This window comes from Chiloscyllium plagiosum, unplaced genomic scaffold (assembly GCF_037043375.1).
Source record: "Chiloscyllium plagiosum isolate Xiang-an unplaced genomic scaffold, Cpla_swu_hap1 HiC_scaffold_25, whole genome shotgun sequence".
In the NCBI taxonomy this organism is placed as follows: domain Eukaryota; kingdom Metazoa; phylum Chordata; class Chondrichthyes; order Orectolobiformes; family Hemiscylliidae; genus Chiloscyllium; species Chiloscyllium plagiosum.
Window position 1 is genome coordinate 15,009,902 of NW_028270163.1, and position 207,791 is coordinate 15,217,692.

A 207,791-nucleotide genomic window follows, 5' to 3' on the forward strand; every position below is an offset into this window, starting at 1 on the left:
GCGGCACTATGTCGTCAGTTGCCTGGGCTCCCAGTGCTAGAATTTCCTCCCCACTCCCCTTGTTTCAGACACTCCTTGAGACAGAGATATACAGCACGGAGACAGACTCTTCCATTCCGACCAGATGTCCTAAATAAATGTAGTCCCATTTGCCAGCACTTGGCCCACATCCCTCTGAACCGTTCCTCTTCATGTACCCATCCAGGTGCCTTTTAAATGGTATACAGAGGAACCTTGATTATCCGAACGAGATGTGCAGACACTATTTCATTCGGTTAATTGATTATTCAGTTAATGGATTTCAATGCCTTTTCTCTGGTGCTCAGAGTTTTCTAATAAGTCTGCTCCCTGTTCAGGAGACTAGTAGCAGCACACTGCACACAGAAGTGCTCGCCTGCCCGCAACACTACCTCTGCCTCTCCAAGGCAGCTGGACTAGACACCAACAAGGCTGCTACTGCTGCCTGTTGGGGGTGACTCTCCAAATAGTTCATGCGCATGCACACAAAACATTTTGACAGGTTCCACCTTTGCCCTATACAGGACAATGTTGGAGAGATTATATGGGGAAGGAGGGTTTAGGGTACACTCCTGTGTAGAACTTCAGGGAAAGTGTGGGAAGAGAGAGGAGGTGGGAGGTCAGTCATTTAGAGACGGTGCCTGCGTTCCCATCAGTCCTGGGCTGATCATTGTAAACTTCTAATCATTGTAAACAAAAGATGCGATCAGTGTTGGACACATGGCTTTGATGTAATGTTTCTGTTGGGACGTCGAGATCTCCTTCGGATAATCCGATTTTCAGATAATTAGTATTTGGATAATCGAGGTTCCCCTGTAATTGTACCTGTCTCTACCACCTCCTCTGGCAACCCATTTCATATATGCACCCTCCTCTGTGTGGAAAAGTTGCCCCTTAGGTCCCTTTTAAATCTTTCCCCTCTCAAACGTATCCCCTCTAGTTTTGGACTGCCTTGCTCTGGGAAAAAGACCTTGGTTATTCACGCTATCCAAGCCTATCATGATTTTATAAACGTCTAAAAGGTCACCCCTCAGCCTCTGATGCGCCAAGGAAAATAGCCCCAGCCTATTCAGCCTCTTCTGATAGCTCATACCTTCCAAACCCAGCAACATCCTTGTAAATCTTTTCTGAACTGTCACAAGTTTAATAACATATTTCCTATAGTAGGAAGACAAGAATTGAATGCAATATCTTAAAACTGGCTGAAACAATATCCTGTACAATCACAACATGACTACCCAAATCCTATACTCAATGCACTGACCAATAAAGGTGTGAGAAACGAAGCTCACTCACTTCAATAACTTCAGTCTGAGACAAGATCTGAAGCAGTAGTATTATTTATTACGCTCTTGCAAGAGGGGTGTGGTGTCTATTTAAAAGGTAGTCACACACACACCGAGTTTAACAAGTAACACAATATTTATGTAATTCATTTCTCTTCCCTCCCCCCATTGCTCCTCCCCTGTTTACATTTCCCACTACTCTAAGCATGACGCCCAATACTCTTGTTTATCTCTGAACTCATCCGGCCTTGTCCATGACAAAATGTTTATCTCTGGCCTCACAAGGCCGTTTGACCACATCCCTCTGTGGTCCTATTGTTATATATCCTTCTTCACTATCATCTGTTCCCCTTGCTTTCCAAAACAACATTTCCTTTTATTCTTTGCTTATACTGGGCCTTATGATCTCTTGATTGTGTTTAGTTCTTGTTTTTGCAGAAGCGGGAAACAGATGCTTATAACTACTGTTTGTACAGGCATATCCAGCTTAACCCCCTCCCCTCACAGCACCTTATCTATTTGTCTGTAACATCTACCATTGTTTGCAGGCACATTTCATTCTTGTATGCACATTTTAGCTAATACAAAAACAATTATATATTTCCTTCACATAGTTTTCATTCTTGTTAACTCAGCTCTTGGCTGAAATAATTATACACTGGTGTGAGTTCATTTACCTTGCATACGCAATTATGATTGCAGAAGTAACACTGTTTTACCAATATCCCACAAAGGCAAGCATACCAAATGCCTTCTTCACTAAACCTGATAACCATAAACTCCAATTTCAAGGAAAGATGAACCTGCATCCCAAGGTCTCTTTGTTCAGCAACACTCCTCAGAACCATAGTCCATATCAAAATGCAACACCTCACATTTATCTAAATTAAACTTCATCTGCCACTTCTGGCCCATGGGCCATCTGATCAAGGTCCTGTTGCACTCTGAGATAATCTTCTTTACTGTCCACTTCACCACCAATTTCAGTGTTATCTGCAAACTTACTAACCATTCCTCCTACATTCACATCCAAATCATTTATATAAATGACAAAAAGCGGTGAACCCAGCACCGAGCCTTGCAGTACACCACTGGTCACAGGCCTCCAGTCCGAAAAGCAACTATCCACCACCACCCTCTGTCTTCTACCCTTAAGCCGAGTTTGTATTGGAATGGCTAGTCCTTCCTAGATCTCTTTCGACCAACTCCTAGTCTACTATTTCCTTGTGTGGCTTGGTGATATATTTTTGTTTTCTTCTTCTCCTGCGAAGCACCATGCAATATTTTAATTTGAACAGATATTCAGTAGCCCTGAATTTGACTGTTGCTGAACAAAGATAATTTCTGCTAAAGCTTTTATTTAAGGTATATAAAACTCTGAGAGACATGGATAGGTTGGGTTGCCAGAGTCTTTTTCCCAGGGTGGAAATACTAGGTGTAAGAAGTTTAAGGGAGATGGGTGAGGAACGTTTTGTACACAGAGGGTGGTGGGTGCCTGGAACACACTGCCAAGCAAATGGTAGTAGCAGATATGATGTAAGAGGATTTAGACAGACACATGTAGAGGCAGGAAATAGAGGGATTATGGACCGCGTGCAGGTGGATGGGATTAGCTTAGAATGGTATCATGGTCAGCACAGACATGGTGGGTGGAATGGCCTGTTCCTGTGCTGTATTGTTCTGTGTTCTATGTTCTACATTTATCAGGACAATATGCAAGAACACAAACTTAAAGGGAAAATGAACCTTTATACTGTATGAGAAGAGAGTGCCAATTGATTGACAAGTGAACTTTGATTGGTAAAGGCATTGCCACAGAGGTTGAGAGTTATCTAGCAGGTTTTGTTTAAATTTTAAACCAGGCAAGTTGACTGATTGGATAGGGCCTTGTCCAGAGAAATGAAGCAGCAAATAGCGTCAATTATTTTGTTGAACTGAAACTGGCACAACTTGTGTAATGTTCACTCTGTTTCCGAAGACCAGGCCTTGTATATTAAAAATGTCATTTTTGGTACATGCAAATGTGCTGCATTAAAAGCTTGACTTACAATCCTAAATTAATTGTCAGTGTAATACTTTGCTCACACAGCACATCCAGCAAATGCTACTGAAATACAGTAACACATCAAATGTTGACCACTGTGTTGGAGATTTTGCAACCATAGACTGGTTGGATATTTGTGAACAACCAAAGGGGTATGCTATTTAATGTGATCCCCTAATCCTTGGGATATTTGGTTACATATCCAGCTTCGCCTGGTACTGAAACTCATATACCAAGTTACTCATTGTGTGATAGGCAGAACATGTATTTGCTTGAGAGCAGCATCCTGTTGATGGTGAAGGCTATGTGTGTTGCTGTTGCATAGTAGCTCCCTTCACCTGTTGCTCAAACCTCTGAGATACCTTTCCCATCCAGGATAATTTCAGACAGATTTTTCAGCACCTTGAGTAAACACCTTCATAAACGTACTCGATTTGTATCAAGAAGTGAACAGATTAGATTAGCCATTAATGTGCTGGGAGCTTTGATACATCATATTGCAGCATCATGTTTGTAGGGTGAACAAATAGCTTAAGCAGTATGTATGAGGCTGCTGATAAAGCTAATTTTATGTTATTTCATTTTGTTAAAGGAATCACACAAATATAGTTGTTGTAACACCGTTCATATTATTTATTCCACAAAGTTTGCTTCCTGCTATTCAGTAAGTTATCAGTACTTTATTATGTTTGTTGGTTTATTCAGTCAAATCTTACACTAAGGTTGATGTTTTCTTGGGTCTATTATAACCCAGTCAGTTGCAAAGTTATGTTCAGCAGATGGAACGGGCTTGAGATCTTTGTAAATCTGCAAGAAGAAACAAAAGACGTGGGTAGAAAACAGGAAACTCCACACAAGTTACAGATATTTACAACCCTTTTGGTCATCAGCTGTTTCAGTGTCAAGAACACAGTCCTCTTCATTCAAGGCTACAAAGTGACTTTATAAAGAGCTTCCAGTGACTTTCAAAAAGCTGTTTCTAATTGCAATTCAGCTACAAATGTTCTGTTTTGACACAGAAATGATAAAGATTATTAGATGATATGATTGTATATTTGGAGCATGATGTTGAAATTGGTCACAGCGAATTGCCAGGAATGGGAATTTATATTCATTTTGCTTCTGCTGAGCTTTTCACCAGTAGATGGCATAGATGCATATTATTTTATATTTGTTTGCAGTAATTTAAAAATAATATAAAATATTACTCTTACAAAAGGAAATCACTTCAATTAGAAACCAGAGCAGTTGAGTTACTGCCAAAGTCAACTACAAGAAACCGTTAACTGCAACTCTATGAAGCTATGTAGCCAACAATTAAAGATGATGGTTTTATCATTAAAATTGTCACATTTGCCTGCTCCCCTTACAGTGTACAGTTATAGTTATTATATTGTTTAAGTATAGCTGCTACGGAACTAACCATTCCAGATTTCTCTCTCCTGCCTCCCATCTGTTCCAACAGACAGCTGAAGAAATAAGAGTCCTATAAAATACTTTTGGAATCTGCTGCTGATATTTAATTAAAGGTAAGTAATTCAGATTTATAAATTCAAATTGTGAATATCCCTTAGTAAGTGAATCCAGTATCCAATGCATCTTGTTTAAGAATGATTACTGTTGATCCTATTTTGAATCCAATTGTATTTACAAAGGAGAGAGAGAGTCCAGCCTGCCCTTTGCAGTGGGACAACAATATTTTCCAATCAACCTGTTCAGATGCACTTTGACACAGTTTTGGGGCAAGTAGGATTTAAACCCAGAAACTTCTAGTCCAGAGGCAAGGATACCATTGTTCCATCACAAAACATCCTATTGTGCAGTGTTAATAGCAATGAAACTGTCAGCATTCGCTAAAATTACTCCAACGAAACTGCAAAGGTCTCCTGGAATTTGCATGTGAGCAGAATGACTTGGATATTCAGTTATGCTATACTTTTCCAGACTGTTGAGACAATGCCACAACCCTATTTACCCCACACAGGCAACAATCAGTGAAAATCCATTGAATCAATGATTTTTTTTTTCCATTTTTTACACTGTTAGTCTCACTGTGAGAACCCACAAAAGTTATACCCTGTTATTCAAGGGCACAACTGGGTTTTTAACAGCATTTTACATTCAAGGTACTTTTATATTGTGAAATGTCATTCATTTCCCCCCAACCCCCCTGGAATAAAATTACTTCCACATTAATAAAATAAAAATCAAACATTCCTCGTCAACTCTACCATATCCAATCTATTATTTATTTAGCTTCTGGGAAATTGAAACTAAGAGTGGAGAATATTCCCTATTGTAGCTATGTGGACTCTTAGAGCAACTTAAAACACTCTGGACAGCCTTTGCTGTATTGGTGGTACTGTTGTCTTTGATTTGGACCTTTGTGGATTCAACCAATATTTCAGAGAATTGACCATATAATCCACTATATTACTTCAGTAGAATACTGAGAATATAAGGCACTGTTAAAAGCATAGTAACTGGTATTGTATCACATTATTCACTGTGAACCTAACTTAGTTGTTCTTTCTCCCCCACATTGCAACAATACTCGAGAACTGTGATGCACTCTGCTGATGATCTGAGGTCACAAGAATGAATATCTAAATACAAGTTGTTTCTTTTAATCCCTTCAACTTCTGCCTCTCCTCACAACTCTGTATCTTGTTTTGCTTCAAACAATTTCTCTTAGAAGGTTTAATGAACTCAGCTTGAAACATTCCCTGGTTTTTCTCATTATTATTAATCATGCCTTGTTACTAACTCTATTCACTCTTCCTTCAATTGACTTTCAGAATAGTGTCCTTGCAGCACAGTGACGCCATCCCTACTTCTGACCCTAGGTGTATCACAACAAGCCTAAACAGCTGGATTAAAAGTATTTTTGCTTTCACGATGGGCACATCAATATCAAGGGCAGAATTTAGTGTTCAATTTTAGTTAAGTGACGGTGGGCTTTCTTAAGCTGTTAGTGAAAGTATTCCCTTAGTACTGTTAGATGGGGAGTCCCAGACTCTTGACCCAGTTACCTTGGTGGGTTTTGTCATGCAGCATTTTGCCCTCATCTCAGATTTAGAATTCATGATGGTCTTGCCAAAGAGATGGCAAGTTCGAAATAGTGTTCAGGTCTGTTTTGTGTATGTCGATACAGAATATAACTACATATGGTAATCCATGATATTCCAGGTTCCTACAATCCTTTACTGCTATTACCCTTTTTTTTTAAAACACTTCTGTCTGCATGGACTTTAGCAAGACCTTTGACAAGGTTCCCCATGGTAGACTGTTTAGTAATGTTCGATCACATGGGATCCAGGGAGAGCTGGCCAATTTGATAGAAAGTTGGTTTGATGGTAGGAGGCAGAGTGTGGTGGTAGAGGGTTGTTGTTCAGAATGGAGGACGGTCACCTGTGGTGTCTTGAAAGGATCGGTGCTGGGTCTGCTGTTGTTCATCATTTTATACAAATGATTTGGATGAGAATATAGGTGGCATGATTCGTAAGTTTGCGGATGACACCAAAAATTTTGGTATAGTGGACAGTGAAGGTGGTTATCTAAAAGTATAACATCTTGATTAACTGATGGGTCAAGGAATGGCAGATGGAGTTTAATTTAGATAAATGCAGTGCTGCAGTTTGGTAAGACAAACCAGGGCAATACTTACATAGTCAATAGTAGGGCCCTGTGGAGTGTTGCTGAACAGAGACACCTAGGGTTTCAGATGCACAGCTCCCTGAAAGTGGCATCCCAGGTAGATAGGGTGGTGAGGAAAGTGTTTTGCACTCAGAGCATTCAGTACAGGAGATGGGATATTGTGTTGCGGGTGTACAAAATAGTAAGGCCACATTAGGAGTACAATTGTGGTCTCCCTGCATTAGGAAAGATGTTATTAAATTGAGAAAGCTGCAGAAAAGATGTAACATGGACGTTAATGAGACTCGAGGGTATGAGTCATAAGGAGAGGCTGAATGGGCTGGGACTTTTTTTATCTGGAGCGTTGGAGGCTGAGAGGTGACTTTATAAAGATTTGTAAAAGCATGTGAGGCATAAATAAGGTGAATACCCATGATCTTTGTCCCAGTGTAGGGGAGTCCAAAACTGGAGGGCACATGTTTAAGGTGAGGGGGGAAAGATTTAAAAGGCACTTGAGGGACAATATTTTCATACAGAGGGTGGTGCGTATATAGAATGACCTGCCAAAGGAAGTGGTACATGAGGGTACAATTACAAAATTTAAAAGACATTTGGACAGGAATGGATAGGAAAGGCTTATAGAGATATGGGCCAAATGAAGGCAAATAATGCTAGTTTAGTTGAGGAAACCTGGGGTTGTCATGGATGAGTTGGGTGAAAGGGCCTGAATGACTCTGACATGTGCCTACGTATCTGTCTTTCCATCGCTTCCTGACTGTTTGGAGGTCCATAGTACACCCACAGCAAAGTGATTCGCCCCTTCTGAAATTCTACCCATAGGGCTTTATTTGACAAACCTTCTGAGATAACACCTCTGCTTATGGCAGTAATTGAACTCCTTGATCAATATAGTGTCACCCCAGCTCCTCCATGCAATCCTCCCCCATCCAGAATCTCACCTTAAAGACTCTGGAGATGGAATACCTGAACCTCCCGCAACCATGTCTCCATGATAACAATTATATCACATCCTCACGCATTAATCAATACCCACAACTCCTCTGCCTCTTGCCATGGTTTCTTGTGCCTTGACTATATTCACAAAGACTTCTCGATTGACTTAGCTCTTCTACACTTGCCTTTGCATCACCCCCTAGTGTACCTCCAGTCTGCAACCATCTCCCTGCCAAAATAGTTTAAATTCCCGCCAACTGCATGAGCAAAGCCTCCCTGCAAAGATGTTTGTCCTGTTCTGATTGAGATGCAAACCTTTTGAGTTGTATGGTCCTACCTTCCCCAGAAATGGATCCAGTGATCCAAAAATCTAAAGCTTCCTCTTCAGACACACATTCATCTGTTCTATCTGTCTATTCCTGTACACAAGAGTAATTCAGAGATTACAATCTTTGGGGTCCTGCTTTTCAATTTGCTACCTAGCTCACTAAATTCTTATTGCAGGACCTCATTCCCCCTTTATACCTCTGTCATTGGTCCCAATGTGAACCATAACCTCTGACTGATCACTTTTCCTCTTCAGAACCAGATGGTTTCAAAGATGTTACCTAAAGAGGCTTGGGAAGCTTGAAATATTATAGGAGGGTGAAATTATAAAGGGATTTAACAAAAGGGTGAGAATTTGAAATTTGATATTCATGTATCGCTGGACATCGGAGTGCAGCTAGGAAAATTAACAAACCGAGAAATTCACAACTGATCTTGGAGGAACTGTTGGGTGAAGTTCACAGCACAGAAACAGTCAAGTTAAGCGTTGTTTTAAGTGTGGCCTTCAGAGAATCTGCAGTAGTGAGTAGAATGGGTTCTTTCTTGATAATATGTTTTTTGAGACATGTCTCTTGATTAAACTTAAAATATAAGCCATAACTATTAATTTAACATGGGGCAGTGTTTGTAGAGGAATAAGACGGTGTTATTTTCTGACTCTGTAGATTGTGAAGGAGCAAATATGGCCTTTAATAGAGAGATATGTACTTCTTGTCAGATGTGGGAGTTCAAAGAGAGTTTAAGGGTTACTGTGGATTATATCTGCCATAAATGCTGCAGGCTGCGAATCTTATCAGATTGAATGGATCGGTTGGAGAGATAGAAGCAATGAGGAATTTGCAACAGCAACAGTATGTGATGGATGGCAGTTATAGGAAGTGGGGGAAAATCTCAGATACAGTCACATAGATGGGTTAACTCCAGGAAAGGTAAGAGAGGCAGGCAGCTAGTGCAGGAGTCTTTTGTGGATATACCATTTCAAACAGGTATGCTGTTTTGGAAAATGTAGGGGGTGATGGATTCTCAGGGGAATGTAGCACAAACAGCCAAGTATCTGGTATTGAGACGGGCTCTAATGCAATGAGGGGTATGTCGACTTCCAAAAGATCAATTGTGTTAGGGGATTCTGTAGTTCGAGGTACAGACAGATGTTTCTGTGGCCAGCAGCGAAAAAGCAGAATTGTGTATTGCTTCCCTGGTGCCAGGATCAAGGATGTCTCAGAGAGGGTGCAGAATGTTCTCACAGGGGAGAGGGGCCAGCAAGAGGTCATTGTCCACATTGGAACCAACAACATAGGAAGGGAAAAGGTTGAGATTCTGAAGGGAGATTACAGAGAGTTAGGCAGAAATTTAAAAAGGAGGTCCTTGAGAGTAGTAATATCTGGATTACTCCCAGGGCTATGAGCTAGTGAGGGCAGGAATAGGAGGATAGAGCAGATGAATGCATGGCTGAGGAGCTGGTGTATGGGAGAAGGATTCATATTTTTGGATCATTTGAATCTCCTTTGGGGTAGAACTGACCTGTACAAGGAGGACGGATTGCACCTAAGTTGGAAGGGGACTAATATACTGGCAGGGGCATTTGCTAGAGCTGCTCAGGAGGATTTAAACTAGTAAGGTGGGGGACCCAGGGAGATAGTGAGGGAAGAGATAAATCTGAAACTGGTACAGTTGAGAACAGAAGAGAATCAAACAGTCAGGGCAGGCAGGCCTAATAAATTAAACTGCATTTATTTCAATGCAAGGGGCCTAACAGGGAAAGCAGATGAACTCAGGAACATGGGACTGGGATATCATAGCAATTACAGAAACATGGCTCAGGGATGGGCAGGACTGGCAGCTTAATGTTCCAGGATACAAATGCTACAGGAAGGATAGAAAGGGAGGCAGGAGAGGAGGGGGTGTGGCATTTTTGATAAGGAATTGCACTTCAGCTGTGCGGAGGGAGAATATTCCTGGAAATACATTCAGGGAAGTTATTTGGGTGGAACTGAGAAATAAGAAAGGGATTGTATTATAGACCCCCTAATAGTCAGAGGGAAATTGAGAAACAAACCTAAGGAGATCACAGCTATCTGTAAGAGTAATAGGGTGGTTATGGTAGGGGATTTTAACTTTCCAAACATAGACTGGGACTGCCATAGTATTAAAGGTTTAGATGGAGAGGAATTTATTAAGTGTGTACAAGACACTTTTCTGATTCAGTATGTGGATGTGCCTACTAGAGAAGGTGCAAAGCTTGATCTACTTTTGGGAAATAAGCAGGGCAGGGCACTTTGGGGCCAGCGACCATAATTCTATTAGATTTAAAATAATGACGGAAAAGGATAGACCAGCCCCATCCATGCTGACCAGATATCCCAACCCAATTTAGTCCCACCTAGCAGCACCCTGCCCATATCCCTCCAAACTCTTCCTATTCATATATCCATCCAGATGCCTTTTAAATATTGCAATTGTAGTAGCCTCCACCTCTGGCAGCTCATTCCATACACATACTACCCTGTGTGTGAAAACGTTGCCCTGTGGTCTCTTTTATATCTTTCTCCTCTCACCCTAAACCTATGGCCTCTAGTTCTGGACTCCCCGACTCCAAGGAAAAGACTTTGCCTATTATCCATGCCCATCATAATTTTGTAAACCTCTATAAGGTCACCCCTCAGCCTCTGACGCTCCAGGAAAAACAGCCCCAGTATGTTCAGCCTCTCCCTGTTGCTCAAATCCTCCAACCTTGGCAACATCCTTGTAAATCTTTTCTGAACCCTTTCAAGTTTCACATCTTTCCGATAGGAAGGAGACCAGAATTGCACGCAACATTCCAACAGTGGCTTAACCAATGTCCTGTACAGTCCCAATATGACCTCCCAACTCCTGTATTCAATACTCTGACCAATAAAGGAAAGCACACCAAATGCCTTCTTCACTATCCTATCCACCTGCTACTCCACTTTCAAGGAGCTATGAATCTGCACCCCAAGGTCTCTTTGTTCAGCAACACTCCCTCGGACTTTACCATTAAGTGTATAAGTCCTGCTAAGATTTGCTTTCCCAAAATGCAGCACCTCTCATTTATCTGAATTAAACTCCATCAGCCACTTCTCAGCCTATTGGCCCATCTGGTCAAGATCCTGTTGTAATTGAGGGTTGTAACCAAACCCTCAATTTCTTTCATCATCCAGCATTCCCTATACCTACCAGCCTTTCCTTTCACCCTAACAGGAATATACTTTCTCTGGACTCTCGTTATCTCATTTCTGAAGGCTTCCCATTTTCCAGCTGTCCCTTTACCTGCGAACATCTGCCCTCAATCAGCTTTCAAAGGTTCTTGCCTAATACCATCAAAATTGGCCTTTCTCCAATTTATAACTTCAGCTTTTACATGGGTTGGACCGAAGGGTCTGTTTCCATGCTGTACATCTCTATGACTCAGTGATTAGGAGTCAGTATAAAATGGTGAGGTCAAAGATGCTGGAAACAAGCTTGTGCATGAAGCAAGTCGAGGACTATTTTGTAGGTTTCTATTACAGAAGCTGAGTTTATAAACTAAATAAGGCTGTTTCGATTTTAATGACCTTTAGAAATATTCCAAAGAAACAGTGAATCATACAAGAAATACTAATTTTTCCTTGGAATTTATATCAGTGACTTAATACAGATCCCATTATCATTACTGAACTGTTAACACTGGATTGTAGAGAAACCACAGAGTGGAACACAAAGTTTGACAGTTTCTAGAATATGCCTGCATTTTATTTAAAATTGAATTCTTCCAAAAGCACATGCCTTGTGCATTACGCATATCGATGCAAAATTTAACTTGATGTGGTTTCAAGCAAAGGCAGAAATTAAGCTTTCATTTAAAAAAAAAAGTATTTTCAAGCTTGCAGTGCTGGCAGGATTGACCCTGCCAACATCACATGGAATCACTTCAAAGGCAAACACTGCAGTGCAACTGGGGTGTTACAGCACAGTGACATTTGAAGAAGGGAAAAAGATGTAATTCAAATTATTAAAAACAAAATTATTCAGGACAGAAAAAGATAATGACAAATAACCAAGTTGGACACTTTTTTGTCATCATTGAGGAATTACCAATCTTAATGCTGTGAAGAAGCAATATGTAAAAGCAAGATTGAAGCTGAACTTCCATGTTAATGTTTCTATTGATGTTAATTCTGATTTTTCATATCATGAACTCCAAAATGCTGCCAGGTCTCTGGGCCAACAAGGTCAGCCTCAGTCCCTATTTTGAGAATGTGCATTGTAATTTGTCAAAAAGCAAATAAAATATGCAGCATTCTTCCAGTCCACTGGGAAATCACATATCAATACACAAAAGAGACAACAATATAAAAATGACACCAAATGCACCCTAACAAACAAAGATCTAATTCATTAAATCAGCAGCTCACAACACCAATATTCATTATCACTGATGGATCAAATTGCATCAGGTAGATTGGGCTAGGAATGTTAAGGCAGTATTTCATGGACTCTTCAAACACCTTTTAATATTTCAGCACAAGATTTCAGATTCCAGTTGCCCAGAAATTTTAGGATCTGATCAACTCAAGATAGCCCCCAGTTTGCCAACAAGAACCAAAATCATAACTGGAAGCTGCTGATTTCTGTTTAGTCAATAGACAAACAAAATAAAGTGAATAGTTTTTTTGCTTTTTTTTTCAAATGCCATTTTAGAAACAAAAGGTTTGTATGCATATCTAATGGTCATGTCATAAATGTCATCTTTTCTAGCTAGGTCACAATTATTTTTCGTAAGGAATTGACTCTGTCTGCCAAATCTCAGATTCCTACAGTCTTTCTCTATTTAAGTAATATTCACCTCCTTTATTCTTCCTGCCAAAGTACATAAACTCACATTTTCCCACATTATATTCCATTTGTCAAGTTTTTGCTAACTCACTTAACCTTTGTCCCTCTGCAGACTCTGTCCTCCATACAACTTGTATTCCTATCTATTTTTGTTTCATTTACAAACTTGGCGATAATGCATTCAATTTCCTCATCCAAGCCATTAATATATATTAGAAATAATTGTGGCCCTAGCACTGATCCCTGAGGCACTCAACTTGTCACAGCAAATGCCATCCACACATCCCAATTTTGTCTGTTAGTTAGCCTGCCAGTACATCCACAATCCACTGGGTGTATCTTAACCTCTAAGATACTTCCCATCAGATCCAGTGTACTTAGTTGTCTTTAGCCTCATTACTTTCCCCCAGTACCTTTTCCCCATGGTGATAGCTACTATATTTATTTCTTACGAGGGCTCTGTGTGCATAAATTGTTGAATGTGGCAGAACCTATTCAGCACATAGGATCCTGAGCATCAACACAAAGAGAGATTATGGTGAACCCTTATAAAACACTGCTTCAGCATCAACTGAAACACTGCATCTTAGAAAGAACGCCAAGGTTAGTAGGTGTGGGAAAAATTTGAAAGTATGATTCCAGATAAGGAACTTCAGCTCCAAGAATACATTGGTGAAGCTGGGCAGTTTCATCTAAGGAAGACAGATATTTCATAGAGGGATTCATAATAATGAGGGATAGGTACAGCATACATAGAGAGAGATAGTTTTCCTTTGCAGGAGCGTTGAAAACCAGGGCAACAATTTATTGTCATTGGAAAAAGCAGCAATAGTAAGACAAGTGAATTTTTTTTTTTAAATACAGCAAATGGAGACAAAAACGTACAGCATGGAAACAGACCCTTCGGTCCAACTCATCCATGCCTATCAGATATCCCAACCCAATCTAGTCCTACCTGCCAGCACCTGGCCCATATCCCTCCAAACCCTTCCCTATTCATATACCCATCCAGATGCCTTTTAAACATTGCAACTGTACTAGCCTCCACCACTTCCTCTGGCAGCCCATTCCACAAATGATAAAGTTGCCCCTTAGGTCTCATGTCTATCCCCTCTCACCTTAAACCTATGCCATCTAGTTCTGGACTCCACCACCCCAGAAAAAATACCTTTTCCATTTACCCTATTCATGCCCCTCATGATTTTATAAACCTCCTCCAATGCTCCAGGGAAAACAGCCCCAGCCTATTCAACCTCTCCCTGTAGTTCAAATCCTCCAACTTTGGCAACATGCTTGTAAATCTTTTCTGAACCCTTCCAAATTTCACAACATCCTTCCAATAACAGGGAGACAAGAATTGCACTCAATATGCCAAAATTGAGAAAACCTGGAATGGTTTCACATGTGTAAGATTTTGGAGAGCAGCTTAACTAACATCTAGGCACAATTACAACTGCAGATATTTTTAATCAATCTGTTCATCGATGTTATGGGATACATATGGATCAGAGGGAGAGATACAATTCAGTTACCATTATAGACATAATTTACAAGAACTAGTCAAACTATTGCTAATTAGTTACAAGACTGATGGCAGGTACCAATATGTTTTATAGAATTTATTAAGTTTGGATTGGCTACATAGTGTTTTCCCAGTTCCTTGTTCAAAAGTGATTAGATTAGATTCACTACAGTGCGGAAACAGCCCCTTCAGCCCAACAAGTCCACACTGACCCTCTGAAGAGTAACCCACCCAGACCCATTTCCCGCTGATTATTGCGCCTAACACTGTGTACAATTTAGCAGGGTCAATTCACCTAACCACACATCTTTGGACTGAGAGGGGAAACTGGAGCACCTGGAGGAAACCTACGCAAACACAGGGCGAATGTGTAAACTCCACACAGTCACCTGAGGGTGGAATCGAACCCAGGATGCTGGTGCTGTGAGGAATCAAACCAGTGCCGCCCAATGGTCATCTTACTTTTATGACTTCCTGATTGATTATCATGTCAAAAAAAACAATGTGTAAAATCATCTCTTATGATTGCTTTCCCCTCTTAGCTTACCAAATCCATAGACTTTTACCAAAAACAAATCACCAATGATGTGATTTATGTATTTACTGCGTATATGTAGAGTCACCCCAACCAATGATTTAATATCATCTGTATGTCCCAACTGGAAAACAGCAAGATTAAAAACATATGTATTCCATTCACCCATAGGTCTATTTACATACAAGTTCCAAAGCTAAAAATATTTAAATCATGTAGCTATAGCCAGAGTAAAAACTTTTACCTCAAAACTTTTTCACTTTTGTTCAGAAAGGAGTACAGTCAATCTGAAGGTAACTCACCTGAGTGAGACCATGGACCAATGAATTTGATTTGAAGTGGAAACTTGATGTAAAGGGAGTAAAAGCTGTTTGGACATTTTGCAGTAAATCTTAAAGTTTATAGGGTGAAAGATGAGGACAAAAAGGTGCAGATCAAGAGACCTACCTGCAGTGAGACCAGTAATGGAGTGAAGTCATGAACCACAATGTGGTGAGTACAGGGAAGGCAGCTGATTGGTAAGATTTCTAGTTGTTACAGTCTTGTGTTAAAGTTCGAAACTTTTTTTCTTCAAAATTACTTAAGATTTATACTCGTGCTTTAAAAAGAATGCAAAGCACAAACATTACAGTAATTCATTAAATTAAATATAATAATGACAGGACAAGTGGTGTGTTGCTGTGACATTGTGCCACATTAGGAAACAGGCTAGTCACCTGAACACTTTGCTCCACCTGGAAGTCACATTACTCAGACCACATAATTCAGATTTAGGGAGAGTGTAACTGCAGGAATGGCAGGTACAAGTACCTGACCTGAAGCCTATGATGCTTGCCTGGTGCCTGGGTTAAGGACAAACTTGGGAGAAGGAGGGGAGGGATTCAATTGTCGTCTCTACATTTGTACTAAGTAGTAACAGGGCCAGTTAAGGAACAGGAGGACAAATCTCAGTTTTGATAGCAAAATATCTAATATGAATAATTGCTTTGCTTCAGTATTTATGTGGAAGATATTAGATGATATTATACAATAAAGATTAGAAATTATTTAATTACTGTTGAGAATAACATTGAACAAATGAATCAAACTGGATAAGATCCTGCCCCAGATGGACTGTAACCTTATATTTTGGACGAATCTAGAGATATCAGCAAAACTATTACAAAAAATTAATACTTTACAAGATGTAGTACCAGAGCACTATGCTCAATAGTTTTTTCTCGCCGCCTTTGGACAGGATATCATTATTATTCTGAACAACTACAATAATGGGCTAAATTTTGCACTTAGCAGTAGATACTGCAGTTTAGGAGAATGAAAGGCAATATCATGGACAAAAATTGGAATTTTTTGTTTGATGGTCTAGATAGCACCAGGTACTGATCCATGCTCTAAGCTCATCACTTCTATTCTTGATACTCCTTGCATTAAAGCAAACACACTTTAACTGATTCCTTGATTCTTTCCCAGGAAATTCCTTCCCATTGGCTGCGCTACCTCTTGCTAATGCCTCATCTCCATCCACTCTCACCACCGGTATATAGCTCAGGTTCCCACCCCCCTGCCATACTAGTTTAAACCCTCCTGAACAACTCGAGCAAACCTTCCACCCAGGACATTGGTCCCTTTCCCATTCAGGTGCAACCCGTCCTTCGTGTACAGGTTCCACCTTCCCCAGAAGGCATCCCAATTATCTACATACCTGAAGCGATGCTGAGAAGCTGCTCCCTTAAGCTAGACAGTCCAGAACTAAGAATCATAGTCTCAGGGGTCATTTAAAGACTGAGAATTAGAAATATTCTCAGTAATGTTGTGAACCTTTGCAATGCTCACCTCCAGTGGGCTGTTGACGAGCATACAAAAGACTGAGTGATAGATCTATTGCATCCAGATGATTGAGAAACATTCAAGTGATGGGGAAAGTGAAGATGATAGTAAAGTTTAGCTACAATCTTACTGAATGAGGCAGCATGCTCGAAAGGCCATGTGACCTACACCTGCTCCTTTTCCTATTTAAACTTTGGAGAGCATATTTGTCTAGTGCTCTGTACAAATGTGTTCACAATATGGCACAATGTTCTGCAACTTTACCCATTAAACGTCTTTGCATCCTTTAGATTTAGAAAGCATGCCAATGGTAGAAATATGCACAGAGGAATAAATGTCTCAAAAATAATTACTATACAGTTCAATCTTAGAAATAAGCCCGAGAACAATTGAGCAAATATGCTGTACATCCCTATGACTCTAAATAAGAAAATTTTAAATAATCCACAATGACTACATGCCAATTTTCTTCTAAAAATAACTATACCAACCAAGTTAGGCCCAAGTTGTATACAGAGGATGGTTGTTTATGGAGTTAAGAGACAACAGACATTCACATTGTCCTGAAGTGGATTGTGCTGTGCTGAGAGAATGTTAATAGCACAGATCTCTATGCAGACATACCCTGGGTTTTAAATTAATTTTGTACAATAGGGTACAGTGACAATGCAGCAGTAAGCAAAAGCAGAAAATTCTGGAAATATTCACCAAAAGATCTAGCAGTATCTGTGAAGTCAGAAACCGTTCATGCTTCAAATTGGGAACCATCAGTCTGGCAGCTGTCTGTTAACTTTTGTATTCAATTTATTTTGGGTTTTTAAAAACGATTTTGATTTGCCCCTTCTGGAGAATAATTGGGGGTGGGGTTGGGGGCATGTGTGCGATGGAAGGTTGAGCAGGCTCATTTGTAGCCTATTCAAACTGCAGCGTGAACAGGCCATCTGTGGTCAACAAATCCTGGAGGGGATTGCCAACTCTGCCAGAAGGTCTTTGTCTTGACATTAAGGAACAATCATGCATTTGCATGTCTCTAGCACCATCATATTTTTAACATTTTGCAATTATCTCAATTAATTGGATAATAGGTTAACCCTCCACTTCCTGTTCAGCTGTTGATACTTAACACAAAGTTTGACGCTTTTGATCACCTTCAAAGACCTGCTATTTGGCCTATCAACATTCCACTCTCACTATTTGTACCATCTTTTGACACTCTTAATTACCTGAAATTATCTTGCAATGATCTCTCTGCCTATAAATTCTGTGCCTGTACGCTTTCCTCCACTTCAGCTGAAGGAGCAATGCTTGGAAAGATTGTGATTTCAAATAAACCCGTTGAACTATAATCTGGTGTCATGTGACTTCATATGTAAAGAGAAACATGCTGGAAATACTCAAAAGGCCAGCTAACATCTAATAACATAAGACCTCATTTGTGGCCTGAAAGAAGCTACTCAAAAGATCTCTCAAGCTACATTTGTTCTCTCTAATATACAGGAGATTGCAATTTAAGCAGCAAAGTATTTCAGTGATTCATTTAGAAGTGTTTGGGTCATGTCAGCTGGGAATAGGAGAAATGAATTGGAAGATGTTACATCTCTTGTGCCGGATGCATATCACATATAAGGCATTCCATGCAGTCACACCAAGTACAAAGTATGTCCTTATCACAATGGCCAGGTGCAATGGTTTACAGTTCTTTGTTCAAAGGAATCAGCATACAGTCAGCTAAATAGCAGTTGTTTGAAAAGGCAATCATGATATGTGCTGGCAGAGAAATATTTAATCCAATTGTGAATTATTTTATTATTGACATATCAATTTTAAAATTGAAGGTTTTTGCAGATGCATCAGCTACAAGCTACTGATGACTGACTGAAGACAAAACACAAGTCTGGTATTTTAAAAGAGAACATATCAAGTTATGCATTTTTCCAGTATTTCAATTTGGAGTTTATTTTTGCAATTGTGTGTTTCAGATCTTACAAAACAAGAACAAGGTCACAGTCACGTTCTAGTTTTATTACAACTGACCTGCAGGCAAGAGTATAGAACTATTACATGAACACTTAAGATTCCATTTATAATGTTTTAAATATAGGAAGAAGTCAAACCAGTATACAGGATAAGAAATATCCATGAGCTCTGTAAAATAATGCAATGGTGATGATACTCAGCGAGCTCCATTTTCACAGACAAGTAAGGCATTATCCCTGCACATCAGCTTTGATAATTTTTATACATTTTCTATGGTACAGGAAAGAAAAATTAACCGAAGTTCACAATGTACAGTTCTTATTCTATTTTCACAGTTTGTGACCATTATACACCTTTTTTTTAAAGATACACTGTAATATATTCCTCACCCTTAATAGATTATAATCTAAGATTAATATAGGAATAAACTGCCAATTTTTACAGGCATTCCACTCAAAAAGTTTGAAGTAAAGTCCCTTGACATTCACATCAAGTTCACTTCTTCACCAGTAGAATTGAACACATTAATGAACTGCCAAGCAAGGCTGGTGGTGGGTCATAAGGAATTTTTGGTGGGGTTGGCAGATGGGCTTGTGTGTTTAGTCATGAAAGCAGACAAGAGGAACAAAAATTCTGCATAATTTTATAACTTTAGTGACTTACTGATCTACAGTGGACATACTTACTGGATATACTTGTCTGTTACAAAAACGTACAAGAAACTATCACACCCCTCAAAAAAAAACCCAGCACACTCTCTAGACACTGTATGAAAAATAGAATCTCTCAAAGAATCCTCTTTGTGTAGCACAAGTCCTGGATCATGTGTAGCTAAAATTAAAACCATCCTGTAGCTACCTCAAGCAACAGAATTCTTCCAGACATTTAGCACCCCTGGAGCAGGGAAGTCACAGTGGTGTCGCATTAATCAGAAGACTCTGCACCTAGCATCTGGACTTGGCAATTTGTTCCTCTTACCGTTAAACAATTTTCCTCAGTAGACAAGTACAACCAATAATTAAACCAAACTAGTAGGCAATTGGTGTTATCACACCACTGTTAAACCTGGAGAACTTCAAGGTTTACAGCAGTCACAGGTATACATTAATTTTTGCATAAATAATTTCTGATTAAAAAATAGCACATTGAACCACAATATGAGCTGTCGGTGGGAAACATTTAAGAACATCACTGCCAGGTGCTTACTGCATAATCCATATATAGCCTGCTTTTGTGTAAGATCCTAAGACATCAATGTGCACATTTACAGACTGATCAACAAACAGGAAAACATTCGTTGCTTCAACACAAGCTTATTTTTTTCCAGCATGCTTTACTCTTCGAGCATTCCGCCCAAAGTTACACCATAGTTCAGTCTTCTTTTCTGTAGATTTCAATAGACAATATTAAAACACTTTCTTCAGGTGCCTAGGCTATTTTTCCCAATAGTTACAAAGATATTGTACAGTGAATGACATTCAAGTCATATAAAAGTTCTGTTTCAGGGGAAAAACCTTTTTGCAGCAAATCTTTCCTGTATTAATTTTGCTTTCTTTGCAATTCTCAGTCCACACACTTTTTTTTGGTGAATGACATAGTGTTCAGTTATGCCTTTATTTAAAAATCATTTCAACTTTATTAACAGTAAAATACAGATTCTCTTTTCCTCCATGATAGACACTAACTATAAAGCAACAGAATTAAAATCAGCAAATCTATTGCACTTTGTGAAGCAAAATTCCTCAAGGTGCTTGAGACTGCACTGGAGTAACTTTTCCTGTTCGTGTACAAATTCCCTTTTGTTGAAGACAAAGCAGATATTTTGGAGTCTTGAGGGATCTGCTAAAAATATTCTATGCAATGGCGGGAACAGCTAGTCCGAGCCTTAGTCTTCCCAGTATTGTATCGAAATGTCTCCAGCTTCAAACTGTTCCCACCAGCAGCTGCATAATATCCCACCAAGATCCAGATTGAAATGAGCACACTGGCAGCCTCCATATCTTTCACCCGAAAAGGCAATAACACTCTCTGATCCACATAAACTCTCTTGATGACTTGGGTACAATGAGAAGGATGCTTTTCGAATGGACAATTGTGGGCAGACACGGATAAAATGGAACACCAATTTTTATTGCACAGTCTGTTTGAGCAAGTTAAAAATAGAAACACTGCAATGTGTCATAAAACAAATCTTTACACCTTGATTTCTTTCAGCCAATTTTAAGGCTGTCTTTTCAGCAGCAGAATCAATCGACATACATTGGGGAAACGGGGGTTGGGGGCATTTGATCCAAGATTCTGCAAACGTAACTTGCAACGTCCACCCTGCGCTCTTCATACATCAAGATGAAAGGATGTTTCTGAGTAAATGAAAAAATTGCATGTTTCACTTAGGTACATAACTCTTCTCAAAAACATCCATCACATACAGGAGTCAGTCTTTTAGCAAGAGTCAATTACTAGTATTATATAACACTAATCCAATGCTAACACTTCTACTGCAGTTTACAAAAAATCACATTCATCATTTAACAGAAAAATTCATGCATTGACAATGTGAAAAGGGAGCTTGGGCTTTCAGCAGCACTGACCATGAGCTTTTCCTGGGTATGCTCAGTCAGATGAGGAGACTTACAACGGTATAACTTTAAACAAGGTATAGAAGAACTTAACCTGAGAACATTCAGGTAATCATAGAACAATAAAGCACAGATGACCACTTGGCTCCATGTCAGGTCTTTGAAAGCTAACAATTTAGCCCCTTTGCCATGGCTTTCCCCATAGCCCTGCAAATTAGAGTCACAATTTTTTTTACAGCAGTGAACAAATCTGCTCAGCTCAGCCTGTCCGTGCTGGTCATCAAGCATCCAACAATTCTAATCCCATTTTCCAGCCATAGACTTGTATGCTATGGTATTGTAAGTGGTTATCTAAATACAACCTAAATGTCTGCGGGTTTGCACCTCTATCATCCTTTTAGGCAGTGAGTTCCCTCTGGGTATAAAGAAAACTTCAAACTCCCTCTAAACCTCCTGCTCTCTGGTTACTGACCCTCTACAAGTCGCAATAGTTTTTTTTATTCAACTCATCCATGGTATGTTGGTATCACTGGCCAGGTCAGCATTTGTTGCCCAACTCTAGCTGCCCAGATCATCATTAAGACTCAATTCCCAGATGTTTATTGATTTGAAATTCCACCATCCACCCTGGTAGGACTTGAGCCTGCACCCAAAGAACATGTTTTGGGTTTTTGGATTAACATTCTAGTGATAATACCATTAGGCCATTGCCTCCCTTCATTTCAATGATATATGTATCTACCATTTCTATGCCCCATTCAACCCCACCAAATATTTATTCAGTGGCCTTATGAAAATTACTGAATCTAATTACATCACCATTTCACGCAGTGCATTCAGTTCAAAACTATTTGCATTTTTGCCAGTTCCTTAAAGCCGTTTCCTTTGATTAGCTTCTGCCACTGGAAATAGTCTTTCCTTAATTATTCGATCAAAACTATTCACAGTTCAAACATTCAAATCAAATCTCTTAACCACCTTCACTTGGATGAGAAGTACTCCAGTTTTGCTAGTGTCTCATCCCTGGTACCATTCTAGCAAATGTTCTCTGCACTTCTTCAATGGCCTTGATAATCTTCCTAGATTTGGACTCAATATTCCAGATGAGGCATAACAATGATTTACAACAATTTTTGTACTGAACATAAAGCTAAGGATTCCACATATAATTTTCTTCAAAAAAAAACCTGCAACCTTAATGGCCCCTGCCAAATAGGTGTATAAATACAACACAGTTTGGTTTCATCTTCCCTAAAGATTCACTATGTGGTTTGTGACACTCTGCTTCCATCCAAAACACATAATTTAACAAGTTTACACATGAAATTTAATCTGCTGTATGTCTGCCCATTTCAAAAGTCTCTATATTACCTTCCTTACTCTTTACATTTGCATTTATGACCTATAAACCCAGACCTAATTCAAAAATATAGGTTACAAATAGCAGTGGTCTTGGGACCAACCGTTGTGGTGACACCAGAGTATGCCCTTTCACACCAAAAGACACATTTACCATTACCTAGTTCCAATTCTCGGTTGCCATTTTAATCTTGCTAGCCAGCCGAGTATATGGAACACCTTTGAATATCCTGTGAAAGGCCACATGCACAATATTCACTATACTACCTCCAACTTCCTCCATTCACTGACAAATGACAAGTTCAATCACAACCAGGTTATTTCAAGACACCTCAAATTTAGGATGTCCTCAATGTTAGAATGAAGACTATTCAACAAAGCAAGAACATAGAAAAGGTAGAAACTTTTAGCTCAATCAGCAACTGTTTGGTGTGCATGCCCAGAACAAATAAATGTCAATAGGTCACAATATTGCTACTTCATTTGTTTCATTTATCCAACATCAAAAATTTTGCTTTCTCTTTTATCACTGCACTAAGAATTGCAATCAGGGAGCAGGAGTTATTACAGAATCAAGGATTTATCATACAGCAATCAGAAACAGTCAACAATCTATCGGTATATATGCAAAGGAGAGAGGACCTTTTTCTGTATTTACAACTGATCAGGTTAGGATTTTACTTTAGAACCAGGAAAGAAGAGAAGTAGTTGGGAGATGATGTTAGACTTTGAGAAGGTAGCTGGCATTGCTGCATTGTCACTACTTGATCAGATGTGTTTGACTGGTTCATGTGCAAATTTTCAGTCCCATGCCAGATACAAGTTTTGCTGTTGTGGCTAAAATATCAAGAACAATACTTATCTCCGTGGTAAAGGTAGCTCATATTCTGATTACCCAGTTACTGCAAAAAAGTGATTTCCAGAAGAAATCTGCCTTTGAAGTGCTTGAACAAATGTACCAGTATGGGATTACCCTTTGTTGCTTTGACTATTTTGGAGAGGTATTTAGGAGCTTTTATCAACTATATTGAGAGATCTTGGATTCCAAACATGCCTCTACCTCTTCAATAAATGTGTTGGTCACCCGGTGCTATATTCTTTTTATATGCCCTGGTGTAAAACATTATTTCATCACACACTTGTGAAGCACTTTGGTAAAGTTAAACACATTGTTAGTGACTTAATTGGAGAGTTTTCAAAATCATCTCCTTTGGTTAATGTGGTCAAACAGCATGGTACGGCAGCATTATTGGATTGAGTAAAAGAATATGATAGTCATGCACATGGTTTCTGATGTGCAAAAAATTGACTTTTGTTGCATACTACCCTATTTATGTAATAGCACTGCAAACTTTCTTTCAGAGGACTTCCAAATGTTGACTTTCTCTTCATATGGATTGAGAATAGGACTAAGTTTAGCAGACAATTGCATATGGTTACATTTTTTAGCAACCTTAAAGCTACAAGATTACAAGGCAAAACAAAAATTCTGTACTACAAACTGCAATTTGACAAAGTGGGTGGTCTTTATTTCATATAAATGCTAAATGAGCTATTCACATATCACCATGATGGCTAATCATTTACTATTTTGAGAATAAGGTATGTATTGAAACTAAAAGATGCAATATGTATTTGATATAAGCCATTGGCTCCCACACTAAATAGAATGGAAATTTAGGAATTGAGCAGAAGTCGCTATATAAAACAATTTAAACTCACCAGAAGCTCTTTATACTTTGGCCTTTTGGACTCATCCTTTGTAAGGCTAGAAGAGAAACAAAATATTACATACAGTAATACAGACATAAGCTGTATAGTATACTCCATTGATGTCAAATCAAAATTTGGTTACCCAACATGTATTATTGACCATTCATGGAGATCACTACATCCTCTCCCAATTACATCCATCCGCACTTCCAAATTCCTTCTGAAGATTCCAACTTTGAAATATACAGATGTCAAAGACCTTATATTGCAGCTTGTCTGATGACCCTTCAAGACGGACCTTGAGATATTACTGGCATATTATTTCACATGCAAGTTATGGGGTAAAGGCAAAAGAATGGCACCAAATCATAATGCTCATTTAGAGAGCAAAATTGATACGTCAAATAAAGAAAGTAGGAAGGAGCTCAAACAGAGTTAGGAGGACTAAAAGAGGCTATGGAATGTCCTTGGCCAGCAGGGGGTAAGAAGAATCCCAAGGCATTTTATACATTTGTTAGGAGCAAGAGGATGCTGGGAAAAGAGTAAGTACACTCAAGGGTTAAGGGAAAGGTGTGTGAATACTCTCAGGCATGTTAACATAATGGGGGAGGAAGCGGCGTGTGTCTTGAAATACATTTAAAGTAGACAAGTTGTAGGGCTAGTTTGGATCTATCCCAAGATACTGAGAGAGGCAAGAAAGGAAATAGCTGGGGCCTTAACAGATATCTTTGCCTCCTCTTTGGCCTCTGAATGACTAATGTTATTCCTTTAAGATGGGAAACAGAGATAATCCAGGTAATTACAAGCCGGTGAGCCTGATGCCAGCAGTAGGGAAGTCTTTAGAGAAGATACTGAGAGACAGTATTTAATCACAATTGGAAGCAAATGCACTTCATGATAGGCAGCATGTGTTTGTGCAGGGAAGGCCATCTCTCACCAACTTCATTGAGGTTTATGAAGAGATGACAAGAATGATTGAAAGGCAGTGGATATTGTCGACATACAGTCATAGTGACGTACAACACTGAAACAGACCCTTTGGTCCAACTCTTCCATGCTGACCAGTATCCTAAGTTAATCTAGTCCCATTTGCCAGCATTTGGCCAATATCTCTCTAAGCACTTCCTATTTATATACTCATCCAGACGCCTTTTAAATATTGTAATTGTGTCAACCTCCACCACTTCCTGGCATTCAATCCTTACACACACCACCCTCTGCATGAAAAAAGTTGCCCCTTTTAAATCTTTCCCCCTCACCTTAAACATATGCCCTCTAGTTTTGGACTCCCCTATCCTGGAGGAAAAGACCTTGACTAGTCACCATATTCAAAAGGAATTTAACAACATATTTTATGGCAGGGTGGTACAGAAGTTACAGTCTCATGGGATCTGGGGTGAGCTGGCTAGATGGGTACAAAACTAACTTGCTCATAGTTGGAGGGGTGCTTTTCAGATTGGAGATCAGTAACTAGGGTGTTACACCAGGATCAGAAGGACAAGAATGGCCAGTGTATGGGGAGGTTTATTATTGTAAGACACCCACCAACTGACTTTGTTTTAGTTCCCTCCTTCATTGTCAGAACCTTGGAACTTCCTGCCTGACAGCATTGTGGGAGCAGTTCCATCATGTCACAGTGCAGTTCAAGCAGCCTAACCATCACAAAACCAGCTTTCTATCCATTGACTCCATATATACTTCCCACCTTGCCTTGGGAAATCAACTAACACAAGGTCCCTCCCAACCCCAGTTATATCCTCTTCCATGCTATGTCACTGTCTACGGACTGTTGCACCTGCCTTCCATCTGGAAGGATAGCCTATTTAGCCAGCCCTGGAGCATTCACAGTTTGAAGCTGTTATCACTCCCTCGCTCACCATTAACAGCTGACCAGCTGCACTGCTCAATGGCTGGTATTACTTTCATGAGCATTGCTTTCACTCCTGGCCTATCCTTGTAGCATATGCCACTGCTCCAGGCCTTCACCCACATTCCTGGATTCTCAGGCAGACTCCTCTGACATGTGGAACTATAGCCTATGTAATACCTTATGCACCCATACAATTGGTGTAATGTGATTATGAACAGACCGTTGTGACATCAACTATACATGCACAAATTCATGCTTAAGGACTTCTATTGCTGAACAGTCATGTGTGCATGCACAGGCTACAATTTTGATGCCGATTTTTGAGTTTGTGCCAATTATTCCATTCTATTACTGGTAAATGAATCCCAAACCTCAAACCTTGACAGACCACCAGGTGGCAGCAAAATCTAATACAGGTTCATTCTTCAGAGTTCAGGGCTGGTTTAAGACAATAAACAGCAAAACTGGAACATAAAAATATCAATGGCTGCATTGAACACATGCAAACTGCTTGCAAAAAGAAATCTTAAGATCTTCACTTAAAAAATACTGAATCATTTTAATGGCAAAGCTAACATGTACTTTACAGCTGACCTCTATCTTTCCTAGTTCTGAATCTGCAGAACAGATTTTCATTTGCCTAAAGTGTTTAATTTTAAGAACACACAAAACAGGTGCAGAAATAGATCCAATTCTTCCATTAAGATAGATCATTGCTTGTTGGAACCTTATTTCTGGAGCATTATATCTCTCCCCTAGAATTCTTGTAGGTCAAAAATCTCTAAATGAGCTGTATACCTCAGGATTCATGCAACAATCTTGCTCGTATCTTTTTAAACAAACATTTTGAAAATACATAGCAAATTGAAATTCCTAAGTATCGTGTAAATACAAAATTTAAATTAAACAGCATTACAGAAAGCTCTCATCATGTTCGACCAGAAAGCAAATGTTGCCAAAAACATTATTTTCAGTAATTCATGATATTTATAAAATTGAAGTTATGCCAGAGGCTAAGATGGCAGTTTTCTTACCTCACGGTTGCAATAAACAAATCAAAATGGTTAATGCTCCTACATAGTGCAACAGAGAGATATTGTTAAACGAAATGCTTAGAAACGGATACTGGTAATTTGAAAATGAAGTGGAAATAAGTTGGGTCCAGAGGACTGACAGGGCAAGGAAAGCAGAGGGTGGGATTAGTAAAGTGCAGTTTTTTAAGTTTTACTTGTACAGGCTCGGATCGGAGTATAACCTTAATGTCTGATCAACTTTATTCCATTTGAGTATTTACTTCAATTTAAACAGGTGGGTTAAATGGCTAGCCCAGTACAGGATGACATTACTATTTAAATGCACGTACAAAAATCTGAAAAAAAGATATTCCACATCCTGCTAACTTCATAGCAGAACGGCAAAAGCTCCTTTCTTGGTTTAAAAACTTTTCGTGCTTTCAGAAGTCAAAGGCAATACTATTATCCATAAGGTGTGAATAATGAAGCAGAGATACGATGGGAAACTGGTGACGGCCATGTACAAGTATTGGTGGCCTGAACCGTGGAGCTGCTGGATGGATGGTACTGAAAAGACATGGCCACACAACATCTGCAATAACCACACACCAACAATGGAGAACCTTGGTAGCCTGTCTGATAAATATACAAGTGTAAACAGTGACAGGAAAGTGTAGAAAGTACTCAAATAAGAAGGTACTTGGTGAATGAAACATCTTATTTGCAATTAACTAATCTGCTTCATTCTTACCACAAGTTAACAAAGTTGATGAAGCTGGGAGAAAATGCTCTTTCTTCAGAGTTGCAAAGCTGTGGGGGATCTCCTTTTACTACCTGGGTTAGTTGATCAAATACACTGTTCCATTTTGGATAAGGGAATCGTCCAGTGGCTAGTTCATACTAGAAAACAGTAAAAAATTGAAGTTACTACAGACTTCATTTTCAGCACACTGATTTAACTTAACCTCTTACAGTGCTAACAGGCATATTACTTACTAATGTGATTCCCAAACTCCAAACATCTGATCGGACATCGTAGCCTTGTCTTGAAGCACTTGGATCTATTCTTTCAGGCTTTTTTGAGGGTTTGGGGGGGGGGGGGGGGGTGAGAGAGAGAGAGAGGGGGAAGGTGAGCGGTTGCAGAATTGGAGGAGAGAAAAAGGAGAGAGAAACATTTATTGATGTTAATTGTTCAAATTACTTTCTCCCATTAGAAAATACATCTTGCCCAATTTCTTAAGAAATATAACTGCATTCTTCAGGATAACAGACTGGATAATTTACTCTGAATTGCATACAACTGTTGGGGTTGTCTTTTCCTTTGGTTTTGTTTTCTCACCCAGAGGAGAGCACCATGCCTTCAGCTAGGCCATTATGGGAATGACTCAAATCAAAAACTCTGCAGATAAAGACAAACCCGAAGCTTGTTGGTACAGAAAATCGAATGGATTGTGCAAAAGCATTACCAGAATTTGTGATACGCTTGATTATACTGTATCTCATTTCATAGCTCAAAAGATATTTGGTTTTACGGCTCATGGACATTACAATGTTGCAAATGTAGTCTAGACAACTTAAAGAGTGGGTGTTTAAAGTACTACAGTTCTGCAACATCAGAATTGCAGAAGTACCACTGGAGATAGATTGCACAAACTCAAGTACATTTAACCGTATTGTGGTGGACTGTAACACACTTCTATATTTGACATGAAGTGAGTTAATTATAGAACGAAAAAGCATCCTCTCTGAATCCAAACATTAACAGGGCATTCCCTACAGGAAACGTTTGAACTCTATCCTCAGACCAAGCATCCTTCTGACATCTGTAAATGCTTCTAATTTGTATCCATTTTTGCATAGTGGACCTGAGCCAACTAATTTAAAATCCTTTCAGGTAGCAGATGTGCCTTCCCAATAATCTGAAACATAAATGTACCTAGAACTTGCAATACCAAATATAGTAAGCTAACTCATTCTCTTAAACAATTAATCAGAACATATACTTTCAGAGCCATATACTAAGTTTTAAGCTGTTTACTTTAATTTACACACAAAGGCATTGTAATAATTGCAGTGCTATTTGAAACTTGATCATATGTCCTAAAATGCTTGCATTCTGGTCCTACCCCTAGCTCAGAAACTGGTCGGGCTTCAATTTGTAACATACCAATTAATCACGTACACCAATTTAAACTGTGCTGTTCAGAATACAAATGAGGTCTATGTATGCATTTTATAAACCAAAATACTCTACTGCCATAGCTAAATGCTGAATAAAAAACATTGAGCTATGAATGCAGCCTTATTCTCCCCTACCCCGATACTAACAAACATTCTGCGTTCTTCTAACATCTTAATAAATGGGCAATTTTCTTTAATAATTCAGAAGGCAACATTACAATTGTACTTAAAAGGCTCAGATGCCTTTATTTGCAAGGAAAATTTCAATAACACACACATTGAGTTGCTATAGTAATCACACATATTAAACCATGATCACTTACTCATCTTTTTCTCTCTCTGAACAACTGACTGTCTCAATATGCCAGTTTTGAAAACATGTATTATTTTCATTTACCAGTTAAGTACAGCTGAGACTTTGATGTATAAACAGCAACACCCAACACTCAACCACCCCCCGAATCCCCTTCCACCAAGGCTTTCTCATTTGTTTTAAAATAATAAACAGTGCCCCATTATCCTTACATCTGGCCAAAACTCTCCTCAATCTGAACAGACAAGCCACTACTAAACATTGAATTAATTTATTTCAGAATTGTGGCATTGCAGGAAGAGACTTTGATATTGATATTTTCTTTAAAGCTTACCAAACAACTTTAATGGCTTATATTAAAAAAAAAACGAATTTTCTTTTGGTTTTCAGGTCACTGTCTTCAAAGTTTAACAAGCTGACATAATCCTTAATTTGGTGAAGTTCCTCTAGATTGCATATGCAATACATGAAAATTAAAATGAAATGAAGAGGACGGTGAAGGAATATTTACTCAATCCATACATTATTTTGAAACAGTTACAGAAAGAATGGCAAGACAATCCAACTTTGCACTACAGTTTTCCAAATTGTTTCCCACTGGTTAAAAAGCCTATGTAATGTTTTCTTTGGTGTTGCCAGTATGGTGGGATGGAGGGTGGTGATGGAGAGGAGAAGTTAAGCAGACGACGGTAATGTTAACTGAAGCGTTTCTGGGGCTGCAAGGAAACCCTTTGATGGCCTCCCTGCTAATTTGGGCCCTGCTCACTTAAGGACTGGAAGCACAGCTGGTGGCATTCATGAGGGTGAACAAGCAAATCACGGCACATCTATTTATAAACATCCTGGCACAAAGGTCCCTGGTTCAAAAGGTATTCAATGCCCAATTGAAACCTGGTCGATGGAAAGGAGGCAGCTACTAGTCTTGCTGCTGACCCTGTTATTCCCACATTCCCTTTCAACAGGGCGTCCCACTCCACCATTTATCTCTGGTCAAGGATCCTGCAAACATCCAGGCCTCATGTGGGTGTTTTACTGGCAGCAGCCATATGACTATAGGAGCTACTAATTAACCAGGCTGCCAGCTGCTCTCCGCAGCAAGACCTGTGCTCTTTGGGGTCCCCAATCAAAGGGAAGGTCCTACGGCTGATCAGTCATGTGCCTTAGTTGAAGGTGGTATGATGGGCCTTTCTAAGAGTCAGATGATGCATGTTGTCTTGACACTGACATCATTCTCTAATGGAACTTACAGAACTAAGAGGTGTACACAAAGAGGATCTGCTGGGGTGCTACAGTACATCATGTAGATAGCACATCAGGTAGCCACCATGCACGGGGAGCATGGATACTGAATTCTGTGGCAAACTGCTATCACTAGACCTCTTTAATGCAGTTGAATCTACATGCACTCAAACAGTCCATCATAGTGACTATAATTAACAGCAGTTGAAAAGCGTGGCACTGGAAAAGCACAGCAGGTCAGGCAGCATCCGAGTAGGAGAATTGACATTTTGGGCATAAGCCCTTATGCCCGAAATGGCGAAGCTCCTGCTCATCGGATCTGCCTGACTTGCTGTGCTTTTCCAGGGCCACAATATTCAACGCTGACTCTCCAGCATCTACAGTCCTCACTTTTTCCTAGTCCCTGGAATTAACAGAAGCCTGCTTTGCAAATTCACGCTATTGCAATTATTGTTCACGTTTGTCAGTTACCAGCTTAACCAGAAGTCTCTTTTCCCAAGGCGAGTGTTCAAAACTGGAAGGACTAGGCTTCTCTAAAAGTCATAGATTAGTATAAACTAGAGGAATATACTTGCCTTTACCATTCCAAGAGTTTACAACAACGTGCATTATGCATCATTCAATATCATAAAATGTTCCAAGACTATTCAGTGGAGTGCACTCAAACAGCAAATCACATGGGGGGAGTAATATTTTAAGAGGGAGCTGGGCCTACCTGCAGTCACAGAAGAAATGTTGGGTAAATCAGCTGTTTTGTGCAAGGCAAGTTGAGAGCACAGGTAGTGCTTCCAACAGCAATAATTTAAAATCTGATTATTTTCAGCTTTCAGTCAAGCTCAGAGAAATACAATGAGTTTTCAAGGTTATATCACATGGAAACCAGGTACAGCTACCATTTAGATAAAAAATTGGCTCCAAGATAGGAGACAGAAGGTGATGGTAGAAGAGTTGTTTTTCAGCCTGGAGACCTGGAACAACCAGTGTGCCACAAAGATCAATGCTGGTTTCTCTGCTTTTCAAAATTTATATAAAAGGATTTGGATGTGATCATAGGAGATATGATTAATAAGTTTGCAGATGACGCCAAAATTGGTGGTGTAACGAAAGCGAATGAGGTTATCTCAGAGTGCAACGGGAACTCGATCAAATGGACTGATGGGCCAAGGGGTGACAGATGGAGCTTAATTTAGAGAGATATGAGGTGTTGTATTTTGGTAAGGCAAATCAGGGCAGGACTTATACACTTAATGGTAGTATCCTGGGGAGAGGTCCTGAACAGAGAGACCGTGGTGTGCAGGTTCATAGTCCCTTGATGGTGGAGTCACAAGTAGACAGGATAGCGAAGGTGGTGTTTGGTATATTTGCCTTTATTGGTCAGAACATTGAGTATATGAATTGGGAGGTCATGTTGTGGCTATACAGGACATTGGTTAAGCCACTTTTAGAATATTGTGTCCAATTCTGGTCTCCCTGCTACAGAAATTGTGTTATTAAATTTGAAAGTGTTCAGAAAAGATTAATAAGGATATTACTGGAGTTAGATGGTTTGAGCTACAGGAAGAGACAGAATAGGCTAGGGCTATTTTTACTTCAGTGTCGGAAATTGAGGGGTGACCTTACATTAGTTTATAAAACCATGATGGGCATGGATATGGTGAATAGTCAATGTCATTTTTCCCGGGTTGGGGGCGCCCAAAACTAGAGGGCATAGGGTTGAATTGAGAGGGGAAAGATATAAAAAGGGACCTAAGGGACAACTTTTCTGTGAAGAGGGTAGTGCGTATATGCAATGAGCTGCCAGACGAAGTGGAGGAAGCTGGTACAATTACAGCATTTCAAAGACATTTGGATGGCTACATTAATAGGAAGGGTTTAGAAGCACATGATAATTGGGACTAGATCAGTTTAGGATATCAGGTCAGCATGGATGTGTTGGACTGAAGGGTCTGTTTCCATGCTGTACAATTCTATGACTCCATGGGAAGTATAAATAGCTAAAATTTCAACAATACAAATGAAAGAAAACCATTGCATCATCTAACAGGTATAATGACTAAAAGGAATACATGCTCTTCTACTGAGATTACATCAGCTAGGATCAGCCTTTTAAATAAGCTACTTATGAGGCAAGCACACCATGGTTCGAAAATGACTTCATTTTTGGGTGACCTTCAAATATAAATGACAGCTGTGATTACACTCTCCTTCTGCCCTCCATCCCACCACCAACCCTGCACATTCACAGTAATTTCAGTTTGTCTGTCTATTTAACCAATATTTAGTCTGAGAAAACACTACTGAAAGTCAGAAACAAGTCTCATTAGAAATGTATAATTAGATCACTTTTAAATAGGCACTTACAATTCAAATGTTTTCATTTTTATTTTTGCTGTTCATTTGCTTTGTTTCAAATGCCAGATGCATTCAAATATACAGACTTTGGGTTTAGCCTTTCACTGTTTTTGTACATCCTGTGATTTATACTGTCTCTGTATATCTCTTCCTGTCATGATCGGTTTATCTTTTCCTACATTAATATCTCTCTTTGGCCTTGACTCTACTCTTTACCTGACCACATATTTCAAATTTGATCCTTGCCCCTACTATTCAGTTCAAAATCCTCTCTACTTCCCTGGATATGTAATTATAGGATTATTATAGGACCATAAAATGCAGGAGCAGAATTAGGCCATTTAGCCATCATGCCTGCTTTGCCATTCAATGAGTACTTGGGTCATCTGATAATCCTCAACTCCACTTACATATCTCAACCCCATAATTCTTATTCCCCTACTGACGAAAAAATCTGTATCAGCCCTGAATATACTTAATAACCCAGCCTCAACAGCATCCTGCAGTAAAGAATTATATAGATTCAGTACTCCCTAGAGCAAAAAATTGCTCATCTGCCTGAAAAGGTGACCTCTTATTTTCACACTATGCCTTCTGGTCCTAGAACCTCCCATGAGAGGAAACAACCCCTCTGTTCACAATCGTGTCAAACTTTTCCATAATCTACGATGACATGAATAACACAATTAAAATGGGCTCTATGAAACAGCTAAAAAGGATGGAAATTAATCTGCCCTTAAATTTCAAAACAATTTAGGAATAATTTCAAATCAATTATGACCTATCCTTGGCTCAGCTAAGATCTTGAGCACAATACACAGAATTTTAAAGCTAATCAGAAATTCATCACAGTAACAAAATTGGTGATCACTGATGAACTACTAGCCAATGCTTATCAAGGCATTTCATTTGTGGGCGGCACGGTGGCACAGTGGTTAGCACTGCTGCCTCACAGCGCCAGAGACCCGGGTTCAATTCCCGCCTAAGGCGACTGACTGTGTGGAGTTTGCACATTCTCCCAGTGTCTGTGTGGGTTTCCTCCGGGTGCTCCGGTTTCCTCCCACAGTCACAAAGATGTGCAGGTTAGGTGAATTGGCCATGCTAAATTGCCCGTAGTGTTAGGTAAGGGGTAAATCGGGGCGGTGTGGACTTGTTGGGCTGAAGGGCCTGTTTCCACACTGTAAGTAATCTAATCTAAAAAGTTTTGTCTGAGCATTTAAATACAAAAATTGTGCAGGATCAGTTCCAATCAAGTTTCTTCCTAACTTTTCTGAACCTTTGTACACATGAACACAGATTTTCTGCTCTGCACTCACCAACCTACAATTTCCTATCCATTCACTTGAATAGTTGCACAATTGCAAGCTACTACATGCATAAGAAAACAATCTTGGCTAAGCCCTCTAACAACAATCTTAGCAATGCGTAATAGCTTCAAATTTTAAGCAGAACCTTCACTTGAAGTTATTTTATTAATAAAGTGCTTCAGGCTTAAAGAGCAACCACTATCCATTGAAGCAAAGACACATGACCAAGCAGTTCCAAGTTGGCAAAATTGCTAGAACCTTAAATGCGTTTAGAAATGTAGAAAACTAAGCAATGTGATTCCAAGATTTGCATTGATTGTTATGCATAAAATTATCACACTGCAGTAGATAAGATGTCCTGCAGGTGCTCATGTCCCTTCATCACTAATCCAAGTGAGGGAGATCAGATTACAAATGGGTGAAAACAATTTGTGAAAATTCACCTTTTGCAATTACTGGAGACATCCTAATTGAAATGTTAAAAAAAATGAAAATAAGAGTATGCCATTCAGCCCTGCTCCATCTTTCATGCTGATCATGCCTAATCATGCCAATCAGTCATCTGTTCCCCCTTCTTTTCCCATATATCCTTTGATCCGTATAGTTCAAGTGTTATACCCAACACTTCCTTGAAATCATACAATGTTTTGGCCTCACCTGTTTCTGGGGTAGTGACATTCACAAGCTCATCGCTCTCTGGATGAAGAAATTTCTTCTCATCTTAGTCCTAAATGGTTTATCCCACATCCTTAGACCGTGACCTGTTCTGGACTCCCCTGTCCAGTCATGTTTTAATTTTATAGGTTTCTATGAGACTTTCATCCATATTCTTCTGAATGTCAATAACATAATCCAAACGATTCAACCTCCCCTCATGCTTCAGTCTAACCATCTCAGGAATCAATCTGGCGAACTGTACCTGCATTCCCTCAATAGCAAAAGCATCCTTTTTCGGATAACGAGACCAAAATTGCACACAATATCCTCTGTGGTCTAAGGCTCTGTGCAATTGAGCACAACATCCCTGCTCGTGTACTCTAATCCTTTTGCTAAGACCAACATACCATTTGCCTTCTTTACTACCTGATGCACTCTCCATATTTACTTTCAGTCACTCGTGTCTGTTATTGACATTCAGGTATTGTTGCACCCTGTCAGATAATAATCCACCCTCCTGTTTTTACTCCCAAAATGGATAACCTCACATTTATCCACATTATACTGCATCTACCATGCATTTACCTACTCACTCAGCTTGCCCAAAATATATTTAAGCCTCTTGCAAAACTGAAATATGCAGTAACTGCAGTGGATTTTTAAAAAAACATTCAGAACAGTGGGAATGCTACATTTGTGTTTTGTTTTTTCCTTACTGTAAAATTCAGAGTTTTATAAAACAAACCAAAAAAAGAGATTTTTATCTGGTAGCTAAGCAGAAAAACTGTGGATTTGTTGATTTTAAATAGGAAAACATGAAATAATTCTAAAATACAGTATGTCCATTTTCACATATAATCACAGCACTAAAAAAAGCAATCATTTCCCATTTATACTGTAATGCATACTTCTATGCAACTACTATGACAGTTTGTGGTTTCAAAGTATTAACAGGAGCAAATACAATTGTGCTCTGCTAATTTAACGTTTTCCCTTATTATCCCTCCTCCTATATTAACTCAGTTGGCTGGACAGCTGGTTTGTGATGTAGTGTGACACCAGTGAGAGTTCAATTCTCGCACCAGCTGAGGTTACCAAGGACATGCATGGTGACCCTCAGGTTAAACCAATGCCAGTCGTCTTTCTGTAATGAGAGAGCGAGAGCGAGAGAACCTTTATTATTTAAAGATTTCAGTCTATATTGCGGAGGTCACCACATTATGCAGGTTCAGGTACCAGCCAAAATAAATGCACAATTTCAAAAAGAATAGTATCCTGGATTAAAGCCAATATGCCCGAAAGTGTTTGATGAAAGGGAAAAAGTAGTTTTCTTCTTGAAGCAATCCTAGGAATGGTCTCACGGCCAACAAAAGTTTGGAAACAGTTAAGTGCGTTTATCTTCACTGAAGTGGTTTATATTTTGAATGAGAACTATCAATAGCAGCTAGAGTTCAGCAAACCTCAAATAAAATTAGACTCACCTTTGCCAAAGTGAACCCCTTAATACATAGGAGTTAACTATGTTCAGGACATTTTGCAGTTCTGGCATGGATTATATGGTAAAGAATTTACTGGACACAATAAAAGATGATCGTAGCAAGGATTAAAAGTTGACCTCAAAACCAAGTATTTTGCTAAAATATTTTCTTAAATAGAGGCAATCAATGGTTAAACAATATGGGAAAGTAATTAGCAGAAATTAGACCACTCGACATGTAAATAATCAAATATTTAGGATAGTGGCCTGGGAACTATCCCTTTCAAGTTCAGGTCTGTTCTCAGTTCAATTACAAACAGGCTTAACTGCACCTTAACTCATCTTACTTGGCTCAAGAAATTTTTTTGTGAAGAAAAGAGTTTTCCAAGTTCCCATTACTGTCCATGCGAAAATATTTGATGACAGCATTGCAATTAACAAAACTCTAATTTTAGCATTATGCTACCTTTGGACTCTTTAGAATCCAATTGTCAACCACCCCAAGTGTGTCAAATACTATGGCTAATTTGAATATAAACGTTGAAGTAACTAAGGGCATGCAGGCTATTAAACTTTAAAGATGATTACTTGGAAGAGTAAATAAAAGACAATCCTTTTCCTCTAATGATTCTTGACATTAAATGGAAATATATACATTCATAAAGAGTGCAAGTAGTTTCTGGAACACCAACAGGTCTCGTTAATCAATTATGGAGTAAAAGCCAAAATGAACATTTTTTCTATTCTTGTATGACAATTCTGGCAGCCAGGAATTATCCTTCCAATTGAGATTATCAATTAATTAGTTGTCGAACTTGCTGAGCTCTTTCCAGCTGTTTTTAAATTCTAAGTTTCTAACATTCAGTGTATTTTGTTGTTGTATTGATGAATATCAGGAACACAGCTTTGCACTGAAGAAAGGTATTGCTGCTCCATCTTTGGTCAAGTGGACTAATTGTGTTTGTACCCAGAAACTGCTTTCATATTTTCCAATATAAAAATCTCAAATCTGTATAGGAATCACTGAAAGACTGCTGTTTCTTTTGTGCGAGATGTCAAGAAAAGAAATTGGGTACCTTGACAGTACCTGCACCAGTGTCAAGGTGATGAACTTAAACATTCAGAGAGAAAGCTAACAGGCAGGTGCAGCAAATAACTGAAGACAGACAATATCTTCACCTTTATCATGAGGATTTGAGAATAGGTATCTTGGTGCAATTGCATTGAGCATTTTTGAGACCAGATCTGAAATACTGTGGGCATTTTTGGTCCCATTTCCGACAGACAGACACAATTTTCACAGACTGTGCAGCTGAGGTTCAAGTAAGCTAAATGCTGGAATGGTAGGACTGTCCTACAAAGAGAGACTGAGGCAACCCATCCTGTATTTTCTCAAGTTTAGAAGAATGAGGTGATTCTCAGAAACTTAATTGTTTTCTAAAATAGGGTTAGGATAGATGCAAAAGATGTTTCTTCTGGCTGGGACATCTAGAGTAAATGGACACCCTCACTGATGAGGGGCAAACCCGTTAGGTTTGAGACTGAGGAAGAATTTCTTCAGTGGGAAGTAAATTTAGAGAATTCGCCATTCATGAAGGCTGTGGAAACTCAATCAGCAAATAAGTTCAAGGTAGAGATCGTTAAGAATTTTAGATACTAATTACTGCAAGGGATATGGGGATAGCATAGAAAATTGATACTGAAGTCAATGATTAGCCATGACCAAGGCTGCAGCACGAGGTCTGAACAGCCTAGCCCTGTTCTCAAATTCCTATAAACTGCTTTTCCCTCTGACTCAATTATATCTGTGCGGTCCTTCAGGTTGCATCTCAATATTTCATGAATTTCCACGTAGTAATGCCAGAAAAACTGTTTACTGCACAGTAATTCATTTCCTGGCCAACATGCAACATCATATGCTGTGAAGCGATCACTTCGTCTGCCTTACCAAAGCGTATGACAATTAAATGTTGCAAAGGCAGCCAAATTTGAAAACTAACAATCCACCTCAGATGTTGCCTTCAATAAATAAACTTTCGATGAAACAGTTCATCTGACTCATACCAATTTCAGCTTGGATTTTCATGACAGTATCACAGTGCAGCTTTCCTCCTTTCTTTAGCAGCTGCTTTTATATTTACAAAGCTTTAAGCCCAATCCCATGAGTCCACCTATGTCTGAATCTATTTCCTTTTGATTGTTAGAAAATAATGTGCTGAGAAAATTCCATTCGAATTGAAAACTATTCTAAATGTTGTCTTTTCTAGAACATCTGGCATGCTTATTTTATTCCAGAGGAAAATTTCAGGGACATAAAATTTACTTTACATAAGAGGAGTGATAAAATTGCTTTTTTTTTGAAAGCACAGCAGGTAACCCAAATCTAGATTTTCGTTCTTGGTTTTTTAACTTCACAGCTTAGTCGACAAGATGATTTTACATATTTTATTCACATGAATCATCTTCCATGTGGTTATCTGTCCAGATGCTGTACAACAGCAGGGGCTATTAAAAAAAAATCAGCAGTTTGATTTCCTGCTTTAGATAGAATTCACACAAAATACTTTGATTTACTCACATACTAATATACTGCAATGTCAATTCTTCAAATCTCAGCTTTCAAATGGGTGGATTATGAGCTTTGCAAGCCCATTTTCAGCCAAACTTAAAAAGCACACCCGATTCCAAAGCAGGTGGTGAGCAGAATTACTTTCAGATTGAAGTTTTACTGGATTACTTTTCATGCTTATATTTCCTTATCAAGCTGTAAACTAAGCTTTCTTTGTCCCCAAAATATTTCTCCTTTTCTTTTGAAGATATTAATCCCCTGCAGAAGTATCACCCCACAGCTAACACATGCTCTAGAACCCTACTCAAATGGCCATTGTCTACATTTACATTAAGTGTAATAAGGCTGAAAGGAGGAAGGGAAGCCTGTGGTGCTGTTCTCGATTGACATCTATTGACTTTCAGGAGGAATTACTAAAATCATATTCAGGTGTGGAAAGTGTGTTATTTTTGTTCGAGAATCAAGAAATAATGGGGCCTACTAAGTTCACATCTGCCTATGTTGAAGTCCACCCACTGCCCAGTCAAACACACCAGATCTGATTAGATTTATTGGGAAGAAAATTTGACATTTTTTTTCAAAACTAACTTTTATTTTGTGAACACTTATTAAATGTAGATGTACTTCAAGTAAAATGTATTTTTCTCATTGAACTTCCTTTCTTCCCTCTTCAACATCAGTGATAACATTTTAATTCAAATTTTAAAAAAGACAAATACTTGCCAGAATTCTGATTTACTGAAATTCATTTCATTGCCATCAAAAATACATGCCGTTTCCTCCGTGAGCAATGAATGACAGAGAAGAGGGAAACTACAAACCTGAGGAGAATGAATGAGCACACAAGATATACCCAGAGATTGCTTTAAAAAAAAAGGAACAGCGGATGCTACAAATCAAAAACAAAATCAGAAACTGCTGGAAAACTCAATACATTTTTTCAGCAATTTCTAATTTTGTCCCAGAAATTCTTACTTCTAGTTTACTAACCATCTAAGCTTTCAGCAGCTGGAAAGTATACACTCAGATCACTCAAGGAAAAAGTAACCACCAGTCAATGGGATTACAGCTGATCTGTGTCAACGTTCCATACACCCACCTTCCATACCTATCCCTAATGCCTGTAAATTCAAATTCTACTTAAGTATTCAGAAGTCTCAAAGGTGACATAAAGCTTAAAATAAATGTGAAAATTGAAGTCAACTGAAATTGCTAACATTCATTTTTTTCAAAACAAGTCTTGCAGTTGCAGATATAGCTAAACATGTTAGTTGCAAGATTGCTAGTCATGGGCCCGACAGAAGTATCAACTTTTGCCTGAAGATACTGAACAGCAGTGAAACCTAATTTGCAGCACCAGTGGTGGTGGTGGTGGTGGTGGGGGGGGGGGGGGAAGAGAGGAGAACCTATTCAACAGAATAATTGATAAATTGCAACAATTCACTGGCCTTTGGCCATTTTTGCGCTTTGTTTTCTCCGAGCTTTCATATTTGAGAGATTATGCTTTGAAAGATGACCATTTGAGACCCATGTATCTTCAAGTCCAACAGCTGACATCACCATTAAGCTGAGCTCTTCCTTACTTAAAATTCACATTCAATTTCTAGCAATGAGTCACTGGAGCTGGAAGCTTGGCTAATATTCCCTTTTCCAAAACTGATACAAGTTGTCCTCCATCTCAATTGCTGCCCAGCTGAGATAGGTAACAGCACGGACTACAGACGACATTTGCTTTATACTCTACGCAACTTAGCTCATCACCGCAAACCATTTATTCAGCATAAAATTGAGTTAACTGGAATTACATTTCACTCCACTGCATGAAGGTTAAGAAATGAAAGCGTTACATAATACTATTTATTGGGCTTCATCAGTTTACAAAACACTTTGCAAATTAAAATTCAAACATAGCAGGTCAGAAGTTAAAAATGTGTTAATAGATTATATAGCGTTAATATACATTTCTTACAGATTATCTCAAACATTTTTGCCTCCATAGTAGGTTGGATGTGCAAACGCTGCCCCTAGAACCTATTGTGTAATAAATACTATTTATTTATTTAAATACCTCAGTACAAGGGAAAAGAAACATGAATTCCCAAATTGCCATTGTTCTTAATGGGATCTCGCCAAGATCCCAGGTTGTGTGGTTAATATGGAGGACAGTATTTTACTGGCACCCTGGGCAAACTATTTCCTTCACTCACCACCAAAAAAATAGTTGGTCATCATACTTCATAAAATATCTTCCCTCATTTGTCTGAAAAACAGACACTACATGTCAAAGCAATACATCAAGTATGAAATGCTTTGAATGAGTGACTCAAAAACACCAAATGAATGCAAATGTTTAGCTGAAAGCATGCTGGCCTGAATCAAAGTTGTCGATTCAAATCCCAAAGAAACTTGAAAGAAAGAAAAATCAAAATTTATACCTCAAATCAGCACCAAGGTAATAAAATATAGAACCGTACAGGCCCTTTGACCCATTATGTTGTACCAAACATTTATCTGAACCCAAGATCAACCTAACCACCAAGGACCCATTACTCTCTGTGCAAAGAACCTTCTTCTGACATCTCGCTTATACCTTCCTCCAACTACCTTAAAACTATGAACCGTTGTGACAGCCATTTCTGCCCTGGGGAGAAGTCTCTGACTATCTACTCCATGCCTCTCATTATCTTGTACACCTCTATCAAGTCACCTCTCTTCCTTCTTCTCTCCAGTGTGAAAAGCCGAGCTCACGCAACCTCTCTTCATTAGACATGCCCTCCAATCCAGGCAGTATCCTGGTAAATCTCCTCTGCACCCTCTCTATAGGAAGGATGTAGATGCTTTAATGAGGTGACCAGAACTGGATTCAATATTCCAAGTGTGGGCTAACCAGGGTTTTATAGAGCTGTGGCTTGTAAACTCAATCCCCCTGTTCATGAAAGCCAAAAGACCATATGCCTTCTGAACAACCCGATCAACTTGGGTGGTAACTTTGAAAGATCTATATATGTGGACCCCAAGATCCTGCGGTTCCTCCACACTGCCAAGAATCCCGTCTTTAACACTGTATTTAGCATTCAAATTCGACCTTCCAAAATGAATCACTTCACATTTATCCAGGTTGAACTCCATCTGCCACTTCTCAGTCCAGCTCTGCATCCTGTCAGTCAATGTCTTGTTGTAGCCTGCAACAGCCCTTGACACTATCTACAACACCATCGAGCTCTGTGTCATCTGAAGCTTACTAACTCACTCTTCCACTTCCTCATCCAAGTCATTTATAAAAACTACAAAGAGCAGAGGCCTGAGAACAGTTCCCTGCAGGGCACCACTAGTCACCGACCTCCAGGCAGAATACTTTCCATCTACTATCACTCACTGTCTTCTTTCGGCCAGCCAATTCTGTATCCAGGCAGCCAAATTTCCCTTTATCCCATACCTCCAAACTTTGAGTGAGCCTACCATGGGGAATCTTATCTAATACCTTACTGAAATCCAGATACACCACACCCACTGCTCGATCTTTGCCAACTTGTCTTGTCACATCCTCAAAGAACTCATTAAGGCTTGTGAGGCATGACCTGCCCCTCACAAAGCCATGCTGACTATTTTTAATTAAACTATGTTTTTCCAAATAGTCATTAATCCTATCACTCCGAATACTTTCAAGTACCTTGCCTGCCATAGATGCAAGACTGACTGGTATGTAATTACCAGGGATTTCCCTATTCCCTTTCTTGAACAGAGGAACAACATTCGCCTCCCGCCAAACATCCGGTACTACTCCCATGGGGTGAGAGCGAGCGTGAGAGTGTGCGCAAGAGAGAGAGCTAGAGAGAGAACGCAAAGATCAATCGCCAGAGGTGCAGCAGTTGCATTCCTTGCTTCCTGGAGTAACCTTGGATATATCTGGTCTGACCCTGGGGACTTAGCAATCTTGATGCTTCCCAGAATTTCCAGCACATCCACTTTCTTAACATCAATCTGTTCAAGTCTATTAACCTGGTCCACGGTGTTCTATCAACAGGATCCCCCTCTCTCATGAATACTGAAGCAAAAAACTTATTTTGGACCTCCCCTACCTCTTCAGACTCCAGGCACAAGTTCCCTCCACTATCCCTGATTGGCCCAACCCTGTCTGATCATTCTGTTAAGTGTAGAACGCCTTTGGGTTTTTCCCTAATCCTTCCTGCCAAGGCTTTTCTGTGTCCTCATCTAGCGCTCCTCAGTCCATTTTGAGTTCTTTCCTAGCTACCCTGTAATCCTCTAAAGCTGTGAAAGGTCCTTGCTTCCTCAACCTTAAGTAAGCTTCCTTCTTCCTCTTGACGAGAAGCTCCTCTTCTCTTGTCATCCAAAGCTCCTTCACCTTACTATTCCTTGCCTGTCTCAGTGGGAGAAAGTTATCCAACACTTGCAACAAGCGCACTTTAAACAGCCTCCACATTTCTGACTTGCATTTCCTGGAGAACAATTGTTCCCAATTTATACTCCACAGCTTCTGTCTAATAGCAATATAAATTTCCCCTCCTCTAATTAAATACCATCCTATACTATCTGTTCCTACCCCGCTCCAGGCTATGGCAAAGGTGAGGTAATTGTCACCAAAATGCTCCCCCACCGAGTGATCTCATACTTGGCCTGGCACGTTGCCTAGCTAGTCCCCCCTAGTCAGCCTATCTACATATTGAGACAGGAATACTTCCAGGACATACCGACAAAAATCAACTCCATCCAGACCATCTGCACTAAGATGGTTTCAATCAATATTGGGGAACCTGAAGTCACCCATACCAACAACTCGCTACATCTGTACCTTTCCAAGATCTACTGTCCAATCTGTTCTTCCACCTCTCTGCTGCTATGGGGGGTGCACAGAAATCACCCAATAAAGTGACTGCTCCTTTTCTGTTATTGACTTCCACCCATACTGACTTAGTAGACAAACCCTCCTTTGCTGCAGCTGTGATACACTCTCTAATTAACAATGATACTCCATCTCCTCTTTAACCCCTCTCCCTATTCTTTTTGAAAGATCCAAACCCTGGAACATCCAGTCTCCATTATGGTCACAACATCAGAGTTCCAAGTACTCATCCACACTCTAAATTCATCACTCTTATTCCTGACACTCCTTGCATTGAGACACATTTTAACTCTTCCCTTTGCCCTATCAACTGTGTATCCTTCTTAAGACACTCTGCATTCTATTTTTGCCCGTTCAACAACTACTCTCTGCTCTGATCTGTAGCTCTGATGCCTATCCCCCTGCCAAACTAGTTTAAACCCTCCCCTCCTAAAGTGCTCTAGCAAATCACCTGCCCAGGACACTACTGTCCCTCCAGTTTGAGTGCAACCCGTCCTTCGTGTACAGGTCCCACCTTTCCTAGAAAGTACCCCAATAACCTACGTATCTGAAGCCCTCCCTCCTGCACCAACCCTATAGCCACATGTTTAGCTGCACTTGTTCCTCGCCTCACTAGCATATGGCACCAGTCGTAATCCTGAGATGTTGTCAGAACTGGTGTCATTTGAGTCAGACGTCAAACTTCAGCAGGATATAAGAGATCCATGACACTATTGTGAAGAAAGCTGAAGGAATTATTCCAGGTGCACTGGACAATTTTTGTCCTTTGCCCCACTTGACAGAAAAAACACACTGTGGGAGCTTAACATATGAAAATTGGATGATACACTCAAGACAACATTACAACAAATTTCACTGATGATGAAGTGCTTCCTGGGATTATGAGAAACAATAAAAATTCAAATCTAAATAAAAAAAATGAAAGAACTGCAGATGCTGTAAATCAGAAACGAAGACAGAAGTTGCTGGAAAAGCTCAGCAGGTCTGGCAGCATCTGTGCAGAGAAATCAGAGTTAACGCTTCGGATGTGACCCTTCCACAAAAATTCAAGATTTGGAGATGCTGGTGTTGGACTGGGGTGTACAAAGTTAAAAATCACACCACCAGGTTATGGTCCAACAGGTTTAACTGGAAGCACACTAGCTTTCGGAGCGACACTCCTTCATCAGGTGATAGTGGGGGGCTCAATCGTAACACAGAATTTATAGCAAAACATTCGCTACTGCATTTCATGCAATACAACTTCAAAATACAAAACAGAAGTACACCAGGCACTACTTTTCCTGTATGGTCAGACATGATTCCTGCATTCCTAAGTAAACAACATCCCCAAGGAGAAGCCACTGTGCAACCCTCAGACCAGACAAGTTATTTTGAACAATGGCCTAAATCTCTGAAATTCACATTGTTTCCTCAAAGTAGACTTTAGATTTGTTTGGAAGACTGATCAGCAGGAAAAAGGCTGAAAGTTTACATCACATTCATACAGCAGATGCACACCTCACTTATCTGATAACCATGAGACATTATGTAAATGTATTGCTAACGCATTTTGGAAATTTCTGTAGTTTGTTCAGTTGTTTAGCAGATCAGTAATTTTGATTTATATTAATGATCTAAGATACACTGAAAGCTGAATTATCCTTAAGTTTTGTCTGATTAGCACTAACTAGTTGGTTGACAGAATTTGCTCTATATTATTTTGATTACTTCAGCATAGATATGATATATAATTGTAATGACAATTAGCAATATATATGACATTATCTTCAGGACTGCTTCTCAACAGTTTTTTTAAACCTATTTTTAAGAACCAACCTGTCAGAGATGTTATTACGCACCTCCGGAGCATGGGGGATGTGAATCCAGACCTCCCAGGTTAGGGGTAGGGAGCCTACCACTGCATCTTAAGAGGGCCCTAAACATGGTTTGATGCCATGGAGGTAGATGGCAATGCCTTACCAAGGCCACCAGAACACCTTCCAACTTGACCAAGGGGAGTGCAAATGTTCTCTTCTTTACTCATTGGCAACATAAGCAGCAATAGAAGTCAAACCTTCAGTGAACGATTTAACAATATTGTCCAGTTGCCAGCCCAACATCAAATCATGATATTCTGCGAGTACTTTGCTTAAGATATCCAACAACTTTGATCCATCACTCTTCTCGCTTGCAATGAGTCCGACTCAACTTGGACCTTAACTTCAAATTCCACTTTGACCACATCACCAAAACAACTATCCCACTTTCAAATTGGCACTCACTCCACTACCTCACCCAGCCAGCAGCAAATCTCTCCACGTAGTTGCTACCCCAAACTTCTGACAGATCCAAAACAATTTTTTTCTAACCTCAAAGCATCAGGTGTGGCTGGTATACAACGATAAGCATCATACTGTTTTATTTGTATCCTTGCCAATCTGTCACAGTGCAATCCTCAGTGAAGTGACTACAACTTCCACGCTTATTTTCAAATTCATTCTGTTGGCCCTCAACTTTACTATTATGGGTCCAATCTTCTCCAACCTAGTAGTCAGAACATAGTTCTCTAAATTCAGCATACAAAATCCCTCTAGCTTTTTCCACCATTGCTGTGAGTCACCAGCTAGTATTCTATCACACTTTAGAATTTCCTGTCTGAATTCAAGTTTTGTTTTCTCTCCACATTCAAAAACCTCAATTTTTCATGATCATCCTTTCAAATGAACTCTTCCTGCTTAGTATCTTCCAATGCCTTTTGAAAAGCAATAGTGACTTGGTCTGGTCAACAGTGTGATACAAATATAATTGTTTGCTTATAGCAATGAAGGAGAGAATAATTTTCTTTTCTCGTCCCCATACGTGTATTACAGAGCAGAAGTTCTGTTTGGAAAGGATCGTGAAAAATATTTTTTGGATCTGACTAAACAATTAACGATAGCCACAATAATACAATAGCGGATGATCAGGCCATGGGTAACTAAATAAAAAGAACTTCAGAACCACAGTTTTATAGAATAAAAAAATTTAAAACAATACTATTTTTTGAAAAATGCATTTCTTCAGTATAATAAACATCCCTACTTGGTAGAATGGAGATCAATTAGCTATTTATTTGCTAAAACTTTAAATTGTTTACTTGTTTTTAAGTACTTGCGATCCTGTTATGTTCAACAAACTGCATTCAATTTAGTTGATATTATATTCTTGTATTATCTGAACTAAACTATGTTGAAAAGAACCTAGTTAATCCACTATTCGATCAACGTGCCTAAAGCTTGCACCCCTATTTTTGTTTCGAAGATCTTTCAATGTGTTTATCATCATTTTCTTTGATGTTCAAAGTTAAATGTACCTAGTGCACATTAATATTTCAGACCTCATATTCCATCAGTCCATTGGTTTAAGGTTTTAAAGCAATATCTTGAATTTATTTCAAGCCATTCCATGCTTTAGTAACATTTGAATACACTGTCAATCTATTTTTGAAACAATAACACTTTTTAAGACCTTCAGGTAAATACACAACCATCAAATCCCAGTTTAATGTTACAATTTTTCTACAGTAACTGAAAGCAGCGTGGCTATAGTCCACATTGCTAACATTACCAATAGGAATTCCTAAAATGCCTATGCTGTGAGCAAAATCTACTTTATCAAAGGGATGCCGATGATGTCAACTTAATACTTGAGTAGTTCAAGATGAAAAATACCTCCGCTCACTCATTCAGAATAAGTTGAATAGAGCCAATGATGTCATCTCAGTTTCGGGCTTTTACTGCCTTAACTTAGAACATTACATCAGTTGGTGCTGGCCCATATTAAAGTGCTTACTTCCAAAGCTTAGGTCATGTCTACACTTAGTAAATTCAAAGTTGTTTTTTGGCTCCAGAAGAAGATAATTCTTCTAGCAAAGGTGAAAATAAAAAGTATTCAATTTATTACCCACTGTAAAATGATTAGAAATAATTTACAGAACTACTTGTTTTAGTTTATAATCCAGGAAAACAAATTTAATATATTTAACAATTTATACTAATCAGCCAAGTTTTCAAGTTTACCAAAGCAATACATTTTTTTTCCCAACTCCACATGTAAATAACGTACTTTCATTTCCATGCTGGTACAGATTGCTAAAACACAGTCTAATCCAGGATAGAAACGGTTATTGTATCAAACAGGAAGTAGCATATTATGATGCAAGTCACATACCTTTTTCCTGAACTCACTTGGACTGGGAAAGACCAAATTGCATAATGAGTTTGAAGTGATACACTCACTTGGCATAAATACAAATACAAGAATGACCATCAGTTGAAGGGCTACCAAATTTAGATAGGAAAGAAAAGGACATCAGTCGCTAATCCAAGCTGCAGTCTACATACCATACTTGTGAAAATACTTTTTACAGTACAGAATATGCCTCCACCATGAGGTCAGCAACAAGTAGGACTTCCTATTGAATTAAACTCTAATATTGAAATTGTTAATGTACAACACTTTGAAATGTTGTAAAGTTATTTTGTCACAAATATACTTGGTGGACCAATGATATCACACTGAAGTCACAAAATTTGACATTAAAGCAATAATGGGTTAAAGTTTACTGGAAATACACCACAAGCAATTGAGCACTGTAAACAGAGTGCAAATTTTACAAGCCCAGTTACTGGAATTGATAAAGGACATTGCAGAAATATTCAAATCATTAAAAATGGTAATATATCAACAGTAAGCACATTAAAATTACAACTACTCAACTTTTCAAAACTCGCTAATGACAACCACCATTTAGCAACTTTTAAGTTCAAACACTGAAATGCGTTGCTTCTACTTAGAGCGTAAATTAGCTGAAGGAATCAGAATCAATTGTTTACCCCCACCGTAGAATGATACTTCCCAATTTCAACAATGGTTACTTGGCAAATATCAGGGATGAAGAAGCCTGCCATGACTTCTCAACTCAAAGCACTGACATTCCCAACCTTATCTTTCTCATTATGCCACCCTCTCCAAAAATAGTCCTATTTTTTTCTCATGTATATTATTCTGATTAAATGCCAGCTGCTGAAAAATATCAGAGAACTTTAACTCTTGTGCCTCTCTGGAAATCAGGTAATCTAAAAGTGTTTAATATTAAACATGCAAGTTTGTTTTGAGTTCTGTGAAAGAAACTGTGGGCCTTTAACCTCATTTATTTTTATTTATTTGGCAATTAAAAATAAATAATCAAGTTGTACTTAAGCAAAACAGTGACACAGAAAATACATTACGAAAACTGGCCATTTGGCCCAAACAGTTTGTACTCATTTTTAGCATCCAGCATAAACTCATTAGGCACATTTAAAACTGCTGGGAGGAAAGACTCCTCTCACAAAAATACTTTCAAATTATGTAGACAATAGCAGTGCAAAGTCTCTATTTTCTACACCAGATAGCCTTGTGGGATCCAAGTAAGGTTGCCTATTTAGTGCTAAACAGATCTGAAGGTGAGACCAATGATATGCCATTAATTAAAATTAGGCTGAGATAATCCCCTACACCCTCATTAATTCTCAAGTTTACTCAGATGTTGAACTAGGTTTAGTACACTAGGAGAAAGTGAGGACTGCAGATGCTGGAGATCAGAGCTTAAAAATGTGTTGCTAGAAAAGCGCAGCAGGTCAGGCAGCATCAAAGGAGCAGGAGAATCGACGTTTCGGGCATAAGCCCTTCTTCAGGAATCATTCCTGAAGAAGGGCTTATGCCCGAAACGTCGATTCTCCTGCTCCTTTGATGCTACCTGACCTGCTGCGCTTTCCAGCAACACATTTTTAAGCTATGTTTAGTACACTTGCAACTTCTGGCTGTAGGTTTACTCGCTGAGATGGAAGGTTCATTTTCAGTCATTTTGTCACCTTACAAGATAACATCTGAGAGCTTCCAGATGAAACACTGGTGGCATGGCCCGCTTCCTATTTATGTGTTTAGGTTTCCTTGGGTTGGTGATGTCATTTCCAGTTCTTTTTCTTAGGGGGTGGTAAATGGGTCCGAGTCAATGTGTTTGTTGATAGAGTGCCAGTTGGAATGCTCTGCTTCTAGGAATTCTCGTGTGTGTCTGTTTGGTTTGTTGTGTTGTCCTAGTCAAAGTGGTGTCCTTCCTCATCTGTATGTAATGGCACTTGTGAGAATGGGTCATGTCTTTTTGTGGCTAGTTGGCGTTCATGTATCCTGGTGGCTAGTTCTCTGCCTGTGTGTCCGATGTAGTATTTGTTACAGTTCTTGCAAGGTATTTTGTAAAACCAAACACACATGCACGAGAATTCCTAGAAGCATAGCATTCCTACAGGGACTCTAACAACAAACACATTGACTTGGATCCCATTTACTACCCCCTAAGAAATAGAACAGGAAATGACATCAACCCCAGGAAACCTAAACACCTAAATAGAAAGTGGGCCATGCCACCAGTGCTTCATCCGGAGCATTGATGTTACCTAGTATGGTGACAAAACGTCTGAAAACGAACCTTCCAGCTCAGCGAGCAAAAATACATCCAGAACCTCAACTTGAGCTATAAATGTTCTCAAAACTCGCTAACACTTGCAACATATTTATTAATTTTGGATGGAAGCTGCCATTCATTTGAACAATACACAAGTTAGTCATTGTTAAAAAGGGATTGAATAGAGATTTAAATGAATAATAAACTTCAATTGCATACAAGATTAAGGATGAAAAGTGTTGATTTCCAGAATATGGACAAGACAGACTTTCAATACTTATGTGAGGTGAAAAGACAGGACAAACAAGAAACAAAACTGTATCATTAACAGCAGCATTAAGATCTCGAAGACATCCCTATTATAAATGTAATTTGCAATGCGTCATGGACAATAAGAAATTCAGAAATGACTAGTTACTTGTTATTTTTCCCATATTCATGCTGAACCACTTAAAAATAAATGCTGCTGCAGCATTAGGGTCAAAAGTTTTTGGCACACTGACAACCCAAGATAATGGCGATTTGTTAATGAAATATTTACAACCCCAGAACTACACCATGACCACAGTTTCATTTATCAGCTTGTTTTTAACCATAGCTTTACCAATCTTCGAGCCAACGCCTAGAGACCTTGTGATTTATTATTGCCATGGAGACACTAACTCAGCAAAAAAAAGAGGAAACAAACAACAACACAAACTTAAAACGTCCTAAGAGATTTGCAGAAACATACTCTACATTTGGTTTCATTATTAAAATCAGTAACAGGGTTATTTTTTAACCGGGTCACACACTTTACACAAAATAATGCCATTGTTGCTCAAAACTGCTGCTGCAGACAGATTGCAGTCTTCATTGATAATTTGTCACAATATACTTTTCCAGGATCATTAAAAACAATTCTCGCATAACTTCAGTTTACAATCTCATTTGAATTCTTGTTCAATTTGTATGCAATAGTCCAGTTAGTTATTCACTTAATGATTACATTGGTCTTGACTTGACCTCCAAAGGCATTTAATACTCAGTCGACAGCTATAAAGGTCACAATGCTCCTGTTCCAGCCAGCACAGTACAGCTACAATCAGGTTAAATCTTAGCCTCTTACTGCCCCTGGAAAAACATCTTTGTGCTCTGTCTCAAAGTCAGGCAAGTCAAAAAGCACATAATCTTTTCTAATGGCATTTAAACTGAGTCCTGAAATGTACAAGTGCAGCAAAACTTGGAGAAAGCTACTCAAGAGGTTTTGGGTTTCCCAATGATCAATGCTTTCCCAAATCCACTACCATAACAGGCCAATTAAGCTTCTCTCTTAATACTGGGTTATTAAATCAAATGGCAGAATTTCACACACAAATTCAATTTGTCTCTGTAATATTCCATGCATCAAACACCTTTGCACCTGAAAATAACCCCTTTACATAGAATGAGCCATTCAAAATTAGAAGTGGCACAGCAATTTGCAAAATTTTAAACGAGTTAACTTAACACACTAATCAACTAGCGTCTTTTGATATTTGAAGATAGAATATATTGATCAATCTGAACTAAAGCAAAGAATAAGAATGAAACCCAACATTCATTCCAATCAGTGTGGAAAAACTATTGCAGCATTATAGCAAAGCCAATTTGCAACAGAAATTCCTTCAGTCTATCATGCATTTTCCATTGCTGTAACTGATTGCATCAGCCCTCAAAATCTCTCAATGAGTGTCCACCTTATATATTAAAAAAAAGTCAGATTCAGGCTATGGAGTTGAAAAACAATTGTGCTAATCATGACAATCCTCGTGGACACCACTGTAAAAAGGAAACACAAGGATTTCAGTGTAGTTTAATGAAAACACTTGAAATATTTCTACAATGAAAAACGCAAACACTAACTACAGCTTGTTTTTCCACAATGACATAACTGAAGCTTGTGAAATCATCTGAGAAATTAAAAAAACAAAATCATAATGACATTATAATCAAAACATCAAGAAAGCGTACTGGATCAAACAAAAAGTGTAAAATTTGAGATCCATACACATATTCCACTGACAATTGTAATTGTGGGAGTTACAGATGAGTCAATCTATTAACTGCAGCAGACAGAAAGCATTACTGATGAACTCCTAAGGAACAATGGCTTATTACACATCTGTAAAAAGCTCATTTTAGTGACAAGGTGATCAATTACTAATGCAATGACAAGACAGACATTGCAAATTCAAATGATTTTATTCTGCATCTAGATAGATTTTACTTCAATGTAACCTGTTGCACATAAACAGGCCATGACTAAAATGAATACTGTACACAGTAAGCCCCTTCACGGATATGTATTGTAGAGTTTGGATAATAAATAATTGCCTACCAATTTGCAGTTGACAGACAGCATGTGCAAATTATCAATGACTTGGTAGATCTCGGATTTAGTTCCTACAGCTATTTTTAATCAATTTGTTCAGACAAGTTACAACACATCTGCTGTAGCATGTGGGTCTTGAACGCAGGCCTTTTGGCCCAGAGATAGGCATGCTATCATAGTATCTCAAGACCCCCATAGATTAGGTTTCTAAACTGTGCTAAATTAATTCAGCTTGGGAAACACAACTAAGTTTGCAGGTGTGCAACAATAGTCTTATTATCCCAGAGGGAGAAACTGGCTCAGAGCTCATTTGTGCTGTACATGTACCAATGTCTGCTGGCAATACTGACTCATTGTTAGGGGCAATTGGCCTTGGTTTCGATGCTCTATGAGCCACACAGTTTGCAGACATTGCCCATACACATGATTGTAATGTGGTCAACATAAGCCTGCCAACAATACTCGTAAACTCATTCCCCAACATGAGTCAGAGTTTGCAAAGAAATAAGGACAGAAAAATAAAATGCAACCAGCAGTTGATTGTGTTATGTGAGAATACATTATTGCGATCACATGAAAGTATACCCCTGGGGCTCTATGATAATGCAAAGCAAGGCACAAAGGATAATAAACTAGATCTTAACCACAAGAACAGACTTAGAAATCTCACTTTGAAGAATCAGAGAACTTCATTCAACCAAAGTTTATATAGCTTTCGTCTTGAGAATTTGATTCCATAGTTACAATGTTCTAAGACAGAAAATAAACAAAAACGGAACAATTGATCAAGGTATTCTGCAAAATATACAGACGTTTGGTTAGATACAAGGATATCTGTGCCTCTTACCACCTAATTTCACAGTCAGGTGGACTGTCAAAGCTAGTTTTGCACTGATGACTTCGCAACTAACAGGAAGCATGAGGTTTTCACTTCCTTTCTCTTCTTGCTTTTAGGAGATAGCTCCATGCTCAAATTCCGTTCCAATGGGAAGGAGAGCAGGGATTGAATGTCAATCATTCTACCAAAATGCCAGTTATCATACAAGTCTGAGTGAATGTTGTTTTTCTTTTAAAATGCATTTCACAACGCAAGTGTGAAAACTGCAAATCACACTTGACAGTGCATCTTGGTGTTTGAGAAGTAAGCAGTTTCCAGATACCATTCCAACAGCTGTTAATGCAGTGGCATAGTTAATGTTACTGGATCAGTGATCCAGATTGTCCCTCCGTGCATCAATCGCTTCAATACATCACAAATTTAAACTAATAAATCTCAAGTATAAAGTTAGTCTCCATATTGGTGCGAGGAAGCCATTATTGATTGTTTATAAAAACCCACGTTTTTCACTCTCTTCTTTACAGAAGACTTTACCTGATATGAGCTACATGCCATTCCGGAACCAAAATGGTGGACTCTTATTTGCCTTCTGAAATAGTCTAGAAAGCCACTCAATTTAAGGACAGGCAATGAGTGCTGGTTCACTGACACCCACATGCCACGAATGAATTCTTAAAAAAACGTTACTGAGAATGTTACAGATCCAGAACATTATTTGAAATAAAATTATTCTTGTGACCTGCTTAAACATTTTTACTGAATTAACACCACAAATAACATTATTGGGGCATTAATTTCATTGCTTTGTGTGGCAGTTTAGTGTAATTGGTGGCAAAGCTTCCTTACATAACAACGAAGACCACTTATTGTAGCCCAGAGATATACATCACAGAAACAGACCCTTCAGTCCAACTCATCCATGCCAACCAGATATCCTAAACTAATCGAGTCGCATTTGCCAGCTCTTGGCCCATATCCCTCTAAACCCTTCCTATTCTTATACTTTTATAAATGTTGTAATTGTACCAGACTTCACCACTTCCTCTGGCACCTCAAACCATACACACACCACAGTGGGTGTGAAAAAGTTGCCCCTTCGGTCCCTTTTAAATGTTTCCCCTATCAGCTTAAACCTATGCCCTCGAGTTCTGGACTCTGCCAAACCAGAGAAAATGCCTTGTCTATTTACACTATCCATGCGCCTCATGATTTTATAAACCTCTAAGGTCACCCCTCAGTCTATGACGTTTCAGGGAAAACTGCCCCAGTTTATTCAGCCTCTCCCCTATAGCTCAAACTCTCCAACTCTAGCAACAACCTTGTAAATCTTTTCTGAACCCTTCCAAGTTTCACAACATCTTTCCTATAGGAGGCATACCAGAGTTACACACAAAAGTGACCTCACCAATGTTCTGTACAGGTGCAACATGACCTCCCAACCCCTATACTCAATGCTCTGACAAATAAAGGCAAGCATACCAAATGCATTCTTCGCTATCCTATCTACCAATAAATTCACTTTCAAAGAACTATGAACCTGTACTCCAAGGTCTCTTTGCAGTCCCCAGTTTAATCCTGCCCTGATTTGCCTTTCCACAATGCAGCACGTCACTTTTATCTAAATTAAACTCCATCTGCCGCTCCTCTGTCCAATGGTCCATCTGATCAAGATCCAGTTGTACTCTGGCGGTAACCTTCTTCGCTGTCCACACCTCCAATTTTGGTGTTATCTGCAAACTTACTTCCCATATCTTCTATGTTCACATCCAAATCATTTATGTAAATGAAGAAAAGCAGTGGACCCAGCACTAATCCTTGTGGTACACCACTGGTCAAAGGCCTCCATTCTAAAAAGCAACTCTTCACCACCACGTTCACGCCAGTTCTGTATCCAAATGGCTAGTTCTCCATGCATTCCGTGTGATCTAATCTTGCTAACCAGTCTACCATAAGGAACTTTGTTGAACGCTTTATGAAGTCCATATAAATCACGTCCACCACTCTGCCCTCATTAATCCTCTTTGTTACTTTTTCAGAAAACTCAATCAAGTTATCTTGGAAGTTAGTATAAGATTGATGCTTACACAGCACATTCACTGGAATGAAATATTTCAAGTTTCTTCACAGGAATGAGAAAGAGAAAACGAAAACAGGAGCAATATTAGGCCATTCAGCACTTTGAACTTATTCTGGCATTCAATATGATCCTGGCTGATCACCCGATTCAGCATCCTGTTCCTGGTTTCTCCCCATATTCTTTAATCCCTTTAGCCGTAAGAACAGTATCTAATTCCTTCTTAAAAGCATTCAACATTTTAGTCTCAACTACTTTCTTTGGGAGAGAGTTCTGCAAGCTCACTGTTCTGAATGAAGAAATGTCTCCTCATCTGAGGACTAAAGGATCTACTGTTATTGTAGAAGTTATTATAACAATGAACCACAAAGAGGTATTAAGTTAGATCAAAGAAAGTTTGGTCCATGTGGTAGGTTTTAAGAAGGAGAAAGTGAGGACTGCAGATGCTGGAGATCAGAATCGAGTTGGAAAAGCACAGCAGGTCAGGCAGCATCATAGAAGCAGGAGAATCGATGTTTCTGAGAAGCATATTAAAGAGAGACAAACAAGGCAGAGTGTTGCAGGAAAAAAATTCTCGAGCTCGAGTCTAGGACAGGTGGTTTCACTGTTGTCTGTCACTCTGTCAGAGTCCTGGAAATCTCTTCCAAACAGCACTTTGGGCATAGGTACACCAAAGGTATTGATTTAACGCAGCAGATCAAATCACCTTCAAGGAGAATTAGCTCAAGCAACAAGTGCTCAAATGCTGGCCAAATGAGTGATGCTGGCACCTTGTGAAAGAATTAACAAACAGGTAACTGAAGATATGGTGACCAGTGAAGTAATTATGATTTGCAACACACAAGAGGTCAGTTTACACAAGTACTAATATCAGTGTTTGTGCAGTTGAAGGAGATTACAGGGAGGGGTGGTTGGGAGAGTGAGTGGCAGACTATGTGCGTTCTAAAAATGCAGAATGAGAATTTTAAAATCAAGACAGTTTGACAGGATAAAGTTAGGTTAGTGAACACAGGAATGATTGGAGAGCAGAACTTGCAGTGAGCTGAGATAAAGTTGTGCACCGCCTCAAGTTTACAAAGTTCTATACAAGATGAAGTTATTTCTTTGTAAGCTTAACACTTTAGTTCTACATAGTCTGCTTCAATTTATATTGCTGTAGGCATGTTACAGATTATTAGCCATTGGTGGAAATTCAGACTTAGTTCAATTCAAAGAAACTGTTCAAAACAGCATCTTGCCTTTTCAAACAAAAAAAAAATCAGTCAGCTTGACAACTTTCCTGCAAATCAGTCTCCTTCCCCAAACCCCATTTAGGTCTGCTGACAGCCGTATCACAGTTGCTTTACAGAAGTTAACGTACCTCTAAGTAAAACTTTTCAAGAAATAAACTTCTATGAATAGCAAAAATTATACCATTTAATAAATTGAAAATTCAATTTGCATCTATTTATGTATTAATTACTGAAATAAAAACCATTCTTGGAGCTCATAAGTGAAAGGAAGATTTTAAAACTCAACGTCAATGTCATGAACAGGAATGCAATAATTCAAAATTTCTCTTCAATCTAGGTCTAAAACACTTAGATAGAGAAACAAGCATTCTTAAAAGAAAAAAATTGTTCTATTTATCTTAAAAGGATAGTTCGTAAATGCTACAGTTTCCACTGGAGCTTACATTCTACGAATAAGAAAATAATTCCAAAGGTGGTGTTATGCAGAGATAAAAATGAAACAGGTCATAATGATAAAAAAGATATGTCTATTTCAAATGCAACAGCTGCCCAACACTATGTTGGATCTCAGAGTAAGTGATGAGGAGATATACTTTGATTCCATCTCGAGAGAAACCTACCAGACTCATTCAAAAATACTATTATGAACTGTACAAGCTCAAGGGATAGAGGAATGATAACAAACTCCTCAAAGGGTACCAGGGAAAACAAATCAGCAAAAGTAGAGGTTTTTGTGACTGAAGTCTTGACATAAAATATTGAAAAGTAGAAAACAATAGGCTGATTTAATGGGCAAGTTTGATAATAGTTTCAAAAAGAGCACTTCATAATAAACTAAACTTAAAACATTTACATTTTTCATACAAAAATGTATCATAGGCTTTCCAAACAGACATTTTAGGATTGATTAACTTAAGTCTGCAGTAACTTCCTAGTTAGTTTTCTATTTTGATTTATATAGCTCTTTTAACTTTTCAGTTGTGCTTTGCTGTATTTTGTCTGAGAAAATCAAGAAAATTGTGAAGGTAAAAATGTGGAACTTATTGCAACAATTATAGGAACTGTGTGTTATACACAAGGTTTAATATGCAGCATTGACATTAAACGATAGAAAAACTTGCTTCATGTTACACTTTCAAGCCCTCAGGGTATCCCATAGAGATTCATAGCTAACGAAATATTGAAATGCAGGAACTACAGCACTCAACAATTTTCCAACAGCTATGAGATAATGACCAGATAATCTGATTTTTGTAATAAAGGAATATATATCTGTTAGGATGACAGGAAGAACTTCGCTGCTTTTCCTTCCAAGGAATGCCACAGGACCTTTTAAAAACTTCTGCTAGACCAGGCATTGGTTTAAAACTTCAGAGGAACGTGAATGCCCCGTGCCATTGGTCATGAACCTTCCACTACTTTATTGGTAATATACAAATGGCATCAAGACCGAACTGCAGGCCAAATTGGTTCCAGACATTTGGGACCAAAGAGGAAAATGGGAAGAAATGTATTGGATTTCAGCTTGATCTTAGCTTTGTACATAGATGAATCCCTTATACAGGGTAGAAGGTGGGGAGGCCGCAACATGAAGAATGTAACAACTCGTGTATTGCTGGACATCGGAGTGCATCTGGGAAAATTAACAAACAAACAGTGAAATTCACAACTAATCTTGGAGGAACTGTTGGGCGAAGTTCACAGCACAGAATCAGATAAGTTAATTGTTGTTTTCAGTCTGTCCAAGAGAAAGGCTACAGTAGTGGGTATAGTGGATCCTTTCTTGATTATATGTTTTTGGAAGGAGAAAGTGAGGACTACAGATGCTGGAGGTCAGAGCTGAAAATGTGTTGCTGGAAAAGTGCAGGTCAGGCAGCATCCAAGGAGGAGAATCTTCAGAATTCCTGAAGAAGGGCTCATGACAGAAACATCGATTCTCCTGCTCCTTGGATGCTGCCTGACCTGCTGTGCTTTTCCAGCAACACATTTTCAGCATATATGTTTTTGGAGATAAGTCTCTTGATTAAACTTAAAATATAAGCTATAGCTATTAATTTAACCTGGGGCAGTGTTTGTAGAGGAATAAGACAGTGTTATTTTCTGGGTTTGTAGATTGTGAAGGAGCAAAAATAGCCTTTGCAGTGATATGTATTTCTTGTCAGATGTGGGAGTTTAAAAGAGAGTTTATGGGTTACTGCAGATTATATCTGCCATAAATGCTGTTGGATGCGAATTTTATCAGATCGAGTGGATCGGTTGGAGAGACAGATAGAAGCGATGAGGAATTTGCAACAGCAACAGTATGTGATGGATGGCAGTTATAGGAAGGGCTGGGGGAGTCTCAGATACAGTCACATAGATGGGTTAACTCGAGGAAGGGTGAGAGAGGTCAGCACCGAGGGCAGGAGTCTTTTGTGGATTACCCATTTCAAACAGGTATGCAGCTTTGGAAAATGTAGGGGGTGATGGATTCTCAGGGGAACGTAGCACAAACAGCCAAGTTCCTGGTATTGAGACCAGTGCAAAGAGGGGTATGTCAGCTTCCAAGAGATCAACTGTGTTAGGGGATTCTGTAGTCAGAGGTACAGACAGACATTTCTGTGGCCAGCAGAGAAAAAGCAGAATGGTGTGTTGTTTCCCTGGTACCAGGATCAAGGATGTCTCAGAGAGGGTGCAGAATGTTCTCACGGGGGAAGAGGAGCCAGCAAGAGGTCATTGTCAACATTGGAACCAACGACATAGGAAGGGAAAATGGGAGATTACAGAGAGTTAGGCAGGAATTTAAAAGGGAGGTCATCAAGGGTAGTAATATCTGGATTACTCCCAGTGCTACGAGCTAGTGAGGGCAGGAATAGGATGATAGAGCAGATGAATGCATGGCTGAGGAGCTGGTGCATGGGAGAAGGATTCACATTTTTGGATCATTGGAATCTCATTTGGGGTAAAGTGACCTGCATAAGGAGGACGGATTGCACCTAAATTGGAAGGGAACTAATATACTGGCAGGGAAATTTGCTAGAACTGCTCAGGAGGATTTAAATTAGTAAGGTGATGGGGGGGGGGGGGTGTTGGGACCAAGTGAGATAGAGAGGAAAGAGATCGATCAATCGGAGATGGGTACAGCTGACCAACAGAAGTGAGTTGAACAGTCAGGGCAGGCAGGGACAAGGTAGGACTAATAAATTAAACTGTATTTATTTCAATGCAAGGGGCCTAACAGGGAAGGCAGATGAACTCAGGGCATGGTTAGGAACATGGGACTGGGATATCATAGCAATTACGGAAACTTGGCTCAGGGATGGGTAGGACTGGCAGCTTAATGTTCCAGGATACAAATGCTACAGGAAGGATAGAAAGGGAGGCAAGAGAGGAGGGGGAGTAGCATTTTTGATAAGGGATAGCATTACAGCTGTGCTGAGGGAGGATATTCCCGGAAATACATCCAGGGAGGTTATTTGGGTGGAACTGAGAAATAAGAAAGGGATGATCACCTTATTGGGATGGTATTATAGACCCCCCAATAGTCAGAGGGAAATTGAGAAACAAATTTGTAAGGAGATCTCAGCTATCTGTAAGAATAATAGGGTAGTTATGGCAGGGGATTTTAACTTTCCAAACATTGACTGGGACTGCCATAGTGGCAAAGGTTTAGATGGAGAGGAATTTATTAAGTGTGTATAAGACAATTTTCTGATTCAGTATGTGGATGTATCTACTAGAGAAGGTGCAAAACTTGACCTACTCTTGGGAAATAAGGCAGGGCAGGTGACTGAGGTGTCAAATAAATTCTATTTGATTTAAAATAGTGATGGAAAAGGATAGACCAGATCTAAAAGTTGAAGTTCTAAATTGGGGAAAGGCAAATTTTGACTGTATTAGGCAAGAACTTTCGAAAGCTGATTGGAGGCAGATGTTCGCAGGTAAAGGGATGGCTGGAAAATGGGAAGCCTTCAGAAATGAGATAACAAAAATCCAGAGAAAGTATTCCTGTCAGGGTGAAAGGTAAGGCTGGTAGGTATAGGGAATGCTGGATGACTAAAGAAATTGAGGGTTTGGTTAAGAAAAAGAAGGAAGCATATGTCAGGTATAGACAGGATAGATTGAATGAATCCTTAGAAGAGTATAAAGAAAATAGGATTATACTTAAGAGGGAAATCAGGAGGGCAAAACGGGGACATGAGGTAGTTTTGGCAAATAGAATTAAGGAGAATCCAAAGGGTTTTCACAAATATATTTAGGACAAAAGGGTAACTTGGGAGAGAATAGGGCCCCTCAAAGATCAGCAAGGTGGCCTTTGTGTGGAGCCACAGAAAATGGGGGAAGATACTAAATGAATATTTACTGTGGAAAAGGATATGGAAGATATAGACTGTAGGGAAATGGCTGGTGACATCTTGCAAAATGTCCAGATTACAGAGGAGAAAGTGCTGGATGTCTAGAAACGGTTAAAAGTGGATAAATCCCCAGGACCTGATCAGGTGTACCCTTGAACTCTGTGGGCAGCTAGAGAAGTGATTGCTCGGCCTCTTGCTCAGATATTTGTATCATCGATAGTTACAGGTGAGGTGTCGGAAGACTGGAGGTTGGCTAACGTGGTGCCACTGTTTAAGAAGGGCAGTAAAGACAAGCCAGGGAACTATAGACCAGTGAGCCTGACCTCGGTGGTGGGCAAGTTGTTGTAGGGAATCCTGAGGGACAGGATGTACATGTATTTGGAAAGGAAAGGACTGATTTGGGATAGTCAACATGGCTTTGTGCGTGGGAAATCATGTCTCACAAACTTGATTGAGCTTTTTGATGAAGTAACAAAGAAGATTGATGAAGGCAGAGCAGTAGATGTGATCTCTATGGACTTCAGTAAGGCGCTCGACAAGGTTCCCCTTGGGAGACTGATCAACAAGGTTAGATCTCATGGAATACAGGAAGAACTAACCATTTGGATACAGAACTGGCTCAAAGGCAGAAGACAGAGGGTGGTGTGGAGAGTTGTTTTTCGGACTGGAGGCCTGTGACCAGTGGAGTGCCACAAGGATTGCTGCTGGGTCCTCTACTTTTTGTCATTTACATAAATGATTTGGATGTGAGCATAAGAGATACAGTTAGCAAGTTTGCAGACGGCACCAAAATTGAAGGTGTAGTGGACAGCAAAGAGGGTTACCTTAGATTACAACAGGATCTGGACCAGATGGGCCAATAGGCTGAGAAGTGGCAGATGGAGTTTAATTCAGATAAATGAGAGGTGCTGCATTTTGGGAAAGCAAATCTTAGCAGGACTTATGCATTTAATGGTAAGGTCCTGTTTTAAAAAATTCTCAAGGTCAAGGACCAGGCTCGCAGGAAAGTAGTCTGACACAGAACAAACAGCCAAGAGGCGAGTCTGCTAGAATATAAGTGTTTTATTCCCCGCAGTGTCACCACAACCAGTCTCGTACTTACAACGGGTCTGGCTTATACTCACTCTACATGTTACCAAAACTGGGAGCCGTCAGTTCTCGTAGAGCGGTTGCCAACAACCCACGCTCGGCGGTTAAACGTAACCCCGGAGCAGACTCTACCGAACTGGAGACTTCTCCAGCTGATATACTCTTTTCCAGATATAAACATTCATGTGAACAGCAGAGCAAGGCTAAAAAACACATTCCATTCTGGTTACATACAGATAAGAAGATTCACACGGGAAGGTGTATAACAAGATTCACACGGGACTAAGCGACACCTTCCATTTTCGGTTAGAGCAGAGCAAGGCTAAAAAACACATTCCATTCTGGTTATTCACACGGGAAGGTGTATAACAAGATTCACACGGGACCAAGCGACACCTTCCATTTTCGGTTAGATTCACACATGTATTGGGACACAATTTTAACCCTTTCACCACATTCCACTGCTTGGCCCAATACATGTGTTGCATAATGATTCACACATGTATTGGGACATAATTTTACACCACAGGTCCTAGGGAGTGTTGCTGAACAAAGAGCCCTCGGAGTGCAGGTTCATAGCTCCTGCAAAGTGAAGTCGCAGTTAGATAGGATAGTGAAGGAGGCGTTTTGTATGATTTCCTTTATTGGTCAGAGTTTTGAGATCATGTTGCGGCTGTACAGGACATTGGTTAGGCCACTGTTGGAATATTGCGTGCAATTCTGGTCTCCTTTCCTATCGGAAAGATGTCGTGAAACTTGAAAGGGTTCAGAAAAGGTTTACAAGGATGTTGCCAGGGTTGGAGGATCTGAGCTGAGCAGGCTGGGGCTGTTTTCCCTGGAGCGTCAGAGGCTGAGGGGTGACCATATAGAGGTTTACAAAATTATGAGGGGCATGGATAGGATAAATAGACAAAGTCTTTTCCCTAGGGTAGGGGAGTCCAGAACTAGAGGGCATAGGTTTAGGGTGAGAGGGGAAAGATATAAAAGAGACCTAAGGAGCATCGCTTTCACGCAGAGAGTGGTACGTGTATGGAATGAGCTGCCAGAGGATGTGGTGGAAGCTACTACAATTGCAACATTTAAGAGGCATTTGGATGGGTATATGAATAGGAAGGGTTTGGAGGGATAGAGCCAGGTGCTGGCAGGTGGGACTAGATTGGGTTGGGATAGCTGGTCGGCATGGACGGGTTGGACCGAAGGGTTTGTTTCCATGCTGTACATTTCTGTGACTCTAACTCATTGTGCTTGTGAAAGTTAAGTTTGGAGGAATTAAAAATAAAATGAATAGAAATCTTGATGTTAATTTTGAACAGCATGCTCACGTACAATACTTCCAAAACATAACCAGTGGATTTCATGTGGCGCTACTTCACATGAAGTAATGTGCAACAAATGAGAAAGCCATTGTTTTATATAAATTGAGGTTTTTAAAACATTAAATATAACACAAGATATAATAACAAACTATTACCAAGTAACCATGCAGCTGTTGTTTTTTTTATATAAATACAGAGCTGGAAGGAAGAGAAACCTGCCCCAACAGGCCTGACTTTGTGCATCTCCAGTCCCCTGCCAACATAGTTGACTTTTCCATTTCCCTTTGGAGTTATACAACAGGCAACTTAGCATTAAATGCCCATGGATACCTAGCGTAACAAAAGCGAGCAAGTGGTGTCCACATGCCACAAATGAATAAAACACATTTGTGGTATTTTGTGGTTTCAATGTAACGATTTTGCGCATGTTTACACAATGTCGTCATTGAGGACTGGGACTTTATGGTAAGCTACAGAATGCTTTGTGTGTACTGGGAGTAAGTTCTTAGCTAAAAATACAAATTAAACTAGAAGTGCGAACAGGAGCAATCATAAAATAAATTAAATTATTTTATTTAAAATCTGCAGAAATGCATTAAAAACTTCCATTATATAATTAGAAGTTCAAGCAAGTTAAAAATAAATACAATGTGTGAATGAACATTTCTATACAATTAACTTGCAACATAATTTGCATGGACTAGCTGGAAGGCAAGTATCAAAGTTTAGGTGGGAAGCAATTGTTAAGCAGGTGACACAAACTGGCGAGGGAAGATAGGAGGTGGGTGCAAAATAACAGCCCAGAGCATAAGGGGTGGTTGGGAGTGGATGCAGGACTTCCCTTATGAAAATCTCAGTTCACATTTCCAAAATATACAAGATTTGCATTAGAAATGTCCTATCATAACTAACATCACTTTGTTCAGATAGCCGGTGCCGATACTGGTTCTATTGTTGCCATTTACGTATTTCTGCTGTTTGCTTATCCCAACAGCACTCCCTTTTGCCTGACAGCATCACTCCTTTTGTCACTTAATCTTACCTTAAATCTTATCACAGAACTTTCTTCCTGTTCTTTAATCCATTATCCTTCACCCCTTGCACCCTGCACTTGCTTCAAACTGCTGCATCTCCAACTTCTTCCAGTTCTGATGAAAACACTAACTGAAATGTTGACTGCTTCCCACTTTTAAAGATGCTACTTGACCTCAGTGTTTTCAATTTTTTCAGTTTTTAAGTTTCCTGAAACCTATTTTTGATGTTAAAAGTACTTACGAAACCTAAAGCTCGTTTCAAGTCACAGCAGGAATCTGACTTTTGATCGAATGTAAAAAGGAAGCAGACATGTAGTCCAAACACATGACCACTACTCTTTGAAATTGTAATTGGGAGGTTTTTGTGGAAGTGATACTTAACATGTGACATAGTAGCTAAAATCTCAAGGAAAAGTAAGCAGAATGAACATGGAAGTTCTATCAAAAAACAAAAATGTGTAGCTGAGAGGATATGGCAGCTCCAGAATCTGAGCACAAAATACAGCAGGTAATTTTGTTTTTTTTAAATTAAAGCAAACTCCTAACCATATGACAACCTTTATAAATTACAATTCAATAATTATCAAACTACATCCAGCCAAAGCATAGTGCAGTATTTTCTAGTAAGATCATTTGTTTACTAAGAATCAGTTTGTGTTCAAGTCAGGCAATGAATTGCTTTGCTAGAACTTAGCTGTCATTCTTATTTTCAAGTTACAAAAGCACAATTCTTACTGTGAAGAGCTAGTGTAAACATTCATCAAATCCTCCACAGATAGACATTCCTGTAAATTTTCCCCATTAAGCCCTTATTTCAATATAATTGTGAATAAACATTACATTCCACAATTACAAACCAACTGAAACAGTGGAGTTAGGTTTAAAAGTTGTTATCAAAGGCATCACTGTTCGTGTCATTTTAAAGATTAATCTTTTAATTACATGTATTTCATTTGGAACACAGTCTAAATGAAAACAAAACATACACATCTTAAAATTAGATCATAAAGGTTACCAAGCTGGTAATTAATATGGCTGAGAAATAAATACTATTTTGTCTTACTGCCATGTATGGTCGACATCCTGCATCTCTCGTTTTGGCAATTGAGTCCACTAGTTGTCCGCTAATACCAAAATCACAGAGTTTAATATTGCCATTCCTGTCCATAAGAATATTAGAAGGTTTGATATCTGTAAAATCAAAAACAAAAGTCATTGGTATATTGCAATAAGATCAATATCTTTTACAAAAAAAAACCCCACCAGACTTTCTATAAAAAGAATGATGCGGTTTAAAATCTCTTAACAAGAGAGCAGAAAACAGAAGAAAAATGTCACAATTATTCAAATGTAGTTGATGAGGACAACAAAAACTATGTAATAGCAGTGTAGAGTTCATAAGAAGTGGATGATAAAATGTGACATCGTACAAAGGTTCTGCTGGTAAAATTTATAATCTGACACGTTACAGGGATATTAGTAAATTGGTCATTTTGAATCCATGCAATGTGTTAAGTTATCTGATCTCATATCATTTATTTCCTTCCAAAATATTTCCTTCCTGCTGACTGTGAATATTTTGATCTAAATCATAAATGCAAGCACCTTGGAGAATTAGCTCTCAGACTCCAGTGGGACAACAAGGCAGAGACATGCAATTAATAAATATTAACACAAATATTTTCCAATGTAATCATTTCAGAAATGTATGCGTTTTTAAAAGGACTGTTTTTGCTGGAGCTGTTAAAGTTGTTTTAACTAGACTGTTCCAACTTTCAGAAATGATTGGAATGACAGATGTATTAAGAACCTTACATGTCTGTCATTGTTACATAATCAGCATATGGGCCAAAATGCACAGCTACAGTCCACTCTGTCCACATTGAAATGGTAGATTTGGTCTGATACCATCAGTCCTCTCCAGGTATAAGTCAACTTTTAAAAAATGACTTCTGCTTTGATTGATGACAAGTCCCAATTTTAATATTTCTGCCAACACTGAGTTATTTCTATTTATCAGGACAGTAGCTAATTTATGCAGTACTTACACTATTTACCATTTTAAAAAAATCATGATAGGGACACTTCAAGCCATTCCCTGAGGTGCCAAGTTTTCATGTTTTGATTGTTGCTGACGAAAAGCTAAATTTCAGTATGGAATTATTTTGTTTACCTCAAAGGGTAGGCTTACCTCGGTGAATTATTTTCAAGTTTTCTTTTAAGTAGTTAAGTGCTTTCACAGTCTGGAAAAGAATAGATACAATGTTAGCTGTATGTAGATTTGTTACAGAGGAACTCCAGTAAGTCAAATCACTGGAAGTCCACAGGCAAAATCATGTGAGGTAGAACTTAAAATGTAGCCGTGAAGGCCCCCAGGTAACTTGATTTGCTGGTAAATGTGTTGTTAAAAAAAATTGAAAACGGGGTGTTGCAATAATTGCAAAAACATTTATTAAGTTTTCAAATTGCTCACACTAACAATGTAAAGTAAAAGGCTTTGAAAAGGTTGCATTACCAATTAAAAAGTGCAGGAATCTGTGTGCTTGGAGCACTGTATTTGGATAAGTCCATCATGTCGTCAATACAAGCAAACATGATTTCCATAATATCACACTGTAGTGCAAAATCCTGGAGTATCTCTAAGGCCTTACAGCTTCAATTAGAGAAAGAGGTGTGTGAGTAGGCAGGCATTGGACCATAAGACCATGAGACATACAAGCAGAAATTAGGCCATTCAGCCAATTGATTCTGCTCCGTCATTCAATCATGGTTGTTAAGTTTCACAACCCCATTGTCCTGCTTTCTCACCATAACCCTTGATCCTCAATAGCCTATCTATTTCAGTCATAAATGTACTCAATGATCTGGCCTACACAGTCTTCTCTGACAATGAATTTCATTGATTCACTACTCTCTGTCTAAAGAGGTTTCTCCTTATCACTGTTCTAAAAGGTCTTCATTTTACCCTAAGACTATGCCCTCAGGTCTTGGTCTCTTCTAACAATGGAAACATCTTCAAAACATCTGCTCTGTCCAGATCATTCAATATGTATGTTTCAAATAGATTCCCATTTCATTCTTCAAACTCCATCAAGTATAAACCCAGAGTCCTCAAATGTTCCTCATATTAAGCTTTTTATTCCAGGGACTATTCTCGTGAACTTCCTCTAAACATGCTCCAGGGCCAGTACATCCTTCCTGAGATATGGGGCCCAAAACTGTGCACAATACTCCAAATGTGGTCTATCCAGAACCATAGAACATTACAGCGCAGTACAAGCCCTTCGGCCTTCCATGTTGTGCCAACCTGTGGAACCAATCTGAAGCCCATCTACCTTACACTATTCCATTTTCATCCAGATGTTTATCCAACGACCATTGAAATGCCCTTAAAGTTGGCGATTCTATTACTGTTACAGGCAGGGCGTTCCATGCCCCTATTACTCTGAGTAAAGAAACTACCTCTGATATCTATCCTATATCTATCACCCCTCAATTTAAAGCTAAGTCCCCTCATGCTAGCCATCACCATCCAAAGAAAGAAGGCTCTCACTGTCCACCCTCTTACCCTGATTATCTTATATGTCTCAATTAAGTCACCTCTCAACCTTCTCTCTAATGAAAACAGCATCAAGTCCTTCAGCCTTTCCTCATAAGACCTTCCCTCCATATCAGGCAATATCCTAGTAAATCTCCTCTGAACCCTTTCCAAAGCTTCCACATCCTTCCTATAATCAGTGACCAAAACTATACGCAATACTCAAAGTGCGGCTGCACCAGAGTTTTGTACAGTTGCAACGTGACCCTGTTGCTCCGAAGCTCGATCCCTCTACCAATAAAAGCTAACACACTGTTTGCCTTCTTAACAACCCTATCAACCTGGGTGGAAACTTTCAAAGATCTCTCTGCTCATCTATACTGCCAAGAATCTTACTATTAGCCCAGTACTCTTTATTCCTGCTGCTCCTTCCAAAGTGAATCACCTCACACTTTCCCGCATTAAACTCAATTTGCCACCTCTCAGCCTTATACAGCCTGAATATATCCCTACTCAAGTCCTCTCAAAATAATTGCATTTCCCTTCCTAACCACTGACTCAACCTGCAAATGTACCTTGAGAGGATCTTGGACTAGAGCTCCCAAGTCTCTTTGCACTTCAGATTTCTGAATTTTCTTTCTATTTAGAAAATAGTCTATGCCTCTGTTCTTCCTACCAAAGTGCATGACCTCACACTTTCCCACATTACACTCCTTCTGCTGCTTCTTTGCCCCCACTCCTAACCTGCCCAAATCCTTCTGCAGCCTACCCTACTCCTCAATGCTACCTGTTCCTCTATCTTTGTATTGTGTGCAAACTTAGCCAGAATGCCCTCAGTTCACCTAGATAGTTAATGCATAATGTAAAAAATGGTGGTTCCAACACTGAGCCTTGCAGAACATCACTTGTCACCAGCTGCCATCCTGAGAAGGACCCTTTTATCCCCGCTCTCTGCTTTCTGCCACACAACCAAGCATCGATCCATGCTCACACTTTGCCTCTGACAGGATGGGCTCTTATCTTACTTAGTAGCCTCCTGTGCGGCACCTTGTCAAAAGCCTTCTTGAAATAAAGGCAGGTAAAATCCATAGGCTCTCTTTGGTCTAACGTGCTAGCTACTTCCTCAAATTCGAGGTTTGTTTGGTATGACCTCCCCTGGATGAAACCAGGTTGACTTTGCTCTATTTTACCATACACTTCCAAGTATTCAGAAATTTCATCCTTCAAAATGGATTCCAGGATCTTACCCACGAAGATTAGGCTAATTGATCTGTAATTTTCCATCTTTTGCCTTACTCCTTTTTTAAACAGAGGTGTCACGTTAGCGATGTTCCAGTCATCTGAGACCCTACCTGATTCTAGCAATTCCTGAAAGATCACCACTAACGTCTCCACTATCTCTTCAGCTATCTCCCTTAGAACTCTGAGATGTAGTAGTCCATCTGATCCAGGTTATTTTTCCACCTTCAGGCCATTCAGTTTTTCTATCATTCTTCAGAGTTTTCATGGTAAGAATCTTTCTTTTCATGTGTTGACATAGTTGTTCATCTTCATGATTCATGTCTCAAAAGTGGAGTTGGTCATCCAGGATAGTTTCTGCATCGTCAGTGTTCTGACATTCACAATGGAATATTGCTTCTTAGCATTTCCCATCAGAGGAAGCTGCAGCTACTTGGTGCCATCCACGTTAGTGCAACCATTGCAAGTAACATCTTCCCTATTTTACATTTAAATATTTAAAAACAAAAACAGTTGGTTTGTTAAGTGCTAAAAATGTCTCTTGGTGACATGGGCGAAACGACTTTGCAGCCATTGCTGCTGGTTTGCCTGGATATGTGCTGTAGCATGCATCACCTAACTCCATTGTGATTAGTTGACACAGTCATATGACAAGCATGCGCATGTTTGGTTATCTGGAATTACCTGCACAGAACTTCAACTCATTGCTGGCATCCTTGTATTAAACTTCCTATTCTACTAGCAGAAATGGCTGACAACTGTCACAACTGGTTTTTTAGGTTATCTACATTTGACATATCATGATTTCACGCTGTATTTAGATTGAAAACTTCTGTTCCAATGAATATGAACCTTAACACTCCCTTGTGTATTAGAGCATAAAAGATGGAGACAAAGAATTCAATTTTCAACTCGTTTCAACAAAACCACTAATATCAAAATAAGTTACACTTTTCTTGAAATGTCTTTAAAAGTATTTTAAAAATCACATTAGCTTTCTCAAAACATCCAGTTTTTTTGGAAAAGACAATCAAGCATTTGCTAAAATTACCCATTTCAGTACAGCCACTGCAGTATTAATATTTACCTTGAAAGTCACCACCATCATTTGAAAAATTAATTTATTTGCTATATCATGTTTCAAAATAGTTACAAATTTCAGTCATTTGAATGATATATATTGTGTAGAATATATTGAGTATATTATATGAATATATAACTTATAGTAAAATACTCTATGATGCTAACACCATACAATTTATCAATAAAATGCATCATTGGTACATGAGATGGCAAGAATTAAAAGTATGGAAGTAAATTTTATTCAAAAATGTTCATCTTTTCCACGAGTATATAGAAAAACCACACTGAAGATGTGACAATAATGAAAATCTTTAACCTTCACATAAATATAGGATAACAAGTTCTATATGCTGAACTAAAGTCAGAAACTAACTTCAGTAAAATAAAGTTACTCAAGATTTGGAGGTGCCGGTGTTGGACTGGGGTGTGCAAAGTTAAAAATCACAACACCCGGTTACAGTCCTACAGGTTTATTTGGAAGCACTAGCTTTCGGAGCGCTGCTCCTTCATCACTACCTGATGTCCACAACCACCTGATGGTTCTTTAGGGCAGTAACCATGCCATCTATTAGGTCTCACAGCAATGCAAATGCCTCTCAACTACCCTTTGAAGGAAGTAACTCAATACAAGGGCAATTAGTTTAGGCAAAATTGCAACTTAAACATTCCACGAAAGAAAGAAGAAAAACAGTTTCAGCAAACAAGTTGGATTGCCTCATCAGAGCTAATCAGATAATAACTGAACATAGTATCACTCAGAAAGTCATTGATTCATCACTAGGATGAAACTGTTCTCAGATACCATAATCAAATGTAGTCATGTTTGGTAGCCTCATATTTTCATTTAAAAAATTGCTCTTCAGTGCAAAAGCAAATATTGGTTGAGCTTTGGTTGGGATAAAACAAAGATAACGGAAGGACAAATCTGTTTTTAATTAAAGTCTATAGAAATGGTTGTAAGTTTTTTGGCTTAGTTCACAACTAAAGTTAAAGATATTATGAACATTTTCGTACCTTTGTTCCATTCAAAACTCAGACATACCATTTTTCAGAAAACTAAAGCTTAGGCAGATACACAGACAGTGAAATTAGTTTAGTTTAACTTGTAGTTGTGTTATAATTTATTATGGAACAAGAACTACAGATTCTAAATTACTCCTCTGATAACTTGCATTAAAACACGCATTAAGTTACTTACAGCTAATGTGATTTTGCCCAAGATCTCTTCTGGGATAACATCATCTAATGCACCGTATACATATTTATAGAATTTGTCAAACGAGGTAGACATGAGTTCCATGCATATCCAACAATCGCCCTAATGAAAACACAATCAAGAATCAATCTTCATTTAGCAATTCCATTTTGTACACAGGACTAGTCCTTTTTTCTTCAAATTCAGGAAACAATATAGACAATAAATTACTACAGAACTGCATTATATTAAACTCTTAAAACAGACGCTGAAACTTGAAAATTGCAGCCTCTAAAGGGAGAGATCAAATATTGTAATATCTGTCTGTGCCTTCTACTTCATTAACTGGAGTGAAAGTCTTGGCTTTGTTAATATTACTAGTGAAAGCATTTTGAATGGCTAGATAATTGCAGTTTAATGTTGAACGGTCGAAGATTTTTTTAAAAATCTGGCTCATGCACTTGAATTACAACAACTTTCATGTTAACAATCTTGCAGCACTCATTGGTAGACTGGTTCTCGAATCTATTGCCCACTGCTTATTTCATGTTGCTATCAAATTGGAGAGAAGAGGAATACTGTTCAATGATGCTAAAATGCAGATTCATTGTTATGAGAGCAGCCAAATGCTGGTGATCTCCCCTTTCTGGCTTTTTACAACTATGAAATACACAGGCAACCTTCAAACATTTGAAACTTAAAACAAGTCACTTTGACACTACTTTTAGCTACAAAACAACCACGTAATGATGGAAAAAATATTATACGGATGCAGGCTTACATCCACAGCCAAATTTTCAAACATGGTTAGGATTCAGTTACCTGTTCAATATAAAGCTTATGCCGTACTTCTGTAAATTTTAATGACAAAAATAAATTGCTATGATCTCTATATTATTCTGAGCCAGTTACCTCAATTAGACAAGTACAGACTGCACCACAACGTGCAGAATTATTACTGGGGAGCAATTTGGTGATCTTTCCCAAGCTTTCCTGATATGGTCTCCAAGTGATTCTTAACATTCCATGGCTCAACACTTTTAATCCTTCTTTCTATTACCATTGGAGCCTCAAACTGTGATAATGACATCCTCAAACATCAAATAAGCTTTGAACATCATTTCATCTTCCTTCTGGAGTATTTTTCAATCAAATGTCTTAACAATAACCTTTGCACTGATACAGGGTCGTATCACATCAGGACAGGGGATACCTGGATATATGTTGCCATGAGACTGTCACACCACTTAGGATTGGTCTTCTGAGTGACTGGTGAGGAACAGGAAAGTGTGGCAACAACTGAGACAGCTAAGGGGAACCAAAAGGCAGGAGCTTCAACCTTTGTAAACGTCCTCTGGGTTTGAGGGTCTTTTAGAGGACAGTAACCACAATGATGAGCTGCAGCATCAGACCCGCAGCCAGACGATAGCAAGGCCAAAGCAATTCATCCCATTTGCACGAAATAGATTTTATTCTCCCCGGACCTCAGTTTTGCCTATTTTACTATTTAGCCATTATTGAGAATTTTACTTTATTTTTCTTCTGCGGGCATGCCTCATCATCTTAGTCATTTGTACGCGGTATCTGTTATTTTCATGCCCTTGTAATTTCACTGAAATGTTCATGCATTCCAACTTAATCTTAACCCTCTTTTTCTGAATTTGCTTCAATGTACTTACCTCACAGATCTAATAGATCTTATTGTAACTATGAACCCGTCTTATCTTTTTAAAGAGACTGATGGATTTGAAACATTGTTTTTGTTGGCCTTTTTTAGGTGTAAGATAAGAGGACAGTTAGCACCAGTGAACTTTTTTAATTTAAGACTTAATTTAATCTGTCTCGATTCGAAATTGGCTATCTTTATAACCTAACATTCTACACAGTCGTTTTAGGTACTGCACGTGAAATTCTGCATGAACATTAATTCAACTGGACTACAAATACCAGACAGCCGATGGCTAGACCCACACTTTGAAGCTTTAGGTTGGGTAAGTAACTTGTTCATTCATCTCACCTCCCTGAAGAGCGCTCCATAAAACTGAACAATATATGGACAATCACTACTCCTCATCACAACATCTAGATCCATTAAAAGCTGCTTCTGTTCTTTTTCATCGACTGTCGATCGAATTCGCTGGAAGACAACAACATTAGAAGAGTTTGTTACAATGCAATTTAGTTTTTTTAAACAGTTTCCAAGTGCTCTCCTTTGCTTGGAATAAAATTAAAATTTCTGAACTTGTTTCTGTTGTTTAAATTCACACTGTTTGGCTGGAACTTTAAGTTTACTGGAAAAAAATCAGTACTTGCAATACTTTGCAATACTTCACTGTCAACTTAGACTACTGTTTCAAATATTTAGAATTTATTCAACCAGAAATTAGTACAGAAAAGTGTCGAACTTTATATACATTAATCTTCACACACAATTATTTCAAAATAATGCATTATCCGTGCTTAAATAGCACAGTTGTTGATCTTGTCCAATTGGAAAATTGTAATATGTTGGCTTAAATAACCTTTCAAGTAACCTTCTCCATTACTGCTTCAGAAGGGTAGTCAATGAAAAACAAACTTGAACTAAAAAGAAAAACATTTATAGAGTCATCTATTTGGATATCTCCTAATCATAAAATAAAACTTCTAAACTTACACAAAATGAACCAGTTCATACAATTTGTCCTACCACGAAACACTATGGAAACGTGTTCCAATGAAGAAAGTCCCAGCCTACCCGTATAATTCACACGCTCCAGTTATGACAATATTCTGGTAAATCGTACAGCCCTTTCCAATTTAATAATCTTTCCTTTAGCAGCATGACCAGAACTGTACACAGTACTCCAAAAGCGGCCTCGCCAACATCCAGTACAATCTCAACATGACATCTCAAATCCTATACTTGATGGTCTGCGGAATGAAGGTAAGTGTGCTAAACACCTTCTTAGCCACCTTATTTACTTGTGATGCAACTGTCAAAGACCTATGTCCTTGAACCCCTCAGTCTCTGACGACACTACCCAAGGCCCTACTATTAATTGTACAAGTCCTGCCCTTGTTGGTCTTACTAAAATGCAATACCTCACATTTATCTAAATTTAATGCCATCTTCCACTCCTCAGCCCAGTGGCCTAACTGATCAAGATTCCCTTGTAATCTTAATGACTCTCAAAAAGCACGATTTGAGAAACTTGCTAAATCTCCTTTTGAAAATTACTAATAATTCCAGAAAAATGCAAGAGACTCTGCAAGAGACTATGTTATACATGTTACCACATGGAGTAGTTGAGTTGAATAACAAATGCTTTAAAAGAAAGTTAAGATAAGGACATGTTGGAGAAAGGAAACATGTATGCTCAGATATGCCAGATGAATTTGGGTGGGAGGAGACTTTCCTCCCTCAACTAAGTTGAGCAAGTCCAAATAATTTTACATTCAGCATGTAAAACCTGATGGCACAAATATATGTCTTGAACAATGAAAAAGGCATGAACTACAAATTGATTCAGGTGTTACAACACAGACTGCTTCACAAGTGTACAAAATAATAAATCATTTCTTTTAGTTATAAGCTATATTACTCTCAGTCAGGAGCCCCATGTTCAAGTCCCCCCTGCTCAAGAAATGTGTAATACCATCTTTGAACAGGGTGATTATAAAAACAGGTTAGATTGTGTTTTTCTTTTAGAAAGTAGACGCAAGAGGGCTCTTGTTGCATATTGTAGTGTCCTTATCTCTCAACCCAGGGACCTGGGCTCAAGTTACACCTGCTCCAGAGATGTATCATGAAACCTCTGAACAGGCTGATTAAGGGAAAACAGAACAAAATATTTAAAAAAGACTCAGGTTGGCTCAGGAACAGGCTCTTGTGGTGCAATTGTAGTATCCATACCTCTGAGCCAGGAGACCAGCCTTCAAGTCCCACCTGCTCCAGAATAGTGTGTCATAACATTTCTGACCAGGTTGATTGGAAAAAAAAACAAAGCATACTCAGTTCCCCCTCTAACTTGGTTTAGATTCTTCCTGATCTCCCTACCCTATCCACTTCACTTTGGATGGCTCGGATTGCCCATAAATGGTCTTTGCTTGGAAATATTTCATTGGCTACATCTACGTTGTATTGGTGGTGCTCGTGTTTAAAAAGGAGAGAAACAGAAAAAAACAGATTCAGTGATTTCAGTGGTGGGAAAGCCGCTCAATAACACGTTAAAAAAAAACAGACCTGGGTGCGGGAAAGCTGAGTGGTACTGTTGTTAGAGTGTTGGTCCACAGACACAAGAAATGCTTTGTGGACCTGGGTTCAAAAAGGTTCTTCTGGCACACTGGTAGCACTCCTACCTCTGAACCAAAAGGCCCAGGTTCAGGCTTTTGTGATGCAGTGGTAGTGTCCTTACCGCAGGGCCAGGAGGCCTGGGTTCAAGTCCCGCTGGCTCCAGACACGTGTCACAATGCACCTGACAGGTTAATTTAAAACAAAAATAAAGCAGATACAAGATGGTGAGAAATCCATTGTGTGTAAGAGCACTTCTGGATATATTGAAAAAAAAAGCAAACGCAGGTATGGGTCTGCAGAACAGTCTATTCTGAGCTGGGATTAGGCTACGTACACTACGAGTTGTAGCTCTACTTTGGTATTCAACAATAAACACAATAAACCAATGTTCCTTACCAGTTGGGTTTCCTGAGTAATAAGAAAAAGATAGGTAATTTTTTGTTAAATGAAAAGGTATTAGGGGATAGGCAGGTATATGAAAATAGGAACTGATTAGCAATGACCTCATTGAATGGTGGAACAGGATCAAGGAACTGAATGGTCTATTCCTGTTGCTATGTTCTTGCATTCCAAAACTTAAAGGACAGAATCAAATCAAGAACTCAAATTATATTTTTACAATATGTTAAGTGCTTTTTCTTCACTATGGCCATGACGTTCAAATCAAATGTTTGCCACCAGTGTACTCTTCCTGGATAAAGCATTTGCTTATGTTAAGATGGTTTTCAAGGCTCAAAAGGAGCTTACAAAGTTTGAACCCAGTCCTTATAGAGGCAGATCCAAGATGCCACCATCAAATTCACAGATGGTCAAATCTACAAGAAAGACTACAAAATTGGGCTGCTGCAGTAGAGATGTTACACTGAAATTGAATGTTAACTGATTAGGACAAAGCAGAAACACACACTTCGACAACTAGTTTCAGCAAAGAATGAGAAACAGTTCACATTGATGGCCCAGAAAAGGCACTGCTCATCACGAGGATAAAAAAAAATTAAGATAATGAAGAAGAAAATAATTTCATAGCCTTATGCTGCAAGTTAAAGTTGCTAAGATACATGGCAAAAAGTTGTTCCACAGAATTTAGCAAGCAGCTCTTGTAATTGCTTACTTTCACAGCCATAACCTGTCCGCTTGGGTTGTGGATCATTTTGTTCACAGAACCATAGGCTCCACGTCCTATTTCCCCAAGGTCCTTTAGATCATCTGCTGTGAAGTCATACAACTGTTCTGGAGAGATTTTCAATTTCCCTGAAGACTCAATGCTGTGAGTCCGCAGCCTTTCTCTGTAACAGGATTTTAAGAATGACCATTAGAATTGGAAAAATGGCATTTATAATCAGTTACACTCCAAATCACTGTTATATACATTCTTAACTGTGGCTGAAGTCATGAAAAGTGTTATTTCATATTTCAATATAACCCCTTATTTACCTGCAAAGCACTGCCATTGTAACATTTAGAAACCCATGTGTCACAGACATATGACAACATCTTTACCACTTCTCCAGAAGATACTAACTCATTCAGATTTTGGTTTCATGGGCAGATATCAACAGCTCCCTCTAATCAATGGCAGTCAAGTGTGGTGGAAAAGCACAGCAGGTCAGGCAGCATCTGAGGAGCAGGTGAATGGACGTTTCGGGCAAAGGCCCATCATCATGAAGGGCTTTTGTCCGAAATATACCTATACCTACTCCTCGGATGCTGCCTGACCTGCTGCACCACACACTCGACTCTAATCTCCAGCGTCTGCAGTCCTCATTTCGTCTAACCAATAGCAACCTAATAGAGTTGGCTATTTTATTAAGCAGACATGATGATTTGATATCAAACCTGCTCTTCTCAGCAGCAGAAACATCATGTCCTCATTTCTAATGGGGAGAAAGTGGACTCCAATCTCAGTGTGCGATGAATTAAAAGTTCAAAATTGCAACTTTTAGATTTTACATTGCTTGGTGTCACATTTATATGTAAAGCACTCAATGGACCTGCTTGAGATCATTTTAAATTAGGAATACAATTCAGAGGGAATAAATTACAATAAGTTATATAGTTGAAATGCAATGTTACAGCAATAGAAGAAAATAAAAGTTGCCATTATCACTCATCCAATAGGGAGGCTATTTCTAAATGTCTAGTGAAAGTAGACAGAACTAGCAAATAGTCAGCTGATCGCTATTGCATTAGAACTAAATTTGAGCTCCACAGATGAATTTTGGCATTGTCTACAATATTCTATTGGTATTCACAGAAATGATCTGAATCAATTTAATCACATTGCCAGCCAAAATAATCTCACTGTGATAGAACAGATTTATAAATGAACACATCGATGTTTCACTCCCCCACCCACAGTTATACATGTCACCTGAGTTACCAAAGCTTGACGGTGAACACATTATTTCATAAAAAGCCCTTCGAGATAGAGGAATGTGGGAGACTTTTTACATATCTTTCATCTTGAAACATAGATAATGGAATACTTAATAGTTAGAATTCTGGAAATTGCATTTCCTTCATAAAATGTCACAAAAGACCATGTTTGATGAGACAGTACTTTGCATATTAAATGAAAGAAAAAACACTCCTTCCAATAAACGGCATATAGTAACAATGAAATGCAATTAATACCAAATGATACGTGGAATCTCAAACTGAATTCTTCAATTTTGCTTAATTGTTCAATTTTCTGTAAACAGGTATCAAATGAAATACCTTATAGGAGTTTACCGAACCGATAATTTTTTCAAGACTGAAACCACAGGTTTTAGTTCAACTGGCTTTTAAGTTTTAAGCAAATTAAAAACCAATTGAACTAAAAGAAAATGCATGAAGTTGCTCTCTGCCTTGCAAATGGCAACCACAAACAAACCCATTAATCAAATTCCAAAAACAGAACAAAACTCAACTTGAAATATTACCACACTCTGCATAGAATTAGATGCGAATCACTACCAAGCTATTCTAAGTAATTGCAATGACAATTATGACAGCAAAAGCAATCAATTTTAAACCCTTCTACACCAGTTATAAAGTTACACATTAAAATTGTTTGGGATGTTTCTGCCATTGATCCAGTTCCCCAAAATAATAATGCAAATTACTGAACTTGCTAGTCATAGTTTATGCTTAAGTTTACTGGGGAGAATTACAATTGTCAGCACCAGTTGCAGTCCAATGTCTTTTCCCATGTGAAAGCTGAAAGAAATGCTGTAACAAATACTTTGAATTAAGCATAGATTTCAGATGAAACAATAATTTATATCTTTTTTCAAACAGGTGCAATAACTGATAAGATATCTTTCATGAAGCAAAGCAAAATTTCCTTTTTATAAGTCCATACTGAAGGATCAAGAGATGCAAACTATTAGACTATACCCAAGGCATCAATGCTGATGCAACCACTTCATCCATCAGAAAAGTTTTGACAGCTGCATGAAAATCTAACATACAAAGCAAATATTTCACATCTCCCAAAATAACTACAGATCTATTTTAATGATTTCCCAACTGTTGTGCTACAGGTTATTGCATCAGGTAGAACATCCACATTAGGATACCCGCTGCGCACCTCAAAAGCACAACACCTCTTGCATAGATTGAGGAAGGGAACATGCCAAAATTTAGCAATGCTCTTTTTACACAAAGCTATTTTGGTCAGGTTTAAAATGAGCTTTGAACTTATTAATGTGCACAAGAATTTAACAAAGAGATTGCTCAGTGCAACAAAGCAATATAGTGCATTCCAATTATGTTTTTCCTAAAAATTACAGTGTAGAACTTCAATTTTTATAAAAGATTTTACCTTAAGTTTGGTATTCAACTGTCCCTAGACAGCTACTGTTTTTAATAAGTTTTTTCACTCATTTAACATTTTGTGCTAAACATAATCAGTATTGCATTTCACAGGTACAAAGACTCAAGTAGGACATGTTGTTTTGCAAATATTCAAAAGAGTAAAGCCAAACAAGAACCACAGAATTTTTAAGTTAGACCGACAGAGTAAGTAATATTTGGACGAGGATACTTTTAAAGATTTCAAGGCCCAGACTCAAACACTGTCCATATTTGGCACCAAAAGTAGTAAATGCTTTTATGACCTGATTATTTAAATTACTATCCAATTTTTTGTCTGGCCCCTGTGATTTGCTGCACTTTTCCAAGTCTTCACTGAAGCATTATCAGTTGGCCGGTTGGACGGGTGAGGCAATTTTTCTTTGATGCAATACCACGTGCATTATTAGCTTTGTCAAGCTCCACTATAAATTTTAACTAATGGGATTCAAGATCTAAACATCAGTCGAAGATTCAACTGGTGAAACTACTTTTTACTCCAAGATTATCAATTGGTTTATAGAGATGGAAACAGGACAAACTTAGTTGGCTCAAATCTCTATCAGTTACTGATAGAGTTTACGTGACCAGTGGCATTACCTTGGAATAAAACCATCCCAAAAAAGAAATGTGAAAGGATAAACATTTCAGAAACAAGATCCATATGTTTTGAGATTCTGGTTCAAATATAACTCAACTTGTTTGAAGGAAAATTCTTATTTTGTAAGCAAAGTGTTAATTTCTCAATCCAAATATGGATAGATAAATGTACATAAATAAAACCTTTGTGCCACAAGGGTACAAAGACAAAGACAATCAGGGAAGAAATCAAACTCAATGCTTTACTTTGGTTTAAGATTACGGTACAATGCACAATGAAAAATGAAGTTAAACACATCTGACAGGACACATTATTGGATGTTAGAATTCAATTCTGCAGTACTGATATTGTTGACCTCAATTGATTACCCTCAAAGAAAAGTGGTCGCATTATGAGAAAAGGTCCAACTTCCTTGTGCCTTGTCACAGTTTAGGAGGATAACACAAATGGTGTTCACCTTTGTCACAGACAGAATGAATGTCGCAGAGTAGTTAACAATGAAAATCATTAAGTCCTATGGCTTCAAATGTAATTCTTCAGAAATACCAGAGTGCTTAGTTTTGTTAAAAAGACCCAAACCAAAAAAGGTAAGTGATTCTATAGCTGTACATCTAATCACCAAGAATGTCACTGAAAAGATGAGGGGACTTCAAATATACATTTGGATGGAAGGCATTTGGAACACATACATCAGAGTTGCGAAACCCCAGAAATCTTGGCAGACCTGATCAATGACTGCTCCTCAACTCAATATGAAAGACTAGTGCTAGGGAAGATATTTCAAATTGTTCAGAATAAGCCACAGTTGGTATTTTATTTGGACATTGAGATATTTCCCTATGATTCAGATCACCTCATCCTCCTTAAATGGACTAATGTCCTCCATCAAAAAGAATGGATCAAGAGTTAAACAAAGATTTGTCAAAACACATGATTTTCTGACTTGCTTTTGCAGAAAAGTTCGGTCATTACCAAACTATGAATTCTTTACATTGGTTTCCACTTTGTTCATACATTGTAAACCATGTGTCTTTGGTTTTATCTTGTAACCCAACAAACTGGAACAAATTTGTTGTGCTACCAAGCTTTCCTATCATGTTCAAGAATTTGACTTGAAGCAAGGTTTATTTCAATTAGAAAGGATCTTACATTTATTTCATTTCCTTGACTTCACCACCTGGACTTATTTCCTAGACAATCTGAAATAGACTGGAGTGCACAGTCTAACACATATTTGCTCAACTTACACTCTTGCAAACACTCCGCCCTTAAATATACATGGTAACTGACCAGTTTTCATTATTTAACTGGTTTTCTATTTTTAATGTTACCACTGTTTTGATGCAGCTGAAAGGACCGAGATAACATGCAAATATGGCAAAGTCAACCAATTGGTTATCTCTGTCAACACTGAGATAATCCGTCTTTCCACAGACTATAACAGCAATATTTTCAAATTTGCAGTTGATTCAAAGGTACATGGGAAGGTGTGTCAGAGGAAAACGCAAAACAGCTTCAGAAAAGTAGGACAGGATTGAGACTGAAAAGACCAGCCTCCAGCAGGTACACTGGATAGGAAGCTCAATAACAAAGTGGGATTGGGCAACTGGGACCTTTATTGACAATGGTTCACCAGCAATTAGCAAAGTTGTCTTTTGGAGGATGCCAAGCGAAACACAAGATGAAGCTATAGGTTTATCTACAAAAGCATTCAGGCTCAGGATGGTGGCAAGAAAGAAGGAAAGTCAAGTGGCAGAGAAAGGTTGGGGTAGAGAAATAGTTAGGCTGAGGATCCATTTGGAAGAATTAGACATGACTATAGGAAAGACAAAAAATGTGGCGCGAGAAAAGCACAGCAGGTCAGACAGCATCTAAAGAGCACGAAAGTCAACATTTTGGGCATAAGCCTTTTATCAGGAATGTTGAGGGGAAGGGGGATGAGAGATAAAGGGCGGGGATGGGGCGATTGGTGGGGGTAATTGTGATAGGTGGGAGGGAACATGGATAGGTAGGACAAATCAGGTCGAGAAGGCAGTGCCAACTTAAAGGATTGGATCTGAGATGAGGTGGGGGGCGGCGAAGAGATTTGGAAATTAATGAAATTGATGTTAATGGCATGTGATTATGGGGTGCGGAGGTGGAAGATGAAGCGTTCTTCCTGCAGTTGGCAGGTGGCTTTGATTTGGCATTGGAGGTGGCCTAGGATTTGCATGTCCTTCGGGGAGTGGGACTGGGAGTTGAAGATGTTGGCCAGAGTGCGGTGGGGCTGGTTTGGTGCGTGTCCCAGAGATGTTCCCTGAACCACTCTGCGAGATGTTGTCCTATCACCTTGATGTAGAAGAGACTACATCGAGAGCAACAGTACATTCAGGAAAATCTCTGCTGGATGTGAAAAGATCCTTTGTGGCCTTGGATGGAGGTGTGGGGGGAGATGTGGCTGCAAATTTTTCACCTCACACTGCAGCAAGGGAAGGTGACAGATGTGGGACGAAAGAGATTTGCGGAGGGAATAGTCTCTGCAGAACTCAGGCAGAGTGAGGAGGGAAATATATCTTAGGTGGTGGGGTCTGACTGTAGGAGGCAGAAATGGTGGAGGATAATGTGCTGAATCTGGAGATTTATGGAGTGGAAGATGCAGACCGGGTTTTTGGTGGAGGGGGTGGTTTCATCCTTGTTGCAGTTGCATAGACTGGGGTTGGAGAGTGGAGGCATGGAAAGTGGAGGAGATGCGCTGGTGAACATGGTTGACCACGTGGGAGGGGAAATTGCAATCCTTGAAATAGGAGGACATCTGGGATGTCCTGGAGCAGATATGGCATCGGCAGATGATTTGGGAGAAAGGGATTGCATTTTTATAGGAGGGGTGGTAGGAGGAAGTTTAGTCAAGATAGCTGTGAAAGTTGGTGTGTTTGAAATAGATGTCAGTTTTGAGTTGGTCGCTGGAGATGGAAAAGAAAATAAATTTTAAAAGTTTACAAAGTTACAGACGCAGGCTCAAAGCAAATGTGCACACAGGAACATATGACTTAGCATAGCGAGTTTTGAGAAGATTTGTAGCTCAGGTTGAGGTTTTGGATGTAGATTTACTCGCTGAGCTGAAAGGTTCATTTCCAGACGTTTCGTTACCTTATAGGTAACATCTTCAGTGGACCTCAGGTGAGGCAATATTGAAAATTTCAGCTTTCTATTTATATGTTTGGGTTTATTTGGGTTGGTGATATCATTTCCTGTGAAGTCACTTCCTGTTCCTTTTCTTAGGGGTGGTAGATGGAGTCTAACTTGATGTGTTTGTTGATAGAGTTCCGACTGGAGTGCTATGCTTCTAGGAATTCTCGTGCATGTCTTTGTTTGGCTTGTGTTGTCCCAGTCAAAGTGGTGTCCTTCCTCAACTGTATGTGAGGATAGTAGTGAGGGCGGGTCATGTCTTTATGTGGCTTGTTGGTGTTAATGTATCCTGGTGGCTAGTTTTCTGCCTTTTTGTCCAATGTAGTGTTTGTGACAGTCCTTGCCCGGTATTTTGTAAATGATGTTAGTTTTGCTCATTGTCTGTACAGGGTCTTTCAAGTTCATTAGCTGCTGTTTTAGTGGGCTACCATGATGCCAAGGGGTCTGAGCAGTCTGGCAGTCATTTCCGAGATATCTTTAATGTAGGGGAGAGTGGCTAGGGTTTCTAGACGTGTTTTGTCTGCTTGTTTGGGTTAATTCCTGAAAAATCGACGGACTGTGTCCATTGGGTACCCATTGTTTTTGAATACACAGTATAGGTGATTTTCCTCTGCTCTGTGTAGTTCCTCTGTACTGCAGTGTGTGCTGCCTCATTGAAATAATGTTCTGATGCAGCTTTGTTTGCGAGTCATAGAATCATAGAGGTGTACAGCATGGAAACTGACCCTTCGGTCCAACCCATCCATGCCTACCAGATATCCCAACCCAATCTAATTCCACCTGCCAGCACCCGGCCCATATCCCTCCAAACCCTTCCTATTCATATACCCATCCAAATGCCTCTTAAATGTTGCAATTGTACCAGTTCCACCACTTCCTCTGGCAGTTCATTCCATACACGTACCACCCTCTGCGTGAAAATGTTGCCCCTTAGATCTCTTTTATATCTTTCCCCTCTCACCCTAAACCTAAGCCTTCTAGTTCTGGACTCCCCGACCCTAGGGAAAAGACTTGTCCATTTATCCTATCCGCGCCCCGCATAATTTTGAAAACCTCGATAAAGAACACCCCTCAGCCTCCGACGCTCTAGGGAAAACAGCTCCAGCCTGTTCAGATCCTCCAACCCTGGCAACATCCTTCAAAATCTTTTCTGAACCCTTTCAAGTTTCACAACATCTTTCCGATAGGAAGGAGACCAGAATTGCATGCAATATTCCAACAGTGGCCTAACCAATGTCCTGTACAGCCGCAACATGACCTCCCAACTCCTGTACTCAATATTCGGACCAATTAAAGAAAGCATACCAAACGCCGCCTTCACTATCCTATCTACTTGCGACTCCACTTTCAAGGAGCTATGAACCTGCACTCCAAGGTCTCTTTGTTCAGCAACACTCCCTAGGACTTTACCATTAAGTGTATAAGTTCTGCTAAGATTTGCTTTCCCAAATGCAGCACCTCGCATTTATCTGAATTAAACTCCATCTGCCCATCTGGTCCAGATCTTGTTGTAATCAGAGGTAACCCTCTTCGCTGTCCACTACACCTCCAATTTTGGTGTCTTCTGCAAACTTACTAACTGTACCTCTTATGCTCACATCCAAATCATTGATGTAAATGACAAAAAGTAGAGGACCCAGCACTGATCCACTGGTCACAGGCCTCCAGTCTGAAAAACAACCCTCCACTACCACCCTCTGTCTTCTACCTTTGAGCCAGTTCTGTATCCAAATGGCTAGTTCTCCCTGTATTCCATGAGATCTAACCTTGCTAATCAGTCTCCCATGGGGAACCTTGTCGAACGCCTTACTGAAGTCCGTAGAGATCACATCTACTGCTCTGCCCTCAATCTTCTGTTACTTCTTCAAAAAAACTGAATCAAGTTTGTGAGACATGATTTCCCACGCATAAAGCCATGTTGACTATCCCAAATCAGTCCTTGCCTTTCCAAAATACATGTACATCCTGTCCCTCAGGGTTCCCTCCAACAACTCGCCCACCACCGAGGTCAGGCTCACCGGTCTATAGTTCCCTGGCTTTTCTTTACCGCCCTTCTTAAACAATGGCACCACGTTTGTCAACCTCCAGTCTTCCGGCACCTCACCTGTGACTATCGATGATACAAATATCTGAGCAAGAGGCCCAGCAATCACTACTCTAGCTGCCCACAGAGTTCTCGGGTACATCTGATCAGGTCCTGGGGATTTATCCACTTTTAACCGTTTCAAGACATCCAGCACTTTCTCCTCTGTAATCTGGACATTTTGCAAGATGTCACCATCTATCTCCCCACAGTCTAGATCTTCCATATCCTTTTCCACAGTAAATACTGATGCAAAATATTCATTTAGAATCTCCCCCATTTTCTGTGGCTCCACACAAAGACCGTCTCGCTGATCTTTGAAGGGCCCTATTCTCTCCCTAGTTACCCTCTTAAGTATACTCCTTGTTTAATACTCTTCTAAGGATTCACTTGATCTATCCTGTCTGTACCTGACATATGCTTCCTTCTTTTTCTTAACCAAACCCTCAATTTCTTTAGTCATCCAGCATTCCCTATACCTACTAGCCTTCCCTTTCACCCTGACAGGAATATGCTTTCTCTGGTTTCTTGTTATCTCATTTCTGAAGGATTTCCATTTTCCAGCCGTCCCATTACCTGCAAACATCTGCCTCCAATCAGCTTTTGAAAGTTCTTGCCTAATACTGTCAAAATTGGCCTTTCTCCAATTTAGAACTTCAACTTTTAAATCTGGTCTATCCTTTTCCATCACTATTTTAAATCAAATATAATTATGGTCGCTGGCACCAAAGTGCTCCCCCACTGACACCTCAGTCACCTGCCCTGCCTTATTTCCCCAAGTTTTGCACCTTCTCTAGTAGGTACATCCACATACTGAATCAGAAAATTGTCTTGTACACACTTAAGAAATTCCTCTCCATCTAAACCTTTAACACTATGGCAGTCCCAGTCGATGTTTGGAAAGTTAAAATCCCCTGCTCCTACCATAACTACCCTATTAGTTTTACAAATAGCTGAGATCTCCTTATAAGTTTGTTTTTCAATTTCCCTCTGACTATTGGGGGGGGGGTCTATAATACAATCCCAATAAGGTGACCATCCCTTTCTTATTTCTCAGTTCCATCCAAATAACCTCCCCGGATGTATTTCTGGGAATATCCTCCCTCAGCACAGCTGTAATGCTATCCCTTATCAAAAATGCCACTCCCCCTCCTCTTTTGCCTCCCTTTCTATCCTTCCTGTAGCATTTGTATCCTGGAACATTAAGCTACCAGTCCTGCCCATCCCTGAGCCATGTTTCCGTAACTGCTATGATATCCCAGTCCCATGTTCCTAACCATGCCCTGAGTTCATCTGCCTTCCCTGTTAGGCCCCTTGCATTGAAATAAATGCAGTTTAATTTATTAGTCCTACCTTGTCCCTGCCTGCCCTGACTGTTTGACTCACTTCTGTTCTCAGCTGTACAAGTGTTGGGATGATTGCTTCTGTAGCTCAATATGTGGTCTGTTTGAGTTGTTTATCTATAGACGAGAGTTTGAAGTTCCCCATTGGCTGTTCACTCTACTGTGACATCTAGGAATGGCAGTTTGTTGTTGTTTTACTCCTTTTTAGTGAATTTTATGCCAGTAATGGTATTATTGATGGTCTTGAAGGTTTCCTCTCTTGGTTTTGTTTAGTGATGACATTGGTGTAATCCACGTAGCGGACCCAGAGTTTGGGTTGGATGGTTGGCAGAGCTGTTTGCTCAAGTCTCTGCATTACTGCCTCTGCTAAGGACCCCGATATTGGAGATCCCATGGGTGTTCCACTGGTTTGTAAGTTTTGTTATTGAAGGTGAAGTGGGTGGTAAGGCATAGGTCCACTAGCTTGATGATATTCTCCTTGTTGAAGTTATTGGTGTTTGGTGTATGTGTCTTTGGGTCTTCTAATAGTGTTGGCAGTGTTTCCTTCACCAGGTTAATGTTGATTGAAGTAAACAGGGCTGTTACAAAGAAGACCATTATTTCATCCTCTTCTATCTTAGTGTCTTTGATGGTCTTCAGGAATTCTTGGGTGGAGTGGATGGGGTGGCATGAGCCTTCTACTAAGTGTTTTAGTCTTTCGTGTAGGTCCTTGGCCAATCTGTAAAGTTGGTTTTCCAGGTAGCGAGACTATGGGTCTGAGGGTAGGGCTCCTGGTGTGGGAATTTTGGGTAAACTGTAGAAGCGTGGTTTTGGATCCGTCTGGTTTCATTTTTTGGAAGTGTGTCTTATTTATTTGTCCAGATTTCTAAAGTGTTTAGAGTAGGGCTGTGATTCGGTTCTCTAGTTGGGTCGGGTCTTTTGCCACTTGTTGGTAAGTGTTGGTATCTCTAAGTGGAGCGTTAGATTTTTCAATGTAGTCTCTTTGATTTAGAATGACTGTCAAGCGTCCTTTGTCTGCAGGTAGGATAACAATGTTGTTTATCTTTTTTTAAAGTCTTTCCAGTGCTTTCCTTTCTTGTGTATTGAGTGTGTTTCCTTCCTTTTTTCTGCTTAATGTTGGTGCGACTACTTGTCTGATGGATTGTTGGGTTTCTTCTGTTAGTTGGTTGTCTTTTGGTATTGTTTCTACTGCTAAGAAATCTTTCTTGACCGCATCCTGGCAGTTGTAATTTAATCCTCTTACTAAGACGGCTTTTTCAGTATCTGTTAAAGGTCGGTCAGATAAGTTTTTTAAAGCAGGGATTTTCAGCAATGCTTCGCATGAGGTCCACTGAAGATGTTACCTAGTAAGGTAACGAAATGTCAGGAAATGAACCTTTCAGCTCAGCTCGCAAATCTACATCCATAAGACTTAGCAGCCAGTCACTCATCAAATCTGATCCTCTGAACTAGATCAAAGCTGATCTTCAACTTTAACAACATTTTCCTTGCACTAATCCCCAAATCCCTTAAGACCTTGAATTGTACCTTTAATGTATCTATCTTTGTCTTGAATATACTCAATGACCAAGCATCCATCGATCTCAGGGGTAGAGATTCTGAGATTAGATTCCCTATAGTATGAAAACAGGCCATTTGGCCCAACAAGTCCACACTGACCCTCCGAACAGTAACCCATCCAGACCCATTCCACTACCCTATCTTTACCCCGACTAATGCACCTGACACTCTGGGCAATTTAACACGACCAATTCACCTAACCTGCACATCTTTCGACTGTGGTAGGAAACTGGAGCACCCGGAGGAAACCCGAGCACCCGGAGGAAACCCACGCAGACACTGGGAGAATGTGCAAATTCCACACACACAGTCGCTAGAGGCCAGAATCAAACCTGGGTCCCTGATGCTGTGAGGCAGCAGTGCTAACCACAGAACCACTGTGTCACCGTCCTAATGTTTTCACTATCAGCTCAATTTCTTGTTAGCAATGACTGGATAAGACTCCGTTTCTCTTCAGCTCAAACTGCTATTTTAAATAGATGTTTGAAATTTGATTTCAATGAAGGAACTCTAATTGTTGTCAGCTACCTTCCACTCAGCATATTTCAACCGAATCTTGATAAAATGATTAAATGCTATTGAAAAAATTTTGCAATCCTGGATAAGTAACCACTTAGGTTTCTAAATGATGACAACTTTACTGTCTTACTGGGGTGGTGAGTGTCTTTTCCCTGGTTTAGACAGATGAATAAAATTGGCAACATTACATTTGGAATTTGACTTGGACGATCTTCAATTCTTTGCCTTTGATTGAAAAATTGCTAATGGGACGCAGTACTCAACTGCTCCCACTTCCAAAATAGTGGGTGTGGTTGCAGGAACAGAGGAAAACAAGCTTGCCTTAGAATTTAAGTTAGGAGGAGAAAAAAGAATCAGTAGTTGAAAGTTGACAAATTAAAAAGATGAAAGAGGAATCAACAAATCCAATGAGAAGCTTTTTATTTTTAATAAAACTAGCTTTTTGGTTATTTCTGTAACAAAGCTACTTTTGAAGTTTAATCTAAAAATGCTACATGCTTCAATGGAATACCTAAATATAAATAAATTCTGGGTATCCAGAAAAGAGCTCCCTGCATTTGCAACAATCCAAGAACACAAGCTGCAGTTATTTGCTGATGCATAAAAGGTACCTTCAACAGATCAAATAATTAAAATATCAGGGCAAAGTATGAAGAATTAGTAAATGCAGCATGCATGTTTCAAATCAGTTACTTGTCTACGATCGCAAAACAATGGTTACAATACAGACCCTACATTAGGGAGCACCTAGGAATTGAAAATTGAAATATCAGCAGCCTCAAATATAATACTACACGTAAAGTATTAAAACTTTTTTTAAACAAACTTAGGGTCTTGAAACTTTATCCAAGGATATCACAAAACACTTCAACTGCAATATTTTAGCTTTGGCACAGCTGTTACTTGCACTTAGTCATAGAGATGTACAGCATGGAAACAGACCCTTCGGTCCAACCCATCCATGCCTACCAGATATCCCAATCCAATCTAGTCCCACCTGTCAGCGCACGGCCCATATCCCTCCAACCCTTCCCATTCATATACCCATCCAAATGCCTCTTAAATGTTACAATTGTACCAGCTCCACCACATCCTCTGGCAGCTCATTCCATACACGCACCACCCTCTGCGTGAAAAAGTTTATATGTTTTATATCTTTCCCCTCTCACCCTAAACCTATGCCCTCTAGTTCTAGACTCCCCAATCCCAGGGAAAAGACTTTGTCTATTTATCCTATCCATGTCCCGCATAATTTTGTAAACCTCTATAAGGTCACCCCTCAGCCTCGGACGCTCCAGGGAAAACAGCCCCAGCCTGTTCAGCCTCTCACTATAGCTCAAATCCTCCAATCCTGGCAACATCCTTGTAAAATCTTTTCTGAACCCTTTCAAGTTTCACAACATCTTTCCGATAGGAAGGAGACCAGAACTGCATGCAATATTCCAACAGTGGCCTAAACAACGTCCTGTACAGCCGCAACATGACCTCCCAACTCCTGTACTCAATACTCGGACCAATAAAAGGAAAGCATACCAAACACCACCTTCACTATCCTATCTACCTGCGACTCCACTTTAAAGAAGCTATGAACCTGCACTCCAAGGTCTCTTTGTTCAGCAACACTCCCTAGGACTTTACCATTAAGTGTATAAGTCCTGCTAAGATTTGCTTTGCCAAAATGCAGCACCTCGCATTTATCTGAATTAAACTCCATCTGCCACTTCTCAGCCCATTGGCCCATCTGGTCCAGATCTTTTTGTAATCAGAGGTAAACCTCTTCGCTGTCCACTACACCTCCAATTTTGGTGTCATCTGCAAACTTACTAACTGTACCTCTTATGCTCGCATCCAAATCATTTATGTAAATGACAAAAGGTTGATGGCCCAGCACCGATCCTTGTGGCACTCCACTGGTCACAGGCCTCCAGTCTGAAAAATAACCCTCCACCACCACCCTCTGTTTTCTACCTTTGAGCCAGTTCTGTATCCAAATGGCTACTTCTCCCTGTATTCCATGAGATCTAACCTTGCTAATCAATCTCCCATGGGGAACCTTGTCGAACGCCTTACTGAAGTCCATAGAGATCACATCTACTGCTCTGCCTTCATCAATCTTCTTTGTTACTTCTTCAAAAAACTCAATCAAGTTTGTGAGACATGATTTCCCACGCACAAAGCCATGTTGACTATCCTGAATCAGTCCTTGCCTTTCCAAATACATGTACATCCTGTCCCTCAGGATTCACTCCAACAACTTGCCCACCACTGAGGTCAGGCTCACCAGTCTATAGTTCCCTGGCTTGTCTTTACCACCCTTCTTAAACAGTGGCACCACATTTGCCAACCTCCAGTCTTCCGACACCTCACCTGTGATCAACGATGATACAAATATCTCAGCAAGAGGGCCAGCAATCACTTCTCCAGCTTTCCACAGAGTTCTCGGGTACACCTGATCAGGTCCTGGGGATTTATCCACCTTTAACCGCTTCTAGACATCCAGCACTTCCTCCTCTGTAATCTGGACATTTTGCAAAATGTCACCATCTATTTCCCTACAGTCTATATCTTCCATATCCTTTTCCACAGTAAATACCAATGCAAAATATTCATTTAGTATCTCCTCCATTTTCTGTGGCTCCACACAAAGGCCGCCTTGCTGATCTTTGAGGGGCCCTATTCTTTCCCTAGTTACCCTTTTGTCCTTAATATATTTGTAAAACCCCTTTGGATTCTCCTTAATTCTATTTGCTAAAGCTATGTCCCTGTTTTGCCCTTCTGATTTCCCTCTTAAGTATACTCCTACTTTTATTAATACTCTAAGGATTCACTCGATCTATCCTGTCTATACCTGACATATGCTTCCTTCTTTTTCTTAACCAAACCCTCAATTTCTTTAGTCACCCAGCATTCCCTATACCTACCAGCCTTCCCTTTCACCCTGACAGGAATATGCTTTCTCTGGTTTCTTGTTATCTCATTTCTGAAGGATTCCCATTTTCCAGCCGTCCCATGACCTGCGAACGTCTGCCTCCATTCAGCTTTTGAAAGTTCTTGCCTAATACTGTCAAAGTTGGCCTTTCTCCAATTTAGAACTTCAACTTTTAGATCTGGTCTATTCTTTTCCACCACTATTTTAAAACGAATAGAATTATGGTCGCTGGCACCAAAGTGCTCCCCCCCTAGCATCTCAGTCACCTGCCCTGCCTTATTTCCCAAGAGTAAGTCAAGTGTTGCTCCTTCTTTAGTAGATACATCCACATACCGAATCAGAAAATTGTCTCGTACACACGTAAGAGATTCCTCACCATCTAAACCTTTACCACTAAGGCAGTCCCAGTCGATGTTTGGAAAGTTAAATTCCCCTACCATAGCTACCCTATTATTCTTACAGATAGCTGAGATCTCCTTACAAGTTTGTTTCTCAATTTCCCTCTGACTATTCGGGGGTCTATAATACAATCCCAATAAGGTAATCATCCCTTTCTTATTTCTCAGTTCCACCCAAATAACTTCCCTGAATGTATTTCCAGGAATATCCTCCCTTCGCACAGCTGTAATGCTATCCCTTATCCAAAATGCCACTCCCCCTCCTCTTTTGCCTCCCTTTCTATCCTTCCTGTCGCATTTGTATCCTGGAACATTAAGCTACTAGTCCTGCCCATCCCTGACCACGTTTCCGTAATTGCTATGATATCCCAGTCCCAAGTTCCTAACCATGCCCTGAGTTCATCTGCCTTCCCTGTTAGGCCCCTTGCATTGAAATAAATGCAGTTTAATTTATTAATCCTACCTTGTCCCTGACTGTTTGACTCACATGTTCTCAGCTGTACCCGTCTCAGATTGATCTCTTTCCTCACTATCTCCCTGGGTCCCACCCACCCCCACCTTACTAGTTAAAATCCTCCTGAGCAGTTCTAGCAAATTTCTCTGCCAGTATATTAGTCCCCTTCCAATTTAGGTGCAATCCGTCCTTCTTGTACAGGTCACTTCTACCCCAAAAGAGTTTCCAATGATCCAAAAATGTGAATCCTTCTACCATACACCAGCTCTTCAGCTCTGCATTCATCTGCTCTATCCTCCTATTCCTGCCCTCACTATCTCGTAGCACTGGGAGTAATCCAGATATTACTACCCTTGAGGACCTCCTTTTTAAATTTCTACCTAACTCTCTGTAATCTCACTTCAGAGTCTCAACCTTTTCTCTTCCAATGTCGTACTTATTACCACTGAAGTTGGTAATGCATTTGTCATATTTGTTGGCTATAAAAAAAACTCAAATTAATGGTTGAATTTCAGCAAAGCATTTTACAGAAATAACATGCAGCTCAAGCAGAACTATTTTTTGGTAAAGATGCGGATCCAGATCCAAATCCTCAAATTATTGATATTCGGACTTTCGGCAAACTGACTTATTGGAAGTTTTTTTTGGGGGACAAAAATAACTTTGTCAATTGTTTTAGAATGTTGTGAATTGCCTCAATCACAACAGTGGAATTCTTCTTTCTGTCAAAGCTTGAGCAGAATTTTCAGTGCAGGTTGTCAAATGTGGATTAGTCTGGAGCCTCCTCAATGATCTGGAATCTTTTAACTAAAAAACTTTCAGCTTTGTGGTTACCAAGCATCAAACAGGCAGGGATAGGCTTTATGGCAGATTTACATAATTGCAATAATGTTATCACAGCATGCAATTATATTCCAAGGAGAATGAAAATGGGATGCTAGCCATGAGGGTACTGGAATAGCCAAGTTAGGAGATAACAAAAGCATGGTGAGCGTTTCAGCAGATAAAGTGAAGCTGAATGAAGACAAGCATTGGTACTCAAGTAGAGGTATGTGAACAATCTTTGTGATGGAGAAGGTTTGGGTTTAGAAATTAACTTGGGGTCAGAAATTAACTTGGGGTCAAGCAGTACTGGGATCATTAACCTATTCTTGATAATGGTCAAGTGGCATAGCTTATCGTAAACAGTCTAAAGAAACGATGTAATTTCTGAGCTCCCTTGCTCTGGCATCTTTACCTGAAGAGAGATCGCCTTCAATAATCATGGGTCAGTTTACATTATGCTCTCAGGTCCTTAAATGCTACTGGTGCCCACAATTTTGACTCAAGAGGCAAATATCTGCAAACTGAGCCAAAATGGAACTTCTGAAGCAATTCTTACAAAAACGGTGATAACTGAGGATATTACAGATTGAAGCCCAAGCATACTATCAAAAGCTATGACACACCAACTGCAATCTACTGAGAAAAATCAACTAACTTATCAATCACACTTATCAATTTTATCCTCAACTCATTTTTACAATGGAGCATTATTGAAAATGATGAGACGTTCAAACAAGGAGGAAAAACATACATGGATGGATTGTGAAAATTTAAAAAACAAAGGTTTTATATCCAGCTTGCGAGCGGCAATGAACCAAACAAAGAAGCATAGTATATTAGACATTAGTAACCTACTCAATATAGTCATTATTTTCTTCATGTAAAATAAAGCAAACAATCCAGTCTGGTCACCTTAGTCAATAACTTAGCACAGCCCTCAGAAACAACACTCTGCATATTGTTGAAGGTATAGCCTTTTGTTCAGGACTAAGAACTGAAGAAATAGAAATAACTGAGCTTGGTTCAAAAGATAACCACCAACTGGTCTGAAGTTTGTGGATTCAAATTCAATTCCAGTATTCATGCAAATAATCCAGGCTGAGATGCCAATTGAGATATAAATGAAAGAGTATTTAGTGAAGCATGAAAAAGGAGAGGTGCAGAGGTTATGGAAGGTACTCAAAGTTAGGGGCTAGCTACTAAACAGGAATAGCAAACTTATTGGTGTCTCAAATGCCTACCGCTATTCAATAAGATCCCCTTCTAATCTGATTGTGGTTTTAATTCCATTTACATCTACTCATTAACTCTTATTTCCTTGTAAGTCAAGTACCTGTCAACTCAGCCTGAGATATATTTATTGACTGAGCCTTCACTGCTCACTTGAGTAGTGAATTCCAAAGATTATTGATTGAGAGATTAGGATCTGTCTTAAATGGAAAACCACCTATTTGAAACTATCCATTAGTTCTAGATTCTCTCACTAGGGCAAACATCTTAATATCTATCCTATCAGATCTCCTCAGAATCTCTTATCAGAACGGTGTGTTTGCTTCCCTGCTGCCAGGATCAAAGATGTCTCAGAGAGGGTGCAGAATGATCTCAAGGGGGAGAGGGGCCAGCAAAAGGTCATTGTCCACATTGGAACCAGTGACACAGGATGGGAAAAGGTTGAGATGCTGAAGGGAGATTACAGAGAGTGAGGCAGGAATTTAAAAAGGAGGTCTTCGAGAGTAGTAATATCTGGATTACTCCCGGTGCTACGAGCTAGTGAGGGCAGGAATAGGAGGATAGAGCAGATGAATGCATGGCTGAGGAGCTGGTATATGGGAGAAGGATTCACATTTTTGGATCATTGGAATCTCTTTTGGGGTAGAACTGACCTGTACAAGGAGAACGGATTGCACCTAAATTGGAAGGGGACTAATACACTGGCAGGGACATTTGCTAGAGCTGCTCAGGAGGATTTAAACTAGTAAGGTGGGGGTGGGACCAAGCGAGATAGTGAGGAAAGAAATCAATCCGAGACTGGTACAGTTGAGAACAGAAGTGAGTCAAACAGTCAGGGCAGGCAGAAACAAGGTAGGACTAATAAATTAAACTGCATTTATTTCAATGCAAGGGGCCTAGGGTTGCTGAGTCCGAGGGTTGGGACTGAGATAAGGTGGAGGGAGGGGAAATGAGGAAGCTGGAGAAATCTGCATTCATCCCTTGTGGTTGGAGGGTTCCTAGGCGGAAGATGAGGCACTCTTCCTCCAGGCATCGTGTTACCATGGTCTGGTGATGGTGGCGGCCAAGGACCTGCATGTCCTTGGCGGAGTGGAAGGGGGAGTTAAAGTGTTCAGCCACGGGGCAGTTGGGTTGGTTGGTGCGGGTGTCCCAGAGGTGTTCTCTGAAATGTTCCGCAAGTAGGCGGCCTGTCTCCCCAATATAGAGGAGGCCACATCGGGTGCAGCGGATGCAGTAAATGATGTGTGAGGAGGCGCAGGTAAATTTGTGACGGATATGGAAGGATCCCTTGGGGCCTTGGAGGGAAGTGAGGGGGGAGGTGTGGGCGTAAGTTTTGCATTTCTTGCGGTTGCAGGGGAAGGTGCTGGGAGTGGAGGTTGGGTTGGTGGAGGGTGTGGACCTGACGAGTGAGTCACGGAGGGAGTGGTCTTTCTGGAACGCTGATAGGGGAGGGGAGGGAAATGTATCCTTGGTGGTGGGGTCTGTTTGGAGGTGGTGGAAATGACGAAGGATGATACGATGTATCTGGAGGTTGGTGGGGTTCTGTCCTGGTGGCGATTGGAGGGGCAGGGTTCAAGGGCAGAGGAGCGGGAAGTGGAGGAAATGCGGTGGAGAGCATCATCAATCACGTCTTTTAAGGGAAATTGTGGTCTTTGAAGGAGGCCATCTGGGTTGTTCGGTATTGGAATTGGTCCTTCTGGGAACAGATGCAGTGGAGGCGAAGAAATTGGGAATATGGGATGGCGTTTTTACAGGGTGTTGGGTGGGAGGAAGTGTAATCTAAGTAGCTGTGGGAGTTGGTCAGTTTATAGTAAATGTCTGTGTTGAGTCGGTTGCCAGAGATAGAAATGGAGGTGTCTAGGAAGGGGAGGGAGGAGTCTGAGACGGTCCAGGTAAATTTGGGGTCAGGGTGGAAGGTGTTAGTAAAGTGGATGAACTGTTCAACCCTCCTTGTGGGAGCACGAGGTAGCGCCGATACAGTCATCGATGTAGTGGAGGAAAAGGCGGGGGGTGGTACCAGTGTAGCTGCGGAAGATGGACTGTTCCACATATCCAACGAAGAGGCAGGCATAGCTGGGGCCCATGGCTACTCGTTTGGTTTGGAAAAGTGGGAGGATTGGAAAGAGAAGTTGTTCAGAGTGAGGTCCAGTTCAGTCAGTCGAAGGAGGGTGTCAGTGGAAGGGTACTGGTTGGGTCGGCGGGAAAGGAAGCAGCAGAGGGATTTGAAGCCTTCGTGACGGGGGAATGGAGGTGTTTAGGGACAGGATGTCCATGGTGAAGATAAGGCGTTGGCGGCTGGGGAAGCGAAAATCATGGAGGAGGTGGAGGGCGTGGGTGAGGTCCCGAATGTAGTTGGGGAGTTCTTGGACTAAGGGGGACAGGACCGTGTCGAGGTATGCAGGGATAAGTTTGGTGGGGCAGGAGCAGGGGATTTTAACTTTCCAAACATAGATTGGGACTGCCATAGTGTTAAGGATTTAGATGGAGAGGAATTTGTTAAGTGTGTACAAGACAATTTTCTCATTCATTATGTGGATGTACCTACTAGAGAAGGTGCAAAATGTGACCTACTCTTGGGAAATAAGGCAGGGCAGGTGACGGAGTACTTTGGGGCCAGCAACCATAATTCTATTTGATTTAAAATAGTGATGGAAAAGGATAGACCAGATCTAAAAACTGAAGTTCTAAATTGGAGAAAGGCTAATTTTGACGGTATTAGGCAAGAACTTTCAAAAGCTAATTGGGGGCAGATGTTTGCAGGTAAAGGGACGGCTAGAAAATGGGAAGTCTTCAGAAATGAGATAACAAGAATCCAGAGAAAGGGTGAAAGGAAAGGCTGGTAGGTAAAGGGAATGCTGGATAACTAAAGAAATTGAGGGTTTGGTTAAGAAAAAGGAGGAAGCATATGTAAGGTATAGATGGCAGAGATGGAGTGAATCCTTAGAAGTGTATAATGGCAGTAGGAGTATACTTAAGAGGGAAATCAGGAGGGCAAAACAGGGACATGAGATAGCTTCGGCAAATAGAATTAAGGAGAATCCAAAGGTTTTTACAAATATATTAAGGACGAAAGGGTAACTAGGGAGAGAATAAGGCCCCTCAAAGATCAGCAAGGCGGCCTTTGTGTGGAGCCACAAAAAATGGGGCAGATACTAAATGAGTATTTTGCATCAGTATTTACTGTGGAAAAGGATATGGAAGATATAGACTATAGGGAAATAGATGGTGACGTCTTGAAAAATGTCCATATTAGAGAGGAGGAAGTGCTGGATATCTTGAAATGCATAAAGGTGGATAATCCCTAGGACCTGATCAAGTGTACCCTAGAACTCTGTAGGAAGCTAGAGAAGTGATTGCTGGGCCTCTTGCTGAAATATGTGTATAATCAATAGTCACAGGTGAGGTGCTGGAAGACTGGTGGTTGGCTAACCTGGTGGCACTGTTTAAGAAGGGTGGTAAGGACAAGCCAGGGAACTATAGATCAGTGAGCCTGACATCGGTGGTGGGCAAGTTGTTGGAGGGAATAGGATGTACATGTATTTGGAAAGGCAAGAACTGATTAGCAATAGCCAACATGGCTTTGTGCATGGGAAACTATGTCTCAAATTTGATTGAGTTTTTTGAGGAAGTAACAAAAAGGATTGAGGAGGGCAGAGCAGTAGATGTGATCTATATGGACTTCAGTAAGGCGCTCGACAAGGCTGCCCATGGGAATCTGGTTACTCAGGTTAGATCTCATAGAATACAGGGAGAACTAGCCATTTGGATACAGAACCTACTCCAAGGTAGAAGACAGAGGGTGGTAGTGGAGGGTTGTTTTTCAGACTGGAGGCCTGTGACCAGTGGAGTGCCACAAGGAACGCTGCTGGGTCCTCTACTTTTTGTCATTTATATAAATGATTTGGATGTGAGCATAAGAGGTACAGTTAGTACGTTTGCAGATGACACCAAAATTGGAGATGTAGTGGACAGTGAAGGAGGTTACCTCAGATTACAACAGGATCTTGATCAGATAGGCCAATGGGCTGAGAGGTGGTTCAGATAAATGTGAGGTGCTGCATTTTGGGAAAGCAAATCTTAGCAGGACTTATACACTTAAGAGTAAGGTCCTAGGGAGTGTTGCTGAACAGAGACACCTTGGAGTGCAGGTTCATAGCTGCATGAAAGTGGAGTCGCAGGTAGAAAGGATAGTGAAGGTGGTGTTTGGTATTGGTCAGAGTATTGAGTACAGGAGTTGGGAGGTCATGTTGCGGCTGTACAGGTCATTGCTTAGGCCACTGTTGGAATATTGCATGCAATTCTGGTCTCCTTTCCTATCGGAAAGATGTTGTGAAACTTGAAAGGGTTCAGAAAAGATTTACAAGGATGTTGCCAGGGTTGGAGGATTTGAGCTACAGAGAGGCGCCGAACAGGCTGCAGCTGGTTTCCCTGGAGAGTCGGAGGCTGAGGGGTGACCTTATAGAGGTTTACAAAATTATGCGGGGCATGGATAGGATAAATAGACAAAAGTTTTTACCCTGGGGTCGGGGAGTCCAGAACTAGAGGGCATTAGTTTAGAGTGAGAGGGGAAAGATATAAGAGAGACCTAAGGGGCAACTATTTCACACAGAGGGTAGTAAGTGTATGGAATGAACTGCCAGAGGAAGTAGTGAAGGCCTGTACAATTGCGCCATTTAAAAGGCATTTGGATGGGTATATGAATAGGAAGGGTTTGGAGGGATATGGGCCATGTGCTGGCAGATGGGACTGGATTGGGTTATGATATCTGGTCGGCATGGATGGGTTGGACCGAACGGTCGTTTCCATGCTGTACATCTCTATGACTCTACGTGACAACAAGAATGTGTCTTATTCTACTAAACTTTTGTGAACACAGTTCAATTTGCTCAAGTCTTTCCCAAGATGACCCCTTGAATCAGTCGAGTGTACCTTTTCTGAACTGTCTAATGGAGGGAGGTTCCCCAAAATTAGACCAAAACTATACTCCTTACAAATGGAGCCTTACAAACACCTTGTACAATTGCAGCAATATTTCACTACTTTTGCACTCTATAGCAAGGAAACAAAGGCCAACTTTCCATTTGTTATCCAAACTACTTGTCATTTCTGCTGGCAAACAAAACCAGTCAGATCCTCTGCGCCACAACATTCTGCAGTCTCTTCCTATTTTGCTTTTCTATCCTGCTAAAGTTGACAACCTCACATTTTTCCCCAGAGTAAACATGATCTGCCAATATTTTGCCCAATTATTAAATCCATATGCCTTTGTATACTGTGTCCTCTTCATAAATGATTTGTCCGCCTATTTCTGTATCAGCAGCAAATTTGGCCACAAAACATTCAGCTCCTTCATCCATATGACAAATAAGCTGAGGTTCCAACAGTGAACCCTTTGGTGCCTTAAGTAGGATTGTCAACTTGATAATGACCCATTCCTCCTGACTGCTTCCTGTTAATGTAGAATATATGAAATTAGTTTAAAAAATTTTAAATTTCATTTTTAGGATATGGGTCAACATTTTATTGTCCATACCTTGTTGCCCTTGTGGTGGTTGTTAGCTGCCTTCTAGAACCGCTGCAGCCTACCTGTTGTGGGTTAACAAACAATGCCATTAAGGAGAGAATTCCAGGATTTTGAAGGAACTGCAATAGATTTCCAAGTCAAGATGGTGAGTGGTGTGGAGGGGAATGTATCTGCTGCCCCTTTCCTTCTAGAAAGAAGTAGTGGTTGTAGGTTTAGAAGGTGCTGTCTGAGGACCTTTGGTAAATTTCTGCAATGCATATTGTAGATAGTACACACTGTTGGTGATGGAAATAGATACTTGTGGATGCTGTGCCAATCAAGCAGGCTGCATTGTCCTGGATGTTGTTGGGGCTGCCAGGCAAATGGGGGGTATTCCATCACACTCCAGACTTGTGCCTTGTGGATAGTGGACAGGTTTTGAGGAGTCAAGCGAGTTACTCCCCTCGGTACTCCTAGCTTTCAACCTGCTCTTATAGCCAGTGTTTATTTGGCAAGTCCAGTTGAAGTTCTGATCAGTGATAACCCCCAAGAGGTTGATAGTGGGGGATTCAGTGATGATTACACCGCTGAATGCCAAGAGGCGGTGGTTAAGATGTCTCTAGTCATGATGGTCATAGCCCAGCATTTGTGTGGCGCAAACGTAACTTGCCACTCATCAGTCCAAGCCTTGATATTGTCCAGAACTTACTGCATTTGAACATGGACTGCTTCAGTGTCCGAGGGATCATGCATGGTGCTGAGCACAGATGATTGTACAATCATCAGCAAGCTTCCCCATATTTGACCTTATGATGGAGGGAAAAATCATTTATGAAGCAGCTGAAAATAGTTGGGCTGAGGTCACTTTTGAGGAACTCCTACAGAGATGCCCTGGAGCTGAAATTACTGACCAACAACCACAACCCGATCTTCTTGTGTCAGGTATGATTTCAACCACTAGACAGTTTGCCCCCTGATACCAAACGATTCCAGTTTTGCCACACTGTCAAAGGCAGCCTTGATGTCAGGGGCTGTCACGCTCACTTGACCTCTGCAATTCAGCTCTTTTGTCCAGTTTGAATGAAGGCCCTAATGAGTTCAGGAACTGAGTGGCCCTGGCAGAACCCAAACTGGGCATCACAAAGTAGGTTATTGTTGAGCAGGTGCTGTTTGATACCACCTTTCATCACTTTACTGATGACCGACGGGGTAGTGATTGGCCAGGTTGGATTAGTCCTGCTTTTTATGTATAGGATATACTTTGGCAATTGTATTGGAAAAGTTTAGCTTGGGAAGTGACAAGTTCTGGTGCACAAGTCTTCAGTACAATTGCTGGAATGTTGTCAGGGCCCTTAGCCTTTGCAGTATCCAATGCCTCTAACCATTTCCTGACATCATGTGGAGTGAAATCGAATTGGCTGAAGACTGGCATCCACTGGAGGAGGCAGAGATGGATCATCCACTCAGCACTTCTGGGTGAAACTTACTGCAAATGCTTCAGTAATATCTTTTGCATTGATGTGTTGGGCTATTGAAGATGGAGATATTTGTGGAGTTTCCTCCTCCAGTGAGGTTGTTTAATTTTCCACCACCATTCACGACTGGAAATGGAAAGACTGCAGAGCTTAGATCTGATGTTTGTTGTGGGGTCACTTAGCTCTATGACTTGCTGCTTACATGGTTGGGCATGCAAGTAGTCCTGTTTGGTGGCTTCACCAGGTTGAAACCTCATCTTTATATATGCCTGCTGCTATTCCTGGCATGCCCTCCTGTGCACTCCATTGAACCAGGGTTGATCATCTAGCTTGATGGTAACAGTTGACTGGGAGATATGCCAGACCATGACATTACAGTGCCTCATGAATGCCCAGTCAAGTTGGTAGATCAGCTCGAAGTCTGTTTCATTTAGCACAATGATAGCGTCACACATATGGACGTTATTCTCAAATGTGAAGGTGAGTCTTAGTCTCCACAAGGACTGTGCAGTGGCCACTCTTCTTGATACTGTCATGGACAGATGCATCTGCAGCTGGCAGATTGGGAAGGATGAGGTCAAGTATGTTTCTCCCTCACCATCTGCTGCAGACCCAGTTTAGTGGCTATGTCCTCTAGAACCCAACCAGCTCAATCTGTAGTACTGCTCCCAAGCCACTCTTGGTGGACACTGAAATGCCCCACACAGAGTATATTTTGTGCCCTTGCCATCCTCAGTGCTTCCTCCAAGTGTTGTTCAACATGCCTATAAGACAGGATATATTCAGGGATGGTGGTGGTGGTGGTACCTGGGACATAGTCATACTCATGGAATCATACCTTACAGACAATGTCAGGCTGTTGCTTGACTAGTCTGTGACACAGCTCTCCCAATTTTGGCACTATCCCCCAGATGTTAGCGAGAAGAACTTTGCAGAGTTGACAAGGCTGTTTCTGCCATGATCTTTTCCAGTGCCCTGTCCAATTTCATTTCTTTGAGATTTTGTAGCAACTGGACCAATGGAATGGTTTGCTAGGCCATTTTAGAATGCAACTTGAGAATCAACCTTATTGCTGTGGATCTGCAGACATGTGCAGGCCAGACCAAGTGAGGGTGGCAGATTTCCTTCCCTGAAGGACATTAGTGAACTGGAGAGGTTTTTCTGACAATGATCTCAATTCCAGGAAGTTTCTAAATTGAATCTGCTGTGGCGGGATTTGAACTCCGGTCCCCAGAACATAATCTAGCGATAATACCACTAGGCCACCACCTACCATGATACTACCAGGTTTAGGAGGGCTTGCTTCAAGGTCAAACATACAAGATAACAGAGCTCTTTCCAACTGGAGGAGCAAAAGGTTATCTCTTAAGAACCTTCAAGATTGAGGGATGGGCAGGATAATCTGGAAAAACTACTTGTGATTTTAAATTGGTACGAAGGGGCTATAAAACTTTAGATTTGCTCCAAAAGAATGGAAAAAAGTTAGTGTGAAATAATCTAGGTCTGTCAGGATATGAAACATCAAAACAAAGAGTGGTGAAAGGATAATTCAAAACTTATAACAGAAGTGAATAAATATTGACTGTTCCTTCAAAATCAACACATTCACAATGGACCCAACATCGTTCTGCTGCAATGCAAAACTCATTCTTAAACCAAAAAAACAGCCATGGAATGAAGTTCCACACAAAACAAGTGATATAATTTAATTTTCAGCATGCTTTATGTCACAATTCATGCCACCTGTTCTTATATGGGCGTTATGATAATGGAATGTATAGGGATAATAATGGTTAGGAAATTCTAAAAATCCAACAAAATTGCAACTACGTTGAGAAAATTCTGTTGTCAATTTTGACAAGCCATATGAAGCAGCAAATGAGCTGCCCACAATACCAACAAGAATACTAAACACCTGTATATAAAAATCTGAACCATGCCAAACTAAAATTCAGACAAACATATCAATTTGCATTAGGCAGGGCAGATGCGCACATCACTCATTATTCACAAACTCTCCACTTGTCTGAATGAGACTAGTTTCAACCGTTATGAAACTTGACCAACTCCCAACAGTCCAATGATTGGCATTCAATCCACCATCTTCAACATTCACTCCCTTGATCATCAACACAGTGACAGCAGAGCAAATGTGTACAATTTGCAAGATGCATTACTGTAACTCACCACTGCTTCTGATAGATGTCTCAGGTTTGGATGGTACTAACAGCTAGAAGAACAGAGGCAGCAGATGCTTATGAACATCAGCATCTCCAAGTTCCCTGCGAAGCCACACACCATCTTAAACTGTGGCTTGGTCAAAATCAGAGAATTCCATTCCTAACAGCACCAAGCGTCCCCCTAAACCCCAAGAACTGCAGCTCACCACCTTCTCTAGGACAAAGAGGGGTGGACAATAAACATTGGCTTCATCAGTGACACTCTCATCCCAATGAATAGAAAAATTAATATCACTGCAATCTACTGATATCCAGTAGCAATACATTGCAAGCCATACATATTTATAAATCAAAATAAATGAAAGTACATACTGTGTTTCTTGATCTCCACAACAAGTTGGAACTTTATAATGGAGGTTGCACTGATGACTAGGATGAGACTATATACATAATTGAAATGAAATGATCAAATCTAACAACTGAGTTCCAGAATGTCCTACTTTCAATTAGACACACTGTGCAAACTTGGATTTTATTCCAAGCAACCTTTCCCTATTTGACTTCCAAACCATAAATTTAGCATTCATAAAAATGGTCCAGGTCCATTTTTGGTGAACTTAGCTCTGCAGGAAGTCAGTGTAAAATACGATGACTAACCAAAACATAGTGGTAAATTTGAGTGCTGCTAGTGGAAATAAGAGTCGAAAGCCAAATAGAACAGACATTCAAATTTTGTTTTGGGATTCTCAATGCACTGGACATTACTGGATACTGGACCGGTATGACCACACACACACACACCAAATTTCTTTGAATGCAAACTTCAAATAGGTCACTCTTGTACAAGTTTAAAATAAAACTGAACCCTGTAAGCTTTACAATGTTTGACAAACACCCAAGCTATGTGGTTGACTCTAAACTGCCCTCTGGGCAATTAAGGGCGAGCAATAAATGCTGGCCTAAACAGTGATGCCCTCATCCTGTGAATTAAAACTTTCCTTTCACAAAATCAAATTGTGCAGACTGGACATGAGAATACCATGAAGCTTCATCTTGCATAGGTTTGTAACAACTCGGGCGAATGCACTACTCTAGTCCCACTACCCCAAAGGTCTCAATATTAAAAAAACTTTACTCCAGTGAGTATAATGGTCAACTAGTTGACATATCAGATTTTTAAACAAGATCTATCAACCCGTTTTCTTACAAAGCTCAACAGCACTAAACAGGAAAAAAAAGGGGGGTAGATTAAGATAAATTATGTTCATGGTTGGGGATTGTAGAACTAGGATGTTTGAGAATGAGGGGCAGATTTTCTGGGGAGATATTACAAAGCACATTTATAAACAGAAGGTGGTAGAGATTTGGATCTCCCTTCCACAAATGGCAGTGGATGCTGGATCAGTTAAGTTTAAATCTGAGGTAAATGCATTTTTGGTCAGCAAAGGTATTTTAAGTGATACGGGCCAGTGGCAGATATATGGTTAAGCCACAAATTGCCATGATCTCACTTTTTGATGGAACAAATTGAGGAGTTGAATGGGCTACACTTGTTCATATGTTCCAATTAATAATTTATCAATTCAAAACGTATGCAATAAAGAGGCCATCATTAGTTTAAATATATAATCAGTAGTATGGACATACAAATGCTACCCTTCCCAAAAAAAAAACACAAATACATTTCTGGAGACAAAGATTGCTCTGTGGAGATTGTCCGAGTTAAAAAAAAAAAGGGCTACTCTTCAAGGCAAAAGGATTGCATATAGAATGTTTTGGAGTCTGTTGCTCCAATGCTCTACAATATGATCAACTCACTAATCATGCCTGAACATCTCTGGAGTATTACATACAACTTGCTCCTTAAGCACAATCTTGGGATGCTTTTCAATCATTCTTTCCAAAGAACAAATACGATTCATCAATGAAAGGGTCTGCTTTTCAGAAATGAAAGAGATCAGCAGGACAGTTGCATCTTAGCAGACTTCCCTTCAATTCAGCTGGTTCAAAGCAGGTTACCCACAGCTGAACCCAATAAAAAGCTGCACTTGTACAAGCTAGACCCCAGCATGGGTGTCCAGCATAGCAAGCGGTCAACACCAGTCAGGTGATTCCTAAAAAGCTTATTTTAATTGACAATTTATGACATTGGAGTTAATAATTTTTTTGTAAAAGAAACCACTCCTGGAATTTCCACAAAAGTTGACGTAAAGGCATTTTCCACAATCCTTTAAAACTGGTGTTCTCCAAGTAGGATTAAACTTAAAACATCCCTGCTGTTTTCAGCCTTTTGAATGGACCTCTTTAATGTCAATGTTAATCTCGCTCTACATTTTCTCAGCATGTGTAACATTGTATCCTGCACTCTGTTGTTCCGTGACACACTTCTATAGTACGATCTGCCAATAAAACACGCAAGATAACACACTGCCCTCTACCTCGATACAAATGACTGTAATAAAATCAAATCAAACATCTTCACAACTGATTAAAGTTGCCACATATAGGAAAAGTCCAAGTTGAAACCAAATGATAGAAACAAATTACTACCAAATTGTTGATTGATCTTTCAACTGAAGAAAGTTTCCCAATTCAACCTTTTTTTAAAAAGTTCAACAATCAAACCTTTTGAAGAGACATGAAGCAAGTTAATACCTGGCAGCAGTCTACAGTCAGCCTGTTATAACAACTTTGTTTGTCTACTTAGTTATATATATCTTCAGCTATAATTTCACAATATTGCTATACACAAACAGATGGCAAGGCATACGCTTAAAATTCCATAAAACAATAATTCCATAAATAATAAAATAATTTAAGTCCTCAAAATTGCAAAAACAATAAACTCTGAAAAGTGACATTTAGAAAAAAATTGAGCGTTTCTGCCATTTGATCAAGGCTGAATTACAAGGATCCCTTCTAGAGGGCAACGTGGAGGGCAGCAGAAAGTGTGATTGACCTTAACATAGTTAAATGTTTGTCACATGGTGGTTTGCAGACACGCTCATGGATGACAGTGGATGGTGCAAGGTAAATGGGTGACATACCATGACAGAAAAACTGCTAATATAGGAACAAGAGAGTAAAATACAGAAATATGGCAAAACCTATTTCGTAAGCCTTCGGGTTCAGGATATCACCACAGCAAAAATACCACAGAAATTACTAGCCACCAGGATACATGGACATCAACTAGCCACAAAATGACATGACCCTCTCACTAGTATCCTTACATACAGATGAGGAAGGACACCACTTCAACTGGGATAACACATCCGTTATAGGACAAGCCAAACAGAGACATGCACGAGAAATCCTAGAAGCGTGGCATTCCAACCGGAACTCTAACATGTCTACCAGCCCCTGAGAAAAAGAACAGGAAATGACATCACCAACCCAAAGAAACCCAAACATATAAATAGAAAGCAGGAATTATCAACAGTGCTTCGCCCAGAGGCCCACTGAAGGTGTTACCTAGTAGGGTGACAAAACGTCTGGAAATGACCCTTCCAGCTCAGCAAGCAAACCTACATCCAGCACCTCAACCTGAGCTACAAATCTTCTCAAAACTCTCAAATTATATTTTAAAACTAGTCTACGCTTAATCCATGCTAAACTGCCAGACAGTATTGTACACTTTGAAATCAAGTTGTCTTCAAGCCATCTGAGGTCCGTGCCCAGGTGACCATGCAAATCTGCTTCACAGAGTAAATCCTATCGGGATATGCATTATTTATTATCATTTAAACATTTCACTTGCCTATTAATGGGTATCATACTGTGCTTATGCTCTAATAGATAGGGATGGTCGGTGGAAGCAACAATTGTGGCAGAGGTATGAATGAATCACCAAAACCTGCTCTGATTTTTCATGAGGAAATCAAGTCAAAATGCCATAACTTTTGGGCACAAATTAAAATTCCAGATTAGAAACTCGTTGGAATCTGACCATTTGAAACCAGTCTTCATTCACAGGATAACTGGGGAGGCAATGGCCGAGTAGTATTATCACTTGACTATTAATGCAGAAACCCAGAATAATGCTCTGTGGACCTGTGTTTGACTCCTGCCACAAATGGAGGAATTTGAATTCAATAAAAAAAAATCTGGAATTCAAAGTCAACTGATGACCATGAAACCATTGTCAACTGTCAGAAAAACCTATCTGGTTGATTAATGTCATTGAGGGAAGGAAATCTGCCATCCTTACTTGGTCTGGCCTACATGCGACTCCAGAGCCACAGCAATGTGACTGACTTGCAAATGCCATCGGAAATGGCCTAGAAAGGCACTTAGTTGTATCAATTGCTAGAAAGTCACAACAAAGAAATGAAACCTGGCATCGACCATGGAACCAGAAAAGTCAACAGCAAATACACAAACAGCCCTGCCAACCATGCAAAGTCCTTCTTACCATCATCTGGGGGGTAGTGCCGAAATTGGGAGAGCTGTCTCACAGACTAGTCAAGTAACAGCCTGACATAGGCACCTTTATGGAATTATACCTTATAGCAAATACCCTAGACACCACCATTACCATTCCTGGGTACGTCCTGTCCCACCGGCAGGAGAAAACCTAGCACAAGTGGCAGCACAGTGGAATGCAGTCAAAAAGGAGTTGCCCTGGGAGTCCTTGACATAGACTCTGGATCCCATGAAGTCTCATGGCTTCAGGTTAAACACAGGCAAAGAAACATCTTACTGGTTACCACGTACCATCCTCCTCTGGCTGATGAATCAGTACTCCTCCATGTCGAGCAACACTTGGAGGAAGCACTGAAAGTAGCAAGGGTGCAAAATGTACTCTGGGTGGGGGATTTCAATGTCCATCACCAAGAGTGGCTCAGCAGCAGCATTACTGATCGAGCTGGTCAGGTTCTAAAGGATATAACTGCCAGACTGGGTCTGCGACAGGTGGTGAAGGAACCAACAAGAGGAAAACATAATTGACCTCATCCTTACTAATCTGCTGGCTGCAGAAGGATCTGACCATGACAGTATAGGTAAAAGTGACTACCGCACTGTCCTCGTGGAGACAAAGGCCTGCATTCACATTGAGAATAACCTCCATTGTGTTGTGTGGCACTACCACAGTGCTAAATGGGACAAATTTCAAACCAATCTAGCAGCTCCACACAGGGCATCCACGAGGGACTATGGGCCATTAACAGCAGCAGAACTGTACTCCAGCGCAATCTACAACCTCATGACCCTGGCTTATCCCCCACTCAACCATTACCATCAAGCCAGGGGATCAACCCTGGTTCAATGGAGTGCGCAGGTGGACATGCCAGGAGCAGCATCAGGCATACCTAAAATGAGGTGGCAACCTGGTGAAGCTACCAAACAGGACCACTTGTGTGCAGAGCTTATGCCCAAAATGTCAATTCTCCTGATCCTTGGATGCTGCACGACCGGCTATGCTTTTCCAGCACCAATCTTCAGCTCTGATCTCCAGCAGCTGCAGTATTCACTTTTACCCAAAGTTAGCATGTTGATATCTACTATAGCATCCCAAGTACTGCTAAGCTAAAATCAGACAACAGAACAGACTTACTTCTTTCTCATTCCTTCATGGGTTCGAGCTTCAAGGACTGGACCAGAATTTCTTGTCCCCACCCCCAATTGCTCACGAGGTGGTGATAGTGAAGTGCCTTCTTGAGTCACTGTAGTCAAGCTGGGGGACCCACAGTGCAATTAGGGAGGGAGTTCCAGGACTTCAACCAAACAGTTCAATGTTTGAGTAAAGATTTGTAACGCGGGTGATGGTAGTAGTTGTGGGTATGTTCGCCAAGCTGGGAAGTTGGTTTGCAAACATTTCACTCTCTTTCTAAATGAATCACAAATTTGACTGAGACAACACAGCAATAGGAAAGGTCAAACAGAGGACAGCCGGAGAATTTTTAGAAATATGGACTCAAATCAGTAAACACATTGACCTAGACCCAACATACTGACTACTGCAACCACCGGAACCGGAAGCAGCAGGAACAAAATCAAATAAATTCCTACAGACACAGGACAGTAGAGCTTCACAGGAGGCTCCACAACACTGACAAAGTCACCTAGAAAGGAGACGAAACAGTGGAACGGTGACATATTTCCAAGTTAGGATGGCAAGGGGATTGAAAGATATCTTCCAGATGATGTCCCTATGTGCGGGTTAAGTGGAATTAAAATGCCCATCAGCCATGATTAAATGGTGGAGTAGACTCAATGGGCTGAATGGCCTTGCTTCATCCCTAAGTCTTATGTATCTGCTGCCTTTGTCCCTCTAGATGGTAGAGGTTGTGAATTTTCTAAGATTTGACAGTGGACGTTTGGTGAATTTTTGCAGTAAATCTTGTAGCTGGTACACACTGTGCATTGTTGGAGGGAATGAATGTCTGTGCTTGCAGTGCCAATCAAGCAGACTGCCTTGTCTTGGATGGTGGGGAGTATGGTGCTGAAGAAGCACAGCAGGTCAGGCAACATCAGAGGAGCAGGAGAATCAACGTTTCGGGCAGAAGCCCGAATGAAGGGCTTATGCCCGAAATGTCAATTCTCCTTCGCATTGAATGCTGCCTGACCTGCTGTGCTTTTCCAGCACCACCCTCTCAACTCTGATCTCCAGCATCTGCAGTCCTCACTTTCTCCTCCTTGTCCTGGATGGTGTCAGTTTCTTGAGTGTTGTTGGAGCTGCACTCCTCCAGCAAAGAGGGGAGTATTCCATAACACTTCTGCCCTGGAGAGTGGTGAGTTACTGCTGGGCTCCTAGCCTTCGAGCTAGTCTTGTAGCTAAGTATTTACTCGGCTAGTCCAATTCAATTTCTGGTCAATTGTAACTCCCAGGATATTGATAGTGGGGAATGTGGCAATGGCAACGACACAATGTCAAAAGGACAATGGCTAGATTCTCCCTTGATGGACATGATCATTGCCTGGCACTTAAACAGCACAAATGTTATTTGCCCCTTTGCAGCCTAACCCTGGAGACTGTCCAGGTCTTGTTGCATTTGGACACTACCTACCTCTACATTTAAAGGAGTCAGAAATTGTGCTCAATGTTATGCAGTGAATACCCCTTGTTTTGACCTTATGATGGAAGGAAGATCGTTGAAGAAGCAGTTAAAGTTGATTTCGCCCAGGACACTACCTCAATGAACTCCTGCTGTGATGTCATCGGGCTGAGATGACTGACCTCTAAAAACCACAGCCATCTTCTTCCATGCTTGGTATGACTCCATTGCAATGAAGGTGTAGAACAAAACTGAGTGCAACACAGTTGTTAATAATATCTCTGCTCATAAAATAATTTCATTTTTTTTCAATTAATGTATACTAAAAAGTGACTGTGCTTTTAAACAAAAAATATAAACAGCTCCAAAACATGCCAAACATGAACGTGCACCACAGTCATATTGCTTGTCATGAATATTGCCTTTACCACTGGATGCTGCTCATGTTAGCTATTTTACTCATTCCATTCATACTTTTTTTTCCTAATATTACAGCGCAGTACAGGCCCTTCAGCCCTCAAAGTTGCACCAATCTGTGGAACAAATCTGAAACCTGTCTATTCCGTACTATTCCATTTCCATCCACATGTTTATCCAATGACTATTTTCATACCCTTAAAGTTGGGATGCACTGCCTGCAACTACTGTTGCAGGCAGTGCATCCCACACCCCTACCACTGAGGAAAGAAACTACCTCTGACATCTGTTTTATATCTATCACCCTTAAATTTAAAGCTTTGTCCCCTCGTGCTAGCCATCACCATCTGAGGAAAAAGGCTCTCACTGTTGACCTTATCTTATGCTCTCATTATCTTATATACAAAATGCTATAACCTGATTTGTTTGTACCAGCTCCCAGCGCCAAAATCAAACTCATCAAATTAAGGAGAGTCAGGCAGAGTTGAGAATGGTTGTCATTACAAAAGAGAAAGTGCTAGAAAGGCTAAAAGGTCTAAGAATTGATAAATCTCCTGGACCTGGTAGGCTACAGCCTAGAGTTCTGAGGGAGATGGCTGAGGAAATAGTGGAGGCATTGGTTGTGATCTTTCAGAAATCACTGGAGTCAGGGAAAATCCCAGATGATTGGAAAATTGCTGTTGTAACCCCCTTGTTCAAGAAAGGATCAAGACAAAAGATGGAAAATTATAGGTCGATTAGCCTAACCATGGTTGAGAATCCATCAAGGATGAGATTTATAAATTCTTGGAAGTGCAAGGTCGGATTAGAACAAGTCAGCATGCATTTAGTAAGGGGAGACCGTGCCTGACAAACCTGTTAGATTTCTTTAAAGAGGAAACAAGTAGGTTAGACCAGGGAAACTCAGTAGGTGTTATCTATCTAGACTTCCAAAAGGCCTTTGATAAGGTGCCTCATGCGAGGCTGCTGAGTAAGGTAAGGGCCCATTGTGTTTGAGGTGAGCTACTGGTATGGACTGAGGATTGGCTGTCTGACAGAGGGCAGAGAATTGGGAAAAAGGTTCTTTTTCGGAATGGCAGCCTGTGACAAGTGGTGTCCCGCAGGGTTCAGTGTTGAAGCTGCAGCTGTTCATTTATTAATGATCTGGATGAAGGGACTGGAAGCATTCTGGCGATGATACGAAGTTAGGTGGACAGGCGAGTAGTACTGAGGAGGTGGGGAGAATGCAGAAAGATTTAGACAGCTTAGAACAGTGATCCAGGGAATGGCTGATGAAATTCAACGTGAGCAAATACGAGGTCTTTCATTTTGGAAAAAAGAATACAGGCATGGATTATTTTCTAAACGGTGAGAAATCAATAAAGCCAAAGTACAAAGGGATCTGGGAGTGCTCGTCCAGGATTCTCTAAAGGTTAACTTGCATGTTGAGAGCGTGATTAAGAAAGCAAATGTAATGTTGTAATTTATTTTGAAGGTTGGAATATAAAAGCAGTGATGTACTTCTGAGACTTTACAAAGCTCTAGTTAGGCCCCATTTAGAATACGGTGTCCAATTTTGGGCCCCACAGCTCAGGAATGACATACTGGCACTGGAGTGTGTCCAGAGATTCATACGGATGATCCCTGGAATAGTAGGCCTAACATACGATGAACTGCTAAGGATCCTGGGATTGTATTCATTAGAGTTTAAAAGGTTGAGGGGAGATCTAATAGAAACTTACAAGATAATGTATGGCTTAGAAAGGATGGCCGCTGGGAAATTGTTTCCGTTAGGTGGGGAGCTTAGGACCCATAGGCACAGCCTTAGAATTAGAGGGGGTCAATTTAGAATGGAAATTAGGAGGCATTTCTTCAGCCAGAGAGTGGAGGGCCTGTGGAATTCATTGCCATGGAGCGCTGTGGAGGCCAGGATGTTAAAGGTCTTCAAGGCAGAGATTGAGAAATTCTTGATCGCGCAAGGAATTAAGGGCTATGGGGAGACTGCAGGTAAGTGGAGTTGAAATGCCCATCAGCCATGATTAAATGGAGGAGTGGACTCGATGGGCCGAATGGCCTTACTTCCACTCCTATGTATTATGGTCAGCTTAATTTCTTGATCGTCAAGAAAACTGAAGGTGTTTCAGATATGTTCTACAGATCAGTGCCTTTGTAATACATGAAACCAATTTCCTTTCTTTAGCCCTTAATTTTGTTTTTAAAACTTCTAATCATGATCATGAGTTTAGGGCCCATGACTACCCTCAACATGACTTGAAGCTCAAAAAAAAAATAAACTTCAATTAGAATGGACTGCCTGCTTCCTCAGAACCATTTGTAAGCTCTACTGAATACATATCAACTAACTTAAGCTTTACTTCTGACCTAATGGTTGCAGTGAAGCACCAAACCTTTTGGAGCAAAAGTAGTACTGTCTCATTTAAAAAGAGGACATGAGTTAGATATAGCTTGGGCTTAGTCTTAACAATTCTCACATTTGGACTCACGTGAAGCAAACAAGCTTTTTGGCTTCAGATTAGCATCCTGTTCCAGGGAAAACAAACAAGCTACAAAAACAAAAATATTATGAAAAAAGAAATAATTCCTGGATTCAAGGGCATTTAGCATAATAACATGGCATAACAACATGGCATAAGTGTAGAGTTAGCAGAATCTACAACCAATCTTCAAAGTATTTTTATAAAATGAGGTAGCGTTCTGTTAGTGGGATTTGAGGTCTGGTGGAACACAAGTCCAACTATAAACATATCGCTCCATGAGCCAACAGAACTAGTCAAACACAGCACCAAGTAAAACACATGGAACACCTAACCAATGGGAGCAATAATTCTCAGGCTGCAGTATGGATCACTCTTGCTGGTTAGAAAAACAATATAAGAGATCATTAACAGGTTCATCTTTTGTGCAGGTTACAAAAAAATTGAAAAACATTGCTCCAGGATTTCCCAGATGCATATGTCACCAATCTTACTGGATGCTTTAATTTGTATAACTAGAAGACTCCACTCACATGTGTGGGTTCTGAAAGTGAACTCCGCCTGTTGGATTTAGTGGAAGCCTTGCTGTTGTCTTGATGGCTGGGTTTGCAAAATTCAACTTCAATGCTTTGCGTTTAACTGTTTAAAAGAAAAAGAGAAACAAGGGAACAGAAAAGATAACGTTAATATCATACATTCACTCGGTCGGAGATACAATACACCTTTGTTCAACAACTTGGAAAGCTAATAACAATTTGAATACAACATGGGCAGGCCTCAAATGTAATCTCATTGTGAAAAGTCTAAGGACTTGCAAGTTCACTTTGAGGTCTTTAAAACTGGAAGGAAACTGCATCATGGCACCAAGCAAAGAGTACATGAATTAAATTCATTTGTACTATAACAGACACAGCCAACTACTTTTCCCCCATTTTCCATTAAACAAGGCTGTGTACGGTTTTCTTTTCAAATTATCACCAATTAAGAGTTTTTCCATAAAGCAAACAAATATTTTAAGTTTACAAAAGGGATGCAAGTCATTTTTTAAAAAATCTCACTTACAATACCAACTGCTGGCTAGTTTTATGCCACGGGGATAAATTTCCATCAATTCCATAATTCACTTAGAGTTTTAACGATACATGATTGTATAATGAAAGCTAACTACACCAGTTTAATTTTTCAATCCTATAATTAACACAAGTATTTGTTGCAAATATTAGGTGGTGCATCAACTGACAGAAAATGAGGGCAAAATTAAAATGCTTATCAACACAACTTTGCTTGACCGCTGTCTTTTATGACAAATGTCAACAATTACCTCATGACAGACTGTGTGGGGGCTTCTGGGATTTCAAACAACATCACACTATACTTTTCAAGATAACAATAAAGCAGCAAAAGCTGCTGAAAAACAACTGAGCACAACTGCTTTATCATTCAACATCAAATCTCCTTCCAGCGGAGGTTGCCAGATAGTTATCAATTAAGAATTGGATTTCCAGCTGAACTTTCTCTTCCCTGAGATAGGCACACAGATTGACTATAGCATTAACTCTATTACCTCATCTGAATCTAAATAACTGTTCACAGATTAGGAAATGAATTGGGAAGTTTCTGATATGGCTTATTTTCTCAAAGCAAGTTTGCGAAGGATAAAACTGTCAACAGAAAATTTTGATTGGCATAGGGAAATTAGGCTGATTTCAAATGAATTAACATGAAGATATTTTTCCGCATATCAAATGTAGAGTTACGTTTATACAGACATGTATGTTTCCACTTTAAGGAACATTTTTCTTTTGCCGTTTGATAAGCAACACCTGCACTACACTGACATTTTAATTCCATCATTTCAAATCAACCAAACAAGAAATACTGGATTTGTCACTGAACTAACTGCACAGCAACATCAAATGTTTGAGATTTTGCCTGTATTCCAGTGAACTGACAAAACTAGGATTTCTTTTATTCATTCAAACTGTGTAGGTGTCACCAGTAATGCTAGCATTTAATGCCTCCCCAAGTGTCCTCAAGATACTGGTCAGGAGCAGCTTTGTTGAGGGGCAGCAATTTAAGTAATTTTTCCTGTGGCAATTCAACTGAATGACTTGCTACGCCATCTCAATTTGCAGCTTTGCAAAGACAACTAAGGATGGATAATAAAAGCTGACCTTGCCGGCAATACAATCACAATCTTGTGGCATATCTTATAGTCTGATAGAAAATTTCATTCCCTAAAAGGTCACAAATGGATCAGGTATGTTTTAAATTACAATGTGGTAGTTACTTGGAGACTGTTGACTTTAAGATCTAGAAAATAATGTAAATTCATTATTTCCTACAGTAAGATTTGAACTCACATCTCCCGACAATTATTCTAGACTTCTGAATTACTAGTCCAGTAATTTAACCAACACACTGCCACACCCATAATTATAACATAAGCACTGCCATTACATTATGGGGCTACACACCCAATTTACTGCAGTCATCTATTAATAACTACTAGTATTTTTACCTTCAATGTCAGAACACTGAGCTGAAGCTAAACACAAACTCTTAATTTATCTGTGGCTACACAAAACTGAAACATACAGAATGCCAAGGTGACAAAACAAATGAGTGCACATTGCAAAAAAAGGTCGCATTACCAAATTGCACAGAAAACAACAGGTTTCAATAAAATTACATCATAGCTAAGTACTTTTTTTCCAAATACCAAAAAAATCTATTTTGTAAACATGAATTATAAAACCAACGGCAACCACTTGGGCTTTGCCTTCACTAAAAGGAAAGGCAAGTCTAACAAGTGTACATTTTATTCAAAACACTACTTCCTATTGCTCTTACAAAAGAACAATTCTATAATTAGAAAAACAACAGTTCTCAGCTACTGGAAAACATGCCCAATCAAGCCTTGATTCCTTCCTAGGTTGGGCCAAAGCATCATTAAATCTTCTTAAGCAGCTCTATTGTAAAGTGGGATGACAACTTCAGATCAGTCTGTGAGCCATTCCATTTAGACTGAAAAAACAAAATCTGGAAATGCTGGCAATCTGAAATAAAAGCAAAACATTCTGGAGAAACTCAGTAACGTCTGTGAAGAGAGAAAGAGTGTTAACACTTAGAGTCCAGTATGACTATTCAAGGAAGAACCAGGTTAACTCAAGAAGTAAAACCACTGACTGGATACTTTATCTTAACGTATTGTTCAGCCAGTGAGGCGGAAATAATTTCTATTTTTTCAGCCTCAGCACACTGCTCAGGGAGGCAACTTAGTGGTCTCTGAAGGCAGTGGTGAGCAGGTGCCTCCTTACAACACAACGTACAAAAAAACTTAAGTTAATTAAGGTGTATGCCCTGCCTCAAGATGACAAGCCATTTTTCAGGAGCGACAACTAAACAGCCAAATCGTGGGGTTGAAGGGAGAGGAGGGAGAAACTATGCGGAATCTGATCCCACTCCTCCTATCGTGCAGTGCATGTCAAGGGAGAATCTCAAGCTACAAACTGTGGTCACTGCAGTCTGATATGCTATGTTCAGCAAATACTTTTATATTGGATTAAACAATGTGAAGCCCACAGACAACAGGCTCCAACACCTTCTGTTCTCTAGCATGCAGGTTTTAGATGACCATAGTTTAGATTAGAGTAGTGTTGGAAAAGCACAGGTCAGGCAGCATCCGAAGAGCAGGAAAATCGACGTTTCGGGCAAACGCCCTTCATCAGGAATGGATCCCGCAGGGGGGTTTGGGCAAAATACTAACTCTGGATGTATCAAAGGCCATTAGGTCTTTTGAGATCAACAAAATCAAAGGTCAGTGGCTAACCAGCAGAGTTTATTTGACTGTGTGGCAGTATGTAATGGATTATGAAGAAAGGCACCCTTACCCACAAGCAAAGTGAGTGGGAAGAAACCAGAGATTGGCAGCTCATCTCATTGCTTGCCATGGAATGCAAATTGCTAAGGTTATCCCCAATCAAGTAAATGTGATATAGGAATTAATGACCCATTTCAACCAGCTCTGCACTATACCGGCAGGAAGGTCACTAAAACTGCTCAGGGATATGATCACTAACTGCAGGACAGGGAGGTGAACAGTTGCTTCATCAGCCTGAATCAGGAGAAGATCTTTGGTGGAATACTACAAACCTACATTATGGACACACTTTAAAATTAATCGTATGTCCGAATCTGTGGCCAAACCCAAATACTCTACAAAAACATTAGAAACACCAATTCAATGGGTGGGATTTGGCAAGATTTCCACTCAAATCTACAGTCAGCCTTGGTTTTCCTTTCTCCTGTTATGATCCTGTTTTTTTTAAAACTTTTGCCTTGTCCAATAGGAACGATGCAGGCATAAGAGGGGTGAAAACCCCAGGGAGTGGAGGCATTCAGGTCAAAGCCTCTCTCTAAATGGATGAGATCATCTTCTGCTTGGGTCTGCTGATAATATAAAGACTCAAAGCTTTTGAGAAGATTTGTAGCTCGGGTGCTCGTTGTTGTGGTTCTGTTCGCCGAGCTGGGAATTTGTGTTGCAGACGTTTCGTCCCCTGTTTAGGTGACATCCTCAGTGCTTGGGAGCCTCCTGTGAAGCGCTTCTGAGATGTTTCCTCCAGCATTTATATCACTATAAATGCCAGAAGAAACATCACAGAAGCGCTTCACAGGAGGCTCCCAAGCACTGAGGATGTCACCTAGACAGGGGACGAAACATCTGCAAAACAAATTCACAGCTTGGCGAACAGAACCACAACAATATAAAGACTCGAAGTTTTGCTATTTGTTTGAAAGTCATGGGAACCAAAGTAAATCATGGAAAAACTAAGACCACGTTCTCTAATCTACTCACTATGAGGTCAGGCTACTTCATGATGCTTATTAAAAGCCTCAGAGCATGCAGCTACAGCAGAACAGAAATTGTGCACATGTGATGCACTCACTCCATAGCAGCTAAATACCTCAGTCAGATGAGAAGTGCTGTGGTTGATCCATGTGACACTGGTCTTCCCATAACCTGCAGCTGCACTCCACAGGCTACAAAGCCATTATCCACTTGAATTGGAAATCAAAAATGGACCATTTCCATGGAAATACAACATACCAACCTCGAGGTACAGAGGGTAAAAATGTTCCAACATCACTCTCATTCAATTTTGAGCGCAAATGGATCAAGCTCCTCAGTATGAAAAACTAAGCATCATGACAGGCCAAGGTACAACTTGCCCCAAGTGTTATAAAGGATTTATTTGGTTCTGCGGTAGCGTAAACATTTGCTTGGTCTGTGACATACCATCAGTCTCAAAAAGTTTGTACAGAAAAAAAAATGACCAGAAGTCCATCAAACAGTAGCCTGCATGTAATGTTCTCATGGTCACTTGGGAACAGATCCTGTCAAATGATTCCTAAGTAGACTGTCACCATCATTTTGAAGCATGCACCATTCCTAGAAGTTCCAAAATGCATTTTGGCTGGTGGTGAGGAGAGCCCACATTTGATCCTGTTTACACATCTGGAATTGCACTCACTTGTCCCCATAGTGCTTGAGGAACTGGAGATGGAATAAGAGCATGATTCATATCTGTCCAGAATGAGTCCTTGCAAAGAAGAACTGGAAGGGGTTTCTATCATGGTTTATACTGAGCAGCTTTGTGATGTAGGACTCTGTTAAAGGCTGTTCTAGAGACACACATGAAGATAATCAACTATTGCAGAACCATCAACTTGGCAAAAGGCACTTTTGGTCTTCCCAAAATGTGCAGGCCTTCAAGTAAAGAGTTATTCATCATAGAGGGTCACAGGTTGGTATAGTGCAAGGTAGAAGGCTGACAGACATGTTAAAGCTTGGGACAGCTGTCCCTAGGCACAATGAGAAAGGCTACTGCTTAAAACCTTTCAGCCATAGTATCGCAAGTCATTTAAAACTGGATAAAATCCCTCAGGCAAGATATTTGACATATTATGATTATTGTAGCAGTTTCCCAGTGTGCAATGGCTCCAGGTATTATTCTCCAGCCAGCTCCATATTGCTGGTGCAAGTGTGGGGGACCTAAAACTGCTTCACAGATGAGGAGAGTGGCCAGCACTGCAGAGAATAGGACCTGAACATATAGCCCTCTTGGTAACAGAGGAAATGTGCTGCTTTTTATCAATAATGCAGAATTACTTTGAGAAAAACTCAGTTGTGACACAAGACAAGGTGAAAAAAGCTTAGAGAATAATGATAGACAATGATTTGACAGAGGACTCGCATGAGGGTTTAAGACCTACCACAGTTCAGGCATGCTGATGGCTCTTGCTCACAGAACATCCTTAATTGTTATGGGGAATAGCCATAAGGGAACCCTTCTTTTGCAATCTCTAATAAGACCAAGCAGTTTATTCCAGAACATAGGTTTGGGTGAACTGAATAAATAAAATGTCAAAAAAAGTTTCTGACTGTCTACTCTATCTATTCCTCTGATCATCTTATAAACCTCTATCAAGTCACCCCTCATCCTTCGCCGTTCCAACGAGAAAAGGCCTAGCACTCTCACCCTATCCTCGTACGACCTATTCTCCATTCCAGGCACATCCTGGTAAATCTTCTCTGCACCCTCTCCAAAGCTTCCACATCTTTCCTAAAGTGAGGCGACCAGAACTGCACACAGTACTCCAAATGTGGCCTAACCAAAGTCCTGTACAGTTGCAACATCACTTCACGACTCTTGAATTCAATCCCTCTGCTAATGAACGCTAATACACCATAGGCCTTCTTACAAGCTCTATCCACCTGAGTGGCAACTTTCAAAGATCTATGAACATAGACCCCAAGATCCCTCTGTTCCTCCACCTCACTAAGAACCCTACCGTTAACCCTGTATTCCGCATTCTTATTTGTCTTTCCAAAATGGACAACCTCACACTTGGCAGGGTTGAACTCCATCTGCCACCACTCAGCCCAGCTCTGTATCATATCTAAGTCCCTTTGCAGCCGACAACAGCCCTCCTCACTATCCACAACTCCACCAATCTTCGTATCATCTGCAAATTTACTGACCCACCCTTCGACTCCCTCATCCAAGTCATTAATAAAAATTACAAACAGCAGAGGACCCAGAACTGATCCCTGTGGAACTCCACTTGTAACTGGGCTCCAGGCTGAATATTTGTCATCTACCACCACTCTCGGACTTCGACCGGTTAGCCAGTTTTCTATCCAATTGGCCAAATTTCCCTCTATCCCATGCCTCCTGACTTTCCGCATAAGCCTACCATGGGGAACCTTGTCAAATGCCTTACTAAAATCCATGTATACTACATCCACTGCTCTACCCTCATCCACATGCTTGGTCACCTCCTCAAAGAATTCAATAAGACTTGTAAGGCAAGACCTACCCTGCACAAATCCGTGCTGGCTGTCCCTAATCAAGCAGTGTCTTTCCAGATACTCATAAATCCTATCCCTCAGTACTCTTTCCATTACTTTGCCTACCACCGAAGTAAGACTAACTGGCCTGTAATTCCCGGGGTTATCCCTATTCCCTTTTTTGAACAGGGGCACAACATTCGCCACTCTCCAGTCCCCTGGTACCACCCCCGTTGACAGTGAAGACGAAAAGATCATTGCCAACGGTACTGCAATTTCCTCTCTTGCTTCCCACATAATCCTAGGATATATCCCGTCAGGCCCGGGGGACTTGTCTATCCTCAAGTTGTTCAAAATGTCCTACACATCTTCCTTCCTAACAAGTATCTCCTCTAGCTTACCAGTCCATTTCACACTCTCCTCTTCAACAATACGGTCCCTCTCGTTTGTAAATACTGAAGAAAAGTACTCATTCAAGACCGCTCCTATCTCTTCCGACTCAATACACAGTCTCCCACTACTGTCCTTGATCGGACCTACGCATAAAATGCCTTTGGGTTATCCTTGATCCTATCCGCCAAAGATTTTTCATGTCCTCTCTTAGCTCTCCTAATCCCTTTCTTCAGGTCCCTTCTGGCTATCATGTATCCGGGTGCAACAGAGTGTTACAAGGGGACATAAATTTAAGGTGAAGGGTGGAAGGTATAGGGGAGATGTCAGGGGTGGGTTCTTTACCCAGAGAATGGTGGGGGCATGGGAGTGGTAGAGTCAGAATCTTTGGTGACCTTTAAGCGGCAATTGGATAGGTACATGGATGGGTGCTTAAGCTAGGACAAATGTTCGACACAACATCGTGGGCCGAATGGCCTGTTCTGTGCTGTATTGTTCTATGTTCTATGTTCTAAGCCAAAGATCCATAAATTCAAATATTATAGGGCATGTTCATCATTGCATGACATGCATCTTTATCAAGGATACAAAGGTAGTGGTCTTGTACAAAGGGTCCTTGGCCTACATCAATATTCCAAGACAAAGTTCCCACACATCAGGAAAGATATGAACACTGGGAAATGCAAAAAAAAAAACGTGAAGAGGTTAATTGCTTCTCTGCAAATATTTAATGATAATTCTTTGTTAGTAAGATTACAATGTAAAATATAAAACTGATGTAGGGATCAACGCCCTTCTTTGCTCTGTAAGGTATAGATTAAAATCACACAAATAGCAGCACTCTCATTAAATTACTTGCTGAGGGAATAGCTCGAGGGGTGTTCCAAGATTTAGTGGTTTAGAAGTTACTGAAATCGAGCTATTAACTCAACAGTGAGATAAGTTGTATTACTGCAGGCAGAATATAGTTAAATATCCTCAATTAATACAAAATGTTTCATACTCTATTCAGCTTGCTTTCAAAGCCCTCCAAAAGCACTTATAAAGATTTGGCTACAATACAAAAAATGTTGGAAGAAAAGCAATAGATCCAATTTTCACCAAAGTGGAATCAAAACGCCACGCAAAAAAAATTAGATTTCTGTATTTTCCTTGTAAAATGACAGCCAAGTAGCGGCAGCCAGTTTAAACTAAACTTTCAAAGTCAATTTTCAAATCATGCATCACTTTACAGTACCAAACAGACCATCAAATCTGACTTGGAGAAGGGAGAATGGTTTCAAATGAGAAACATTCATCCTCTGCAGTCACGTAATTTATATTTTGCACTCCCTAGTTTATACACAGCTCATCTCATCTCTTTATAATGATTATTGGCAAGATTGTTCATTGAATCCTGCCCATGTACAGAAGATGCCTTCAAGAAAGGATTCAGATTATCCCACATTAATAAAGATTTTACAGGGTTTTTTAAAAAATAAAAGCCCTTAACAGGAACTTATAGATTTTTAAAATACGGAAAGATTTGCTGTTTAAAACTTGAAGACATTAGTTAAAACTCTGAATTGGAATCCTACAATTTTATGTTTTTTCCTGAAAGGAAAATGTTAAATGAAGATTTCCTTAAAGAATCTTCTATAACACTCATTGAGGTACAAAAACAACCCAGTCGAATTGAGCAAAAAAAACAAATTGACTTAATTTAAGGAAATATTTGAATAGTTGTTGAACTGGGATCTTTAATAAAGGATTATAATGTCCCATCAGGCAAAGAAAACTTATTGAACACAGGAACTAGGAGCAGCAGCAGGCAATTCAGCCCCTTGAACTTGCTCCACTCAATACTATCATGGCTGACTGAATCTCAGCCTCAACTCCACAACTCTGCTTCCCATAACCTTTTAACCCATTATTAATTAAAGATCTGCCTATCTCCTCAAATTTATTCAATGTCCTGGCATCCACCACTCTGGAATTTCACAGATTTACAACCCTTTGAGAGAAGAAATTCCTCATTTTTGTTTTAAATCTGCCACCACTATCCTAAAATTATAACTTATGTTCATTCCTGATTGCCCCAAAGAGGTAAAATGTTTGCTCTACTTCCATCTTGTCAATTCTATTTAGCATTTCAACGTGCTCTCCTCTCATCCTTCTATTGCTTGCACAGGCCTAAATGGACAATCTCGCCTCAGACAAGCCTTTCATTTCTGGAGTTCATCTAGGTGAACCTTCTCTGAACCGCCTCCAGTGCAATTACATGTTTCAAGTGAGGAGACAAAACTGTACAGAGTACTCTAGATGCAGTCTCACTAGTGCCTTGTACAATTGCAACAACCCTTCCTGAGTTATTATCCATTCCTTTGGCAACAAATGCCAAACTTCCATTGGCCTTTCTTGTTACTTCCTGAATCTGCATTCTAGCTTTATGACACACAGACACACAGGGAACATTAGTTCCCTTGAAATATTTTGAAGATGCTCTTCATCTCACACTTATCCATGTTAAACTCCATCTGCCCAAATTTGGCCCATTCACCTAACCTAGGCATATCCATTTTTTTTAATGTACTACTTAATTACTTGTCTGTCCATGTGTTTTAATGTCATCTACAAATTTGGCTATAGTATACTATATCCCTGCATCCAAGTAATTAAAATAGATTTTAAATGGTTGAGGCCCAAGGAACAAACTGGGCCACTAATTACACCTTGCCAACACCCCCTCAAAAATAAAAGACCTGTTTATCCTGACTCTCTGCTTTCTGTTGGTTAGCCAATCCCCTATCCAAGCTAATATATTACCCTTAATCTAATGTGATCTTACCTTAATTATTAACTTTTTGTGTGGCTCCTTATCAAATGCCTTCTGCAAGTCCAGAAAAACTACATTTACAGTACCCCCATTAAACATTCTGCTTCTTAAATCTTAGAGGAACACCGGCAAATTAGTCAAATACAATTTACCAGTCATAAAATCATGCTGACTCTGATGGATTGCATTTTGACTTTCCGAATGTCCCATTACTACTTCCTTAACAATGTGAATTTATTGCCATCCACAACAGATGTTGTTTAGTTTCCTTTCTGCATACCTGCCTTTTGAATGAGGGCATTACAACATTACAAACAATGTATTCACTAATCGCCACGGCCACACTAGCATTTAGGCCATTAGACCTGGAGACTTGTCTGCCTTTAACCCCATTAGCTTGCTCAGTATCTTTTCCCCACTGTTTGTAATTTTTTTTAAGTTCTTCGCTTCCTATAATTTCTGCATCACCTATTGTATGGTTTCAATATCCTCTGCCGTGAAAAGTGAGGCAAAGACAATTGGACAATTTCAGTAAGATTCAAACTGTCAGAAGACTTGAGGAAATAATCATTGAAATTACACAAATGAAACAATGCTCAGAAGCAAGCAGAGTGATTCAATGCTAGAGCTCTGTAATTGAAAGATTTTCAAAGATGTTCCATAAAGATAAAATTGGAACTTTAAAGAATATAGCCACATTGATATGGTCATCTATCTTGATAATTTTATCCAATAACTTGAAAGAGGAAACGCAAGACTGCAAAACACAGTACGGATCACTGTCTAAAATTTTAGAATAACTAGTTGCACAACCTGTTAGTGATTAGACAAGTTACCATACACAATGTTCATCAAGGGCTCTTGTTCTGCAATGTTAGTATCCCTGCCTTTAAGCAAGGAGGTTTGAGTTTAAATCCCATTTGCCCCAGAGATGTGAGACAAAAGTAGATTCGAAAATATACTCTCACAAATGTCCCAGACACCACTTTTAGGTGTGCCTGGTCTCTAACAGAGCAAACATATCCAGAAGTGGCAGAACAGTGTACACAGTTGGGAAGGAATTGCCCTGGGAATCATCCTCACTGACTCCAGACCCCAAGGAAAATGGTACTGGTTGTTGGAGGTCAGTAATCTCAGCTCCAGGATGTCTCTGCAGGTAGTCTTAGGCTCAAATATCTTCAGCTGCTTCCATGACCTTCCCTGCATCAATGTCAGAAGTGGAGATGTTCACTAATGACAGAAGCAGCTCATGTCCAAAAGACAATATCCAGGATTGGGGTGACAAATGTCAAGACACATTAATGCCATCACTGCCAGGCAACGATCATGTCCAAAAGTTAACCATCACTCTTTGGCATTCAATGGCATCAAATTATCCACAATTAATATCCTGGAGATTACTATTGACCAGAAACTGAACTGGATGAGCCACACAACAGCAGGTCAGAATCTCAAAGCCCTGCAATAAATAACTTGCCTCCCCACTCCTCAAACCCTGTCCACCATCTGCAAGCATAAGTCAGGACTGCACTGAAATACTCCCCACTTATCGACATGAGTGAAGTTCCAAGACTCAGGATGCTTGGGACCACGCAGGACAAGGTCACCTGCTTGACTGGCATCATATCCAGAAACATTCAGCCATTCCACCACTGACCTCACTATAAGCAGTAAGTACTACCTTTCGCCAAGGTTCCTCCATCTTTGAAACCCATAATTACAACCAACTAGGAAGCAAAAGCAGCAGATATATGGAAACACAAACACCTGCAACTTCTTATAAAAGTCACACTATCCTGACTTGGAAATCTAGGATTTTGGCCTAGTGACAGAAGAATAACATAACTCGCTTCCCAACGACATTATCAGTCTACCTACAAATGACTGCATAAATATGGTATTGCAGGAATTCTGAAAGGGGTGTACATCACATACGTTGGATCTGGTAAAGCCAGACGTTCAGCATTGTAGGTTATGAGTACTATGGTAATTACACAATGACGAATTAATGGAGAAAAATAGATAAGAGTTCTTGTAGCATAGTCTTGGTGCCCCTATCTTTGGCCAGGAGACCCAGGTTCAAGTCCTACTGCTCCAGAGCTGTCTAATAACTCTGGACAGGTTGATCAGAAAATATCTATAAAATTAACAAATAGTACATTTGCTCAGTAAAAATTAAGTAATGACTACATTTTTAAACTATGACTTTGCAGACAGCTAAAATAATATAAGCAATGTTACTTGAATATAGGACAATACAAGAAGTATTTCTCACTGGAAATTCTTCTTGGGATTAGCTGGAGCAAGGCATGAGTCAATCCTAACCTTGATACTGAAAATCAAAAGAATTCCACCCAAGTAAAATTACTAATCCAGAACACAGTCTGCCTAATGGGTAGCAACAAATCTGTAACTAAGGATAATTAAATCGGTGCCAAACTAATGACATTAAGGACTGGGTCATAGATTTTTCCATGTGAACCACCAACAGAACAACATCATCGATAGCTAATGACAACTTTACTTCAACTTGCCAATGCAACCAATGAACGTCAGCTACAGACAAATTAATCTCTATAAAAGAACAAATTGGACAAGGAATGCCATATTTAGATGTGGTGCATTAGATACATAGATCCAAGATGTATTTGTATTCGTTGCCATTATGGTAATATAATTTGATTAACTCGGGACTCTCCAGCAAGACTGCTTTCTTATCATTTTTCTAAATTCACCTTTCACTAACTATTGCTCCCCTGGTATCCTAAGAATATGACAGGCTGCTGCTATTATCCTCCCATTTCCCCGCTCAGTCGAAGCAAAACGCTCAGAGACAGTACAGTTCCACCTCCATCATTATTCTGGGCTGTGGAAGTAGAAAGAACGATGGCCCATGCATGGAGGGACAGGAGTTCTGTTTTCTCTGGAATAACAGTTTCTTAATGAATTATATAGTCATTTTTCAGGGAGGAGCATCCAGGCAACGCAATATACATATTGATTGGGTGACTGTTACAATCAGCGAGTGTCAATAGTAGAGATTCAGCCATCTGCTGTTACATAATGAATGTTCTTAACCTTAACTGGCTTCACATCTGATCAGAGTCATGCTCAGCTGAACATCTTGCTTCACAAAACTCAAAACTTAACACTTTTCCTATCCGCTCATACCAGATACACATTCTCATTCCCACCTTTTATCATTTCATGATAATACCATTGGTTATCAGCTTTCATAAGACTCTGACAGCCAGTATTTAAGCAAGTTATTGAGACACAACATGCAGTGATTATAACAAAAAATACTAGTGTGTTACAGTCAATAGAATTTGAAAGATCCTCCCATGCGGAAAAAAAAAAATCACCAGTAAAGTTCTTAAATCCACAGTCCTTAGTGACGACTATATCCCTTTCAAGTCGAGTGAAAACAATCAGTTCTCCAAAATCTCCTTTAGTAAAGTCCAACATTTAAACAAAATTCAGTCTGTCCTTGCATCACTCCTCGGAAAAATCTCAATTCTTGGATAAGGGCAGCTGAATGCTTCACAAAACTAACAAAACGTCCATCCTTCCGAGATGCTTCAGATGGAGGATACCAGCGCATCAGAGTGTGCACTGCAGCAGCTGCAGGCTAGGTGAATGCAGCATTCTTTGCTGCTTCTGCTCCCGCTCTGCTGTTAAATGTAACAAAGCCAACTGGCTGTTGTGATGTTAGCTTGTCAGTGAATCGTCATATCCCCTAAATGATCGAAAAAACAAGGTAAAGCTCACATGGCTTAATGTCCATAGAAAGGCCACTGACAAAATGCGTACAGACTTCCTCTGCATCATTAGTTGCTTCTTCACTTTTCATGCTCATGACTGGGGAGCTGATTGAATCCATTGGTCCAAAAGCATGCTTTACCTGTGAATGAAGAAACTCTAGAGACAATGTTAGCTGCTGTAAGTATTTTCGCATTTCCTCTCACTTCTTCCTTGCCAAGGTGGTTATCAGTATAAAGACAGTCACATTTCACTACAGTAAATTGTCTTTGCCTATTTCAACATTCTTTGAATTCTTAAAGTCTGTTACTTTGTTCACTATTTATGACATTATCAAGTTTTATACAATCCATAAACTTCTAAATTGTACTGCCTAAGAAACTCAGTCAATTAGCAACAACAATCAATGGTCCTAAAATCAAACCCTTGGGTACCTCATTTGAGTTATTCAAAAATTATTTTCCTCAAACAAATTGAGACTTGGCTAATGTGAAAGCTGTCAGGAAAAGTATTTCAAAAGTCTGGAACAGCAAGAAAGCAACAAAATGTTTCCTATGCTGTAGCATTTGAAGAGGCAGTTCAGTTCAGATTTAAATCGGAAATATTCGTAGAAGATAGAACACAGAAAAGTACAGCACAGAACAGGCCTTTTGGGCCACGGTGTTGTGCAAAGGATTATTTTTAATCTAAAATAAAATAACCTAACCTACGCACCCCTCAATTTACTGCTGTCCAAGTGCATGTCCAGCAGTCGGAGAGGTTGGACCTTGCTTAAAACACAGATGGTTCGAACCTCAGCACAGTGCAGAGGACTCTAACCTCAATCAAACCCACCCCAGGGGACTCGAACCCCAGTACCATGCAGAGAACGCGAACTGACCTTACATACTGAATGCTTCTAATATTGTTAAATGGCATTACATAATGAATGCTTTTCCACCTTCTTAATCCATTACCCTTGCCTCCAGCACCCCATTGTTAACTACAAGTTCTTATCTGATCTGAGTCATTCTCAGCTGACCATCTTGTTTCACAAAACTCAACTTAAGTTTCTCTACCTGCTCATACCTGATACACATTCTCAGTGCTATTGTACTTAAATGCACTGATATATCTGACTGCAGTTTAAATGAACAGAAACAATTCTAACTATTTAAGATAGCTTCTCTGATGGGTATCAGAAGTTTATGTATCAAACTGATCACATCATGGATAATGTCATAAGTTACCACAGACAGGGTGGGACAGGGAGTGTTATCTCAGTTAGATATACCACTGGTTTGGAATGCAGCGTGGCACCAGCAGCATGGGTTCAATTTCCATACGAACAGAGGTCACTAACATGGTCCCATCTTCACAACCACCCCCTTCCATGGTGACCTTCAAGTTAAACCACAACCAGTCATCTCTCTATCACCTTCTAGGATGATGGAAGCTTTAACCTGCCTCTACAGCACCATAATCATGAGAAAAACAAACAGTTATTGATACTTCAAGTTGCTTCCACAATCCATGACTTCCAGTTATTTGGACTCAAATGGTGGCACTGACCTTGAAAATGCCCTGTAGATAAACTTGCTTCCATTGTTTTAATGTCCTTCCATGAAGCCACAGAAGTACTCTAAGCATAAGCAAAATTGAGAGGGCCATAGATATGCTGCTCTTGACTGTTCTTTGTTATCAATCTGTGCAGCTGTCAGATTCACTTGAAGTACATATCAAGTTAGTGCGAAAAGATTATAAACTCAGCTAACTTAAGTACAATGATTCAAATCCCAAATAAACGTAAATTACTGGAATACCTCGGCAGGTCTCGAAGAATCTGGAAACAGTTATGTTGAGTGCAAGATTATTCCTCTTTCTTACAAGGGGGGAATGGAACATACAAGCATTGAGATCTTGCTACAAATGTGCACAAACTGTGTAGTGCACAAAGAGTTGTGGTCTGAATTAAGAAGGAACATACTAGGATTGGAGACAGTTCAAAGGTTCAAGAGTTTCATTCCTGGGATAAAGGGATTCTCTTATGAGAAAAAGTTTAATAGTTGGGGTTATACACATTATAGTTCAGAAAAATACCAAGTTACCCTTTGAAATATAAGATTCAAAGGGGACTTAAAAGTATATACTGAGAGGATATTTCCTCTCATAGGTTGGTGTGTGTGAAAAGGAGTTTTTTTTAATTTAAGATGGAGACAAAGAGGAATTTCTTCTCTCAGGGAGCACTAAGCTGTGCAGTTTTCTATCCCAAAGGTCGGGGGATGCTGGGTCGTAGATATGTATTCAACACAGAGACAGATTTTTGATGTAAAAAATGGTCAAGACACTGAAATGAAAATGAGGCCACAACCAGATCCATCATGGCCTGACTGAATTGTGGACAAAGTCAGAAGTCCAACAGGTTTATTTGAAATCACAAGCTTTCAGAGTGCTCTCCATTAGCAGGGGAAGTGATTAAATGGTGGAGTAGGCTTGAGGGGCCTATCAATGCATGCATATCATGGTTTAACAGATTGTTAAGACATTTTAGCCATGCTAGTTTTTCTCACAGATGAAATTTTCATCAATGTTCTGAATAACCAATCATTTTCTGTGAACTTCTGCAATCTATTGGCCAGGCATAACATTCAGCTCAAACAAAGTTTGAGAGAATCATCCCTGGAGTTACTAATGGTTATGTATTTCCTCTAATAATGCTACAAGTTTAGAAGTTACACCATGTCATACAGACATAAATTGACCTATGTGGCAAAAAATTAGTGCAATACAAATGTTGTGCAAAAATGAATTCAGAAAACAAAATTGCATGCCACCAATCAGAGCCCTGCATAGAGGTTAGGAGAAAGTGAAGACTGTAGATCAGAGACAAAAAGTGTGGCGCTGAAAAGCACAGCCGGTAATACAGCATTTGAAAAGCAGGAGCGGTGATGCTTCGAGCATAAGCTCATCAGGAACGTTGAAGAGCTTATGCTCAAAATGTCAACTGACCTGTTCCTCGGATGCTGCCGGACCAGCTGTGCTTTTCCAGTGCCACACATTTTGATCCTGTATAGAGGTTACCAACATCCATTTACCAGTGGTTCTCAAAGAACTGCTGTCTGAAGTTGAGGGAGTAGTGGCCAGCATTATGCACAATTCTTAGTTTGCCTTGAGTTAGCACCTCCAACATTGGAGCGCAACCTTGCTAACCTTGTTTTATCGAGAAAACGAATAAAACAGAACAGGAAATAGAAACCTTCACCAGCTACTCTATATTATTAGCATAAACACTAGATGTCTCCCAAGTAAATACTAGCTCATATGGAATAGATTCGCCTACAATACGTGGCCCCCAATGTTTTCAGTATCAAGGCACACTTCAAAGAGACGAGTGATTCTATGGCACATCCACTTTTTATTTTGAACAGCTGAATTGCTTGTTCATAAATGTCACATTTCCATGTACTTTATATAGTTGCAGCCTTACAAAGGTTAGCAACATAGTACATACAACAAGCCAAGGAAAGATCCACAGCATTAATATTTCAAATTCACTAGCAAAAATACACTTCAGTGAGCACAGACACATTTTCAAGATCTGTTCAACTCAACTATTCGCAAACAAAGAGCAAAACACACAGTAAACTGCAACTGATCAGTTTAGTGGGAAACCTGTGCCTGCCAGTGTCTGCAGAGTTGTTTGATCCACATGCAGAGGGCCACATGCAAATCTTGCTCCACTGACAAGTACTGCTTCCAATCATTTCCATGTATGCCATATTGAAAATCCTAGCTCGCAGAGATTATGTTGTTTCAAATGGCAAGAATATGGCAATAGTCTTAGTCAGAGATGATCGGAGAGTCATGTACCAGAGTCAGCTGGCTTTCTAATCTTCAGCTTCATGAAGCATGCCTGTGTATATGCGGTACCAAATCTCAACCTGTACAGAATTCGAAATCTGCATCCTCTGGACACTAGTACAGTCACAGTCAATAGGGCACCTGATGTCACCTGTGCCACAACACATCAGTTGAAAATTACTGGCCTACATTTCTAAAATCAAACTACTAAGGTATGATGTGAACGTTTCAAACAATTCTCCTTATGCACATAAGCTTATGGCAAAGCTAATGTAATAATGAACAATTGCAACTGCAAGCACAATAATGAAGCTGGCCAAGTCCTGCCAGGTTGGGCCTTGGACTGGTGGCAAGGGTACCTAAGTACTTCATACTCACTAATCTGCCTGTTGCAGATCATTAGATGTAGGATTGACCATCTCTCAGTTCTTGTGAAGCCAAAGAACAGACTTTTCACTCAGCAAGTTCTCCATGTTGTGTGGCGCTGTGCTAAATGGTACAGATTCATAACAGATCTAAGCAACTCAAACTGGACACCATTGAAGGATGATGGGCCAAATTGGCAACAGAATTGCATTCAGCCACAATAAAAACTTCATGGCTTCATATCCTCAAACGTCAACCATTAGATCTGGCTCATAGATGCACAGAAGGACTTACCGAGAACAGCACATAACATAGCTAAAATTGAGGATTCTACCTATTGAAGCTCCAACACAGGGGCTACATGCATGTCAAATAGTAAACAATGAAGCCAACTGATCCCACAACTAATGGATCAGATCAAAGCATTGTAGCACTACCACATGCAGTCAGTCAGGGCTCCTGACCTCATCACAGCCTGAGTCCAAACATGTTTTCAGCTGTGTGTCCAAGAGGGTACAGTGACGCCCCTTGACATCAAGGCTGCAATTGACAGCATGCCACCACATCCACACTACAATAGGAGGTAAATTCTCCACTGGCTGGAGCTACACCTAGATCCAAAGACTATTGTGCTTATTGGAAGCCAATCATCTCAAACTCAGGACAGCACTGCAAAAGTTTCTTAATGTCTGACGTCCAATTGCCTTTGGTTCTTTCACCGATGATCTTCTCTCCATTATGAAGTCAGAAGGAGGGATACTTGCTGATGATTGCAGTATTCTACACCATTTGTAAATCCTCAGATAGGCAGCAAGATCTAGACAACATTCATACTTGGGCTATTAAGTGGCAAGTAACACCTGCACCACAAATGCAATGTCTATCTGCAACAAAAAGGGGATCAAATCATCCTCCCTTCATTTTGAATGGTATTGGCATCACCGAATTCTCCCACTACCAATATTCTTGGTACAGGTATTACAACTGTCCAGAAACTGAACTGAACCAGTCCTATCTATACTCAGGGTACAAAAGCAGGTCAGAGACTCAATTCTCAGGCAGATTCAAAGAAAAAATATAGCATGTGGAAAGATTAATTGAAAGGTAGAGAATTGGGTAGTTTTAAAATCCAAATGACAACAAAATAATGGGATAAAATTAATTTGCAACTTAAATTTGCAAGCAATATCAAGACAGACAGTAAAAGCTTCTTTAAATATATTTTAAAAAAGCCAAATAAATCTCTTAGAAGGTTTGGGAAATAATAATAGGGAACCATAAAATGGCAGAGGTATTAGATAATTACTTTGCATCAGTCTTCACAGCTGAATACATTAATAGAATTCCAAAATGTCTAAATATTCAAAAGACAAAAGGACAGAAAATAGATGGTAATTATTTCTACAGACAAAGTACTAGGGAAATTATTGAAGTTAAAAGACCCCTGGACCTGACGGATGCATCCTAGGATATTAAATGTAGCAGTGACAGAAATGCGCTATTAGCATTCTTCCAGGAATCCTCAGATTTTGGAAAAGATCTAGAGGATTAGCAAACCACCAAAATAACACCTTTATTCAAAAATAAGAGAAACACTATAGGCTAGTTAACTTAACACCTGAGATTGGCAAAATACTAGCGTCTATTACAAAAAATGAAATAGCAGAATATTTAGAAATGCATGATAAGATCAAGCAGAATCAGTGTGGCTTCATGAAGGGGAAATCACGCTGACAAAATTGATTTGAATTCTTTGAGGGAACAAGCAGGATAAAAGGGGAAAAACAGTTGATGTAATATCCTTGGATTTTCAGAAGGTGTTTCACAAGATACCACATGTTCAGCTACTTATCAAGATAAGAGCCCATGGGTTGGAGCTTGTATATTTGCATGGAAAAGAGGATTGGCTAACTAAGAGAAGACAAAACTAGGATAAGGGGGCATTTGCACGATGGTAACCACAGTTGTGTGCCACAGGGTCAATGTTGATGCCATAATTATTTAGAATATGTATTAATGGCTTGGATGCGGAAAGTGAACATACTGCTAAGTTTGTGTATAACAAAAATAGGTGGGAAAGCAATTGAAAATGACAGTCTGCAAAGAAATGCAGACAGGTTAAGTGGAGTGGGCAAAACTTGGCAGATGGAATACAATGTGGGAAAATGTGAAGTTATATACTTTGGTAGGAAGAATAAATGGAGACAGACTGAAAAGCTACAGATCTGAAATATGGGAGCTTTCACCTACGAATCACAAAAAGCTAGCATTCAAGTTCAGTGGGTAATAGGAAGGAAAATGGAATGTGTGCCTTTAATTCAAAGTGTATAGAATATAAAAGTTGGGAGGTTTTGCTAAAACTGAACAAGACACCCGTCAGATGCAGCTGAAAATACTGACTAGTTTTGGGCCCCTTATCATTGAGGGGAGCACAAGGAAGGTTCTTTAGGCCGATACCACGTATGCAGGGATTGACTTGAAAAGAGGTGGAATCGTTGGAATAAAGAAGAACGAGAGGTGACCTCATTAAAGCATACAAAGATTCTTAGAGAACTTGACAGTGTCGATACAGAAAGCACTTTTTCTTGTGGGAGAGTCATGATCAAAGGGCATAATATCAGTATGAGTAGCAGCATATTTAAAATACAGATAGGATCATTTTCTTCCCTAACAAAGTTGTGAATCTGTGGAATTTTTTTATCGTAGAGGGTTGCTGAGGCTGGATAATTAAGTATATTAAACATCTGTTCATTTCAACTTTGAACTAGTTAGGGAATCAAGGATTATGAGGAAAAGGCAAGAAAGTGGAGTTGAGGATGATCGGATATCTACAATTTCACTGAATGGTAGAGCAGACTTGATGTGCTGATGCTGAATGGACTCCTCCTGCTGTGTCTTATGTTGAGTGAGCATTTCACCTCCTGACTTCCAAAGCCGTTCATCACACACTCTGAATTTGGGCCTTGGGGACGGTGGAGTCCTCTCCATTCGCCTGGGTGAGTGTAGCTCCATTACTTAACAAGTTGTGCACCATACAGGTTAAAGCTGCTATAAACAAAAATGTGGAAAAACTAAGCAGGTCTGACAGCTTCTCTCGGGAGAGAAACACAATTCACATTTCTAGACTGGTATGACTCTTCAGAAGAGGCTGCATACCAGACTCAATGTTAAGTCCCATGTTTTTCTTCACAGATGCATATAGACCTGCTCAGTTCTGCAGCACTGCTTTTTTCAGATTTCCAGAATCTGCAGTAATTTGCTTTAATTTGTGGGTAAAGCTGTCCTCTTGATTAGCATTGCATACACCAACTAAAATAAGCACTCCCTCCACCAAAACACAGAGGCAACAGTGTGCAATATTTGTAAGCTACATTGCGGCACACCACCAATGCTGCTTTGATAGCACTTTACAACCTCACAGCCATAATCAATTAGAAGGACAAGGAGAACAGTTGCATGGGAAAGCTATTACCTGCAAGTTTTCCTTCAAGCACATCACCAGCTGGAACTATATTGCCTTTCTTGGATAGTCACTGGATCAAAATCGAAGGAACAGGAGAATCGACGTTTTGGGCATAAGCCCTTCTTCAGGAAGGAGGGCTTATGCCCAAAACGTCGATTCTCCTGTTCCTTTGATGCTGCCTGACCTGCTGCGCTTTTCCAGCAACACATTCTTAAGCTCTAATCTCCAGCATCTGCAGTCCTCACTTTCTCCTACAGGATCAAAATCGGACAACTTCATCCCTGATAGTACTGTACGTAAACTACACAGTTCAGCTAAGTGGCTCACAACCTCCATTCCCAATAATATCAGAATACACTTGAACTTGAAACTCATGCAAATTAAGGAAAACAGTTGAAAAATCAGTCAAAACACTAACTAAAACCATAAATTTTCATACTTAAAGAATGAATGGAAGTTTCAATGCATTTAGCTATCATTCAAACCCACATCATGCTTAGCATGCTTAGAAAGCAAAATCTGGGGAAGTTTCTCAATTTTTAATGTGGCTTCCATTATAATAAAAGCTAACAAAATAAGCAGAAAACTGAACAAGTCTCAAAGATAACTTTTTAAAAAGGGCAGAATAAATATGCTTGCAATGTTAATAGATTAGAGAAGAGCACCACCACCACGTCCTATTCCTCTCAATACATTTTTTTTTTAAAAGTGGAAACATTTCAATTTGATAACAGGTTTGTGGCGACGGCTGGCCTGTTCTGATAGGCAAAGTATAAGTAGAAGATTATTTTGGCAGTGTTACACTTGTTAACTGACATTCTAAATTTCATGATCTTCTGAGCCAATTAACTGTTTGTGCTAAGCTTGCTTCTCAATGTTAATTTGTAATTGTACAAAGGTCTAGAGTTTAAAGTTATCACAACATGAATTGCTGCCCTTTCATTGACTTGAAAACTTGGTTACACATCTGATCACTTGGATTAGGCGTGGACTCATTAAAAGTAGCACCTTGTGAGATTTACATCCAGATTGATTATTTGTGAACATTGCAAAATGAAACAAATTAGACTATGCTGGGACACTGATAAATCTATTGTTGAATGGTCAGGCCTTGATGCTTTTGAAAACCACAGAATTCTTCCAACAACAGACCTTGTGTGGAATAATTCCATGGTTCTACTGTTGCAAAACTAACGTTTCTTTGTTTCAGCTCTGACAAACACTGAAAATTATGCATTTCAGAATTAAATAACTAAATGCTAATAATCTCCATCTGCCAAGAAACCCAACAAAAGGACAAAAGTTCTAACAGTCACTGATACACAATTTCACATAAATCTCATGTCAGGAAGACTGAAATGCACTTTGCACTGAATTTCTGACAATCACAATGTATGTTAGCACACTGTAGAAAAGTGCTAAATTATTTGCAACACTGAAGTGGTATTTGCTAGATCAAAGATCCACAGACTGTTAGTTGGAATGGCAGTAGACAGATACCCACTACCCAGTTATGAGAGTCAGAAGCAAAGTTTCAGAATAAAGTACCATGAAATAGGAGCTTACTTTGCTCGTTTCCACTGATGCTTAGCTGAACGCCTAAAGCAGAGAAAACAAAAAATTTTCTTTTAGAAATAATTGTAAAACAAATTTTCACAGCTACCACTGTACTTTAAAGACTTATCAGAAGGCTTTGCACCAAACACTGTTGGCTTGTCTACTGAAAAATGAATTGCTTGACTTCTTTGATCCTCTAGTTAAACTGCATTACCATAAAGGGTAAGGATAAGAGTCAATTTACAGCAAATCATTTCAATTCATAAATTCTTAAATGTTACATTTCTGTCCAGTCATTACTTTATGTAGAAAAAGTTGGGACAAAACTGTACATACTGCTAGAACCATGACCGAGTGACAAGATCTTGTACTTAATAACAAGTTTGTTTGTATTTTCATTATACTGCATTTTAACATGTACTTAGGTGTTAATTTCACACAAAGAAAGTTTCACAAAACATTTAGATCATCATAAAAAAGACCTGCTATGCACAATCCAATTAGTTTTGACACGAGTAAAATGGTCTTCTCACTCATGGTAACTTGTACATTCCTTTTTGTTAAAAAAAATAATGTAAACGGCACCATTTCATTTGACTTCAAAAATTAATAGCAAGAGGAAATCTTAAGTTCATTATAAGCGTTATTCTTTTTACTTAAACAGCACATACTGTAAAAGGACTTCATCAATATATTTTAAAAATACAAGCATTAATTTGATGTCATGGATTCATAACTGAACAAATATGCAAGACTAATGAAGGAATCAATGATCAACATCATGCCATAGTTTTGTTGTTGCATTTAAATTATTTACCATATTACCTAGGCCAAATGAAAAATACTGCAGCTGAGAATTAAGTGAAGCACTCATTTGAATAATAGTTTAGAAAGTGGACGTTTCATTTCTTGCTTCTGCAGTCAAATCTATTTCAACCTACTTGAAATTCGCTTGTGCTGGATGGCACCATATAATAAAATGCAAATCAATGACCTTGCTACAATTTATCTTGTAAAGGATTTCAACAGAAAGCAAACTTAATGGCCAATACTTGGAATTATATAGCACCTTTATGCTGATATTTCCAAATAGCTAATGGATGAGATAATCAAACAATTGACCAGAGGCAGGTTTTAAGCAGGATCTTTAAAGAAAAAAAGTAGAGGGATTTTGGAGAGGAGTTGGAGTACTTAAGGCCCAGGTTGAAGATATGCCACTAATAGTCGCGAAAATGATGTGGGAGAGCCTGAGAAACACAGCTTCTGAAGGAAAATGGGACTGGAGGAGCTTGCAGAAACCAGAAAGTCAAGGCCAGGGAAGAATTTGAATGTATTAGAATTTTAAAATGGAGGCATTTGTGTACTTGACTTCAGAGTAGCTCATTAAGCACAGTAGAGATGGGTAGCCAGCATTCATCTTAGTTAGAAAGGTGAGCAGCAGAGATTTCAGTGAGCTCAAATTTATCACAATGGAAGGAGGAGCGAACGAGTTCTGCAGATGCTGGAGATCAGAGTCGAGAGTGTAGTGCTGGAAAAGTACAGCAGGTCAGACAGTAGCTGAGCAGCAGGAGTTTCAACGTTTCGGGATCTTCCCGATGAAGGGCTTATGCCAGAAACGTCGATCCTCCTGCTCCTCGGATGCTGCCTGATCTGCTGTGCTTTTCCACTCTTGACCCTTAATCATGGTGGAAATAGAGTAGTCAGCTAGAAAAACACTGGATTAGTTGATTTGTTACTGACTTTTGTGCTTCATAATAGAAGAGAACATTTATCATTCTAGGCACTGAGCGTTTGATCATCTCTAGGAGAAATTGTTTTGCTAATTGGTACTGAATTGGGACATGAAATGCAGAAGGTACTTAACAGATGAAAGCTTGTTTTGCAAGATTTGAACAGCCAATGATCAAAGGTGGCTTTCAAATCACAAGAAATGGTTTCAAACCTATATTCTACACATCAATATTAAGCCTACATCCACACCATCTAGTCCTAGAATATTAAGTGGTTTCTGGAATCAATGTCAAATATCAATACAAAATGCTAATTTCTTCTGTCATGCACAAGTGGAAGAATTCGTAGACAGAGCTAGTTATATCAATACTTGTTCTTAGCACTTACAGGAAAATTAATGCCACAGAATAGTTGCGTGGATATTAGCATTTTTAAAAAAGTACTTTTAATTACAAGTGGTCATTGTGGTAAAATCATGGATTTAGGCATTCGAACCTGTCCATTGTCTTCCGTGGAAGATATTTGCAAAATAGCAACACAACCTTATCATTGTCTTATGTCAGTGTGTGCTTACTCAGTCCTGTTCCACATTCATGTTTTTAAGATACTTTACACCAGCACATACAGGATTTAAGTTGGTCAACTCAAAATTTTATATATTGGTACGAAAAACACACCTGAGCATTTTAAACACATAGCCTAGAGGGGATGTTGTTGCTCTCTGCTAAGTGTAATTTAATTACAAAATTTAGCTTTCAATGATAGCCTTTAAAAGAATATCAATGAGGTGGGATTTCAACAGTAGCAAACATAAAATTCCCAACCACGCTCCTTCCTTATCAGGAAGGTCCGAAGGCTCTAGAATTCTTCTTCAGATGAGAACACTGTCTCCATCCACCAACACCCTCTTTCACCTGACTGAACCTGCTCTCATTTTGAACTATTTTTCTTTGAATTCATCTCATTTCCTTTAAGTCAAAGATATGGTCATGCACCGGAATGTCCCACTCCTCCCTTAGTCTCTTGAGCTGTATGTGGAATATTCCTTGTTGTATTCTTCCACCCACAACTCTTCCTCCAATACACAAGTCATCAGTGCTGCTTCCTACTTTCATCTGGTCTTGGAAAAACGTCAGTTTTGCTTCCACGGCACAGTGGCTAGCATTGCTGCCTCACAGCGCTAGAGACTCTGGTTCAATTCCTGCCTCAGGCAACTGTGTGTGGAGTTTGCACATTCTCCCAGTGTCTGCGTGGGTTTCCTCCCACAGTCCAAAAATGTGCAGGTTAGGTGAGCTGGCCATGCAAAATTACCTGTATTGTTAGGTGAAGGGGTAAATGTAGGGGAATAGGTCTCGGTGGGTTGCTCTTCTGAGGGTCAGTGTGGACTTGTTGGGCCGAAGGTCCTGTTTCCACACTAAGTAATCTAATCTAATTTTCATCTTTCTCAACTTCACCTAGTTCATCGGACTCTTTGCTTCCCCGACTTCACTACTTTCATTTCCAGGGATAGCCTGAGCACTAGTATCCACTAAAAACTGAGACTCCCACTGTTACCTTGACTACGCTTCCTCTTACCTTGCTTACAGTGTAGAGTAACAGCAACATCATGGGTTCGATTCCCACAGTGCGTGGGTTTACCATGAAGGGCTCTCCTCTCAACATCACCCCTTGCCTGAGGTGTGATGACCCTCAGGTTAAACTACCACCAGTGACTCACCATTTGTGGGCATCACGGTGGCACAGTGGTTAGCACTGCTGCCTCAGTGCCAGAGACCCAGGTTCAATTCCCGCCTCAGGTGATTGACTGTGTGGAGTTTGCACATTCTCCCATTGTCTGCGTGGGTTTCCTCCGGGTGCTCCGGTTTCCTCCCACAGTCCAAAAATGTGCAGGTTAGGTGAATTGGCCATGCTAAATTGCCCGTAGTGTTAGGTGAAGGGGTAAATGTAGGGGAATGGGTCTGGGTGGGTGCGCTTCGGCGGGTCGGTGTGGACTTGTTGGGCCGAAGGGCCTGTTTCCACACTGAGTAATCTAATCTAATCTAATCTTCTCTCATGAGAGAGCAGTCCTATGGACCTGTAAGACCTTAGCAGGAATACAAATATGTCTCACCAAGCCTTGAGAAAGGGAGGGGCAGAGTCAGGTCTTCCTCTTGCAGCTTATAAATTATCTCCGTACATAAAACAGAACTAAATTAAACTAAAAAGGAAAAGACACAAAGAAACACAGATATAGCAAATGAAAGCAAGACATGAGATGGGGAGGACATCTCACTAAACTGTCCTATGGATTGATACAAACTATAAATTTTCAATGAAATGTAACGGTCTCATCTTGCCTGTACTTTGGAGCTCTCCACCCGAAAACAGGAGAATTTGTATGGCAGCAACTGCAGCACCATTAATCAGCTCTCACAATGAAGCAACTATTCTTCACCAATGGTGACAGCGATAACTTTATGTCCTTCTTTTAAATATAGTCATGAATGGTATCAAGCAAAATGACATCGAGCCACAGAGGATATATTAGCAGATGAGACTTGGTTAAATAAAGGTGGATTTCAAGGTGTCTTAAAGAAGGGAAGAAAGGCAGCAGGAAATGAAAGTGCTATACATAGGACCCGAACTGAAAGAGTGGAATGATGAAAACTGGAATTGCTAAACAGACCAAATTTAAAAGAATGAAGATATCACAATGGGGTTATGTCTGGAGGAAGTTCAGAGATCTATGGAATAAGCCAAAGAAGGATTTGAACAAGGTTGAGGATTCCAAGGTAGATACAACGGAGACTAGCAAGCACAAGACTGATAAGTGCACAGGACTTAGTGGGAGTTGGGACATGAGACAATTCCAAGCTCTGCTGTCTAATTTATAGAGGGTGGAAAATGGCATATTTGCACATTCAGGTCTGTAAGGTGACAAACATGAGAATGAAGGTTTTCGTAGCACATGAGCTGTGACAGGATTGGAAATGAGATAGTGTTAGAGAGGTGGAAACTGCATTCATAGTTATGGCACAGTTATAGTTTAGAAGCTCATCAAATCTGACAGTAAAGTTACAACCTGGTTTGACCCAGGATAATTGTCTCGGAGTGGGTCAGAGTAATTGATTTATTTTTCTGGCAACAATTGGAAATATGGTTATCATTTTCATAATAATATTTGAAGTGTTACTGACCAGACCAGTAGCCCTCAAAATATTTTAAGATGATAGCACAGATTCTAACTTTTTCTTATTTTAGGAGATAGATATGCAGTGCATGTTCCAAATGTGACAGGCCAAACTAATCTATGTTAAGCAAATCAATTTCAACACTATAGTTCAAATTAGAGTGAGCACGAGATGGCCGAAAGATTCAGCATGGAACACCTTTTTCCATTAGCTGTTTTTTGGACCAGCAGCCTCAAAAACTGACTGCTTGCTAAAACCAAACCAGAGAAAAGCTGAGATTGGCTGGGAGAACTGGCCACTTCCTTTCCATTGTACAAGTGTTTTTTTTAAACTTGAAAGTATTTCACCTGAGGCAGTACCTGTTAGCTATAATCAAATTGGCCCTAAAATCCTTCAAACCCATACCTCCCAGAGTCTTTCTCACGATTCCCCGAAAAAAAACTAGGACAACATCTTTACACCGAAAGGCCTCACACTTTGCTTACTCTAGTGGTTCCAGTAGACTGCTCAGCGCCTCATCCTTACAACCTCTCTTCAAAAAAATAGACAAATTAATCTCAAAGTGATAGTATTGTCACAGGAGGAAGCTTCTGCCTATCCATCATTGGATCTTGGATAAGTGTGACCATTTAAAGATCATAAAAAACAGAAATTGGCCATTTAGTCATCAAGGCCCATTCCGCCATTCTGAGAGATCATGGCTGAATCACAATTTAACTCCATATACGAACCTACCTCTGCCCCATATCTCTTAATACTTATACAAAACAAAAATCAATCTTAGAACTATAATTTACAGCTGATAGGGTAAATAGACAAAGTACTTTCCAGAGATTGGGAGAGTCCAGAACGAGGGGGCATAGATTTAGGATGAGGGGGGAAAGATTTAAAAGGGCCTAAATGGCAAAGGGTGGTGCGTGCATAAAATGAGCTGCCAGAGGAAGTGATGAAGACTGGTACAATTACACCATTTAAAGGGCAACTGGATGGGTTTACAAATATGAAGGATTTAGAGGGATAGGGCCAAATGCTGGCAAATGGGATTAGATTAGGTTAGGATATCTGGTCAGCATGGACAAATTGGACGGCAGGGTCTGTTTCCGTGCTGTGGCTGTACATATCTAGGACTCTAACTGCGGAGTGTTCCAAACTTCTATTTCCTTTTGTGTATGCACGTACTTTTAATTTCATCACTGAATAGTCTGGCTTAAAATTTTTCGATAATGCTTCTTCAACTTAGACCCTCCAAACAATGGCAATAGTTATTTTATCTAATTGATTTACATTGCATGTTTCCTTCAGAATTCCAGAAATTAAAATTCTAAGTTGCATAGTTTTTCCCTGTAATTTAACTCTGGCTTCTGGTAAATCATTGCTGTACTCGATCCAAAGTGAATATATCTTTCCTAAAGTGTGGTGTCCAGAATTGTACTCTGCAAGTGGTTAAACCAAGGCTTTGTACAGAAGCAAGGCTCCTACTTTTATTCTACAACTTTGAAGGAGGACTAGCATTCCATGAGTCTTATTGACTATGTTCTGTACCTGTTCAAGGCATTTTAATGATTGCTGGACCTGGACATCCAAGTCGGTTTCACTCTCCACTGTTTCTAGATATCTGATTTTGTGAATGACTCGAACGAAAAAGGATGAAAACGTCTATGACTCACATTTGTCTACATTCAAATCACTTTACCAGAGTTCTGCCCATCTAATCTATTAATACCTCTGTAACCTAATACTTCCAACCCAATGCTGCTTGCCTGTCTCTCGGCCATGAACAAATTTCAGAGGTGTGGCTTTGTATCCTATTGTCTAAGTGCAATAAAGTAGTGGGATGAGGAATTCAGGGTGCTATATAGTGTGTATGTGGAAACTAATACAATACTGATGTCAGGAGACAGATAGAAGATGAGAAAAAGCAAGGGCCAAGGATAGCATCCTGGGGGAATGTACAGAATCAAGAGTGTGTTGCTGGAAAAGCACAGGACTAGCATCCGAGGAACAGGAGAATCGATATTTTGGGCATATGTCCTTCATCAAGATTCATCAGCATATGCCCTAAACGCCGATTCTCCTGGTCCTTGGATGCCGCCTGACCTACTGTGCTTTTCCAGAAACATACTCGCGAGTCTGATCTCTAGCATTTGCAGTCCTCAACTTTTTCCCAGAATGGAGAGAACATAACAGGAGCAGGAAGAAAAACCACTGCAAGTGGCACTCTAGAAATAATTCTTTAATAAGAAAATAAAACAAGAACAATCCTACCCAGCTGGTGGCAGTGGAGCTGCATTAGAGAATAGTGCAGTTAGTCCTGTGGACAGCTGCAGACAGGCCAAGAACAACAAGGAGGGACTGTATATCATTGCCAGTCTCTGTGAATGTCACATGTGACATTAAGAGCAGTTTTTATTCTGTAGTAGGGGCACAAAACTAATTGGAAGAATTTAACTGGAGTATTCTGGTGAAAAGACAATGGATTGGGAAGTGACAACACATTCATGAACTTTGGAGATGACTATGGGTCAGTTATTTGCAAGAATAGAGGAGAATGGTTGCTTTGCATTGAGAAAAGCTATGATTGAGGTAGATGTGAAGAGTGGAACAATATTCTGGGAACAGGAGTGAAATCAGGAGGAACTTTATCCCAAAAAGGATTGAGACAAAAGGATTATATCTGGAAATCACTTTCCTAACAAGTTGTGAATGCGGAGTGAAATTTTCAAGACATAGATCAAGATATTTGTTAGGCAAGGGTCACAAAGGAAAAGGAACTACTGGATAATTGGAAACAGGGTGCAGATGATGAGATTAGATTCCCTACAGTGTGGAAACAGGCCATTTGGCCCAACAAGTCCACACAGACCCTCTGAACAGTAACCGACCCAGACCCATTTCCCACCGACTAATACGCCTAACACTATGGGCACTTTAGCGTGGCCAATTTACCTGACCTGCACATCTCCAGACTGCGGGAATAAACTGGAGCACCTGGAGGAAACCCATGTAGACACAGGGAGAACGTGCAAACTCCACATGGACAGTCACCCGAGGCTGGATTCGAACCAGTGTCCCTGATGCTGTGAGGCAGCAGTGCTAATCACTGAGCCACGGTGCTGCCCCAGTCATAATTTAAGTGAATGATGAGACAGGTTTCAGAGGTTGAAAAATTGACCTGTGTTCCTGTGTCACCCACTCCTTGAATCAGTTAATCTAGAACAACTAGCACAACCATTACAATAATAAGTGAAATATTTTTATCCATGGATTGTAAATGAAGTTATTTATTCTCGCTAGTTTAAGCAGTATTTTTATCTCTGACTATACAAGTATCATATATACAGCTCACTCTAGCAACTTCAACTTTCAAAAAACTTAAGTAATTTGCTCAATTAATTGTCTGTCACACAAGTAAACTTACAAAATCACAATATTTAGACTCTAGATTCATAATCCAGATCACTCAAGCAGATTTTTGGGCCCAGAGACTCTTCTTCAGAACTGATCGTAGCAAGAAGGAAAACATAGGTGCTCAAGATGGAGTGAAGGGGGAGGGAGGAGGAGTGAATGGTAGGTGGAGATGGTGCCCAGAGAGACAGAAAAACATGAGCAGACAAAGGAATACAGAGGAACGTCTGTTATCAGAATATCAATTATCCAAATATCAGATTATCTGAAGGGGATCTCAAGGTCCCGAAAGAAACATTACTTCAAAGAGCTGTTTCAACCCTGATCGCGTCTTTTGTTTACAGGTACAGTGATTAAAAAATGAACTGGGCTCACTGAAATGCCGCCGTGGATAATCCTGGATGGTCCAGGCACCGTCTCTAAATTACTGACCTCCTGCCCTCTCTCTCTTCCCCCCCACAAACATTATCCTGTACAGGGCAGAGGTGGAACCTGTCAAAAGGGTGTGCATGCGTGCGTGTGCACGCTATTTGGAGACTTACCCCACAAAGGCAGCAACAGTCTTACTGTAGGTGTACAATCTGGCTGCCCTGGAGGGGAGGGGGTGCGGACGAGGCACGTGACAGTGGGTAGGGATGGACGTGGATGTGAGCGTGGGGGGCTGTGTTGGACTGGTTGGAAGCAGACGGGATTGGGGGCATAGGTGGTATTGGACAGGGTTGGGGGTGGGCGAGGTTAGAACGGACAGGGTTGGGGGCAGGGGGCAGACGGGAGCGCGCTCGCAGAGTGCTTTTACCCAGTCTCCTGAATGGGGAGCAGACTTCACAGAAAACTCTGAGCCCCAGAGGAAATCAATTAACCGAATAATCAATTATCTGAATGAAATAGTGCCTACCAATCTCGTTCGGATAATCGAGGTTACTCTGTAGATAAAGGTCAGCCTGGGAGAATCAATATCTGCTAATGGAGACCATTAGCAGCTGACAATTGTTGTTTGCGGAAGCTGCCTGGGAAACCACAGTGAGTAGGGAATTACAGTTGGCAAGATTGAGTGAACTGCAGGTAAATCGTTGCTTCATCTGGGAGCAACAAGTTATGCACTTTACTCTATCTAGTCTGAGATATTCACTGCTCGCATTGGGGAGACTAAGCAGAGCCTGGACAACCTTTTTGTTGTATACCTATGTTCTATCCACAGAAACGACCCTGAGCTTCAGCTACCTGCTGCTTTAACACTGTGTTCCCTGGCCAACATCCGTCTCGGGCTTGCTGCAATGCTTTCGCAAAGCTCAGTGCAAGCTGGAAGTACAGCACCTCACAATTTGGGAACCCTGCAGCCTTTCAGACTCAAGGTCCTTATACCTTCAACCCGTGCCCTTACCCAAAGCCCCCTATATGCCAAGCCTTGTCAGGACTTATGCTCCTCAGATACTGCCTGACTGGCTGTGCTTTTCCATAACACACTCTGACTTGTCATCACGTGGGCTGGTATCACAAACAACCCGGTGTCAACCACTAATAGTCCCCATTAGCAGCTACTGCTTCTTCCAGGATGAGCTTTACCCATTCATTCCTTTGTCTGCCAAACAGTTTTTCTGTCTCTCTGGGATCCATCTCCACCTATTTACTCTATCCCATTTACCCTCCTCCCATTCTAAACAATAGCCTTCCTAACCTTTCAATGCAAGAAAATCAATTTCAAATGCTCATATTTTCATTGCAAATAATGAAATAAATTTAAGAATATGAAGACTAGACTTCTTTAAAATAAGCTTGGAAAATTACTTTTAAATGTCCATCAGTACATGCAGTTCTGCTTTATAAATTAATTCTGAGTCTTTGTAGAATTAAAGATATTTTATAAAGTGCTATGCTACATCTCCACACAAATCAAAATATCATTTGCATTGATCAATTTTATGCTTTCATTTTTTTCCAATGCAACAACCCACACCCAAATTCTACAGTAGAGAAATGCCACATTTTTTAAAATGTGGCAATGTTACTTGATTTTAAGCTGACAAAACAGATGCATTCAGCTTAAACTGATCATAAACACTTGACAATCAAGCAGATGGAAGCACAAAACAAAGTCTAGCATCAAGCAAATAACAGATCCTACATGAAAATAAAATTCACTATCAGTGGTTCTTACTGTAACTGTAGGAATTTAAACTTCAGGACAAATGCCACTTAAGTGCTACGGTGTGCAGCAAAAATAAAACTTGCTGACCAACTTCGCTTCCTGACATTTGATTACATGTAGGCTGCAATATCAGCACATCTTTAAAAATAAGCAGGCATTCATAGAATGCAGGAATACATGCTTACTGCACACCACATTCCAGTACCTGTCTGCTTTTCCAAAATGGTGTAACTTCATTAAAGGAAAATTTCTGACCCCTGTATATAAATAGTTTACTCAGTGTTGTCCCTTAGTAATCCTCAACAACAATCAATACTATCATAATGGAAAGAAACAAAATTTGGGCAAGTTTCAATATTTTAGGAATTGAAAGAGTACTGGTAAACCCTATAAAATTTTCCAAGCAAGAAACGCAATGAGCAGAATACCTTTAATAGTGCATATTCATGTAAAGCAATTTTTACTTTGCATCATTACTAAGCTGGTGGTAGATATCTAATGTCTGGATCTTCCTATTTCAAACTTAAAAGGACAAAATTAAAAATCACACAACACCAGGTTATATAGCCCAACAGGTTATTAGGAAGAACTAGCTTTCGTAGCACTGCTCCTTCATCAGGTAGCTGTGCAGCAGGATCATAAAACACAGAATTTATAACAAAAAGATCACAGTGCCATGCAACTAAAACAACATATTGAACAAACCTAGATTGCTGTTAAGTCTTCCATCTTTTAGAATGGGTTGCAGGGTTTGGTTCATTAATATGTAAATTCCCAGAACTTCTTTCAAGTCACATTCTCTAAATAACTTAAGGTTTATAGAAAAAGGTGACATCTTAGCTCAGACAATGCATTAAAGCTGTGAGGTTAGAAGTCTGTCTGTATCCCAATCCTGAGTCAGACTGGTTCTATTTCCAAAGTAGAAATTTACAAAATGTTACATGGATTGACTATCTGCAGACTGTGTGCTTTTTAAACAAAATAGAATGGAGTCCACTTCTCGCCTTTAAAAAACCGCCAAACCTTAAACAGACCATTGTTCGCAGCAAACTGCCTAGCCTTCAGGGCAACATCGGCAACAACACCGTACAATTCTGTTATGGCAACCACTGCAAGATGCATTAGTGTCGACATGGATACTACCATTACACGTGGGGACACCACCCCACAATGTACATGTTAGGTACTCATGTGACTCAGCCAATGTTGTCTACCTCCCATGCTGCAAGCAAGGATGCCCCGAGGCATGGTACATTGATGAGACCAAGCAGACACTACGACAATGGATGAATAGAGACCATGCAACAATCGCCAGAAAGGGATGTTCCCTCCCTGTCGGGGAACACTTTAGCAGTCAGGAACATTTGGTCTCGGATCTTCAGGTGACCACCTCCAAGGCAGACTTCAAGATGCACAACAACGCAGAGTGGCCGAGCAGAGGCTGATAGCCAAATTCAAAACCCATAAGGAGGCCTCAACCTGGACTTGGGGTTCATGTCATACTACAGGTGATCCCACTACACTATACACACTCACTTGTGCGCACGCGCGCGCGCGCACACACACACACTCATACAGACCCTCTCACATACGCACACCCCGCTCTCAGACACACACCCATCCCACAAGAACCTTGTGCAGAAAAATTACATCACGCAGTTAAGACAAAGCAATTTTGCCTTCCTATCTTTTCAGGAAAGAAAGTGTACAGTCAGTCCCCAAGTTACAAAATGGCTCGATTTCAGAGTACGCTCCTAAGTCAATTTACACGCAGATCAGAACACAATATAGTACAAAATAAAACAGCCATTTGTGAATACAAGCAAATGTTTGCATGTTGGATCCTTAAAATTATTTACGTGGGATCTTGTCCCATTGTACAAGTGCGCCTAAGTTGGGAACTGCAAATGGAAACAGAGAGTCAGTCCTTTGGGCCTGCTATTCCCTTAGACCATTCCCTTGATCTATTACTTGAACCCATCTACCCTCTGTCTTCCTGTAATTTTTACCACATTTGCATATCAAACATTTAGCAAACTTCGATTCTGAAATTTTCAATTTACCTACAGTCAAAAAGCTTGAGGGGGAAAACTGCTCCAGATTCCCACCATTCTTTGTGCAAAGAATACAACTCTCACTGACAATGTTACCTAGTATAGTAACAAAATGTCTGAAAACAAACCTTCAAGCTCAGTGAGCTAACTTACATACTTAAGAATACAACTCCTAACATCACGCAATTCAAGCCAGGCCACACAGTTTTGTCCCCCTATTCTGTACTCTCCCACTACAAAAAGTTGTTGTCCTTTATTTATCTCATCAGCTCCTTCGCTGAAGTAGTTTTCATAATTGCAAGCAAACACTTTTTTATTCCTGGAGGAGAAAAGCTGAAATGCAGTTGAACTGCTCTAATTGAAATAGAGAGTTCTGCAATTTGAAAACCATATTCCTTCAGCTGTGCAATTAAAATGTTGCTTTTTGAAGCACCAAAGGAAAATTTGAGACTGTGTGCCACAGGGGGTCTTTTGAATTAAAGTTCTGCCTGACACCAGCCTTCTGATTGGTTGAGCTGCAGGGTTAAAAAGGTTTGCGTGCCAAAAGGTAGAGGGTGAGAAATGTCCAATACTGCAAACAGGAAGTGTTTATCTCTCCCTCTTTTCGTGTGAAGGCAAGACCAAAAAACCAAGAAAGCTTGAGAGAGCATTCTGAAACAAGACAACATCTAGTTCAACCTGATTAACCATCAAATTGAACAGCCACCACCTGATAGACATTATTACTTAAATCAGAAGGGCTTAGAGAAAATAACTTTCTGCCTTTTAGTCTGGACAAGTTTGTTTAGCCTGTTGATATTGTTTTTCCACCTATAATGAGTGTTATGTTGTTTGTCTTTTGTCAATTTCAGTTGTGATGAAGAATGTGTACACATTTGTGGCTTCTGAAGTGGTATATTTTGAAGTTGCACACAAGAAGATTAAAACATTTTGCTGTCTTCTGCCAAGGTAAAGCATTACAACAAACAGAAATATTTTCTGTTAAACGATGAAACCTAGTGTGAACTACTTTTGTCCCGGGCAGCAGCCAGCCAAATTGGTCATTTTTGTCTCATTGGAATGTTTACATTTTATGACTGCATTTGGAACAGTAACACATGACCATTAGTCCTTTCTTCCCTGTTAAGTTGTGACATGATTTATAATCCTTTTAATGCCCACAGTTTTGTGAATCTGAAAGGCAATTCCTCCAAAAGACAATGTATTGCACTAGCTGAGATCCAGACACTGTACTCAAAATAAATAATAACCAATTCTCAGGTCACTGTCACTCCTTTTTATTCTAACCTACTTAAGAGATCAACATTGCATTAGCCTTTGAAATTATTCTCCTTCCACCTCACAAAAAAGTGTGGTGCGAATGCGCACACAGTGTGCAGAACATATATTCTAGTCTGTCATGCAACAATGGCCAAACGCGCACAAGCGCACTGAATAAATCAAACAGCCTGTTCAACAGCACATTCAGCTTTGCAAACTCCAGAAAAAAAATAGGTAACTCTGGCACAAAGGCTGCAACAGCTGCTATTATCTGAAGAAAAACCTCACAGTTAAGATCCCCAAGTGCCAAGGTTCTTACATCCATAAACACAAAAATGTCTTGACACTAGTTCCAATGAAACCTCCAGAGAGCCGCAATTTTGCCTACAGTTCCAGTATCATTAACTGATGACTAACCAGAGGAATACGATGCCCTTAGTTATTTTAAATCAACCTGTTCAATTGTGTCATGACATATCTGGCACAGGTAGGCCTTGAACACAGACTTTCAGGTAGAGACATTACCATTTTGCCACAAGAGCACCTTTGTGTTGCCCTTATGCTTACCAATAGAAACATGCCCAAAGGCAGCTAGAAAGTATTCTCTTATTTAAAGATAGCCTAGGCTTATTAAATAATAATGCATAGTTTGATGGGAATTCCCAGGAGGTGGCGATGGTGAATATCCACTCCGATACACATTACATTACACCAATTTATTCTTTCATACTCAACCAGCCAAGGATAGGTGGGGCAGGGCAATCAGCAACAAAGTAACATAGGTCACTAACCAAAAGTGTAGTAGTCCTCATTTTTTGAGTGAAGTTCTCCTCCACAAACCAACTTGCCCACCCTCCTCCCCTCTGGATCTTGGTCTGGACTGAGGAAGGGCTTCTGTTTGAGATTTCTGTGTTTCAATTCTGTTTAAAAAAAAACACAATAAAAACATGTAATAGATGGGGCAATTTTACCCTCCAAAGAAACAGGGTACTTTGTAGAGAATACAGACCAGCAAGGAAATTTTTTTTGCATACATTGACACAATAATTAACAACTCTGAATCTTACAGATTTAAAAAAAACTCTGATGATATTGTGGGTCAAATACAAAATAGAGATTAAGAGATTCATACAATGGGATGATGCAATGTTCTCTTCATAGAACAGACATCTGAAAGCCCCAGTGGATCTCTGTGGCCCTAGTTATATTTGTGACATGGGGAAAATCTGAATTTACCAGATGACTGACATATTCAAAGAGTAATTTACCTTTTTAAAAAAATTAATACTTCAGTATTACAGATTATGAACCCTATGGTCATTGTTATGGCAGGGGTGTGGGAGGAGTAATATGGTATAGATCCTACCCAAATTAGCAAACCACAAAACACTAAAGGTAAAATCACATACGTCTCATATCAATAATTGGTAAACATTTTAATGGATAATGTTGTAAAAGTCCATAAGACTACCACCGTACAATGTTCCACACCACCTTCCCTTCCGAGATGAGTGTGCAAATATTTTTATGCATCACCTATTTCCTTCCCAGCTATTAACTCAATTGAATCACTGCTGTTCTAGCCAGCCTCTTATCCACTGCAGCCAACCTATCTGTAACATCTTCCAGATCCACACCCATCAAGTTTTATGCTCCTCTGACTGGAACCTAAGATGGTGCATCTTGTGGGCGGCACGGTGGCACAGTGGTTAGCACTGCTGCCTCGCAGCGCCAGAGACCCGGGTTCAATTCCCGACTCAGGCGACTGACTGTGTGGAGTTTGCACGTTCTCCCCGTGTCTGCGTGGGTTTCCTCCGGGTGCTCCGGTTTCCTCCCACAGTCCAAAGATGTGCAGGTTAGGTGAACTGGCCATACTAAATTGCCCGTAGTGTTAGGTAAGGGGTAAATGTAGGGGTATGGGTGGGTTTCGCTTCGGCGGGTCGGTGTGGACTTGTTGGGCCGAAGGGCCTGTTTCCACACTGTAATCTAATCTAATCTAATCTAATCTAATCTAATCTAATCTAATCTAACCATTCTCCATACACACCCCACATACATTTCAATGCATTATTTACTCCACATGCCTTCAGCCAAGCAGATTGCACTTTCTGATACCATCTTTGGCACACCATAATACCCTTTAAATCCATCTTTATGAATAGATTTCCAGATTTTGTTTACCCCTCCTGGACTTCACAGATTCTAAGATTTGTTTGTGCCTCTGAAGTATCATGAGATGTTTTCTATATTAAAAGATACAATATTATGTTCTTGTGGCAAGATTATTGGCTACCATACAACAAATCTGACTTTAACAGACTTACCTTTGCGTGCCACTGAAGCAGTGTGTTTGTAGAGTTACTATTCCAATTGAAATGGAACACAGTTTTGCCAGGAAGTTAAAACCAGTCACGCAACTCTGGATCTCTTTTGGAAAGCAAAAGTTTGTTTCTGCATTGTTAACCATGGATGCAAAGGAGGCATTTGACTTTAAAGAGTATTAAGGTCTCAAAGTTCCTTTAAACTTAACTTGTTTAAACACTTTGCATGAAAACTCCTCTCAAGAGGACACTGAGGTGGTTTTAAAATAGGAGTTCATAAAGCCCCATACCTAAGGATATCCAAAGAGTATGATAGTTTTCCTTGCAATTAGTTATGCAAATATATTTCAGCAAAAGTTAGGAAAAGTATCCCAACTTTTCTATCTTCAGCAAACCGACCTCATTTCACAGTTTTAACAGGCTAACAAATCACAACCTTTTACTTTAACTGACAACAAACTTCAATAATAATATAAATTAAGAATTTTATCCAGTATGAATAAAACTATCAGCATATGGTTTGAGAAAGTATTTTGCCACTGACAACACATCCATGTTGAACAAATCAATCCTTTGCTTACTGCTTTGGCATTTATTTACTATCAAAATATAACTTAATAGGTAAAAGTTTTAGATAGTTGGCTTAATTCATGGAAGGAAAAAGCCAATATCTCCCAATGCACTGAATGGTAAAGTTAAACTCTAAAATAAACAAAGAAAACAAAGCACCACAGATGCTGGAAATCTGAAGCTCTGATTCTACTGCAATTCAACTACTATTGTCAAATTTTTCTGGCAAGTCAAAAGGAAGCCTTTCAAAATCTGAAGGGCGAGAACAGCAATAAAAGACTGGCCCAAAACAATGAAGGACTGAGTTGCAAGGGAAAATGCAAGTCACAGAGACGTACAGCATGGAAACAGACCCTTCGGTTCAACTAGTCCATGCCGACCAGATATCCCAACCCAATCTAGTCCCACCTGCCAGCACCGAGCCCATATCCCTCTAAACCTTCCTATTTATTCTAAACCCTCATTCCTGAAGGGCTTATGCCCGAAACATCGATTCTCCTGCTCCTTGGATGCTGCCTGACCTGCTGCGCTTTTCCAGCAACACATTTTTCAGCCTCCTTCACTATCCTATCTACCGGAGATTCTACTTTCAAGGAGCTATGAATCTTCACTCCAAGGTCTTTGTTCAGCAACACTCCATAGGAAGTTACCATTAAGTGTATAAGTCCTGCTAAGATTTGCTTTCCCAAAATGCAGCACCTTGCATTTATCTAAATTAAACTCCATATGCCACTCGTCAGCCCATTGGCCATTCTGATCAAGATCCTGTTATACTCTGAGATAACCTTCTTCGCTGTCCACTACACCACCAATTTTGGTGTCATTTGCAAACTTACTAAATATACCTCCTACGTTCCCATCCAAATCATTTATATAAACGACAAAATGGAGAGGACCCAGCACGGACGCTTGTGGCACTCCACTGGTCACAGGCCTCCAGTCTGTAAACCAACACTCCACCACCACCCTCTGTCTTCTACCTTTTTGCCAGTTCTGTATTCAAATGGCTAGTTCTCCCTGTATTCCATGAGATATAACCTTGCTAATCAGTCTCCCATGGGGAACCTTGTCGAACGCCTTACTGAAGTCCATATAGATCACATCAACTGCTCTGCCCTCATCAATCCTCTTTGTCAATTGGGCTCTTGCTTTTCACTTGCTGACTATAATCTAGATTTATCAGTTGAAACAGAGAGACTGACTCTAAAAGCGGTGCAAGTGGAAAGACAATCATGCATTGAAGTAAAAAGTAAAGTTAAAAAGCATATGCACAATTGAGAGAAAATCATCAGTAAGGTCAGCTGTAAGGAAACATGGAGAAGTTTAAGACCAAAATTTAGCAATGCATAACTTATAGCAGCAGGCTCTAGAATTGCAGAAAATATTATTACATAGTACAACGTGTGGAGCTGGTGATAGCCTATAAGTATTATCATTCAACTATTAATTGAGAAACTCAGCTCATGTTCTGGGGACAAGTACAAATCCCACCACAGCAGACGGTTCAATCTGAAAATCAAATCTAAAACAAAACTGGAATTAAAAATCTACTGATGACCGTGAAACCATTGTCGATTGCTGGAAAAACCCATGTTGCTCAGTAATATCCTTCAGAGAAGGAAATATGCCATCCTCACCTGGTCTGACCTGCGTGTGACTCTAAATCCACAGCAGTGATTGACTCAACTGCTCACTGAGAAAGCCACTCAGTTTTACCAACCGCTATGAAATCTCAACAGAGAACTGAAACCGGACAGACTACCTGGCATCGACTTAGGCACGAGTGAAGAAAACTGCAGAAACAGCCTTGTCAACCCTGCAAAGTCCTCCTTACTAACATCTAAGGGCTAGTGCTAAATTAGGAGAGCTGTTTCACCAGACTAGTCATGCAATAGTCTGACACAGTCACACACTCAGAATCATACCTTACAGGCAATGTCCCAGACACCACCACCATCCCTGGATATTTTCTGTCCCACCAAAAGTAAGCCCTTGTGCACTTTTTGAACAAAATAGAATGTATCTGCAAATGCAAATTTACCCCAAAGTTTTCATGTGTGTATCTGCATGTGCATGTGTGCGAGAGACAGAGGGGGAGAGAGTGTGCGTGTGTGTGGGAGGGAGGTGGAAAAGAAAAGGAATGAGTGTGAGAATGTGATAGCGTGCAAGAGTATGTGTTTAAGTGTGTATCTATGTGTGAGAGAGTGTGTGAGAAGTGCATAATGTAGTGTGACATGAATTCAACATCCCAGTTGAGACTATCCTCATGGGTGTCTTAAGTTCTCAGGAATGTGACATGATAGTTGTTCTGGGATTTACATTTAGTGAATTGAAACGTGCAACCCCATTGTAAGTGATTAAGACTTAATAGTAATCTAGGTTTGCACAATACATTGTATCAATTGTATGACACTATGACTTTTTACTATAAATTCTGTGTCCTATGATCCTGCCCCATTAGCTAGCTGAAGAAGGTGCAGTGCTCCGAAAGCTTGACCTTCTAATTAAACCTGTTGGACTATAACCGGATGTGTGATTTTTATCTTTGTCCACCCCCAGTCCAACATTGCTGCTACTGACTATGATATGGAGGTGCCAATGTGTACTATCTACAAGATGCACTGCAGAAATCCGTCAAACATTCTCAGACAGCACCTTCCAAACCCACCACTACTTCCATCTAGAAAGACAAGGGCAGCAGATACATGAGAACACTACCACCTGCAAATTCCCCTCCAAGGCACTCACCATCCTGACTTCAAAATATACCACAGTTCTCTCGCTGTTGCTGGGTCAAAATATGGAATTCCCACCCTAACAGCATGGTGGGTCAATCACAGCATGTGGACTGCAGCTGCTCAAGGTGGCCGCTCACTACCACCTTCCCAAAGGGAACTCAGGACTGGCAGTAAATGCTGGCCAGGCATCAACGCCCGCATTCCACAAAAAAAAACTCATTGTTGCTACTGATGCAGTCAAAGTCTAAACTGGTCTAGTTTCTGTTTCAATAAAACAAAACAGAAATTCAGGTCAGACAGAGGCAAACTCAAACAGTAAACCACAGAATGGTCTGATCTTTCTTTGCTCAACACTGCATTTTTAGGCTTAAAATCAGTGATCCTTTGCCAAATATTTGCAAACATTCCACAAGGTGTACAGAAAGAGAGTCAAAGTCAGAGATATACAGCATGGAAACAGACCCTTCAGTCTGTTGTTCCAACTTGTCCATGTCAACCAGATATCCTAAATAAATCTAACCTTATTTGCCAGCATTTGGCCCTTATCCTGCTAAACCCTTCCTATTCATATTCCCACCCAGATGCCTTTTAATTGTTGTAATTGTACCAGCCTCCCCCACTTCCTCTGGCAGCTCATTCCAAACACGCACCATCCTCTGCGTGAAAAAAGTTGCCCTTTTGGTCCCGTTTAAATCTTTCCTCTCGCAACCAAAAGCCATGCCCTTTAGTTTTGGGCTCCTCTAACCCAAGGATAAGACCTTGCCCATCCCCTTTATAATTTTATAAACCTGTCAGGTCACCCTCAGCCTCCAATGCTCCAGGGAAAACAGCCCCAGTTTATTCAGCCTCTCCCTACAGCTAAAACCGTCCAATGCTATCAACATCCTTGTAAATCTTCTCTGAATCCTTTCAAGTTTTACAACATCCTTCCTATAGCAGGGAGACCAGAATTGAATGCAGTATTCCAATAGTAGCGTAACCATGTTCTAAACAGCCACAACACGACCTCCCAACTCCTATACTCAATGCTCTGATCAATAAAAAGGAAAGCATACCAAAAGCCTTCTTCACTATCCTATCCACTTTCAAGGAACTATTAACCTGCACTTCAAGGTCTTTGTTCAACAACACTCCCCAGGACCTTACCAGTAATGTGTATAAGTCCTGCTGTGATTTGCCTTTCCAAAATGTAGCACCTCACATTTATCCAAATTAAATTCCATCTGTCACTCCTCAGTCCATTGGCCCATCTGATCAAGATCCTGTTCTACTGAGGTAACCTTCTTCATTGTCCACCACGCTGCTAACTTTGGCGTCATCTGCAAACTTACTAACTATGCCTCCTATGTTCACATCCAAATCATTTATATTAACAAAGAAAAGCAGTGGACCCAGCACCAATCCTTGTGGCACACCACTGAGCACAGGCCTCCAGTCTGAAAAGCAACCCTCCACCACCATCCTCTGTCTTCTACCTTTGAGACAGTTCTGTATCCAAATGGCTAATTCTCCCTCTATTACGTGTGATCTAACCTTGCTAACTAGTCTACCATGAGGAACCCTGTGAAATACTTACTGAAGTACATATAGATTACCTCCACTGCTCATCAGTCCTCTTTGTTACTTATTCAAAAAACTCAATCAAGTTTATGAGACATGATTTCCCATACACAAAGCCATGTTGACTATCCCTGAGCAGTACTAACCTTTCCAAATACATGTAAATCCTGTGCTTCAGGATTCCCTCCAACAACTTGCCCACCAGATTACCTTTAGTATACTGTCCTTTGAAACTTAGCAAATTACAATTTTAATGTCCCTTCTAAAACTGCATTACTGAATTCATTTCTACTCTTTGATAACTCATGTTTATTACATGATGAGAGACAGCTTTGGAATATTATTTGTTCAGGCTTGATTGAAAAAATTAGGCTAAGTCTTTGGGCTAAGTGGTCATAAATCTATTTCACTTTAAGTAGTAATTACACAGATACATGCACCTCAACCTCCTAACTGGAACAGGATAGTTGCAAGGAGGTACAGATTTTTCCCCCCCAAAAAATCAGAATAATCTCTTTAAATGAACAAAATATTAACCACGAGAATTCTAATACACAAAATTTTATCAACATGAAGTGTCATAAGCTGAATCTCCCTTCCTCTTGAGCATTCTGGTTAATACCAGAGAAAAACATCCCAAAAAAGCTAAAGAATGGCAAAACACTGGGTAGCAAATAATGCTTAATTTGGGGCAGGAATAGATAATTTTTTCCTTTAAGCCTGCTTTGTTGTTCAAAAAGATCATAGCTGATATGATCAGAGCCTCAACTCCACATTTCAACCTGCTCTGAAAATCTTTTGACTCCCTTATTAGACAGAAATCTACCTCTGCCTTCAATGCATTTAATGACCCTGTCTCAACACACAAAGAATTTTAAAGATTCTTAACCCACTCAGACTAAATTTCTTATTCGGTTGCAATGGAAGACTTCTTATTTTTAAAAAAAGTGTCTGAGCTCTTGTTTCCCAGAAACATCCTTTCAGCATTCACCTCATCAAGTCCTCACAGGATCCTATATGCCTCAATAAGATTCCCTCTTATTCTACCCCAGTCCAATAGATAGAAAGGAGCTTGTTCAACTGTTCCTCGTAACCCAGCTATGGGTTGAGTAAATATTCTCTCAACTGCCTCTAATACAATTACATCTTTTCTTAACCAAGGAGAGCAAAGACATACAAGTACTCCAGATGCAGTATCTATACAATTGCAATGTAATATATCTACTTTTATATTCTATTTCCATTATTGAAAAATAAACACCAGTTTATTACTTACTATACATACATACTCAGTTTTTGTGATTCACTTACAGGTGGTCCCCATTTTATGAATGTTGGCTCCCACCTTATGAATGCTCATACTTATGACTGGTTAGTTGTATGGTATTGTATTGCTTTCAGGCCTGTTTTAAATCAGATTTACAAATGGACACAAGTGCAGAACGCAGTCATAACCTGGGCTGCCTGTACAAGGGCACTGAAATCCCTCTGAACTAGAGTTCAGCAATCACACTTCATTTATATTGTTTTTCTATTCTTGGCAAAGTGTAGAATTTCACATTTTCCTGCCTGATAGTACATTTTTATAGACAATAGGTGCAGGAGTAGGCCATTCTGCCCTTTGAGCCTGCACCACCATTCAATATGATCATGGCTGATCATCCTTAATCAGTATCCTGTTCCTGCCTTATCTCATAACCCTTGATTCCAAAATTTTGCCTATTACGTAAGGAAACTGCGAAAGGAAATAGATTCTCTTAACAACTATCCTACCCTTGTAGTAACTATACAGTTCAACCATACAGTTGTTCATCCAAGTTATTAATATAAATTGTGACCTGTTGAGACTGCAGCACCGATACTTGTAGTATTCGTCACATCTTGCCGATTTGAAAATTACTGATTTATGTTTGTTCTTAACTCCACTTAGCTAACCAATTGTCTAACGTCACTATTGTGTTAACCAGTACATCATGAGCTCTTACTGTACATCATAGCCACTAATGTGGCATATTGCCAAATGTCTTCTGGAAATCTAAGTACAGCACCTTCATAGGCTCCCCTTTATTCACACTGGAGGTTTTTTATAAAAAAGGAAAACGCAGACAATACTTAACATGAACGCAATTTTCCTTTCATAAAACCATGCTGACTTTGGTTGAATTTAGATTTTAGAAATGCCCCGCTATATCCTCAAGTCAGATGTTTGAGCAGTTTTTTAGTTTGTTGAAATTTAATTTCTTTTGTGGTGGAAAACCAATTTAGTAATCAAACTTTATCAATCAATAAATACAATAATCATATATGTCAGTATTAAACTGACAATGGCATACTATTATCTTGCATTGTGACATACGGTCTCCCAGTACTCCCCATTATGCCCAGTCAGAGTAAAAGTTGGAAATTACAAATAGGCTGCACTTTAAAATACTAATCACTATTGCCTTCCAGGAAACAGAAACTTTAAATAGAAAAATAGTATCAAGTTCACATTTTGCTGGGTACCGGTAAGAATTACAAAGCATCATTACAAAAAAATTACAAAGTTTAAGCATCAGCATTTCACGTGATGCAATCTCACTTCATTTAATGTTTGGGATATAGAGAGATCTTACAAGTTACCATATTTTGAAAGAAAATATTTTTAAAAAAATCAGTATTGATGGGCTTTGGTTCAGGATTCAATGCAAAAGTATTGCTAAATTTAAAGGTTAGGCCTTGTGATCTTTTTGACAGCATCACTTTCTACCAGTAGGGACATCAGTGGACTATGTATAAATAGAATCCATTTGCTGGCAAAAAAAACTGCAATGCAGCACTCTGATTTACTGTAAGAATGGAAGGTCTTATGCAGGCAGTCTGTGTCAAATGCTCACCAATTTTATACATTCTAAAACAATGTAGGACAGAGGAGAGCCTTTGAGCCTTTTCTGTGTCCTCCTTAAAAAGGTTAAAGATTCTTACTTGCTGCTTGCATGAAGCTTCGTAAAATTGGACAGGAGTTTGGTGTTTGGGGGGGTGGCAGCAGTCAGTTCAAGTCATTTGCTCCACAATTATTTGAACAGCGTGAAGTCAATACCTTCACAGGTCTGCAAACCTGAAGGCTCGCTTTTGATGTCAGTTGAAGAAACGAGTGCACCGAGCACATCAGATTTGTACAATCCGAATAGCAAAACTCACAAATCGTCTTCAGTACAAACTAAAACAGAGATACCCAAGGAGGTCTATTCTACCCGAGGAGGAAATGCAATTATAATTGGCATTACATATTTTGTGAACAGATCAGCAATTTTCTGCTCATGGCAAAGTACTAAATGCTCTCGGCACCATATTAAGTTTTCCTAGGCTGCAAGAGGTAAAGGGAAGAAACCAAACAGACAATGGACCCTGAAGTCAGATTTGTGGCAGCACAGTTTACCAACTGTCTCAGGAAGCATATTAATCGTCTTTTAAAAACTGTGGATAACATCCACGACAGTGATCAAATGGCTCACACTTAAAAACTTCCTCACCAACCCAATATCCATAATTCATCCTCATCTCAGGTGACACAGTGGTTAAGGGAGGCACGGTGGCACAGTGGTTAGTACTGCTGCCTCACAGTGCCAGAGACCTGGGTTCAATTACCGCCTCAGACAACTGTCTGTGTGGAGTTTGAACATTCTCCCAGTGTGTGTGGGTTTCCTCCGGGTGCTCTGGTTCCCTCCCACAATCCAAAAATGTGCAGGTTAGGTGAATTGCCCATGCTAAATTGCTCTTGGTGTTAGGTGAAGGGGTAAATGTAGGGGAACGGGTCTGGGTGGGTTGCTCTTCGGAGGGTCGGTGTGGACTTGTTGGGCCGAAGGGCCTGTTTCCACACTAAGTAATCTAACCTAATCTAATCTTCTAGGTCTGTAATTTCTGTTCTGCACTCTCTTCTATTGCCTGGTCTGATCCATCATTTATCACAGGCTCAAGTTAGTACAGTTTGAGCCTCCACCTCTGCTTGGCATTAGCAGACTTCCAAATTGCCCAAAGCACTTGTCCAAACCAAGCTGTACTTGTCCAATGTGTAAATGTTTGCAAGTGTCCTTTCCAACAACCTTAAAATTACTAGCCTTACCTTTTGTCTCTGTCCATCAGTCTTTTCACCTTTGAGTCCATACTACCTAAACAAAGTTAACTCAGCTGACTTGATTTTTGCGCATTCCCCTTCACTGGTTATAATAGCTTCAGTCATTGCCTTATAAACTTGTCAGCTTTCCAACTTTCACTCTTAAAAATCTTATCACAATCCATTTATTTCACCAACATTTTGGTCGTCCTTCCTGGTCAGGCATTAACAAGTGGAAATGGTGGGACATCCAGAGATGTGACATCATGGGCCAAAATTTCACGATTCTGAAGCTGTCTTATTTTCCTCTAGGAAAAAGTTCCGCTGCTCATGGGAATTACATTCCTTGAAAATCTTGTAAACGTTGATTTTTTAATAGACAAATGACCTTCAAAAGTATATCATTGGTGTTCAACTGGATTTAAATTGTCAATTCCTTTTAATGTCCAAAAGCGTAAGCTACAAAACAAAAGGCTGATTTAACTGTTTTCTTTCAAGACAATTTTCTACTACATACCTAATGCTGATCTTAGAAGGGACAGTGAGAAGCAGCTTTAAAATTACTAGCATATTTTAATTGGAAGTGGGGGGATGGGGGGGTGGGTCAATGTCTAGCCAAAATATGCACATTGATGCCAGACAAGGTCAGGATCAGATTTAGTACTTATGCCCTGTGGTTCAATAGCATACCAATATATGCCACTTGGTTGAAGTACTGAAAAGGTGTTTCATACTTATGTAATGTTAAAAGATTAAATTGGAATCTCTCTCTGGACATTAATGTAATATTAAAAGGGTTACGTTGCACTGACTGAACATTATGGAAGTAGGTGGGGATGACATTCATGCAAGAAACTGGATCAGTGGTGCTGGAAGAGCACAGCAATTCAGGCAGCATCCGAGGACAGGCAAAATCGACGTTTCGGGCAAAAGCCCTTCATCAGGAATAAAGGCAGAGAGCCTGAAGCGTGGAGAGATAAGCTAGAGGAGGGTGGGGGTGGGAGAGAGTGGCATAGAGTACAATAGGTCAGTGGGGAAGGAGATGAAGGTGATAGGTCAGGGAGGAGAGGGTGGAGTGGATAGGTGGAAAAGGAGCTGGGCAGGTCGGACAAGTCCGGACAGGTCAGGGGATCGAGTTTCTGGAGGTTAGAAGCTAGGATGAGGTGGGGGAAGGGGAAATGAGGAAACTGTTAAAATCCACATTGATGCCCTGGGGTTGAAGTGTTCCGAGGCGGAAGATGAGGCGTTCTTCCTCCAGGCGTCTGGTGGTGAGGGAGCGGCGGTGGAGGAGGCCCAGCACCTCCATATCCTCGGCAGAGTGGGAGGGGGAGTTGAAATGTTGAGCCACTGGGCGATGTGGTTGATTGGTGCGGGTGTCTCGGAGATGTTCCCTAAAGCGCTCTGCTAGGAGGCGTCCAGTCTCCCCAATGTAGAGGAGACCGCATCGGGAGCAACGGATACAATAGATGATATTAGTGGATGTGCAGGTAAAACTTTGATGGATGTGGAAAGCTCCTTTGGGGCCTTGGATGGAGGTGAGGGAGGAGGTGTGGGCGCAGGTTTTACAGTTCCTGCGGTGGCAGGGGAAAGTGCCAGGATGGGAGGGTGGGTCGTAGGGGGGCGTGGACCTGACCAGGTAGTCACGGAGGGAACGGTCTTTGCGGAAGGTGGAGAGGGGTGGGGAGGGAAATATATCCCTGGTGGTGGGGTCTGTTTGGAGGTGGCGGAAATGTCGGCGGATGATTTGGTTTATGCGAAGGTTGGTAGGGTGGAAGGTGAGTACCAGGGGCGTTCTGTCCTTGTTGCGGTTGGAGGGGTTGGGTCTGAGGGCGGAGGTGCGGGATGTGGATGAGATGCGTTGGAGGGCATCTTTAACCACGTGGGAAGGGAAATTGCGGTCTCTAAAGAAGGAGGCCATCTGGTGTGTTCTATGGTGGACGAACGATCAGTCCTCAGCAAAGGACTCACCTTCGTCCCCGTCCGTCCACGCATCAATGAATTTAATACACGCCGTGACATCGAACAATTCTTCCGTCGCCTCCGCCTCCGAGCTTACTTTCACAATCAGGACTCCCGCCCACCTTCTGAGGACCCCTTCGCCCACCTCCAACACACTGCATCCACCTGGACACCCCGCGCTGGCCTATTACCTGCCCTCGACCTCTTCATTTCCAACTGCCGCCGGGACATTAACCGCCTCAACCTGTCGACCCCCCTCCCCCACTCCAACCTCTCACCCTCACAACGCGCAGCCCTCCAATCCCTCTGCTCCAATCCTGACCTCACCATCAAGCCAGCGGACAAAGGGGGCGCAGTGGTAGTCTGGCGCACTGACCTCTACATCGCTGAAGCCAAACGCCAACTCGAGGACACCTCTTCCTACCGCCCCCTTGACCATGACCCCACCCCCCATCACCAAACCATCATCTCCCAGACCATACAGAACCTCATCACCTCAGGAGATCTCCCACCCACAGCTTCCAACCTCATAGTCCGGGAACCCCGCACTGCCCGGTTCTACCTCCTTCCCAAGATCCACAAGCCTGACCACCCTGGCCGACCCATTGTCTCAGCATGCTCCTGCCCCACTGAACTCATCTCTACCTACCTCGACACTGTCCTATCCCCCCTAGTCCAGGAACTCCCCACATACGTTCGAGACACCACCCACGCCCTCCACCTCCTCCAAGACTTCCGTTTCCCCGGCCCCCAACACCTCATCTTCACCATGGATATCCAATCCCTCTACACCTCCATCCGCCATGACCAGGGCCTCCAAGCCCTCCGTTTTTTCCTCTCCAGACGTTCCTAACAGTACCCCTCCACCGACACTCTCATTCGTTTGGCCGAACTGGTCCTCACCCTTAACAATTTCTCCTTTGAATCCTCCCACTTCCTCCAGACCAAAGGGGTAGCCATGGGCACACGTATGGGCCCCAGCTATGCCTGTCTCTTTGTTGGCTACGTAGAGCAGTTGATCTTCCGTAATTACACCGGCACCACTCCCCACCTCTTCCTCCGCTACATTGATGACTGCATTGGCGCCACCTCGTGCTCCCGCGAGGAGGTTGAGCAATTCATCAACTTCACCAACACATTCCACCCTGACCTTAAATTTACCTGGACCATCTCTGACACCTCCCTCCCCTTCCTGGACCTCTCCATCTCCATCAGTGACGACCGACTTGACACTGACATCTTCTACAAACCCACCGACTCCCACAGCTACCTGGATTACACCTCTTCCCACCCTACCTCTTGCAAAAATGCCATCCCGTATTCCCAATTCCTCCGCCTCCGCCGTATCTGCTCCCAGGAGGAGCGGTTCCACCATAGAACACACCAGATGGCCTCCTTCTTTAGAGACCGCAATTTCCCTTCCCACGTGGTTAAAGATGCCCTCCAACGCATCTCATCCACATCCCGCACCTCCGCCCTCAGACCCAACCCCTCCAACCGCAACAAGGACAGAACGCCCCTGGTACTCACCTTCCACCCTACCAACCTTCGCATAAACCAAATCATCCGCCGACATTTCCGCCACCTCCAAACAGACCCCACCACCAGGGATATATTTCCCTCCCCACCCCTCTCCACCTTCCGCAAAGACCGTTCCCTCCGTGACTACCTGGTCAGGTCCACGCCCCCCTACGACCCACCCTCCCATCCTGGCACTTTCCCCTGCCACCGCAGGAACTGTAAAACCTGCGCCCACACCTCCTCCCTCACCTCCATCCAAGGCCCCAAAGGAGCTTTCCACATCCATCAAAGTTTTACCTGCACATCCACTAATATCATCTATTGTATCCGTTGCTCCCGATGCGGTCTCCTCTACATTGGGGAGACTGGACGCCTCCTAGCAGAGCGCTTTAGGGAACATCTCCGAGACACCCGCACCAATCAACCACATCGCCCAGTGGCTCAACATTTCAACTCCCCCTCCCACTCTGCCGAGGATATGGAGGTGCTGGGCCTCCTCCACCGCCGCTCCCTCACCACCAGACGCCTGGAGGAAGAACGCCTCATCTTCCGCCTCGGAACACTTCAACCCCAGGGCATCAATGTGGATTTTAACAGTTTCCTCATTTCCCCTTCCCCCACCTCATCCTAGCTTCTAACCTCCAGAAACTCGATCCCCTGACCTGTCCGGACTTGTCCGACCTGCCCAGCTCCTTTTCCACCTATCCACTCCACCCTCTCCTCCCTGACCTATCACCTTCATCTCCTTCCCCACTGACCTATTGTACTCTATGCCACTCTCTCCCACCCCCACCCTCCTCTAGCTTATCTCTCCACGCTTCAGGCTCTCTGCCTTTATTCCTGATGAAGGGCTTTTGCCCGAAACGTCGATTTTGCCTGTCCTCGGATGCTGCCTGAATTGCTGTGCTCTTCCAGCACCACTGATCCAGAATCTGGTTTCCAGCATCTGCAGTCATTGTTTTTACCTCATTCATGCAAGAAAGCAGATTTAGACAAGTCATTTGCTACTACTCTTCTATCATCAAATTAAACTTTAATTCAGTGCCTTTCAGAAATGCTTTCATAGCCATTCCCCAAAGCTAGGAATGTTGCACCTGCATTGTCTTGGGGAATCAGAGTCAGGAAATAGTCTGCATAACAATTCCTCAACATTAGGGCATTCACATTTACATCATCTCTGAGGATGGCCTCATCCTATCATTGTATCTGGGGTAATGTGAGACTGAGGGTGTGGCTGGAGGTTGTCGTGAGTAGCATGTGACTGAGGGAGTGACCAAAATATCTGTCACCATTACCAAATGACCTGTATAAAGGTGGATGTGTTTTCTTTGTTAGGGCCTCTGACTCAACTTCGCACATCTGCGAAGACGGTCAAAGGGGTCACCTAGTTTGTACAGGCTTTAATAAACTTTAACTGTTTGCAGAAGTTGGTGTGTGCAAATTGCATCTTGTGTGAGAAACCTCAGGAAAAGAACCTAACACTTATGTAACTATATCTGTGGGAGGAAGCAAAGACTCCAGGAAAGAATGAATAAAACAGCAATAAAACAGATACAAAAACAAAACTGTATTCGAGAGTACCTTTCGGAAGTAATAAAAAGGATGAAATTAAGAAGCATTGACATATGGGCAGTCTCACTCTATTGCAATATGTAACATCTTTAGGTCCGAAATTTGAGCTTTGCCCTCTACAGACCTAGCTGAGCTAAATTTGTGCACGCTCATTACCCTCTGCATTAGAGGGAAAATAAACTGGTCACTGTTCCCATGGCTGAATTACATTCAGTGGCCCATGTCTGAAATGGCAGATCAGAGACATGGCAACACTCTCCACAAACAGCCTTTGATCATTTATTTTTCCAGCTCAGAAGACAATAAAAGGTTCCTGAGGCCAATGAAATGTTTTTCTCTTCTACTGACAGCACATGTTGGAAGAAAGGAAATTTTACAGATGGAAATGCACTGATGTCTTGAAGAAGTTACCACATGTAGACCACACCAAACCACTTGTAGCTTTGAATGTCCTAGCTGAATTTTCTGAAGTACTTTGCACTCATGTTTCCTGACAAACACATTACTATTTACAGCCAAAAAACTGAAGTCGCTATTTCTTGGAACTACATAGATAATTCAATACTGCACTGCAGCAAATCACAGACTCACAAGTGAGCTTTACACAAGGATCAGGCAACAGCACAAATTTGTTACACAATATCAGATGATTAGAAAAGCTGAAACTTTATTGCTGGAACAGCACAGCAGGTCAGGCAGCATCCAGGGAACAGGAGATTCGACGTTTCGGGCACAGGCCCTTCTTCAGGAATGAGCAGAGAGTGTTCAGCAGGAGAAGATAAAAGGTAGGGAGGAGGGACTTGGAGGAGGGGCGTTGGAAATGTGATAGGTGGAAAGAGGTCAAGGTGAGGGTGATAGGTCGGAGTAGGATGGAGGCGGAGAGGTCAAGAAGAAGACTGCAGGTCAGGAAGGCGGTGCCGGGCTGGAGGGATCCGGCTGAGACAAGGTGGGGGGAGGGGGGATGAAGAAACTGGTGAAGTCCAAGTTCATCCCCTGCGGTTGGAGGGTTCCCAGTCGGAAGATAAGACGCTCCTCCTCCAACCGTCGGGTTGTTGTGGTTTGGCGGTGGATGAGTCCAATGACCTGCATATCCTCGGTGGAGTGGGAGGGGGAGTTGAAATGCTGTGCTACAGGTTGGTTGGGTTGGTTCGTCCGGGTGGCCCAGAGGTGCTCTCTGAATCGCTCCGCAAGTAGGCGGCCTGTTTCCCCAATATAGAGGAGGCCACACCGGCTGCAGCGGATGCAGTAGATGATGTGGGTGGAGGTGCAGGTGAATCTGTGGCGGATATGGAAGTTTCCTTTGGGGCCTTGGAGAGAAGTGAGGGGGGAGGTGTGGGCGCAAGTGTTGCACCTCCTGCGGTTGCAAGGGAAGGTGCCGGGAGTGGAGGTTGGGTCGGTGGGGGGTGTGGATCTGACAAGGGAGTCGCGGAGGGAGTGGTCTCTACGGAAAGCTGATAGGGGAGGGGAGGGAAATATATCCTTGGTGCTGGGGTCTGTTTGGAGGTGGCGGAAGTGACGGCGGATGATGCGCTGTACATGGAGATTGGTGGGGTGGTAGGTGAGGACCAGTGGGGTTCTGTCCTGGTGGCGGTTGGAGGGGCGGGGTTCAAGGGCGGAGGAGCGGGAAGTGGAGGAGATGCGGTGGAGGGCACCGTCGACCACGTCGGGGGGGAAATTGCGGTCCTTGAAGAAGGAGGCCATCTGTGTTGTACGTATTTTGAACTGGTCCTCCTGGGAGCAGATGCGGCGGAGACGAAGGAATTGGGAGAATGGGATGGCGTTTTTACAGGGGGCAGGATGGGAGGAGGTGTAGTCCAGATAGCTGTGGGAGTCGGTTGGTTTGTAGTAGATGTCCGTGTTGATTCGGTCGCCTGAGATAGAAACAGAAAGGTCTAGGAAGGGGAGGGAGGAGTCCGAGACTGTCCAGGTGAATTTGAGGTCGGAGTGGAAGGTGTTAGTGTAGTGGATGAACTGTTCAACCTCCTCGTGGGAGCAGGAGGTAGCGCCGATACAGTCATCAATGTAGCGAAGGAAAAGATGGGGGGTGGGGCCAGTGTAGTTGCGGAAGATGGATTGTTCCACTTACCCTACGAAGAGGCAGGCATAGCTGGGGCCCATGCGGGTGCCCATGGCTACTCCTTTTGTTTGGAGAAAGTGGGAGGATTGGAAAGAAAAGTTGTTCAGGGTGAGGACCAGTTCGGTCAGTCGAAGGAGGGTGTCGGTGGAAGGGTACTGGGTGGTACGGCGGGAAAGGAAGAAGCGGAGTGCTTTGAGTCCTTCGTGATGGGGGATGGAGGTGTACAGGGACTGGATGTCCATGGTGAAGATGAGGCGTTGGGGACCGGGGAAGCGGAAATCCTGGAGGTGGAGGGGGGCGTGGGTGGTGTCACGAACGTAGGTGGGGAGTTCTTGGACTAATGGGGACAGGACCGTGTCGAGGTATGCTGAGATGAGTTCGGTTGGGCAGGAGCAGGCTGAGACGATGGGTTGTCCGGGGCAGTCAGGTTTGTGGATTTTGGGCAGGAGGTAGAAGCGGGAGGTGCGGGGTTGTGGGACTATGAGGTTGGAGGCGGTGGATGGGAGGTCCCCTGAGGTGATGAGGTTATGGATGGTCTGGGAGATGATGGTTTGGTGGTGGGGGGTGGGGTCATGGTCAAGGGGACAGTAGGAGGTGGTATCTGCGAGCTGGCGTTTGGCCTCAGCGGTGTAAAGGTCAGTGCGCCAAACTACTACTGCGCCTCCCTTGTCAGCTGGTTTGATGGTGAGGTTGGGGTTGGAACGGAGGGAGTGGAGGGCTGCGCGTTCCGAGGGTGAGAGGTTGGAGTGGGTGGGAGGGGTGGGGGAGTTCAGGTAGCGGTTAATATCGCGGCGGCAGTTTGCTATGAAGAGGTCGAGGGCAGGTAGGAGGCCAGCACGGGGTGTCCAGGTGGACGGGGTGTGTTGGAGGTGGGAGAAGGGGTCGTCAGAGGGTGGGCGAGAGTCTTGATTGAAGAAGGCGGCACGGAGGCGAAGGCGGCGGAAGAATTGTTCGGTGTCACTCCGTGTATTGAATTCATTGACCCGAGAACGTGTGGGAACGAAGGTGAGACCTCTGCTGAGGACTGATCTTTCATCCTCAGAGAGGGGCAAGTCTGGAGGGATGGTGAACACACGGCAGGGTGGGGAGCTAGGACCTGGTGTGGGACTGGAGCTGGATGCGGGGGCGGGGTTAGGCCTGGGGGCGGAGTTGGACATGGTGATGGAGACCGGCGGGGGGGCGGGGTTAGGCGCGGTGACGGAACGCGGCGTGGGGGCGGGGGTAGGCGCGGTGACGGAACTCGGCCGGGGGGCGGAGTTAGGCGTGGTGGCGGAACGCGGCGGGGGGGCGGGGTTAGGCGTGGTGACGGAACGCGGCAGGGGGGCGGGGTTAGGTGTGGTGACGGAACGCGGCGGGGGGGCGGAGACACATGCGGCGATGTGGTCCAAATGTAGGTTGCTGACGTCACTGGGGGCGGAAGTAGCTGCGGCGACCACGGAGACAGAGTTCTTCCCCATAGCCGCGGAGGTCGCCAATCTGTTGGCGATTGTCTTCATGACGATCGCAGAGCAGGTTGTCTGTGCGGCGATCCCGGAGGCGGTTGTTTGGGCCGCGATCATGAAGGTTGCGAGGTCGGTGGGGGCGGAAGTGACGTCATCGTCGGCGGCGTCGGCGGCTATTGCCGCGGGCGCTGTAGCGGCCGCGTGTGTAATGGCGCCGGACTGGTTTCGGAGGCCGATGGAAGATTCTGGAACGGTTGAGGAATCCGGAGTTTGGGGGTAAGTGCATGAAAGTTTTTGGTACTTACTGCCTTTAATTTCCGATATGGCTAGAAAGAACTGTTTGTTCAGTCTATGGATTCTTCTGTAAATGAAGAACAGTAGAGGTCCTTTACAGGTCTGAGAGAGAGTTGTCCTGAGCTGGGGTAGGTCGAGTTGCAGGGAATGTAGGTACCGGCGCATGGCTGCAAGCGTGGAGTGGAGGATCCGGAGGGAGGTCCGTTGCTGGAGGCTGCGGATTTGTTGCAGGTACTGGTAGTCCTGGTTGGGTCCAAATTGTGTTGGTCGGAAGGTGATCTGGAGTCCATGGGGGATCAGTCGGTTCCGTAGGCAGGTGCTGAGAAAGGAGATATGGCTGTGGTAACGAGTCTGCTTCAGAATGTGGCTGAAGAGCTTCTGTGCAGAGGAGATGACCTGGGGTGTGCAGTGAGAGAGGGACTCACTGAAATCTTTGTAGAGAGAGGCATAGAGCTTCTTCAAGGAAGGCATCCTTGTAAGAGGATTCGCAGTAGGTTGAAATCTTCGAGGAGAAAGTGAGGTCTGCAGATGCTGGAGATCAAAGTTGAAACTTTATTGCTGGAACAGCACAGCAGGTCAGGCAGCATCCAGGGAACAGGAGTACCAAGGACCAAAAATAAAAGGACTAAACAGTTTGTCCTTTGCATTATCTCTGAGCCAAAATGTGTGGGTTCAAGTTCCACCTGTTCCAGTGATGTCTAAGAACAATGCTAAACAGGTTGATCGGAAAACAATAAAGATTGCCACAGTCTGATAAAGACAAAATAACATGACTAAAATAACAGGGATCATTTTATCTTTTGTTGGGATACCAGGATAACTTCTGCTCATGAGGCAGCATTTTACTCGTTCACCAATCTAGATTAGATTAGATTACTTTACAGTGTGGAAACAGGCCCTTCGGCCCAACAAGTCCACACCGACCCGCCGAAGCACAAACCACCCATACCCCTACATTTACCCCTTACCTAACACTACTGACAATTTAGCATGGCCAATTCACCTGACCTGCACATCTTTGGACTGTGGGAGGAAACCGGAGCACCCGGAGGAAACCCACGCAGACACGGGGAAAATGTGCAAACTCCACACAGTCAGTCGCCTGAGATGGGAATTGAACCCGGGTCTCTGGCGCTGTGAGGCAGCAGTGCTAACCACTGCTGCCTCACAGCGCCAGAGACCCGGGTTCAATCCCCTAATGAGTTTTCACAAATAGAAGTTGATTCTTCAGAACAATGGATCAGAATTCTATTTACGCCATGCACAGAACTTATACAGCTGAAAAATTAATGAAATCTGTGATATATAAACATTGCAAAATTGAATCAATAGATTTCAAATCATAGGTCATTTCCGATGCAGGAGCTAATACCCAAAAGCAAAAAGACAGTTGCATCCTTATATTGCAAATTTACAGTTAGTTTCTTTTTTCAGAGGAGGAAAGGCACGAAGTAAAACGAAGCAGATGCCAGCTTGATTCACTGCTTAGAAACAAATCTTGCATAGGAAAAGCCATTGTACTGTTCAAATGCACACCACCTTTAAACACAATTTGTTCTACTGATTCTTATAACTAAGCAAATATTTCACTGGGGAAAGTAACTGCTATAATGAAAACAAGAGCAACGTAAAATTAAGATATAGAGACCAGAGACATAAGAAATTAGAAAATAAAAATGTTGATTGATTTTGTAGAAAACAGCATTGCACATTTAAGAACAGCTCATTGATCAAAACGTGGGAACTTAAGGTGTGTTTCACAACAATCAAAGCCATCATATCACATGCACACTTACTCTATGCAAACCTGTCCAATTATTTAGCATTTGGAAAGTACATAACATCCATTTATCTAAACATCTGGCTAAGTTAACTGAGATGCTAAGGCCATTGGCTTATACGGAGTTGATTATGCAAAAGTGACAAAAAGGATTCTACAATTTAAAAACAATAACATTTTAAAAAAACTTAACTCCATCTCCAAACATTTATCTCAAATACAGTGTCAGAATAATTGACACTGCTCTGCAAGTACAAAAGCAGGGCGATGTTTATTTGTAAATACAACAAATAAAGTCTGGCAATAAACAAACAATAGGCATTAGTTAAAGAAATAATGCAATTTTTCAAAAAATATACATGGCACTACAAAAAGCTCAGCAAGATTGATCCATCCTTGGTTTATTAAAGATGTTGACCATAGTTATGAGATTAAATAGCTCAGATTGACATTAAGGAGGAAGGTATTAGATTAGAGGTGGATATAAACAGATTGGTTAGATGGGCAGATCAGTGACAGATGTAACTGAACGCTAATAAACGTGAGGTGATGCACTTTGAAAGGACGTTCAAGACAAGGAAGTGCTAAATGAGTGGCAAGACACGAGCAGACTCAGGGGAACAGAGGAACATTGGGGTGCTTATCCACAGATCCATAAAGATGCCAGGACAAATTAAATACAGCAATTAAGGTGGCATTTGGTATGCTTATACTCTGTCATGACTAATAAGTACAAGAGCAAGGAGGTCATGATGGAGCTATACATAAGTTTGGTTAGGCCACATTTGGAGTAATGTATGCATTTCTAGGAAAGATGTAATTGTGCTGGAGGTGACACAAAAGGAGATTCACTGGAATGCTGTCTGGCCTGGAACACTTCAGCCATAAAGATAGCCTGGAAAGCTCACGCTGTTTTAGTCGGAGCAGAGAAGGTTGAAGGGGGACCTGATAGAGGTGTATAAGATGGAGGGCCATGGGCAGGGTGAATAGAAAGCAGATGTTCCGCTTAGTTAGAGGGTTAATAACGAGGGGGCATAAATTTTAAAATGAAAGCCAGGAATTTTACAGGGGAATTTGAAGAATACCTTTTTTCACCAGGTGGTGATGGGGGCTCTGGGCTGGGATGGTAACTGAGGTTCAAAACTTCAACCTTTTTATAAAATGGTACTTGGATGAGCTGTTGAAGTGTCATAACATTCAAAGCTATAGGCCTAGAGCAGGTAGTAGCATATCTTTGGCAGTAGAGACTAGATGGGCGAAAAGGTCTCTTCCACAGTGTTTCATTCTACGATTCAATGAAAAAAGGCTCACTATGTTTGCAACACATTATGGTAAGCCTGAGAATTGGGAATTTTATTGAACAAAAGGCAATTAAAAGATTCATAGAAAAGGAAAGAAAAACTAAATTAGCCAGGAACAGAAATAAATGTGGATGCCTTGTAACAGAAATCATGAGGAAATTGCAGAAGTAAACGTGTCTCTCTTCACTGGAGAAGACAACTTACACAGCAGATATTGAATATAACCAAGGGGTTTGTAAGAAGTGATTAATTTTAGGTAATTAATCCAAGCAGAGAAAAATGTTCAAGAAGCTTAAGCAAGTAAAAGCTGACAAATCTACAGGGTCTTACAACCTACATATTAGATTTCTAAAGAATTAGTTGGATGCAATTTTCTAGATTTAGAACATTAGCAAATGTAACATGGTTATTCAAGTGACAGTGATCATAAAATTGCTGGAATTTATTCAGGAGGTCTTAATGCAGAGAAAATCATACAACGATCAAACATATTCAAAGGAGTTTTACAGAAGGGAATCTGTGCACAACAAATTCAGGTTTTTGAAGATGTAAATAGTAGGGTAGCTATAGGTAAACCATTCGATGATGATCTAGATATTTTTAAAATCACCTTGATCAGACATGTCATGACATACCTCGGAGCAGGTGGGGCGTGAATCTGAGCCTTGGGTCCAGAAGTAGGAACACTTCTACTATGCCACAAGACCCAGTGGATCAGGTAGAAACATTTTTAAAATCAACACATTCAGATGAGTTTTCAAACACCTTTGAACACTGGTCTTCCAACTCAAAAATAGTGACACCACTGTGCCACAGCAACTCTCCCAGTCAACGTGGTTTACCAGAATTTCAAAAGGTATGCGTTAGGTATCAGAAATGGTTTGATAAGCAAGATAAAGGCTCAGCAGTGGTATTATAGATTTACGTGGATGGAGGCATGGTTAGTAGACAGGGAGAGAAGCATAGGAATAGAAGGGTAATCTTCAAGTTGGCATGCTGGGACTAGTTGAATGCCAAATAACTGAATAATGCTGAGTCTCAGTTATTTACAATTTATATTCATGATTCCAAAGATATCAAGAGCAATGGACCAAGTTTTCTGAAAATACAAAGTTATACAGGAATGAGGTAACAGGTTACAAAGAGACAGTGAGAGAGGTAGGATAGATTATAATAGATTGAACAGTAATGGGGCGTAATATAATGTGTAAAAATTGTTATGAGGTAAACTCTCCTGCTTAATTTAAAACCACCAACACAGAAAAGATTTATTTAGCAATCTGAAAATTCTAGAGGCTAAGAATTATCTAAAGTAAAAATTAAATTTCTTTAAGTATAACAGAGAATAATTAACTATTTACAAGACCTTCCTCTAGCCTATCTTTTACTTTCCCTTCTATAGTACTAATTCAATAAAACTCCCAATTAACATTTACAAAACAAAACTTCTCAAAACCAGGCAGCTTGCGGTTCTTCTATTTGGATCTTCCAGTGTCGTCTTTTCTTCTCAGGGATTCTGCTTTACAGGTTACTGATTGATAAAGGTGCTTTTAAGAGAGCTATTTTTCAGGCAGTCTTTTACATGCTGGTAACTGGGCAGTTCTCCTCTCAACTGTCCAATTTTCCCTGGTCTTATACCCCCAAAGCATCGGATTGTGCTACTGGCTTTTAAGGTTGTCAATATACTAAATTCAAACTGGATTGGAGTTTGGAATTTTTCAGAATATAATTTAAACTGATTGGCCTAATTCAAATCTATTTTTGTGTCTCCAGGCAACTATCAGTAGCTGGAGCACATGTTTACACTGCATCTTATTAAGAATACTTGGTGCTGCCACTGCTAGCTTTTCACTCTCAATGGTACAGTATACCCACATCTTCATAACAAAATGAAGTGAATTAACTTTTGGCAGTGCAAATTTAAAAGCAAATTATTTTTCCCAGGTTGATAGTATGTACCGGTCAGGTAGGGAGGAAGCTGCCGAGCATGGAAGCTGTGGTTTACTAAGAAATTGAATCTGTCAAGAGGCAGAAGGAGGCTTATGTTAGAATAAGACATGAAGGATCAGTTAGGGAGTTACAAGTTAGCCAGGAAAGACCTAAGAAGAACCAGGAGGGACATGAGAAGTTATTGGCAGATAAATCAAGGAAAATCTTAAGGCTTTCTATAGCTATATCAGGAATAAAAGAGACTAAGATTAGGGCCAATCAAGCACAGTAATGGGAAGTTGTGCGTGGAGTTAGAGATGGGGAAGTGCAAAATGATTACTTTTCGTCAGTATTCACATTAGGAAAAGACAATGTGGTCAAGGAGAATACTTAGATACAGGCTACTAGACTAGATGGGATTGAGGTGCACCAGGAGGTGGTGTTAGCAATTCTGGAAAGTGTAAAAACAGATAAATCCTCTGGGCCAGATGGGATTTATCAGAGGATTCTCTGGGAAGCCAGGGAGGAGATTTCTGAGCTTTTGGCTTTGATCTTCATGTCATCACTGTCTACAGGAATAGTGCCAGAAGACTGGAGGATAGCAAATGTTGTCCACTTGTTCAAGAAGGGGAGTAGAGACAACTCCAGAAATTACAGAGCTGTGAACCTTACTTCAGTTGTGGGTAAAGTTTTGGAAAGTGATATAAGAGATAGGATTTATAATCATCTAGAAAGGAATATGTTGAGTAGGGATAGTCAACACTGTTTTGTGATGGGTAGGTTGTGCCTTCCAAATCTTAGAGTTCTTTGAGAAGGTGACCAAACAGGTGGATGAAGGTAAAGCAATCAATGATTTCAGTAAAGCGTTTGATAAGGCTCCCCATGGTAGGCTATTGCACAAAATACGGAGGCATGGGATTGAGGGGGATTTAGTGGTCTGAATCAGAAATTGGCTAGCTGAAAGACAGAGGGTGGTGGTTGATGGAAAATATTCATCCTGGAGTTCAATTACTAATGGGGTACAACAAGGATCTGTTTTGGGTCCACTGCTGTTTGTCATTTTCATAAATGACCTGGATGAGGGCAAAGAAGGATGGGTCAGTAAATTTGTGGATGACACTAAGGTTGGTAGAGTTGTAGATAGTGACAAAGAATGTTGTAGGTTACAGAGAGACATAGATAAGCTGCAGAGCTGGGCTGAGAGGTGGCAAATGGAGAATAATGCAGAAAAGTGAAGTGATTCACTTTGGAAGGAGTAACAGGAATGCAGAGTACTGGGCTAATGGTAAGATTCTTGGTAGTGTAGATGAGTAGAGAGATCTTGGTGTCCAGGTACATAGACTCTTGAAAGTTACCATCCAGATTGATAGGGTTGTTAAGGCATACGGTGTGTTAGCTTTTATTGGTAGGGGGATTGAGTTTCGGAACCATGAGATCATGCTACAGCTGTACAAAACTCTGGTGTAGCCGCACTTGGGAGTACTGCGTCCAGTTCTGGTCACCGCATTATAGGAAGGTTGTGGAAGATTTGGAAAGGGTTCCGAGGAGATTTACGAGGATGTTGCCTGGTATGGAGGGAAGGTCATACGAAGAAATGCTGAGGGACTTGAGACTGTTTTCATGAGAGAGGAGGTGGTTAAGAGGTGACTTAATTGAGCCATAAAAGATAATCAGAGGTCTAGATAGGTTGGATAGTGAGAGCCTTTTTCCTATGATGGTGATAGCTTGTACGAGGGGATATAGCTTTAAATTGAGGGGTGATAGATGTAGGTCAGAGATAGCCACTTTACTGAGAGTATTGGGGCATGGAATGCACTGCCTGCAACAGTAGTAGACTCACCAACTTTAAGGGCATTTAAATGGTCATTGGATAAGCCAATGGACGAGAATGGGATAGCGTAGGTTAGATCGGTTTCAGATTGTTGCACCAACCTGTAGAACTATTGAGGGCTGAAGGGCCTGCACTGTGCTGTAACGTTCTATGTTCTCTAACATGTAAATGTTGATGCTTGGGAAGAGTTGGACACTAACATAGGAACACAATGTTAATATGCCAGCACATCAGGCAATTAGCAAGGCAGATGGAATGCTGGTCTTTATTGAAAAGGAATTCAGAGAAAAGGAACAGAAATTATTGCTCCAATTTTATAGGGCTTTGGCAATCTTGAGCACTGCATGCAGTTTTGAGCACCATATTCTAGAAAATATATATAGTTAAGAACTGCAGATGTGGAGGACCAGGAAAGCAAAACTGGCACCATCTGTGTAGGGAAAACAGTTAACATTGAGTCTGAATAGCTCACTGGACTCTAAATGTAAACTTGGATTTTCTCTCCACAAATACTGCAAGACCTGTTGAGCTTCTCCAACAATTATTTGTTTGTTTGTTCCAGAGAGGAAATTCTTGCCTTAAAAGGAGTCCAATAAAAACATTAGATTGTTTACTGGATCGAAAGTTGGTCTATGGTAAGTAAATTAGGCCTAGATTGTCTGGAATTATGAAAGGTGATCTCGTTGTTCAATGTTCTGACATGGCTTAGCAGGGTAGACATAGAAATGTTGTTTTTCTAACTGCACGATCTAATATATGCAAGCACAGCTCCAGATTGATTGGTCCGTCATTTAGGCTAGGATTTCAATAAGGGGAATCAAGGTTTACAGGGAGAAGGCAGGAGAATGAGGTTAAGAAACATATCAGCCATGATCAAAATGGTGGAGAAGACTTCATAAGTCGAATGCACTAATTCTGTTCCTATACTTTAAGCTCTAAACTTCTTCACTTTCGAGATTGTGAATCTCTGGAACATCTACCCCATACTTGGGACAAATTCCCTCAGGGATCAAAACCGTACCAATACCAAAGAATATGGAGACAGAATGGACAAGAGGAGCTCTCATCTCACATGGCAAAGATGGCTCAAGGGATCATATGATTTACTCATACATCATCGGTTGTTGCTGGTATATGCGTCTAAACAGCCCTCATTTTAGCCTTCCCCAATTCGAATTCTCTCTTTGGGCCATCTTTTCTGAAATTCAGTAAGCAAAACAAAGAAATTGATGTCGGAAATCCATGCATTGTCAGAGGTCATTTCAAGTCCAAAGCCAGAATTAAAGTCTCGGCAAAAGACTCTTGGAATGCAGGTTAATAGTTCCTTGAAAAAGTGAAGTCACAGGTAGACAGGGTCGTGAAGGCGTTTGGTATGCCTTGGTCAGTGCATTGAGTATGGAGTTGGGAAGCCATGTTGTAGCTGTACAGGACATTGGCTGGGTGATTTTTGGAATACTGCATTCAAATCTGTCTCTTTGCTATTGGAAGGATTTTGTTAAACTTACCGAGTCATAGAGATATACAGCATACAAACTTCGTTCCACTCACCCATGCTGACTAGATGTCCTAACCTAATCTAGTCCCATTTGCCAACACTTGGCCTATATCCTTCTAAGCCCCTCCTATACATATACCCATACAGATGGCATTTAAATGCTTTAATTTACCAGCCTCTACCACTTCCTCTGGCAGCTCATTCCATATATGTACCATCATCTATGTGAAAAGGTTGCCCCTTACCTTCTATATCTTTCACCTCTCACCCTAATCCCGTGCCCTCTAGTTCTAGACTCCTGCACTCCATGGAAAAGACCTTGTCTCTTTCTTATTCATGCCCCTCACGATTTTAGAAATGTAATATATTGTCATCCCTCAGCCTCTGATGTTCCAGGGACAATTGAAAGGCTTCAGAAAAACATTACAAGGATGTTGCCAGGATTTGAGCTATGAGGAGAGGCTGAATAGGCTGTGGCTTTTTTCACTGGAGCAGGAGTGGCTGAGGGGTGACCTTATAGGAATTTTAAAATCAAGACGTGCATGAATAGATTGAATATTCAAGGTCTCCTCACCAGGGTAGGGGAGTCCGATACCAGGTGACATAGGTTTAAAGGGGGGAAAAGAGGGGGGGGGGGGGGGGGGGAAGAAGAGAGAGGGGGGGGAAAGAGGGAGGGCGGGGGGGGGGGGGGGGGAAGAGGGCGGGGGGGGAAGAGGGCGGGGGGGGGAAGAGGGCGGGGGGGGGAAGAGGGCGGGGGGGGGGGAAGAGGGCGGGGGGGGGGAAGAGGGCGGGGGGGGAAGAGGGCGGGGGGGGAAGAGGGCGGGGGGGGGAAGAGGGCGGGGGGGGGAAGAGGGCGGGGGGGGGGAAGAGGGCGGGGGGGGGAAGAGGGCGGGGGGGAAGAGGGCGGGGGGGGAAGAGGGCGGGGGGGAAGAGGGCGGGGGGGAAGAGGGCGGGGGGGAAGAGGGCGGGGGGGGAAGAGGGCGGGGGGGAAGAGGGCGGGGGGGAAGAGGGCGGGGGGGAAGAGGGCGGGGGGGAAGAGGGCGGGGGGGAAGAGGGCGGGGGGGAAGAGGGCGGGGGGGAAGAGGGCGGGGGGGAAGAGGGCGGGGGGGAAGAGGGCGGGGGGGAAGAGGGCGGGGGGGAAGAGGGCGGGGGGGGAAGAGGGCGGGGGGGGAAGAGGGCGGGGGGGAAGAGGGCGGGGGGGAAGAGGGCGGGGGGGAAGAGGGCGGGGGGGAAGAGGGCGGGGGGGAAGAGGGCGGGGGGGAAGAGGGCGGGGGGGAAGAGGGCGGGGGGGAAGAGGGCGGGGGGGAAGAGGGCGGGGGGGAAGAGGGCGGGGGGGAAGAGGGCGGGGGGGAAGAGGGCGGGGGGGAAGAGGGCGGGGGGGAAGAGGGCGGGGGGGAAGAGGGCGGGGGGGAAGAGGGCGGGGGGGAAGAGGGCGGGGGGGAAGAGGGCGGGGGGGAAGAGGGCGGGGGGGAAGAGGGCGGGGGGGAAGAGGGCGGGGGGGAAGAGGGCGGGGGGGAAGAGGGCGGGGGGGAAGAGGGCGGGGGGGAAGAGGGCGGGGGGGGAGAAAGAAGGGGGGGGGGAGAGAGAAAGAGAGGGGGGGAGAGAGAAAGAGAGGGGGGGGGGAGAGAGAAAGAGAGGGGGGGGGAGAGAGAAAGAGAGGGGGGGGGGGAGAGAGAAAGAGAGGGGGGGGGAGAGAGAAAGAGAGGGGGGGGGAGAGAGAAAGAGGGGGGGGGAGAGAGAAAGAGAGGGGGGGGGAGAGAGAAAGAGAGGGGGGGGGAGAGAGAAAGAGAGGGGGGGGGGGGAGAGAGAAAGAGAGGGGGGGGGGGGAGAGAGAGAAAGAGGGGGGGGGGGAGAGAGAAAGAGAGGGGGGGGGAGAGAAAGAGAGGGGGGGGAGAGAAAGAGAGGGGGGGGAGAGAGAAAGAGAGGGGGGGGAGAGAGAAAGAGAGGGGTGGGGAGAGAGAAAGAGAGGGGGGGGAGAGAGAAAGAGAGGGGTGGGGAGAGAGAGAAAGAGAGGGGGGGGGAAGAGAGAAAGAGAGGGGTGGGGGGAGAGAGAAAGAGAGGGGGGGGAGAGAGAAAGAGAGGGGGGGGGAGAGAGAAAGAGAGGGGTGGGGAGAGAGAGAAAGAGAGGGGGGGGGAAGAGAGAAAGAGAGGGGTGGGGGGAGAGAGAAAGAGAGGGGGGGGAGAGAGAAAGAGAGGGGGGAGAGAGAAAGAGAGGGGGGAGAGAGAAAGAGAGGGGGGAGAGAGAAAGAGAGGGGGGAGAGAGAAAGAGAGGGGGGGGAGAGAAAGAGAGGGGGGGGAGAGAAAAAGAGAGGGGGGGAGAGAGAAAGAGAGGGGGGGAGAGAGAAAGAGAGGGGGGGGAGAGAGAAAGAGAGGGGGGGAGAGAGAAAGAGAGGGGGGGGAGAGAGAAAGAGAGGGGGGGAGAGAGAAAGAGAGGGGGGGAGAGAGAAAGAGAGGGGGGGAGAGAGAAAGAGAGGGGGGGAGAGAGAAAGAGAGGGGGGGAGAGAGAAAGAGAGGGGGGGAGAGAGAAAGAGAGGGGGGGAGAGAGAAAGAGAGGGGGGGAGAGAGAAAGAGAGGGGGGGAGAGAGAAAGAGAGGGGGGGAGAGAGAAAGAGAGGGGGGGAGAGAGAAAGAGAGGGGGGGAGAGAGAAAGAGAGGGGGGGAGAGAGAAAGAGAGGGGGGGAGAGAGAAAGAGAGGGGGGGGGAAGAGAGAAAGAGGGAAAGAATACCTAAAGGGGGCATGTATGGAATGAGCTGCCAGAGAAAATGGTGGAGGTTGGTATAATTACAACATTTAAAAGGCATCTGGATGGGTACGTGATATGACGACTTTGGAAGAAAATGGGCCAAATGCGACTGAATAAAGTTAGGTTACCTGGTTGGCATGGATGAAATTGGACTAAGTAGTCTGTTTGCATGAGGTACACCTGATTTTAAATCAATTACCTACTTAACAGTGTAGTCAGAGCGAATACTGGTAACCTATTCCTCATTGTTTGTCCTTGAGGTTATTACAATATTTCATTCTGTTAATCTTATGGGCTGGTATCTTTAGTTTTCACTACTTCAGTTGGACATTTCTGCCTGTATTATTTCAAGATAGATTTAAGCTTCTGGTACTGAATGAAACATAGGGAATTTTCGTACCAGGTCCTCAGGGTTAACCCACTAACTACTTTTGCGACTGACAACTACTTCAGTAACGGTTATCACATTGAAGACCTTAAAAGGTAGCTTTAGATTCAAAAAAACCCTTAAAAATGAAAAAAATGCGACAACTGCACTGCAGGTCCATTATATTCTACAAACCTAAAGTAGTTAACATCTTGAGTTTTTCAAAAAAGGTATGATTTGCTCAGCACCACCCCAACTCATTAATGATAAATCAACATTTTAAAAGCTCCAGAATTTAGAATTGCTGACTGAACTGAAGTTGAAGAATGTATTTCAAATGTCTGTGTAACATTTTCTGCCAATCAAGGATATAAAAGCAAAGAAAAATGAAGCAGAAGTCAAATTCCATCAACTAAGAAGTGAAAGATCCCATTAAATCCACTTCAAAACAAAAACTGCAATAAAACAGTGGTAGTTCAGCAAACTGCACTTGCATCTCATGGTTTCCACAGCTGATAACCAATTTGTCAAAGTGTAAACATTAAACAAATAAATCCTGGTGAAAATGAACAGTTGAATGTGTATGTAGGCCAAAGACAACACAGCTAGGACAATAAATACCAGATAAAAAGTTAAAATATGCATTTCACAGGTACAAATCAGAAAGCAGAACATTGCAACATCTAGCAATCTTTCATTCTTCATAGCATTGCCTTGTTTCCTGGGCGGTTCTGTGCTTCATCTCACCTTCCATTATGCATGGTGAGAAAAGAAGGAATCTTTCAGTCAAATTGGCCCAATGTGACAAGTGTAGTAAATCATTTTATGTCTTCTGAACTTGAGACATCAAATTTATAACTCGTACCACAAGAATGGATACCATCAGCAAGGTAGACAAAAGCATTGCACTCCAATTATCAAACCAAAATGTATCATTGATTGCATGTTCATGGGAAGGATGAATAATGAAATATTACTACTTTATGTGCAGAACAGTTGAAGTACTCAAAGTGATCTCATTTAGTGCTCAACACATGCACCATGCCATTCACAAGGAAATTGACCCAATATGTACTATGTTTGAAATTGGCAGATACTGCTGAATATTGCATAAAGGTTGAAATTTAGGAAAAGTTAAGTGAGCATCCTGAAGAACTGGGATTACTTGTCTTTAGGAAAGACACTGAAGTTACATCCAACATAAGGTGAAACAACATTCAGGCACAAGGAATTTCAATATCTGCAATACATTGGTTCAATCTGTATTTTTATTTGGTTTTATGGACAGTAACACTTCAATTACAGGTATAACCCATGCAAGTAGAATATGGGAGCTCTGAATAACAAGACAGCATTTAGCTTATGTCAATTTCCTAAAGAAAAGTGCCGGGCTGGTTTAAATGCACAGTTCAGTTTATTGTTTAAAAAAAATACGCATTTTGGAAATGGGCTTATTTATTGCTACCAATGTACAGAATATAAGTTTTTTTTTTAAAATACTCAGCTCCGAAAGTATTCTCACCTTGGCTTGCATTCTGTTGCTAGATCTACCAAAAGACAGCTCCACACATCTGTTCATCTCAAGCATATGAAGGGAACCCTAGCCTGTTTACAACATACAAACTGCTAAGGGTGGCAAGGATTTTGCACCCCATGATAAAGACCACTGGCTTGTTTTTGAATTCTACTTCCTGTATTCTCAATTCAAATAATGCACCTATTGGACAAAAAGGGGTTAGGTCATATTTGCTTAAGTGACTGTATACCTTTATTATAACTTGTAATGTCCAAACATATGAAATTTTCCCATGCTAGTTAAAACATAAGTGTAAATAAAGTCCAAGAACTGGAAAACATAGATTCCACATGAAACATTCTCCAACCACAGTCAGATTAATAAAGACTCAAATCAAAGGCTGCAATTATTTAAGACAGAAATTGGAATATGTCCAACGTCTGTTGTGAACCTACATAACAATCTTGTTCAAGATCATAAGGTTACCAAATTATTAGAAACAAATCTGCATAATTCCACTCATGTTGGTTACATTAATCTGTACCAACACTGCAACATTCACTGACAAGTGTATAACACAGACTGGCAAAGTGTCTCAATAGTTTATGAATGGCGTGCAACATTAATTTGACATTCTGTAACAGATTTAACAATAATTTGCAACTTAAAATCAAGAATAACCAATCTTTGATCAATAGTAATACAGTAAGCCTGTCCATTGACCAACTAAATTCCTGAAACTGGACACAGAAAAAGACTTTTCACTGAATTTTCTCGTCATTCAACCTACATTCAACTACAGTGATAGAAATGAACCCTTAACTGTCAACTGAGACACAAAATGGAGGAACTCATGGTGGCACAAAGTCCCAAATTGGAAAAGGAAAAAAAAACTGAATTAACTGATTGGGTAAGCCTATGTTTCACAATCAAACTACCGCATTCCACTAATATTGCAGTATATAAGAACACAAGAATTAGGAGCAGAATTTCGAGGCCTCAGCTTTACTTACCAGTCCTCTCACCACAACTCTTAATTCCTTTATTATTCAAAAAATCCTAGCTTAAAAAACATTTACTGAGGAAGCCACAACCACTTCACCGGGCAGAGAATTCCCTATCAAGCTCTGCCAACCATCCAATCCAAACTTTGGGTCCGCTATATGGCTGACACCTTTGTCATCGCTAAACGAAACAAATTAGAGGAAAGCTTCAAGACCACCAATAATACCCCTAATGGCATAAAATTCACTAAAGAGGAGGAAAACAACAAACTGCCATTCCTAGATGTTGCAGTAGAGCGAACAGCCAATGGGAGCAGCATCTTCAAAACAGCATCTACAGGAAAACAACACATACAGATCAAATATTGAATTACAGCAGCAATCATCCCAACATCCACAAACAAAGCTGCATTATAACATTATTTCAATGAGCCACCACACACTGCAGCACAGAGAAACTACACAGAGCGGAGAAAAATCACCTATAGTGTTTTCAAGAAGAATGGGTACCCAATGAACACAGTCCACCAATTTCTGAGCAACAAACCCAAACAAGCAGACAAAACACGTCCAGAAACCCTAGCCACTCTCCCCTACATCAAAGACATCTTGGAAATGAGTGCCAGACTACTCAGACCCCTTGGCATCATTATAGCCCACAAACCCACCAGCTAATGAACTTGAAAGACCCTACACAGCCAACAAGCAAAACTCATGTCATTTACAAAATACCTTGCAAGAACTGTAACAAACACTACATCGGACAAACAAGCAGAAAACTAGCCACCAGGATACATGAGCACCAACTAGCCACAAAAATGACATGGCCCACTCTCACTAGTATCCTTACAGATGGATGAGGAAGGACACCACTTTGACTGGGCCAACACATCCATCCTTGGACGAGCCAAACAGATAGATGCACGAGAACTCTAGAAGCATGGCATTCCAACTGGAACTCTATTAACAAACACATGGATTTGGATGCCATTTACCATCCCCAGAGAAAAACAGGCAATGACATCGCCATAGAAAATGATGTCACAGGAAATGACATCACCAACCATAGGAAATTCAAACATATAAATAGAAAGCAGGCTACACCACCAGTGCTTCATTTGGAGGTTCAGTGAAGATGTTACCTAGTATGGTGACGAAATGTCTGAAAATCGAACCTTCCAGCTCAGCGAGCAAACCTAAATCCAGAACCTCAACCGGAGCTATAAATCCCAAAACTCGCTAAAGGGAATTCCAGAGATTCACAGCCCTCTGGGTGAAGCTGTTTTCAATTCAGTCCTAAATCTGCTCTCCCTAATTTTGAGGCTATGCCCTCTTGTCAGAGTTTCATTCGACAGTGGAAACATCCTCTCTACCTGCATCTTAGCTATTTCTTTCATAATTTTCTATGCTTCTATAAGATCCTCCCTCATTCTAAATTCCATAGTTTATAATCCCTGTCTCCTCAGTCTCTCCTCAAACCAACCCCCTCAACTTCAGAATCAACCTAACGAACGTCCTCTGCACCCTTCTAGTGCCAGTATATCCTTTCTCAAGTAAGGAGACCAAAACTGTACACAGTATTCTAGGTGTGGCCTCACCAGCATCCTATACAGCTATAACATAACCTCCTTGCTTTTAAACTCAACCCTTTTAGCAGTGAAGGGCAAAATTCCACTTGCTTTCTTGATTACCTGTTGCACCCACAGACCAGCCTTCTGAGATTCATGCACAAAGACACGTAAATCCCTCTACACTGCAGCATACTGCATTTTTTAACCATTCAAGTAATAGTTCATTTTACTGTTATTCTTACCAAAATGGATGGCTTCGCAGAAAAGGACGGAGAGCAGAAATGGGAACAAAAATAAGTCAGATGATATAAATCTCTTTAGGTATTTATCAAGTTTCCTTCTTGAAATCCATCACTGAATTTGTTTGCATCAACCTGAGATATGGCATTCCAGATCCTCATTAAAATTGAAAAGTCATAGTCTCCACAGATGTGAACCCATGATGTTTTTCCAACATTTTTCAGTTTGTATTTCAGATTCCCAGTATTTTGATTTAATTCCACACCCTAACCACTTGATGCATAACAAAGATTATTTCATGTTGTCTTTGGTTCTACTGCTGATCATTACATTGGTGTCTGGTAGTGCAGTGAAAGGAACACTTACTCACTATTTACTTGAGATCATCCATCCCACAATCCCCACCTCATGATCTTGTACAAAAATCAAATATCCCCTCAAATCTTTAATGAAAACATCTTAGCTACTGAACAATCTATGCATGTAAGAACAGTCCCTCTCATTCCTAGAACCACTCTTGTAACCTTTACTGTATATCCTCCTTAAAAAAGTGGCGTCCAGACTGGACATGATACTACAGGTGAAGCTGAACCAGTGTTGTGTAAAAATAAAAGTTCTTGATAACTTCCTTGCCTTTGTCCACTATCCCTCTATCTATAATCCAAAGAGTTTATTGCCTTTTAAACCACTTCTTTAACCTACTCTGCCAGCTTCAACAATTTGTGCAGATATACCTCAGGTCTCTGCCCCTACATTTACTTACAATTGCAGACTTCATATTGCCTTTCCCAATTCGTTCTACCAGAACGCATCATTTCACACTTCTCAGCAATAAATTTCACTTGCCACATGTTCATCAGTTTATGCCCTCTCCAATTTTCTATTATCCTTCCTGTTCACAATACTGTAAAATTGAGAGTCAAATTTGCATAATCCAAAGCCAGAGATTTGTCTGCACCACACTCCCAGGTATGGCATTCCACATCCTGACCCAAGAAATGAAGTTTTTAGCCATTCTTGCTGGTGGAATGGGAATCCGATAGAAGTTTGCTTTGATTGAAGTTCCAGACTGCTAACTCCAGATGAGTTGGACCATGTACACTTGCCTTATAATCATTAGGTGAAGCAAGGAACTGGCCACTATTATGGTCTGTGCCAATGTGGATGGCACTGCAAAAACCTTCAATTACGTGTGACAGGCAAGTTCAAGAAGCCATGTAATTTTGTAAACAAGATTACCTCGATATAACAAAATACTGGATGACCTCCAAAGTTTTGAGGGGTGTAAATCAGTAAAGTGAACAAAAGGAAGATCATCCTTTTTCATAGAGTCGGATGAATGCCTGCCCTCTAACTGGCCTATTTCCCTAGCTGAAGTTCAAAGGCTGTAGAGATGCTCCAGGATTTCACACTTAAGGACATAAACCCATTTAATCTGATCTTGGCTGATTTAACAATGCCTTTTAACCATACTATCCTCCATTGTCCTTTATGCCATTGATCAAAAACTTAAATCAACCTCTACTTTAAACATATCAAACTGACCTAACGCAGCTCTCTGTGGTAGAGAATTGCAAAGATTCACAGCCTGAGAAGACCAGGGAAAATATTCACAAACGCTGAATTAATAACCCTCATCTTTTCAAATAATTTTTTAAAATTTACATTGGAAGTTAGAGAAGGAAAAGTTTGAAAGAATGAATACATTTATAACAATACCATATCTGAATCTAGTCAGTCTTTCCCTCATTGAATGGAAAGAAAACAGGTTGAAGCTTGATCAACCGCTACACAGGGTCAATGTCCACTAAGGGATGGAAATTTCATGAACTATGTGCAGTTTGATCTGGATTGCAGTGTCAAACTTGATGTGTTATATAACATTTGGGTGGGGAGAACGATATCCGTCACATTGGGAAAATTGGCCATTAAGGCAAGGTCGAGTGTGGGGTGTTGGAAAAGCACAACTGGTCAGGCAACATCAGAGAAGCAGGAGAACCGATGTTTCAGGGAAAAGCCCTTCAAAACTTCCACCCCCCACCTAATATGTTATATAACTGCAATGCAGATCAAACTGCACATATTTCATGAAGTTTCCATCCCTTTGCATACATGGTCTGTCCCCACTGACCACTCCTCATTTCTGATGAAGGGCCTGACCTGCTGTGGTTTTTCAGCACCACACTCTTGACTCTAATCTCCAGCATCTGCAGTCTTCACTTTCGCCATTAGGGTAAGCTGCCAACACTCATGGAACCTTTCCATAGCTAAAGTCTGTGGAAGTGGTGAATAGACATGAATATTATATCTCTGTGTATATGAAAACCCATTCACTACTGCACAGACTTCCCATGATAGAAATAAACAGAAGCAATCTCCACAAAAATGGTTTACTGCAATGTCAAAAGCATTTCATGAAACAGAATATTAAAGAGGGGAAAATTTAACAGCTGTTGAACAACAATAAAAAGTTTGAAGACCAGCAATTAACTCCAAAACTATAAAGGTAGGATGGAAGGGAGCAATAGAGAAGGATAAACAGAATAATTCAGAATAGAAACATGTATTAACAACAATAGCAATAATTTCCTTCACTCTCAGAGCAATTCTGAAGAGTGGCCAGTTTTGGCAGAGAAAGCTATATTGCATGCATTGTGGATAGGTAATAGAATACCAAAGCAGTCAAGTAACAAATGCACTTGAATCTGCACTCTTGAACCTAAGGCGGCAAAGATTAAGGGCATATCAAAAGGACTGAGCAGCACAGAAGACCATAAAAGGACTTACTGGGGCAAAGACATAAGTGAGGACAGGGAGGCAGTCAACATCTGTAGAAATACTGTCGTCAGTAGAAAGACAAAGACTAAACATTTTGGTGTTTGAAAATACATTTATAGCTGAGAAATAAAGACTGAAATGAAGTGAAGTGGGAATGAATGGGAAGATACAAAAATAAGAAACAGCCTCGAGAAAATTTGCCTCATGACATTCCAGGTCAATTATTTGCAAGTAGTAATAAAGTACATAGTAATAAAATAACTACAGAAATACAGACAGGATAATTCATCTACCATGACTGAATACTTACAATTCAGATGTAAAGAAAGTGGGTGTGCTACCTGACAGCATACTGGATTTAACTGAAATGACTGCTATCACAATTTATTGTGTTAAGCAAGGCACTTTGGAATTACAAGTAATCTTATTAACTGGGGCATGCACAGAAGCTAAATTTACATTTACAATTGCTGGGAAATACAAAGCTGTAATTCAATATTGGTGCACTTGCCAGTTAAGAGTCTGCAAAATAGAATGTGTATATTCTGACATATGAAAGCTATGCATATCTGTCTCAAATTCCTTTGCTTTCTTTCACAACAAGGCTGAGTAAACATTCAAACAAATAGCTTCATAATTCAACAGCAAGTGAAATTTTGGTAAAATATTAGACACTTCTGTGCTATCATGAGTCAAGCCTCAACCACTTCACTGGGCAGGGAATTCCACAGATTCACAACCTTTTGAGTGAAGAAGTTCCTTCTCAATTCAGTCCTAAATCTGCTCCCCCTAATTTTGAGGCTATGCAGTCTTGTCTTAGTTTCATCCACCAGTAGAAACATCCTCTCGATCTCTATCTTAGCTATTCCCTTCATAATGTTATGTGCTCCTACAAGATTCCTCCTCATTCTTCCAAATGTCAACAAATATAATCCAGTGCTCCTCAGTCTCTCCTCACGATTCAACTCCAGAATCAACCTAGTGAACATCCTCTGCACTCCTTCTAGGACCAGTACATCCTTTCTGAAGTAAGGAGACCAAAGACCACATGCAGTATTCCAGGTGTGTCCTCACCAGCGCCCAATACAGTTGCAACATAACCTCTCTGCTTTTGAATTCAATCCCTTTAGTAATGAAGGACAAAATTAAATTTGTATTCTTAATTATCTGTTGCACCTGTAGACCAACCTTCTGAGATTCATGCACAAGAACACTCAGCTCACTCTATACAGCAGCATACTGCAATTTCTTACCATTCAAGTCTTTTTACTGTTATTCCAACTGAAATGGATGACTTCATATTTATTAACATTATACTCCATTTGCCAGACCTTTGCATGCTCAAACTATGTCCCTTTGCATAGCTTCACAGTCCTCCGCACACTCTGCTCTACCACTTATCTTACTGTCATCTGTAAACTTTGACACATTGCACGTGGTCTCCAATTCCAAATCATCTATGTAAATTGTTAAAAAGTGCATTTCCAACACTGGTGCCTGAGGTACACCACTTGTCATTGATTGCCAACCAGAACACCATTTATTCCCACTCTTTGCTTCTTGTTGGTCAACCAAGTCTCTATCCATGCTAATAGATTACCCATAACACCTTGCATCTTTTTATCTTATACAGCAGACTTGTGTGGCACCTTGTTAAATGCCTTTTGGAAATCTAGATACACCATATCTACTGGGTCCCTGTTGTCCACTGCGTTCATAACATCTTCATAGAATTCAAAACATTATTTGAGCATAACCTGCTCTTTATGAAGCCATGCTGTGTCTGCCCAACAGGACAATTTCTATCCAAATACTTTGCTATTTCTTCCTTGATAACAGACTCCAGCATTTTCCCCACTACAGAGGTTAAACTAACCAGTCTATAATTCCCCACCTTTTATCTACCTCCCTTATTAAATAGTAACATCACATCTGCTGTTTTCCAACCTGCTGGAACTGCGCCAGAGTCCAGTGAATTTGGGAAAATTACAAGTGCATTTGTTATTTCTCCTGCCAACTCATAGTATCCTGGCATGCATTCCATCAGGGGCAGGAGACTGGTCTACCCTTTGTTTCATTACCCTGCTTAACACTACCTCTTTTGTGAGAATAATTGTTTTCAGGTCCTCACCTACCGTCGTCTGTCAATTACTGACACGTTATTCGTATCCTCCACTGTGAAGACTGACATGAAATACCCATTTAATGCCTCAGCCATTTCCTCATATCCCATTACTAAACCTCGCTTCTCATCCTCTAAAGGACCAATATTTACTTTAGCCACTCTTTTGTTTTATTTATAAGAAACTTTTGCTATCTGTCTTTATATTGAGCTAGTTTTTTCTCAATCTTACTTTTCCTCATGGATCTTTTTGTGGTTGTTGACCTTTAAAGCTTTCCTACTGATCTTGACCACTTTTTATGCCTTCTCTTTCAACTTGATAGCCTCCCTTATTTCCTTAGGCATCCATGGCAGATTACCCCTTTTCCGACGAAACTTCATTTTCAGTGGTACATACTTTAGCTGAGCACTTTGAAAAATTGCTTTGAAAGTCCTCCACTGTTAGTCAATTGTCCCAACGTAAAGTCTTTGCTTCCAGTCTACTTTAGCCAACTCCTCCCTCATCCTATTGTAGTCTCCCTTGTTTAAGCACAGAACCCTGGTATTGGATTTTATTTTCACACTTTTCATCTATATTCTAAATTCAACCGTACTATGATCGCTCCAAGAGGATCCCTAACTATGACATCATTAATTATTCCTGTCTCATTACACAGGACCAGATCTAGGATAGCTGCTAACTTCGTCATGGGGGCAGCACAGTGGCTCAGTGTCTGCATGGCTTTCCTCCAGGTTCTCCGGTTTCCTCCCACAATCCAAAGATGTGCAGGTCAGTTGAATTGGCCATGCTAAATTCCCCATAGTGTTAGGTGCATTAGCCAGGGGTAAATATAGGGTGGGTTACTCTTTGGAGGGTCAGTGTGAACTTGTTGGACCGAAGGGCCTGTTTCCATACTGTAGGGAATCTCATCTCATTGGTTCCATTACATACTGTTCAAGAAAACTATCACAGATACATTCAATAAACTCCTCTTCAGGGCTACCCTAACTGAGTTGGTTTGACCAAGCGACATGTAGATTAAAATCCCCGTGATAATTGCCAAAGAAGTAACAGGTATTAGTTACTTCTTTGTCTATTGTCTGCCCCAATGTGATATTATATGGTGGCCTATAGACTACACATATCAGTGAATTTTTTAGAATTTCTCATTTCCACCTCGGAGGCTCAAACATTTTGTTGTGAAATGGAAATTACCATCTAGAACAGAGATTTCCTTCCATCATCGATATTGGGGAACTAATTGTGTACTTACAATTATTCCAGTACTTCACATTCACTTGTACTTTAGTCAGCATTAAAAAAAAGAGCTTGAACTCCATGTGCCATGGTGGGATTTCTATTAACTGTCAGGTCTCGATTATTAGTTGTTGTAACATAAGCACTGGACTACCGTTCATTCTAATTTTAAAAAGTCTAATAATGAAAAGTTAACAGACGTTAGATTTAAAATGCATTTTCAGATTTTCTTCCAATAAACGCACAATGGAGTTAGTACAAATACAAGACAGACTAAACACAAGTATAATATTTATGAATACAAATCCTTTAATACTTTAGTTATTAATGTCATTGGGTAAATCCAAAGGAAATTGTAAATAGTTTTTGTATAGTCATTTCTTCATATTCTTTGGGTCAAACAAAACATGTGGCACTCCCTCCCTAAAAATACAATTGGCACACCTACAACTGTTGAATTGCAGTGTGATATGAAAGAGTTCATTTGCTCTTCTGACCTGCAAAAAATTGATTGCTCCAGGGGTAAGGTGGTGTGTCTTTGTCTTATAGGTGGAATGTGGAAGGTTTACGTGGCCATTTCCTTGCCATTCAGGGTCAATTTACATTTTCATCCAGAAATCAATAAGAACATTACAGTTGGAATTTGACTACACTCCTATAGTTACAAAAAAAAATATGTGCAACAGATATGAACATTATGGGATGATTTGCATTACACTGTTTCTGGAGGGGAGGTGGTCACTGCATTGTATCTTGAGTGGCATGAGACTGTGAGGGAATGACTGGGGATTGTCTTGTGGGCATTACTAACTGTGATGTAAGGATTTTGTATAAAGGAAGGACTGTTCCCTTTGTTCAGGGACAGCTTTTGCCATGACCCTGTAATCCTGTGAGATGTGTTAAAGGTTCATCCAGAGAGACCCCCCTGGACACAACTTGCAAGCATGGCAAAGAGTGTTCATGGTTTTCCAAAGCTTGTATTGTACTATGCTTAATAAAATGTTGTTATTCTCAGAAGTTGGTGTTTTGCAGTTGCATCAAATGTGTAAGAACCTCAGGAGAAAGAGAACTTAGCAGAAGTTCAAGTCAATGGTTCAATGTCATCTGTCAATAATTAGTTATGACCTCAGTAGTAATGCTCTCATCCAATTAAAAAAAATGAAAAAAAAGTATGATTTATAAAGTTCATGATGCGCTAAAGCTGAAACTCAAGTACATGTGGAGTTTTTGTCTCCATATCAAAAGGAATGACATACTTGTCTTGGAGGCAGTGCAAAGGCTCACTAGATTGATCCTTGAAACGAGGGGGTCGCCCTCATATGAGGGGTTAGGTCAAGTGGGCTTTTACTCTCTGGAATTTTGAAAATTAGGAGCGGTGGAAAGGAAGATGAGATCCTCAAATGAAATCTACAAGATTCTGAAGGCATTTGCAAGAATAGATATCAAGAGCTTATTTTCACTGGCTGGGGAATGAGACCACAAACATTTACATGAGAGGGTTGTGGATACTTAAATCATTGAATTTTTGTTCAAGGTTGGGCTGTGTTTTTGATCTCATGGGGAAATCACAGGATATGAGAAGTAGGAGCTAGAGTTAGATTATGATATTGAATGGCAGAACAGGATCGAGGTCTCATACGATCCACTTCTGCCTGTGTTCTTAAATGGTTAATAATAACAGAATGGTTGAAAAATACTCGGGCAATACTTCAAAAAAGATGGCAATCATATTAAGCTTGGATGTATTGTAATGACAACTGCATAAATTGTACTTTAACCTATAGATTTCATACAAAAAACTCAAGCATTACACCCAAGGAGCAGAAATAGATCATTTAGCCTGTTCCACAATTTGATAAGATCATGGATGATCTGATTGTGGCTTGTACTTTCCTGTCTATCCCCTTATAACCAGACTCCCTTGGTGATCTAAAAACCATGAAGTACGAATCCGATGTGATCCAAGTTTTAAAAAGTTATGCAACTTTAATTTAAAGTGATTTTTATTTTTCATAAAATTAGAATAAATAATTTACAAAATTATAAAATGGTATCACAATCTTATAATGTACCAATAAACTAACTACTACTCTACAAAAGAAATCAAAGAAAAAAATCTACCCATACTAACATTCAATACATAAATAAAATAAGTTAAATTCAATCACTCAGTGCAACCCCACGGAAAATTCCATCATTGGGAGCATCCCTCAGCATACCCGTATTTATTTGGGATTCTTCCTCTCCGGGCACCCAGTCCTCATGGCTATACAAAGACCCTATCAATACAGCCGACAAGTCTGCATCTATGTAGTTCAAAAAGGGTCACCATGTCTTACTAAAAAAAGTTCCATATTCTGGTGCACCATTTTTGTGAGGAGGTCTAGGGGGACATGTTTCCCCCTGCACCATCCCGACAGGGGCCAGGGGATTTTCCAAGATCCAGGTCATTCAGAATGTTCTCCCTTGTACAATATGGAAGAATAGTAAACAGGTTTTCCCCATGCTCATCTAAAAGAAGACAGATTCAGCAGGCCCAAGAGGAGGGATACCCGATCTACCTTGACTTCGGTTCCCAAGATCTGTCCAAAGGATTTGCTATAGCACTCCAATACCTGCAAAGCTTGTGGCATGACCACAAGCAATGGGTGAGATTACCAATACCTATTTTACATTTGGGGCACACTAGAGATGTTCCTTTTTTTAAAAAAGATTTTGCAAGCTGCTCTGGGGTCAAATAGGCCCTTTGGAGACTCTTCAGGTTCATAGGCTGTATTTTATTCCAGATCAAAATCTTTCTCACATTCTCCCAAATGTCATCCCATACCTCTAACGAGATCTCCGCTTGTAATTCTTCAGCCCAGATCCCATAGAGTCAATGTCTTTCAAGGCACCACCTCCCAGTAAATAGTAGAGCATACGAGTAAAGAGAATATCTGTAGACCAAAGTACTCTCCTCTCCACAACAGAATTACAGATTAACCAATAGTGTGGCACGGTGGCTCAGTGGTTAGCACTGCTGCCTCACAGCGGGTTCAATTCCCGCCTTGGTCAACTGTGTGTGGAATTTGCACATTCGCCCAGTGTCTGCATGGGTTTTCTCCGGGTGGTCCGGTTTCCTCCCAGAGTCCAAAGATGTGCAGGATAGGTGAATTTGCCATGCTAAATTGCCCGTAATGTTCGGTGCATTAGTCAGGGGTAAATGTAGGGGAATGGACCTGGGTGGGTTGCTCTTCAGATGGCCGAAGGGCCTGCTTCTACACTGTAGGGAATCTAATCTAATTTAATTTTTTAATATAAAAGTCCCTAATCTGAAAATAATGAAAGAGATTCCGACTGGACAATTCATATATAAGACTCAACTGATCGAAAGACATCATGTCCTCCCCATCAGATAAGTCTCCCAGACATATCTTATAGCCTAAAGCCAGAATCCACCGATCCTGGCCGAAATCTTGGCATTCCTACTATAGGAGTAAAAAGGCAGGTTTTGTATAAGTTGTCCTCACTTTGTCGCATCATTCTCCACATTTTGACCGTGTTAATGACAATTTTTCTACAATTCTCCATGACAGTCCATAGACAACAAATTAATAAAGGGAACATTTTGCCTGGGAGGCCTTAATGTCCAGCCATATTGACCTCTGATCTTGACAGACCTATTCATTCACATACAATAATAGGGAACTTATTTGATATCCCTTGAAAATGGAAATTCTACCCACCGCCCCCCCAAAACAACCATTCCGTGTGGAAGGTGCAATTTAGCAAGCTTAATAAGAGGTTGTCTGCGATGCCAGATGAAAGAACCAAGCCAACTGTTAAGTCTCTGCAACGTCAGCCAAGGCAACAGAGGGAGCATTCGCATGGAATATAATAAGCGAGGAAGAACATTCATTTAACAAGACCTATGCGACCCAACCCAGATATTGGAAGAACCTCTCAATGCTGAAAGTCCTGTTTTATCTTCTCAAGCAAGTGAACAAAATTAGTCTGGCATAATTGACCAAAGGCAGGAGAAATAAAAATGCTGAAGTGTAGAAAACATCCCTGTGATCACCAGCACCCTTTCCAATGGAGATGATAAATTGCGGGGGGGGGGGAAATGGGGGCACACTCTTCTTCCTGGCCAGATATGCCAAGTATCTATGCAGCTTATCATCATACTTGAATAGCCTTTGTCTGCGAAGGAGATCTTTCTCTTCGCTGTCTGAGTGAGCATGGAATTCAGAGCAGCCTGGAGAGCTGTGATCTGCTGTAGCTTGGTCACAGATGGCCTGTCAAAATATGCAATCTTGGCTGCCTTCAACTGAGCCTCAAGCATAAGCTGCTGCTTTTCCCTCTGTTGCTCAGTGAGCCGGAAGTGAGAGATAATTATACCCCTTGCGTAGGAGGTATGGCAGTCTCTCAGAGTACAGATGGGTCACTGGCCGTACCCAAATTAATATTCCAGAAAGTTTTCAACTCGCGCAAAAAGTACTCAATAAACTTACTGTACTTCAGGAGAAAAAGATCCACGCGCCAATGCTGCAAACCTGCCCCACTACCTCCGGCCTTAACCTCTAAATACACAGCCGCATAACCAGAATGGCTATGTTCCCAATTTTACAGGACAGTGCCGAATCCAAAAAAACCAGTGGAGCAAAAAACACATCAATCCTTATGTGGCATTTGTGCGGATTGGAGATAAAGGAGAAGTTCCTACCCTCAGGATGAAGGCTTTGCCACACATCCACCAAACCCAACTCCCCACATACGTCCACCAGTTGTTTGGATTGTGAGGTGGTGCCTGGAGACCCCTGGGCATCCTGTCCACATCAGGATTCAAATGATGATTGAAGTCTCCCTATAATCATGTGGCGCACTCCAAGGGCCATCAACCTGGAAAGTGCATCAGTTAAAAACTTAAGGAAGTGTGCCAGGGGACAATAAACATTCAAAATACCATTCTCCTGCTCATGTGTTACAGCTTTGAGGACCATACCCCACCCATAATCATCCTTAACCTGGTCTAACGGCTGAAATGGAGATTCTTCTGAATGAGTATAACCACTCCACTGCTTTTAGAATTAAAAGATGAGAAGAACACTCGGCTGAACCCTTGCTGCTTAACTTTAAATGCTCCTTATCATCTAAATAAGTTTCTTCTAACAGGGTGACATTGACCCTCTCTTTTCTAAGACTTGAGAGTACTTTATTGATGCAACTACTTTAAAAACACCCTGCACGTATTTGGTAAAACAGTATACTACACACCATGCTGCAATTCCATATTGAAAATTACTAATCTTTACTGCAGACTGTGAACAAACAAATCAAGAAAGTCAAATGTGCTACATAAAACTTGTACAAAGTATGTGCATCAATAGATCCCCTACAGTGTGGAAGCAGGCTATTCAGCCCATTGAGTACACACCGACCTTCCAAAGAGCATCCCACTGAGACTAGTCCCTGACCCTATCCTTGTAACTTTGCATTGCCAATGACTAACCCACCTCACCTACACATCCATAGACACTATGGGCAATTTGAGCACAGCCAAACCACCTAACTTGCACATTTTGGACTGTGGGAGGAAACCGGGGCACCCAGAGGAAACCCACGCAGACATGGGGAGAATGTGTAAACTCCACACAGACAGTTGCCAGAGGCTGGTATCAAACTAGGTCTCTGGCACTGTGAGGCAGCTGTGCTAACCACTGAGCCACCGTACCATCTATACTTCAGTACAATAGACAAATGCTATATTTATAGATCACCTCTGCCACCACACAGAATAAGAAAACTATTACAGACTCATTTACTAAATGAGTGTTGCCAGTTCTCACAGCTATTACACAGAAACATAACATAACATTTGTCTTAGACAAATGTTGTCACAATTACATTTCAGTTCCACTTATACAGTAGTTTTAAATTCATTGTTTTGATATGGGGTTCATTGGGAAGCTCAACATTTAACCCACAGCTCAAGCTGGTGATGAACAAATACTGGTAGCCTTGAACTGCTGCAATTTGTGTATGAAGTGACTCTATGGACTAATAATAGAAGTTTGACCAGAACAAAACAAGAAACAGTGAAATATGTCTAAGTATGTTACTTTATAGCAATGTTTCTATTCACCTGCTGTCACTGTTCTGCCAAGGAGTGAAAGTCACGTATTTCAGAGATGCCACTGAAAAAAAATCTGATTGATGAATTTGCTGCACAGATGCACAGCATTGGAAGGGATAGAACTTTGAAAGTGATAGGCAGCAGGCTGATTTGTCTTAGATGGCATTGGATTGTTACACCTACATACCTGTAGCCGAGTGGAAACAATTCAATCTCATTCCTCACTTGTTAGGTGGAAATGTGGTGAGTCAAATGTGATGCTCATTGCAACAACGATTGGTTCCCATTACTACAACATTTGATTGGCTAGTTTAATTGACTTCTTGATCAATAATGAATTGCAACTTAGTGATGGCGAGGGATGTGATGATCATGAATCATTGCCTGATATTGGCGTAACATGAATTTGATTTGTTACTCAACCTAAGGATGGATGCTGTCCAAAACATGTTCCAGATAACCATAAGTCATAGGAGAAGAAGCAGGCCAATCAGCCCATTGAGTCTGTTCCACCATTCAGCGAGATCATGGCTGATCAGATAATTCCCAACTCCACTTTCATGCCTTTGCCCTACAACCCTGGATTCACTACAGATTAAAAATTGATGGACAGAACGGACTGCGAATGGGACAGAACAGACTGCGAATGGAGCAGAACTCTAATCACCGAACAGCCCAATTTTGACATTATATTGGGAAAAATATGATATCGTGGTTGATATTTGGGCCAAGAATGTTAGCCCATGCAACTCCAACAGCAATGACGACAAAATGAAATTACAGCCTTCTACACAGTCACAGATATCTACCTTTTACCAAGTAAAGTCCAACCACAAGAGAACTTTCACCTACCTACTCTCCCAATTTCAGTTTTACAACGCTTCTCAATGTCACCTCGAATAAAATACAGCATTGAAGTCAAAGGTAGTCACTCACCTCTAGAATTTAGCACATTTATCAAGGTTTTAAAATAAAATCACAATTGGAGCCAGATGGTCCTATTAGATCTCAAAATGGGCAATGAGCAGTTTTAGTGAAAAGCACCACTCTGTAACAAAGTTGATAATTCCTTCCATCATTCAGTTGATAACAGACAGTAGGTGGATTTGATAGCAAGTTGTCACATTAGATTTTTCCTACCTATTGTGTAAAGAACCCATCTTGGCGATGCAATAAATTGCCAAGGAGATGCAGCAGGGGAACAGTTTGGAGAGAGTTTCAACAAATTATGAAACCCAAACCTTCAGCAATATAGCCAGGGTATAATCAGGAAACTGAACCCTTTCTTGACATCATGCAAAATGAACCAATTGGCTGAAGACTGATATCTGTGAAGGCATCAGCAGGTAGTGCAGCATCATTACTTAGCACTTCTAGCTGATATTACTGCAAGTGCTTCAGCTTCATCTTTTGCCAAGACTGACAGTAGAATGTTCATGCATCCTCCTGTTCCCATTAATTCTTTAATTTTCTATTGCATACAACTGTACTGTAGAGCTTTGATCAGATAGTTATTATTTCCTATCCGTCAACAGCATGCAGCAGAGGGTGTATGCAATCCTGTGGTGTAGCCTCACCAGGTTAATCTGATCGCCATGTACAACTGTTGGATCCATCATACTCCTCTACATTTCTGATTGAAATCCCAAGATGTTGATGGGGGTTCAGCTTGGTCACCTGGCTTGATGGTAATGGAGAAGCGAAATAATAGATAGAATTGTATTACAATTCTGTTGCTGCTGGTAATGCACAGTATCCGATGGTTGCCCAATTCTGAACCGCTAGACCTGTTAGAAAGAAATAACGTGCATTTATACAGCACCTCAAGACTTCCCAAAGTAATTTTTCCAGATCTTTTCCATCCATCCGAAGGGGGTAGGCTGGGCCTCAGATAAACATCCAAAATAATAGAACCTCCAATAATGCAGCATTCCCTCCATACTGCACTGAGGGCTCAATGAATGAATCTGCTCACATCTCTAGTGGAATCTGAGTTCAAAACTCTAATTCAGAAAACAGTTGTGCACTGTGCCAAGGTCAACATCTAAATCTAGACCATTTAGCATTGCAGCTTTGCTGAGCATATGACTGAGGATGCTCAGAGTGAAACTGTGGCTCAGCCTCCACAAGAACATTGGTACTGCCACAAGTAGATACATACACACAGCAGGTATACAAGGTGTGAAAAGACAAAAGTAGGCTAAACAATATTTTTCAATTACTTGACATGATCAAGTAGCTTGACAGGCAATTTCAGAAGGTAGTGAAGTGACAACGTAAGTGCAAGATGGAAGTCATTTATAGCCCAGACCCAATTAAGAACCAGATTTTAGCTCTAAAAGGGCAGTATTGGACTACTTAGGCTTTTACAACAATTTGACAGCTTCTCAGTTGCTCTTATAGCTTTTTATTCGTGATTTATTTTCTTTTAAAAAAACAAATTTACTTTTTATGATTTGGGTTAAAATTTAAGAGCTCTGACATAAATGCAAGTAAATAAAAATGAGAAACACCTCACAGTACACAATTCTGCTGATAGATACACAAAAGCCAATTGAAAACTGTCGTGAATATATCACAAGCCCTAATGTACCATGCAAGTGAACAGTTGGAAAAGAAACTTTCATTATTACAACAGTAGGACATGTCCAAGAGTACCAACACACTGGACCTTTACCATAAATTAGTTGCACAGAAAAGCAAATTAGAGTCAATACATGGAATTCTTGATCCGCACTCAACATTCTGCTTAATTCAACTTACACAGACAAAGTTACCACTTATGTTCCTCTAGTCTAGTGTGTTAAATAATGAATTTGCCCAGAGAACCATGATGGTCCCATTATGAAATGGCCTTTACATTAACCAGTTCATTGATTCTATTGCTAAGCTGATCACCTACTGTGTGCTGCAACTCATGCCTGAAAACAATTTTATGTGAGGGAACCAATTAATAAATTTTAAAATATAACAAAGATACATTAAATAAAATTATGCAAAATTGATAACAGTACAAACTCTTCCTAGAATTACACTTTAGTTACAACACAACCCATGGACAATAAAATTAGATATTGAACTATTAAGATTCATTGCCTCCAAGCTGACCAACTATAGGTCAAAGAAAAACAGCATCTCAATGTCTATAACGCAATAGCAGACAAAAATGCACATCATTTTGGAAATATCTATTACCCTCAGCTTACAATTGCACAATTTTGTTCAGAAAAGAAGGGAATGTTTGCAGTTCCTTGATGATCTGGGTTATCAATACAGTAAAGTCACCTACATTTTATATAATAGAGCTAAATTATACAGCAATGTTTCTATGTTAAAATGTTAGGTTCAATACATTTTGTCATGTATACATTTTCAGAAAGAGTGCTGGTGTGGCAATACAGTCAAACACCAGTATTATGTGGTACAACATGGACAGTTGCAATGCTCACTCACTGTGTTGTCCCAAATATAGCCATGGCAAAAGAAGCAGATGCTACCTTTTTTAAAGTAATGTTGCTCAAGTGTATTAATTATTTACAGCAAAGATTGGTAAGGTGGAAGAAGTTGGCTAACCATATACTTAAATTATGACCTGGAGTATAGAGTCACCTCACAAGGGACAAAGGGAAAGAAAGGAAAAGAATTGGTAAACTTCACAGGGGAATAAAAAGAATGGACAACTGTCTTGGAGTGAATAGCAAAACAATAAGTTAATCCCAGTTATAGGAAGGATATTATTAAGCTGGCACAGGTTCAGAAGAGATTTACCAGGGTGTTACTGGGTATGAAATGTTTGAGTTAAAAGAAGAAGCTGGGTAGGCTGGGACAGGAGATTATGGCCAGCATGGACAAGTCGGACTGAACTATCCATTTCCGTGCTCTATATCTATGACTCTATAACCTAACTTGGACAAAGATGTGAAAGAAATGAGCTTGCTAGGCTACATGGTTTGAGTGAAGCAGTGGGATTAATTAGATTGTTCAGCAGAAGGCCAGCTGAAAATCCACGGGCCAAATGGCCTCCTGTGATACTTGAATGACTCCAGGATTTAAGCTAGTTCTAAAATTGTAAGTTACCACAACAAAGCCCAAGCTCTCAAACAAAGTTAAACATGACAGTCTTGCAGACTGCTTGAGAGATACAAATTGTATAAATGTTTAGACGTTGATTTTTATAAGTGACAGTACGATATGGCTAAGAAGACAGTAAAGATGACATGAATGAATACAGTGTTACTTTGGTAACATTGTTACGGTATATTTAGCATTGTGTCAAATGTAATTGTCTTTACAATTTTGCAGCTAGCAGCAAATATACCACCCAAATTTACATATTTGCATTTGTTTTAACCAAAAGAGGACCTCTGAAAATCCAAATCTTAAATAATGACTTATTAAAATCCTTTTAAGTGCTGAATGAATAACCTCAGCCCCAAAAATAAGTTACTTTAGTATTATTTTGCCAACCATATTCCAGTCAGGTTTCAATTACAAATTCTGTCACTCTCCAAACAGATGTAGCACTTAAAATTATGTTCCAAGTTCATTATTAACATGTAATACTAATTATGCTCCATATATTACACAAACAACTTTAATTTTATGTAAAGGTCCCAAAGTCTTAAGTACTGTGCCATCTGCGAGAAAATATAGACCAGAAAAAATAAGCTAAAATAGGTACTAATAAACTAAATGTAACTGTTTAACTAAAGCTCTTATTTCAGTCAGAACCCATTACTCTTACTACAGCAAGCCAAGAAAAATAACTATAAAATTGATGATTGCTGGAGTAAAAAGTCAGGAGTTTAAAATATTCTAATGTTAATGGAACTATAATATATTGCACAGTAACGAGGGGGGAGGAAATGGGGCACAGTAAGGATAGGGAGGAAATGGGGCATTGCAGAAGTACACTATCGCACTGTGCCATAATAAATATCCTTATTAACGTTACAAAGTAATGCACTATGTTAAGCACTTTGGAATGTTTCAGGTGCGCAATACGACATTACTCAAATTCAATTATTTATTTCTTAACAGTAAAAGAGAAATGTTGAACGTACGAATAGAAGCCTAAAACTGACAGCTGAAAACCCCACACACTTCCACGTTAGTTCTCTGCAGTTCTGCGAACATTTGGAAGAATTTAAAACAACCCCAACACAATTCATTTCGCGAGTGAGAAACGATGCGTTCTTAAAAACTACAGTGAAAATGGAACTGCATAAATACACTCAACACCTTGCACATCTCTATGCACAATGAAGAGGTGGCCTCGTCCGAGAAGCTGTACGTGTGGCACACTGCGAACACTCCTTTAAAAAAAAAGCAGAGAACGGCCAAGAAGCAAATCTCCAATCATGCAGGATTGATTAACAAAATGATACTGCAACCAGAGACGGCTTACCCTGCATGCAGGTAGTTGTGTTTTGCTGCTGACTCTGTTGCTGCTGAGCTGAGCTGCTGGAGTTGTTGCTGTAGCTGGGAGTCGCCATTGTACAGATAATATTCCAAAGGGGGGGGGGGGGGGGGCTGCAATGCAGCAACTCGGTCTCACGGCCACTCGCCTCTTTATATATATATATATATGTACACACAAAACGATTTAGGAAAAAACCCTCCCGACACACACAAATCTCTTAAACACTTAAGAAGTCAAACCCTGCCGGCGCCTTCAACAAAAACCGGTTAAAATCTGCCTCCTGTCTTCCTTCAAGCAACATATCATCACCGGAAACACACGCACATACATACACACACAAAATTTTAAAAAAAAAACTTGATGATACAATTGAAACTCTCCGATCCTTAAAACAAATGATAAATTAATCTCATTTCAAACTTAAAATTAAAAACAGGAATAGTTTCCACAGGAAAGGTCCACAGGTTAGTTTATAAAACAGATTTATAGGCTTGGCGATTTTTCCCCCTAAACGAATTTTTTTTTGAAAAAAAACTGAAGAGATAATTTTAAACTAGGAACTGCCCGAGTGCCTGGAGGCGCCACCACTGCAGCCCTGACAAAGGAGCCATGGAAACCCTGCTGTCCACCCCCTCCAGCTCCACTATCCAACAGCCACAGAGATCCCCTGTGTGTGTGTCAAGGAGATTTCATATAACATATATATATATCCTTTTTCACAAAACAAAATCTGTCTTGCAGCCCGAGCAAACGTCTAATCACAGAAAAATTCGGGAAAACCCTATTAAGAATGCATCCTTCCTCGCGTCACTTCTGAGTGAGGGAACAAGATGGGAAAGGGGAGGGGGGGAAGGGACGGCACCAACACATACTCACGGGCCGACGCAGGGAAGTGCGCAGGCGCGCGGCCACCCGACCGGGCTGCATTCTGGGACGTGTAGTCCTCAGTCTGGGTGGAAGCGCGGCTCGGGCCGATTAGTGAACTACAATTGGACCAGCGGTCAACGCGGTACGAGGTGGGTTGGGGTGGGCGGAGACGCGAAGCGTCATTGGCCCCGCCCCTTCGTTCCCCCCCCCTCTCAAAAGCCCTGCGTCGTTTGTGACGCAGCCAGTAAGCGCATGTAAGGGTTTTGCAATAAGGAGCTGCGTGGGGAGTGTTGATTATCTGTCTGCAAGGATTGCCTTTTGCAAACTGCTCACAATAACTGCTGAAGCCAAATACTTGTTCTTTTTGAATTGATCCATTTCTATTTATTTTTATTTTTTGGTGGGCAATTTCCAAAATTATGAATGGAAACTTCATTTTTCCCCTTTTGAGTTTAATTGAATATATGCAAATTGTTAACAAATTTCCATTTTTAAGTAAGGAGGGTAATGATGAGATCGTAAGAGCAGAAGTCGGCCTTTCAGCGAAGAAAGTTTGCTTCACCATTCAATGACATATCAACCTGTTTTGTTTCCAAAACCTTTGATTCACTTTTTGATGAGATCACTGGATCAAAAATTCAGGTTAATACTTTGGGTGCAAAGGTTCAATTCATTCCATAGTAGAATTTAAGCTTATCACTAAATCCAGAATATAAAACTAGAATCAGTAATAGTGAGTTAAAATGAGAGATCATCAACTACTATATAAGTCTGTCTGGTTCTCTAATCAAGACAAGATCTTGAAGGATAGAGCAGGGTCAAGGGCCAAATGGTCCACTCTGCTCCCATTTCATTAGTTCACAATGCCCTTTAAGAAAATAAATCTGCAAATTTATCTAGGCTGGCCTGTATGTGACTCCAAACCAATAGCAATGTGGTTGGCTCTTAATTGCCCTCTAAAGGGGTTTAGTGAGACATTCAGGTCAAGGGCAATTAGTGATCTATAACAAGCATTGCCAGTGACATTCCCATTCCATGAAATAAAAAAGAAAAAAAACTCATAACCCTATCAAACTAATAGAAACTAATAGTTTTCTTTCTTCTATTTTCATTTGAGCATAGTACCTCTGGGAGGTAGAATATTTCAGTGGACAGCATTACTGCCTTGGAATCAGGAGCTCCAAGTTCAAATCTTACTCCTTGTTGCCCATGTATAATGTGGCCAATCATTCCATGGTAGGTAGTAAGAATGGGAAAGATCCCTGATGGAGTAGTGACCCTTAAGCTCTAATCACATGTCTAACAAATCGAGGTGTCTACAGTCCTTCATAGACTATAGATGATGGACTGTACCTATTTATGTTGTTCAAAGATTATTTGAAGAGCCTGAGATATTGCAGAGAGAATGCATTCATGGTCAGTTTGTAATCTTAAAGTCATATTCAATATGGAGTAATGAAACCCTCCCATTGGCAGGGGCGTCAAGATGACAAGTCTCCAAAGATTAAA

The 207,791-nt window shown here is 40.8% G+C and overlaps 1 protein-coding gene and 1 pseudogene across 4 annotated transcripts; both read right to left on the minus strand.

The window, feature by feature from the left end:
- Window positions 1–18,911: 18,911 nt before the first annotated feature.
- map2k4a (mitogen-activated protein kinase kinase 4a) lies at window positions 18,912–206,259 on the minus strand. 4 transcript variants are annotated; one of them, XM_043714457.2, is made up of 13 exons: window positions 205,401–206,259; window positions 152,609–152,737; window positions 138,061–138,093; window positions 115,038–115,143; window positions 77,625–77,799; window positions 74,255–74,374; window positions 72,241–72,360; window positions 67,374–67,425; window positions 66,246–66,373; window positions 28,490–28,567; window positions 28,245–28,393; window positions 24,620–24,665; window positions 18,912–21,319 (listed from the first exon to the last, which is right to left on the minus strand). In XM_043714457.2, exons 1-13 carry the CDS (start codon window positions 205,486–205,488, stop codon window positions 21,206–21,208), a joined length of 1,338 nt encoding a protein of 445 aa, XP_043570392.1. In that variant the 5' UTR covers window positions 205,489–206,259; the 3' UTR covers window positions 18,912–21,205. The 4 variants fall into 4 exon arrangements, with proteins under 4 accessions (XP_043570392.1, XP_043570395.1, XP_043570393.1 ...); XM_043714460.2 differs by lacking the exon at window positions 152,609–152,737 and having other exon boundaries at window positions 205,401–206,258; XM_043714458.2 differs by lacking the exon at window positions 138,061–138,093 and having other exon boundaries at window positions 205,401–206,258.
- Window positions 46,368–46,473, minus strand: LOC122562373 (U6atac minor spliceosomal RNA; annotated as a pseudogene).
- Window positions 206,260–207,791: the final 1,532 nt, after the last annotated feature.

Coding starts and splice junctions, on each gene's coding strand:
- map2k4a (XM_043714457.2), bottom strand. CDS start 205,488: ATGGCGACTCCCAGCTACAGCAACAACTCCAGCAGCTCAGCTCAGCAG. Junction 74,375..77,624: donor GACAGGTTATGGCTGTGAAA/GTAAGCAATTAC, acceptor GTTGTCTTCCAG/CGAATTCGATCGACAGTCGA. Junction 67,426..72,240: donor TGGGCAAAATCACATTAGCT/GTAAGTAACTTA, acceptor ATTCTTTTCCAG/ACTGTGAAAGCACTTAACTA.